The 288,358-nt window shown below is 41.7% G+C and overlaps 5 protein-coding genes across 11 annotated transcripts in view; 2 read left to right on the forward strand and 3 right to left on the reverse strand.

Moving 5' to 3' along the window:
- The first annotated feature begins 324 nt into the window (after positions 1 to 324).
- Positions 325 to 104,175, forward strand: LOC144943153 (inactive dipeptidyl peptidase 10-like). 5 transcript variants are annotated; one of them, XM_078870390.1, is made up of 26 exons: positions 325 to 528; positions 37,716 to 37,830; positions 41,274 to 41,369; positions 50,845 to 50,942; positions 52,651 to 52,725; positions 60,330 to 60,382; positions 65,398 to 65,479; positions 74,553 to 74,673; positions 76,686 to 76,840; positions 80,683 to 80,783; positions 81,399 to 81,522; positions 82,425 to 82,463; positions 82,820 to 82,927; positions 83,672 to 83,760; positions 84,059 to 84,106; positions 85,021 to 85,139; positions 86,329 to 86,376; positions 86,830 to 86,928; positions 89,982 to 90,051; positions 91,053 to 91,247; positions 92,407 to 92,461; positions 92,797 to 92,896; positions 97,838 to 97,896; positions 98,429 to 98,501; positions 100,845 to 100,918; positions 101,611 to 104,175. In XM_078870390.1, the coding sequence occupies exons 1-26, from the start codon at positions 463 to 465 to the stop codon at positions 101,758 to 101,760; spliced, it is 2,412 nt and encodes an 803-aa protein (XP_078726516.1). In that variant the 5' UTR covers positions 325 to 462; the 3' UTR covers positions 101,761 to 104,175. The 5 variants fall into 5 exon arrangements, with proteins under 5 accessions (XP_078726516.1, XP_078726540.1, XP_078726509.1 ...); XM_078870414.1 differs by lacking the exon at positions 325 to 528 and adding an exon at positions 12,757 to 12,872; XM_078870383.1 differs by lacking the exon at positions 325 to 528 and adding an exon at positions 15,441 to 16,284 and having other exon boundaries at positions 101,611 to 104,174.
- Positions 104,176 to 107,867: 3,692 nt separating this feature from the next.
- CCDC93 (CCC complex scaffolding subunit CCDC93) lies at positions 107,868 to 118,465 on the forward strand. Of its 2 annotated transcripts, XM_078870425.1 has the most exons (23): positions 107,868 to 108,019; positions 109,562 to 109,675; positions 110,046 to 110,140; positions 110,432 to 110,543; positions 110,712 to 110,810; positions 110,906 to 110,962; positions 111,102 to 111,202; positions 111,451 to 111,484; positions 111,739 to 111,828; positions 112,053 to 112,103; positions 112,261 to 112,347; positions 112,813 to 112,929; positions 113,158 to 113,220; positions 113,460 to 113,533; positions 114,360 to 114,441; positions 114,533 to 114,607; positions 114,994 to 115,065; positions 115,214 to 115,322; positions 115,721 to 115,803; positions 116,398 to 116,435; positions 116,809 to 116,893; positions 117,330 to 117,443; positions 117,863 to 118,463. In XM_078870425.1, the coding sequence occupies exons 1-23, from the start codon at positions 107,930 to 107,932 to the stop codon at positions 117,917 to 117,919; spliced, it is 1,899 nt and encodes a 632-aa protein (XP_078726551.1). In that variant the 5' UTR covers positions 107,868 to 107,929; the 3' UTR covers positions 117,920 to 118,463. The 2 variants fall into 2 exon arrangements, with proteins under 2 accessions (XP_078726551.1, XP_078726561.1); XM_078870435.1 differs by lacking the exons at positions 107,868 to 108,019; positions 109,562 to 109,675 and having other exon boundaries at positions 110,057 to 110,145; positions 117,863 to 118,465.
- Positions 118,466 to 161,084: 42,619 nt separating this feature from the next.
- On the reverse strand, positions 161,085 to 188,178 carry LOC144943190 (zinc transporter ZIP10-like). Its single transcript, XM_078870448.1, has 11 exons — positions 188,076 to 188,178; positions 169,374 to 170,740; positions 168,563 to 168,749; positions 167,234 to 167,260; positions 165,787 to 165,956; positions 165,110 to 165,277; positions 164,654 to 164,777; positions 163,521 to 163,973; positions 163,063 to 163,143; positions 162,611 to 162,801; positions 161,085 to 161,533 (listed from the first exon to the last, which is right to left on the reverse strand). Exons 2-11 carry the CDS (start codon positions 170,736 to 170,738, stop codon positions 161,381 to 161,383), a joined length of 2,919 nt encoding a protein of 972 aa, XP_078726574.1. The 5' UTR covers positions 170,739 to 170,740; positions 188,076 to 188,178; the 3' UTR covers positions 161,085 to 161,380.
- A 16,344-nt stretch (positions 188,179 to 204,522) lies between these two features.
- LOC144937857 (V-type proton ATPase 116 kDa subunit a 4-like) lies at positions 204,523 to 220,144 on the reverse strand. The gene is made up of 21 exons (XM_078865382.1): positions 220,073 to 220,144; positions 216,943 to 217,075; positions 215,977 to 216,055; positions 214,967 to 215,064; positions 214,153 to 214,281; positions 213,339 to 213,439; positions 212,779 to 212,905; positions 211,845 to 211,927; positions 211,628 to 211,721; positions 211,139 to 211,351; positions 210,024 to 210,174; positions 209,641 to 209,780; positions 209,274 to 209,434; positions 208,819 to 208,912; positions 208,063 to 208,181; positions 207,196 to 207,412; positions 206,842 to 206,949; positions 206,288 to 206,428; positions 205,907 to 206,027; positions 205,211 to 205,382; positions 204,523 to 204,699 (listed from the first exon to the last, which is right to left on the reverse strand). Exons 2-21 carry the CDS (start codon positions 217,057 to 217,059, stop codon positions 204,606 to 204,608), a joined length of 2,559 nt encoding a protein of 852 aa, XP_078721508.1. The 5' UTR covers positions 217,060 to 217,075; positions 220,073 to 220,144; the 3' UTR covers positions 204,523 to 204,605.
- Positions 220,145 to 224,610: 4,466 nt separating this feature from the next.
- Positions 224,611 to 288,358, reverse strand: part of LOC144943197 (V-type proton ATPase 116 kDa subunit a 1-like) — a 228,886-nt gene continuing 165,138 nt past the window's right edge. For both annotated transcript variants that reach the window (XM_078870471.1, XM_078870461.1), the window contains one exon: positions 224,611 to 225,025. In XM_078870471.1, the coding sequence (XP_078726597.1) occupies positions 224,929 to 225,025 (97 nt within the window). In that variant the 3' untranslated portion in view covers positions 224,611 to 224,928. The remainder of the gene's footprint in view (positions 225,026 to 288,358) is intronic.

Genomic DNA, 288,358 nt, shown 5'->3' on the forward strand with positions numbered 1-288,358 from the left:
CGCACGGACTCTCGCTCCCCTTTCTCACCCCACTCCCCTCCCCCCCTCCACTTCGAGCTCCATCCCTCCACTCCTCCCCTCTCTCGCTCTCATCCTGGACTTGCTTCTAAAGCACCCTTTTGGGGCAGTGGTGTAGCCCCAGCTGCGTTAATCTATCGTGATTGAACGCCAAAGCGCACGGTTCTTTATATGAGAACTATCAAGGGGCCTTTAGAGAGTCCATGAATCATATTATTTTTTTCAATATTTTCTCTTCATTCATTCTCATTCACTCGCTCGCTCACTCGCTCACTCTCTCTCTCTCTTTCTCCTCTCCGTGAGTGGCGGAGTCTCGGGATCTTTGTCCCCTCGGGTGGGCTCGAGAGTGCGAAAACCGAGCGACTCTCGTTGCGCGCCAGCTGCCTCCACCGCTGCTGCAGCAGCAGCCGCCGCCGCCGCCGTCGACTCATCCTTCCCTCCGAGATGAATCAAACGGCCACAGTGAGCAACGTGGTGCGGAGTCACAGCGGCTCCATCAGCGTGGGCAAGGTGAGCCACGTGGACACCTCGCCAGCTCACCTTCATCCCGGTCCGGCAATTTCGCCACCGCGTCGTTAATTCACTCCACCGCCGTGCTCATTTGCACTCTTCTCTTGCGATTGGCACGCGCGTGGCTGAGAAAGGAGCTTCGGAGAGCGTTACATGCACGTTGGGAGTTCCCCGTTTCCGTCGCTTTTGTGTCGTCTAATGGATCGCGCCTCGTTCGTGTTCGGAATTGGCACAATTACAGAACGCGACCATGCGCTCAACTTGGCAAACGCTCGCCAATTGAGCGACCCTGTATATTTCATGTGAGTGCACGGAAAGGATGCATGCATAATTAGTGTACACACACACACTGCAGCTTGTGCACTCACATGTATTATGTATGGATACAATAACGCAGAGAGCGCCGCGTGGAGATGAGGGTCCTGGGGGAACGCAGCCTGAAATATGTTGCGAGGTACCGAGGGAGGGTGCGGGAACTGAGCAGGTGTTTTGAGATGCATTGAAAATAAGTGGAAATTTGACAGCCATGTGAAAGTAGACGCGGTCGTCTCACAAGTCTAGATCAAGGGCTAACTCCACGTGTCATCGTCGGCGGCGGGTGCACATCAGCCGACTGTGAATCATCCGCATTGCAGTTACAGTGTCGTAATGATGATCGTAATAAACAGTAATAATGTGAACGAGCCGTTGCCGATATTAATTTGTGTCTGCGCGTGTTTCATGAAATTGTTTTGTGTGACCGACGGTCATCAGCAATACACCTGGAAAGACATTGTTTGAAACTCGTGCGAAACAGGTGACAGAGGCGTCAGCAACGTGTCATTCAGTGGCTTTAATAAAAATGCTTTTTCTTCAATCAAATGGGATACATCATTTGTGTTTACACACCTGGAGGCGCGTCGGGAGAGAGAGAGAGAGGCGGGCATACGAGGTGACACTATCTCGCCTTGCCAATGTTCCACGAAGCTAATACCAATCACGCTTGAACACGGGCCTCAGCACAAATGTGCTCCCTTCACAGCGACAGGGAGCGCGACCACAATCAGCGCTCTAAAGACGCCGCACGCGTGGCCGGCTCTATTGGCCGGATTGCACCGGGGGTTCACGACAAATACGCGAGCGCGGCTTTCGACGCGCGATTGGGTGCACGGCTGCACGGGAAGGCGCTGCGGCTTGCAGAGCTGCCACTCACCCAGCCACAGCGGAAATCTGCGGCGGTAGCGTTTATGATTTAGTGGGGGGGAGGGGGGGAGGCCGTGGACGCGTGGTCACGAGAGCGCGAGTTCAAGTCTCACACAGAGTCGACTCGACTCCCGAACCTTGCAGAGTGAGCGCCACTTGATGGGAAAGTCAATTTGCAGGTGTCCTGCGGATGGACTGACCCCAAACCGTCGGAACGTGGACATATCCACCAAGAGTTGCTCACTTGTGTAAACAAAATTACGTTGGATTAAAATAAAATGTGTTCGCTCAAATTATGTAAACGACGTTGAGACAAGTCAGAATGTTTTGCTCCAGGTGCGCATCTTGGACGATCGTCTTCGTCTCCACAATTTCGATAAAAGGTGGTCCTCCGTTAAGAGAGTAACGCATTATTCCACTGAGTCATGACACCAATTTTGTATTTCATAAATAAAACCTCCGTGGGAGTATACAACTAAATTCCATTCACTCGAAAAGCATGCAAAATCGCCGACCACAAAACGTTGCCCCAAAAAGCGAGGACTCCCGTGAAAATGGAAACCAGGCGCGTGTGTGTTTCTGCAATCATTCACGGCCACGCCGATGTCAAGCTGTGTCCCAACTCATCGTTCTGAATCAAAAATCCGCGCGGCATCTCCAAAGAGCTGGAACGCGGCTGCTGCTGCCCGGCGAGATGGCTTGCTGTCGGCTGCCGCAGTCAGAAAATACACTTTGTCTGCAGCGGCGCGCTATTATCGCCGCAAGAGATCACCTCTTACGTTGCAATTGGAGGCAAACTCACGTTCGGCTCGGCTGTAACATCATCCGGTCTTGCGCATCGCGGCTTGTCGATAGGCGGTGATGCATTTACGCACCGCGAGTACAATGCGAATGAATGGCATTGCAGCGGAGTGAGTCTCGTGCTGCTGCTGTTGCCGCTGCTGCGTCCAGAGTTTCCTGGCTCGAATCCAGCCCCCACCCCGCCCCTGATCACCCAACCGCCTTCTTCCCCACGATACGCTGCCGGGAGAATACGAGAGAATACGGTATTAAACGATCCGAGTAGGTGTGCTAATTCTCTGCCGACTTTAAACATTTGCGTGAGTCGATATCTCTCTCGCGCGCACACCGCGTTCTGCGGATGTAGCTACCGGATTTACGAACTTGCGCTGAACAACCCGCGTCTTGATTGCTGCTTGGCACGAGACACAAAGACAAAGATCCCCCCCCCGTATAGCCTTAATAGACTGTTGGGGCAAGTGCTATTAGCTCGCACATGTGAAGGCCAGGACGGCACACAAGGCGGTGGGTGGCCAGCACCACGCCCGGCCGCCTTTGTCTCCCCAGTCACGATGTTTACACACCGCACCAGGTACTTATTTGAGGCTGAGTAGACCTAGGGGATGCCCAGGACCGGTTCAGATAATCCTCACCGGGTGTTGGTCGTGAGCGGGAATCGAACTCGTGTCGCCAGGTTCGTAGCGCGGCACGCTAACTGCTGCACTACCGCTGTCTCACACAAACACAGACACCCACACACCCACACAAACACACCCACACACACAGACACCAGAGGTGGGACAAAGTCATTGTTATGCAAGTCCAAGTCGAGTCGCAAGTCATCAAATTCATGACTCGAGTCTGACTCGAGTCCAAGTCACATGACTCGAGTCCACATCTCAGAGGTGGGACAAAGTCATTGTTATGCAAGTCCAAGTCGAGTCGCAAGTCATCAAATTCATGACTCGAGTCTGACTCGAGTCCAAGTCACATGACTCGAGTCCACACCTCTGACAGACACCCACACACAAACACACCCACACACACAGACACCCACACACAAAGACACCCACACACACACAGACACCCACACACAAAGACACCCACACATACAGACACCCACACACACACAGACACCCACACACAAAGACACCCACACACACAGACACCCACACACACACAGACACCCACACACACAGACAGCCGCACACAACGACACCCACACACACAGACACCCACACACACAGACACCCACACACAAAGACACCCACACACACACAGACACCAACACACACAACAACAACCGCTATTCGCCACTAAGTGGCGGTGACGTCACCATGACGCTTGTGCCAGGCGATGTGCACCTTGAGGCCACGTGAAGTGTCTAACGCCCGCTGGCAGGAGGTCACGGGGCAGACCAAGGTGCCACGGGTCGACTGACTAAGATGATTGGCTGATGCACCACCTGTGCCCCCTACTGTGCCAACTTGCTGCGCTTTGGCCACTCGGCGCTCTGCTCGTTGTTGTGAGCGTCGCTCCTCCGCCCTCCGTTGTTGTTGGAGGGCGACTGCCTCCAACTGCCCAGTAGCGTCCTTCACGAACCTCCTCCACAGAGGCCGATCTTGACACCGCTGGTACCAGTCATCGGCAAGTCCACTCAGCTCCACATCCTCCTGTACTACATCACTCCATCTCTTCTCTAGCCCGTGCCGCGCCCGTTTAGCCCCCATGTGGGCTACATGGCCCAGCCAAAGCAGCCTTGCCTGCCGAAGGAGCTCACCGATGGGACTTTGTCCAGTTCTTTTGAGGATTTGTGAGCTCCTCACACAATCCAGCCTGGTTAACCCCAGGATTGATTGTAGGCAGGCCAGCCCAAATGTTTTTAACCGGCGAAGATGTTCCATTAGGGGGGTCCACGTTTCGCATGCATAGCGAATTGAGGGAATGTCTGTGGCCGAGAAGACCCGAAGCTTCGTGCGCAGTGACATACCAGGTAGCTTCCACACAGCGTTACGCAACCGATGAAAAGATAATGCTGCTCGACTGATTCGGAGGGAGACCTCTGCTGTTAAACCGGAGCCAGTCATGAGCACACTGCCCAGGTATAGAAAACTCTCCACTCTCTCCACAACTGCCCCATCATCGATTGGAAGTTGTGGGGGTGGAGTGCCCGATGGTACAAAATACCCAGGCAGGTGCTTCGCTTTGGTGAGGCTGATGGTAAGACCCCACCTCATAGTGGCACACTCCAGTTTCAGCAGCTGCGCCTCCAACTCCTCCTCTGAGTGAGCAGCAATTACCAGATCATCGGCATACATAACGTGGTTGACCAATAGGGAGCCATCCATTGACCGCACCCGGGCATCGTTCAGCCTCCTATTGTATCTGTACCAGATTGAAATTCCTCCGGTACAGCTACTGAAGGCTTCACGAACTATGTGGTCGAAATAAATGTTAAATAATGTGGGAGCCAGAGGACATCCCTGTCGCATCCCAAGGTGTACAGGGAATGGCTCTGACTCCCGGCCACGTAGTGTTACCCGAGCCCGCTCACCATCATGAAGGTCCTTAATGAGCGTGAGCAGAGGGTCAGGGACTCCGAAAGCACGAAGAACACACCCAGAGCCCAGGCCTACTGATGGTATCATAGGCCTTGACCAGGTCAATAAAGCAGAGATGGAGGTCTTGTAGGAATTCCCTACACCTCTGCTGTACTCCTAGTTCTTTCGGTAAAGTCACGTAGGTAAAGGCGGACAGACAATATGGCATCTGTGCCAGACCACCCTTACCTGAAACCGCATTGGGGTTCTGCAAGCCTCTCCTCAACGTGCCTAGAAAGGCGATGTTGAATAATCCTTGCCAGGACCTTTCTCGGCACACTGAGGAGTGAGATGCCCCTGTAGTTGTTACAGTCTGTGCGGTCCCCCTTCTTAAAGAGGGGGATCACCAGGGCATCCTTCCAGTCCTGCAGAACCCGTCCAGTGGTCAAGACTGTTGTTATGATGTCATGTTGGGCAGTCTGTGCACAAACACCACCCTCCCTCAGCATTTTGCTTGAGAGATCATCTCTGCCCGGTGCCTTTCCTGGTCTCAGACTCTGGATCGCCTTCAGTACTTCCTCAACAGATGGCACCTCAGCCAGCCACTCACAGGGGGTGACTTCTTCCAATATTCGAGGCACCACAGCCTCAGCAGGGTCATCCCCACTTTGTGCCACGATGTTTTCCTGGCTGAGGGATTTCCCCTCCCCCAGGACCTCACAGAAATGCTCAGCAAATCTGAAAACCTGTTCCTGGGGGTCGGAGATTGGATCACAGTTTTTACCCTAATGATGGTAATAGATGTGGCGTTGCAGGTTACTTTTTTGATGGAGTTAAATAGGGATTTGTGATCACGGGCCACTGAGGCAGACTCCATCCATCCTTGCAGCGCCTCACGATTCTCCGAACCTCCGTCATTCTCTGACGTGGGATGCTGTAGACAATTAGAGTGGGCCTGTCGCTTTTTCTCAACCATCCTGAACGCCTCCTCTGTCAGCCAGGGTCTCTGGGGAGGTCTGGACCGCATACCCAAAGCAGCCATTGCACCTTCTTGAGTCACAGTCCAGAACCTCGCCCATTTACCCTCGACATCAGGAGTGGGGCACGATGCCAACCCCAGCTGCAAGCACTGATGAAATTCTCGCTTGCAACTTTCATCAGCTCTAGTCGATGGTCAGAAGGCAGATCAGCTCCATGGTAGGTCCTGGTGTCAAGGACATGGGCTCGCATCCACTGGTTCGTCACTATGTAGTCCAGCAGATGAACACAGACACATACACACCCACACACACAGACATCCACACACACAGACACCCATACACAAAGACACCCACACACACACAGACACCCAGACACAAAGACACCCAGACACAAAGACACCCACACATACACAGACACCCACACACACAGACACCCACACACACACAGACACACAGACACCCACACACACACACAGACACACACACACACAGACACACACAGACACCCACACACACACAGACACCCAGACACACACACACAGAAACCCACACAGACACACACACACACAGACACCCACACACACACAGACACCCAGACACAAAGACACCCAGACACAAAGACACCCACACATACACAGACACCCACACACACAGACACCCACACACACACAGACACACACAGACACCCACACACACACAGACACACACACACACAGACACACACAGACACCCACACACACACAGACACCCAGACACACACACACAGAAACCCACACACACACACAGACACACACACACACAGACACCCACACACACACAGACACCCAGACACAAAGACACCCAGACACAAAGACACCCACACATACACAGACACCCACACACACAGACACCCACACACACACAGACACACACAGACACCCACACACACACACAGACACACACACACACAGACGCACACACACACAGACACCCACAGACACTTGCCGAGGTGAAGTCCTCCGGGGCGCAGACAGGCAACCCCTCGTCACGTGTCGCTTCGGAATACCTCGCTAATTGCAATGCGGCGCATAATTAGTCGAGTGCGGGTGCGTTCATTATTTCCGTTAAAACGAAAGTGATTGAACGAGCATTTGTCTTGACGAAGGTTTTTAAAAAGCGACGTCGGTGGATTAGAATGTCACAGTAGGTGTCCCCCCGCCCCCCTCTCCCTCAAGCCAGGTCCCCCCCCCCACTCCCCCCACCGCTGTGTCATAGATTGCGTCCTTGCTGATGTCCCATTGAACGCTTTGTCGATTAGCGGAAGCCTGTTCAGGTGGGAGAACAAAAGAGTGGAGGCGCGGCCGCATTCGAACGCGGTATGAAGGTAGCGTGCCGCATTACGCACTTCCCGCTCCCATCGGGGATGAGCAACGCTTACGTGCCGCGCGCTCTTGTTTCCGCGAGCAACGGGGTCACAATACAAACCGAACGCGTCACCCATCGAGTACACGAGGCGTGGTGCCTGGCAGAGAGAGCCGTCAAGGGCAGCCCACGTACGCAGTCGCCTGTGTTGAGGCGCAAGAGAACGACTCAATGAGATACGGAGTCGTTATGCAAGCACGAGACAGATACTGGATAGCCAATGGGAAGCAATGTCAGATAAGTGTCAGCAACGAAATAGAGGAAAACATCGTCGATTCCGGCATCGCTGTACGGGAATTGTCGCATGGATGAACATCCAACCGCAACACCTCGACCCCCCCTCGTCATGCTCGATCCTATGCTCAAACCCGTAACACCTCGATCCCATGCTCAACTCCATATCTCACGGAATAATGGTATTGCTTTACAGCGCTTCCATATACACTGAGGCCACGTGTAAAAGTCACTGTAGAAATAATAGATCACGACGTTTCGATCGCTACAACAAGGGACCGTCTTGAGGTGAGCGAATCAGACTGCTGTGGACGAGCTATTATATAGACCTGAGACGTGGGGATGGGGGGGAGGCCGCATCGGGAGAGAGGTTGGGGCCAGCGAGAGATGGCATGGAGGGCATGTGAGAATGAGAGTTCAATCCAAAGGGCATGTGAGAATGAGAGTGCAATCCAAAGGGCATGTGAGAATGAGAGTACAATCCAAAGGGCATGTGAGAATGAGAGTTCAATCCAAAGGGCATGTGAGAATGAGAGTTCAATCCAAAGGGCATGTGAGAATGAGAGTACAATCCAAAGGGCATGTGGGAATGAGAGTACAATCCAAAGGGCATGTGAGAATGAGAGTACAATCCAAAGGGCATGTGAGAATGAGAGTACAATCCAAAGGGCATGTGAGAATGAGAGTGCAATCCAAAGGGCATGTGAGAATGAGAGTGCAATACAAAGGGCATGTGAGAATGAGAGTGCAATCCAAAGGGCATGTGAGAATGAGAGTACAATCCAAAGGGCATGTGAGAATGAGAGTACAATCCAAAGGGCATGTGAGAATGAGAGTACAATCCAAAGGGCATGTGAGAATGAGAGTGCAATACAAAGGGCATGTGAGAATGAGAGTGCAATCCAAAGGGCATGTGAGAATGAGAGTGCAATCCAAAGGGCATGTGGGAATGAGAGTGCAATCCAAAGGGCATGTGGGAATGAGAGTGCAATCCAAAGGGCATGTGAGAATGAGAGTGCAATACAAAGGGCATGTGAGAATGAGAGTGCAAACCAAAGTCCAAAATTCGCACATGTCCTTTGGATTGCACTCTCATTCTCACATGCCCTTTATTTTTATTTTCCATCTACGTGACTTTACCGAAAGAACCAAAGAGTATGAATTCCTGCAGTCACGAAAGCCTCAAATAAAGATTAGTCACTGTCGAGTATGACATTGATTCCTCACGCCACTCCTTGTGGAATGACGCCTACTAATAGGGAGCTCTAAAGAACCCCTCTAGAGGGTGTTTGGCCTACTCTTCCATGTTGGCCAGAAGTCTTGTAAGAGGTGGAAATACCTACATTTTACTCTACCACATACAAGCTTCCGATCGGCAGACTGTGAGAAATTTGAGAAACGTGCCCAGAGCTGCAAATGCCACGCTGGGGGAACGAACCGATGATCTTTGGGATGGCAGGTCTAGTGTGTTAAACATTACACCACAGCATCAGCATCCCAGGGTGTGCGGGTACTGAATTTTTTTTTTATTAATTATGCTCAACATCCAAATCCAGGTGCGGTGTATACTTGCGTATTCAGTCATTGAATACTCGCTATAATAGTTGGACCGGTGCAGCTGGACATTGTCCACCCAAGAACGCAACTGCATGACCCAATCCTCTTAGGTTCTAGACAGGCCAAAGGTCAACATGTGGTATCCTGAGCAAAAAAATTTGAGGGCGTCTTCACGCCTGTGTGAAAAGTCAATATTCACATAGCAGACAAGTAGTGTTATAAATACTGTATATTGGCTTTCAAACTCGAACTGTATTTAATTTAAGTTATTGCGTATCCTGTTGGCAGTAATTTCATGGGTTTCACTCTTTGGTTCTTTCGGTAAAGTCACATAGAAATTAAATTAAATAATAGAATACGACGTTGCGATTGCAACACAAGCAACCATCATCAGGTACAAATGAATGAGAAAACAAACATAGTAAATTTGGAAATATAATGCAGTACAACACAGAAAGTCGGCCAACACAACAGTCAACACCCCACCTGGTTGATTACGTTCTTCCAGAGAATGCTAAATTTGAGAGAGAGACAAAACATAGACACGGAGACACACATACACACAAGCAGAGAGAGACTCACAGAGACAAACAGAGAGAGACACCCCACCTGGGGTGTTGACTGTGGAGTTGGCCGACTCTCTGTGTTGTATTGCATTATATTTCCAAGTTTACTATGTTTGTTTTCTCATTCATTTGTACCTGATGATGGTTGCTTGTGTTGCAATCGAAACGTCGTATTCTATTTTTATTTTATTTCTACGTGACTTTACCGAAAGAACCAAAGAGTAATTCCTGCAGTCACGAAAGCTTCGAATATAGTTTTTTCACGTGTTTCGTTTACATATTTTGTTGCATTTTGCTCTGTTAGTGTGCACATTCCCACCCTGCACGTGTCCCGTAATTGCCGCGATTGCCGACTATCTTGGGCTGTGGCCGTCCTTGTAAAAGAGCTGCTCAACTCAATGGGCCTTGTCAGCGGAAAGAAAGTTCAAGGCTGAGAAGTATCGTAATAAGATTTTGTCCAGCGTGGGGAATGGGTGTAAGAGGGGACCTTGGTCAAATGGAAGTGGTCTTAACATTAAAACAATAATCTGTTGTCATTTACCTTTGTTTGTTTACATTTTAAACTCAATTGTTTTATTCCATTTCTGCTCTCGGGTTCCATGTGGTAACACGAAGACATGTCCATGCAGGGCTTTGGCAGCGAGCAGTGTACCAACTTGTGTTGGACAACGACTCCAGAATTGTTACCGAGGTCACTTCAATAGGCAGCATCAAAACTCAGCTGAATGAAGTGAAACTCAAACTTTGAATACAAAAATGTTATGCAGTAATAAAATTTTGTTTCATGCTGTAATATGAATGGCCTGAGACAGTCAACTTGCCGGTTTAGTCACTGGTATAGTTGAAATATGGATTGTAACGTAGGCCCTCTGTACCGTTAGTCTCTTGCACTGACAATCCATTAGATAGATCCTTGAATCACCGGGTCACCTCTTCTCAATATTTCACAAATCGATATTGGGGGAAGGGGAGGGGGTGGTAGACTGGCTTTTCAATCTAGCGACCCAAGTTTGGATTCCAAGCCACGATAAACCTCAACGGAAAGTGATAGCCAAATTGGTCCTGGCCCCCCTCTCTCCGCACCCGGTCACACCTCCTCTTAACCAACCTGCACTGGCAAGCATGGCGAAGCATGACAGAGAACCCCCAAAAGATCATGACCGACACAGCTTCGGCAGACTTTTATTCAGCTGTGGATTTGGACTATCATGAATGCGTACTCGGAAACGAACGCGATCGCGGGCTTGCCATGGGTTTGACATCAGACGCACCAGCAGATAAACTCCTTCTCGCGAAGCGAGTACTCTTTAACAACTCAGGGGATGTTTGTGTGGTTTTTTTTGCAAGCGGGATGAGTTTAAATCAACGCTTTAGCACCACGTAATTTTCACTTTTTCTACGCTCGGATCCAACTGCAATCTTCACGTTTGCATTTCTTCCTGGACGGCTGAAGGTAAAAGTGCAGCCCTGAAATTGCTCGCTAACGCCACAGCTGGCAGAGGGCTTCCCACTCGAAAGAGCCCCCTACTAGAAGACATTTGGCCTACTCTTCCAAGCTGGCCCAACAACCTGGAAGAGGTGGGAGCACCCACACTTTATCCAACCACACGTGACTTGTCGAGCAACCGTGCTAGTGTATGCTGTAGGTTGGACAGAGCAGGATTCAAACAAGCAAACAACAAAGAAGTGTACGACATTTGTTTTAATTGCTGCTCTGGGAGATCGAATCGGCGGCCGGTGTATGGAGTGCAAGTCCTGTTGCGCGAATCGTTACACGACGGTAGCGTCCCCTGCTGAATAACACATTTGATTTGGCTTCAAAGGCAACACCGACCGGGCTTGTGTTCTTTCCTAAGTCACTTGGTGAGCCGTGTACAAGGCCACTTGCCTCATCTGTCCAGTTGACATGCAACGTTGGGGCAACCTTGGCTTGTGGTTGGAACCGTTGAGCCAAAGTTTGGATTCCAAGGTTGGCATAACGATCCGTGTTTACTCGGTGCCCTCTAAAGTTACTGCACAGAGGGGCCGATATTTCTCGCGATTCTTCACGGTGCAAAGTGGAGTACGTGTACATGGTAAAGTCGGGGCACGGCTCACGCAGTGTGCTTTACGTAACACTCCATTTCAAATGCGTGTTGGAAAAAAAAACAATTGCGCTTTTCATAGTACACCCTCAGGGCTGGGGAGAGGTGAAATTCTAAAAGTTCAACTTGACTTTTGTTTTTTGATAATGCAGCACCATCGTAGTAGCGGCAGTTCTGTCGCCACGCACGCCTGGAAAGGGTTCTATTCTTATCAGCAATTTCAGTTCACACAATTACCGGCCGACTCTATTTTGTTTGTTTAATATTAATATTGTATTTCAATAGGAGCGCGGTACAGAGCACAAACCGCGACACGAGTGGGGTGAGAGGGGGGGGGATACAGAAAATCCGCGGACCTCAGTCCCGAACACTGTGTCATCTGGGTTTAAAGCAAGGGGGGGGGGGGATGGGCTCGCCGCACTGGAGGACTCTATTAACGCGACCCGATTGTCTTCTGATATCACGCGCCACTGCCTGCCACCAGGGGCTACACGCCAGGCCCGCTCTGAGCACGCCGCTAAGCAAACACTCACGGCTCCACGTCGGGGCTTAATGAAGCGGCCAGCGCACGGGGGCATCTCTCCGTGCGCATGATGATGGTTGAGACCTTAGGAGCTCGTTAGTTAGGACGTGCTCGATTCCCTTCGGACAGTGCGCAAGGTGTGCGGATGATGATGACTATGACAATGATGCTAATAATGGTGGTTGATGGTGACGGTAGTGATGATGGTGCCGATGTCGATGATTTACTGATAGTGGTAGTGACCGGTAATGACATTTGGTGGTGGTGGTGATTTACGTGAATTGGACGCCAAGGGGCGCTCTCTGCTCAGGCAACGCGCTACAGTCGCTAATTGTGATGGACGACGCAGCGCAAATACCCCTCGCTGTGCCCACCGTTAAATCCGTGATGATGTTGGACACCAGCGAGAGGCATCTACGGCAGGGACACGGAGGTGCTCCGTCACCATCTACACACCGGCTTGCCTCATCCGTGTCGGGGCTGTCATAATAATGCAGGTAATCATAGAACACGTACGCCATTCAACTCGACTCATTCATTCGTCATTGCTATTCATTTTCAAATTCAACGCAGTGCATTCACAGCCTGCGTATTTTCTGTATTTCAATATACACGTAGGTCTTGATCTATTTTAGCTCTCACTTTTATTCTTTTATCACTTACGATTGCCCCTTGTTCCGGTGTTCCACTGCAATGTTCTACACCCTGATTTTACATGCTGGTTTCTATGTCGATTTTGTTTGTTGACGGTCTCCTTTCAAAAGGCACTAGCTCTCTCAATGTGACCTAACCTGCAAAAGTATAGCCTGGGTAATTACAGCAACAGGTTACGGTAATTCGATTATCGCTTGACATTGGCAGAGCGAGTGGTAAAGGGCTGCCCCCTACTGCGTTGCCCAGAGGGAGGGATCTTAAGCCGTAGTTCTATGATATCAGCTTCCGTGGGTCGTTCTATATAATTCGGAAGGGTGATCCACTGCTCTACGAAAGATCGGAATGGATGAAACGTCATCTCCTGTCATGATGCCTACAGCAAAATGAGGATAGATTTGGGAAACAAGACAAACATAAAATCAAATGGTGGGAAAAACAAACTTGACACGTCAGAGCGAGTTGCTTTTCCCATTTCTGAATCACGAAACGCAAGGCTCAAGACGCGCAGCAAATCAAGGCTTTCACACATTGTTCGGTGTAATTTTCGTTTTCCCATTAAAGTTTGTTGTATCATGCCAATAATATCAATGCTGTCATAAGTGCCGTTCGATTATAAGCATGCACCGACAATAAGCTGTGCATAATCTGTCAGTGGGTGGTTTTTTTTGTACTTTAGCCATATAATTAATCTGGTACTGTAATGTGAGTTTTTATTTTGTGATTTAGTTTTTCACGGTGTGGTCGGGAAATATATATATCCAGTCGTAAGGTTCATAGCACGGTGCGCTAACTACGGCGCTACTGCTCCACCCCACAAGTTGGATATAGCAAAAGAGTTAGAGATCTTTGAAATGCTCTGCTACTGCCGCTGTGAGTGCTGTTGCTCTCTCGGTGGATCAATTCAAGACGCCCGTGACAACGAGACGTGTCATCTCACAGAGGGTATTCCTGGTTCAACGTTTCACCGTATAGACGCACTGACCGATACGCAACATTAAATATCTTATCAATGGGCGATAAGCTGCCATTTTAGATGAAAGCACTATCTCTGACGCGAGCTCTGACGGTTTCCAGGTGATTTTGTTTTATTCGAGTATGATTTGGGCAGCGATATTTGATTGCTGTGCACGACTTGGAGCAGAACAATATTTAATAACAGCAGCGCGTGTTCCAGAATCGATCAACAAAGAGGGCCCGTCAGTGGCCGTATGTGCCTTCTTGTGGCCGAAGTCTGCAGGCTCTCCTTCGCTAATGTCGTGTCGTATTGCAGACTTTTGATCATTCTCTTATGGCTATTAATGCGTGTACTTCACGAAACAAAAGCGTGTTTGAGTCGGTCCGGCTTTTGTGTGATCCCATCAAGTAGCGATTGTCATAGGGTGTCGGATGCAAACTAAATAAGATTTCCGTCATTTATCCGTCTCTCCGCGGTAGGAAAAAAAACTACATTTCTTACACAACCCATTAGTCACACGGCCTTCCGGTATAATTTCAGCAGCAATTCAAGACCTGCAATCTCCGGACCGGTTTCTACACACAATGTCTCATCAGCGCGGTGTATGATACACGATCATCTGCTAAAATAGATCAAGTACAATTTTGCTTCAAATCTTTCGCGTCTCCGAACCAATCTTCAATTACACGTAATGCACCTTGCCCGACGCTGCAGGTGTGATTTGCGTGCAACACTCAATGAGCTCATTGCTATCTCGCAGTCTTGTCGCGTACACACGCGGTCATGCATGTGGCCCCAGCAGAGAGAAATCTGCGGGGGTCGCGTCAGGCGAACGTGAAGCCCCGCAATTGTTCCACCTCGATCCAATCCAACACACAAACGTCTTTTGTAACCAATCACGCACTGCACGAGACACCAAGTCATTAGAAAATCAGTGCGGTATCTTTAAATCGATTTGCCTGGATAATGTGCGTGTATTGTATACCAGCGCTTTCTAAAGCATCTTTGTCTTAGCAGCATCAAGCACATGACGTCTATAAAACGTAAAAAAAATTACCGAACAAAAACGTTTCTATTTCTTCAAGGATACTTAACTAGATAAGAAATTTAATAATTTACGTCCGTTTCAGAGATTCATAGCAGGTGGTGCCGATACGCGGGCTGAAATCCCTAAGGCTGTCACGATCTGTCCCGATTGGATACATCCCCGCTATTGATACATTCCGTCACCGACCAATACTCTAAAGGCATAACAATAACGATCTGGTCCACGGGGTTCGCGTATTTCGTTCTTCTCGTCCAGTAGCAGATAACGCCCCTGCTCCTGCTGTACCCCGCTATCCTATCCAGTCCCACACCTCCCTCACCCCTACCCCCCAATTCCTTCATCTCAGCCCGCTCTTCCCCCACCCGACCAAACGCATACCAAGCCCCATGAGCTGCGCGTGACGCACGGGTTAGGCGCGGGTCAAAGCGCGTCGCACTCGCGACCTCCTGCCCATTGGCATCGACAGAGAAACACGAGCTCAGCGGTCATTGTTTATCCGCCACAAGCGAGGGTAGTGGTGGTGGTGGAGGTAGTGGTCGTAACGAGACGTGAGCCGCCCCGCTCCGCCAGAGCCAGAACGCGAGGGAAGGGAGCATGCGCGGAGAGTCCGGCTGGGCGGAGAGATAATCTCACATATATCGGCCGCATGTCAAATAGTTTGCGGATTGGAGCGCCGCGCATCACCGCCGCCAACCCGGGGCCACTGCGGATGAATGGAGCGAGCGGCGCTCAACTTGGCCGCGTTTCGCGCTCCACGCTGCACCGCTGCCCACCCCCCCTCCTCCTCCTCCACCACCACCGCCTTTTGTATGCGCTCGCGTGCGCGCTCGAGTCAGCAGTGGCCGATACCAGCGCAGTGCAGAGCGACACAGCCGTGCGTACAGAACCCACCGCGGGCGGTAGCTTATCGCGCTCTGCCGTCTGCCTATTAGCTCATACAGTCTCATAATCGAACATTCCACGGCGCCGCCGAGCGCGGGATGCGAGAGGGGGGGTCCCGTGCGGGGCAGTAGCGAGCGAGCTGGCGAGGGAGCGAGCGAGCGAGTGTGTGACCATGGCTTCGCTCTACCAGCGTTTCTCGGGGAAAATCAACACGTCCCACTCGTTCCCGCTGTCGGCCGAGGGCAGCCGACTGCTCGGCGCCGGGGCGAACCCTGAAGAGGGCGCGGCGCCGGCGGGGGCCCCGCGGCGTTACCAGCCCGCAAAAGCCGCGCTGCCGGACGGACACGCCAGCGACTCTGACGACGACTACGTAAGTGCCGAGCGCCGCTTTGTGCGGCGCTGCCTAGGGGGGGCGGGGGGGGGGGTAGGGGGGGGGCGGCTGAGGTGTGAACGCACGAGCTTGAGAGCATCCCTGAACGATGGGGGGGGTAGTAGTAGTAGTAAAAAATAATAAAAACCTAAACCAAATCACGTCCATTTCCGCGCTTCGGTTCCATCACATGACGCGTAACTGACCTGCCAAACACATTGGCTGCTCGGTTTGGCTTTTATCGGCGCATCGGAGTGCCGTTTGGGCCCGCGAGTGTCAAGAGTTTGCACCGTGAATGTTGTGAGCCATTTGCTCAGTGCTAAAGAGACCACGTGCTGCAAGTTTTAGCGTCGATCGCACATTTGCTCTTGTAATAATTAGGTTGTGTATGCCGTGTGCACGACTCATTTCACCCATTAAGCATGTCATGTTCGCAACGCTTAATTTGCGAACATGTAATGTCATTTAATATTTTAACATGCCATGGTCATACACTTCCTGAAAGTGCATGCGAACCTTTCAGAGCTTCCACCATAGTCGCGTACCTTCCTGTTGAGCTGTGCTGTGCGCTCAATTCTGTTGATGCCCATTTATTTGAAATACGAATGCCTTCCTGGAGTTGTATTACACAATACCGATTTCACGTCACGATATTGGCACGTTAATATATGCGCCTGTGCTGTCGTTTCGTGTTTTCCGCTTAGCCTATACAGACAGCTGACACCGCCTCTGTTTTGAATTTCAGATAGATAAATAAGACATCAATACGAATAAACGCAATACGGAAATAAATGAGAAATACTTTGAAGATGTAATCTTAAAATAAAATGATTCAAAGTCAAAATTATTTCAGCTTCCCTTCACAATGAGCTACGTGGCGCTGTCCATGGTACTGATCCTAGTGCTCGGCAACGCACGTTTTGTCTTGACATTTTGATTAGAGTTGGCAAATGCAAACGATACTCAGAACATTACCGGCGTCATAACACGACAATACACTTGATGTTCATGCCATATTATGCATCTAAATTGTACATATGGTATTTTTAAAAAATGTGTAATGTGCTACCGAAGTCAGTATGTAGTAATCTAAAGCAAACGCATATTGCAATCCCTAGACACGTTCATTTGACAATTCATATGCGAAGCTCTCGTCTTGCCGTTGTGGCTCATGAATGAGCAAATCTTTACCATGTGAAACGATGCTTATCCAGGGCACGGTGTCCGTGGCTGCTGAACACAGACCATTAAAGGCATCAATTGCATTCGTGATAGCGGCCTGACCCGGGCTTGGCTCTGTGCCTGCCTGTGCTTTGGGTGATGTTAATACGCCTGGTGCACACAATCAATAAGCGTGCTTGACCACACAACACATGAACAAAGATCCCAGCAACAGCTCAATTAATGATGAAGCACTACAATTAATGAAGTGTGAATAGTTAACAGTGGTATACAATTACACATTTTTATTATGTAAAGGTAGGTGATTTTTTTTGTAATTCACTTCCATGCTGATAATTGGAAGGATGTTATTTTTGTTTTTATATACGTAACAAAATTGCATGTACTATTGCACCTATATATCCCGCAGATAATTTATTGTGCTGAAAGGTAAAATATTTGTTGCTAAAAATAGTCTGCTGCCGCTGACTGCCTGCTGCCTTGGAGACGCTGTGCAGAGAATAGCTGCGTACCGCTTGCTGCTATGATGATGAGTTGATTCTGAAGGCAAACCGTCATGAGCTGTGCAAGGGAAAACTGATGTTACGTTAAATAATGAAAAATTTGTGCAAATTCATTTTTAGATTATAAAGTATGACAATGAGTTCTAGGATGATTCTAAATTCGCCAACACATTCAGGAATGAGCTGACAATAATAACCCGTAAATAAATGTCATTCGTAATGTATTAATAAATCAATAATGGATATATTTGTGTAATTTCTGACATGTCAATTTGCTTAAAATGTGCATATTAAAATTAACATAAGGTGATGTTAATATCTATGTGATCGATAATCTTGCATGACTGCTTTATATGTAATGTAATCCGTAGTTATTGATTTAATGTTGTTTAATAATATAATTCTGGATGAATCAATGTATTGTATCCAGCAAAAAGCACGCGAATACTCGGTACGTCAAATGCCTATTGCAACGACTTACGAATCACAGTTCACAATTTCGATCTTCGTGATTCCCAATGGAATTTAAACTGCATCTGCTCGGGGCTTTGGAAGCCATCATTGATATTCACAGCAGGCTTTGTTCTATTGACCTAACAGGTACCAAATAATTTTTTATACATTTAATAAAACCACGAGAACAAGTAAACTAAAGGTATGTTACATGGACATGCCTGTTAATTCTACTATTAGTCATGACATTTAACAAATGCTAAATGCATGTGTCTACATTTCACGTTTTAAGGATACATATATAGGAATGCACTTATTAGTTTAAATTTGAATGTTTATAAGGGTTTTTTTTTCGTGAAAATGTGTAATACTTGTGTTTTTTTTATTGAAACATATACTTATATAGGTGTGTAAGTAAACCACGGTTTCTGCCTGCATGTAGGTTTAAAAGCCACGTGGCTTCCGGTTTCATAAACAACCTTCAACTGTCGTACATTACTCAAGTCATTAAACACTCAAATATCCTTTTATACATATAGGCTACTAAGATTACTGCAACATTAATTAATACAGATGTCGATGATTATAACAATCACATTAGTCAAAGTTGCAACTATGCAACCAAGGAGATCATATTTCAGAGAGTATCATTTTTTTTATAAAACATTGTAAAGTAGTTTAATGGCTTAAGATATGTTTTACTTTTATAACATAAAAAATATCTATTACATAGAATTGCATCTCATATTTTCAGAAGTCAATTTCCTAAGGTGTTTTAGTCGGACGTTTTGGCACAAAATAAAATCGGTTTTGTACTCAAAAAATGTAATCCTGTTGAAGAACACGAGGGATATGATTATATACTGGAATATGGTGCATATTTGCATTTAATTTTGAGTTTGGAAATAATTGTCGGCTGGTCTGGCATTTACTCAGGATCATAGGTCACGTGGGAAATATTGTACATCGTTGAGTCATGTATTCAAACCAATTTCTAGAGTGTTAAAATCCATATCCAAAATCAGCCATCCTCCCTCAGACTGTGAGATGACATTTGGAGTCACGCTGTAACATCATCACACTGTTCAGGTCTCTGCTCAAAATAGACTCATATCACTGTACAACAAAGGAAACTTAACGTGGAATGCCCACATCTACATTTGCACAAGTGTACAATACCCCTGATGTTCAGCATTTGTCTTGGATAAGTTCAAATTGAAGGGTACATTTAGTGTATAAAACAGGGTCCACATATTTCCAAGTATGGGATAGTGTGAGCAATTAACACAAGACATGTATAATGTCTAATTGCCCTCATACTTCATGCACTCACAATGATCATGCCAATCTTGACAATTTGCATTCCAGTCCTGACAGTATATTTTACTGCTTTTATAACTGTTAAAATATCATTAGCTTACCAGATGTTGCATTTACCTCAACTTGAGCTGAGTGAGCAATTTGAGTTTATTAAATAAAAACATTAACTTATAATGTTTTGTGTCTTCATTAAGCACTCTTTTTTATTTAGAAACCTCAATGATATATAGCTAATAAACGAATGCATGCATATTTGCAATGAAATTGAATGAGGAAACTTTATCATTCACTTAAAATAAACTTCAGGGGACAATGGTGCATCAGCACAGGCTAAAACAAAATACCTCATCATCTATCCTCTGAAGAAGGGCGATTGAAAAAAGGCTTTCTCCCTAATGTATTCAACAGTGATAAAGCACTGGTAATGATCATTGATAGCAACGTATTTGATTTATCATAATGTAGCCTATGTACATACTTTTCTACCAACCGCAAACAAATATTACATGAGAGTGTTCCTGTTATTAATCTGGAGAAACATGTCGTATGAAATGATGTCCAGGAGCTAAATGACACTGTCAATTTCCCAGTCACGAGAGGGCTGCAGGAGAGAGTTTGCGTAGTTTTGCTGCTCCTCCGATCAAGGAGCACAGAATACAATGTGGGTTCCATGGCCACAATCCCAATGGGTTTTATCCTAAAAATGTTCAATTAAAAAGGGTATCTGCACATCGGCCTGTTGATGTTGTGATGTGGTTGATGGTCACACCACTGTTTTCGAGGAATTTGAAAGTCAGGTGGTGCGGTGATGTTCGGGTCTCCAATGAGGTGTTTATTCTGTATGTTCTCGCTGTTTCACTCAATTACTGAGGCATTGTTGCTAGTCATGCCGCACAAGGTTACATGAATGAGATGAGAGTGGCACCTTTTCTCTTTTTACCTTGCCAAATTGGCAGTGTGTTTACGTGATAACACGGAAAATTTGAGAAAGTGCATGTTTATAATTAATTGTATGAAATACGTACATATAAAGTAGCTGTCCTTGTGGGATTTACTAAATTACCAAATGTGTCCATATGAGAATTTCCCCATTACTGGCCGTATCAATATAGCCCAATATTTGCATACTGTTCTGTTAAAAAAAAGATAATTGTAATTAGTTTGACTCTGATACTGGAGATGTCAATTGCTGTACAATGTAATTGGGTTCTTGCCAATATATATTTTTTATATGTTCATTGCAGATATATCTTAAAAAGAAGACATATTTCACAAGTACTTGGGATATAATTGTATGAGTTGGGCACATTAAGGTGAAAGCTTATGTCTGTAGTTTGGAATAATTTAAATACAGTAATATTAATTATTCCAATGGTATGTGTCAGTTATTTAAAAGTATATACTGTATATCTACATTATTTCCCACAATACATAATAAACAAAACTAACTTCACATGCAACTATCTACAAGAATGATATAATAGCTTAGATGCCCGCCATTTCAAATGTTAGATGAGTTTATGGTCATCATAATAATAATGGTTCTATTATTATAAAGTAATAATATTGCGGTAGTGGGTAGGCCCCTATTAAGCTTACACAGGGAAGCTATTCTGCTTTCCCTGAGCCTGAGTTCTGACCCAAAGAGTCCCTTTCCTGGGGTTACAAGGTTATTCCTAGTGACTGGCTAGGAAAACACCTATTCAGGTAGCGCATTTCCAGACAGATTAACACTTGCACCGGTCAAGAAGGTGGCATAGAAGTGCTTTAGTCACTCATAGCATACAGCAACACAGACTTGTACTTAATCTAGTCAGAGAATAATAAACTCAGTTTCATAAAGCACCTTTCAAATTGGTAATGCCAGTCTATGGAGGAGATGGGCACCAATGGGTATATCATTATAATTGGTTCTTTACCCTTCTATCTGGCCACCAATGGGTATATCATTATAATTGGTTCTTTACCCTTCTATCTGGCAACAAAACTGACACCTTTTTTACAAGGAGTCATGTTTGCATAGACCGCAATACCTGCAGTCATAATACAAACAAAAGAACATAACTCTGATAATGTGCACTGTCCTTAAAGTTGATTGATCCACACCCGAGACAGCTTTCCTTAGAGCCTAGTCTCATATGGGTTGGACCAGATGACGCCAAAAGGCGCACAACTCAAAGACAATGCACCATCAGAGTATGAGAGCTCGGGTCAAGCATCTACACTATGGGAACCTCATTTGCCAGTAAAAATATGATAATTGGCTCTTTACCCTTCTATATGGCAACAAAACTGACACCTTTTTTACAAGGAGTCATGTTTGCATAGACCGCAATACCTGCAGTCATAATACAAACAAAAGAACATAACTCTGATAATGTGCACTGTCCTTAAAGTTGATTGATCCACACCCGAGACAGCTTTCCTTAGAGCCTAGTCTCATATGGGTTGGACCAGATGACGCCAAAAGGCGCACAACTCAAAGACAATGCACCATCAGAGTATGAGAGCTCGGGGCAAGCATCTACACTATGGGAACCTCATTTGCCAGTAAAAATATGATAATTGGTTCTTTACCCTTCTATCTGGCAACAAAACTGACACCTTTTTACAAGGAGTCATGTTTGCATAGACCGCAATACCTGCAGTCATAATACAAACAAAAGAAGGGTAAAGAACCAATTATCATATTTTTACTGGCAAATGAGGTTCCCATAGTGTAGATGCTTGCCCCGAGCTCTCATACTCTGATGGTGCATTGTCTTTGAGTTGTGCGCCTTTTGGCGTCAGCTGGTCCAACCCATATGAGACTAGGCTCTAAGGAAAGCTGTCTCGGGTGTGGATCAATCAACTTTAAGGACAGTGCACATTATCAGAGTTATCTTCTTTTGTTTGTATTATGACTGCAGGTATTGCGGTCTATGCAAACATGACTCCTTGTAAAAAAGGTGTCAGTTTTGTTGCCAGATAGAAGGGTAAAGAACCAATTATCATATTTTTAATGGCAAATGAGGTTCCCATAGTGTAGATGCTTGCCCCGAGCTCTCATACTCTGATGGTGCATTGTCTTTGAGTTGTGCGCCTTTTGGCGTCATCTGGTCCAACCCATATGAGACTAGGCTCTAAGGAAAGCTGCCTCGGGTGTGGATCAATCAACTTTAAGGACAGTGCACATTATCAGAGTTATGTTATTTTGTTTGTATTATGACTGCAGGTATTGCGGTCTATGCAAACATGACTCCTTGTAAAAAAAGGTGTCAGTTTTGTTGCCAGATAGAAGGGTAAAGAACCAATTATCATATTTTTACTGGCAAATGAGGTTCCCATAGGTTATATCATTGTTACTGGAATATGGGAGAAAAGCAACCCTGCCCTTTGCACTTCTTATATATGCTTATCAAGATTGAGGGTAGGCTCCGTCTAGAGTTGTCCCTGTAAAAACCCTGCCCTAGAAATCTAAAATTTACTTTTCTCATTCTCAACAATGAGGAGTTTTCCTCACACAGCTGCTCTCCGACCGAATTTTGCAGTCCATGATGTGTCTGCGGCAAATCATCTTGGACATCTAATTCTTTTTGATGGGAAGGGGCACTCATAGACACCAGGGGTCATGTGAGAATAAGCATCGCTGAGTCAGTGCTAAGGATGTATGCTCAAGAGTCTAACTTTGTATTTAATTCATGGTACGAATGGTAACTTGGAATATATTATCTTTCAGAAGTGCCAGTCATCGGCTCCTGCTTTTGGCTGAGATACGTATACTGAGAGTTGAGATGGATACTCTTCCTGCGGGGTATTGCCTCAAGAGTGGTGAAATAATTGAAGGTGGATACAGCTGCTACGAGTCTGGTTGCTCTAGGGTGAGCATCAGAATGGGGTCACGGATGCAATCTCATCGAGTCAAAGAGTTACTGTGATTGATGAACGTGTAATGCTTTTTTACGCTGAGGCACTTTCTGGGGGTCTCCCTCCTTGCTAAGCTGCGGGATCTTGAAAATAAGGATAATTGAATCAGTGTTACACATGCACCATTCTCATGACACCGTGTTCATTCTTGGTTGCTAAATGCAGTTGTTGATACCAATTGAGTTGGCTATGACTTGTGTATCGGGGATTGAGAATCATTGGTTCTTCTTATCAGCATACTAACCTACACGGCTGGACTTTGATGTCCAATGCTGGCAATGCAGTGACAGAAATTGATCATCTACTTGAAAATAGCCGCTGAAAAATCCTATAGAATTGCATTTTTTCCCAAAATTCTGAGTTATTCTAAATTTGCAACATGCTTGTTGTAGCAACTCTCAGGGTTAATTTGAAGTCCAAGAAGATTCTGATCTCTGGTTCTCCTAGACTAGATTTTGAGAAACTGCAGGGTGAGAACGGTCTCCAGTGCGTTTGCCACATGGAAGTCTTGAACTGTGTTGATCAGCTAATTAGTTTTGAAGACCGATCAATTGTCAGAGATGACTTAAGCTAGAAATCCTAGAAGCTGCCCATGGCTGCCTGGGAGTGAAGCCCAGGACAGGAAAGGGCCGTATTTCTGAGCAGATTCTTAAAACCATGGGGAGGAGTCGTTCAGCCAGGTTGGAGGGAAAAATATGGTCTGCCCACACAGCTAAATCATCAGTGAGGAGTGACAAAGAACATTGGGTTCAGAATATTTTGCCATTGTGGCTGAGAGCCACCTTTGCTTATGTATTACTTTCCAATCATAAAACCCGTCAGTTCAAAGCCTTTGCTTTGTGTAATGGTTATGAGGGCAGCTGGTGGTAGATGAGTGCAGGACCCAATGGGCCAAGATCATATTGTGCAGTCTTTCCACGTGTGTGGTGAGGATGTCAAGGTCTTGGATAGGTTCACTTCAATTGGTAGCATTATCGAGAGTGAGTCAGCAGTCATAAGACAACCTATCCTGACCTACAAGGTAGGAGCTTTGCTTAACCAGAGTGATTGGAATTGGTATTATGTTAGCAGAATGACGAATTTCCATGTTGTCAAGGTCGTGTGTTTTGTGTCTTGCACTTCGGAGCTAAGATGTGGCCAATCAGAGGATCATTGGAGCATAACTGAACCCCTTTGTTACCATGTCGCTTTGCTGAATATTTGGGGTACGATGGGATGACTTTTTGTCCAAACATAGACTTCTGCAGGAAACTAATTCAAGTGAGGATTGCTTCCAGGATGATATGCGAATGACAACTATGTCACTTTGGGTATATGAGTTGCTTCTGCCTGGTCCACCTTACCCACCGTGTTCCTTGTGCGAGGCTGAGAGGAAACGGGGGCCTTGTCTTGAGGGACCCTAGGGTTGGCGGCAGTGGGTGGATGCTGACACTCGCTGTCTCTTGAAATTAATAATATATCAGCATGGTAAACATAGTGCTGAATAAAGGCCATCACCATCTCTCGCGGTCGTGCGATGCAACAATACGCCTAGCACCTGCACGTGAGATGATTTCATCGTTCCGTCTCTGCGTGGTGTGCGATGGAGCACACATTGTATTTTTGTTTGCATTGCACCTTGTGAATCCCCAACACCGCTGGGAGCCATTGACGGTCGTGGAGAGAGTGTCGCTTTAGTTGTGCCGACCCTCAGCCGTGTAGACATGAACACGATATTTACATTTAGCACTACCGCATGCAGTGAGGCTAAACATAAAGTCCGCAACACTTGCTCCACAATTTATAGCATTCCATCTTCTGATATGTCCCACTTGATTATATAAGTTACAACACATGATATTTTCATGCAGCCTGTGTTAAATATATTGCATGCATTTTTTTTACCAATAAAAATGCATTCAATATATTGCAGTTTAAATATGTTTCATACATACAGTTTATGTGAGAATATGGCATTTAAATGATAAACGTACCAAACTTTCTATTTGGACAAAAACGGAACATCCCAATGCATTGTTCTTTTTATATCTCTCCATGAAATTTGTATATTTACAAGGTGTTTTTTGTGCACAGTAGTTAATTTAATGTTCATCATGCAATGTTCGTGGCTTCCCACTGCTTTGGAAGAGAATGAGCTTATAATGGGCATTAGCATGGAGCAGGTTGTATATTTTAATCATCTGGATTGCTTTGGATGAATGCTGTGAAATGGAAAAATCTTTTCAAACCAGATGAAATCTGGTTATATATAGCATGACATAAACAGAGCTTCGTGTATCGTTGCATCTGTGTCTATTCCAGAAACTATTATTGGGATGGTTGTTTATTCATGTATCTTTGGAGTATACCTATGTTGATTTCATTTCTATGTCACCTCATGTTTAATAAAAAAAGACTGAGTCTTCCAAAAAAATGTGGCCAACAAAAAATGTAACTTGAATTATAGTTTGCAGCATTACATTTGTTTTTTTACTATTTAAATGCTGTGCAGAAAATCTTATTCATACATCAGCCTCTGATCTGTAGTTATTAAATCTAGTATTCTGGAGAAATACTTTATACCTATACTGAAATGAAAAAGTAGACATTTGTTTGTACATATACACCCACCTATTGGTTCTACAGGATCAGACTTACTTAAATGTACACGTATGTACCACATAAACAATTGGTTACATTGCTAATGTTGGACAACCTTCTTGGTTCTTTCGGTAAAGTCACGTAGAATGGAAATAATAAAATAATAAAAAGAAAACATAATAAAATAATTCTCACGACGTTTCGGCCACAACGCAAGCAGCCGTCCTCAGGTGGAGAACAGGTCTGTAGAGAAGACAGAGTCTGCGTTGTGGCCGAAACGTCGTGAGAATTATTTTATTATGTTTTCTTTTTATTATTTTATTATTTCCATTCTACGTGACTTTACCGAAAGAACCGAGAAGATGAATCCCTGCAGTCACGTAAGCTTTAAATCGAAAAATGTTGGACAATTTGATAAAAATACATAATGCAGGAATACAATAGACACGTGGGATCGCTGCACATTTGGGATGATATCTCTTTACCTGTCCATTAATTATTTATTCTCCCTTTGTAATAAGGTCATGTGATGACTGCGTAGTCATTAATGATCTATACTGTGAAGAGACTTAAGTGTTAGGCACTAATGACTAAATAATGTGTTTCAAGCACTCAGTGAATGGGAGAGAGATCAAGGTAACTGAAGCCTCACTCTTCTACAGCTGCTTTGCCCGATTAAGTTTTCGGAAATAAAAGCGATAAGTGAAGAATAATAATAGACCACAGGTGATCGCTATATGTGTTTTTGTTTATACCTTGACAGCTTTATGCGAGGATGGCATTGCTTGTTTTCAGGCTAAGCGCTTGTCCCTGCTATTTAAAAAAAATGGTTTCTTCCACAAGGGTCGCAGCAAAGTGAGTTTGACATTGGCATTAAACTCCCCAACTGACAGCAGGGAGGGAAGAGGAGAAAGATAGAGGCAGATTGAGAAGGGGGAGAGAGAGAGAGAGCGCGATACCGAGAGCAGAGGATACACCGTTTTCCATTGGCGGTGCTCTCCAGTTCGCCGTGGCACTGAGCCGATTGCTCCCATCCCAGAGCACCGCCGCTTCGTGCCTGACGTTGCATGGTGGTGGGCGTTTGGTTTAATTGGGACGGGGCTTGGCGCACGGCGTTGTGCGCTCTCGCTCGCACCAGCCATCGGCGCGTCTCGTTAGAGGCTCCGTTTGTTCGGTTCCATCAACTCGGAGCTCAATTTATAGCCGCGCGTTTTTTTGTTTTTATCCCGGTGGGTGGTGTTCCATTGGCCATCGTGCCCTTAAACTTGTAAAGCGACTGCTAAAATTGGACAGGCAGATTGACGTGCGGGGACCATGGCGGTCGGGGCGGAGCAATCACTAAAGTCTGGGCACATGGACGAGGATGAGGAGGTGAGAGCTGTCATGTCACACGTGTGCGGTGTGGTTTATTACCGTTGTATTTATATATTTAACTCAATACCGTTTCTATTTTTAAGCCTTTAATGACATGCGTTTGCAAAACTATAGTCGATGTAGGAGAAGCGAAATGAAATTTCAATTTGCCGCAGTTTCTTAATGTTAGTCACTGCTCAGAGTACTTACAATATTCATCACGAGGATTTGATTAATTATACATTGATTGCGAGTAGAAAACCTATCGTTAATTTGTTTACATTTGTGTCCATGAGCTGAATGTCGGGCTATATTATTTTGCGATCTTTACTTCGAGTATACATGAACTACTTTTATCTTTAAGTCACATTTGTCCTATATTTCAAAAGTATGTACAACAGTAATTTAGATTTTTTATATTTCATTTAATAATTTACAATACTTTTGTGTTCACGGTGGCACTGAGTTGAAAATATGGATGTTGCCTCATCATTGCCCCTGAATAATTGACCGTTACCATTTTTTTACGTCGAATTTAATGTCCACGATGGCCATGTTTTGACTGCTGACTCGTCAACCTTTCCTCCCCACCGTGCAACTTCCCATTCGTTGTTCATTGTCTACCTATTTACCTAACAGCCGTGAACACGGTCCCTCATTGTTTGTGGCTTTGAAGAGCACAGTTTTAATGGCGCTGGCGGGTAATTAAAAATTCATTGTCCTCGCAACAAAGACTGCAGTGCCTACACCGCCAGGGGCCGGGTGAACGAAGATGGATTAACGTGTTACATTTTCCACTTGAACTGCGCCGCCCTATTCTGAATGGATGATGTGGGCTCTTCTGCTCTGATTGGCAATGCACGCGTGTTGCTGCATCGGCGGTGACTGCACTCTGCAGGCATGCATTAAAGCTGCCCACGAAGGTTTACTCTATTTAACTATTTTTTTGTGGACATAGTACTTTAATGTGGAACTGAAATTTCATAAATGCTTCATCTTATTTTATATTTTATATTGTCATTGTCTATTTAAATCATGGTCGACTCGTAATACGCTCAAGTGTAAACGTGACGTGATGAAAGAGGTGCACCTGCAATGTTGAGTCAAGATTACTTTTGGTAGGCAAGTAATCACGAGCCATGATTCTCTCTGTCGATGCCAATAAAAACCACAGTCCTTTCGTCAAGCACTCACACACATCTGCAGCACATTTCCAGCCTCTGTATTCTCCGGAAAGATAAAAAAACAACCTTTGCGAGCGCTTTAATCTTATTTTAAAAATATATAATGGGAATCAATGCCCTATATGTGCCGCAAATAAAACATACAACTTTGATGTCAGGAGGTTTCCTGCCGCGGCCATTACGATGACAGAATGAGGATATGGGCATCGAAATAAGCCTTGCTCTGGAGAGCTGCATACACAAGCCACCCACCCATCCACCCCCTGTGGCAAAGGCAACCTGCCTTTGCTTCTGGAGCCGCGCCACATGACATGCACATTCTCCGTGCCCTCCCTTCGCACGCGCCCTTTGCTATGTACGGCATCTCTCCATCACACCTGTACAGCCGTGGTTTGTGGACACGTTCATTCAGATGCTTATTGGTCCAATGGATGAATTAGGGGGTGGTGGGGGGATTGGGGGAGGAGGAAGAGGTGGTGGCTGCGAGTTGACTTGCATTCGCGACACCTCACACGAGCACTCCAGACGAGCCCGTCGGCCTGTCAGATGTGAGATGGGGCAAGCGGACGCAGGGTAATGATGGCCCCTTCACGCCCAAGCCCATCATTCACCGTCTGTGTGCGCGAGGTGGCCTTAATTTTCTAAGCATCCGATGATAACGTCAAGCGAGATAATTTTGCGATGAATTATTGCTGTGTGTAATACGTTGTTGTCATTTGGAAGCTATCATTAATTTTCTCCTGGCTCCAAAGCTGCTTTTGAGGACATCCGTATATGTATATAGGGCTACGTGATATATATTTTAAAGTCACTTTGTGTTGTTATTTTTCAGGTTTAAATATGTGCTGGAATTTCTGTAAATATTTTAGGGAAACGTCAAACACGTAATGGAAACAATACATGTTATCTTCTTTGGGTCTTTCAGTAAAGTCACGTAGATAAATTTAAATTAATAAAAATAAAATGAACAAAAAACTACGACGTTTTGATCACAACACAAGCGGTCATCATCAGGAGGAAGAAAGAGGTGGCGAATGATCGAAACTTTGTAGTTTTTGGTTTATTTTATTTTTATTAATTTTAACCTATCTAAGTGACTTGAACGAAAGACCTAACGAATATGAATTCCTGCAGTCACGAAAGCTTTAAGTCAAGATTTAATACATTTTATCTAATTCTTAGGTTGTCTGTTACCTGATGATTTTGGGTCGTGGTGTAATCTTTCCTCTCTCTTAACATATATGCAAGTGGGTAGCACACATCGGAAAACGAGTAAAGTAAGTATCTGTTGGCTAATTAGCATAATGTGCTGCCGGCTATCTGAGTTTTAAAAGTCTGCGATCAATATGGGTGCTCCGAGCAAGCCATATCGACTCAGCCTCGGGGCATATTGGTGTTCAAAGGTGGCGACTTGTTCTCATCCCACATTTCAACGTGATTTTGTTTAATTAAAAGGTCTAATTTCAGCCCGTGGAGTAATGGACCAAACATAACCTTATTCAGTGACAAGAACAAAAAAAAACACGTCACGTTTACAGCTTTACTGATGAGGTACCTATAATCTGTGGGCGCTCTTTTAATTCCGACCATTTTACAGTGACAAATTGCTTACTTTATAAATCTTTTCTTAAAAACCCTCATCGCAATTGTAGAGTCTCTCTCAGGAGTTGTAATCTCAAATTTGCGTGTCTTCTGCTGTATGCTCTTCAGCACGTGATGCCTCGAATAGAAAACAGAAAGAAGGGGAAATAATGAAAGGACAAGATGAACATTTTCATAGTCTTTGGAACGGCAGTCCTCTATAACCTTGTCCCTTGGCTAACATTTTATAGAACACAGAGTGATGATATCTACGAAATGCACAGGAAAGGAAAAGTCAGAATTCTAATTAATGCGGCGATTATAAGGTGCCCCTAATAGATGCTGGGCTTTAGGGATTCCAGGAGTGGGGAAGGATTGCCGGCCCAAGGGAGGAGAGTGTTGATTCATCATTCCTGACCATCGCTCTCATGTAGGTTAATTGGATACTTTGAAATGCCAGTTAATGTGTGCAAGCTTCATGTTAGCATGAACGCCTGTAAATTCATTTGACTTAAATAAAAACAAACATCGTATAATAAAAACAAACATCTTGGATAATGACTACAGTAAGTATTACAAATTAATGTTCATGGGTATTTTTGCTTTTCCTAAGCACAACTAGTGTTAGCTTTTGAACAATTTCAAAAAGTCAGTGCTTAATACGCATACGTGTCAATGAAACACACGTGCATGTGTTCATATGGTAAATATGTTTAATGCGGTGCTTCACAAAGCTTAACCCATGTGTATTATTCTGCAAAAAATATTACGCAAAATAACACACATATGAAAAAGAAGCAAAATCCATGTAATTCTTAAAACAGCAGAGTCCTAGAGTGTCCATCACAAGCTGGTAATAATCCATTGAGACCAATAGTCTCCTTTCAAGCGGAACATGTTAACCTTCTACGTTCTGTATTACCTCAAAATATTAAAATGGTATTATTTAGATAACACAAACAGATGCTTGTTGTGTTGTCTGCTGAGTCATGCTCCTAACTAGCCAAGAGAGAAATTTAAGAATATTGAGATGCAGTTGCATTTAGATGTTCACCAAATTCAAAGCTCTAAACGGAGAAGTTTTTATATTATGGTGGTTTTTGTGACAGTATTGGTGACAGGGCTGAAGTGGAAAGGGAATGGAGTTGGAAAATAGTCCCATAAACACATTGTGGAAAGAGTAAGCTGTAACTTGCAGTCGTTTAAACACCAGCAACTTATGAGGTAACTATTTATTTTAATTGGCAGTAAATCTTGTATTAATTTGTCAAACGTTCCACAGTGAATCTAACAAATATCCATAAAGCATTAATCAGGTTAAAACATTTTTTGCCATAACAGTATCATGCTGTTAATTATGGTAGTAATAATAACAACTACATTTGTATTCTATTATTTATTTTAATTTATTTCTACGGGACTTTACCGAAGAACCAAAGAGTAATAACAACTACATTTGACTGCAATGAGAATATTTGATCAAGTCATGGCTATGAATGAAGACAAAAAAGGATAATTATCGGTGCCTATCATTAAAGTCCAAATTGTATTAGCATTACATAGACGTCTGTTAAACAGACGTCCTTTTCAATCATACCTGTCAACCCATTCCGTTTACCCGTATTCTTGTCCAGGGAAATTGAGTTTTCAGGTCCATATGGCGTACAGCCGTTTCAATACGGGCAACAAAAAAATACATGTTTTTTTCTCCCTCTCTTTGTGTTTCTTCCTTGTGATGGGACTTTGTAGGATGAACGTTGATATGTATAAGGGCACGGGGTGACCAATAAGGTCTGAATTGGTCTGTATTAAGGTAGGGCACTGATAAGGGTGTTTTTGACAGGTATGGTATTTGTGTATAATGTAGTGTATAGTGTAGTGTATAGTATAGTTTATAGGATAAACTTTGAGATTTATAAGGGCACGGGGTGACCAATAAGGTCTGAATTGGTCTGTAATAAGGTAGGGCACTGATAAGGGTGTTTTTGACAGGTGTGCGTTGCAGCTCAGGGAGGCACGAGAATAGAGAAAACAAAATCTGCCACTCGCACACGTGGACGGCACGTGACAGAACGACGTCATCACCGCCGGCCAATCGGCTGCGACGGGGGATTTTGGCGCCAATTTCCACGGAGGCTTCTTCTCGTGCAAGCTGCTGCTGCTGTGGCCGGGGATCCGCTTCTTTTCCTTCTCCTCCTCTTCTTTCTCCTCAGGGAGAGGAGCCATAAAACGTTGCGTCTGATGAGGTGGACGCCCTTCGATTATAATGCGAGTGGTGTTCCACCTCTGTGAGATTAGCCCAGCGTTGGCGGTGGCGGCAGGAGACACGCAATGAAGGGGCATGCGTGGCAGAGGTTTACAAATACTGTAATGTTATGAAGGTTATCAGTTGATATCGTAGAATTCAATGTTGTTCATGTCATATCTTGATAAATACTCTTGACGTTATCTAGAAGTGCTCACACACAGTCATAAACCATTGAAACCACAATCGTACATCTCAAAAAGTTTGCGAACGCACCTACAAACACAAACAACACACACAAGCACAGAGAAGACAATGGACAACAACAACAGCCATCGTTGGCCATTAAGTGATGGTGCCAAGCTAGGTGCACTTTGAGGCCACGTGAAGCGTCGAAGGCACCGCTGGCAAGAGGTCACGGAACAGACTCCAGCAAGTGCCATGGATTGATTGACGCACACAACAGCTCAACCACAAACACAAAATATCTCTCCATTCGCGAAGCAGCCGTGGCAGTGAGGAGTGATGCCACACTTACGGGCTATTCGCTATCACTCGTATATTCTCGCGGAAATGTGCACAATCCCCCGTGCGTAAATCCCGTGGGGAATCAGAAACGGCGAGAAATCATAGCCTGGGCAATTTATAGAATCGAGTCAGCCTTTAGGGACTCGGACCCCGTGTTTTAATGCGACGTATTGCTTTTTAAAAATGTAAAGGCTTCCTTCTATATTACAGTGCAGTATATTGAATTTGACACTGTACAATAGAGCAGTATAGCTGGTCAGTTTTTATGAAATAGTTTTTTTTATGTATAGATACATTATGAATGCGTTTTTTAAAAGTTTTGGTTTGTTCTTGGGAGATTGGATTAATTTATATTTCTATTGACTCTACAAAAGCCAGGCGTATGTCTTTTTTCCAGAATCTGATTGATTGTGTGCGTGTGGCCGGTCGAAACCCTTTTCCTAAGCTGCACCTGTTGCTCTGGTTGGTTGGCCTATAAATGTACCATTGATCTTCGTGAACAATTTATACAGATGTGATATGAGCCAAAAGGTCTACAGTTCTTCTCCTGTATATTTGGATTTTGCATGTTCTCCCCGTGGTCGCTTAGATTTTTCTCTGGGTTATCCGGCTTTTCCCTCCAGATTTAGAAACATGTATTTAGAGTATTAGGCTGCTAGACATTTCCACATGATAAGTCAATTCGTTTAGCTATCATTTGTGGCCAGGTTGCTTCTGAAAAAGAGCTATATAGCTCAGTGGGCCTCACCTGGTAAAATAATAAGTTTAATTTAGTTTACATTGCCTGCTATTCCTTCATAAGTCTGAAATAACCGGCCATTAACCCATCTAGCAATGTGTCCTGCCCAATTCCCCTCACTTTTCTGACAGTTCCTTCCTAAATATTCTTTAACGTCCACTATCCTAGCTTAAAAAGTAAATACCAAAAAAATTTCTAAAGTAGCTGTTAACTTTAGCAAGGAGGTACCTCTGTGCCAGTTGTCGCCTCGAGGCAGTTTTCGTCCAAATCCAACCATCTTAGGTTTAAACTTAAAATGGTTGGAGCTGCTGCAGGCACTATTTAATCGTCGAGAAATTATATTGCATACAATAGCGGCACTGGCTGCATACTGTATATAACTACGAGTGTAGGGATGTCCCTCGGATAATTTCCATATACGAGTGCAGGGTATAGGAATGCACCATTACCCTACAGTAGGCTATCGGGTTACAAAAAATTACAATATACCTACATGATATAACCCAAAAGAAACCAATTATGAATCGTATATCAATCGTGAAAGCCTACGTGTAAAATTAAATCCACAAAGTGGAGCTAATTAAATGTGAGAAAAATAAGGTCATTAACAACACGTTCGCTAAACAACTGAAGACATTTCTCAGAGGAACACAATGGGAAAACATCACAATATGTATAATATAGCAGTTATTGAAGCTGGACCAGGATCAAAATTATTACATCAAAAGGTGAACAAAGCAAGTCGGAGTGCTTTGGAAAACAGCTTAAAAATTACCACACTTACGAAGTATACCATAAGAAGAACAATTTTATTCAGTGCATTTTCACTGCTATAACATGTGGATGACATGTATTGGGCATTGACAAAGAAAATAGAACAAAATCAGAAAATTGCATAAAGAAGCATGCAGAAGTGCATTCTTGAAATGGCACCGAGACATAAATACAAAATTGTGTATTTGAGAACAATTGCAAATTAGGGACGTAATCTTGACTACCAAAATAAGTAAGTGGGTTAGAGCAGGAAAACATCACTAGAAGGGATGATGACTACTGAATGAGACTTAACAACATAATAGCAGCCAGATATGGAGTGATGAATAAGCACATGTGCAAGTGCGAGATAGACGGTTTCGTTGTGAGACCAAGAAAGACGGAGATGGCTTTGAGAGGCCTTCTTCCAAAAGTGGATAGCCCAAATTGATTTTGAAACTGAAAGTACATAATAAGTGCATGGTAGATGTTTTTCTCCATATACTCTCTGTTGTGCTTTTTTCTATGCATTTAAGAAATGTAAGTCGAAATCTACATTTTGGAACTAAAAATTCCAGATTGTTTTATACTAGTAATGCGTGGCAGGTTTTCCACACTTTTTGGATGCAGCATCATGTGACATTGGGGATAAGGATTTGTGACTGACATGGTTCACTGAGGATCGGGATGTATATTTGTAGGTATTTAATATGGGACTTAAAGCCATTTAGAATTGCAGGTGGACCTCTGCCCTATGGGTGATACCAATAAACCTCCGCGCCATATTTTTGTGAACTCACATCTTATTTTGTTGTTTTATGGATTTTTGCAGCAATAAGCATACATACCTACTATAATCACCCAGAAATGTCTGTCCTTAACGCTCGTGACGTAACTCCAAATCGACCAGCCCCCCTCAGTAATATTCATGAGCAGGTGACGTCCTCCAAATGGACACCCACCAATTATTCTTTCCGACTATAATTAGCCAAGAATGTCTGTGTGCAACGCTCGTGACGTCACTCCACGTCGACCAGCCCCCCTCATTAATAATCGTGAACAGGTTACGTCCTCCACATGGACACCCCCCCCTCCATTCATAATAATCAGCGGGTGACGTCACTCCACATCGAGGGCCGAGTCGCCTCCTCCCCCTTCCTCGGCATCAACTTACAACCCTCACTACAAAGGCAGAACCCTCACGTCACGTGATCTCCGGAACGCTGTTGAGACATCAAAGTAAAAAGGACGTCATGATGAACAAGGGATTATAACCTTAAAATGAAATAGGTCTGTGTCACCGTGCCCTTACAAATTGCACGCGCATTGACGCAATGAATATCACATCGCGGTCTGCTTTTCACTTGCAAGTTTCAGATTTACTGCAATACACCCGTCCTTGGACGGGCAAAAAGCTAGTTCAACTATATTTGTGCTCACATTTGTCAAGCCGTTCTAGATATATTGTTACAATCTACATCAGTCACTCATTCATTTGCACTTTTTTCCATGATTGATAAGTAATATGGCAACACCAGCTGGAATTTCTACACTTACCGAGGCAATATACGTGTTCTCGTAACTCAAGTTCAAGTTCATTTATTAGGTATAGCCCTGTGAGCCATTCGGCTCTTGAATCGGGTGCAACCGCAACAAACAAAAAACAAAAACATGAACAAAAAACATCTTAAAGTGAATATGTGACTAAGTGCAAACAGAAAATCCAAGAAAAGACAGCAAAATATTGCAGAAAAAAACACCGTACACCAACGCTGTGTGCAAAAATCCCAGTGGGATGCAAGTCAAAAAACAACAACCACAAGACAACTTAGATTAAGGCCATCAGTCTAACTCTGTACTACAACAAACAACTCCACTTACAGCAGGGCACCGCTCACTCCCTACGAATTGAGGTAGTTTGACTGTGTGCGAGTGCATCCAGCTGCACGAGAGCCTCTTTCTGCTGTGCTGATTACTGTGTGGATCCCATTCAGCTTCAGCTGAGTTCTGATAAGCTATTTCTTGGTCGGTGAAAGTTCATGATATCAGTTAACTTACAAATCAGGTATTGGAATTGATAAGCAATATTCTTCTAGTAAATGACCTGATCAGTCAGAGTTCATTATAGTTTCAAGTTAACGATAAGGTCTTGAAATTTTTCAACGTGGAACTTTTTTTTTAATTCCAGCATTTATCAACAGGAGACATGACTGCTGTATTTAATGGTATTTGTATTTATCCATATTCTTTGGGCCTTTCGGTATGAATTAGACATTAACCAAGGTTATATGAAAGTTTATTTTTGGCGCTAAGCCAGACCTATACCTGTGCCCGTTCTGCTTAACCTTTGTTTCTGTCATCACTCACCCAATTGTGAACCACGTAAGCCCACAGGCAGCAGTCTGCTTGGGCTACTGGGTAATCAGACTTTCCTGGCTGGGCTCATTATGATTTCATTCGAAACTTGATCTCAGCATCATCATTCATCATCATTCAGAGTAATGAGGCTGTGCTCCTTTGCCCCCCCACCCCCTTCAGAGAGCTGAGCAGCATACTATAACATACTTGGAATAATGGAAAACTCAGGCCTGATTTAGTTTTTTTCTGCAAAAGCATATTCAGATTATGTTATTGGCATCAAAGCATGAAATAAAATGTGTATTCAAATCCCTTGCAGCGAACAGTAACATCACCTGCTTGATCAACAGCCCCCACACGATATCACAGCACACCTCAGGAGTCACTTAAGTAGACCTCTTTATGCATGCTGGGGGAACAGTTTATATGTCCTGGAAAGAATATTGAAAGAATGTCAATTAAGCGTATTTTTGTTTGAATTCTCAGACCCAAAATAAGTCAAATAAGCAATAGAAAACAACAATTTTAACGCGATATATTTTGTACAGTCATTGGTGATCAGGTTTAGACCATCAACGCATTACGCTTGAAACCGCAGTTTTGAGCACTTGGGGCTGCCTGGATTCGGATCTCTGCATAGCAAGCTGAGCGTTCTGCCATGATATTAGCCTCCGTGATTCACCAGGCTATGTCACACAGCATGATGTGCATGCTTGCGTGTGTGTCACCTGTGTGCACGCATGCAGGAGCTGTCCAGCAATGAGAGCAACAACCGCAATTGGAAGGGCATGGCCATTGCCCTGCTGGTCATCGTCTTCGTCTGCTCACTTATCGTGGCCTCCATCGTCCTGCTCACTCCTCGTGAGTGTTTTTTGAGCACCCTCATACCCAACACTAAATCATTATAAATGTGCCCGATCGTGTGAGATCTAAAACGGGGTCGCGTCTGGTCCGTGCTTGGACGGGTGACCAGCAGACCGTGAGGACACTGTAGACGTGGGGATGTGAGGTGGCCAGGATAAGGCGGTACTGAGTGTCACCTCCTCTTTTGTTGGGTATTATCGTTCCTCCCAAATGCAACCAAATACTAATTTGTCCAAACATTCCAATGTAGGAACCTCCTGATGAATGAGTATTGAGACTCAGGATTTCCTGGATAAAACTAATTGATTTTAATATTATTTATCAAGAGTGCGGTCCTGTGCCTGCAACGCATACTGGACATGTTACCATAATTTTTCGATTTAAAGCTTTCGTGACTGCAGGGATTCATCTTCTTGGTTCTTTCGGTAAAGTCACGTAGAATGGAAACAATAAAATAATAAAATAAAACTTAATAAAATTATTCTCACGACGTTTCGGCCACAATGAATTCAGACTCTGTCTCCCTGACAGACCTGGTCTTCACCTGATGACGGCTGCTTGCGTTGTGGCCGAAACGTCGTGAGAATTATTGAAAATTATTTTATTATGTTTTATTTTATTATTTGTATTGTTTCCATTTTACGTGACTTTACCGAAAGAACCAAGAAGATGTTACCATAACTTTAGCCATTCTCCAAACAACATAAGCAGGTTCGTTTTTTGTTTAGTATGTCAGCAGTTAAGCAGGTATGGGTATGGATAGCACCTGGATGGGTGGCACGTGGGATGTATCCGATTGATATGGATCAGTGGCGTTTAATATTTTGTTGGGATGGAGTTTCATCTGATATCAAAGCTTAGTGGGCACTAAGAAATAGCATGACTTGTAAAACGCATTAAACTGCGCTCGCTCTATAAACAGAGAACACGAAATATTTAATTGCACATTACAATTAAAATGGAACATTAACTACAATGTTGCGCCCACAAATCCTGCTGCTGTAGGTCAATAAATGACCTGGCCTGACCAAAGTCCCCATACAACTTTAATGTGAAAAACAAATAGAGCCCGTGTGTGGATTAGACGTTTCGATTGCAACACAAGCAATCATCATCAGGCATAAAAGATATAGCAATCAAAATCTAACTAGAAAACTATAGACAGACATAAGCAGACAGACATCACAAGGACACACAGAGTGATGTCTGTCTGCTTATGTCTGTCTATAGTTTTCTAGTTAGATTTTTATTGCTATTTCTTTTATGCCTGATGATGATTGCTTGTGTTGCAATCGAAACGTCGCTATTATTTTAATTTATTATTTTATTTTTAGACGTGACTTAACCGAAAGAACCAAAGAATAATTCCTGCAGTCACGAAAGCTCCAAATTAAGATTGGATTAGACGTCTCTGTGAATTATACGTGTCTCTCCTGGGACTTGATGCAGGATCAGTATATTTCAGGTGAATTAATAAATGATGCAGTGATGGCTTTCAACACATGCCATAGCTTTGCAATAACATAGCTAAATCCACACATAGGTGCATGTACTTATTATTGAAAACGCGTGTTGGCAGACAAGGGTACAAGCAAAAGTGAGCGCATATGTGGGCCATGGCCTGGGGAGGGTTTTATCTGGATTTGTGGCACTAGTTGGAGCATTCAACTCACAATCCCTTTAATCATAACGTTGTCATTTATTAGTTTCACAAGATATTTCTGAGGGTACATTGCTTAGCTTTTTAAGCTAAATTCTTTATATTTTTTGTATTCTAATTATCAGGAAAGTATGTAAATATTAAGGTATGTAAAGATAATTTGAGACACCTTAAATGATATGAAGTGTGCTATATAAGCAAAAACTGATTGATTGGCAATCTAGTCATGAGTTCAAATCTAAGTCAAAATTGACCAACCCTCTGGGGTCAATGAGAATAATAAATTCCGTGTTGCTTTGTTGTTTTGTTTCTTGGGGAGACTGCAATTATCCCACAGGAATGTGATTCTCAGCTGTGGCTTAGGTAGACCAGTTTCTCAAGAGTACTGCCCTCAGCTCTCTTGAGCAGTGAAGTGCTTCTTCTGTTGGCTTTGAGTTTACTTGCTGGGCGATTTTCTGAAATTAATTAAATTAAATGTTCTCTCTGGTAGATGTTTCATACCAGCTTGTGTATGGCATACATGGCTGAAAGTGATTACAAAAGAGGAATGCTTTATTACCATGTGAGTCAATCACATAGGCCAGTGTGCAGGTTAGCATGCATGCAGTAATCCCCGCTTCATGATGTACAAAATAGCAAATCTCGGCCACGAGCATTAAAATAACATGTGGCGATGCATTTCTGTGCTGTTCTCTCGTGGGTCCAGGCAAACAATATTTTCCCTGTCATATTGGGCTCCCAGTTATCATAAAATAATGCCCTGGTTTCAAATGTCGGCAGGTACCTCAATTTCTTACAAACGAAAAAAAACATTTTGAAATAAAATATCTGGAAGGAGCACTGAATAAACAAAAACACCCTTCAGAACAAGAGTACATTCAACAATAATGAAAACAATATCCATTTTATTAATTAATAAGTAGAATTGAAATAGTCACAGAGAGCTAATGAATTCAGACCTTGAAGTAAAGGCATATCATTTCTATCAGAGTCGACCTTCAACCCTTAACTGTCAAAATGTACTTTGTATATTCTGCATCTGATTTACTTCATGAATATCTTGATGATTTTTTTGCAATCATTTTGACAGGTCCTTGAATGAGTATGACATCTCCTTCTCGAAAGGGTGCTACAGTGATTAAGCATTGTAACTTGAGTAGCCATCACCACGCGTTTAACAGCGAGAGCATTGAAGGTTATGTCCGAGAAAATAATTCTATAATAAGGAGAGGGCAGCAGAAAGGACCCTGAGGTAATGATCTGCTTAACTTTAGCATTTTAAGGCAAAGCAGCCCATGAAATGCATCTTCGGCTAAAATGAAGAAACCCCCCATTTTTTTCTAACTTAATTTTGGTGCTTTTTTGAAACGTGGAGCAGTGGTGGAGTAATTAGTGCTTGCGCTGTGAATCCGGCGAGTTTATTTTACATTTCTGGCGATGGGTGACATCAGCGGTTAGTGATATCTGAACCAGTTCTGGATCCCACAACTTTATCAATCTGCACTGACCACCGCGGTGAAGTATGGTTAAACAACCCCCATGACTGATATGGTATGATGAGGCCTTCGTCCAGCAGTGGTTTTACAAAGGGCCAAACATTGTTTTTTTTAAATGGCCTTGATTGAGATTCTGTATCACTTGTTACCAAAATCGGTTTTACTAGCATTGTGTTCCATGAAATGCAATATTTGTTGCTATAATGAGTAATGAAAACACAATATGTTTTGTTATAATGAGTAATGAAAACAGTTTGAATAATTTGTTTCATCTTTTTGTGCAGCTGAAAATACCAGCCTCAACCAGGCTAAAATCAGCCTGGAGGACCTTTTCAGTGACGACTTCCAGCTTCAGGAGCCAGATGTCAAGTGGATAAGTGGTGAGAACCGTTGACATTTGCATGCACTGTATTGTAAACTCGCACGTAATGCTAAGAAAATTATCTTAAAACGTTAAATAGTAGATAGATACAATTTACATGGTACTTTTTTAAAGCCTCAAACAAGGTAATCAATCTTAATTTAAAGCTTTCGTGACTGCAGGAATCCATACTCTTTGGTTCTTTCGGTAAAGTCACGTAGGTAGAAATAAAATAAAATAAATCACGACGTTTCGATCGCAACACAAGCAATCGTCATCAGGTGGGACAACCACAGCAAGAAAAAACTGCTTAAGTAGGCGATCAAGTTTCACTTAATCTTGTACGATTTCACAGATGATATGTTTTCATTAAGATTGGTATATTTTTAAAATATCAGATATAAATAGGTAGATTTTTGCCCATGTCTTTGAAGCTGAGCATTTAGCGAGTGCAATGCCAGGCTGAGGGTCACCTGGGCTGAAGCCTGAACAGGGTACGGTGTAGCACACGGATGAGGAGAGGTCCAACAGTTGCCAGGGTTACCGGAGCCCATTTTTAGCAGCGGGTGGCTGAGAAAAGCGCCAGATGCAAAACGTTAGGTCAGGTCTTATCCTCGTGGGGTCGGTGAATTCCTCCCCACACTGCCAAGCCCTGGCCCAGCTGTGGCAAGGACACTGTGTCGTCTATTACAGTGAACGACACATTGAGGTTATTTTCACACATTCAAATGAGCATGAGACAGGGAGTAACCTCTTGATTTGAGCAGTCAAATAATGTAACCTTTAAAACGTTTATCAGCTCTTTAGGATTTTTTTTCAAGCCAAAAAAAATTGCAAACATGTTTTGCATGTTAAATTACAGTCACTAAGAGATTATTCCTGTGAAGCTCTGATAATCTGCAATATAATTATCGACGCCAAACTAACATCTCTTTGTGACCCATCAGTCATCAACCCTAAAGCACACACCACACCAGGTCCCCCTATTTAAGGCTGAATTGCCCTAGGTAGAGCTCACAGCGTGTTCCACTGACTTGTGATGTTCCCAGTAATTCAACTAATCTTAGTGGATTAATAGCAAGATGCACAAACCACTGTGCCACTGCTCTCCACATATAAATACAAAGGTAAAATGCACTGGCTGGGAAAATATATATCAGTAAATAATTATTTACATGACACAAGATGAAATGCAGATATTAAAGACAGCCTTCCTAGAAAACAACAACAACACCTAGATTGCTAGTCAAAACCCAAGACATAAGTTTGCTTAGCCTTTTTTGTAATAATACAATGTATATAATTAATAGCCCTCCATCAAAGCAGTGCTGGACGAAGGCTTTCTCAAATCATGTCAGTCATGGGGCCTGTTTAACCATACTTCGCACTGGTTAGTGCTGGTCGGTTAAGTGGGTACCCAGTACCAGATCGGAAATCACTCGCCACAGACTGACATTATCCATAGGTGGAAATAGACCTCGCGTTACCTAAGTGCATAGTGGTGTGCCAAAAAGTGATGGAATGATAGCCAAAATAGCGAATCAGACACATGTTCCTCTGTGGAATACACTGTCAAGTGATGACACAAAGGCTGAAAAGGAATAAGTATAACCCGTAAAAACAAAGTTTTTCACTATAAATCCTTTATATGCGTGGCAGTGAACTTAATATAAAGGATTTAAAAATATATTCTCCTGTGGAGGATGCGGGGATCGATCCCGCGACCTTTGACATGGGAAGCGAGGGCACTACCAACTGCGCTACTCCGCCACGGCCTGTGGAGGGGTTTCGCTCTGGGCTCTTACACTGTGAAGTTCAGCCAAAGCCATGAATGAGTTCTATTTGAATATATGTAAAATAAAAAATTTTTGCCTAAAAAGTGTACAATTTTGGGAATTTTTTTCACGAACATTAATTGTCTCGCACAACGAGTCTGTGTGGAAAATGTCAGCTCGATTGGATCACGGGAAGTGGGTTAAAAAACGACCGAAAGATTTGCACGGTCGTAAGCAAGCAAGCAAGCACGCAAGCAAGCACGCAAGCACTCAAGCAAGCAAGCGAACTTAACATAAAGGATTTAAAAAGAAGCACTCGCTGAAGAAGAGTTGCACACAAGCGAAAGCCTCTCCTTTAGCACAGGGCGTGGAAGCTCACATACATCTGCAACGGTGAAAAAAACAACGGGATGTAGAGCGACCATCGTAAACAATTCTGCCACCATTAGCAGACCTTCTAATATACACTGCAGCATGGACATTTCTGACATGTTTCACTGTGAAGGCTTATTAACCGCGGAGTTGATGAATGAACCTTATAATTACGCTCTAGTGAATACTGTACGAGAGTCAGCTCAGCGAGTGTTTGATGATAAATCGGTGTTTTAAAATTAGTCATCTGGAAATGTGCCTTCTCATGCAGGCAGCTCCTATTTTTGAACTGTCTTTCATCCTTTCAAAAACTCATTCTTTGATCTAAAAATATAATTAACACCAAATCGGTGAAGTAATGAGCCTCCAGCCTCGTGTTTTAACGGTGTCATTTCAGAGATGATGGGACCCTTTATCCCAATATTTAAGTGCCAAATGAGACTTGGCAACAGCTCTCTGTAAGTGACATCTGTGGCACTGAGTCATGTAGCTCACAAACATTAGTTGCTTAACAAAACAAATCTGTGCTCTAGTTCAAGGTTTTGACATATGGATGTGATAATGTCATTCTTAAATGTAACCAAGCACTTCACACGTGTTATATTCATCCGTGCAGTTGCAGTAAACGTGTGTATGAAATTCAAAATCTGTATTTAAATTGCAGTATTTCTCAAATGAGACCAACATTGGGCAATGTTTATGGCTGTTTTTCTTCAGCCTCGATGTCGCTGCTGAGCAAACAGCACAAAATACAGAAGGTGTTCTCAAATTGCGGTGAAATTCAGCACATTGTTACCCTCTTATTTCTTGAATGACATTTTGATAAAGTTACAGTTTATTTTGGCATTAATTAGCGAATGCCATATTAGCATCTGCCGATAATGCTATTTTCGTATTGAATTCTCACCCACACGCCTCGGCCAATAGGGAATTCCATCGGCCGTCTGATTTCATTTGTGTGGTGCGCTTCATTCGTTGGAAATTTTGGGAAGTTTCAGACCAAAAGGTCAGGTTATTTTATGCAATAAAATGCAAAACCTTGTCAGCAGGCAAAAATGGTCAGCTGCGAAATAGACCGTCTTTGCTGAAACGCTTCTGCACACACGAGAATATATTACGCCACTTTATATTAATTACATAAACAAGTCCCTGAGTGCAATATTTTACCTGGAGTTTGATAGACAAATGAGTCCATAAATTAATAATGTTTGTGTGGCGTATGTGGTATAATTACTATTTTAGTTTAAGTTGGGTTCAGTACAGTTTACATGTATGAAATACTGTAATGTACGTACTTTCAACATTTCCAATACACCCAACTCTTTCACTTTGATTAAATGCCTGGTTATAATGTACTAAGCCTACAAAACATAGCACACTCCTCGTAAATGCACCTTGATGATTCGTACCTAAAATCACTCCATTCATGTGTTTACAATCGATTAGCAGACAATACATCTGTAACATCTGGGAAATCACGAGTATTGATTCAAGAAAGTCTGACTGTTGACAAGACGCTGTATCTTGAAACTGGTTCAGAGTTTGATTCTATAGCATAAATGATGCTGAAATGATGCACTCCCAGAAGACCATTGGGATGATGGGTTGTGTAAACAAATATACGAATATATGTTTGTGGACAGATATGCGACGGATAAATTGTCACTTATCTATTGTGTTACTTGGCATTCCCTTCCATAATCTCTTTCCCCAAGTTCTTTTCATCTTGGTTAATTAAAAACAATCGTGTGCATTACACATCCAACATGACAGTACTGTTTGTTGCTGGCTGCTTGACATTTTAGGTCTTTGGCCCTGTGCTCAGACAGCCGTGATTTAATATTTATATCATATACATTGATTATTAATGTACGTTTTCTTATGCACACTACTAACTGAGCGCAAATACATGCGCCTGACGTGCCATCGTATCATAGTAGAGGCTAATTGTGGGATTAAGGGGTACTGAGGGTATTGCCTCTGTGCTGAATTTCCATTCATTCTGTTTTCTACGTGAACTTTTTATGATGTGTACAGTATTCGGATTAGACTGCAAACGGTGACTCCATCATTCATGCATTAGCTTACATAAGTTGCTTAATTTACAACCAGATGAGAACCCTTTGAGATGAACTATATTTTTCCATGGCAGGATTGACTGAAACGTTTCATGATATAATAATTGAATATGTTGGCATACGTTCTCAGTTGACAAGTTGTTTGCTCCGTTTGAAGCATTGCTTGCAATCAACCAGCATTTTGTCTGAAATTAAATAAACGTCCTTTGACAACTTGCCCAAATGGAGATCCAAATGACAGTAAAAAAATGCAAAAGGTACAAATAGTTCAATGGTGAGAACAAATATTAACACAGCGATTCACTTGAGGCCTTTCAAAATTACTTTAGAGCTGTTTAGCATGCACAACGTATTAATTGTGTTTGGTTGCTTATCCATGCTATTTATCACTAGTTATACAAACTTAAACGATAATGAAGACATTTAGGAATTGTAATGACATTTCTCACTTTTAATTTCCTGTCAACCACAGTAAACATCAAAGCAGATGTATACTTTCACCTTCCGTCTACCAAACAGATTCAAGGTTAGGTAGTGCTCAGCATTGGCTACATGCTGATGTATGGCATTTATTTGTACTGTGAGAGGTAAAAATAAAATTGCAATAAATGATAGAATACAAAATATTGGATTAGATTCAGTTGGTTTGCAGATCATTTACAGTCTATGTCTGCCTGGAAAAAACACACTTTAATTGATGATTTCTAGTATCGCAAACATATTTGGGATGATTAAAAATTGTATACAAATACTCCATGTTATTGTCAAACGTAGTTTACGTTGAGTAGCATTATTATTTTCACCATTATAACGTTTTACGTGCATCTACTCCAAAGTAACGTGCTCTATGTCAGTATTTAATGTTTCCTAAGAATGGCTCTAAAATGCCTATTACTTGCTTACAGTGGTTGACTGCACAATTTGCATGGGGCACCTGTTTTTTGTTGGCAGTCATGTGTTTCTGAAGTCTGGTCGACTGCATCATCTGCGTATACATACGAATAAAAATGTACGGATACGCTCGCATACCCTGATGGAATACGGTACTCCTCGTGTGTGCGTGCACATGTCGTGCCGACGTGTGTTCGTGTTTAGACACCGCGTTTCACGTAAATAGACAGCTGACATTAAACTTTCATCAGCTGATAACAAACTCTAGCTTTGTGCACAGCTGCTGTTTATGCTATGTAATTCCTTTCAGAAGAGATTTGACTAGCATTCTGGCATTTTTACGCAGAGCAGCGTTTTAGTGCATAAATTAGGCTTCTGAATTAGACTATACAAATAATGTTCACATTTAAACCACTCGTGGAATTTTTCACAGGTTTTCATTCACACAGCCAAGGAGCAAAAACATGGTCAATTATGTCTTTCAAATTGCCGCAAATTGCCGGTTTGTTCATTGTCATAAAAAATCTTGGATATTAATTGTCGTATAAGTTTATTGATATTTTTTTCTTCAAGTCTTGTAATTAATCCCTACATGAGTCTTGACTGTACTAATGTTCCGTTTGGTCCATTGCATTGACATTTCAGCAAGAGGTAAATACTTAATGAGCATGTGAGCATAGGTAGCGAATGTGTACGGATAAACGTTTCTGCCTTAAAACACGCTGAACGTGCTGCATAAATTATAGAATAAAAAAAAATCGGGCGGGGGGGGGTGCATCTGTTAACCATAAACATTATCATCCTCTTTTTAAAATTCCAAAATTACATCTACCTTTCATGTAGCAATTAGATGTTTGATAGAGCCATTTTTGTGTGGGGGGTCTCGCATTTTCATGTTGTTGACTGAAAAATGTCGCTCACAATAGCGACCACGGTATGGTTTGAGCGTGGTGAGAGGTGGTGGGGTGGGTGGGTGGAGGGTGTCGTGGTGCCACTGCCGCTGTGCGTGGCGAGCAACGCGCGCTGCCTGCGAATGAGCCGCACGTGCTCTGGAGACGGCGTGACCCAGCAGCCACCGGCGGCGCGATCTCATCATGGAGAGTTAATTGAGCCGAGAAGGTGACTTCTCCTCAATAAAATTACCTTTTAATCTTCCATTTATCCTTTTGCCTCTGCACTGCCACGCTGTCTCTCCCGTGTTATTAGCCCAGACACGGGTTCCACTTATTTTATTTGCGTGCGTGCAGCATTTCAAAGAGAAACGCGTCGTTGTTTTATTTACCCACAAAGGCAACACGCGAATTCCAAAACCGCCTGTCAGGAAGACTGCAGATAAAATATCAATTTATATTTGAAGAAATAACATTCTCATTCATACCATTGGAACCTCATTTGTCAGTAAAAAAATATGATAATTGTTTTTTTACCCTTCTATCTGGCAACAAAACTGACACCTTTTTTTACAAGGAGTCATGTTTGCATAAACCAATTATCATTCTCATTCATATGCATATGTGTACATGTTTGTGAATGTGTGGTTTAATCTAAACACTTTCCCAATTAAACATGAACATAATGAAGTCACACCTAATTTTCTTAAATACATATTGACCATAACATGAATTAAATACATTTTTGTACACCATTAAATAATTGGACATCATGATTAGGATATTAGATGGGTTTTGAAATCATGTTCATTTGTACAAGGTTTTAGCACTTATAAACTTACGAGAATATACTCTGCGCATATACAGTACATTTGTAGTCTGCACTGAGTTCAGAATTCATCCAACATTTGTAGGGACAAAACGCACCTCTTAGATTTCCGATTAAGCAGCTCAGCATGGAACGTAGGGATGGGATGGGATCGATGAGCATGACAATCCTTTTTTTATGGTAAGCTTCAAATGTATCGGGACCGTGATACTACAGCAGCCTTCTCGGGAGCTCGTCTAGACTGTCACCACCAGAATTTAAAAATATACCCTGCTAAAAATGAAAATGTGTGATGTAACTTAACGTCGCCAATGGTGTGAATGTCTTCAGTGGGTATAGCAGCGGTGGCAGTCTGAATACATCACGGCGCAGAATACGCTGCAAGCCTTAAATGCCAAAAAATCCATCACCTCTCTCCAGCAGGTGTGTGGAGAAAAAAAACCTAAATGCCAACAATGTCTAAAACCAAGATTTGTGGACGCAGGACACCGTATGTAAGATAAGTTGTTCACGGTGGGGGGGGGGTGAGAACAAGCACTGGCATACAGACAGGGTTTTACGGCGGCCTGCACATGGCGAACAATTAAGAGCGTGCTGAAAAAAAAATCCATCGAATACTCGTGTTGGTTTAACCCAGTGGTTCTTAACCTGGTGTGCACGCACACCCTGGGGGTGTGAGATGCCCTTTCTGGGGGTGTGAGACATGGCAGATTTTTTTAGGAGGTAAATCATCGAAACACAAATTAAGCATGGGCACATAAGTACATACTAACTAAATTTCGATTTAAAGCTTTCGTGACTGCAGGGATTCATCTTCTTGGTTCTTTCGGTAAAGTCACGTAGAAGGGAAATAATAAAATTATAATAATAAAACATAATAAAATAATTATCACGACGTTTCGGCCACAACGCAAGCAGCCGTCCTCAGGTGAAGAACAGGTCTGTCGGAAAGACAGCGTCTGAATGAACACCACCAGGCTTGGCAGCGTATATTTAAGCTGGGTTGGAGGGGGAAGAGCACCTTGACAAAGGAATTTGCATATCAAAGGAATTTGCATACAACTAACTACTTTGTTTCATCAAACCTATGTATTCATTCAAAAATGTTTACGATTGAGAACCAAAGGGGTACAAGATTGCAGTAAAGGTTAAGAACCCTACTGGTTTAACCTGACTGCAGAGAGTCGAACTCGTCGAAGCTCCGACGCAGGAGTGACCTGGAAATCCACCTACGTAGATGACAAAGGGCTGCGCCTAATAATGTTCGAGCAAATGCACGGCGCGTGCGGCTATCTCGCTCACACAAATGGGAAATGAAAGAGTTGCCCTTTTGTGAATGTGGTGAAATGCGTTTTGTTCATCACATAACCGACCTCTGCGCGTTATCCGCTTACACGGGAGGTACGAACGCTGTACATGAAGCAACGCTGATTCCATCGAGTGGATTAAACTCAATGTTCGGTCAGTTGCTTTTCATTGCCATAGAAAAGACTGCACGAATGATGTTTGGCACTTCGTAACAAGGTTTAACTGTGCCCTCTTTGCAACGCGCATCCCGTGACACACTCTTTAATTCATTATTATTTCATGGTTTATGCTGAACTTACAAAATGAATATAAATATATGAGCACAATTTTATGAAGTTGATAAGTGTTCCATTTATTCATTTTGTACCTTAAGCTATGTCTTTACAAGTCATATTGAAGGCAACGTGAGTCCTGCATGGTAATAAGATAGCCTATTTTTTCTGCAAAAAATTTTCAGAAATTTTCATTGATGGGATTAGCTCTTATATTCCAGTAAAATTCGTTTTGCCAGAATATCACCTTATATTTAAACGTAAACTTAATACGTGTAACATAACACATACATTTGTAAAACATTTGTATTTTTAAGAATCCAGTTTATTTTAAATTAACATACATACATCTAAACTTTAATTGCAACCATTTTGGATGAATTGTACAATCTGTATTGAGAGGTTGGGTTTGGAAAAAATAAGTAGGGTTTGGAAAAAATAAGTAATATTATAAAATCTAATTATCTTTGTTTAGTATAAGGTTTACAAATAGCTTTTGGGCAACGTATTAATGAGAAAAATCGCTTCCATTGCTGCTTAACGGAACGGTGAAGTCTGGAAATATAAATAGTGAGGTCTGCTGCTTGTCCCGCCTGGGTCTGAATGTGTGCGACGATTATGTGACACAGCCTGTTTCATGTTAAGAGCTTCCTACGGGGATTATACTGAGGGGGGTTTCTTGGATGAACACGCCATGGAGGAATTTGGAGGGCAGCTGATTCTGCCATTACATTTTCCTGGTCATACAATGATCGTGGATCTTGCGATGTTACACTTGGGCTGTTAGCTTCTCTCGCGTGTGCCGTCCTCAATGCAAGCAGGCGTGTTTTGTATATATTTAATGAACTCGTTACTGAAGGGTTTCTAATAATAGCTATTTAGTGATGAATATTCGGCTTCTTTTAGAAATGTAATCATTGTTATTATGGCCTTTCATTCTCTCAAGACATGTAAACCCCTTCACACAAATCAGTAATGTTGCATTTTAATAACAGGAATTAGACCGCAAATGTAATATAGAAATGGACATTTTGCTAGGTATCAAATGTCACTGTTTTCTCTTCTTTTGTAACCCACAGGCAGCGAAGTAATTTACCGCACGATGGAAGGTCACTTGGTTAAAATGGATGTGAAGGAAAATGAAAGCGTGACGCTTTTGGAGAACAATTTCCTGAAGGTATTTTTTTCTGTGAACATAATTTGCTTTATTAAATTTATATTATGTGTGTTCGTATGTGTCTATGCCCACTCATACGTGTCTGTGATTAAATGTGATTACTTAACATTTGATAAAACTGGCACCGAGGACAGGGTGTTACCGCCACACAGTTTATTCTAAAGCTTTTAAACAACTTTGATTTCACTATATTAGCTCTTCGGCAAGTGTTAAGTAGAAAACAAGAAGAAACACGTTATGAAGTTGCTGCTTCAGTGACATTATAAATTAAATAATACTTTTTAATGCTGTCAAAGATGAGAAAGGAATATCTTAACATTTTGGCAACCTATCTATCTTTGGCAAATAATGAGGTTAACACATAGTCTTTGTGAGTGAAATTGTGGGACTATATTCAGCCTCCTCTCTGTAAACCTCAATATTTCCTGAAGAAATTCCGTTGTGCAAACCAACAACATATTAATGTTCCTCCTAGTGACAGTAATGAATCCTTGTTATGTTTAATTATGCAGAAATAGGTTTCTAGGAAGAGTGTGAAGAATGGCAGATGAGTGTGGTATAGTTAATGGGTGGTTAGATGTTAATGATAATGTACTTGTAGTTGGATCAATTGTTGTTGGGATGGGGTCACAATTAAGTTCCATTCAACAATCGAATCTTAACAATTCAGTAGCACTCTTCGTGCCTGCAGGGTAACGTGAATCTATTAATTCTAGATTTGAAGCTTTCGTGACTGCAAGGAATCATCTTCTTAGGTTTTTTCGGTAAAGTCACGTAGGTAAAACATCAAAATGAATGAAAATAAAATAAAATAAAATAAAAAATCACGACGTTTCGGAGGCAACACAAGTCTCCGTCATCAGGTGGGACCGTCACAGCCAGATTAGCTGGTGAATCTATTACGCAACATATACAAATAAAACACTTTCTTAAAAAAAGGTTTAATGTGCCCATCATAAGCTCAAGAATCCATATTAATGTATTACTTGATTGACTGAATGTGACACCCCTTGTCTGGATGTTACTGGACAATTCATGCGCCAGTTCCCCCAGCATTTGGTATCACTAATGAGATACTGCAATGGTAATCCATAGGGTTGCTTGTGTCCGTGTGTGTGTGTCACAGCGGTAGTGTAGCGGTTAGCGTGCTGCACTACGAACCTGGCGACCCGGGTTCGATTCCCGCTCACGACAAACACCAGTAACGATTATCTGAACTGGTGCAATGTGTAAACATCGCCACTGGGGAGACAAAGGCGGCCGCGCGTGGTGTTGGCCACCCACCCCCTCGTGTACCGTTCCGGCCTTCATAGGTGCTCGCTAACAGCACTTGCCTCTACAGTCTGTTAAGGCTATATGGGGGATCTTTGTCTTTGTGTCACAGAAAAAATATATGGTTCGGTGGCCTTGTGGTTTGTTTCCACATTGTACCATGATCCCAGTGAACCAGAGTAAATTCAGGGCTTTAACACTCGTGGAAAATGGTATCAGAACCTAGCTCAAGTCTCCGTTAGGTTGACTGAGACTAAAATGAAATGAGTCGTTGGCGCTGTTAGTAAATATCTGCAATCGGCAGTTATTACTGCTTGTACTTTATAGGTGCAATGAATTCATACTTCCAAACCAGACCTTTGACCCCACCATGCTGTTTATGTGCACCGTTGCCGGACAAGGTAAATGTAATAACCAAATGTGTCCTTGCTTGTAGATGAACCTGTTGAACTCAAAGTTCTCAATGTCTCCAGACCGCAACTTCATTCTTCTTGCTTATGACATCCGTCAGGTGAGTGACTGACACCCTCCTGGTGCTGTTGTGTGAGAGTGGTTGTGGTGGGCACAAGTGTGGGATTAACATAGCGGAGTTCACATTTTCTTGGTAACCTGGATTTTACTTGTGCATGAAATAAATTGGTGAGAAACTTTAATTGTATCAGGTGGCCTTAAGGTTCATAATTGACTTGAGACAATTTGTTTTGTATTCTAGAGTCTTAAACCACCAGTGAGAAGCGTTATTGATCAGAATGTGATAAATACATTGACACATACAAATAATATCTTCATGTGACAATCATGCGAGGTGGTGGAGGGTTAATGACAATAATTTTGGCAATAAAACTATCACGTGGCCTAACCTAAAAACAAGTATGGATTATCATAATGTATCATCTTTACAGCGTATAGCAGAGGTGTGGACTCGAGTCATGTGACTTGGACTCGAGTCAGACTCGAGTCATGAATTTGATGACTTGCGACTCGACTTGGACTTGCATAACAATGACTTTGTCCCACCTATGAGATGTGGACTCGAGTCATGTGACTTGGACTCGAGTCAGACTCGAGTCATGAATTTGATGACTTGCGACTCGACTTGGACTTGCATAACAATGACTTTGTCCCACCTCTGGCGTATAGTCCTCATAGAAGTATTTTGCCCTGATGAGAACATTAAATACTGTGCGTAAATGGCATGGTTGCTCCCACAGAGAAGCGATGGCAGAGGGAAATAATTCATGATTTGTGACTTGATGCAGTCTTTGACAACTTGCAAACATGGGTGTTATATAGCCGGAGAACTACGTTTAACCATTTTCCCTACAAATTCCATGAGAAGAAATGTATGGTTTGGTAGCGGACTTAACTCTGGTGCTTTATAAATAGCAAGAAGACAGACAGGAGCAACAATGAAACGTCCTGTGAGCCTTCATATTCGAAGAGAAGCAAGCCGAGAGCACAAACAATGCCTCTAAAACCTATCCTCATAGATGTTTTTTGTCACGATAGATCTTTGCACTAGAGAGGGCAATAAAAAATATAATCGATGAAGGGGTTTACCCCTGGCATGGAGATGATGGAGAGCTGGCAGCCTCCGTGAGCCATGGGGCGTGGTGGAGGAGCTAACACATCAGCCCGACAGCAGGAGCTGTCTGTCGCACAAAAACAACCCCCTACCTCCTCGTTGGTGCTGGACGGCAACGCTCTGGTGGGCAGTGCCGTGGGGGGAGGGCCTATTTAAATTTGCCATTCCCCTCATGGCGTTTGTAACCACCACAGCGGCCAAATGGGGGATCTGGATGGGTACGAGGGGCTGGTAACCCCTCCACCTTCAATTAATTACCACCAAACCACGACTGAAAAGAATAATAAGCTTGTACTGGAGGACCCCGGGGGACAAGCGTCTATGACGTCTCCTGGCCAAACCCCATTTGGCGGAGCCAGAAGACTGAATCCTTACCCTCGGGGCTCCTCCAGAAACAACAAAAAACCATTACAGGTGGCCACGTGGAATGTGTGAATGCTCACTGCGGAGGAGAGGCTGCCACTTCTCTGTTGGGAGCTAAATCGGCACCGCCTTGAACCCTGTGGTATGCATTAGGTCCGGTGGACTGGCTCTGGCTCCTGCCACCATGAGGGGTGGACAGTCTTCTACTCAAGGCAGGAGACTGCCAAACAACAGGCAGTGGCTCTTCTTCTGAACAAAATAATGAAGGGGGCTTGGGAGTGTGGCGGTGAGGTGTGGGAAGCTGTAAGCCCCAGGCTTCCCATCAACCAGAGGCGAGGAGTGGTGGTCGTGGTTACTTATGCCCCCACTGAAGACGAAGATCCGTGGAGGGATGCAGGCAAAGCCGATGAGTCAGATACCTTCTATGACCTCCTGTCACAGGTGCGAGCTAAAGTTGCCCCTTGGGATAGTCATCTTGTCGGATGACTTCAATGCCCTAGTTGGTCATGATGCTGGCACCTGGTCTGGAGTGATTGGAAGGCATGGGCCATATCAGCTCAATAGCAACGGCAGGAGGCTGCTAGATTTTTGTGCAGCCTATGGGCTTGTAATTACCAATACGCTGTTCTGGCATCCACACAACATCATGGATGCATGTCGGGTCTAAGCAAGACCATCTGCTGGACTACATAGTGATGGAACAGCAGATGTGGGCCCATGTCCTTGACACCAGGACTTACCGTGGAGCTGATCTGCCCACTGACCATCGACTTGTCATCTGTAAGATGCGCCTGCCATTCTTCCACTCTGGTGGTGGGTATACACCCAGGGCACCATTCAAACCATAGTGGCATGGTCTCAGCTAACTGATGAAAGTTGCAAGTGAGAATTTCATCATCGCTTGCGTCTGGGGTTGGCATCGTCCCCCACTCCTCCAGATGTCAAGGGGAAATGGGCGAGATTTAGGACTGTGGCTCATGCAGCTGCAATGGCTGCTTTGGGTACACGGTCCAGACCTCCCAAGAGACCCTGGCTGACAGAGAAGGTGTTCAGGCTGGCTGAGAATAAGCGACCGCAGCCTTCGCTCGGAGGTTCGGAGAGCCATGAGGCGCTGCAAGGATGGGTGGTGGTCGTAGGTTGCTGAGGAGATGGAGTCTGCCTCAATTGCCCGGGATCACAAATCGCTCTTTAACTCCATCAAAAAAGTAACCTGCAGCACCATACCTATTACCATCATTAGGGGCAAGAACCGTGATCCAATCTACGACCCCCAGGAACAGGTTTGCAGATTTTCTGAGTATTTCTGTGAGGTCCTGGGGGAGGGGAAATCTCTCTGCCTGGAAAACAATGTGGGTCAAAGTGGGGATGACCCTGCTGAGGCTGCGGTGCCTCAAATATTGGAAGAAGAAGTCACCCCCTGTGAGTGGCTGGTTGAGGTACTATCTATTGAGGAAGTACTGAAGGCAATCCGGAGTCTGAGACCAGGAAAGTCACCGGGCAGAGATGATCTCCCAAGCGAAATGCTGAGGGAGGGTGGCGTTTGAGCACAGACTGCCCTACATGACATCATAACAACAGCCTGGACCACTGGACGGGTTCCGCAGGATTGGAAGGATGCTCTGGTGGTCCCCGTCTTTAAGAAGGGGGACCGCACAGACTGTAACACCTACAGGGGCATCTCACTCCTCAGTGTGCCGGGAAAGCTCCTGGCAAGGATTATTCAACATCGCCTTGCCAGGCACGCTGAGGAGAGGCTTGCGGAGCCCCAATGTGGTTTCAGGAAAGGACGGTCCTGCACAGATGCCATATTTTTCTGTCCGTCTGCTACAGCAGAGTTGTAGGGAATTCAAACAATACCTACATCTCAGCTGTATTGACCATTATCAAGGCCTATGATACCATCAGTAGGCCTGGGCTCTGGGTTGTTCTTCTTGCTTTCGGAGTCCCTGACCCGCTGCTCACAATCATTAAGGACATTCATGATGGTGAGCGGGCCCGGGTAATACTACGTGGCCGGGAGTCGGAGTCATTCCCTGTACACCTTGGGATGCGACAGGGATGTCCTCTGGCTCCCACATTATTTAACATGTATTTTGACCACGTAGTTCGTGAAGCCTTCAATAGCTGTAACAGAGGAATTTCCATCTGGTACAGATACAATGGGAGGCTGATTGATGCCCAGGTGGGGTCAAGGGATGGCTCCCTATTGCTCAACCATGTTATGTATGCCGATGATTGCTACTCACTCAGAGGAGGAGTTGGAGGCGTTGCTGTTGAACCTGGAGCTTTGTCACTAAGAGGTGGGGCCTTACCATTAGCCCCACCAAAACTAAGCACCTACCTGGGTATTTTGTACCATCGGACACTCCACGCCCACAACTCCCAATTGGTGATGGTGCAGTTGTGGAGAGAGTGGAGAGTTTCCCATACCTGGGCACTGTGCTCATGACCGGCTCCAGTTTGACAACAGAGGTCTCACTCCGAATCAGTCGAGCGGCATTATCTTTTCATCGGTTGCATAACGCTGTATGGAAGCTACCTGGTCTGTCGCTCTGCACGAAGCTTCAGGTCTTCTCGGCCATAGTCATTCCCTCCCTTCTCTACGCTTGCGAAATGTGGACCCCCCTCATGGAACATCTTCGCCGGTTTTAAGCATTAGGCTGGCCTACCTTCGATCCATCCTAGGTTTAACCAGGCTGGATTGTGCGAGGAGCTCACAAATCCTTAAAAGATCTGGACAAAGTCCCATCAGTGAGCTCCTCGGCAGGCAAGGCTGCTTTGGCTGGGTCATGTGGCCCACATGCCCAGCCACCGCATGCCTAAACAGCTTTTGTTTGGCCGGATCGAGGGGGCTAAATGGGCACGGCACGGGCTAGAGAAGAGATGGAGTTATGTGGTACAGGAGGATGTGGAGCTGAGTGGACTTGCCGATGACTGGCACCAGCGGTGTCAAGATCGGCCTCTGTGGAGGACGCTCGTGAAGGACGCTACTGGGCAGTTCGAGGCAGTCGCCCTCCAACAACAACGGAGGGCGGATGAGTGATGCTTTCAACAATGAGCGGAGCGCCAGGTGCCTAAAGCACAGCAAGTTGGCACAGTAGGGGGCACAGGTGGTGCATCAGCCACTCATCTCAATCAGTCGACCTGTGGCACCTGGGTCTGTCCCGTGACCTCGTGCCAGTGGGCGTTCGACACTTCACGTGGCCTCAACGTGCACATAGCCTGGCACAACTGTCGTGGTGACGTCACCGCCACTTCGTGGCGAAGGGCGGTCGTTGTTATATTGCTATGGATACCAATGTTCCAAGAGCAATGTTCCACAAGTGAATTACTATAGAAAAAAAACTCTGACAAATAATAATTTGTTTCGGCACATTTTTGCTGAAAGAGGACTCGTTAAAGGGGGAATGATCAACGCATGTGTTTGAAGCTTTTAAAATTATTCATGATTTTCCTGTAAACGTTTTTACGATATTTTAAAGATTTTTTGTAAGAATTTTTTTTTTTAGAAAGGATTTAATGCTTAAAGTACGTTAATACATGTTCAGAAAAAGCTAATCCTTGCAAAAGAGCTTTGCGAATGGTGAAGGTTGTTTTATATATATAGTGTGTGTTCTTTCATCCATGAAAATTTTTATAAGCATATCTCTTTAGTGCCATTGTTTAACTTGATATAGAATTTCACGAGGTCTGCAGCGCATTGCATCACAATTTAACGAAAAAAAGATTTAATTCAATTTTCTAAGCTAAATTTGCCCTTATTTACAACACGCTGAATTACACATTGAAATTGCAGCTCCTGTATTATACCTGAGAATTAAAATATCTTATTTTGCATGATCCTCAGCATCTCAAATGTTAAGATTTTCTGTAGTCTGTCCAGAACTTTCTTTATCCACCCATGTTGTCCCATGCCATGTGCAGTTGTCATGAGTCAAGGCTCTGCAGTCTGCACGATTATTGTCAGGAAATAGCAATCAGTGAATGCATCGCATTCAAAACGTTAAACGAATAATTCGGTGCTCAATTGGTTGTGGAAGTTTACAGGTGCTGACATATATACGTGCTTTGTACCCAGTAAACATGCAACGTTGGGCCCGCTTTGGCATGTGGTTCAAATCATTTGACCAACGCTGGCCTAACTTTGCATGTTTAATGGGTAGATACTTGAAGTGAGAATTCACTGTGTTTTCCCTCAGACTTTATTACTGTATTTGGCTGTCTTCTTGAGATTTAATCGTTGAGCTCAACTGTCTATTAAGTGAGATAATGCACGTGGAGTTGCCATTGTACACATTGTTATGTGCACTTTAGCTAATGAATATGTTAGAAGAATGGCTATGTAAATCAATATTGGGCAATGTTTGCTACTTTACAAGTGGATGAGCATTGTATTGTTTTGTAGGTGGTGTTGGCAGTGCCTGTTGAGTTCATGTAATGACACACATTTATGTAAGGGAGCATACTGAGTTCCAGTAAACTTAGAAATTAAATGTATGCGAACATTTGCATTCAAATGTTCGCATGCTTGTGCACATGAATGAGAAGGAGAATGTACCAAATTTTGATTTAAAGCTTTATTATTTTATTGTTTCCCTTTTATGTGACTTTACCGAAAGAACCAAGAATGAGAATGTACCAGTAAAATAATTTCCATATGCACTTGCTTTGTTCCTTTTAACGTCTAGTGTAATGGCAGAAGCTTGCATTTTTAAATACCTGGGACATACATATTCTAATTTTTATAGCATATAGTTACATCCAAATGCTTTTAATATTCTAGGACAGATCATCTAATTCACGCTCATCTTTTATAATCGCCAAAAACAAGCCTGTTTGGGTAGAATGTAAAAATGCCATGCATTGCCCGAACATTTTGGGAGTGAACAGAAGGCTGGAATTTGTGTTGGTGCATGGTGGTGAGGCAGGAATGCTCTCTGCTCACAGGTATAGGTGTTCAAGCTTTACATTTTCACTTGACATTTCACCCATACGGGGCAGACAATATTTATGCTGGGAGATGGGATACTGCCCATGCATGAATTAGTACGAATTAGAAAGCATTCAGTTCGTGATGATGCAATTAACTCGTGTGTGTGGTTTTGTGCCAGGTTTTGTGCCAGTAAAATACAATATTTGGTTACTCAGAGGAGTACTGTGAAGTATAAGAAAGGTTGCACCAAAATATAATAATGAATGGGTCCTCGCGTAAATTTCACGAGTGACATCTCAAAAGTCATCCGATATATTGGTTCTATCAAACTTACTTATGGTGGGACAGTGTCTTAGAAAAACTTGGTTAACCACGCGTAAATTTGATATGGCCCATGCCAGCTTCATTGGAGCACTTTACAATGCAATTACAACAGTTTTATTGTATAACCTGTCCCCAGATGGCCACACAATGAACTCAATGGTTCACTTTTTTATCCACTTAATCCACCTACACTCAACAAAAGCCTACTCTCTGGACAATGCGATTTTGTGGGTTAGTCAGTTGTTCCAGGACAGACCCCAAATTGCCAAATTACTGCATATCATAGCCTCTACGCTGACAATCATTGCAAGAAAAAAATCTGTCAATGTCATTTTTTTCTGTCTAATATGACATTGTCTTACGCATGATGTGATAATCATGTAGAGTTTAGTTTTATGATACATGTGTGTATACATTTCCACTGCTGAAAGAAGGCCTTCCCAAGCCATGCAGGACATGGCGGTTATTTTACCATACTTTACCATGCTGGTCATTATGGGTTGGTGAAGATGGAGTGCACAGACGTGGAAGCTTATAATTACGATGCAAAAATGTAGTTTTCTCGACTGCCCGATGCCCAAAACGCAGCCCCGCAGCCTATGACACCTGTCTTTTGTGAATGGTGGTCACCCATCCGGCACTGTTATCGAGGCCCATCCTTGCAAATCTTTAAACATCTAATGGTTTTGGGCATATTCCGAGTGACTTAGTCTTCAGGATGGTATATGCAGGGTTTTCCTTAATTTCTTATTCAGAAAAACCGAGTGAATGGTCAGATAGCATTGCACCAGTGGCTTTGTTTCAACCAGTTATGAGTACAATTACTTGTATACGCTTCATAATTCGTATTTCATTCGTTTGTAAATAACACGTGATATGGTCAGGAATAATGCCATTGTTTATTTTTTAGGTTTACCAATTCTCCTACACAGCGCTGTTCACCGTCTACAGCCTACAGACAAGGTACATTAATATCTGGTTATATATATATGTATGTCACACGTACGTTTTCATTCACCTCGTGAAGGTCCTCGCAGAAGTGCGTGGTGAAAGCTTGACAGAAGAAATGCTCAACATGAGGCACAAACCGGAAAGGAAATTGCACTTGGATATATTCATCGACAGTAGCTCCAGCATATTATATTTCAGGCAGTGTTCCGATATTGGGCTTAAGCCCTTATTCCAACATACAAATAGTAACAAGTTTTCAAAAGAGTGGGGATGGCTACACTGAGACTGCATGAATAAAGTACCAACATACATATTAGAATGGTGGTCAGAAAAGTAGATGTGCATTCGCCAAAGTTTTCACAATAACATTGAGGTTATTTTCCAAAACTAGAGTGCTAAAACAAAGGAATACATATCAGTGGGAAAAATATTAACCTCAGATTTGCAAACATAATATTAATTATATCAACCAAAGACAATTTACTTCACAAAATGACCTTAAAAATTAAGCCTTTAATGTGGAGCTCAAGATAAATATGAGCGAGGTAAAAGTCATGAGCAACAATTTGTCAATTTGAAAATATCTGTCACAGGGACGGAACTGTAAAAGACATCAGGGACGCTTAGGTCAGTTCCTGAAGGTGGACCGGGATCTAGACGATTGAATTAATAGGCGATCAAGAGGGGTTCTAGATTTGAAGCTTTCGTGACTGCAAGGATTCATACTCTTAGTTCTTTCGGTAAAGTACATCCACAGTTACTTGCGCAACACGTCCCTGACCACGAGTCCATTCATCCCACGGTGACTTGCGCATAAACAGCATAACAAAGAGCGGCTTAATCGTATCTAATTCATTTACCCACCCAGCAGTGTAACAAAAGCAGTAATTGACCACTTCACAACCCCTCCTCCCCCGCTGCCCTTCCAGGCTCCTCCCCCCTTAACCACTATATAAGGTACAGATATTTTGCTGTGACGGTTTCACCTGAAGACGGAGGCTTGTGTTGCCTCCGAAACGTTGTGATTTTTATTTTTATTAATTTTACCTACGTGACTTTACCGAAAGAACTAAGAGTATGGATCAAGAGGGGGTTGTAATTCTTATGGAAACCGAACTGAAGAATTAAACTTACCATATACCAATCTTCCTGAGGAATAATGTTGTTTTCAATCAGTGTATATTTCCTGCTATGTCATATGTATCAGACATTTGCAAAGCAAATTAAACCATCTGAAAACGAAGTAAAGAAGCGTGGAGAAGCGTGTGTTTTTAATTATACTTCGAGACAGAAAGAGGAACATATCGATTACAGGACATGAGTGGGCTAAGGTTATGACATCGCTAGAAGGGATAAATAATGGTTAGGAGTCAAGTTTCATGACAAGTGACAGCGAAAGCAGGGAGTATGCCCAAGAGGACTTTGACTGCAAATATGAGCAATAATATCAGCTCATGTGCCAGACGAATTGTGGAATCGCAGGACCATGAAAGATGGTGACAGCTTGCAGTGACGGTTATGTAGCAGTGGATTCATTATGGCTGGTGATTTTGACCATTATACAACTTTCCCATGTGAGTGTTGAGCTAGACCGGCTGAGAAAATCACCACAACTTGCATTGGGCCACGCATGTGATATTTTTTATTTTAGATTTGTATCTCAGTCCGTACAGCATTTTTCTATGTGCACTTGTTGATAATTTAAGCAGGTATCACAATGTTCAGGCAGGCTTCAGGGGTAGGCATTCACCTCAGTGCATGAGGTCTCGTACATTTGTATGACCAATTATTGTTGTACCCTTTGCCATGACACAAGAACACAATGGGCCATTATTACAAACGATGCTGCGGAGTCTTGTGCAGCAGATGAGTAGGTGGTACATATGTTCATGGATGTCCCTCTAGTGCATTATTACCGGGCACAGGTTTTTACTGAATCACAAAACATCTGAATCCAAAGGCAAACTTGCTAAGCGCTGTATGTTTTCAGCCTATTATTGTCATTCACACTTGAAGGCTAAGAAGGATATTTTGACCATACATCAGAACAATAATGGATTTTGCATGACTGCCCACATTGCACACAATGCCCATTCCACCAATGTTTTTCTACAGGGTCGTCATCCATCTAAGCACTATCCAGCATCAAGCCTGTTCAACTTCCAAGTTCTGATGAGATTGCTCCCATGCCTGGTGATTTGGTCATATACATGCAAAGTATGAATTGACAAGAAACAGAGAAAACCCCTTAAAATTCGTGGGATTTATAATCGCGGTGTTGCGTAGCTACGCCATATTTATTTCAGTGCTATTTGAAATTCGCAGGGCTATGTTTTAGATATCCGCAACCGTAGCACCATACTTACCCGACAAGAAGTGGTGAGGCGTGGGAGGTGGTGACGGTGCGACGGTTGCCCTCCACGCTACGTCGTTCTGCCCTCTCAGTCTGCCTTTGTCTGCTGCACTGTTTACACGCGCGTGCTTTTCTTTACAAATGTTGGGAATTATGTACTGCGTAATGGATGTTTTTTATGCATTCAATGATACTTGCACTTGTAAATATGTTTATCATTAATAAAGGTAAGTTATTTCACGTAATAATACTATATATTCATTAATATGTACATGCAGTGTATATGTTTATGTTTAAACGCAGTGTACGTTTGTGCCCCCAATCCCTATTTTCCTTATAAGTTTTAGGAATTAATATTCGCGGATTAATTGTCCATGCCGTTCTCCAGGCACATATCCCCCCGCGAATATTAATGGTTTATTGTAAACGGTAAATTTTCAAAGATATGTGTTTTCTTATATAATCCGTAGTGCTTATTTTACTATAATGATATCACTTATATATTACTCTAACACCAAACTTGAGCATGATAGACTTAATATGTTTAATTGAAATGCATCATTTTTATCAAAGTTCGTTAAAAAAACGTGTTTTTGTATCGTATTGAACCATTATTTATGCAGGTTTTATTTTTTTCCTGGAGATTACAAACTACACCCACCTGCAGCAGGGCTAGCATTCTCTGGGACCCACCGGACTGTTGTGATGTTACAACTGGGAGCTGGATCTCAAGTTCTGACACCGCTCACAGATGATAATCCTGAGACTTAAGCTGACAAATCAAAACGAGTTTTTAGTTGGTAGGGAAACTGTTATTCAGAGTCGGCAAAGTATTCACCCATTTGGGGTAATTTCCAAATTTGTGGAGGTCACATTTCAGCCGTGCCGTGTAAATTGCAGCGTAGCCTACGCTTAGTTCATATAAACAGGACTAAGGAGCAAAAGCACTGCTCAGCAGCATTTTGCCAGTAGCCATGATGAGACAGATCACTTGGTGAAGTGGATTGGAGTAATCTTCACAGTTTTGGTTTCCATCAGTAAGTTATACGGTCCCCTGTCATATAGTTTGTTTAGGTTGTTACCTCCAAAGCAACACGTACGGTGCGAAGCAAGTTCATCATATATACATTTCATACATTTTCAACGTGTCTGTATCGCAAACTGACTTGTATATCAATCAATTTATGTTATTGATGCTTTCTTTTTTTTTAGTAATGTAATTAATGGATTCTTCCAGCAAATAGGCCATCTGGATCCTCTCCTTTCTTTTTTTTGCTGTAGCCATCTTATCAAATGCTCTAGTCACGTATGGTCTCTAGAGAGCTGTCACCTTTTCTCAGTCTTGTTCGGCGTGCTAAATGGCAAGTCATTCAGCTGTCGGTGCACACAACACCAATAAACAGCTCGTCACGTTCAAGGGCATGATGGTCATAATTTTCCCATTTTAAAATAGCCCTTTATCTCACACAATAGTGGCCTTAATCTCTATGCCTGTGAGTCTGCTTTCAATAATCTAATTTCCTAGAGACACAAATATTGGTATTTCGACTATATGTCATTGTCCCTTTCCTTTTCAAACTGCATTTGTGTTTTCATCTGAGATTGCTCCTTAGAAAGTGTCCTGTTGGATTACTGCATTACGCGTGTGCATATCAATTCCACCCAATAAATTGATAACGTGCAATTTTTTGTTCAAAATAGATATATTCTCGTTACCCTTGGGACAGCTTTTAAGTATATCGTTTAAAATTGACAATAAATACTGAATTTTACGTGACCAGTTTATTTTTTGTTGTAGCTTTGCAATGCATTTGCTTATTATGTTTACTTAAATTATAGTAATCCTTTTTAGGCCACTTACTGAGTCTGGCATTCACATGAATACTGCAATCTACCAGTACTCTCTGCAGTGAATAATAATTATGTCCTATTTCCTTTGTTTATCAGATGAAAATCTAACTGAGTCTTAATACTCATTCTCATGAGGGTCCTGCATCGGAATGTTTGCCTAATTTTGTTAATGAGAGATTGGAATATATGGGAGAATACCACAGTCCCCTGTGAAAACCCATGCATATAAGGGGATGGATGACACAAGATGGATTCAATGTATTTGCTGTACTGCCATGAAACAGCCTCGCAGGTCAGCAGGTTTGGGAGTTACACAAATGTGTATGATCCACCGACCTTCTCCTCTGAAGTTCTTCATCGCAGGTGTGCGTCTCTGTGCCGCAAGCTGTCCTTCTCCTGTCATGGAATAAAAACACAATATTTAGCATTTTCTTAGGTTTTTTTCGGTAAAGTCACGTAGGTTAAAAATTTAAATTAATAAAAGTAAAATAAAAATAAAATAAAAATCACGACCTGAAGACGGAAGCTTGTGTTGCCTCCGAAACGTCGTGATTTTTTTTATTTGACTTTTATAAATATTAATTTTAATTTTTTACATACGTGTCTTTACCGAAAAAAAACAAGAATATGAATCCTTGCAGTCACGAAAGCTTCAAATCTAGAATTTAGCATTTTCCTTAAGTATTCCAAATGTAAATATTTTCTCATCTGACAATTTCTCCCCCTTGTGTGTCCATGTTGTTTCATACCCCCATGTTGTTGCCACTGGTTAAGCCTCTAAAATCTGCAGAATGATATCGTCTCTCTTGCTGGTTTCTCCCAGGGAGTTCCACGATGTGCTTCCTGCTGGGGAGGAGAGAGAACGGCTGCAGTTGGCTGGCTGGTGCAGTCATGCTCACCAAATGGCAAGTGCTAACATATGTCTGCCTTGTAAGCGCACGAATGCAACCACCGTTGGGTATCCATATGTACAGTCATAGAGGTCACGGCAGTTCAGACACTCAAAAGAATGCATTGGTTGAGGAGTAGAGTTTAGGCAACGTGTTTATATCAACATTGCCGATCAGATGGAATATGTATTTCAATACAGTTCAGGATTGTGTTGTAGCTGGTAAAGACAGTATGGAGAAAGGCTTTATGGCTCGTTTGTTTAGAGAAAAATGCATTTTCAGGATCACCACCTCTGATGTAAAAAAAACAGGACACGCCATGGGAATACGGGATAATTGTATCTATTTAACAAAAAGTGGGATTCTAAATATTTTAAAGAGTTCTTGCAGATTCTCCTGAAAATTTGCCTCAAAAAGAGTATGTTCCTGTGTATAGAAGGACCTTTGGCAACCATAAGCATTATATTTTTACAAAAAGAATGTTGTTGATATGCGTTCAACATGCAGCCTATTATACATTTAGAGCATATTAACGTTAAAAAACATTAACTGTATTATGTGTTCGCAAAAGTTCCAGTCGTGAGAGATTATGCTTTACCAAGCAACATATCGAAAACACGTGGACGATCGAGCTCTTTGCAACGGATATTCTTTTAAAATTGTGCAAAGTAAATTCCTGTAAATATGAAAAAGAAAAACAGCATTTGCACAGAAATTAAGAAAATACTAAACACAGTAGAGGAGACCGGGACTGGCTCATCATTCGACAGTGAGAGAGCCATTTCAAATACAGGCCTTTTTTTATCTCTTCATGTCTGACCCATTGAGTTTATTCACAAAAGATATCTTACATATATATCTTACATATTCAAAGTTCACATTGTGTATTTAAGTGTGTTAGGTCAATGGCATGCATAAATGTACACCGAGTGTACAGTCCGTTTACGTATAGAGGTTAGGCACCACTTCAAAGGTCATGCAATCTGAAATAGCTCACCGCCACAGCAGGATACTGAAATGTAATTTAGGACCACAACTGGGAAACACTGCTGTGTAGAGGCATAGCCTCTGGCCCACGAAATTGCAGTCTGTGATGGCGACTGCTGAGCAAGCCACAACTGGCACGTCTGGTGCTCACGGTGTGTATTTACTTCGATAATGTACGTATGTTGATGCATGATTTGTATGTAAAAGGCTTGATGGAACATTTGTTGGCTGCTCATAACTGATGGACCCATTAGTTTTGCCTGGGAAGGGTCTTGCATTATGTCTGTCCATAATTTGGCTGTGAGTGAGAAACAGTAGGACAACATTACCTGGTAATGTGTTCTCCTCTGCATGCCTCACTTAGGCAGGCGAATACACATGCAGATTTGTTGAAGTGGTTTTACGGGACTTTGTATTTATTCAGATATATATATGCACTCTGATGCACTAGTCTCCTGCAGTTATGAGTGACCTTTTATGTTGTACACCAAGTGCTCACAAAGAGCACAAGTGATTTGTATCTTCTTTCATGGATTGATGTTCATAATTATCTTCCGCATAAACGTTGACTTGGAAAGATGTCTTTGTTTTTACTCGTTAAAATGGCCTGAACGTACACAATAAAGAGCAAGCAAATTCAGGCTAATCATATATATATACAGTAGGTCAGTGCCTTAAACCCTTTACTGCTGTGATCCTTTGTACGAATATGGTTAGGCGGTTAGCAATGACTGCACGAAAATGTCATTCAATTTAGAAAACAAATCTTGGTTATGAAATGAAAAATTACATTTATACTGCTACGCGGTGAACATTTATCTGTGAAGAGCACGTGGGGAAGGGCAGCTTGGATATAATGAAGAGTTCTCACAAGTAGTTATGTGATATCGCCTTCTGTAGAATCCATCATCCCATTTTATGCCACACTGCAAATTGTTATTTAATCTCATGATATGACACCAGTATCACAAATGGAATAAAATTAGGAAATAAATAACACATTCTAAACGGAACCAGCACTTCCCCACAATGTTACGTGACTTTACCGAAAGAACTAAAGAGTATGGGACCAGCAGATTAAATAAATTGTGCAGTGCACAAAGAAAGAAAAATAGGTACGCCAACTTTAAGTTCACAAACTATTATTCTATTGTGTAACATAAACGTTCACTCATTCACACAATGTTTGTGTGGTGATTAAATAGGTTATCATGGCATGGAACACAGCGTGAACTGAGCAGGAAAGTCAACTGGATATGTACGCTGTAAAATATGAGCTATTCTGAAAGCAAATGCCATTTGTAAATACAATTATATGAAATACACATTTCAATAATTATCAAGTGGACATAAAAAGCTTCAACTGGCAAGAATTGACATACAATTTACATAAAGGACTCTATTGTCCTATTTTTTCCTTACAAAGAGATACTGTCTCTCATTTGGTTCTGACCTGCCGAAACAATGTACCATTGCCTTGCTCTATATAAGGCTTTTTTAAATAATAAATGTTGAAGTTGATAACATTTCCCTCCAACATTGAAGATAAACTATATTTCAACATTCAAAAATAAGTACATAAATCATATTCACTCAATTATGCCTCGGATAAAAAATATTTCCTTTCATCACTTTAAGGTTTCAGTTAATTTTATGGGTGCCTATTAATCATTAGTACAGAATCCAACAAAGTAACAAGGGCGGATATGCTAATTACAACACCATTAGCTCACTTCCCAGAGACATTAACTCACATGATTATAGTTTTGCTAAAAATCTATATATTTTGGAATAACTCCCCGCACAACCCAGCGCATGTGGGCAGATTTATAAGGACCATCCAAGCTCCATGCACATTCAAACCTAATTAGTGCCACTGGCCTCCCTTTAATTAAGGGATATAAATACTCTTTTTGAATGTATAGTGTCCACTACAATTCCAGAAAGGCTATTTATTTGCATACTTTATTGCAAATTATTATTCGTACATGTAATTTTTGTCTCAACTGCAAATAATAAATGTCCTGATCATAATTTCTCTCTTACAATATAATTTCTCAATGACATGTGAGAAATTATCTGCGGTATGGGTTGTTAATGGGTTGCAGGCATTGGAGCCCTTGATCTCTAATGTTGTCACATGTGTAGGGATAGGCGTGCGGTCGTGGAGTAATGCTTAGCACACTGGACTTGCAATCTAAAGGTTGTCGATTTGGTCTTGTGACACCGGCAGTTGAAACACTGAACAACTTTCTTAACCCCCCACCCCCGCCTCTGTTCACCCAACAGTATAAGTGTGTACATGACAGTGTATCGATTGGCATGTCTTCTATGGTGGGGTAAAGTATGCGTGTTCCCACCTCTTCCAAGATGCTTGGAAGAGTAGGCAAAAAATCCTACTAGAAGATCTCCCTATAGCTTCCTCAACGCTCCTGCTGAGAGAAAGCAATTCTAGGGCTGTACCCTTATCTCTACCTATGTAGGTTGAGATATTCAGTTGTTCTTGTCAAACAGTAGAACTTATGATCCCGTGAGTAAAACATAACATGCTGTCTACAAATAATGTACACTTTTGACATTTTAATATATTAAACCACAAAGTTGAGTTATTGCATGCATGGCCGTATCAGCTCATGTCCTGATCACTTTTAAAAACTGAACTGCAGCACAGAGCCACAGTCCCATTTGGATGAAGCTGCTTTTAAGGCCAAAGGGGAATTCGCAAGAGCCCACACACCAAACATGGACATCTTGTCATTATGCCGTCTTCATAATGGTGCAGCCTATGCACCATTTACAAAGAGTAAGAGTGGTGTCAGTGAAATGAAACTTATGTTTAACAGTTTGTGTTCGACGAGCTTCAAATTAAAGTATTGAAGTGTGTTTTTGTTGTTGTTCATGTATTTGCGGGACACTAAGCAGCTGTTATCCACCAGGGCCAATCTTTTGACGCTGTAATCACAAAATCTGAAAATCAAATAGAGCGAAAAGGGGTCTGGCGACGTAGTGTATGTGGAATAGGGGCTGGTGCCCCTCGGTTTTTGTTACATTTTCACGTTTCCAGTGTGCAGGTTCTTTTTCCTCCTTTCTTGGCATGTGTTGTGCTGCGAAACGTTTAGCTGTAGATTAAACTAAACTCTGATATTAAACATGTTAGCTTTGTAGGACATGCAACAGGATTTTCACTGCGAATTTTGAACACAGTCTTCACGTTCTATAAAGGATAAATATCCGATTATTTGGGTTCACACTCTCTATTAACAGTGCTCTGATTGTTTTACACTCTTTCATGAAGATAAAAAATTTTCTTAAGGGGCTCACACTGGGTTATAAATAAAGCACATATATAAGAACATAAATATTAATCTCTGGTATGTCTTATTATTGAATTCATGATCATTGTCGTGTTAAACTAATGCTCACTCTCTTTCATAATAGTTCACTATCTTTTCATTCTACTTCACATATGTAGTGACTCAGTCGGAGACAGGGTTCCCAAGACACCTTCTTAATTCTACACGTCGGGGAACTACAAGCGCTCCACATGCTTACACGCTAGTCACACATCCGCCTCTTTCGACGGCCCCATCTGGCTAGAACAGTTGGCGGGCTGTCTAGCAAGCGGCGTCTAAGATGGTCGAGACGGCGGCGACGAAGGTGACGAACATTTACACAGCGAGGGGATCCACTTCCAGCAACAGCCCCGAGCCCCCGTCCCAGGCCCCCTCTTTTTCTCCTGGCCCCGCCCTTGCCCCGCCCCCTTTTATAGAACCTACTGGCAGGTTCTCGGGCTTCCAGATCGACCCCTTCCTGGGCTTCCCCTGAGATCTCCTTTTGCTAACGTGTGTACTGCCCCCTGCTGCCAGTGTAGTGGGTTCACTCGTGACGCGGACGACGTAGTTGAGGCACAACATTTATTTGAACACCTGGGCAATGATACAACACTTGAAGGGGTAACGGCCCCTTCACCTATCCTGAACAGGGAAGACCCCTAACACTATCCCTGGCTGGTCTGCTCCCAGGTCCTCTGCTAAGAGTGCTAGGGGAGGCTGTCTGATCCGGCTCTGGTTAAGCACGGATCACGGCACCCAGCCGACCAGACCGGCTGTTATGAGAGCATCGGCTCTGAGACTCTCAGGGCTACGCCTCTGGCTTGCCCTGCCCGGCCCTGAGAAGGACAGCGAGCCAGGGGAGTTCCAGGGCCTATCTGCCGGTCTTCCGTTTTCACTGATTCAGCTTGTATACTCGACCACGAGCCCTCTGGCTCCCCGCCTTTTATACCAATTTCCCCTGAGGGGTGGGGCTATGGGGGATCCCAGCGACCACCCACAGCCCCCCAGGGTTAACCGTTGCGGACGTGGATGTAGACACCCCTGTGTGTGGGTGTAGACACCCCTGTGTGTTTGTCCGCTACCTCTCCCACAACACCCCTACACCAGTACCACTTCCCCGTCAGCAGCCTGCGTTATTACACTCCACATACATGGCTTTCAAATGCCATTCCAATTGGCTTGCATTAAGAGGTATTTATAAATGTGTGCGTATGTATAATTGCATGCAATTTTTGCTTCATGAGAACTTAAAATACACGAGTTGCATTATGTCCTTTTAAATGTGTATGTATGCATATATGCCACACATTTTAGAGAGCCTTATATTTAATATCAAGACATTTCACGAGACTTTAGAAGAAACAAATGTCGGACATACATGTCGTATATTTTTGTTGTAAAAGTGTTTATTTGTTTCATGATCATTCTTTATTTATTTGGGAGTAAAGTTTCAAGAGTGAACAGTATTTTACACCTGACGTTGCACTCAATCTTTACTGCCATAGGCCTCGGGTACTCTTTGTAAAAGCTCTCGAATTTTACCGCTCATAGCTTATGTTTGCTTCTGTGTTCTTTCAGTAACTCTTCCCCTTTCACCTTAATGGATTTTTTTCCCAGCAGACTGATGACTCATTGCAACATTTATATGAACACCAATGTCATACTTAATTTAAGACCAACAACCTTCTCTGCACACTTATCTTCTCACCAATAATGCTATAGTCACCATGAACTCTGCACACTTTAGATCAGGCCTCCTAAAACTGTGCATATCTACAAACTATACAGACTAGCTTAGTTTGTAGACACCGCCAGGATTAGTTTGTAGAATAAATGTAGATCATCTATAGAGCCCCATTGTTTCATTGATTTACGCTCGCTAACGAAGCAACGACACCAGGAGGCGACGCTGCTTTGTCTGGAAGATGCCCTCAAGGGACAGATGCATCATAGAACTGCGGAACTCGTCGAGTTCCCACTTGAGTATCGAGAAGTACGACTCGACCGCCCTCGTGTTGGCGAGCACCGATGCCAACCCGCCGCTGAAAGCGCGGAGGTTGTCGAAACCACTCGGCAGCACATCCCACGCGTCGTTGAATGTCGTCGTGTTGGTGTGCTTGTTGATGGCGTCGTGAATGATCGTGTCCTCCTTGTAGAGCTTGACCAATTGGCGATGCTCCTCCTCGACCATGTCGACCTTCACAGCTGACCAAAATTTCGTAACATGCACGCAACGCACTGCCAGCACGTCCTTCACGAACACACCAGGACGCATCTTCACGAGCTGAGCGGGCATCACGGGCGCCGCATCCTGGTCGAGAGCTCGATTGGCGTCGTTACGCTCTGCTTTGACGTCGTTGAGACCCGCGATCAGCGTCATCGCATATATCGAGATCTCCTTGACGATCCTTGTCTTGTCGACCTCATTGAGACCCTCGTAGCTCTCCTGCGCAAACGATCCCTGGTCCTCAATGTGGGCAATGATCGCGGCAGACGCGATGCGCATCGACTGATCATGATACGACACGTACGCCTCATCATGATTGTTGACGCCATCAACAATCTCAACACTGAACAAAACGGTGAGCGACCCGATAAGCGACTGAATATGCTCCTCCTTTCTGCGCGATGAGCAGCGACTGGCTCTGGAGCTGGACGATAGTGACGTTGATGGCGTCGATGGCGGGCACGAGCGCGTAGGTAAGAACCCACCAATCGGCGGTGGGCAGCTTCGCGGGGTTGTTCTCAGTAGTGTACTCGATCAATGCTCGGCGGTACTGCTTGTAGAACTTGAGCACGTTCCCGAGATTGGCCCATCGGTTAGCCTTCCTGGGGCACTTGACCTTCATCTTGATGATCAGGTTGTTTTGGGCGCGGAGGTACACCGAAAAGTCGTACACGATCTTCACCCAGCTGCCATCGAAGACGCACTCGGCGGATTTCTTGACCACAATATCGATCTGATGAGGCGGACACCAGATTCGAATGACGTCGTTCTCGGCCTCCTTCACAATGAGCGTCACCAGCCCCCCATGACGCCCAGTCATCGTATTCTCGCCGTCCGATGAAAAGCCGATCAGCTTGGCGCGCCAGTTGGGGTACAGCGCGTCGAGGAACTTGACGAGCATGCGGAAGATGTTCTGAGCAGTGTGACGCTCGAACATAGGGATCGCGACCAGGTGCAGATTGACGAGGAAGCCGCGGTAACAAACGCGGGTGCGCAGGTTGAAGAACGACTGGCCGCGGTGAGTACTGCCGTCGCCAGCCAGAGAGAAAGCCCACACCGATGGATCGTCGATTATCCTGGCGATCATCTGCAGCCCGACGGCCACCAGAACACGGACTGACTGTGCGACGATGAGGTCGTTCATGCCCTGCAGCTTCGGCGTGTTGGTGCGGATCCTGGCATGATCGATGGCAGCAGCCGTTTGACGGAACGACATGCCGACACCGACGTGGTCCATGGCGAGCTCGAAGCGCATCTCGTTCTTGATTGTTGCCGTGTACGTCAGGCCTCCTAAAACTGTGCATATCTACAAACTATACAGACTAGCTTAGTTTGTAGACACCGCCAGGCTTAGTTTGTAGATATGTGGCGCTATTTATAGCGAATCTACAGTTTTAGGAGGCCTGCTTTAGATCCATATTTTCCACAGCTGTGAAGTATGGGTGTGCTTGTCATTGTAAAAGTTTGCCACAGAAAAATAACAGGAACTCATACTTGGGGTAAAGACAAAAAAAAAGTTACGAAACAATTATTTTGATTTTCATTCAGTATATCCAAGAACATATGACCTATCAGAGGTGTCATTTTTTTTATATTAAATATTTTTTTGCACATTTGAAACATTTCATGACAATTAGTTGAGCTTCAGAATGTTATTGCAATAACAATAGGATAGACAGCATGTTTAGCAATTGAAAACGATGACAAATAGAGATAGGGTGTGCAGTTTTTTTTTATAATCACAGTTTTTTACTTGTTCATATTTAAATTTTTCACAATTTCATTATAATTTTAATGTACAGTACGCATTCATAGTTGATTTTTGGGTCAGATCTCGTAAGTAAAATGCGTGTCGTTAAACCCTCATCCACCTGACACAGCCAAGTTGTCACGTGAACAAACGGAACCATGTACGAGTGCGTCGGCACGCCGATACGTTGGAGACAAATCTCACAATTTTTCAATGTTGTGGAGGGTGGACAACACGCATTTTACTTTTGCAATCCGACTCAAAAATCTACTTTGAATCGTAATATTGGTTTGCGAAAGCCCACGTGTTAAGTATACGGTATCGACATTTTCTCTGAACGTGCAGTGTGATTAAAAAGTATGTTTTAAGTAACTTACAGCTGCACAGGGTATTTCATAAGGTTTAAACGGTTTATCTGCATGTGAAAACATAAATACAAATTAATTTGATAACCAACCGATCACAAATCCAATGTAACTGTTTTGATGCAATCTGATTCTCATGATTTGCTTTTGTAGCCATGTTATACACTTAACTCCCAAACCAGTAGATAGATCGGATGGATCGAGGATGCTGCATATTCTAAATCTGACCTGCTCCGATTACTACAGCCCTAGTAATGGACAATGCCCAAGACATTACCTGGTCTATGTATTTCCTTTGAAGGCTACAGTTTTTTGATAAATGCGTTGAGTTTATCATTATAACATGGGTCATTGTGTCAACATCATTAGAAGTGCATTACCACTGGTCAAAGCTGATAGACCTTTTCCCCTCTGTTTCTGTGGGCAGGTATACGTCTATAACAACGACCTTTATTTCAAACCGGACTTGCAGTCAGCGCCCATCCAGATCACCTCCACTGGGAAGGTGGGCTCAGTCTACAATGGGATTTCCGACTGGCTGTATGAAGGTATGACATCACCATATGTTTGTTGAACTTATTTCGCACCGTACGCTAATCGGAGGTGCGATAAGCGCGGTTGGCTGGTCGCACCTCCGACAAATCGTACCTCCACTAATCGGAGGTATGATGTGTGGTTACATCCTGGTCCCTCTATCTTTGTGTCTTGTATTATAACATGAGTCTTACTGCAGTGTCACTATGTTGGTGAGATGTTAACTATGCCTCCTGGTATATAGATCATGGGTTCGATCCCGACCCTGACGCTTGTTGTTTTATTAGCCTTTTATAATAGGGTATAAGTTACAGCTGGTATCCTTCTCCAGTCCCCTCTCTTCCAGCCCTGCACACGGACAGTGCAATCTGTCAGCCGAGTGAAGGCTGAATGGTAGTACAGAGCAGGCAAAAGTGGTATGTTTGAGTTACTCATTCATCAGGATCCCAAGGTATCGTTTGCCCACATAAGGTGATGCGAAACACGGTTGTTGAGTGTGTGCTATCCACATATATACGTGCGTGAATTGTATTTATAACTTGATGTTTAGTGTAAGGTGCTTATTTCCTGGATTAATTGGTGTGTAAAGAAGAAGCATAGAGAGGTGTTCATTTTTAAAGGTGACTTTGCCATCAGTTGAGCAAGTCCCATTAAAATGATTTGACTGAGACTTCACTCACACGTGATCCACACGATCTGGTAAAGTTATTGACGAGCACACACGTCGTTGCACGCCAATACCTGTAATTTCAGCAATACAAATATGCTTCATTTGCTAATGGCGTGAGTGAGTTCTCAATACAGACAGAAAGGTGGTCACGAGGCATCACACTGTGCCAGATTACCTTTATAAAACATTCGAAATAAAGCGTTTCTTTTCAGTATCTGTTCAGCATTGCATTTCAGAGATGTCTGATATCTGCCTCAGCAAATCTGTGGAAAAGGATTGCGCTGAGCAAGTATCTGACTATGAAGGCAATTATCTTTTGCTCAGCACATCATTATTATGGCGCAGGTAGAAAGTGTACATGGCAGCGAAGCTTGGTTGCTGAGCGAATAACAAAAGCAGGAGATTGTACTGCATTGTTTAAAAAAAAATGTACGACAAGATCCCCAAAAGTATCATTCATTCGTGTTCTTACCCATGAACATCAAGTATGTGGTGACAGGTTGGATGTTTAGTGTAGTGCGCATTGAAGTGAGACTGTCTGCAAAAAAAAGAACATCACGCTGTGGCACTGTACATAATTTTCCGATGACTGGGGGAGCCTAAAATCTTTACATTCGTTTATAATGTCCCTTCTTTTTGAAAGAAAAACAAGGTGTTCATCGTATTCATGTTCCTGCTGCCGAAGAACCCAACTGTTTGCTCTCTTCTTTTGTGTTTCTCTCTCACTGTAAAATTTGCCAACCATTCTCCGAGCCCTGCATTTTGCATTGAGGTCTCCTAAATTATGGGAAACAAAAGAGGGGTTTGGCTTCAAGAGTTGGCAGGCTAACATTATAGCACTTGCACATCTGCACGATCGAGGTAATTCAAGTATATAATCATGTCTAAAAAGGGCAAAAGTGTGTATGAGGGCTGTTTGTATACAGTACATGAGTCAGACTCGGTGAGGCTCTTTTGGATAAAGGAAAACAAATTGATAAATTGATTACAGTGCTTGAACAAAATAATGTTTACTCTGTCGTGCTTTAAAATAAAATCTTTATTGCGTGGGCATGCACATGTGTGCGTATTTTTGTATCAGCCCTGTGAGACCAAGTCAGCCAGGCATGGTGCAGGCCACACCAACAGCGCTTGTTCCTACGGTCCGTAAGGCCACATGGGGGATACTGCGTTTGTTCTCGCAGTTGTACTTTATGGCTCTCTGAGTTTGTTGGGGGGTTTGTACCGAGTGTGCTACGGCATGATGTCCGACGTTTCAAGCACGTGGGGAACAAAAGTCAGACACCATGCCGAACAACACGCACTAACACTAACGCAGATCAGAGAGCCACATGGGTGCTGTTTGTGTTTGTCCAGAGGAAGTGCTACACTCGTCCGTGGCTCACTGGTGCTCTCCGGATGGAAGCCGTCTTGCCTTCGCTTCTATAAACGACTCAAATGTCCCGCTCGCTGAAATCCCACAATACACCGGGGCTGTTTACCCCACCAGCAGGAAATACCCTTACCCCAAGGTGAGTCTCTTGCAAGTTACCAGATGTTGGCATCCACAACAAACCATGGCTGTTTGCCTTGATTTGTTGATAATTCATGTCTAATGGCCCCAATTAAGTGCAATACTTTCACGTGATTCAAGATGTAGTGAGCACCTATAATCTATCTGAATTCACATTCAAGAAAATGTCACAATGATGTTTATTTTTTTTCCAAGATACACAACCAGTGAGTAAAGTGAAGGTTAATAGTACCCGGAATGCTACTGTAATGACATGATGACACCTGCTGGCTGGGAAAGGGAAGCACGGGTACGGGCACGGTTAAGATAACATCCCATCGGAGAGGGATAGGTATCTGGGGCAAAGGTAACAGGTGGGGTTGGCCGAGATGCTCCGGGAACCTGCTCGAAGGTTCCACGAGAGGGCGTGGCCATAGGCGGAGCCGAGCCACGCCTGTGGAGATAAAAGGGCGAGCGGACCCGGGGCTCGGGGTTCGTGGGTGGATTCTTGGGTCGCTGCTCGCCGTCATCTCTCTCCGTCGTCCGGCCACGAGGATGATCTCCTGCGGGGTTTCCATCGCCATCCTCGTCACGCCGCCAGGCAGCGGCGTAGCCGAGTGAGGGCGGTGGGACCACGTCAAGTGATCGGCTGTGTGTTGCCAGTAGAGACGTTAATATCTTAGCGGTTTACTCAGAGTGAGAAAAATAAGGTTGGCCTGTGTTGTGCCCGTGTGAAAAATAAAAGAAGAAGTACCCTCGACATGACGTGTCGCGGAAGTCGTTCATTACACTATTACTGAATTGAACATTTCACGTGAAGGTTTTAGACATGTATACATTATTAATTGGAAGCTCTCTGTGACACATAAATGCCAAATACTTTAATTAATTTTAAAAAAGTTCAGCTATGTACTGAGACAGCATTCAAATGAAAAGATCATCAAATTCAGTCAGCATTACACTGGGGGAAATCTAATAATAATTGTCACATTCAAACAGCTTTAGGCTATATACTAAAATGTTATAAAGAAACTAGACCATTTAATTATTCTATTTCAGAAATGATGGTGGTAATACTAGTGCGTTCACAGTACATTAGGCAATTATAGTGGGTGGGCTTATCCATTGCTTTGCGGCTGATAGGGCAAGATTTCCCACCACTTTTTTGCATCACACTCGACATGGTATGGATGCCATCCCTCGAGGGGACTGCACAGTGAGTGCATTGCTACGCAAATCCAATCGCCCCTGGCGCTTAAATTGCTCACAGCGCCTCTCCCATTTGGCAGACCGCTGATGCAGAACCGTACTGACAAGTCCAGATTCTTAATGTCCACGCATGTCACCTTCAAAATACAGGCGCGTCTCTTTCCCATTCCTTGCGTGGGCTGGTAATGCTGATGAGGGGCTAGATGAATTAAAGTGCTGTAAAAATTATCACAGTCTTTTGCCAATTAAAACATGCTTTACTGTCTATGAGTCTGGTTTTTGTATTTTGAACAAAAAATGGAAATACTATTTTGTTACAGTTTTAATTGATTTGTATTGATGGGCATGGAACTTTATAGATGACTTATTATTATCTGGACATAATTGGAGAAGAGTTTTCAATTCCAAAATAACGAATGACCAAATCCATGAGCCTTTGAGGAGTCGCTTAACATTGATGAATATAAATCTAACGTTAACTTGTAATGATGGAAAGCGGCAGCTAGCTGGTGAGTACCATCTGGAAAATATTTTCCCATGTAACCCAGCATCTTCAATTAAAATGTAGTAGCTCTGCTTTCTCTCACAGCCATAATACTGTGCCTGTAATGGAGCGATTGTCTCGCTCGAGTGGGCAGCAGAGTACAAGCGGAAAGCCGTTTTACTGGTCGGGTACTCTGTTTCATCGAACGGCAAGGCTGAACTCATGCCCTGCATGTCAATGATATCCTGGTCATGTTGGGGGCATGGAGGTATCCTGTGGGATATGTATCCAAGAGTCTGCGTTTGTACAAAAACCTATGATATATCGGCGTGCACACGCACACACTGACACACACAGGCATAGGTGGGAATGTGCATGTCTTTGTGTGCATATCTACGTGTGAACCTATGAGTGTGTGCCTTTGTCTTTGTGTAGTTGTTTTATGTGTGTGTGAACCCGATTCTCGCTCACAGCAAACAACAGTGCTGTATATCTGAACTGGTCCTAGGTCTTCCCTAGATCGATTCAGCCTTAAATGAGCACCTGGTGCAGTGTGCGAACATGACGACTGGGGAGGCATGGTGCTGGCCACCCACCCCTTCGTGTGCTGTGTCGACCTTGATAGGTTCTCGCAAATAGCATTTGCTCCAACAATCTGTTAAAGCTATGTGGGGGATCTTTGTCTTTTGTGTTAACCTATGAGTCTGTGCGTGTCAGGGTGTGCGCACTGTATGTGTGTGTGTATCAGTGTGTGCATCTGTGCACACCAACCTATGTGCGTGTTTCGTGTCATAGGGTTTAGTGCAAACGGGGCCTCGTACGCATTAATCAAGCAGCCCCTGGGAAAAAGGGGCTCAGCATCGATGTGATGTACCCTGCAAACGGGATGCATATAAGCACAAACATGCAGTGCACCTGCCTAACCTGCGTGTGCGTGTGAAGCATGTACAACCTACACAAAGCTAATGCACGTATGCACTCAAATAAATGCACGCGAATCGACTCGTGCACACAGACTACAAGTAAGGGATAATGTGTTCAAATAGCAGAGAGGAAATATGGTACATTTACACTGCTGCCAGCATTCAGAGAGGTATGCACAGTGAATCATTCTGTCTCCTCACCAGCATACATCGGGGACCTGCCAAATTTAGTAATTTAACCTGCACTCTGAAGCTGAGTAGCTTTTTCAATTAAAGAATATTTAACATTTTGTATGTTTTGCATGTTTTCATTATTACATCCAATCAATTCATTGCTTAGCCACGTTGCATTTCCTCCAGTATATTGGACTGGAGGAAAGGCACACAAACGCCAGTGAATGTTCTCTGCATATTATCTGGCATTCCGGTGTTAATATGAGCTGTAGCTATATGCGATTATTAAAACTGCATTCCCATGGTCACCGTGCAAGATAAAGGACTCTATCAGCAAAGTCTTTTGTTGGCCTAATGGACCAGTCAATCAAGGGTGCCACCTATGCTCTTTGTAAGGAAATGGCTTACACTTAGTATTTTAATTAAAATATTGCAAATGGTGAATGAACATGTAATAATAACAGTGCACACACTTTTTTTATGTAGGCCAGAAACTGAGTATGGGGAAATAATAAAAATGTCCTGACAGTATTTTGATATAGAATCAATGTCTCAAAAAACCGATCCCGAATATTTGTATTGTTTGGAGTGGGTATGTGCACAGGTGAAAAATATCAATCGAGCTTACTGCTTTTAGACAACAGTGTACATATATAAAAATACAAAAGCACATCTGTATGCAGTGGCGTAGTGTTAATGGTACTGTACTACAATCCTGGTAACCTGGTGATTTTTCTGGCTACGATAGCACCAGTGGTAATGTGTGTTTAGATCTGGCCTGGACTGCCACCACAACCACGCTCTAAAGGTCTGCTCAGACTCAAATTAGGATCTAGTGGTGTGTGTGAACATTGGAACTGGGGAAGCTATAAATGCCACTCCGCTGTCCGCCATCCTGGCCTTAACGAGTGCACTTCCCCAAAACAATCCAATTGGTTTCATGAGGGGTTTTGCGTATACACACCAGAAATGGCTTGTAAAGTTACGTGTCGCTCATATGATTAAACAAACAATTTTATTCCTGACCGTTCAGTACGTAACACATATTCCGTCAATGTTGTGCACACTTAGGCAGGGCAGAACAACCCAAGAGCGCGACTATTTTTGGCCGATCTGAACTCACCCAGCCCTGCCACAACAGAGCTTCTTCCTCCTGAGACTCTCAAACAAAGGTTCGATTACAGATGTTGCACCCTTCGGCATTCCACACTTTCCACCTCACACCCACGGAGTTTGCATTCCCAAGTGAACACAGCTCACATTGTAGTCTTACACAGGTTTTACTGTGAGGCTGATACATTATGCAGTTCTAGATCATATAATCTGGTTCTTTAAAATGGAGGCATTTTCCCAATTAATTTATTTTTTGTCCGTGTTAAGTTGGTGTCTTGTGTAGTGGACACCACAGATGAACAACGAATAATGTGGAATTCTAGTCAAAAATGCTGAACGTGAGCTATTAACACATTGGGTGATTTAAATGTTCTTGTGCTGCTTGTCTTTTGGTGGCCATTGTCCAACACTGGTGAGACAACCCCAGACCAATCAGTTTCAAGGGCAATGCATACATTATCAAAGTGACATATATAGTGTGCTTTTTTCTCCCAAACTTGTGTCACTGCGCAATAGTGACGCCTTGTAATTAGTTTCTATTTAGTGTTTGAACATGGTAACACCTTATATTTATGCCACATGTTACAGCCAGTTTTTTTGCATTTATGAATGTGTAATTATGGTTTACAATTGTTTTGCTTTGTCATTGACAACTCGCGTTCCTCTTTCGACAGGGAATTTTACATCCCCATGGTGGCCTGGGTAATGAACAGCATGCTGGCCGTTAATTGGCTCAGCCGGGCTCAGAACTTCTCCATCCTCACCTTCTGCAACGCCTCGTCTGGAGTGTGCTCAGAGGTGTGACTTGCTTGACACTGCTTGGCCTTTATGGAAAGCAGGCCAATTTGTACGGCAAAGACCAATAATGTGCTCGTTTCCTTAATGTTTATTGCGGCTGCAAGCTTTTGTGAATGAATTAGCCATGCCGTTAAATCATTGACATTTAGAAATCAGGTGAGAGCCTGGGAACCAGGCTGGGAACCAGGCTGGGTACCAGGCTCTTCAGACCCAGCTAATGGTGCAGGACTGTCTCAGGAAGGGAACCAGTATATGGGTCCTTGTGCACATGAAACATCGGGCTCTGTGGGTTCATACCCCCCATGCCCCCCCACTTCTCTGTCCACCTCACTCCCTCCCTCCTATACATTGCATTGATGGGGGATTAGAGTTGCAGTATGCTTTATCCCAAACATTTGAAATAAAGTTTAATGAAGGTCTGGGTATAAATTTGCATATTTTTAGTTCAAATATATATTTGTTACTTTTTGGCCATATATATTTGTATCACTGACATTGGAAAGAAGTTGAACATCCTCCAAGCATCTTGATTGAACATTGACTCCCCCCCCCCCCCCGAGCATTTTGACTGGTTCCTGCCAAGTTCTGAGCATGTGGTTCAGTTTGGGAAGGGGCTCAGAGGACCAGATCTGGAATTAAATGGGAACCTCTCTACCAGGGACTTCTTATTTCTCGACCTAAGCTGTTGGGCCTGGCTCAGTTCCCACTGGCCATGGAAACAAGGCATATGTCTCTTTGGTATGGAAAACCTAGAAACTGAATACAATAACAAAAACTGATAGCCCACATTATACAGTAGTACCCTTATGTTTGTTTTAATAACTGATGAAGCAGCATATTTCCCTTCAATAAATATTTGTATTATTGTGAGATTTAACATTTTTTTCATATTTGTTTTTCAGCGACACAAAGAGAGTTCTGAAGCCTGGCTTTCTGGACAGGTATGTGTTTGTTTCTAATGGGAATCCATATCTACTCTAGCTCCACAGAGTTTGTTTTACTCTGGTGTAGTAAAGTAAACACATTGTAATTAATTCCTGCCACGTTAAGACGCATTTTACAATTTTAGCACCAACCCCATGCCCAGATCCAGAGGCCATATCCCCATCTATAGCATATAATAATAATTTGCTGCTAGTTTATTGAATTCTGTAATGTAAAATCCGGTAAATGGCCATCCTTTTAAAAAACATTAATACCTGTGGCCACAGGATTTGCGACTGTGAGAAGCCACCCGTGGCTTCAGTTATCTATTAATGGATCATTTTGTTTGCATTATCTGTACTTTAATCTGCAGACTGAGTCACCGCTTTTTTCTCCGGATGGGAAGAGATTCTTCCTGCCATTAGCAGCGAAGCAGGGCGGCCGTGGGGCTTTCCACCACTTGGGAATGTTCAGCTTGCAGGTACCAACATCTCCAGCCATGTTCGTCCAACAAAGGGCCCAAAGGCACATGTGCAAACAGTATCCTCGAATAAATCTCACAATTTAACATGTGCATTTCATGTGACAGTATATTCAAAAAATCTTTCATTGATGTTCTGGAGAATTTACTTGTCAATTATGACATGTCAAAAAAACTACAGATGCAGTAATACTTCTTGAAGCCGGACTAATTTGGGGAGGGGGGTTCTCCGATTATAGGGGATGTCCGCCATTCATTAAATCATTAAACCATGCCACATCACCATCATAACATTTATTTTACACATAATTAACACATGACACATTTCATTAACACTTTATAGCGTCAGAGTAACTAACATACTTTTTACAATTTAGCATTTACAATTAATATATGCTTTTTAAAATCAAGTTACTTACCATCGCCATGAAGCAGAGTTGTAATGCTGAAGTTCACTGGATGCTAGAGAAATCAGGTTTCTGATGGACTAATAATTCAATAAATATACTTTTCAATTAATTTAAGCACATTACCGCTTCATATTTGTGAAAAATAATTTTCTAAAACATGAAAGAAAGAGAGAGAGAGGTCTCGCGGAATGCTTCACTGATTGCACACCAAGAACACACATTTGTGTCTATAAACTGAAGCTGCAATATGCATACGTATTTGTATGCAGTGCTAATGAGTTGTATTGAAATAGATTAATTAAAATGTTTAACTTGCTTTGCTGGTGGAATACAGGAAAGGAGAGGTCATGACGTGCGATTTATCACGTCTGGTGACTGGGAGGTGACAGCCTTGCTGGCTCACCACCCTACCCAGCGCAAGCTGTACGTATGTGTGCTTGTGTGTGCATGTCTGTTTGTGCTTGGCCTCAAGGTGCACATAGGCTGGCACAAGTGTCGTGGTGACGTCACTGCCACTCAGTGGTTGTTGTTGTTTGTGCTTGCAAATGTGTACCTGTGGTTTTCTTTTTCCTTTACATTTTCACTGATGATACATATTGTAATCGTTGGGTTATAATTGTGCATAGTTTCGAACAAAACAAATAAAATGTTTACTTTTTAACGTATGAAAATGTTACAAATATACAAAACAAATCTAAAGTATATTTATCTCATTCTCTAGGTACTATTTGAGCACTGAGGATGGCCCAACAAATCGGCATCTGTACAGGTGGGACTCCACAGTTTACATATTCCTGCAAAACACCTCAGAAACCAAGAAAAACGTTTCTCCTCACAATGTCTTAACTCTTAAATCTTGACTTAAAGCTTTCGTGACTGCAGGAATTAATATTCCTGGGTCTCTCGGTAAAGTCACATAGATAGGTTCAAAGAAAATAACAAAAATAACAAAAAACTATTTTTTTTAACCTATCTACGTGACTTTACCGACAGACCCAAGAATATGTCCTAACTCTTCTTACATAATTTAATAGTTTATTGCTTTTCTATCCTTGTAAATCATCACACTTGCTGTTTGATTGAAAGATGTTTTTCCATCATTTCATTTATAATACGAGAACGGAAAATTGTTCAAGCTGGAGAAATGCACCAAAACTCAGAAAATATTTAGATTTTAAAAGTAGAAGTTTTTATTTTCAGAGGTTGTAATCTTACCCGTAGAGTGGAAAAACATGTCGAATGAAAACAACTAACAGCTCAGTACCACTACCTCACTGCCATCTGCAGTTGCAACTCAATAGTCATTGAGTAATTACCAAGTGTGTGTTTGGACAAGGCGAAGAGAAAAAGTGGGGATTGCATGCCATTAATCATCCATCCTTTGCTGTTCAAGTTCCAAGTTTATTTTGTTTAACCAGACAAGTATTCAAGTAACCAGGATAGTTTCATTTGCAAGAGTGACCTTGGTCACCAAAATGACCAAAGCAAAAACAAATAAAATAAACCACAAGAACGAAGCAAATATAAATCGGATCAAAACCTGCTGCGGCCATTGTAGTGGGCAGCACCAAAGTCACTGCCAATGATGTGTGTTTTCGTCGTAGTAGCACTGTTTAAGTTTATTCTGGTCTCAGTGAGCTGTAAGCGGTGGCTAAGCAATGCGTGACCACTGGGCCCTCACAGTGTGGAGACGGGCGGCTCATTTGAGCGGCAGTGCCTCAGTTGTGGAGTCATCCCGAACTGCTCCTTTCACCACGTGTCCTTCAGCCCAAGCACCAAATACTTCCTGCTCTTCTGTGATGGTGAGTTGATGCAGAATCAGGCAGTGGATGTCACCAACTATATGTACATCTCGAAACACTTTTTTTTTAATCTTAACGGCCCTACTGCTTGAGGTGTTTAGCCAGTTCCTCATAGAGAATCCAAGATAAAACTCAAATACACGAGGCGATAACACAACAACAATTTATATAGAGTGATTAATTATTAACCTACTTGATGTTATGCTATCTGCAGACCGCCTCATAGGACTATAAGTTTTGGGTGTCAACTCACAAAATTAGATTTGCACAGTCTACCAACGCCATCTTAAATGATGGAATACACGCTTTGTGACACTGACCAAATGATCAAAGCAATGTTTATCATAAACTAAAGTATAGGTGAGAAGAACGATGAACTCGCTGAGCGTATATGGTATCTGGTATAAGGGCCTCTTGATCCAGGGTGGCTGAGAGGCAATTCTCACTGATATAAATCCCTGGGCCCAGCAATTTTATGGACCAAGGAGATTGTTCTCTTGGGCATGGGGGACTTTTAAAGTAAGTTGGCCCATGGTAGTACAGAGTCAGAAAGGTTAAAGAGTTTTGCAATATATAAGATACATGACTCATAGGAACAGCATCATCTTATTTATTTTCTGATTGTTAAATCTTTCTGAGTCAATGTAGGGGCAGAGGGAATGGATTTATAAAATAGAGTTGTAAAAAAATGGTCTCGCTGTCTACAAGTCTAACATGAGCACAATGGCACAGCTACACAGAAGATTGCTGATTACTTCTCAGCACCGTGCCTAGCTTAACAACTACAGTGTGTGCCTTTCTGTGTGTCTGTGCATGTGCACCCGTAAGTGTGCATTCGCTAGCAGATTGTACTATAATCTCGAAGGGCACATGTAGGGTCTTGGCTGGTCATGATTAGGATTTTACCTGAGAAGTGGAAACATACACTTTGATGAAATGCAAACACAGGCGTCCCTCTTTGATATAACCAAAACATGGTACTCATTTTTTAATCAATGTATTGTGGGGCTTTTCACCTGATTGAGAATCAAAAATGAAAATGAGCACCATCCAGTGCCGTTAGAGCATTGGTAAACTTTGCTTTTACTTTATATGTACGAATGTGTGTATACAGGAAATAGGATGACAACAAGGCTTGCAAATCAATACTTAATTTGTGTGTTGTTGCCTGCATGAAATGTGTTTCCAGGCCCTACTGTCCCAATGGTGACAGTGCACAGTACAGACAACCCGGGCAGTAAGTGCTAAAGCTTTCAACCGGATGCTTTGTCATCTGCTTTTTATTCCAAAGGCTGCATATTGCTTTCACTTCTCGACCTTTGCTGACTACTCAATTATAAATTATTTAAATTAATTATGAGTAAATTATATAACTACGAACTAGAGATGTTCTTTCATTTTAGCACAGCAATTAGGTAAGTAACGATACAACGATTCACCGAATAAAATGTATTCTTACACTTTACATAGCAATTCATAATTTTCTCTTCCTATACGTTGTATGTTATTGGTTCACATGACCCCTGTCGGATCTTGTGACTCTACACCCATCACAGAATAAAAAAAACTAGAATAGTTTGAATTGTGTGACAAGTCATTGAATCGCAAGGGGGTCAATTGTTAAATATGTAGCAATCGTTCCATATATTGTAGACTGGAAATCTAGCAAACTAACCGTGTGGGTTTTCAGGCTTTCACATCTTGGAAAACAACACTGAGCTGAGAGGCATGCTGGCTCAGAGGCAGACACCCACCACTATCTATCGCAATGTCACCATCGAGGATTACGGTAAGGAGTGTGCACAGGGGCACTGATAGAAAAAAGGCGTTCCATTGAAATATTTATAACCTCCACAAGAGGCCTAATTTCCATGCAGCGTGTGGTGCAGCTAATAAAATGGCTGCATTATTAAATTATCTGGTCACTGAATCGATGGACCCAAAGTGAATGAGTTTTAAGACAGATCTGTTAGGTTTCTTTCCAGTGTTTTTTTCAACCATTTAGAAATATGATTATTAAATTACAGCTCAAATTTAATAACGATGTAAATCTGAAAACCGCACCAGAAAAAGTAACCAAAACTGGGATAAGTCGTTGACACTGGAGCTCCGATGCATATTATGCTCCGCAAATTACATGTGAATATAGAACGTAAATTGGAGCTGCTTTGTGGATGTACACAGCTGTGGCAGCGTCTAGTTAACTGGAATTGGACAATATAATGCTTCTGAAAAATTAGAATTCACACTTTCAGTAATTGGTGACTTCTACTAAACAAAATTTTTTGAAAAAATACCCTTGTAAAAACTGTTCTCAGCAAATTCTGGCCTTACGATGAAAACACAATTCTTGATAAATCGTTAATTTCGTGAGGAGGAAAATTATCAAGAATAATGCAGTGTCCTAGGCCACCTGTAGTTTCACACGTCTAAAATATAATTTTCACCAGTCTTTTCCTGTCACATTGTAAGCAAGTGATTAATTTATCTTCTCCCATTACCATGCATAGACGGAGTAGGATATATTATCATTTATGGTGACGTATGTACGTGTAATATTGTACGCCACTGCTGCCGGAAGAGCCTCCATCAGAGGGAGCTCCAGAGAGCCCCCTTAGAGGGTATTTGGCCTACTCTTCTTCGCTGGCCATACGTCTTGGAAATTGTACGTGTATATAAATATTATGTTAAAAGTATGTGTATGGTACGTATGTTCAAGCGTGACATGAACTAAATATCAGAAATATTTAGGATTGCTTCACAAAGCATCTCGATTCTTAAATTATAAAGAAAAGAAAGCTCGCTCAGAGCAAGCTTTCTGATAATTATCAGAGCGAGCTTTCTTTTCGTTTATAATAATTATAATAATTGATTCATATGATAACAATAGTATAGTTCAGGAGATAATGTGTGCAACAGTTTCAGTTTCTTAATTTCTTAAACAATTGCAGTTCATGAAAGAAAATAATTGTCATTTATGTGTCACTTAAATGCTAATTCGTTTCAAAGTTCCTTACAAAATGCCGAAAAAACATAAACGGCCGCAGAAAATGAAACAGAGCAAAAAAGAACAAAGGAGTTGGAAAACATGAGCTCAGGGACCTGGCATTCCCACGCATAACTGACAGGGGTGTTGGAGACCAAAGTAACAGAGTCGGGACGATGGCTCATGGGGATTTGTTGATTCTTACATTTGTACAAAACAGTTGTAAACCAGGGTTTGAAGCGGGCTTGCAAAGCATCAGGTGTATCGCATTTGGTAGATGGTCAGTTTGTTGATAATTGCTGTTGTTTGGACTTTTATACCACGCTTACAGTTGCACATATTGAACAACATTGTGTGATGATTATAGAATTTGGACTTGCGTGTCATGCATTCCTTCCACATGTTAGTATCGGTGTGTACCATTTCCAAACCTCTGCGATTAAAATGTAACGTGACATTTTAGTGTTGAACATGGTTTCATTTTTGTTTTATTTTTGGGCAATCTTATTTTACTAAAATATTAAAATAAAATCGTCGACATCATCACAGTTTCAATCTTTATACATATATATGAATAATCGAATATGTTTTTGTATATATGCTAGACAGTTATAAAATAACAACACAAATATATTTCCACATTCCTATGATTCTGTCGAGGAATGCAATAGTTGTATTGTAACACACCTCTACATAGTTCAATGATGATAGCCATGTGAGATGAGCCTCCTGCACTCTGCCTCTGCTGCACACATTTCTCTTCTGGGCCATGGTGAAACATTGGTATCATTGTCCAAATATATCGCTGACAAAGTGCTGCCAAATTGCCATTTTGTTCAATTATAATTTTTATTCATGGTACCCTTCAGTAGGTAATGGAGGGTTAAAGGTTAGATTGAATGTGATCATGATGAATAAAACACAAATAAATGGCATTCATAAATCATTATTCGAGGCAGCAGACCACTCCTACAAATTAACTAAAATGAGCCCCAGGTAAAGAGAGAGCGACGCACGCTGTATATAGATCACTACCTTTGTGTGGTGCTTTGAATTGTGGCCATTTTTATATTTCTATTTTGTGTCCATTAGTACAATTACGACGTTTGATGCACCACATGTGGACACCTGGCTTTGATGGAATATATCTTCTCCCTTTTTTTATTTTCTAGTATGTATCTGAATTACAGTATGGGACACAAAACCTGCTAACCACAAACATTTTACATGAACAAAATCTGGTCTTTTATGAGTTTAGAAACGTCGGTGAAATATGAAAACGAGCATTATACCATCATGTCTAATGTGTCTGGATTGTTTGTGCAATTCCCTTACCGTGGAATTGACCATTTAGCTAACATTATTGCAGTTGTATCGTTTGTATGTGATGAATCAACTTGTAACGATGCGCCAATTCTTCAATGTAAACCAATTTTCCTTATGATACACGCATAGGGTGCATGTAAATTATATGCAAATGTACGATAATGCTATATTTAGGTGAATAGAGAAAACAAAAATACGCAAATTACACAATGAATGAGAACATACAAACAAGAGTCTTGAATCACATCTTGACCTCGATTTTGTGATAATGCATCAATTAGCCGTGTCGGTGTCTCATTCTATGCTTTGTAATTGATGGTCTGTTAACTTCTTACTGATACATTTCAAAATACAGTACTGTAATGTCTCCAAAGTAACCTGTTAATTTGTTTTAAACCAACAAATTCCATGTTCACTTATAAGTTCTATAACATTGTTATTTTATATGACATCATGCATGCACATTTCATCTAAAAAAAGACTGATGGATGAAGGATAGTGAAAGAAATGAGTAATTCTGTGTTTTGCAGTGGTACCTCTACAGCTGATGCTTCCTGCAGGTTTTACTGAAGAATTCCTCTATCCACTTCTGCTTATCATGTGAGTGCATCGACCTTCAGACTGTTTTACATTCTGAAAGCATGCATGCACTTCAGCTGCTTATCTTCCGTTGGATCTATATACTGTACATTTTGCATATATACATGTGAAAATAACGTCATTGTTTTTAATCATACACCACTGCCATTGTAAACTTTACAATATTTTTTTAGTGACTTTTTATTAAATTGTATAATATTCAGATGGATATATATTAAATAAATATATATTTGATCAATGTCAGTGGAAAGCACTTAAAATTATAATTAGCATAATCTAGTGGCTAAGATGCCCATCGTTATAATCATGAGAATCGACTTTGTTTTTACGCTCCAGTCATTAAAATACATATCTTGCAATACAATAAAATCACCAGCTAATTCAAATATACTAAATGTACTTCTGCTCGCGGACATTTACATTGAGGCGCTATAAATGTATCTTCTGTATAAAGTCAATAGAGAAACCCTGCTTTCGTTAGTCAACATTGCGTACCATACTGTCACGGAGAGCAGATTCCATTGCGCCCAATCGACGCTGTCAGTATTCTAAATCTATTGACTTTTTGTCATGAAAGGAGTCCTATCATGAAAGTAATCCTACAGACCTCGATGCCATTTTAATAAGATCTATGGGGATTGTGTTTTCTGGGAGGACTTATATTTCAGCTTCTCCTTTGATTTGCGGTGTATTCATCGCATTGCTTTTTGACCCTGAATGGATTGTCCTTCCCACGGGAGTTATGAAACGGCGCCATGGTGATTTTTGTACAGAAGGAGACTTAGAGAGAGATACCTCGAGGCTTTGCTGCAACTTCGCCGTGCTTGACTTTCGCAAGCATGTAAATGGACGGTGTGCACGTGGCCTTACAGAGAGCATGCCCCATGGCGATGATCAATTGTATTGCGTTACTCCTGGGGGTCTCCTCCCCCGCTGTGCAGGATTGACGAAAGGTGCCGAACATGTACGTGTAACCCCGGCCCCCGTGTTTTCGGTGACAGTGATGGTGTGCCCGGGGACCAGAGCGTGTCCGAGGTGTTCGGTTTGTCATGGGAAGCTGCGCTGGCGAGTGGGCATGCAACGATTGTTGCCCGGTTTGACGGACGTGGCGCGGGTTTCCATGGCAGCCGTTACCTGCACGAGGTGCATCGCAAGCTGGGCACAGTGGAGGACCACGACTATGTCACTGCGTTACGGTGCGTTACCCACACGCCGAGCAATGACACCAGCGCATGAGAATCCCAATGGCTGTGGGACCTGTGGAGATATATTTACCAGTGTCATTATTTTGTCATGTGTTGTGGGACAGAGATGTCGGTTTGTGCATTACATAATGCTGATCGCTAAAAGACGCTGCATTGGAAGTTTTGTGGACCTGCAGGAATACCTGTTACGTGGTATTAATATTTGAATGCTTGTTTATTATTCTTGGGTGAGATAGCAGGTTGACAGTTCCACAATTTACTTTGAGCAACAACCAATAGACTCCTCTTGTTTAGTATTGCACTGATATGGAATTGATGGTAAAGTATGCAACATATTGTGTACAGTAAAATGCTTCTAAATAATAACAATACACTACATCTCTCTCAAAGTATTTATTGCTCCTGCAATTAGTCTTGAAAATAAAGCAAAAAGTACTGGAATATAACACGTTGGCTTTTGCAAACCAATATGATCAATTTATTTGACTCAGATCGAGTGGATATGTTGATAACATCACGCCATCTATATAAGGCCCAGGGAGGGAGGAGATTTTCACAGTTCTGGAAATCATCTGATGATGCTGGTTACACTTCCCAACGAAACGTCGTACCAAATTGTTAAATGTTGTGGATTGTTCTTCAACGTACCGGTGTGTTGAAGCAACTCAAAATGGTACGTTTTGTTCATTGGCAGATTTTGTGACAACTTAATTTATTAGGCTGTGTCGAGTATAGGAGAGCATACAGCACATCTTTTGCTCGTGCGATCTGACACATATCAAGTATGAATCTTAGTACTAGAATACTATTTTAAAAAAATTCTTTCCAATTGTGTGATATTTAACTTCACAATTTAACTTTATATAGCAAAGTGTGCACGCTTCAATGTCTACGTTTAAATTTAGACAATTGAGTATCGATTTCGTAATAAATAAACTGTCTTGCAGTGAAATTAGTTTGTATTGTATTTTTATTTTATTGATCACGAAGAGCTGTTTGTTATGAAAATATAATAATGGCTATGTGTAAAAACAAATGGTTGTTGTTTTAGAATGACTTTTCAAAGTATTTAGCAAAAATGCTGTAAGCAAAAATAATGTGTATTTGGAGTTTGACAGTTTGTGTTCAGCACGAACGTTTATCATTTTAGGTCACTGCTAGAACTGCCGTACATCGACAAGAATAGGATTGGGGTGTATGGCAAGGTATGGCAACTTTAATACCTTTATTTTTCATTTAGGCTTCTGATAAAATGTTATAAGCATTATTGCAAAACACACATTCAGTTGTTGACTCGTACCTCAATCAAATAGATGTCACAAATGTATTTTGAATCAAAATAATATATCTAAAAATGCACTCACAATTGATTTTTTCAAACCTACAAATAATGTAATGGGGAGCTCTTTTTGTGATTTACCATTTTATAATCTCGCAATTGTTTCCAGGACTCTTTGCTGCAGTCAATGACTACGTGAGTGTGCGGCATTATGTCCTTCGAGAATACATCGCTCCGTGAATCTGTGTCCTTTCCTCTCAGGGCTATGGGGGTTACCTGGCAACCCTGGTGCTGGGGATGGGAGAAGCACAAGCGCGCTGCGGTGTGGCTGAGTCGCCCATCTTCGACCCCATGCTTTATGGTAGGCAAAGCCAATTCTGCCGACTTGAGGCATTCGGTAGTTGCTGGCTATGCCAGAGATACCTCGGATTCATTAGTGTCACAAGATGGTTAGTGTGTAAATATTTGGAAGCTGTGACATTGTGCTAATGCCTTAATGTATAATTTTGACATACTGTAAAATTATACAGTCGTGCTACATGTGTAATGGGTTCAACTGAGTTGCAGATGTAGACTTGGAGGCAACACATTAATTCAGTTCCAACACACGGGGTAACTTTTCCCTTAACAGAATAACAACCTATGATGGTGACCACCAGGCTAACTACACTAGTTACAACATAACTGCTACTACGGACTGGGATCAACAGCTTCGGCCCGGGTCCACGTGTTGGAGACTAAGGGTTTCTTCCAGGATGAACAACAACCCTGGTCCCTCTCGGGACCCAGCTTATATTCTCTGTGGCATGGCCGGCTCCGCCCTTGGCCACTTCCACCTTCCAGAATCCTCGGGAAGGATCTGGGTTCTAATCACGTGACCAACCCTAGCCCCCTCTTGGGGCCCCTTTGTAGACTTAACTGGTCACGTGTCCTCCCGGGTCAACCAGAATGCCATGGCCTCGAATAACCTCATCCTTCGGCCAACGCCCACACCCTGTCCTGTCGGGTCGGCACTGTACGCGAAGAGTGGTGCCATCTAGCGCTGTAATTCAGCACTTACTGTGCTGAATTACACCACTGTGTTATCCGCGATGTCGCTACACCGCACGCCGTGCCTCTCGAGGGCCGGCACTGCACCCAGCATGTCGACATCCAGCGATGTCACTACACATGTATAAGATATACAAATATGAAAGAAAATTGTAAGAATTACCAATCATCAAATTATTATTAAAGCTAGAGCCTTGTCTTGTCTTCTAAGTGATAATAGCTCTAGTTTTGACAAATGTAAGAGAAGGAATAATGTTGTGTTGGAAGGACGTTGGCTATTTTAGATTTCCTAATCATTTTGGCCTTGCAGCCCAAATCCAGGAAATACTGCAGACGATAACAGACAAAGTAGGTAAAAAAGTACAGAATGCAAACACATAATAGACAAATGATGATAAAAGTTTGGAGAAAAAGAGGAAAAATTCGACAAGTTCACATGCCTAAGAGGACTGATATCACACAATAGAAGTTGTGAGGATGACATTAAGAGAATAATCAGATTGGTTGCTGCAGCTTTGGAAATACACTACAAGGTCACATAAGATGGCAACATCTCAATTAGAATGAAAACGAGAGTGGTTGACACCAGTTGTGCCAGTGCTGCGATTGGGCCTTGAGGAGGGCTGAAAATATGAAAAGACTCACTGCAAAACCAGTTGACTGAGAAGAATCATGAGTCTACTAATGCGCCAATTATTGAGGATCGAACAAATTAGAATACAATTAATACAGAAACTTGCCTTGATGGAGAAGATTGAGGAGAAAAGGCTGCAATGGTTTGGACATGTAATGAGTATAAAAAGACACATAATACAATATTTGATACTATATATGTACGTAGAGGGAACAAAGAAAGTAGGAACGCAGAAAACCAGATGGATATACATAGTACGGAAAGATATGATGAAAAAGGACAGTAATTTTCTGAGCGACTAGATCGATTGAAGACACCAGGCAGCGGAAGGCCATATCTCGCTTAAGAGTGAGATATAGCCGAGCTATTTTCAGAGCTACATGCATAGAGAAGCTATTTTAAAATGTGATGAAGATAAATTTAAAATTAACATTTCCAGAACTACAGTCTTGCTTGTGCTACATCTCCAGCCAAGTATAAAATTGTTGATCTCTCCGTTGTGAGTGAATGTTGCTTGAGAGCGTTGTGCAGACAAGGCACCTGCTCGCACGTACTCTATTCCTCCTGTAACATTCTTCTCATCTGCATTTTGACAGCATGGTATAAAACACAAACCCCTTTTATAATGCGAGGTTATGGCTTGGCTACGGGAAGCATAGAGCACATCTGTTTCGCACTGGTGACCAAATGGGCTGCATGAACGAATTAAAGGTTCTTCATTAGAAAACGAAATGACACGGGGTTATGGAGGTCATTCATAATTGGGTCCATATCAACATGACAACTCAACGCTTGCTTAAACCAGGCTGTCAGCACTGAACTCTGAATATCGTTTTCCACTGTATTTGGTATACATTATACTGCGTAGGTTCTTGTGATTCTCAGTAATGCTGTGAAATAAAGACATTAGGTTACATAGTTACAAAAAATACGAAAAATATAATAGGACAAAAGGAACAATTTTTGCATAAAGTATAATTTAAGGTGCTGTGATTCATTATTGTATTGTTAAAGATTTGCATTTACAGTTCTGGTTTCCATTGCCCTTGATGTGCCCATGGGTAACACAAGGTTTCGACAGTGAGGAACAGCTTGGCATGCGTACCCCCCATTTAATTCTTAATTTAATAGACGACATTGGCTTGAAAACACATACCCTTGCAAAGCAGCGCTGGAAGAATGCACTTGTCTTGTGACACTTTGGAGGTATTGACATTGGTAAAGATCAGCTGAGGTGGAATGGTATTGGACTTGTGAAGTGTGTTTGTGTAACCTCAACTATTAATCACAAGTTGTCGTCTTCAATATGGTTCCTTGAGGTTGAGGTTCTGAATCATATGCCTATCACTCTAACGAATGTGGCGAGAATGCTCGTTCATTTATAAGCATTACATAGCTTAGAGGCCAGAAAGTCATACTGATAGATTTTCAGGTCGGGTTCGGGTTAAGCCAAAACCAATTGAACTGTAACCAGGTGAACTATAAACAATTTAGTTGGTTAAAACAGTCTTAGAAGGTTCAGTTGCAGTTAAATGTTTGCTAAAAGAAACTTGTTTCAACCAGTTAAAATTGATCATGAGCAACAAAAACCATACCTATTTTTTTCCATTCCAATTTAGGTTTCGGTTTCAGTTCTGATTATGGTTTGAGTACTTGAACCAAAGCGTTTGTGGTTAGACTCTCTGTAGTATAGACAATAACAAACTATGTATATATGCAACTCATTAAAGTTTTATTAAATTGTACTTTCCTCTTTTTTTACGAGATAAATATTTTGTTACCAATGGTACAATATATTTAAGAAAAGCTCGGGGAGTTACACCAACATCTGGTTCAATATTTTTAAGCCAAACAAGCCTGATAATTGTAAGTAGCATTGCATTACTGACTGTGGTAATGATGAAGGATGTAAGAAAGACGGAATGCTCTTGTGGGATTGCAGTTTTAATTTAAATGTGTATAATGGGAAACCAAAGAGATAAATCAGCTTGAGGCCCTATGCCTATGAAAGTATATATATTAGAGTGGCACAAACCCTGACTATTTAGGCAGCTGCTGTTGAACCATGCTCAGAAAATATTATTTGTTTACCTTCATATATCTCCTTTTTAAAGTGATTTGCGAGTTAATGTACGGCAAAAATACAAGTCTCTTGTAAATGCATCCATTCTTATAATAGATTTTCCATAAACCCTAAAAACCCAACATAAAAGCTACTAACAAAAAAAACCTTTTCGTTACATTTTATTATTGTTTTTTGTCTCATTTCCACTCTCCTACGGTATCCATCACCCACAAATTCACCCAAATCAACTCTGCATTCCTCCTCCTAGCCCCTAGCACTTGCTTAAAGAAGGGTGATTTACAGCTTATGTGAAAATGTACAGTGCAAATAAAATGGTATAATGAAGCAAAATATTACAATAAGCTGCAACATGGTGATGAAGCTTACAATGACATAAGGGATAAGGATGAATCTGAGATCCCTGGAGGTCACATCTAGGTGGCCATTTTACTGCAAATGTCACCCAATTTCCTTTTGAGTATTTCCTAATGGCTTCTACAATATTGTCAATACAATGCCCTTTTGTAAATTAGGCTGGAAGGCTTTTCATTGTTGGAGATACAAGCAGGGACAGGGTGAAACAAAATACTGCCCTGACATGAACAGAAGGTCTTAGGTTGTGTGACTGAAATTTCTGTTGGAGCAATTTTAATTAAATTCTGGTAGACTGGTTTTCCATCATCCGCCCACAACAACTCACGTGGTTTAATGCCAATTTCTTTTGTTCCTTCTTATTTTCTCCTTTTGAAGGTAATAAGCTCACATCGCTTTGTGGCCTGAATATGATATGCCAAGCTAGCTATATGCCTCAAACCATAGGGTAGAGAGTGGGAACACAACTAAAGAGACCGTAGAGAGGGACAGCAGGAAAAGTAAAGAGAGAAGAGTACGTTCGATTGAAGTCGAAAGGCATTTCCATAAAAAAAATACCAAGCCTTCGATTCCTTATGAAGCTAAATCTGCACAGCCCCCAGATACATTGCCGTGGTATTTTCTAATCTGGTACCGCAATTGTACTTTAAAAACCTCAGGGATACCCTGCATTGCATAGATCTTGGAGAGGATCTGTAAGATGATGCAGCAATCCTGGTGTTGGGAATGGTTTAAACTATTATTGGGGCACACTGAGGCACACTTTGTGCACAGCTTGGAGTTTGCGATGTGCGTTCTCATTGTGTACAATTTAGTGTTCAAAACATGTACAATATCCTATCGGCTAGTGTATGGTGTTCCAACGCTGACATTCGCCTCAGTGTGTGCTACAGGTCATAATGTGTGTCTGGAATTATGGTGTTAAACTGTACTGCTTGACCCTCCCTAATGACGTTAATTTAAGCAGTGATATTTAACAGAGAAGGAGAGTCATTTTAATATTCATAAAACATCAGATAATCATATCATCACATCACTGCATGCAATACATGTTTTAAAGTATTTTTTAATATATTTATTTGTGTGATGTATACGTTTACATCATTTCTAAAGCGATTTAAACACAGAAATAGATTTGAAAATATTCGTGTGAACTACAGTTTGTATTCTGACTCCCACAGCCTCTGCATTTTCTGAGCGCTATCTGGGCTTGCCAGCCCGTGAGGAGAATGCGTATGAGGTGAGGACCAGCCTTGAATGCAAACCCACTTCTACATTACTCATCTTCATTGTGGAAGACAGAGCATGTGCAGAAGCATTCAATACGTTATGTATTTTACATCCATGCCTTTAACATTGTGCACCCACATGTGTGAATTACTGTCATTACATTTTCCTTGTGCCTTTAGGAAATGAGATGCACATCATCTGCAAATAAATAACATTGCCTCCGTGAAATATTAACCCTGTATTTGGAAAGATTACGATGGCTTTGTAAGCCCTTAATAATGGTTTCTTACAGAAGGAGTAAGAATGTGTTTAACAAATTTGTTTTGGTATATTCATGGGAATTTCCCTTTACATTACATATTGCGCCTTTTATTGATCATATATCTTCACTAACTTATATATTGTGTTGTTTTTAACAATCCATCTTTCTTGACCATGATCACGTAATTATGTTCTCTGACTGTATTTTGTATGGAATTCTACCTCAATATTTTTTCTGTATTTTTTTATTCTGTTCAAATGTCTCACATTCACTTTATCAGGCTGCCAAAGTGAGCAGTCGGCTCAGCTGCCTCAAGGCCGAACGATTCTTAATCATCCATGGCACAGCTAATGGTAAGGATTCTCTGAAAAGGCTTTTACTATGGCCCTGGTGCAGTTTGTGTGTGTATATATATGATGTATTGAAAACAATTGAAAATATAATTTATATTCATCCTGTAGCTATCAATATTTTATGAGTTATCTTGCATTATTATTAAACGAATAAAAATAATAATTCATAGCCCAATGTATATCCACTGCTGGATGAAGGCATTCTCATGGGGATTGTTTGACCATATTTCACTACTGGTCAGTCCAAGTTGCCCAGGATCAGTCCAGGAATTCAACAACTCAGGTCACCAGGTGCAAAGTGCAGTGTGCTAACCACTGTGCCACAGCTCCCCGCATTCTTCTAATATTAGATGCATTTATTTTTCACAGATCTCCTGAACTTCCTTGCTTGTTCCCTCCCAGGTTTATTTTGTTTAACCATTCATTAGAGTCTGTTAAATATGTGACAACTTAACTTTCATTTCCATTAAGATAACTAAGAAAGATAGAAGAGGAGGTGGCATCAGTACCAGTGTAACATTGTGAGTTATGGCAATCGTCAGCAGAGGCACATACCTACTAATATAACCCAGGTGTCCTTAACACTCGTGACGCCACTCCACATCGACCAGCCCCCCTCATTAATATTCATGGTCAGGTGACGTCCTCCAAATAGACACCCCCCCCCCCCCATTAATAAAAATTAGTAGGTGACGTCACTCCACATGGGGGGCCGAGGCGCCTCCTCCCCCCTCCTCGGCGTCAACTTACAACCCTCACGACAAAGGCAGAACCCTCACGTCACGTGATCTCCGTAACGCTATTGAGACATAGAAGTAAAAAGGACGTCATGATGAACATGGGATTATAACCCTTAAATGAAATAAGTCTGTGTCACCACGGCCTTACAAATTGCACACGAATGGATGCAATGAATATCATGTCGCGGTCTGCTTTTCGCTTGCAAGTTTCAGATTTACTGTAATACACCCGTCCTTCGACGGGCTAAACGCTAGTTGTAAAATAGCTTTCTAACCATCTAAGAAGCCTTACTATCACAGGTGTTGTTTTTTATATAACCTTCATCAATTACAGACGTTAAGCACATTTCACAAGAGCATTGACAAGTATTTAAACAACATACTCTTTGCTTCTTTTGGTAAAGTCACGTAGGTTGAAGAAATAAAATTAAACAATTTTTTTAAAAAAATTCCCTCCTGAGGACGACCACTTGTGTTGCAATCGAATCGTCGTGATATATATATATATTTCAACCTACGTGACCTTACCGAAAGAACCAAAGAGTATGGATTCCTGCAATCACGAAAGCTTCAAATCAAGATATTTAAACAACATGAGATAAGTGTCGGTAATTAGACAAAAAATTAAACAAACATAGAAATGGGTCTTTAAGGATTCTTTAAAAACAAGGCTAATTCACAAAGCAAGTTTGAAAGACGATAACATCCTCCTACACGGAACATGTGATATTAAAGTGTATTTCATTAAAAAAAACACATGAATCAGTCCGATCACCAACTGAGAAACCAAATTACAGAAAATTGGAAAGCAGATTATTTTCATGATTAGATTAAATTATTCTGTATCATGGGATTTGTGATATCTTAGAAAAATGCAAGACATATTTGTTTTTTTAAATAAGGGGAGTTTATAATAAGCATCACTCAGATATTAATGATATAAAAGAACATATTAGTTAATTTTACTGCTTCAGTTGCAGGACTTTGATGATTAACTTTACAGAATAACTTTTTTTTAAAATTGGAATTTGTAATCATCCAGGTAGGGTGTTGACTGTTATGTTATGTAATCCGACTCTCTGTTGTATTACATTACATTTCTAAGTATACTAGATTTGTGTTTCTATTTCATTTATACCTGATGATAATAGCTTGTGTTGCAATTGAAACGTCGTATGCAAGTATTTAATTTATTATTTTATCTTTATACGTGACTTTACCGAAAGAACCAAAGAGTTGTAATTTGGGGTTTTACTACTTTTAAACGTTAGTATTTTTTTAATTATTTAGTTATTTTTCCCTCAAGCTAATATTTGTTCCAGTGTAAATGTAACTAATAAAATAACAAAATATGCAACACATTGCAATGTAATGCAAAAGCCAAAACAACTCCTGGCCGCTACTTATGTCCTTCATAATAAATATCCACCACCAGTGCTCCTCCATACAAAGTTGTTGTACACTTGAATTAAGGCTGCGCTATTACACCACATGCATTGAGGCTGTGCCATTTCTTACAGGTGTGTTTGATCTGCCAAGTTGTGGGAAATGTATTTGAATTATACCAAATATAATGTGGTGGTATGTTTTTTTTCTTTTTCAGAGATGGTCCACTTCCAGCACACTGCAGAACTGATTAAACATCTTATCAGCATTGATGCAAACTACACACTCCAGGTCGAGTACCACAGTTTACAATCACAAATATTAAATTATGTTATAATCAGGCTTTGACGATGCACATTTTAGATACAGCAAAACAATATATAAAAACGTTTTTCCGGAATATTTCAACGTATTTTTTTTCTCATAAATAAAAATGAAAGATAAACGATGATAAACTGTGTAGATGTTAATAGGCACCAGTGTGTTATGGACCTGATTCAGGTGTTGACAATCATACCTACGCTTTAGATTTTTGTTGGGTAAAATTGTGTCGTTAACACCACCTACAATGGTATAAATCACCAATTAGGTGGTGTGTTTCGGCCATTGCATCAAGATGTCAATATGATGTAAAGCTTTCGTGACTGCAGGGATTCATCTTCTTGGTTCTTTCGGTAAAGTCACGTAAAAGGGAAATAATAAAATAATAAAAATTAAACATAATAAAATACAATTCTCACGACGTTTCGGCCACAATGCAAGCAGCCGTCCTCAGGTGAAGAACAAGTCTGTCGGAAAGACAGCTGCTGCTTGCGTTGTGGCCGAAACGTCGTGAGAATTGTATTTTATTATGTTAAATTTGTATTATTTTATTATTTCCCTTCTACGTGACTTTACCGAAAGATCCAAGAAGATGTCAATATGACCTTATATGTAGCGTCCTATGGGAATATTATAAAACCCAAGCAAACTTTACATTGCAGATCTATCCGGACGAGGGAAACTCTGTGCGCGAGCTCAAGTGGAGGCGGCACCTCTACAAGACTATGACAGACTTCTTCGTTGACTGCTTCAGCCAGCTGGCACCACGTGTGCGAGACGAACGCGAGGACGACGATGATGAGGACGAGTGAACTACGCTTGTTATTACTGTCATGTCTAAAGGTGGAGACAGAGGGCGGCACAATAGGGTGCATCGCTTCTCATGGGGTTTCCCCTGCTAGTTGATGGCCATACGCGTGAACAACATTGGAGCAGCCACCAGAATTTCTAGCTTATGTACTAGTTTGTACTAGTGTCACTTGCGCATTCAATTAGGGCTCCGTAGGAAAAATAAGGGGAGGAGAAATGCCTCCACCAATTCCCTGAGGTCACCTCGATGATATGCTATTGGTCATCGAATCCTGAGTTTGTAACTCATAACTCAGCATATCAATTATAGAAGTAACGGTTTTAAAGTCAAATTACGAATATCTTAAATAACTCTTTTAAAACATTTTATTTTAAATAAAACATGTTTTATTTTTAATTATTAATATTTGTACAGTATAGGATTGCATATACACTGAAATAACAATATATATAGAGTATTTAATTTCGTGATCAAATTGATCTGCAATCATTTGATCCAAGCATGAGAGTGTTCATGTTGAGAAATTCAACCATTGCTGCATGGTAGTTGGAGCTCAGAGCAGCCACATGAGAAACCATGCATTCTAAATATTCTCCTTGATGTCCCCATCCCCGCCATTGCTTTCCAACGTGCGCACGGACTTCCAACATGCTTTCTTTAAGCAATGTCTTGTGTCTCTTTATATTGCCACATCATAATTGAAAATATAGTCACTCCAAAAAAAGTTGAATGGGAAATTGTTCATATTTCGGTAATCTGAAGGAAAATGAAACGGAAAATAATAGTGCTTGCAAACAACATTCATTTTAAATTAATGAATAATTTAGCTGAGTTGGTTGTTGACCATAACTACAGTTTCAAATATGTATTCCTCTCTCTACACCAATTACTGATTCAATAATTTTCACTTGGGACTATGCACAAAACTAGGAATGACAATAGTAACTAAATATACTGCTCAGTATATTTTAACTATTTGCGGTGTTAAAAATAAAGTGATCCTGTGGAACCTGACACCAAATTCTTTTGCGAAATACACCTGCCTGAAAGATTGCAAAATACAGTTGTTAAATACAGAAATATTTCATAAGCCTACACTTGTTTGCATTCATAAGCATGTATTTCCCAGGACTTGTTAACGTGCATTAGTGTTCCACAGGGTCGCCTTTTTTTAGGTGTGTATTTTATTTTCACACTATAGCACAAATGTTGCATCAATTACAATTGATTAAAGTGAATCCCTTTTAAATTATTGACAATAGGCTCAAGAGAAGCCATCTATTGGATAAGCACGAGTCAATGTTCATTCAATAATCGATGAAAACTATTTCAGAAAACTATTAAGTGCAATATATACAAGTGTATTTTTGTAAACATTAAAAGCGTATTTAATTATAGAATGGTTAATGGTAACAAAACATATTAACTTCTGTAATAACATGCTGAAAATAACTTACTTTTCAATAACCATCATATCAAGCTATGAAATAGCAAATGTACTCAAATTCTACTAATATTCCTTGTACGATGGTAGGCATTTTATTTATAGTTTTTATTCTCTTTTCTAACTTATGAAAATCTCAATTATAAAAATGTATGATTTTCCTTATTCAAGTTAACAACCAAATTACATGTCAGTACTCTGTACTTAAAAATGTAATCTAAAACATCTGCTACTGCATCATTTGAACGGTTATCCAGTATTCCACCACGTTTTTGACTTTCATTTTTTAAGAATGGCATATCACACACAGTACAATCGTGGAATATCTTCAATCACTATTCCAGGAATATCTGTCCAGAAGTTGTGGACAGTTTCCAGAGGTCTCCATGATACACATCCATCTGATCTGTATAAAATCAGACAATTCACAGGGTAAAACGTGAATTTATTTCCGATTAATTATTTAATAGATCTGTGCTTAATTTACCAAATGTACTGTACGATCACAGTGTGTAGTGCTCTGCTTTGAAAACCTTTCTGGTAAAGTTTTACGTAACTTATACACACACACAATACATATACAGTCATATGAAGCTGTGCAGAGCCTCCACCTGTTTATTAATTTGCGCACGTCCTCTATAGAGTTCAGGATTCTGAGAGTTTGTCTTGCATTTCTGATGTTTGTAGCAATTCTTTGGTCCATAAAATGCATAGCCCGTGAATGCTTTGAACTGCTTGGATTTTTATCAGTGTCCTGTAAATATGTTACTTTAATAAGCACTTTAATGGACTCGTTATTGTGAAAAAGTGTTAAATGTTACCAGTGTTAGTGTTGCTGTGTCACATTATGCTTTAGGCCAGTTCCATCTTCAATGTTCTAAAATGATTGCCACATTCATTTTTGCCTCAGTGTTGTGTTTTCCCAGTTGATTAAAAACTGTGCCAAACATCACAGTGTGTTTGTAAACTTTTTAAACTAAACACTATGTAGTAAAATAGTATTGTTTACAGAAATTAACGTGTTATATTTACTTATTCTTTTCAGGTAGTAATTATCCAATATAAAGTTGCCCATTTGAATTTGTTTAGGTCTTTTACAAATATTGTAATAACTTAAGCTGCATTAAAGTACCAGATATAAGGAATGCTTTTCAACTGGGACTCCAGAACCTAGAGTCTGCTGGGTGGCATTACACACTGGGTGAGTCGTTTGAGAATTATGGGGAGAAGAATGGAGGACGTTGTGGTTTTGTCCACTACTGGACATCTGTGAAAAAGAGCTTTATAGCTCATCCAATTCCTCCAGTATAAATATTCCTGATTTCATTTTCCACCTGTGGGACGTACACATATGATCATGCTGCCACCTGCTGGTGGAATTTATCACGGGTCACAATGTTTTGTGTCACATCGCAATTGGCACTATTGTAGGTAATGCAATGATTTGTTATTTTTTTGTGATGCATTATTTATATAAAATGCTACAAAAATATTATAAATTTAAAGTAATTGGCTTATAATGGTCCATGTACTCATGTTGTGTCACGATGAAAACAAGCTCTGAATTTAAGCTAAGTGTTCTTCATAGCCATCGTTATCTCGATACCTTCTTTTGAAACGTAAATGTATTATAAATGCACGTGTGTATGGTGGACTTCCAATAGGAACTGCTGACTGAAAGCTATGCAAATACTTTTTCATGTCAGCGATAGCACACAATATAAAGCTTAATTTTAAGAAAAATAACCTGCAAGGTAAGGAGTGGATATTCTCATTTATGCACGATCTTGAGCAATTAGAATTTAAAGTTCAGATGTGCACACAGCTGTCCTTGCTGGTTTAAATACAAATTGAAAGGTAAATGCAGTTCTACTTTTATAGGTCGTTTGAAACAAATCTAATCAGAAAAGCAGCATCCGTTATCTTTGTAAAAAGTATTGGATATTAATTACACATTATTGCACATTAGGCACACAAAAGGAATGTTTTCAAAATAATTCGAAACATTCTGCTCTTCCCTGGAAACTAACGGTTGGACCCCAAAAACGTGTTGGCGAGTAAACCCTGTGCCTGTCAACCCATATGGTTTACCCGTATTCTTGAACAGGGAAATTGAGTTTCAGGTCGAAACGGCGCACAGCCTTTTCAATAGGGGCAACAAAGACATCATACGGCCAAAAAAAAAAAGTTGTGGGACAGCTTTTTTTTTTACTCTGAAGAGTAGCGATCCCCGTAGCAGCCGAAAATTTTGATCCTGAAATTTGTAAAAACAGGATTGGGATGTACATGAATGATAGTGTATTGTTTAACCCTTCATAATTTACTGTTTAGTGTTGTACATTTACAAAATGAGTGTGTGCATCCACATATCAAGTAAGCAGCATCAGTAAGCATACTGGTAGGAACCTCCTGGTTACGCCAGCCCACAGGGGATTATTGTGTCCGTCCGTCGTGCAGGGAGGGGAGGGTGGGGAGAGGCTGGGTGGGGAGGGTGGGGAGGGGCTGGGTGGGGAGGGTGAGGCTGGGTGGGGGGTGGGAGGGGTGGGGCTGGGTGGGGAGGGGCTGGTCACCCCGTGGTGCCCTTATAAAACTCAACGTTTAACCTACTCACGCCGGCTTGTGCCCGCCCTCACAGTCGGCCATATTTGCGGAATACATCACGCCGCTGTTGACCCTGGCCATTGACCGAGCAACCCAACGTTCCTACCAGCTCCCTCCGCAGGAATGTGTTAAGTAGCATCACTGACACCAATTATCAAAAGTAACACAAAAAAGTTTTTGTTTAGTAACAACATTTTTGTCGATTTTTTTGTGTTTCTCCCTTGTGATGGGACTTTGTAGGATGAACGTTGAGATTTATAAGGGCACGGGTTGACCAATGAAGTCTTGAGTTTATCTGTAATAAGGTCGGCACTGATAAGGGGTTGACAGGTATGAAACCCAGAACATTTAAAATTCGAGGACGTTTCGCTTGCGGTTACAAGCAGCGTTTAAATTATTGAATCCGAAAGCATGACGTCACAGGGCAACTGTCACGTCTCCCACGTGGCACCGAGTAGCACGCCGGCAGTCACGTGAACAGCTCGCGCGCCGGGGGGGGAGTGGCGGTGGAGGGGCGTGGCGGGGAGGAGCGTGGCTGGGAGGGGGGTGGCGGATCACGTGAGCAAGCCAGCTGCCCCGCCCGACGTGTGGTGCTCACGTGACCATGACGTACTAACCCACGTGATAAGCCACTCCGTTAAGCTGTCGTTTGTGGCCAAATCGCGTCTGCAAAAGAAGTTAGTAGCTCGGTTGTATTTACCTGGCAAAATAAAACAAATAGTTTAGTTTTATTTGCGTATATATTTTTAACCGACTCGTTTACCTTTCCTATACTTTGCACTTCTGTAGTGTTTTTTCTATTGCCTGTGGTTGTAAACGTTCTGACCCGCCTCTTCTGTGCAATCCGAGGGAAAAAAAGAGCTTTATAGCTCATCAGATTCCTCCTGCAGTATAAAAAAAAATATTCTGGATTCACGGCGGTCACGTGGAGAGTGGTGGTAAAGCGATGAGCGCTTCGATCTGCGCTACGACCTCGTCGACTCGAGTTAGTTCCCCCTCTCACGGCCAACAACCCGGTGACGATTACACTGTGGAACATTTTTTTTGTTCCTGGGTACTAAGGGGCCGTCCATAAATGACGTCATGCGATTTTGGACGATTTTTGACCCGCCCCGCTCGTCACACGGCGTCACAAAGTCAGACCCTTCCCTCAAATATGACGTCACAAAGCTCTGCCCCCCCCCCCCAAATAAAACATGCTTCAAATCGCTTTAAACTGCTGTCATTGTAGTGCGTAATTAATGTGCTTCTGCACTCTGATGTTGTAGGAGAAAACATTTATTTAAAAGTCTATTTAATTAAGTAGAACGTGTTGTCTATATTTATTTAAAAGTTGCACATTTTGCTGTGACGTCACATTTCTCCCCCCCCCCCTCGTCACACATCGTCACAAATGTCTGACCCCCCCCCTAGGTGCGTGACGTCATTTATGGACGGCCCCTAAGTGTTATTGTCTAATTTCTTATGCCTTAAAAGTATAGAAAATAGCTCTTATTCCTCACATACTTTGCTTTTGTGACCATGACTTTATATGAAGGAATGACACAAATGCACACTTTGTATAAGTGAAAATAGGTACATTTCAAAATATCATTGTCCTGGTCACAAAAGCATTGTTTGTGGGGAATAATAGCCATTGTCTGTGCTTTTAAGGCAAAAGCAATTAGAAAATAACACTACCCAGGAACAATGTTTTTGTTACACATTGTTATCTGTATCGGTCGTGGGCCTTCCCTAGGTCGAACTCGGCTGTCAAATGAGTAACCTGGTGCGGTGTTGTAGTTAAACATCGCCACTGGGGAGACAAAGGCGGCCCTGGCGGACTGGTGGCCACCCCACCACCCCCTCGTGTGCCAGTGGCCTTCATAGGCGCCGCTCGCTAACAGCACTCGCCCCTCCAAGTCTGTGCAGGCTACACGGGGGATCTTTGTCTTTGGTGGTCACGTGGAGAGGGATGGTGGTGGTCACGTGGAGAGGGGTAGTGGTCACGTGGAGAGGGGTGGTGGTGGTCACGTGGAGAGGGGTGGTGGTGGTCACGTGGGCGGAGCTGTGGTCACGTGGAGAGGGGTTGTGGTGGTCACGTGGGCGGAGCGGTGGTCACGTGAGCAGAGCTACTGCGATAGCGATGGCGGCGGCGGCTGCATCGCAGCGATCGCGTGCGGGGTCGAGAGTCGCGGCGGCGGCGCAGTACGACCAGGACGGGCGACTCATCGAGGCGAGACACACACACGACGACGACGAGATGTACACACGCACCACACGTGTACTGAGAGAGCGAGAAGTCATGGGTAGAAGCGTACACGGAGGTGGCAGGGAAGGGGCGGGGGTTGTTTTAAAAAAAATTCAGTTTTTATTTTTGTATCGCCCTGATCCCTGTGAACCATTCGGCTCTGGAGTCGCGGGTGGCAATATCGCAGTGCGCAGGGGGTACAGAGAGGGCTGGGGGGGGGGGCAGCTGTGTGTACAGTAATTACGCGTGCGGAACTTCTTTCGCACCGTACGTTACCGACCGTGTTCATCGGAAGTGCGATGAGCACGGTCGGTAGGGGGCCAGGCACGGTCGATTAGGGGGCCAGGCACGTAGGGGGCCAGGCACGTAGGGGGGCAGGCACTTAGGGGGCCAGGCATACGGAGATACGTGGCGAGAGAGACGAGACGGTGTGGAATTCGCACAGAGATTGTTTACACGGAGAGGGGGGGGAGTGAGGAAATAGTGGAATAAAGACACGGAGGGGTATGCAGAGAAATAGGCACACATTGTGCACAGAAACACGCACGGGCGTTACAGAGAGGTGCAGATATGCACCCATGTAAATATGGTTCTAATATACTCTTAGGTTTTTTCGGTAAAGTCACGTAGGTAAAACAAACCTAAGAGTATGAATCCTTGCAGTCACGAAAGCTTCAAATCTAGAATGGTTCTAATATAGTCTATACCATACACATAGATGGGTATATAGTACGAGAAACGGATGCCTAGGTACACAGTGACAGTGAAGGATGTACAGTACCACTGCACGCAGATACACAATGGAGATATACACTGCACAGTGGGTAGAGTGTATGTACAGCATATAGCGAGAAGGAGGAAGTGAGATTCTGAACCGTGCAGAAATGATCATGACTCCTAACCGAAGAGAGATGACCGACTTACACAGATATACACAAACTAAATATATTGCGTTTATAATATTTGCTCGTTTTGCAGCTCTTGGTAGAACAGCAGCGAATCGTGTTAGAGTAGCCTTGGCCCATCGTCTTTTCGTCAGGGGTTGTGAACAACAGCACCACCTGCTGGAATAATCACTGTAGTGTCTGTCATGATTAGTTGGTTGTCCTTTGGTTAGACCAGGGGTCGGCAACCAAAATAACAAGAAGAGCCATTTCTTTCCAATTCGGTACAAAATTCAGTATTTCAAGAGCCGCAATGCATCTGAGTACATACTGTACATACGTACATATCGTCAAGAAGCAGCCCGTAAAGAGCCGCATGCGGCTCCGGAGCCGTAGGTTGCCGACCCCTGGGTTAGACTGTTACAGTCAAACTGCTCCCCGCCATAGGAACGTTGAGTTTTCAACACTAGCACAAGACCTAATTGAGATAGGTACCACCAAAAAGGGGTTGTTGGGCATTGCAACAGCATTTGTTTCAATGGAATGAGCCACCCTTCTGTTCAGCAACAATGATGACTGTTCAGTTAGGTACATTGTGGAGTTTGTGGTTACACTAACGATTAAAGTTCATTACCGTGTGCAGGTGGAGACGCGAGAGGATGAAGAGCAAGGCGTCAAACTATCAGAGATCATTGAGCTGTTAGTTGCTGCTGGCTACTTCCGTGCTCGCATCAAGGGGCTCTCATCTTTCGATAAGGTGGAATTTATGTTGCCTATTTTTGCATATTGAAATAATTTTTAGATGTGCAAAATGTCAGTGTAATGCTGCTGGGTTTTTGTTATTTCTGATTAATATGCGGGACGGCGTGTGCATGTTTTAATGAATGCATATACCTTTGTTAATTTAGCTTATTGTATTATAGAGACTTGAAAAAAACCTTAAATGCAATGTATTTTTGCTTTGAGAGTATTTTTGCTTTGAGAGTACTTAACTTTTAGAAACAATTGACAAACAATATCGTTTATCGCCCAAAAAATGTCTCACTGGAATATTTATGTTTGGTTAACTATTGAAGCCACCGTTAAATAAACGTGCATTCATTAAAGTTGTTGTTGTGTGTTTGTAGGTCGTTGGAGGAATGACATGGTGCATCACTACGTGTAGTGTTGACATTGATGTTGACTTGCTCTTCCAGGAAAACTCCACCATCGGCCAAAAGATGTGAGGTTTGGAAAAGCATAACCAGATTTAAAACGTGAATGTCAGGCTATTGATGTAATACGTGTAAATGAGTTCCATAAATGATATTCATCCTTCTTCTTGGTTCTTTCGGTAAAGTCACTTTACCGAAAGAACCAAGAAGATGAATCCCTGCAGTCACGAAAGCTTTAAATCGAAAAATATTCATCCTTGTTATTCATCTGTTTGTACAAATGAGATTTTTTAGTAATTTGCCATGAGACAGTTTTACTAGTTGAATGCTACTGCTGCTTCTGTGTATTTTCTTCACAGAGCCTTGACTGAGAAGATAGTGTCTGTTTTGCCGAGCATGAAGTGTCCTCATCGGATTGAACCCCATCAAATCCAGGGTTTAGACTTCATACACATATTCCCTGTTATCCAGGTAACTTGAACAAGATTGTAACATTTCGCATTCTGCCACTAATATTTTTCCAAAACATAAGTGAACGCCTATAATAAATGTCTCATTTTGTATATGAAACACATTCTATAGTTTTACATGAATCTATACAAACTGTATAAAAAACACAATGAAATGTTTGTTTTTAAGTGGTTGGTGAAGAGGGCCATAGAGACACGAGAGGAAACGGGCGACCACATTAGGGCTTTCTCCATCTCCCAGTTTAACAAGAGCCGCAGACTTCCAGAGGCAAGAATTTCATCAATTCTGAATTTCATTTAAGCGTTCTAAAACATGCATGTGAAGTTTTGAAAAATAATATATTTTTTGCATTTTTTTGTCAGGATGAGGAATTTTTGGAGCGGAAGGGAAAGGCGACCATGGCTTTGCTAGCTGCTGCTGTAAGTTTCTGCATGCAGTATCTCACTGTACGCAGTGATAACATGTCATAATTTTACATGAGTGTATTGTGAAATGCTTCACAAAGCTACTTCACTTTGCACTCTCTTTTTAACCTCACCTTCTCGCCGATATCCACAGGAGGAATACAAACCCCAGAGACGATACCGGCGACAAGTTGGAACAGACTCTCTTCTGGATGAAGAGTCACGTGTACAGTCTACGCTTCTAGAGTATGGCAGGTAATTAGTGAGTGAGCATATAGGTACATAGCATAATAAAATAAAGCAAGATTAAATGAATATAATTACTTCATAATAAAAATGTCTTGAGCGCACTAGATCATTAATATAAAATGTACAGGTAACACGTAATTAAAGCTGTAATTCAATAATTTTCATTTTAGTCATAATTGATTGTGTGCTTTCATCCGAAACGCTTTTTTCCAGTGGTTACTTTAACCAGGCCCCACCCTTTGCCCGTTTTGCAGGAGGTATTGCTTTATTCAAAACAAAAATGAGAAGGTGAGTGTATTGTTTTTGTATGTCTGTAGTTGCCACTGTCTGAATTATATAATTAATATACACTCTGACTGACGACCAACACATACTAAACATTCACATATAAATTTGAATAATTGTCAGTATTTATGACTTTTACAACTGCTGTTGCATATTTAAAAGGGAAGTATGGAATTTAAAATGCATTATGGTTAGGTCAAGCAATGTAAATGTGAATTAAGTGTAGTTATGAACAGCATGTGCCTTGTGTGCTTTAGGTGGATGACCGGAAAAAATCTGTGCCAGGTGCCACAGTAGTAGGGAAAGCACAGACAACTGAGGAAGAGGAGCTGCAGGCTGCTGATGAGGTAAGTCCTATTTAGAGATTTAAATATTCCATCGGTATTTAAAAAAACATTAAGCTGTTACAATCATGTTTTATGCAGTTTGAGTTGCAGTTTATCAAAAGGTAAATTTTTGTGATTGAAAAAAAATTTCTGGCCAATTATTTGTGTTTTTCAGTGTGTACAATAATCATACAAACTGAAAACCACTAAATATTGATTTGGTCAGCTTTGTTTTATTTTTGCAGATTCGCATCAAGACTCTGATGAGCAGCATGGCTGCCATGGCAACAGAGGAAGTATGTATTTCGAAATATTAAACTACATTCACATATAAATATATATTGCAATGTATTAACTTTAAGCACATTTTCCTACTTGGTACCCTTATTTCACTTGCTATGCTTATTATTTTAGTATTGTGAAATGACCATTACGTTGTATTTTTTGTTTCAGGGGCGTTTAACAGCCAGCACAGTTGGTCAAATTGTTGGTCTTCAGTCAGAGGAGATCAAACAGATTGCTTCAGAATATGCAGAAAAGGTATTTATTTTGGACTTTAATTTTCATATCAAAACATGATTAAAAAAAAAACAAATTGACGGTTCTGATTTATTTTAAGGGTTCAAATATTTCCATTTACATGATTTCATTTTAATGATATCTTTACCATACATTGTCAAAATTACACCTGAATTACTACACTTAATTTGAGACAATTTAGTTGTAAAATATCAACATATGTATCACAAAGCAATTGCTGTATTAAGCTACTTTCAAACTTTTTCCCGGTCACATTTTTTAAGTTGGTTCTATTAAATTGCAGGAATTTGTAGGTTTTTTTACCTCAAGTATAAGCTACTTTTCATAGTTGAAACCATCGTATAAACATGCAAGACTTTATTCTACTATACGTTCTGTGAGCTATGGCTTAATTTCATTATCGTGGTTATAACATTTTTACATCTTCCTTGGAATACTGATTAACACTCTGAATTCTCTTTTCAGCAATCAGAGCTGGCAGGCGAAGAGAAGACAGAGAGGCTTGGTCCAGTACAGCAGCACAAACGCTTGGTTGTTTCGCTTGGCAAGCAGATTTCTCAGAAGGAACTACAGCTGGAGGAGGTAACACTTGTTTAGCTACACATGCAGACTATTTTTATCTTTCCACAAAACCTCTTTTTCAAAATTGGGGCTGGGGCATGAAAAATACTTAAAGTTATATTTTATGACTAAATCATTGTATAAAAAGAGCTCTAAGGAAATTGTATATACATATGTATGTTGACGATAGTGTTGTTTTCTTCTGTATTCCCACTTGAAAATTCTAATCAGCTCGCATGTGTGTTACAGATAAAGGCCAAGCATACTGAGTTGAAAGTTGCCTTTGAAGCTGCGAAAGAGAAGCTTATGGAGGTACGCGTGCAATTGAAGCTCACCATTTCTAGACATGTTCAAGTTCACTATTGTATTGTATTACAGCACGTGTCACCTTAGCTTTAGACAATTGTAAAAAATGTCTCCATTCCCATGATTTATAATTACTCAGACTCATAATGGCATGTTATTGCATGGTAATACTTTTTCTTTGAACATAGCAATACAGGTGTGTTCATGTGAAGGATGTTGCACAGATTTAAGTGTGTGTTTTCCAGGTCGAGAAGCAGGGAGATAGTCTCAGGAAGGAGATGGGACAGTTGGATTCTATGGAGAGCCAGGCTGATTCAGCGTAAGAAAGCCTACCAAATGCATGTGTACATTATCCATGTCTAGTTGTACTAAATACATGTGTACATGATTCATATCTAGTTGTATTAAAATGAGACTAGACTTTACTTTGCTACCCTGCACATTATTCTCCCAGCATGGATTAATGTGTGCCTTTTCTACCATCATTTTTAAAAGCATAAACATATGCTTAAATATACACAAATAAATGTGATTCATAACACCCACTTTTGCAAATGTCTTATTGATTGTACCATTCAGAATCATGTAAGAGTTTGTTAAATATTTTTGAGCTTCCATAGTTACTGTGTATGTATTTTTCAATAATAGTTTTGCATTTTCTTTTTTTCAATAAGAACTTGATACTCTTTGGGTCTTTCAGAAGCAGGGAGAATTTCTCAGGAAGGAGACTTTACCGAAAGACCCAAAGAGTATGAATTCCTGCAGCCATGAAAGCTTTAAGTCAAGATTTAAGAACTTGATCATTTATATGATGATATTCTGTAGATCTCACTGTTTAAACATATATATGCATTGTGGATGCATCTAATTTCCCTTGGACTGTTTATATTGTCTCATACGATATATATTAAGAACATCTTGCATCTTGCACTTAAATATACCATTCTAAATAAAAAAATATATATTTTCATGAAGCACATTTCTCCTCATGGAAATTAAAGGATGTCTCAAGTTAAACAGTCCCATTTTGGCATAATTCACTCAGACATTGAGGGACAGCACCATTGTTGTAATATTACATTGTTAGGAACTATAGGAAAGTAATTTCTGTTGATGTATTCATACTAATTCCACAATTGCTCCAGTGTCTTGCAGAAGCTGAGAGCCCTGGTGGCTATGAATGAAAGCCTCAAGAGTCAAGAGCACGAGTTCCGTGCTCACTGCAAGGTGACATGTAATTATCTCTTCATTGTATTGTTTTGCATGATTCACATTTACTACGTGTTTGTAAATAACATTGAATGTATGTTTTTTATAGGAAGAATTGACACGTCTACAGAACAGCATTGAAGAGTTAAAGCTTCAGACCAACAATACGACTGGAGAAGAGGCTGTAAGGAGATAATCTGCATTTGCATAAATTGGCCTCATAAAAAAAAGAAGATACTTTATAAACTGCTGAGCCTGTGCTTTGCATTTAGAAAAATGGAATTTAATCACTTTCAGTTATTTAAATCGATGACAATGTTTTATTTAAATACCATGAACACAATAATGCAAAAGCATAGAAAGTACATAAGTGATTTAAATATTTTAATTTATAATTTATGTATTGTTCAATATATAATTTATAGTGTTAATTTAAATAAAACTTTACATTGAATCACATTACTTATACATAGATGCATAGCAAATTGAGTACAGATACTCTGAAACCATACGTGTATGCCAATCCAATCATATTAGTACTTTATAATTAAACAATAACTGTTTTTTTAGGAACAAGACCAGTTGATTGAAAAGCAATACCGCACGGATATCGACAAACTGCAGAAGATACGCATGCTCTTGGCAAGTAACACAAACTGTTGAAACAAAGCACAAATGGATAAAATTGCACTCGCTAAACACAACAATGGTTTACTCGTAGAATGCATCGTGATTATACAAAACATATAATTCCTTGTGCTTGATTTTGGTGTGATTTTTTTTTTGTTAGGGGAGGAGAAACCGAGAGATTGCCATCTTGCAGCGCAAGATTGATGAAGTCCCCAGCCGGGCTGAGCTGACTCAGTACCAGCGTCGCTTTGTCGAGCTCTACAGCCAGGGTAGGAAGAAATAATCGTCATGAAATATAATAACAAAGAGAACAGAAGCATTTGCAGGCACCTACAAAACAATAAGTACTTCACCCTCCTGTGTTAAAGATTGTGAAGCATTAACCACATTAGGTTTGACTGAAGATACCTGAACTCTCAACCAATTTTGCGATAAAACATCGGCGACACTTTCACGAAACGGCGATGATAACTTGCCTCTTTTTGGAATTTTTTATATTTTTAACAATTTCCAGTGTAGTTTTATGCAAACATGTGTATGCATTTGTTCTGAAGAAGAGCATTCACGTGAGCTTCATTATTTTATAACATTTACCGAAGTGTTAATAATATCCCATGCTGTATTGTGGTCTGGAGTATATGAAATCCACATTTTCTCCGATGTGTAGTGGCTGCCACCCATAAAGAGACAAAGCAATTTTATACTTTGTACAACACGCTGGATGACAAGAAGCTGTATCTGGAAAAAGAGGTATGCTATGTTATATTGAAAAAAAGTGTATCAGCTATAAGTAATACCTTTCATCGGGTTTATTCAGAATATTTGTGCATGTAAATGTGAGTAATTACAACAAGGTTATTTTTCCAGTATTGAATTAAAAGGAATCAACATTGTCACCTTCCCAGATCACCATTTGAAAAAGAGGCAGCAATGTGTCTTGTGTCTCGATGGGTTTATTTAGCTTCCTGGTTAAATAAAGACTACTGACGGACTTTTTGTTTGTATAGTTTAACATAATTTGCACAGTTGGCATTAATTTTTTTACTCGAAGGACCTTTCCAACTAAATCTGTTGATGGTATTGATTATTGTAACTAAAGTATTGTGTAATGTGCCTCACTTGTTTATTGCAGATAATGTTGAACTTCTTTCACACCGTACGTAGCCAACCGTGCTAATCAAAGGTGCGAGGGAAGGACAAAAAACTAAACCCAAAAAGACAAATTATTAATAAGATGGACAAATTAATAATAAGATGGAAAATGTACAGGCGTATTTAATTGTTTTAGATTTAATTGAGTTGCCTATTCGTAAAATGAACATAACACATTTTACTGTCTCTTAGGTTAATTTGCTGAATTCCATCCATGACAACTTCCAGCAGTAAGTATGTATAGGTGACTGGTTATACCATGTGTTGTTAAAATGTTTTATAACTTTAATAATGACACTTATTACTGCATCCACAACCCTCATATGCAAAACATATTAACCACATTTGGCTCTACTTAATATAACTGACAGATCAACCGATGTTTTGAGAGAACATCAGCTTTACTTTAGCCAGGACTAAACACTGATGATAATACTTGAAAACTATGTAATTAGACTTATCTTGCATCAGGATTGGAGCCAAGGGGAATATTTTTCAATCTATGTCAGGTTACAGCTAAGTCGTTTGGAATAGCTGGACAGTTGGTGTCGTCATTTTTATCTCAATTGTAATAAAAGTCCTTGTGCATTGTGATTTCCAAAGGGCCATGGCTTCACAAGGTGGCAGAGAGCAGTTTCTGAAACAGCTGGAGCAGATTGTGGAGGGGATCAAGCAAAGCCGTGTAAAGGTTAGCGAGTGAAAATGTTCTTTGTAGGAAAAATCCCTGTAATTTGCCGCTGGATAAGCTTCATTGCTTTTTTCACACGTGCAAAGGTATCATTAAAATAGTTAATTCCTTACATATATTTTTATTGCATATTTTCTGCATACATCTCATGTATTTGTAATAAATTGTGATTGATGTGGTTTTATATAAAATTGTTAAAATATCTGCAATTATGAATATAATTATGAATTTAATTGCAAGGGTAGGTATTATATGCCGATAAGAGGATTTCCCTTTGGCAATGCTTACAAAATATAAGTGGACATATAGGTCACATAATGGTATACTTTTTTTTATTGCTACACTCATTTAATTGCACATCTATATATAAGTGTCTGTTGGTTATACTCGTGTACCTTTATGTAAACTTCAAATGGTCCATGTCATTGACCTGCAGGTGGAAAAGAAACGTCAGGAGAATAAGATGAGAAGGGACCAACTTAATGATGAACATCTTGATCTCCTGGACAAACAACGCCTTTATTTCAAAACAGTGAAGGACTTCAAAGAGGTTAGATTCATTTTTATATTTATTGGGAGTACTTCTTACTAGTAATTTATAATCCCAGGCAAATGGAGTTGCAAACATCTTATTTAGAAAGCTTACATGTAAAAAATCAAATAACAGTACTTTGTTAGTAATTACTTTTAAACATTTGGAAGCATACTTTCAGAAAGGTTAATTGTGTGAAATGTTGATGCTTATAATAAATCCCAGTGAAATAAAAATTACATTATAACACGATGAAATATTTCCACATGAAATGTATTTACTCCTCACAACTGCTCAGAATACTTTTAGTGCACGTGACGAAGACAACTTGACAATGGCTTTTTGGGTCATTGCAGTTACATTGCTTGATCTAGATATTGAGATGAAAGAGACTGAGTTGCATACTTTAATATGTGTATTGGCCTGTATCTTTGCAGGAGTGTCGCAAAAATGAAATTCTTCTGTCCAAGCTCAGGGCAAAGAATATGGCCTAAGGAACACGAAGGGTGGAAACACCAATTGTCTGCACAAATTGCAACTGGTTTCACTTCGAATCACATCTGTCTTAAAAACAAATGTGCGATTCTGTCGTTCAGCTATCATCCACAATCTGGATGTATCTGTGTTTGTCCAGAGAAGTCCTTGACCAATTTTAATAAACGGTGTCATTTAAAATGTGATGCACACATAGTAAAAATTTCCAAAATATGTTTAACCCAATTATTTAACTAGGCATGCCCCACTCTCTTTACAATAGTCTCAACAATAAATCTGTGGTTGAAAATCAGGGCTGGAGGGAAGTTTAATGTCAACAGGTTTCCTGCTGGTGAATTTATATTTAAATGTTTATAATTTTGGCACGATATGATTTCATGGCTTTTGTTACAGCTTACTGCCTTGCACAAAAACATCAACCAACTGAAATTTGTGTGCTGTGAAGGTTAACGTGAAATTCTTTCATTTTGCAATAAAATATCTCAAAGAATCCGTTTGTGCTGAACAAGTATGTTTTTCACTCCTCAGATGAATTATGAGCTTAAATTAACATCATGTTAATATTGCATACAAGGAATTCTGCAATATTTCACTCGATTTTAATTTGTTATATTGGTGTATTATGATTAAAATGTATCAATTTGAGTTGTTACAGGCGTATAATGCAGGTCTGTCAAAACTCTAAATCGTGAGTCATCGTTGGGCCCACTTAAGCCAAGCCTGCAGCATCTTTGCATTCACCTCAGCAAAACATGCTGGAATATCTGTATAGTTTGCAGTTTACCACCCCCAGTTCGAGACTTATAACCTGCGGTACCACTGATCTGGAATCTCCGGAACCGGCAAATTCAAATTCTGCCAGGAATCTATAGCACACCACATCGGTGGTGTCCTTGGATTATATTTTATCATGTTGCGATTTGAGAATTTTTCTGCTCATGGCAAAGAGGCTACTTGCATCTTTGGTGCAATGCAAATGTTTTGCCAAAAAACTCGTGGGTTTTCCAGCAGCACATAGTAGCTGCATTTGTGTGATCTGAGTAGCAAATTAAATATTTGCTACAATGATCGCAAGTATAAAATGTCAAACATCCTTTAATTTAGGTGCATAGTGCAGGTTTGCTCCTTTTGGGTCTTGAAGACAATTGTCACCTCAATCTGCGATTTTTTTTGCTGAATAATGAAGCCGTTCTCCATGTTTATGCACTTCCCCTGCAATACACTGTTTTCACGGATTCACGGAGTTGGCCAATTTTTGTGACGAGCGGCACCACGTGACATTTGTGTTCATGGATTACGGAACTAACCTCCCCGGTGCTCTCCACATTACAGGTTCTGTGCTCCATAGTTCATCCCCATGTCAACGTGGATGGCGAGTTCGGCTCTATAAAGACTTACCTTTAAGTGATTGAAGTGACTATCTCGCTCCGAACGTGACCTTTGTAGTAAATGCAGTAGGGGTCAGGGTATTTGGGGTAAAGATTTTGCATCAGTTGAGTACACATTTGTATCTCTTGTCTGTATTTTTTTTCATTTACTTACTGTAATCTTAATACATCTACCTATCCCGCATACAGTACATGTCATCTGCAAGCATCCTTATATTTCAGAAAAAAACATCAATCTTCCATTGAATAAATGGTACATCTATTTCCTCCTGCAGGTATATATTTTTCATTTTGAATAAATCTCGCCATAATTAAGCACGGTCACATATTTGCTATTCGAAGACGGTTTCCACCTATCCGGGTTTGTCCCGGGTAATATGGGGATTGGTATCTGTGTTCAGGTGACGGATTCATTTGTACCGAGATCCGGTGTTATTGATAATTATAAAATATTACCGCGCAATTTTAATGAACCTAGGCTGAGAAATGTGTCCGTGTTTGGTTTATTTAAAAGGTGGTAACCCTGGTTCTTCATATCGCTTCTGAATATATATCACCTATTTTTGTCTGCATAGTTCTGCTATCCCCTGAATACGTATTCTCTACAATATTACTTTTCCTATCATTTTATGAATGCATTGCATCAACTATCATCTATCTCTTCCGGACACATCACACACACCGCTTATGAATGCATATGTTTATCCTCATGAACACAACTGTGAATGCATCGCTGCCGTTATCTCCATCGTTTATGAATGCATCTCTCGCCTTTTTTTTATTGCTGTAACTTCATAGCATAATTTCGCATCTTTATATACTGTTTGTGCATGTGTTGCCATGTCTAGTGTTGATAGAAATTAAACATAACATTCACAGACTAATATAGATTACACGAGGTAAGTGTTGGTTTTAATTGCTGTAATGAGTGGATCAGTACGCTGGTCATACTAAAGGCACCACACCCAACTTCTGTACAATAATGAATGAGGGCTGCTGGCGAGTTAACATGGAAGTCACATTGACTCTTGCACCTGACATGACTTTCGTTCGCATAGATTCACGTTAAACCAAAGCGCAGCATTGTGTGGTGTACAATTGACATTGACAAATCATGGCATGTTGATTGTTTGCAAGAGCGGGAGATCATGGCCACTCAAAGCGATGTGAAAATATCACAATATGTATGCATGATCTTCCCTCGCGTGTGGAGGGATACCAGTGCCCAAGATTGTTTTCAAACAACACAGTATGGCGACAGTAGCATCAGTCAATAGCAATTAAATGTACATTCTAACGAATATCCCTTACCTGATTTTGACACCGTAGGTCTCCTGCACAACTAAGCTATAAACGAAACTGTTTTAAATTAAACTTTTTTTTTCTTTTAGAGGTAAGGCGCACTGAGCTGCATCGCTCTTTTTCAGAAGCGACCTGGTCACATGATAGCCCAATGAAGTGGCTTATCACGTGGAAATGTATAGCAGCTAAATAGTCTAAACGCATATTTATAATTGTGGAGGGGAAAACCGGAGGACCCGGGACCCGGAGAAAAATCCACGACCACGGGGAGATAGACTTACAAACTCCAAATAGACAGGCGTCAGTCGGGATCGAACCGACGAGGGAGTTAACATCTCACCACCGCGAGAAATAAAGCTGTCTCTGATGTGGGCCAATCAGTTTCAAAGACAATGCATATACTATCAGAGTATGTTTTTTTGCATTCTGACCACAAGTATATGTAGTTAATGCAAACATGATTCCTTGTAAAAGGTTTCAGTTTGGTGTTTTTAACATCTTAACACCTGTTTTGTTGGCAGAAAAAAATTAACCCGTAAAAACAAAGTTTTTCACTATAAATCCTTTATATGCGTGGCATCGGTTTTATTTTATTATTCATTTCTGTTTTTCTTGAGTAAGAGTTTCATTTTTATCACATTGGTATTTTAAAGTAAATGAAAAAATTTTCCCCTAAAAGTGGAACATTTTGGAAAAAATTTTTCACGAAAATAAATTGTCATGCACAACGAGTCTGTGTGCAAAATGTCAGCTCGGTTGGATCACGGGAAGTGGGTAAAAAAACGACCGAAAGATTTGCACGGTCGTAAGCGCGCAAGCAAGCAAGCAAGTGAACTTAATATAAAGGATTTAAAAAGGGGGAAACCTATTAAGCTGTCCCATGTTACACTTGCTAGTGAATTGCTGACGAATTTCGTTTATTGATATTCCAATGAAAATTATATTTTTACCACAGTATATTCAATTTAACGTATGTCTTTCATTAAATTCTTTATTAATTTCCACGAAGACAAGATAATGAGATATCTAAGAGTAGCCTGTTATATGTGCAGCGACATTGCTGTTATATTCAGCATGTGATCGATGTGGAGGAGTTGTCTCCTTTGGACGCATCGTGGCTCCAACACATTTTGGCACAAATACCTCCACACCTGCTCTCCCTTGGGCTGTCTGTGGAGGCACCAGTGAGGTCGTCGACGACCATGTGTTCAGTGTCTAGAATTCCATTGGTAAAGTCCCTCTTGTGTGTGCATCAGTGATGGATGAAGGGGCCACTTCAGGGATTGTCTGCAGACAGAGTAGAGCAAGATGTGGCGAACGTCTGGCGTGTGCTACATAATCTGGAAAAAGCTTCCATCACTCATCTGAAGCCCATCACATTACCGTGTCAATGAAAGCCATGGTGCATGGCATTAGACGTGGGACTGCACCATTACACTCTTGGGATGCCCCTTATAAGACCCATCATTGTGACTTGTAAAAAAAACGAATTAACATAATTTCACGAACACAGAAGGCTATGTTTAGTTACAATGTCCGAAGTGGTAATTCGGCACAATCTTTCTTGGATCAGTTGACACGACGGGAGGGCAGACCTAACTGTAGGAGTTCAACATTACTTCTGTTGAACGTTCCTAGATCGAAAACAAGCTTTGGTGAACGAGCGTTTTCGGTAGCTGCCCCTAGTCTGTGGAACAATATTGTCACAAAGCTTGGTCTGCAGTCATTCCCGTCCATCACTCACTTCAAATCACTAATTTCAAATAAATTACAGCTCAGCTGCCAATGTATAAACGAGATACATTAATTGCTTGTAAACGACCAGTTTATGTGCGTTGTTTACACTAGGTGTTTTTTAAGTGGCTGCTGTTTTATTCCTAAATTTAATGCCGTCGTGTTTTAGGCCGTATCTGCATTACAATTAACATGGCAGATTTAAATTAGTATTTTTTAGAGATACAGCGTGCTATTTGATAAACACATTCCTGCGGAGGGAGCTGGTAGGAACGTTGGGTTGCTCGGTCAATGGCCAGGGTCAACGGCGGCGTGGTGTATTCCGCAAATATGCCTGACTGTGAGGGCGGGCACAAGCCGGCGTGAGTAGGTTAAACGTTGAGTTTTATAAGGGCACCACGGGGTGACCAGCCCCTCCCCACCCAGCCCCACCCCCCACCCAGCCCCACCCTCTCTCCCCCTCGCTACCCAGCCCCACCCTCCCCTCCCAACCAAGCCCCTCCCTCCCCACCCAGCCCCTCCCTGCACGACGGACGGACGGGCACAATAATCCCCTGTGGGCTGGTGTAACCAGGAGGTTCCTACCAGTATAATCTATGTTTACCTTTAAAAAGGGATAATTTTTATACTGCAATTATAATTTGCTATCTATTTATTTATCTCGCTTATCTGTTATTGTTTATTATTGATTTATTTTTTTACTGTGACTTGCGCGTATGACGGAGAAGCGGTGTTGTTGTTTTTTGTTGATGAAACCCGATTTACGAACTTCTTGGCTTACAGGATAATTCCAAATAAACTACTACTACACGTAACAACGTCGGGATACAATATGTAAACCCGAGGCCTTCTTGTTCATTCTTAACTTTACTCCGATATCAATATCGCCTAAAGCATAACCATACATTTTGAATATTTGAAGTTATTAATAAAACACATTTGTTTATCTGCATCCTCAAGAATACATAAAGAAACGGTGTCTAGAAATCTTTGAAAACAGCGATTAGTGCCCAATAACACAAATTAAATTAAGGTTTATTCTTGAAAGTCTAATGGAATACATTGACCATTTATATTGTCTATATGCACGTATGTTTGTAACTTATTGAGTAGCTGCCTCTTTCAGGTGGTGTACAATCCTGGGCTGAGACCCCATAACTGCAAAGCCATGTCAAACATCACAGGCACGCCACTCACACCTTACGACAGCATAAGCCTGACCAATTATCGGGGCATAAACTAAGGCGCCACCTGGGTGCCATGAGTGCCATGGGTGAGCTGGTCAGCAAGAAGTACGCCATGGAGATGGCTCTGGATAAGATGATGGTCGAGTGGAGTTGCTTAGAGTTTGTGATGCTGCATACTGAGAGACGGGCACGCACATGCTATCATCGATCAACAAGATCCAGGCCACACTGCTTCTGTTGCAGGAGGTGCTGGATGCGTGGCTTAAGGTGCAGGCCACATGGCTTAATTTGTAACCCAACTTCAGCTCACCTGACATCATGGCCCAGATGCCAGAATGTCAGAGGAGAGCAAGAGATTCATCACCGTGAGTAGCACATGGCGCGACACCATGATACTAGAGGTGCAGGTGATACTTTGCAATCTGATGGAAACAAATCTGTTAATAAGACGGTTTCTGATAAACATATTTCAGTTTAACACGTAGGCTTTCGCGACCAATATTGTTCATAATCAACGATTTTTGGGTTTAAATCGCGTTATTTATAAATGTGTCGTAACCCTCCACCACCCGACACGGCCAATCAGTAAAAAAAGTGTCACGTTGACAAAAGACAAATAGTTCACTGCTTTAGCTCACCGGTGTGTTGAAGCGTGAAACCACAACATTTACAATTTGAGTACGACGTTTCGCTGGTAATTGCATCCAGCATCATCGGGCAATTCGCCAGAATGGTGAGGCTCTGCTGTGTCTCCCGTTCTTATATAGAGCAGCAGCAGGGTGACGTCATCATTAACTCATTAACTCATCAGGTGCAAAGATTTGAGGGGGGGGGGGTTATTGTAATTATATACTTGATTAGTAATAAGGCTATTGTTACGATGCGAGTTGTAGATTAGTAATCATTTGGAATGTGTTCTATTGTGATTATGCTACATTAATAATCAGTTAGTGCTTGTTTCCCTTATAAGGAATTGTAATGCATCTTATTTAATAATACGCTTCCAGGCCGCACTAAGCCTGTAGCTGTCTGAGCGATTAAAGTTATTTCTGTTTCTCTCAATCTCAATGGATTCTCTAATTAGTCTTTGCCAGTAGTAACTAGTTTTACACAACACTTCAACGTTGTCAAAATCAATTGAGTGTCCCTGTTGACAAGCATGTTCTGCCACTGCCGACAGTTGTGTTTGCGATAGTTTAATATTTCTCTGGTGTTCTTTTAGTCTTACACTAACGTTACGCCCTGTCTGTCCAATATAGCATCTGCCACATACATAATTGTGTATGTGGCAGATGCTATATTGGACAGACAGGGCGTAACGTTAGTGTAAGACTAAAAGAACACCAGAGAAATATTAAACTATCGCAAACACAACTGTCGGCAGTGGCAGAACATGCTTGTCAACAGGGACACTCAATTGATTTTGACAACGTTGAAGTGTTGTGTAAAACTAGTTACTACTGGCAAAGACTAATTAGAGAATCCATTGAGATTGAGAGAAACAGAAATAACTTTAATCGCTCAGACAGCTACAGGCTTAGTGCGGCCTGGAAGCGTATTATTAAATAAGATGCATTACAATTCCTTATAAGGGAAACAAGCACTAACTGATTATTAATGTAGCATAATCACAATAGAACACATTCCAAATGATTACTAATCTACAACTCGCATCGTAACAATAGCCTTATTACTAATCAAGTATATAATTACAATAACCCCCCCCCCCTCAAATCTTTGCACCTGATGAGTTAATGAGTTAATGATGACGTCACCCTGCTGCTGCTCTATATAAGAACGGGAGACACAGCAGAGCCTCACCATTCTGGCGAATTGCCCGATGATGCTGGATGCAATTACCAGCGAAACGTCGTACTCAAATTGTAAATGTTGTGGTTTCACGCTTCAACACACCGGTGAGCTAAAGCAGTGAACTATTTGTCTTTTGTCAACGTGACACTTTTTTTACTGATTGGCCGTGTCGGGTGGTGGAGGGTTACGACACATTTATAAATAACGCGATCTAAACCCAAAAATCGTTGATTATGAACAAAACATATTTCAACATAGCTCATGTAAGCACGCGAGTCATAAGTGTTGCATTTTACTCATGGCAGATGAGTAGGTGGTTGCAAAATGATACATGTCAAAGTATATAGATAATACTCTTTGGTTTTTTAGGTAAAGTCACGTAGGTTAAAAAAATTACGATACAGTAATTTTGCTGTGACGGTTCCACCTGAAGACGGAAGCTTGTGTTGCCTCCGAAACGTCGTGATTTAATTTATTTGTTTTCTTTTAACCTACGTGACTTTACCGAAAAAACAAAAGAGTATGGATTCTTGCAGTCACGAAAACTTCAAATCTAGAATATATAGATAATAATTATTTGTTCATAACATAAACTGTGTAGCACAATATGTCTAAAGGAGGACTGACATAAGACCCCCTCCATTTAAAATTGTGAAAGAAACAGCACGTAGGTAGAGTGACACTGGAAGTAAAACAACTGTTCCATATAAAAATGCATCATTGATAACTGTGAATACTAATATGAAGATTGTTAATACACCCAATAGGTATCTGTACTATATCAAATAATAACGTTTATTTGTTAAATATGACACGGTTTGTGAAAAAAATTATGGTCAAGCAGTGTTATAAACCTGGCTATAAAAATGACAGTGAAGATGTTAATGTCATTGAAGTTGTGATAGCTATTGACTGTACTTTCCACCTAACTGGTTTGTGTGACTGTGTCAGCCAGGACAAGCAACAACTGACCAGGTCCAATGAGCTTCTTGAGCTAATTTTAAAGGCCTCAACCGGTACTTGGAGAAGAAGCGTGTCTTCGTTTCACGTTTATTCCTTCTGTCCAACAACATGTCCTGGAATATCCTCTCTGAGACAACTGATCCCACCTGGTCAAGCACTCACCCACACACATCATTATCTACACATACTTCAGTCTTAGACGTGTGTAATGTTAATTTCCAGGTTAGGGTTTATCTTCGCTCTTGACATGTACGAGCAATTAAACTGGAGCTATGAATTGGCCAGGAGATAGCAATTTGAGTATTACCCCTCCTTACATGGGATTTCACTTGGTACTTCAGTTTTCTTCTACATGGCAAACACTCGTTCATAAAACTGGCTAAACATCCCAATGCATAACCCTACAAAAAATAGTGTTGAGACACATTGAGATTTTCCTTCGTAAGTTATTTGCATTTTTACTGTTCATTTGTTTCGGTGCTAATGTCCCCATGTCAAATTGGTAGTCGTTGAACCATTTTTTGGATAGGACTCGTTGTGCTTGGTTTGCGGAGTTCAGCTCCATTTGAAGAAGTGCCTTGAGGGGATTTCACAAGTGACGTTCACAGCAGAGTTGGACACTACACACGTGCGCAGCCAGGAGCAGGAGGTGGAGCTAGTAGATGCTATCTCTACTCCTCTGGTCCGTGGTCAGGTGGAGAAGTGGTTGCTCTTACTAGAATCCATCATGGTCCCCTCCGTGTACAAGGTCAGAAATGTCTCAGTCCAAAGTGACCTCTATAAACATTTGGCCCTTGACATTTGATGTCGCACATGATTGCAGTTCCGTGATATTCTCTCGTGGTTTGAGCAATAACGTGGCAGCTCTGCGTATATGAAAAAAGTTTAATGTCTAAAAGCAAATGGATGGGAAAAAGAGATACATACGGACATTATTTTTTGTGGCAACAAATTGATGTACCGTAGCCACCAATTACTGAGCACAAACGGTCTGTCACAGTTATAACTTAAAGTTTGGACCATTAGACTCGGTAATTTGTTCCGCATAGATCAGTAGTTTAATTTATCTTCTCGGCCTCCTTGCATTTAATTTGGGAACGCTGGTTTTATTACATGTTTTTAAAATATAATACTCCCTTGCTGCTTTGTGAATGCAAAAGCCAGCCATATGGCCCTTGTTTAATTATTGGTGTGAATTGCAAAAATAAGAAAAGTGGAAAGTTGAGAATTGGATGGAAAACACGTAAGGTTAAATCTTTCAAAGAAGGAGACCTTTGGTAAGAAGTGGACAGTAAATGTTTCACCAACAGAAAATATTGTAGAAAATTTATCGAGGAATGATAGGCGTCAGGGAATTAAAGGCATACAAAAAATGTGTATCTCACCGAAACGTGGCCCTTTGAGCCACTGAATGCAAATATGCTCAGTGTGCTGGGCTTGTCACGTGATCCGTGGCTATGGAGGCGTAACGGCGGTGGCACGCACGGACTGGGAGCGAGTGTGTCTCAGGCCTATGGGACCCAGCAGATCCACCAGACCATCCGTGCCAGTCCTCATGTGAGACCGCATTTATTGGCACATATACCTTTAACTTTCTAATATTTTTTGGAGAAATATTGTGGACTCTGAATGTCAACTGAAGTTGAAAATTTCAACTTCAGTTGACATAGTAATTGCAGATGGTGAGGTATTTTGCAGAAGCTTAAAATGTATTATCATTGGAACATGTGTAGATTTTAACTGAGTGGAAACCACATATGCCTATATTATTGCCAGGTGGGGCATTCATTTAAGTGATTTTTATATTTAGTAATGGCGTAGCGTAATGACTTGTAATAAAATCTTAATTGAGATGAGTAAAATCACATGCCCATAGCATGCAATATAATCATGAAATCCCGCTCATGTACTCCTACTACGAGACAAATTATTTGGTGACACTGCATTGGCAGCAGTGCACAAGTACAAAATAATAAACTCAACACATTCATAACTCGCACTGCCTTAAAAGGAAAACATATAATAACCGGTGTTTCAAGCAATGAGCCTTCTTCATAACACTTAAATGGAGAAGGGTCATTGCCTGATATGTCGCCTATTATATGTGCCTTTTTAAGCAGCGTTATTCATGAGTACGTTGAATAGTTTACTCCTCTTCTTGGTTCTTTCGGTAAAGTCACGTAGAAGGGAAGTAATACAATAATAAAAATAAAACATAATAAAATGAAATAATTCTCACGACGTTTCGGCTACAACGCAAGCAGCCGTCTTCAGGTGAAGAATGAGACACTACCAAGCTAGGAGCTTATATATAAACTGGGTTGGAGGTGGAAGAGCGCCTTAACAAAAAAGAATGTGCATATGAAGAGGAATTTAGCATATTCATGGAAAATGCGTAGGAGGTGGGCGGGGGGGTTTCAAAGGCATATTATGCCCATGCATTATGCAGGATCAACAGCACCAAGGGGGGGTGCAGGGAGTAGCATTAACAAAGGAAAGGAATGTTATTGATATGTAGCTGCAGTTACTAAACAACCACGTAGAAAACTAAAGTATAAACTACATAAAAAACTAAAGTATAAACTGCATAGCACCATCAGTATACTTACTATACTCTACAATAAGCTGAGTTACTAACAGCAAGTAATACATTACAATTCTACGTCGTAAAAATTATATAATATGCTTCCATCTAAACTTTATTCTCTTACATCACACGAGCATATACCGTACTATATACTGCCATAGATAAACCCAACATTAAATTATATACTGTATTACTATAAACCACACTATACCTTATACATTTCAACATAACACTATGTATTATTCTACCCACCCTAATGTGTATCGAAATGGTTTATTACGTCCTTCCAATGATTGCTAAGCCAGAATCCATCTTCTCGGTTAAAATTGTCTCTGTGTTTGTATATGTGGATCGCCTCATGAACGAATCTCTCATGATAGCCAGATGGCTTGCAGAGAACCTCTGTCTTGGAGAAGTCAATGTCATGTGAGCCCACTGAGTTGTAACAGTGATCTGCCACTGCTGAGGTGTTTGTCCTACCGTGTTTCAGGTCAGCTTTATGTTCACGGATGCGGTCCGAGACATGTCGTTTGGTTTCCCAAATGTAACTGCTACCACAGAGGCAACTTAGTTTGTAGACACCAGGGTACTGTATGTCTGGAACCACATCTTTTACAGACGGTACCAGATCACGGATTTTATGTACTGTATTGAATCGGACCTGGATCTTGTGTTTAATCAGGATTTTATAGATCTTTTTTGTGACCCCAGCAATGTAGGGTAAGGTGATGGTCTTGAAAGGATCCTCAACAGGATCCTTCTTGATGGTTGGAGTGATGGCTTTGCGGATTGTGTAGTTGGAGTAACCATTAGCCTTAAGAGCTTGGCGTACGTGTTTGAGTTCACTGGAAATGTGTTCATGGTCGGAGATGCATTGGGCTCTATGATATAGAGTCTTGATGAGAGAATTCTTCTGGGATGGATGGTGGTGGGAATCCGGTTTTAGATAAGCATCCGTATGGGTGGTTTTCCTGTAGACAGGGTGGCTCATTGAACCATCAGGTCTCCTTTTGATTAGGACTTCCAAAAAGGGTAGCTTGCCATCATTTTCAACTTCCATGGTGAATCTGATGGCTGGGTGTATGGAATTTATGTGGTCGAGAAATTGGTCTAGAGCAGGCCGGCCATGTGGCCAGATGACAAAAGTGTCGTCTACGTACCTCTTCCATAAGGTCGGACGTAGAGTGGCAGTCTGGATGGCGTCCGTCTCAAATTTCTCCATGAAGATGTTGGCTACAACCGGAGATAGGGGGGAGCCCATTGGGGTGCCCTCAATTTGCTTGTAGAAAGTTTCATTCCAAGTGAAGTATGTATTGGTTAAGCAGTGTCTCACCAGGGGGGGTACCCCAGCATTCAGTCCTTGATGAACCAAGTCTTCAATGATTGCGATGGTGTCAGGTACAGGAACCTTGGTGAATAAGGAAACCACATCAAAACTGACAAGCAGGTCGTCTGGGGACAGGGCAATCCCCTTGATTGTCGATACCAGGTCAGTAGAGTTTAGTACTGCAGAGGTGGTTTTTCCAGTGAAAGGCCGTAGAATTTCAGACAAAAAACGAGCCAATTTATAGGTGGGGGAGTTGATAGTAGAAACAATGGGACGAAGAGGTGTATCTTCTTTATGTATATTTGGCAAGCCGTATAATCTTGGTGGCCTGGCTGCAGAAGGTTTCAACGAGAACTGTTTGGTCTGATCAAATAATGCGGTTGAATCAGAAATGATTTTGTTGGTTTTAGTGACGAGGCTGTTGGTGGGGTCTCTTTTTATTTTGTATAGCTGCCATCGTTGAGTAGTTCTTGAATTTTGTTGTTGTATTCTATTTTGTCCATGATGACAGTGGCATTGCCTTTGTCGGATGAGAGGATGACAATGTCATCCCTCTTTTTTAATTGAGCTAATTCAAAACGCTCATCTTTGCTGATGTTGCTAGCTGGCATCTTAGCGTTTTTGAGGGTTGCAGAGATTTCGGATCTTGCTACGTCTGCAGCGATGTGACTCAAGCCCTTGAGAGCTACATCTACTCGAGCAATTATATCATTAACTGGTATGTGTCTAGGTGTGACTGCAAAGTTTAGTCCTTTAGCTAAAACGGATTTCAAACCTTCAGAAATAGAACTGTTACTGCGATTAATTACGACTTTGTTAACATCTAGCTTTTCAATGTGTGGGTCCGGTTTCTTGTTTGAGAGGCGGTTGAATTTGGAAATCAAGTTGTCCTTACATTTAGTCGACATAGCGGCAGCTGAAGAGGCAGTCATTTTTTCCACATGTTCCCAATCCGATGTGGACATTGTTGCACTCAAAGATAAGTGTGATTTGTAGAGTGTCTTGTCTAACTGATCTAGTTCGGTGCGCGTAAGTCTGATTTTCTCTGAGATAAGAGCTAAGCTAGTTCTAGACAGAATTCGTTTCGCATTAGAATAAGTTACAGCAGCAGATGTTAGTGTAAATGCGTTTGGTATTACCTTAGAGTCGCGGCATCTCTTGAGAAAGGTGAGAGACTCGATTAGCTGAGCCTTCTTATCACGGAGCTTGTTGAAGGATCTCAAAGTTATGTGGAAACCCTCCCCGTAGAGGCGGTTAAATTTCGATTTAAAGCTTTCGTGACTGCAGGGATTCATCTTCTTGGTTCTTTCGGTAAAGTCACGTAGAAGGGAAGTAATACAATAATAAAAATAAAACATAATAAAATGAAATAATTCTCACGACGTTTCGGCTACAACGCAAGCAGCCGTCTTCAGGTGAAGAATGAGACTACCAAGCTAGGAGCTTATATATAAACTGGGTTGGAGGTGGAAGAGCGCCTTAACAAAAAAGAATGTGCATATGAAGAGGAATTTAGCATATTCATGGCAAATGCGTAGGAAGTGGGCGGGGGGGGGTTTCAAAGGCATATTATGCCCATGCATTATGCAGGATCAACAGCACCAAGGGGGGGGGGGGGTGCAGGGAGTAGCATTAACAAAGGAAAGGAATGTTATTGATATGTAGCTGCAGTTACTAAACAACCACGTAGAAAACTAAAGTATAAACTACATAAAAAAACTCAAGTATAAACTGCATAGCACCATCAGTATACTTACTATACTCTACAATAAGCTGAGTTACTAACAGCAAGTAATACATTACAATTCTACGTCGTAAAAATTATATAATATGCTTCCATCTAAACTGTATTCTCTTACATCACACGAGCATATACCGTACTATATACTGCCATAGATAAACCCAACATTAAATTATATACTGTATTACTATAAACCACACTATACCTTATACATTTCAACATAACACTATGTATTATTCTACCCACCCTAATGTGTATCGAAATGGTTTATTACGTCCTTCCAATGATTGCTAAGCCAGAATCCATCTTCTCGGTTAAAATTGTCTCTGTGTTTGTATATGTGGATCGCCTCATGAACGAATCTCTCATGATAGCCAGATGGCTTGCAGAGAACCTCTGTCTTGGAGAAGTCAATGTCATGTGAGCCCACTGAGTTGTAACAGTGATCTGCCACTGCTGAGGTGTTTGTCCTACCGTGTTTCAGGTCAGCTTTATGTTCACGGATGCGGTCCGAGACATGTCGTTTGGTTTCCCCAATGTAACTGCTACCACAGAGGCAACTTAGTTTGTAGACATCAGGGTACTGTATGTCTGGAACCACATCTTTTACAGACGGTACCAGATCACGGATTTTATGTACTGTATTGAATCGGACCTGGATCTTGTGTTTAATCAGGATTTTGGAGATCTTTTTTGTGACCCCAGCAATGTAGGGTAAGGTGATGGTCTTGAAAGGCTCCTCAACAGGATCCTTCTTGATGGTTGGAGTGATGGCTTTGCGGATTGTGTAGTCGGAGTAACCATTAGCCTTAAGAGCTTGGCGTACGTGTTTGAGTTCACTGGAAATGTGTTCATGGTCGGAGATGCATTGGGCTCTATGATATAGAGTCTTGATGAGAGAATTCTTCTGGGATGGATTATGTAGTTTATACTTTAGTTTTCTACGTGGTTGTTTAGTAACTGCAGCTACATATCAATAACATTCCTTTCCTTTGTTAATGCTACTCCCTGCACCCCCCCTTGGTGCTGTTGATCCTGCATAATGCATGGGCATAATATGTCTTTGAAACCCCCCCCCCCGCCCACCTCCTACGCATTTTCCATGAATATGCTAAATTCCTCTTCATATGCACATTCTTTTTTGTTAAGGCGCTCTTCCACCTCCAACCCAGTTTATATATAAGCTCCTAGCTTGGTAGTGTCTCATTCTTCACCTGAAGACGGCTGCTTGCGTTGTAGCCGAAACGTCGTGAGAATTATTTCATTTTATTATGTTGTATTTTTATTATTGTATTACTTCCCTTCTACGTGACTTTACCGAAAGAACCAAGACGATGAATCCCTGCAGTCACGAAAGCTTTAAATCGAAATTTAGTTTACTCCTATTACTAGGGTTTTGGTCGTCAATATGTAACATTTGCAATCTCATGAGTCCAGTTCAAAAATAATGTTTAAAGATCAGCATTACCATAAAACAGACCATATTTGTTTAAAAACTATAAAACAATATCCCAAATACAAAAATGGCATTTTCATTATTCTCCTGTGGCAGGCCACGAATGATGACCTGGCACAGAGCACAACAGGCATATACCACTGACACCGTGGCGCTCGAGAGGAGCCGGTTGGCGGAGCAGACGCACCTGACGCTGGGTGCCCTGGGGGTGTTTGACATTCACGCACGTGTCACATTCTGTCGACCTTGGTGCGGCGCCAGGTGGACGACAAGAAACAAAAAAACTTCCAGTGGCTGAGCCAGGTCCGCTACTACTGGACGGTGACTCAATGCAAACTGCCCTGATAGTTGTGGCAATCTGCACGCACAACGACAGCAGCCTCCTCTTTGCTGGACTTTCACTTTCATCATGCCAAGAGCAATTTTAGGAGACCTTAACATTATTGCCAATACATATTAATGAGTTATTCCCTTTGTATGGGGTTTCCCCCTCTTTAGTTTGTTGCTTATGAAAATAATTACAACTGCATGAGAACAGATACATTTAAGGGACGAGGCTGGCAGTGATGTGCAAGCACAAACCAAAAACACTATCTCATTAACACTTCATTATGAGATAAATCTATAGAGATATTTTTGCATGTAACTATATGTTGTGAAAGGTGTGTTATGCTGTTGTTTGGAACAAGCACAAGCCTCAATGCAGTGACAAATTGTGTAACTGAAGTGCTGCTGTTCCACGTTCTTGACTGCCATTAAACATCTCTTTAATGTCTTATTGACTTAGAAGCCCATAAAACCATATTTTATGAGTGTGTGCAGAAGGAGCAAATTCAGACACACGTGATTTATGCCCAGCTGCCTTATGGCTATGATGATTACCTCGGCAACGCTTCACGTCTGGTCATCACTCCACTCACGGATCGCTGCTAACTAGTAGGCGCAGTGTTTCCACCCTACAGCACAAACACTTTTGAAGAGAGCACCTTGTAATTACAATACTCCCTTGTAACTTTCGTGTTGCAGTAAGTTCTGCCTTAAATATAAGAAATGTCGTACATGTTTTTGTAGTGGGAATGCACGTCGAATACTAAGTATTGGTGCTATACACTCCTATCACGACTTGAAGCATGTAGTTAGGGTTCGCTATCACGTAAGCATTGCCAACAGGACTCGGTTTGGGACGTTGAGCCTACATCTGAGCGGTGCTGCAGAGGGCCCAGCTAAAACTGGCAAAACGGAGACCACCAAGGGCCTTGCCGAGGCAGTGGCCAAGCAGTGCCTCATGTTTAACTGCTCCAATGAACCTCGATTACATCACCCTTGGCAAATTGTGCAAGGCAAGTATGACCAGCATACGGTCAACAAGAAGGTGTCCAGAAAAAACACAATTGAACCAAGAGTAGACTAAATGCATTGCAAAATGGATAATGGAAAGTTAAAGTTTTATGTATGTTGAACTTCTTTCACACTGTACCTAGCCAACCATGCTAATCGGAAGGTGCAGGGGGAAGGAACACGAACCAAAACAATCCTGTGGTTGCACATAAACTACGGAGAATATTGCCCTGATCTGCCAACACCAATGCAGGCATATTCCATCTATTCCAGGATAGAGGCCTTCCCATGTTGATGCACTGCCTACAGTTGTCTGCCAGTACTCTTTTTCCCATACTAACAAACTGAATATTTTAGTATTTTCTTAAAAAAGTAAAAAAAAAAGTGACCTCTTTTCCATATTATTTATGTTTTAGGTTTAAATGAAACAACAGAAGGACATAAATTATAACAGAACCGTTATTTGAATAGAAGCAATCAATACAGATAATACATTTTAGTCTTGATCCTCTTGCGCACATCTCACATGATCAGGGCTTGCTGTCGTGTGGAGCCTGGGCCTGTTTTAATGAGTTCAGTGGAATAAATCTGGAGGCGCTATCAGGTGTAGCCCAGAAGATTCTGAAAATCTAAAGAGGCGTTACATCTCAGTCATTTCGATACACATTTCCCTTGACCTTACAAATCAGAAGCACCCATACACACGATATGTACACAATGTGAATACTTTTGTGTTTTCATTTCATAAATGTAGTTTTTGACTTGTACATTGCTTGGTTAAGTAGGGAAATTAAGTAGACAAACTACAAACATCAACTCTTGACAACTCACTGCTTTCATTTGCCTGTCTCCTGTGAATTGTCGTAACGTTTGAAGCTTGATGGCTTTGAAACATTTCATTAATGCACTGGAGATGCAGCAATTTCATACACTTTATATTGCAAAAGTTAGGCAATTTAACTGCCATTTGGAACATTTTGTCCTACATGTACATTTGCACAATTCATAGACGTTCTCTATGACAAAGTTAGGTTTGCTTTGCATGGAGCTGTGTAAGTGTGCATCTATCTAACTTCTCAGGCCCTGTTCCACTCGATGGCCGTGATAGTACCGGACTACGCACTAATCTCTGAGATCATACTCTACTCGTGCCGGTTTGTACGTGCACGTCCCCTCTCTGCCAAGATCGTCGGCATGTATCCTTTCGGCTCGGAGCAGCTGTCCTCGCAATACCGCTACGACTACGGCATGCGCGCCGTCAAGACCGTGCTTATACTGGTAGGAACCTCCGGGTTACACCAGCCCACAGGGGATTATTGTGTCCGTCGTGCAGGGAAGGACTGGGTGGGGAGGGTGGGGCTGAATGGGGAGGGGCTGGGTGGGGAGGGGCTGGGTGGGGAGGGTGGGGAGGGGCTGAGTGGGGAGGGTGGGGCTGGGTGGGGGGTGGGAGGGGTGGGGCTGGGTGGGGAGGGGCTGGTCACCCCGTGGTGCCCTTATAAAACTCAACGTTTAACCTACTCACGCCGGCTTGTGCCCACCCTCACAGTCGGCAATATTTGCGGAATACACCACGCCACCGTTGACCCTGGCCATTGACCGAGCAACCCAACGTTCCTACCAGCTCCCTCCGCATGAATGTGTTAGCTGCTGGCAGCCTCAAGGTTTCTTGTTCAAGCATCTATTCAGTGGGGCACTCATGGGTAATGCGCAGCGCAGAAGGGCACTTGGCTTGATTGTTCACATGCTATGGAGTTGTTGGACAGTCACTGGTCGAGTACTTGCCCTGTGCTTGGGAGACCCCCACTGATAGAAGAAAGTTTTGCATCATTCGGTCTTCTACTCGAGTGCATGCTCCACTTTCACGTATTGGGGAGACACCTAGAGGATAAGATGAGCAATTTTGAGCATAGTTGTATATTCAGGGTGCACGAGGCTCCATTATGGTACACTCTGAATGTCAGTGAGCACACTGTGCAGACCATTTTGATATTAAACAAAAGCATAGTTCAAGTTTGCTTCAGCTGTGTGCTCGATTTTCTACCTGAAATACCCAGAGGAAGATGAGGATATCCTAACACATTCCTGCGGAGGGAGCTGGAAGGAACGTTGGGTTGCTTGGTCAATGGCCAGGGTCAACGGCGGCGTGGTGTATTCTGCACATATGCCCGACTGTGAGGGCGGGCATAAGCCGGCGTGAGTAGGTTAAACGTTGAGTTTTATAAGGGCACCACGGGGTGACCAACCCCTCCCCACCCAGCCCCACCCTCCCCACCCAGCCCCTCCCCATCTTCCCCAACCAGCCCCTCCCCACCCAACATTTCCCCACCCTCCCCTCCCCACCCTCCCCACCCAGCCCCTCCCCACCCTCCCCTCCCCACCCAGCCCCTCCTTCCCCACCCAGCACCTCCCTGTACGACGGACACAATAATCCCCTGTGGGCTGGCGTAACCAGGAGGTTCCTACCAGTATTAATACGCTCTATCATTGATGTCAACTTGCCCAAGTTCCTGGCAAACGACATTCCTCTCTTCCAGGTTCAGCACTGGTCCCACAAGGACACTGTGAACCACTTCCATTATTTTGTTTGAGATATTTCACTTGTGCTTTTGTATTTGTGCATTCATACTCATGATTTGCCACCCTAATTTATAACACGTTTATTTTATGAGATGTGATTTGTCTTGAAATATTTTACAAAACTAATTTAAGTTCGTAACGCTTATGCTCTATATTAATTACCTTCGTAACTTGTGTATATATTGAACACGTTCAGATTTAGGGGTTTTAATTAGTTACTCTTTAGTTCTTTCGGTAAAGTCACGTAGTTAGAAATAAAATAAAACAAATCACGACGTTTCGATCGCAACACAAGCGTTCGTCGTCAGCCTATTTCTACCTACGTGACTTTACCGAAAGAACCAAAGAGTATGGATTCCTGCAGTCACGAAAGCCTCACATCAAGATTGTAATTAGTTCTTATTGCTTCAGGAGCCACTCATTTGTTGTTGTCCTCTCCAGCAAAGATACACATTTAAATCTTGAAAATGCTCCAAAATAATAAAGATACACGATATTTCAACAAAGAGGCAGGAACATAGAATGCCACGTTTAACTGACTTTGTAATATTATTTATATAGGATCAAGATTCCATAAGCCATTGCACATATTCATAGAAAGCTTTGCATTCATGTTCTTCAGTACTTTTGAAGGCTGAAGCTGCGAAAGCTATCATCCCATTCTGCCCATCACACATGGGTGTGGTGCCCGTGGCCAGGGCACTGTGTCAGACCTGCTGACGATGCCCAGGGCCGACGACCAAGCCCTGCTCAACGCCGTGAAGGAGAGCTACGTGTCCATGAGACTACAACATGCTCACAAGCACATTTTCTATCCTGATATCTCATAGCCACTTAGGGCCAGCGTATTTGTAGTGTAACAAAGCTATGAGATCCAGAAAACCTTGCTTCCAAAGTGCTCGATTATTGGCGTGCACAATGTCAGCAACTAAGTGCTGTTGAGTCAGTAATTAAAGATGCTGACTATATACCCTCATTAATAAATTGATGTTTGCTTCCTTGCAATACTCTGTTCTGGAAAATCCAATGTAGCTGAGAGAGTGGTGGCAATGTAGTTTTATTTATTTATTATGGTACATTTTCAGGTGGCAACCAAACCTTCTAATCCTGTTTAACACGTAGGCTTTCGCGACAAATGTTATCTATTAAAGACGTTTTTGGGTTAGCTATGCCTTCTAATCTTGTTTTTTCTGCCACCTCACCCATTGCTGCTCATTCAGCCATGGCGGGAGGATGCCTTCCAGGTGGTGGCAACATGGTTCTTCATTCAGTCAGGTCTGCCACAGCAGTATCTGCGTGAATGTGTGCCATGCATTCCACGTGTTTGCCATGGAGCTGCCGAATCATTTCCGTGCTAAGCAGCAGCAGCGCCACAACTATGTGACTCCCACCTCCTACGTGGAGCTCATGGAAAGGTGTCGTGGTGCAGAGATGTTAACTCCCTCACCTTGTATGTAGGAGGTCATAGGTTCTATCCCCGACCCTAACGCCTGTATCTTTGGATTGGGCATGTTTTCCCTATGGTCACGTTGATTTTTCTCCGGGTCCTCCGGGTTTTACCTCCACATTTAGAAACGTGATTTTAGAGTTTTTGGCTACGATAAAGTTTCACACATAAAGCCACTTGGATTGAGTTATCATTTGTGGTCAGGTCATTTCTGAAAATAGCTATATATAGCTCAGCGGGCGGTACCTGGGTAGAATACAAAGTTTTCGTTTATCTGCATCCTGAATTGTGTGAGGCCTGACCGTGTTCCAGACCACGTTGGGCTCTGGCAAGGAGATTGAGGACCTGTGGGAACCGGCGAAGCAGCTGCTGGGTGACATTCGCTTCCTTCATTCGCTTCACGAGCGCGACAAAGACCTGTCAGAAAGACCATATGCACCTAGTACATTACCAACCCAGATTTTGGGCCCCAGGCAATGTTCCGTTATGTGTCAATGGCAGCTAAAGGTTTGTTAAGTGGGTACATTATTTCCAAAAATATTGCACAGAGATGCTGGGTTGGTGGCGAGAAGGAGAATTTGCATAGGGACAAAGTGGATTAAGAATCGGCTGTAAAGATATGACCTGGGACTAATTTTTAGTTATGCTGTTATTCATTTCATAATTGTGATAGTCATACATACCTGTGGCCTGTGTATGATAGTCACGAATTTAATAACCATCTAGATAAAAAATGTAATGCTTTTAGAAAGAAAATATGTCGTACTATCAACAAATTATTTTTTATATGGCGTTCTCACTTTTTCCCAAATATTGATTTATTGCATATGTCAATGTTTTATTATCGTAGATTGTAATTGATTAGGCCAGCTTATAATTGATCATTCTAACCTAAGAGCAATTACTTAAATCTACATTGACTAACACTGGTCTATTATGGATTGACCACCATATGCGCCATAATTGATTGCTTTAGGCTATAACTGACAAATGATTCCAATGTAACATTGATTGTACTTAAAGTACAGACTGCGCACGCATAAACGTATTGCTCGTTGCCCAAGGTTGACTTGCGAGTATAGTTCACTCTCTGGTGCAGGGTGTTCAAGGTGGTGGCTCCGAAGAAAGAGATGCTGGCAGAAGCACAGGCAGAGCTGGAGGGAACCATGGTTGGTCTGCACGTCAAGCAGCACGCACAGCGCCAAGGTGGCCGACATCAAGGCCTCACTCAATGAGACCAAACGCCGCACGGCTGAGCTGGAGGACCAGGTGGGGGCGCCACACACCAACGCAGCACCCAAGTCACCCCGCAGTGCACTCTCAATTGCCAAGTGCATCACACATTGTTGTGTACCTCTATACTATTTGTTGTCATCCAGTTACAATAATTGGCAGTGTGAATTTAATGCACTGCAATCCTTCCTATTAATGTAATGGAAAACAATCTAGTTATTAGAATTTGCATTCACAAAGCATCTGACGCCATCGCAAAATTATGTAAAAAATACGAATATAAAGCATGTTTTAATTAAGGCAGGCAATTAAGGATATAATTATACAGACCACAGCGGGAATTGAGAAACATAATAGAAGTACGTATAAAGATGATTCATAGGGACAGTCACATATAAAGCAGGGCTTGAACAGGGGCATAAGTAACATGTTTTTGCTACATATCTGGTTCTCTGACCATGCATAATTCACCCTTGCCGAGGTGGATGTACTCTTTGTGTGGCATTGATGTGCGCAGTCCAACATGTGCAGCAAAAAGTTGGAGCGGGCGGAGGTACTGATAGGGGCCATGGGCGCAGAGAAGACACGCTGGGGCCAGGCTGACCAACAGTCACTCGAGAAACCTTACGGGTGATGCCCTCATCTCCGCTGGCACCGTCGCCTATCCGGACGGCTTCACTTTCAGCGACAGATAGGCCTGTTTCTGACCAAGACAGCCGCACGTATAGATGTACCGTACAGTTGTTATTTTGTAATTAAGCTTGTCTACCGGGGAAAAACTATTTTTCATGAGTCTTGTGAAGTTTTTCGCAGTGGGGTCGACGATTGCTATTTTTTTTTAATAATTAGCGGATTGGCCAGTACGTTTTTTTATTGGGCAAATTTGAACCATTACACTGGCAGACAACTGCCAATTCTATTCGAATATCACAGGATCGTTAACAGCCATTATGATGTAGATAAGCAAATTGTATGTTTATACACCCACAGAATTAACTAGGGCAACCTGCCAGATTAAAATTGCAAGCCTCTGCAAAAAGCAGCGAACATGCTGTATGCACCATGTCCCTGCCCCACATACAAATTATGATCGCAAATTTGGTGATGGATTTGTAATTTTGGGGGATTTTTAAATAGGGTAAGATTCAAATATTTATTTTCTAAAAATGTTGGTGTTATGCAGAATAGTAATGAAATACGCTACATTTCAAACCCACTGCTGAGCTCCTTCCCTTAAAGTTCACTTATCATTCTGCTTTCAGGTGCAAGTTGCACAGTGGATGCAGATTTGTAAGGACCGACAGATCCCATGCTCCAACAAATGCTCCCTGAAACGTGATGACCCCGTGAGAATAAGAGAATGGGATATCGCTGGCATGCCTTGATAGTTTCTCCACGAATAACGGTGTCATAGGCAGGCCAGTAGCTTATGCTCCTGCATCAATAAGCAAGCTCTTTTAATAATTGAAAGTGATATTGTAAATAAGATCAACTAATTTAGAATCTTGCCTGGATGACATGCTTCACAATTCTATAGTGACAGAATTTTGTAAACCAGTTTATCCATTAATAATCATATTTATATGGCCTAGAGAAAGAAAGAAGGCTTAAATGTTTTACTTCCTGCCTGACCTGTACTGCATAATTTCACCGTTATGTAGCTATGCACGTCGCTGGCCACTGATGATCACCCTTAGCAAATACACGAATTGTCAATTCGGGGTTGCGATTCGATTCAAGAATCAGATATATATCTATTTTTTTCCTCTGATTAGCACGGTTGTAATATATGGTGCAAAAGAAGTCCAACATACAAACAATAGCTTATTTCTAGCAGCAGTAGGAGCCACATCAATCTAATACACACAACGTATACAAATACATAATCATTCTTAGTATGCACGATGTGACGCATGTATCGTCAGCATAAGAAGAAATGTGAATTGAATTTCGATTTAAAGCTTTCGTGACTGCAGGGATTCATCTTCTTGGTTCTTTCGGTAAAGTCACGTAGAAGGAAAATAGAGGTGTAATGAAGCACCTTTCTAATTGATGCTTCATTACACCTCTATTTGCTACCATTGTATTTAATAGCAGCACAGCAGCTGGTGCATCAACCCGCCTGACACGTGTGTGTGTGTGTCTGGCTGCGTAGCCACCAGCGTTACTGGAGGATGAGGATGAGGAGCTGGATCTCGTGCTGGAGTCGTTACTGCTGAAGCAGAAGTTCCAGCACGGCGGCAGTGTGTGCGTGTGCGCCTTGGTGACGCCACCATTGAGTACGTGGCTGACTTTCGCTTCTACATCACCACCAACCTGAGCAACCCACACTACCTGCTCGAAACGTCTGCCCAGGTCAGACGTGTGCGTCGCGCAGCAGCGACACACTGCAGAGACAAACGTCACTTGATTAAATTGTTTTTCACATGTTACTGTGCCTTAGATTTAAACAAATGTTCACTTTAACACGTAGGCTTTCGCGACCAATATTATTCATAATCAACGTTTTTGGGTTTAGATCGCGTTATTTATAAATGTGTCGTAACCCTCCACCACCCGACACGGCCAATCAGTAAAAAAGTGTCACGTTGACAAAAGACAAATAGTTCACTGCTTTAGCCTACCGGTGTGTTGAAGCGTGAAACCACAACATTTACAATTTGAGTACGACGTTTCGCTGGTAATTGCATCCAGCATCATCGGGCAATTGGCGAATTGCCCAATGATGCTGGATGCAATTACCAGCGAAACGTCGTACTCAAATTGTAAATGTTCACTTGTGCCTTCCCTGCCCAATAGTGATTACATGTCAGTTTTTGTCTCCTTGTGACTCCATGTTTAGGCAGGCATCTAATTTGCTACATTGGCTCAGTTATTTGGTTTGGTTATACAGTAATTCTCATCTACCTTTCTAATCAAGTGTGAATGAAACGTTGCTACTGTCCGTGTGGCACAGGTGATGCTACTGAACTTTACGATAACATTTCGTGGGCTGCGGGACCAGCTGTTGAGCATCGCAGTGGCCAGTGAGAGGCCAGATCTGGAGGAGCAGAAACAGGCACCGAATCTACAGAACGCTAACAACAAGAGGCATGCAAGCAGCGCCACAGGCGTACCCAAAAATGTTTCACGTGTACTCTTGTTTGTTGTGTGCACACCACACCAACTACTCACACGAAGACAAAGATCCCCCATATGGGCTTTAAAACTGCAAGGGCAAGTGCTCTTACAAAGCACACAAAAAGACGGACTATCTTATTCTCTTAAATTTATATTTAAAGCTTTCGTGACTGCAGGGATTCATCTTCTTGGTTCTTTCGGTAAAGTCACGTAGAAGGGAAGTAATAATGAGGACGGCTGCTTGCGTTGTGGCCGAAACGTCGTGAGAATTATTTTATTATGTTTTTATTTTTTAATTATTATTGTATTACTTCCCTTCTACGTGACTTTACCGAAAGAACCAAGAAGATGTATCCTATTCTCCACAATAGAAATGGTGATACACCTCAGCAGGTAGTCATTTTATGATGCGTTGACCAAGAAGGGCAGCCCAGGCCAGATTTATAATGCCCATCGCCACTGGTGTTAACCATCATGCACAGGAGTCAAACCCACGTTGCTCGGTTTACATACACATGTACATGCACACAAACTCACATGTATTGTTTAGTAATGTACATTTTTAAACTAAAGGATGCACGACAAATATGACAATTTTAATTATTAAAACAATAACACACACCCTTCAAGCACACTCATTGGGTATTTCAATATAATCTAGGGTTTACAGTGAGGGAAAAAAGTATTTGATCCCCTGCTGATTTTGTACATTTGCCCACTGACAAAGAAATGATCAGTCTATAATTTTAATGGTAGGTTTATTTGAACAGTGAGAGACAGAATAACAACAACAAAAATCCAGAAAAACGCATGTCAAAAATGGTATACATTGATTTGCATTTTAATGAGGGAAATAAGTATTTGACCCCCTCTCAATCAGAAAGATTTCTGGCTCACAGGTGTCTTTTATACAGGTAACAAGCTGAGATTAGGAGCACTCCCTTTAAGAGTGTGCTCCTAATCTCAGCTCGTTACCTGTATAAAAGACACCTGTTCACAGAAGCAATCAATCAATCAGATTCCAAACTCTCCACCATGGCCAAGACCAAAGAGCTCTCCAAGGATGTCAGGGACAAGATTGTAGACCTGCACAAGGCTGGAATGGGCTACAAGACCATCGCCAAGCAGCTTGGTGAGAAGGTGACAACAGTTGGTGCGATTATTCGCAAATGGAAGAAACACAAAAGAACTGTCAATCTCCCTCGGCCTGGGGTTCCATGCAAGATCTCACCTCGTGGAGTTGCAATGATCATGAGAACGGTGAGGAATCAGCCCAGAACTACACGGGAAGATCTTGTCAATGATCTCAAGGCAGCTGGGACCATAGTCACACACTATGCCGTGAAGGACTGAAATCCTGCAGCGCCCACAAGGTCCCCCTGCTCAAGAATTCACATATACATGCCCGTCTGAAGTTTTCCAATGAACATCTGAATGATTCAGAGGACAACTGGGTGAAAGTGTTGTGGTCAGATGAGACCAAAATGGAGCTCTTTGGCATCAACTCAACTCGCCGTGTTTGGAGGAGGAGGAATGGTGCCTATGACCCCAAGAACACCATCCCCACCGTCAAACATGGAGGTGGAAACATTATGCTTTGGGGGTGTTTTTCTGCTAAGGGGACAGGACAACTTCACCGCATCAAAGGGACGATGGACGGGGCCATGTACTGTCAAATCTTGGGTGAGAACCTCCTTCCCTCAGCCAGGGCATTGAAAATGGGTCGTGGATGGGTATTCCAGCATGACAATGACCCAAAACACACGGCCAAGGCAACAAAGGAGTGGCTCAGGAAGAAGCACATTAAGGTCCTGGAGTGGCCTAGCCAGTCTCCAGACCTTAATCCCATAGAAAATCGGTGGAGGGAGCTGAAGGTTCGAGTTGCCAAACGTCAGCCTCGAAACCTTAATGACTTGGAGAAGATCTGCAAAGAGGAGTGGGACAAAATCTCTCCTGAGATGTGTGCAAACCTGGTGGCCAACTACAAGAAACGTCTGACCTCTGTGATTGCCAACAAGGGTTTTACCACCAAGTACTAAGTCATGTTTTGCAGAGGGGTCAAATACTTATTTCCCTAATAAAAATGCAAATAAATTTATAACATTTTTGACATGCGTTTTTCTGGATTTTGTTGTTGTTATTCTGTCTCTCACTGTTCAAATAAACCTACCATTAAAATTATAGACTGATCATTTCTTTGTCAGTGGGCAAACGTACAAAATCCGCAGAGGATCAAATACTTTTTCCCTCACTGTATATTTTTTTCCAATGAACCTATTTAAAATGGTACATCAGATATCGGTCATCAATTGCCACTGAGAGCTATTTGGCATGCAGATAAAGTCTCTTGCTAATGGTGCCTTGAATTACCATGCAGCTGGCACGTTAAGAGTGTGAACCGTGCAACCCCCTGCATTTGATTAAACGAAGAACTCATTGGCTTCAGAACTTGTGCAATGATTCACACTCATGGGAGGTCTCCATAGCCCACAGTGCTGGTAATGGGATATCACACAACTGTGAAATTTAGAGGACTTGTGCATGTGGCTTGTTTCCAAAATATGTAGTAAATTCTAAACCCTTTAATCGGTGTTTTGAATGACTGCTGTCATTATATTACTATTTTTTTGCCATTTTGAAAGCACTATTAAAATACAGTTAGAGACGTAACTTTAACAGTACATCATAAGAATTTTCGAATGTGCTTTCTAATTAACTTTCAATGTTCTGTGTTTTATTATTATTAGGTAACATTGTAAGCCATTTCAAAGTGTACAGAAAGCCTTCTTGTCACCTATTTTTATACTGTAAAATCCAAACAGAATCAGGTTCAGACCTCAAAGTTTGCCCAGGACCATAAAGACCTTCTCAAACTCAGCAGTATTTAGGAATAATAGTAATGACTTCCATAGCTATTTTAAAATTCCTAATTAAAGGCTTTCATTTTCGTGCATGCACATTTATACAATTTCCCCAGAGGTAATAAATGTCATGTAATGGCAAATCTAGAGCTAATTTGTATAAAAACGAACAGAGTTGAATTACTTCATTAAATTAGTCTGTTGTATTGAGCACACCTAAGACTGAAATTGGTACGTGTAGTATTCTAGTGATGGAGTTCCTGTATCTCACTCAACGGGCAGCTGAGCGAAATAGAAAACCAAAATCCTGGAAGTGTTCTCATTGCCAGAGGGAACATTCTAGAGGACAACGTGGCCGTCCAGGTGCTGTCCTCCTTCAAGGTGCTCGCTGACGAGGCATCTGAGAAGCAGACTGCAGCCGAGGAGACTGAGCGCCAAATCGACCTGTGTTCAATGCCAGTACTCCCCCGTGGCAGGGCACGCTGCTGTGATTGTATTCTGCATCACCGACCTAGCAGCCATTGAAGCCCATGCACCAGTACTTTCTCTCGTGGTATTTCAGCCTCTTCATTGTTTCCATCGATGGCTCGGAGAAGTCCCAAGTACTGGCGCAGAAGTGGGCACCATTTTCACCACGAATTTCCATCGGTCTATTTTATTCCAATGTTTGGTTAATATTTTTCATGGACAGTTATCCTCTTTGTTAGTTACATTTAAACACTATCTAAATGACAAAAAAAATGATGCTAAAAGTGAAGTGTTCCTATGCAAAAAGTGCTAGAAAATTATCACTTCTGTTGGTGGTTCTGAGCCAATTGTGGAAATTTCACATTCCCGTGGTGGGGAAGTCATTCCACAAGACAACCACTGTTACTTCAATAAGTCGATCATAACCAGGAATACTTTTCGACTGTGCATTGCACCAGTGCCATCTGGTCGATTTGGCGCTCAGTCTCCTTGGTTGGAACGAAACAGGTGGACTTCTCCACAAATCTGGCTGTTGCCTGATGAAGCTAGTTCTAATTACTGGCGAAACGTCGTACTCAGATTGTAAATGTTGTGGCTTGGCTCTCCAACACACTGGTGTGCTGTACTCGTGACGAATTAGCATGTTCTGTTCTACGTGATAACCCTTACTAGTTGGCTGTGTCGGGTGGTGGCGGGTTTAATGACACATTTATAAATTTACGCGATCTAACCCAAAAAAACCTCTATTATGGTCAGGTGTATAAGACACACCTAGCCAGACAGTGAAAACTTCCAAAAATCATAATTTTAGCAGCACCCTGATCATTTGTAATTTGATTAAATACATGCCTTTTCTCTGACCTTGAAGAACCAACGAATACATCACACATCTCACGCTGTGCTCAATTTTCGGTTATTAGCTACGTGGTTCATTCTGGAACTTCTAATTAGATAGTGGGGAGTCACAGTACATGTCAGCATAAAATTATAGTCTGAGGCTGACTGGAGGCAGTGTAGAGTGACGGTTAAAAAGACTTTCACAATTTAATTTGCTGCTAAGCTGTACAATTGTCTTGTGAGACGCTACCGTGTGTATTACTGTGACTGGGTTTGAAGGCACGTTAATCTCATAACATATCCGAGCTCTTAACATCGAAAATCCCAGAACTCTGACAAGGGATTCATATTGTGTCACAACTAGTTCACACAGTGCCCCATATTTCAAAGGTTTACATTTACAGGAATCGAACCAGTCACTAGGATCCCTGCAAAGTGCGTTTACCCCTATGCCACCCACGCATATACACTTGCATGCTTACACACACGTTCACTTTCACACAAAAGGGGCAGCAAGTCCATTACATCCCAATCTCACTTTTCATTCAATGTTACATTCACACTTTTCCCACACTACTAATTCAGTCCATTATCTTGATATGAAGATTTAGTATGTCTGCGCTGTGATTTTCATTTAAATGGCTACACGTCATGACCCCAGGATATGTCATTATCGTGAGTAATTATTTCAGTAAAAGCTTTCAGCAAAATAGTGATTTTCACCGATTGACTTGAACACTGTCTGCAATTAGTGGCCTGTTTAATTTAATACCCTTGCCATGTTCTTTCTTAAATGCCATGAAACAAAGAACACTAAAGCCATGAAGCTTTGTTCCATGTATAATTATCACACGTTGTTGGTGATCATTTGTGCATTACAGAATGCTGTAATTAAAGCATGAAGTGCACTCCTTTTATCCAGTGTGAATAATTGTGGCGACATCCCTGTGACCTAACCTGTGCAGGTAGATTTTTACCTTCCTTATATATGTACTTCTACATTCACAAATTCCTTTACAAAACGTGGGTAATTCCATTGTCATGGGATTCCAAGGACAGTGTAGACATGTTAGACACTGCAGTGAAATGGGCTGTCTTCGTCAATGCACGGGCGTGCTGTGTAGAAGTTTAGAAAATATGAAAGACAAAATTATGCCTATGTCAAATTGTGATATCAACTTCTTGGTTCTTTCGGTAAAGTCACGTAGAATGGAAATAATAAAATAATAAAATAAAACATAATAAAATAATTCTCACGACGTTTCGGCCACAACGCAAGCAGCCGTCCTCAGGTGAAGAACAGGTCTGTCGGGAAGACAGCGTGACTTTACCGAAAGAACCAAGAAGATGAATCCCTGCAGTCACGAAAGCTTTAAATCGAAATTGTGATATCAAGTTCTATGTCCCATTCTATAAATCTGTTATACTGGAATACATCAGCGGTTCCCAACCTTTTCGAGTGCATGGACCCCTTTTCAACCTCCAAACATGTTGCGGACCACCAGATGTTACTGCAGTAGTTATTTGAAACTGCACATTTCCTTAGTGAGGATATTATTATTTTTCTTATTTTCTCAGGACCCACGTAGTAGCCTTGCGGACCACCAGGGGTCAGCGGACCACAGATTGAAAACTGCTGCTCGACACAACAGACGAGCTTCCCTCTGGTTAATAAAAAAAAATTGGACACGTAGGTAACCAACAGTCTTATGTTTTTCTGGATGAATTGCCTGTTGCTAATTATTTAAACGAAATATTGAATTCGGGCAGATTTAAAGTGAAGAGCATGGTGATATTTCCAACAAACACATTTACAATCCATAAAATCAACTTGGAGATTAGAGCAGTGCTTCACAAAAAAATCTGAACCAGTCAAATGTGCAGTATTAACCGAAACAATTATGTATAATTTGTACAATCATTTGTCGTTGGCTCATAAGGACTTTTGAAATTTTTATGGAGTTTTTTTTTAATTTGAGGGCCATGGGAGTGTGATGGGCAAAACATGTACTCCTTGCCGACTGATACATTTACGTGTCTCAAAAGTGCGATATATTTTACTCTTCTTTTAGTGCTTTTAATACAGCAGCTAAGTGGACTACATTAAGAGACTGCCTATTAATCCTGTGCCTGATAGCTTTGCAATGAATGCTCAGGCCGATATAAGCAAAGCCCAGGCCAACCTTCTGTTTGACAGCATCATCCTCTTTCGGGTTAGCGCTCCCTACTCTGCATTCTCACACACAGGATCCCACAACACACAGTATCCAAGATGTGTATCCAAGTACAATAAACCATTGCAGAAATGCCACAGAGTTATGTGCCTTTCATTGGATTTCAGGATTTGTTTCAGCTGGCCGATTGAGAATGACGGTGCAGGAGAGGCTACAAAAGCACATTATGGCCTAAATAGCAGTGGTGGTATTATTTATTAGAACAAGAGAGATTGCGAAAATCATCATGAGTGCGACTCAATAACCACTTGTTCATGGTTAACCATGCAATATGTAAATTGGGCTTTTTATTTGTTAATAATCATCTCTGTAATTGCATTTTATACATTCAGGGGGACTAATTTGTAGTCCATACAATGCTCTTTTCATGTTAAGCTATTATGTAACCTTTTGTTAAGATTCATAAAATACTTGTATATTGGTGACAAGCTGCCTTCGAGGGCTTAATCTTAGTATTTTATTTATTTTTTATTCTCCTAGAATGTTTCTTTTGAAATATCTTATTACAATTTGTTCTCACATGGCTTAAAATGTAGTATTTTAATCAGGCACATTCTTAGTGAGTGAAAATGCATTATTTTCCAGGCTGATGTGGTTAGTGTTCATGAGTCTTGAGTGGGAATTTCCTTGGGTTGGGCAAGAGATAGGTCTCACATATTTAGTAGTAGTCCGCTGTGAGTCAGGGACAGGCAAATTAATGCCTGGAGCAGTGTGGCAAATCAAGAGGCAACAAACCACTGTGCCATTGCTCTATATAAATGCATACAGTACATTTATAGATAACTGTGGCTGGTGCGTTCTATTCTAAACCTGCTATGATCTACATAGTGACAGCCACAGTATTTGGTGACAAGCGCGGACACAAAAGTCTTGCCAGCGTGGAGGACAAGGCTCTTATAATGGGTTTTATGGTTTTGTAAGATATATTGAAATGTGCGGATATATATACATATTGATTTTCTTTCAATTCATTATGGCCAGAAGATCCCACAATGGGTTCAGAACAAAATACAACAACTCTCATGTAAATCTGGGCTACCATGGATGGCCCTCGTGAGAGTGTCCCCGTCTCCATTCCCGCAACACCATTGCCGTGCACGTAAACCTGGGATGGGTAATCATCAAGCGACGTGTGGACAACATTTAATCAAGACAAAAATGCATTTTAAATGACATGAGGATGGAGAAGATCACCGTCATCATCCTTGAGAAGGTTGCAGCATTCAATTGCCTGTTTCATAATGTGCCTGCTGGGTTGAGGCACGAGGCAGATCGCGTTCACCCTCTGTATTCTCACGTGTGCTTTGTAATGCCGAGCAGTGCATGGCAGGCCCAGCCAGTGCAGGTGGTGGAGGCACGAACCGGATCCCATATGAAATAGCCGACGGCGTGGCTCTGGACGGCCTGAAAAGGCTGCCTGAGAATCTGCCCATAAAAGTGGCTGGGCGTAAGTTCTCCACAAGCCATCGAGAGAGCATGAACACGGTGCTCGTGCAGGAGATGGCACGCTGAAGTAGCCTGCTTTGCCACCATATTCATGTCATGCACCAGCGTGCAGCAGGCTGTCGAAGTCTGAGAATGTAACATCTGAATCCCTTAATCTTTTCTTGCCAGGCATACTAGTCCACACGTTTAATACAGTGCCTGCAAGGCGGGTTATTGGATCATGCAACATTCAACATTGTGCACGACACCTCCACAGTGCTATTAGGTGGCCTGGATCTGGCAGTACGCCAAGTAGGTTGTTGTCCTGTCAAAAACACTTGAGTATTATTTCCTTCATGTAATATTGATACAGGGCCGTAAATGAGTACTTAAAAAAAGTTAGTGTTAGGATAAATAATTGCAATTATTAATCTTAGATCTATGCTTAATAATCACGAGCAATATGTATTGACTGCTGGACGTAGACCTCCTTCACAGTCTGGTGATGCAACACTCCATATAGATACTGCACATTAGTTGATATAATCACCATCTCTGCAGTGTGCATCCTCTTGGATGTGTTCTTTCCTTTGGCTATCACTGTCTTTTATCTCGGCGATCAGCCAAAATCATGCCAACCCCACTTATTTGTGAGTAGTCAATGTGCTGTCTCTGATTTGCATTTGCGCTCTTATCCGTGGATTATTATTTATGGGTACTAAACGCATGAACTGAAATAAACAAGCAATGAGTCAAGTCAAATTATGACCGTGTGGTGTTGCTGTAGGGCCTAGTGCTTATGTCAGCTGAGCTGGAAGTGGTCGTGAGCAATTTTCTCAAGGCCCTTGTCCCGGTTGAATGGATGAAGAGGTCCAACTCCAGCCTCAAGCTACTGGGCAGCTACATCAATGATTCGCACGGTTGGTTATGTACGGTGCGTAAGAAGTTCAAGATACATTCCTGGCTCGGTTTGCCTTCTTGCAGTCGCACAGTACTTACACATAGGTACTGTCTACTTACACACATCATACAGACAGCATGTACTGTATATTCGATGCAGTGAAATGCAGAATGGTAATGTTGATCCCATGAAGATACTAACTAGCCCTTCCCAATGGAATCTGGAATTTCTACCGCTGCATTAGGGCTGCCAATGGAATAAACTCTGCCACATGCCGATACATACTTGTTAACTTAAGCAGGGAGACACTAGCTGACCTTAGACCTATACAGAAATAGCTGCAGGGTTTTTTTGTTGACCACATTTACAGCATACCATTAAAAGCCATTCATAACTGCTGATTGTAAACTATAGAACCAACTCTATGTATGCAGTAAAATCAACGTGCTTATACACAGCCGCACAATAAAACTGTGGCAATGTACAATGACACATTCATGCACAATGCTTTCAAAACAATAAAGTGATGTTTAAGGAGGTCACTGATAACTTATTATTTAAGTGCATTGGAGTACAAACAGTTAATTCACCATGCTGAACGTGTGCTGTGGTAATGTATCTGAGATTTGTACTTATGCGTGTCTGTTCTGCTTAAATCCCCGTCTGTCATCCACGGCATCATCAGGGATGGAATGATAATTTGCATTCCAGTGGTATTATGAATTTCCGGATTTTACTTCACGCAAGCCTTCAAGACAGCTGTCCAGCAGAACTAAGCACGCAGGCATTCCATCCATCGACCTGTTGCCAATGGAAATGGAAGCCATGCAAGATTACAAATATTCTAAGCAACCAGATGATGGTGAACGAGCCACCATCCAATGGGCATTGTAAGCTATGAAATGTGGAAGGAGTAGTTTTAAACATATTGGAACGTCTATGATTCCAGTCGTCAAAACATACCTGGGTAAAAATATTTTGTCTCTACCTGCCAATGAAAGTACAGCAGCACATTTTTACTTAAAGAAACCTTGTAAATATCATGGACTGTGCAGATATGTTAGGGTGGTAAGCAATGTCTAGGGATAGTGAAGATATGTGTGGACAAGGACATTGTAGGTGGGATTGCCACAAAACAACGCTGGCTGAGCCTCAGCCAAACGTACTGCACGATGCCATGCCCGTGGTGAGCCAGTCCCTGGGTGTTTTTTACGCTTCGCACCAATATATACATTTTACCAATCTATAAGGACATAAGCCAATGATGTTGCATTCTTTCTTAACTTAGCTACTATGTAGACATGCATGTAAAAGTATATCAATATTTAGGGGTAATGCAATGGGCAGTGATGCACAAGCACACCAAATGAATACTGTGTGCGATGTTGGTTTTATCATTTAATTAGGAGTTAACTGGAAAGATGTTTACCTTGGAACACCTTTAATAGGTTAATGAACATATGCCGTCTTCACCAAGAATACTTCCTTATAATGGGAAAAAATATCAAATAGGCTAACGTTTTGGGAGCAATGGTCCTTGTTTGGAGTATATTCATTAACCTTAAATACCAGGTTTATCGGTTAAGATTTCTGTAAATTAAAATGCTAAATAATTTGGCATTCCAAGTTAGCATCTTGAAGCTTTAAAGCCACATTGTGTGTGTAAAGCAGGCAATCTGGATATAGACAGAAATGTTTATCATACCTTCATATAAAATCCTGAGTTGCTTGTTGCTTAAATGGTAAAGCTGAAAAAGGTGCATTGATTGATGCGTTGAGTTATGCAAAATGTGTAACATTACTGTAGTTTCCTACAAATATTATTCCTTTAATGTGTTTTCTTTAATTTGTTTTTCTTCTGAAGGCCTGCCAAATGCTCACTATATTATAGGATTTATGTTTGGTTGCACCATTTACATTCCTTCCCTTTTTTTAAGGGAATGTTTAAAGGGTGGCTGAAACTGTAATATTATTTGGGTCTTTCGGTAAAGCCACGTAGATAGAAAAATAATACAAATATCACGACGTTTCGATCGCAACACAAGCAATCGTCATCAAGTGCCTCAGTAGCTCTCCCGCTATATTTTTTCACCTAATGACGATTGCTTGTGTTGCGATCGAAACGTGGTGATATTTGTATTATTTTTCTATCTACGTGGCTTTACCGAAAGACCCAAAGAATATGAATTCCTGCAGTCATGAAAGCTTTAAGTCATGAAATTATAATGTTTAAAATTGTAATATCCCAAACTTGGATTTCGTTTTACTTCTACCATAAATCAAGATTTGTAAAATGGAAAGATGATACCGTACAAAACTTTAAATGTGTAAATTAACACGAGCTGCATTTTTTTTTATATCCAGGAACATGCTAACGTTACACCGTTATACACCAAAAAATGCAAAGCTAAGATCAAATTAGTTCAGCTTTTGTACTGAGATAGCGGAATATACGGTGGTGCTGACGGTGAGCATTTTTAAATCCTTTATATTAAGTTCACTTGCTTGTTTGCTTGCGCGCTTACGACCGTGCAAATATTTCGGTCATTTTTTAACCCACTTCCCGTGATCCAATCGAGCTGACATTCTGCACACAGACTCGTTGTGCGTGACAATTTATTTTCGTGAAATTTTTTTTCCATAACTTTACACTTTTTAGGAATTAATTTTTTATTTTTTATTACCAATTTCTTAATGGTGGCAGGCAATCATCTGACCCATAGGTGGCAGCCGTCTCAAGCCAGAGGACGAGAGGACTCTAGCCGCCACGCATATAAAGGATTTATAGTGAAACACTTTGTTTTTACGGGTTATTTTTTTTCCTGTGAATCTGTTGAGGCATATATGGATGAGTCAATGCCACAACGCAGCCAGAGACCACGAATCGTGCGTCCGTCCTGTAGCGCGCGAGCGAGAGGCGTGGCACTGTCCACCACGGGACATTCCACCAACCTTGTGGTGGCTGTACCACTACCGCCCAGCCAGCCATAGCATCACTCGGTCTGCCGTGGTGTCACCCTAATCTGCCAGCTCTGCGAAGAGCAGCACGTAAAATGCACACACATCATTGTGGTACAGGATGAAACTATAACTTGAATATAACCTTAACCCCAAAAGCAAATCAAACCTAACCCAACGATAACCCCAAATCATGACCTTTCACTTAACCTTAATTATATCCCCAAGCTACTCCAAAAACCTAATTATTACTATCTGTAATCGATACCAACCTAAACCAAAAATCAACCCTATCCATAATTTAACTCTCACTTAACCATAACTCTAATATTTAGCCCTAACCTGAACTCTCAACCCTCATCATTGCTCAACCTGAAGCTAAATTAAACCATTGCATAACCCCACGGTTATTATGACCATTTACATTCGACCAAACCCAATCCTTGGATTATACATGACCCGATTACTCAAATTGTAATTCTAAACAAACTCTAAGCTGAAATAAACTACCCTTTAATCTTGACAGCTGAAAACTGAACATAAAAAAGCTACGATTACTTTTCTGTTTAAATATGCAATTTTAAAAGCTCTCAAGTTTGTGAGTGGTCTTGCAGATCTCATACCTTAGTCTTACATCATCTCTCATGGTTCTTCATATTATTTTTCCTTCCAAAATCGCACTTCCAACTCAATGGAAATGGAAGCTCAATGCTCTTGGACCAAGCCTTCCAATTGTTATTGCAAGGATAATCGATTTATCTTCCAGGGGGTTCAACCATGCTCGAAAGATTCCTCGCCTTGGTGCCTCCCTTTCACACAAATGAAACCTCATTGGCACTCCATGTCACTTTACAGGGCCGACTTCTCATACACATATATTGAACACCCCGAGCAGTGAGGAAATCTGCCCGTGCTGTCGTATGCAGAATTTGGTGACTGCCACTCAGAGTGTGCAGACGGCAGCTGATAGCACAGTGGTGCTCAGTTTCTTTGTTACTGGCTGCATTGTGAAATTTGATGGCACTGGAGAAAGCTATATCCTAAAATCCTTCAGCTACTGATGTCAGTAAAGTTGGAAACATGTATATATTTATACATCTCGTGCGGGTTCTTTGACCATCCTTCACCGTGCTGGTCAGTGTGAGTTGGTGAAGGCATGGAGCACAGACTACAGAACGTACAGTATTTTGGTGCACTGCCACGCTCTGTCTGGTGCCATGCTGCCTCGCAGCCTATTATCAACCTGTTTGTGCATGGTCACCTAATCCAAGCAATAGGCAAAACACACACCTGAGGCCTGAGTACCGAACAGCGAATACAAATTCTGTAAATTGCTTTCTCTTCGGGATGAACGCGAGAAGATTGTGTATCCGTGAGGTCCTGCACGCGGTTGGGACCACCCTTGAGTCGGCCATTAGTCACGTGTAAAGAAGCTGCGTGGAGACGTTCATGAAGATGAAGGTAAGTCTTTATTTTCGCGTGTAGATGTTCAACAGCTCCGCGATGAGAAGAGTCCCACTGGTGTCACCCATTTGTTGCCGTCGTCCCAGGCAAACGCTCCGACTTTTGGCGACGCGCTCCTTTTTGTATTTTTACACGCTTTTATTTAACTCACTGTTGTTGTTGTCGTATCCTCAAATCTTGTAACTCAATTTTAACCCACTTCCCAATGTGGTATCAACTGCAAAGTTGGTATACTTATGTCATGCTGATGACAATACTATATTCTATCATAAAAAAAAGAAATAACAAATTTTAAACTATATTTTTACACGCTTTCTATGAACTCTGTTGTTGTTGTCATATCCTCAAATATTGTAACTCAATTTTAACCCACTTCCCAATGTGGTATCGACTGAAAACTTGGTATACTTATATCATACTGATGACAATACTATATTCTATCATAAAACAATAAAAATATATTTTTGAACATTATTTTTTATATGTTGTTTTGGCTTGGTTATAATTGTCCACGGTCAACTGACGTTGCCTGTAATTGGCCACGGTCCTTTACGTTATGGCAAGCTTCGGGGCCACTTTCCTGGAGTCGTGGAGTTCTTCCATTACTAGTACATTTCATAAAAGCGTGTTTACAAAAAAAAGTACCCATAAATAATTGATTGGTACCCCAGTCGCGGAGTTAAGGAAGACCCCTGGGGAAAAAAAGTGTCTAAGAAATACAATATTTAATACTGGTAGGAACCTCCTGGTTACACCAGCCCACAGGGGATTGTTGTGTCCGTCAGTAATGCAGGGAGGGACTGGGTGGGGAGGGAGGGGCTGGGTGGGGCTGGGTGGGGAGGGGCTGGGTTTGGAGGGAGGGGAGGGGCTGGGTGGGGGATGGGGCTGGGTGGGTAGGGTGGAGAGGGGCTGGGTGGGGAGGGTCTGGGTGGGGTGGGGCTGGGTGGGGAGAGTGGGGCTGGGTGGGGAGGTGCTGGGTTTTGAGGGAGGGGAGGGGCTGGGTGGGGGATGGGGCTGGGTGGGGAGGGTAGAGAGGGGCTGGGTGGGGAGTGGGGCTGGATGGGGAGGGGCTGGGTGGGAGGGGTGGGGCTGGGTGGAGAGGGGCTGGTCACCCCGTGGTGCCCTAATAAAACTCAACGTTTAACCTACTCACGCCGGCTTGTGCCCACCCTCACAGTCGGGCATATTTGCGGAATAGACCACGCCACCGTTGACCCTGGCCATTGACCGAGCAACCCAACGTTCCTACCAGCTCCCTCCGCAGGAATGTGTTTGCCTCGCACATTTTGTATTATTTGGTACCCCGGGGTACCGCCGTAAGGATCATTTGGCCTTTTAACAAGACTATGAGCGAGCACTTTAAGGCTGACACGGCACAGGATGCAGACCAAAAATAGAAATGCACTCTTACGCACGTAAAGATATTCCCCCACGCACACTTAACACACACTCGAAAATGTACACACATTCCACTCTCACAAATAAAATACACGCAAATTTCACTTTAAAAAGACACACATTAACAAACGTGTACAATGCACAACTCACCTCAGCTCATTATATGAAGATGCACGAAGAAATTGCACCACGGGCGGGTTAGGATCACACAGGGGACTTGATGCAACTGCAGTCATGTTGCATGAGGATTCTATTCCTGGCAGCTGATTGGCTGGCTAGCGGTGGGGGGTGGGTACAGGGCACTCGTCGACTTACGAACTTACGAACATTCGACTTACGAACTTTCGAACATACCTCTGAAACCTAACTCCATAATCTGTCAAGCCATACGGGTTACCCGTATTCTTGTAGAGGGGAAATTTTCAGGTCCACACGGCATACAGCCGTTTCAATACGGGCAGCAAAGTTGTTGTTTTGTCTATTTGTTTGTGTTTCTCCCTTGTTATGGGACTTTGTAGGATTTATAAGGGCACAGGGTGACCAATAATGTCTGCATTTGCCTGTAATAAGGCACTGATATGTGGTTGACAGGTATGTAACTCGTTCCTAAGTAGAGGAGTCCCTGTACGGCTGAGTCGGCAAAAAACGGGCACTCCTTGCGAAGCAGCGCGTACGTCGAATTGTGCTGTACGAAGCACATTTTCTCCATTGACACGCATGTTATAAAGGGAGGGGGGGGGGAGTGCGTTACCGAAAAACATTTTTAAAAGTAAAATTTAATTTCACTATTTTAGCCCCGGGGTTTACAAAATTCGTATAGCTATTATACTTAATAACATGAACATTAGAAAAATATATTGTTTTATAGATATATGTATTTATTATTTTATTATTTCCCTTCTACGTGACTTTACCGAAAGAACCAAGAAAAATAGTTACGAGTTTACTAACAAATAATGACGATTACAATTATTACTTACAAAGATGACGGTTTAAGGAGTAATTTCAGGGCTTCTTGACCTCTTCCGTGGACTGCTTGCAGCAGCAGCACACGTGATGCTAACAAAGGCAGCAGATCTACAATGGCTATGCCCCGACCGTGACATTGGACGCTGCCATGATGCGGTGACGCCATCAGAACGTTTTTTTCTTAGATTATTTTCATTGAATATTCTTTTTTGGTATAAAAAAATCAAAATTTATAATTGTTTTTTCTGTTTCTTGAGCGCGTAACTGTAAACACCACAGCGTGTGAAGTATGTCCCTAAAAGATGAATCGCGAAACTGATAATTCAAGTTGTGGTGGGGGGAGGGCATTACACGCGATCTTGATGCCTATGCAAATCGCTGCTTGGTAGGATTTGCACCGTTTTTTTTTCTGTACTCAGGCCCCTGATTAGTTTCTGAGATCTGATGAGATCTGGCACATTCCGAGTAATTTTTAAACGCATTAAATTAAGTTTTTGCGTATAAAACACAAACTGCAGTTATGAAGTGAAAGTGAATGATTTATTCCACAATTTAATCTAACAAAACCTAGTGATATTTCTGGCATCAAGGAAAAAAACTTACAAAACATTTTTCAATGCAAAAGATGTTAAATAAATACAAATAATTGTGTAACCAGTCATATTTGGCCAAACCCAGAGTACAAAAATATAACCAATATACGTACCTATACAGTTGCCTTACCTATGTAAACGAAGCTACCTCTGCTGAAATCATAACTTGTATTGTTCTTGACTTGCATCCAATGCGAAGCAAATTTCCTTAATAGCCACCGTTCTTGAACTAAAATTCTGACGAAGTTTCAAAACTCACTTGTGGTATATCGCTAAGAAATGACAGATTTTGGTTTTTTAGCAGTTGTGGTGACAATGAGCATGGTGGATTGACAGATAGTTGGTGTTCCATGAGTTAACACTGCATCAGGGCACGGGTGTCGGTGACATTGGCCACTGCGAGACAGTGTCCAGCTGCCATGGAATGTTTTACTCTGGACAGAAAAGCAACATTAAACAAGGCTGCAGGGCACACACAAGCCATGCAAAACACCACACGTCATAGTTGTTTTGTTTAAGAAAACACTACCGCTACCTCTAAAACCACAGAGCTTTTAGCTGAAGTGATTTACGCCGTCCTCTAACAGTACGTAACTATTACATTTGAACATCATGCTACTCCCTAAAGCATTTGCTAACATGTAAATCAGACAAGACGGTTACAATAGTTTTACTGTTAACAGCTGCCACTAATCACTTCCACATTTTTCTGTAACAAGAGGAACATAAAATAACAAATAAAACAGTAATAATATCCAGTTTTCCTGCAGTTTCGACAGCTGTGCAGGTGGCAGGAACCATCCATTAGTGATCAGGACACCACAGTAAGCAAGAGGCACCTCAATTTTCAACCTGCAGAATGTGCTACCATTCATCTTCAGGAAGGAGCTGATCAACTTGGGTAGATGCATACTCGCACGCATTTAAAAAATGATATTGACCAGGTTATTGGGGTCAAATTTTATATTGTTTTGGAAAAACCTGCACTCAATCATGTCCAACTTCTCCCATGGAGCCCTATGGATTACAAAATATTCTATCATCCCAGCCTTCAAGTATTCAACGGTATTTCCCCACCTTCATCTCAACAATTCATGTGATGGATCAACAAACTTACGGTATTACGGTCTATGGCACACTATTAAAACGGGTAAAACAGTTAAGTGCTGACTCGTATATACTGGCAAGCAGTATACTAAAATAAGTCACGGTATGCTGCATACAAGTTATATTTTGAATGATGTTGACTTCAAGAAAAATAAGTGCAACTTGTGAAGGTTACCAGTCTTGCCCAGCATGCTTTAAATAATGCTGACATATACAAAGTAGCAAATCTTAATTTGATCACAAGCAATCACTCATTGGTCTGAATGATAGCTCAGAACCATCAGTGAAACAGTACACAACTCCAAGATATATAGCAGAGGGAACCAGTGTGATAGAAATGTTTTCCACAGTGAATGCAAATGATATTCACGACATAAAATAGTCGACCTTATCTCCACTAACGCGAGTTCATTGATGTTAAAAATTAAACCAAGCCTCCTATCAATACTTTAAATCAATATATTTTTTCAGTGTATTGATGCCAATAAATATGGAGAGCAAGCCTAATATAAGTTAGCATGTGCCTCTGATCACCCAATTAGGGGAACAAACACATCTAAAACTTAAGACGTATTTATTTGTATTGTTTTTAGTAGTAAAAGTTCCACAGAATATGAATGGCACAGGTAATTTATCACAGTGGTTCAAGCCAACCAATCACATTTTTTCAACAGCTGGCAGCCAGATTGTTTTTTTCTAAATAAGCATACCGTGACTTAAATATAAAGAATGGCTCATCTTAATAATGTTTTATACTGGATCAAGCAATCAAGCTGATTTGATGTAACATTGTCATGGTTAAGATTCCAGATCACAATACAGATTTCTGTAATGAACATCAGGTAGTATATGCCAAGACCACATCGTATACTTCATATAGGGGGAGCAAAGTAAACTACAAATTCTGGCCACTGGACAGAGAGACCAACACCAATTAAGCAGCAACACGGTGGCATCTGGAAATTAGAGCTTGGAGTAGAGGACAGTGGCCCGAACGAAGGGCAGGGCGGCCACAGGGGTTACTTGTTGTTGCTCAGGGGCCTAAGTCTATCTTGATGTGCTCCTCATACCGTGCGATAACCAGCATAATGCCAAAACCCATGAGCAGCCCCAGGTTTTGCAGCAGGAAGCAGCCGAGTCTTCCATAGCTGTGGCTGTCAACCTCACAGTGCAGCATCTCAGGAAGCTGTAAAGGGCAGTAATATAAAAAGCAAATCATATGTTATCAAAAGCACAAGGCAGGAATTATCTGGGCTAAAGGTCCATATTTAAACACAAGCTATGTGATTGCTATGCACAATTATGGGACTATACATAGAAAGCTTTACACTTTTTAAATATAAGATATGAAAACTAAATGTCCGTGACATTTTGTATAACATAGCGAGGTATGGAGTGGTTTTAATTGCAACAATGGCCCTTGAGTATTTAAAACTAGAACAATGTGTAACCATGGCAACTGTGCTAGTCTATGGAACAGAGCAGAAATTGGTATCACTAAAGTTAGAAAAACTTTATTTATACGATTTATTTATACGGCTAATACGAGTGAATTATTTGATAACCCACTTATTTCAAAAGGTTAACAGTTAACTTACTGTGTCATTGGTTACGTAGAGAAATTGGAATGACTAAAGTTATGCCACCTCAGGTGGTACCATCAAGTTCAATATATGATCGTAGCTCAAGGACTGTGTGTGGTAGGGTGATGCAATTTAATCAGCTAATGCCATTACTCAGTTTAACACGTAGGCTTTCGCGACCAATATTATTCATAATCAACGTTTTTCGGTTAGATCGCGTTATTTATAAATGTGTCGTAACCCTCCACCACCCGACATGGTCAAGCAGCAAAAAAAGTGTCACGCTGACAAAAAGACAAATAGTTCACTACTTTAGCCCACCGGTGTGTTGAAGCGTGAAACCACAACATTTACAATTTTTGAGTACGACGTTTCGCTGGTAATTGCATCCAGCATCATCGGGCAATGATTCTGGATTCTGGCGAATTGCCCGATGATGCTGGATGCAATTACCAGTGAAACGTCGTACTCACAAATTGTAAATGTTGTGGTTTCACGTTTCAACACACCGGTCGGCTAAAGTAGTGAACTATTTGTCTTTTTGTCAACGTGACACTTTTTTTGCTGATTGGCCGTGTCGGGTGGTGGAGGGTTACGACACATTTATAAATAACGCGATCTAACCCAAAAACGTTGATTATGAATGCCATTGCTGTACATTCAATGGTCAGCAAACGCACCATGTCCACAAGAGCCACGTAGAGAAAGATCCCAGCCGTCGCAGCAAAGATCCAGGTGGTGACGCTGTGTGTGTACTGCCCCACCGCCGTGCCAATGACCAATCCCAGGTAGCCCAGCAATGCTGACAGCAGATTGTACACAATAGCCTGCTTCACTGACATGCCTGCTTTGAGCAGGACTGCAAAGTCACCTGCACAGAACCAATACAACAACACAAGTTGAGATGCATATGCATAGAAATGGCAAAACACAACCGTCAACCTTTAATTCTCACATGCCAGCTTCAAGCAGTTTACGTGTATCCAACTTAGAGCATTTGCTTATTATAAATTACAGTATATTTAAAACGTAATGAAGTTGGTTATAAAACAAGTGCTTCATCGCATGTAATTTTAATCTTCAATCATTTATGGCCTTAATGAAAAATGATCAAACAAAGTGGCTTTCTTACCAAGCTCATGAGGCAGCTCATGACAGAAGACAGCGATTGAGGTGCTGAGTCCAACACTGGTACTATCACTGAATGCAGCCCCTGCAAGGAAATTCATCATGACCAGAGTATGTGCACAATCCACAAAAAATACTTGGTTAGGTCATTAAGAGAACAAATTGAATATGCTTAAGTTATTTAAAGCAAATCCCTGAATACAATAGACTATATATTTATAATTTGTAGGTTATATGAAGTGAACTTAACAGGCCACCATTCTAAAGGTCGCCAATGAGTGGCAAATGTGTCTTTGGGCAAATGACGTATTTTCGTTAATCCTAGGCCACCCGATTCTGCTCAGTGTATCTCATATTATTTCTTTACAGACATGCATGCATAACAATTGATTGACACCCATACACAAACACCTACATATGCATGGCAATAAACCCATGAGACGCACGGGTGAGGATGCGTACCGATGGCCAGGCCGTCACTGAAGTTGTGCACGCCGTCGCCAAGGATGACCATCCACGCGATGCTGGATACCCCGGCATCGCGCACGTCCTCCACCGCCTCCTCCTCTCCCGTGCAGTGGCCATGCGAATGGTGATGGTGCAGGTGGTGGTGGTGATGGTGGTGGTGGTTGCTCGACTTGTCCGACACCCCCGAGGCCGAGGTTGTCATGGTAGGCGTAGCCGCCTCTCCGTCGGACATATCGTAACCACCAACCTGTTTTCCATCTGCTTGAGCTCCCACTGGCTGCTTCTGCGGTTGCTCATCATGATAGTGATCGTCTTCATCATCGTGTGACCCATGGCAGATCATGGCCTCCTCTTCCGGAGGCACGGAATGGTTATGATGGTCCTCGTGTGACTTGGATGCATGTGTTGCTGCACCATTCACGTCGCAAGAGTAGTGGTGCTGGTGGTCTAATGAGAAACAATACAAGTTGTATGCAGATGCTCGGTCGCACCTATTTAACATTTCCAAACATGTGCCCAAGCTTTTAATGGTCTATGCAATAATCCAATGTTCAACATCAAGTTAATACTTAAGATCAATTGATTTGTTTACAACTGCATGAAACAGCTTGATGCTCCATGATGCTTTCCAGTGATTAATTTAAATGTGAAAAGGTTAAGAATGGTATGTACATACATTTACCAAAAGGTGAATAGCTTTGTTAAGCCATATTAAAAATGTTGTTCTGCTCACTTTATTTAAAACCCATGTCACCGAGTTCAATTCATGTATGCAGCCCAAAATCTAATATAGGAAGCCTGCAGGGCTAGGTAGGAACATGCTTTTCTGTTATAAAGGCTAGCAATGCTCTTAAACGTTCATTCTGCAGTTAATACATAATGCATTTATTTTTAAAAAGCTGCCTGTCCCAGAAAATAGTCTTTGAGCCACAGTGACCTTAAACCACATCGATAAGATAAGAAAACAAACACCGATGTCTGCACACACACACATCTACAATTAACCTTTAATACAAGAGGCAACAGAGGACAACCCTGTACACTACTTTTATATTTTGAGAAAACCTCAATATGCCAGAGAACTGCCGAGCATGTCCACACTTCCCAGGGGCAGGCTGATGACTCACTGTTGTGTTGCTTAACAGAGATCAGCTCGAGTTCTGTGCTGCCAGACAGGTTGTGGTTGGACAATTTCCTTCCAACACACTTCTCTGCCTCTTTAACCTTGCGCCCTTTCTTCTTCTTTTTGTTCTGAAAATAAACGCAGTGACCGACATTTACTTTGTTGAGATGATTTTTTCATAAAAGGAAATGTTTAAAATCAACAAATCAAATGACTTTTAAATGTTGTGTTTATGCTAGGAATTAACATCACAAAACTATTTATTTTACCGACACGATAGGTTACAAGTAATTAATTTGTACATAATTTATATTTCAAAGGTTATGATGTATTCCCAAACTTTATACAATTAAAATTAAAATAAGCTCATGTTCAAATATTTTTGCAATCAATCTCAAGCAAAACAAAACATGTCAGTGCCAATATCCTTTTTTTTAATCAGGTTGCAGCCACATCTTACCTTATCTGGTTTGTAGTGCTTGAAAAGTGCCAGCAAGTGTTCCACAATAAACATGAGGTAAATACCACCTAGGCCAGTGAGGCCCTTCCAGATTCCGTCCAGATGATTGTCACTGTCCAGGATGTGGTCGTGGTCATCATGTCCATTATGTGAATGCGAGTTTTGCGACTGCACACAGCACACAGTTTCACTTAAGAGCAGTGCTTGTGTAAATCTGCAATGTCCGAGTGGAAAAAAATACATTCTCATGATAACGCACGCTATGTGCGAAATTATGTGCCACATAAAAAAAATGGTAAGTAGGGCACTATTTTACAATACCGACTCAGTTATTAGCTGTGATACCGACTTATTCGCGGGAAAAAAACTCTCTTAACCTAGCCTATGAAACTCCGTTTGAATTGCAGTGTACAAACATCATCACTGGAGACAAAGGTGGCTGAGCCCAGTGCTTCCGACACACTCCTTGTGTACCGTACAAGGCAAAAACAGCACTTGCCTCCATACATCTGCATTTGTTTTTGTGCTAAATGTGCACAATTGCATAACTGCATGCTGAGCAGCATGAAAAGAGGGCTTCTTGTGCTTATGCACATATGCAATGTGCGTGTGTGGTGTTAGAACGAGACCCATCGGTCGGCAGACCGTGCAGGTACACACGCACGCTCCAAACGTACGTGGGGCAGAAGGTGCAGCAAGGCGTCACCGCTCAGCGTGCCCACAGCCAGAGCAACCAAAAAGGTCAGCAGGTACTTGAAAAACACCTGGTTCATCATCGGCACAATGGCCACGCCCAGCAGAGATAGCATGGAAATGATGGTGATGGAAAGGAAGCCCCAGCCCCAGGCTGCAACAGCAAGGTAACGAGAATCATGCACATTTCTCAGCAAGACACATACATTGCTGCATACAAAGGCCAATCCGAAATATTGCAGAATGAGGTTTAGTTCCATTACAGGTTGTACAAGATATGGGTTGTGATGAAAATCGACAGCTTACAAATGAATGTACCGTGGTCGTAAATGTTACAATTTCTGCTTTGTAAATTAATTAAACCATTTGCATTTATTTCTAACAATGTTGTCTATAAAGGCATGTATTCAAAGTAGAAGCCCCATTAGTGGAAATTCTAGTCATTACATGTTTAAAGCCACACATGTTTAAACCCTAGATACAAATATTTCAAATGTGGTGGCAATAACTCATAGTGTGGGCCCCGAGTCCATCACCACAGTTCACCGAGCTTTAACAAAGAGTCATAACAGAATATTAGCTTTGACACTTAAATAAATTACGTGTATATTCACTTTATTGCATTGCATTCAATCAAGTGTCAAGAATGACAGCCAACAGCGACTTGTTCATCAGCTCGTGACAACCACACATTGATATGGATCCCTTCCATATACCATTCTCCACCTATTCCAACACATATATACATTTTGGGATACCCAAGTAAACACCGTGTATTGTCACTTACTTTAGTACAATGGCGAGTGCCAAGATATATTTATGTGTGAAGCTTAGTTGGGCTATGGGTCCCTTTATAGTGTTAAGGCAGTAAGTTGCCACTAGACACTGATGCTCTCTCACAGTTGAGATCCATCCACATATCAAGCTTCTCACCCAATTTCACGCTGGAAAGAACTGATGTGTGGATGGGGATGCTAAAATAGCACCGTGTATGGTGAAACTACACATAACTATGATTTATTGCGGAATTCGTGTGCACATATTGCCTATAGACTCCATATTGGAATGTTTAAAAGAGGTCAAAACAATCTACTTGGATATCAAGCACGTAAGGAATTGCAAGTTTAGATACAAAAACTATGTAAATTAAGCCACATTTTGGTACCTCATGAGGCCGTAGAATTACAGCTTTATTACTGACAATTGACAACCTTCTGTCAATCCACTACTGCATCAATGCCTCTCCCATGCAATGTTAGTCATGGGGGGTTGTTTAACCATACTTTACCATGCTGGTTAATGTAGTTGTTGAAGGGGGGCCCAAGACTGGTTTAGATATCATTTGCAATTGATGTTGGTGAAGGCTGAGAATCAAACTCTCGCAACTGGGTTCACAGCACAGTGCGCTAACCACTGTGCGATCAGTGAAACAAGTGATATATAAGACGGTCTTGGCCCCTCCTCCTGAACCAACCCACAAGCGGGTGAAGTATGGTGAAATATGCCCAATAACCAACATGGCATTGAGAGGTACAGATCCTGCACTGGATTGACATTATATAAGAAAGAAAATCCTTCTGAAAATAAAATACACTTTTAATTTAAGTAACATATCAAATTCAGTTAAGCTTATTAATGAGAAAATATTTTAATAATTTTAAAAGTTCCCTTTGTCAATAACGAAAAATCTTGCAGCCCAGAATAAACCAACCATGTGTATATTTATATCCAAGAAAAAGAGCAACCTCATTCTCACGGTTGCTAGATAGCAGTGATCCTCTTGTGCTGTTTTATTTTAAGCACAATGCACAAATTTGCACACCACTCATGTATTTGAATTGACAATAAAGAATATCATATTGCAGTATTAGCTAAGAATAAGGAAATTTACATGTTCAGAAATGGTGATGCATTTACTTATAAAAATGTGAGCAGCTTACCAGACGCATCTGCAGGCAGTTGTTTAGGCAGAAAGTGCAAGGGATGGGAAATAACAGTTGTGGTTAGGTTAACGGCATTACAGCAGACATCCATCAAGAACGGCGATTGTGCATGCAATACTTGTAGTATTTAAAAAGCATTTACTGGTAATTAAAATGCATTTAATAATTGTAAATTTTAATTATAGATTAAAAAAACTGTTTCCAACACGTTATTAGACTTTAATGAATATGCATGACTGTCTGTTGAATTTTCTCTTGTCGAATCTTACCAAGCTATTGCTGATGAAATTAAAAATAAATCACTCAAGCTCTATTAAGACCAAAAGAATCAGAACGAAAGACGAAAAACACTAAGTTTATTAGATAAGCTCCAGTGGGCACTACAATTGTTGGAATGTTTCCCAATTAACAACATGTTCTGAAATAAATCACAATTATCTTTTTTTTAAGATAATAAGAATTTATGCAATGCACCCTTAAGTATCCTTTGCGCCTTGATTACTGTATTTGATACGAGCAGTGTTTTGTCAAAGTTAGGAAAATGTGCATTGTGGCCCGTCCTCGGGGTACAACCAGTTTAATTCAATTTACATTATTTTCTAAGACCCTACACATTACATTATATGGTCACAGAAAATAATTAATGTAAATTGAATAAAATTGGCTGTACGACGGGGACAATCCAAAGCTCACAATTTCCTACATATAACTCATATGCAATGGTCATATAAATTGTGAGTCAGGTACACCGTTTATGCAAGAGACTTGAATCAACACTTTAAAGTTAACATTATCATGAATCATGGTGAAAATGTACCTGGCATGTTGGAGTCGGTGCTTGATGGCAAATCAATTGTGTTGGGAGGCTCTGGATGTTTGAGACAGGCCTGGCTGTCAATTTGGTAGAGGATGGCTGGACACAGGTAGGAGAACAGTTCAGTGTTGATCACAGCACTATCTACATCCAAGCCAAAGTTGTGGAATAGTCGGCTCGCGTTCAGGCACTGTGGAAGAACAGCATAAAATCAAATTTCACTTTGGTACATAACGTGCACATTGCAAACACGTGTGAACATACACGTGCTCACATATGCAGTGTGTACATATTCATAACTCAAGGCTTTGCTCAAACTGACCCAAACAATCCACAATTAATGGATATTTTGTCAGACGTTATATTTTCTTAAATGGTAATGGTTCACATTGCATCTGGAAAGCAAGTTTTCAAACTAAACGTGGTTTTATAGAAACAACACGAGGCTTCCGAGAATTTAGAAGCCAGTTATATGACTTATAGTTCAATCAGATCTTAAGAGACATGGCAGTTGACCAAATTGTCTTTGCCAACATACAATAATGAGTCTCCCAATTCCTAACAGAGTTTTAACACGATTATACATCTTGTGCATTGTACCCAAGATGGATAATCATTGCAAGCATTGGCCAGAGATAAAAGGTCAAGGCCAACATCACCAATATAATTTATTTTATGTCAATGACTTTTAATTCTCATTTTCCAACATAAATTAGAAGAAAATTAAAATAAACTAATTTACATGTAGGCAATGAATTTTAATTAAAAAAACATTTTTTACATTCATGCGAGATATAGAAAACCAAGGTGTTACCTCATCATGCACATGCCCGTTTTCAGCCATTGCGTGCAGCTCCAGTTCATTGTGATCCCCGGTGTCATGGTGATGATCAGCATCCCGCCCCAAGTGTCTCTGTACCCTTTTTGACCATTGCTCAATCTGCTTTGTGCTTGATGGAGACTCCTGGGTAGCAGCCGCAGCAGTCCCTGCAGTGCTTGTTTGACTCTTTCCAATGTGTTGCTTTATTCTCCTCCTAGATGGTTTTGGGGATTTTTGCATGAGACGCTGTGCAGCACGTGGAATCTCTGTTTGACTGACAAGACTTTCTGTGCCATTACTGGATGTGGGCTTGTGTGGAACGAACTGTCTGCTTACCATGTGAGACTGTCCCCCTCTGCTACTTGGTTGACTACTGGTGCCATTTAGAGGGCTGGCATCTGTGCGTGCATGAACATACCGACTCTCCGTCAGTCCATCATTTTCTACACGTGCGTGGACATGCACGTGCAAGTGCTGTGTGATAGGAGTCTTTGTACTGCCAATGGAGTGTTCAGGAACAGAGTTATTTCCCGTAGCCTGGTTGTGACCATGCCTGCTTTTATCGTGATTGTGGGCAACATCATGATCGTGTGTGTGATCATGGTCCTGCTCATGAATGTGGTCATGGCCTACTCCATGGTTATGATCCTGTGGGTGTTTGTGTTCAAGTGTTGGGTCTTGTTCAAGAGCATGTACTTCTTCATGTGTGTGTTTAAGCGCGACAGCTTGATCATTTTCATTCTGCTGCTCGTGCACATTACTGCTTGTGTGCTCGTGGCCATGACCTTTGCCATGACTATGATCGCCCTGCTCCTCCTGTTTTCCACGAGCATGAACATGTGCATGGCCTCCGTCATGTGAGTTGGAGTGACTGCTGGTGTGTGCAGCTCTGAAGCCTGCCTCAGGAAAACGCACAACCCCCAGTCCTAGGCTAGCCAGAAGCTTCTCCAGTCCCTGGAAAGTAAGCCCCTTGTCGGAGCCGTACCGCAAGAACAGAAGCTGCAAATAATACTTTTGCTTCTCCGCTGCTACTGAGTTCACAGACGGCTTCTGCCTCGTGTTCCTGCTCGGGTAGGGTTCCTCGCTGATCTGGTAGTCGTGGTGGGGGTCGCCGCGATTGTCGTCCCCCCCGTCGCTGGCTGGCTGTGCGTCAGGGGGGTTGGCATCCCGTGGGTCATCACGCGTGTGTAAGGCGTGCCCGTGCCCGTTGTCGTCCTCGTATTGCTGGGCCGAATCGGGGCTCACGCCATGGTGATCATGAGAGTGGCCGTGGTCCTCATTGCAGCAGTGGCCATGGAAGAGCAGGGTCGTCAGGAGGCAGACGAAGCAGAATTTGGTGTGCCCCTTGCTGCCTCTCATCACTACAAACAAGAATGAGCAACAACCACCACAGCTCAGTCTCCTTCTGACAGCCAAGCTGTTTCAATGTATGAATCAAAAATAATAATGATTTTAAAAACAACATTTCAATGTGCAGCATGGCAGACAAAATCATGCTGCGTAATATAAAACGATGACGCAGACGGTGTCAATGGAAACATGACATCAGTAACGTTTTTTTCTAACCAGTCACATTATGTACTGCTAGAATGCATAACACACATGACCAACCTTAATGTCAACAGTGCAAAGTTAATGTAGTTTTTAATATTGTAATATTTTAAATGAATATGTAATACCAACAGTTTGAACCAATAATTAAGGGACAAATTATTGTATTAAATACAACCAAAAAGCCCAACTTAATTCACAAGTTAAACATGACTTCTAATACCAAAAAAAGGGAAAATAACATCAACATGACAGGTGGTTCAATCTATAACGTTCATACAATAACATCGTAATCACATTTTTTTTCCAGCGTGAACCATACTTGGGTCGGCTGTACCATTTACGAGAATAATTCACAAGTCCGTACAATAAGAGTGTCTGGATTTTTTTTTATAATAATATAATCCATTTGTGCGTGCAGCAGCATGCATCAGACACACCGAAGAGTTTTCCCACAAATTAGCCACAGCCATGTGTACATTAATTGTCAGCCACCTCATTAGAGACATGCACTTACTCTGCCTTCATCGAATTGGGTTGACACCATTTGGCAAAGCTTACTGCAAATTACACTGTATTTAAAACAGACTACATTTGAAAAAAAAAAGTTGAAATCTAACCTTTAGTCTTATTAAATGCTTTGTGTCATGGTTATATTTTTTTAAAATTATAATGCATTAAATACAAACACCACAAATGCATTATTTAAATACAAAATACATTATACATGGATGCATTGGTGTGCTTATTCTATTTTAAACAGATATATTATATGCAGTGAATCAGTCACAAGATACCTTTCAAGCATAAGGATATTAATTAAATTATTTCATTCTTAAAATTTATGTTCACGATGTGTACTGTAAGATGTACTGGTCAAGATTTAGTTTTAACTATTTTAAATATTACATTTTAATAAAAGAACAACAAACGCACAGTAATACATTTTCAACGCCATACGGAATCCAACATACAAAAGGACACTACTGGATCACAACAAAATATAACCACCTTCAACATTGAACTTAAATCGTTAGTTCGGAACCTAAACTGCAAATGTATTACAAGAGTCAAACGAGTATTATTATTAGGTTTAGGACAAAGCTGCATTACCTTCAAATGTGAGCCACCACCTTAGCCGCAGCTGTAGGCTACAAGGCGAGAAGGCGAGAAGGCGATACGTGCTGCCCTGAGCAAGGCAGCGGCCAACTGCGAAGCTCAGCGCCCACTTCACTATCAGTCTTGTGTCACACGCTTGGGAAGGCGACAATTATCTGTTGGGCACAATTCAGCTCAACCCGTCCCCATTTGGAGGTAGCGTTCACTCCCAAACTCTTAAATGCACCACAACATTGTCTTCCCCACGTAATTTCCTAAGCCAGAGGACTGATAGTCTGCCCTCTATCACTCACCAAGTGGCCCCCCAGGTGTGTAAATTCACTTGAGCTCATAATAGCAATCACACCATGGGTTATGCAATCATCTAACACAACTGGTGGGGAATACGTCAAAATCAAGGTCATTAACTATCATCTAAACAATTCTTACAATACATTACTACAATAACTGTAGTTGACACTGCAATTGATCTTCAGATATATGTACAGGCTAAGTTCTTAAATGAATATGTATTGAGTAATCATTGCAGAATTCAGCTGAGGGCCTGTTTTTGTTTTGCTGCCTTGCCCAAGATCGCATTTGGTGTTAAAAAATCTGCAGGATTTGATGTACTTCTGCAATTTGTACTTATACACTTAATTTTTTTTTATTTCGTGACTTGCTTAGTTTTCCTGATTCTGAAATTGAGAGGCCTTGCTGTGGTATTTTAAATCAAAATGTGTCTTTAAAACTGCATCTGTTGTGTATGTCACTCAAGATTTAGTTAAAATGTAAGTTTGGTTCATAATACAAACGTTTTAGAATGGAGAGCATGTGGATGCAGCACCTCATAAACTCTTAATATTATACTGGCAAAGTGAAACATTCCATCATGGGACATTCCAATTAACATGGGCACTGAGCTCTCTTTCTCTTCCCATATGTTACCTCTGTAGGATCTCATACCTCCACCTGTGCAGCATATTCTTGCACGTGACATATCCTAACCTCAGCTATCGTCGACAATCTCATCTACACCTTAAACACATTCTGACTTGATTATTGTAACTCGCTCCCCGACAGCGTGTCCAAATCTCTCATCTCAAAAACAATTACCTTAGCAGGCTGCTCCATAAATGATACGCTGATCTCGCCACTAAGTCCCAATTCAATCCTGGACCAATTTCAAGATCACATTTATCATCTTTAAGATTCTTCACAGTCTCTTCCCTGACTACCTCCCCCCCCCCCATCTCAATATACTCCCATCCGTGCCCTCTCCAGTCAACATTCAGCTTACTCATTCTCCTCTCCTGCTTCCATGGCCTACGACTCCCTTCCCCCCCAGCCATCTCTGCTGTTGACTCCCTGACCCTTCTCAAGTCCCAGATCGAGACCTTGTTTCTGTACAGTGTCTATGGCAGCCTCAAGAGAATAATAACAATCCTCAAGCCAAAACGGTGAAGCAAAGAAATGTTAAAAGTACACCGCTTAGCAGGTTTCTCAATGCAGTGAGTACACCACTATCTGCTCACTTGTCAAAGGGGGCCCTCTGTTCAGATTGACGCTAAACTTAGTGCTATCCATCACAAGGACCATGCATGCACGTATGGCCCTGCTGGATTATGTAATGCATCTTTTATAGTCATATCCTCTCTATCCCCCATTAATCACACCAATATGGTCTCCTGCCCTTTCAAAAGGCATTGATAAAAACTACTTGAATGCAGTCACTTGTACATTTTTTAATGAAATGTTCCCTTTGAAAACATATTGTACTTTGTGTTTAATGTGACAAGCAAATGAGAAAACAATAAAAGGGAAATTTTTGAAGCTTGATATTTAAAATCATGCACTTTATTATTTGTCAAAAAGCTTCCTCAAATATAGTATGTGCTTGCTATATAAAGGCCTACAAAATCATCACAGCCTTATTCTATTTTTAAACAGGCTCATATACGGCAATTATAATAAAAATGTGTTCAGTTCTCATACTTTTTCAAGCAAAGCCTGAAAGACATATCTGTCTTTCATCAGCATGAAAGACGGGAATATACATTTACGGAACCTGAGGATGTCAATAAGGTAAGGTAGCTAAATATGTTTCAATCTGTGTTTCTAATGTCATGTGTATTATAGCACAGTGAATTGCGAGCTGTGATTGAAATGTGTTATACAGTACTCAACTTGGCATCTTCTTCCAAAAGCCTGCAGCATCACACCAACTTGATATAGCAATATTTCACAATGCTCTATGGTATTTCAGTTTAAGCACAGGACACAGTATTTTATCAAATTATTTACAGCCTTACTGCAAAGCACAAGTCCATATTTCACCATCTGTCCTTGAAAATCACTTAAAAACCTGAAGCCATTTATGCTACCCGTCAACAGCACGGGCGACTTATATTTAATGTTTGTAAGTTATGCTGGTCGACAAAATCCCATCATAGCCACTGGTGAACCATGCTTGAAGTCAATTCAGTCACCACGTAGACAATCTTCCTGAAGGTAATTTACCTCAAGTCAACCTCATTTACCAACAAAGAATATGCAGAGTAAAATAAATACAATTGTGTCAACTTGTTTATAAAACGTATCTACGAAAACCACAGAACACTTAATACCTGGATTTTAAATTTCACGTCAAATCATGCTGAATGAACAAGACTAACATATTAGTCAATTATGGAAGGTTAGACCATCATTATAACAAAACATTTGGTTAGATTTTTTCATGCAAGGATGAGTTTCAAATTTTAAAAAATATCAGATTTTGGGATTATAAGGACAATTTCAGAGATTTTTTTAATTTTCTGGTAATTTGCCATCATTTTCCATATCGTTGTGTTCACAAGTGACATCATCCGATGCCACGTGATATTACTTGGCCAAGAAAGCAGATAAGTTAGGTGATGTAGCTCAGTAATGTCCTGTGACATCATACTTTAAATCCGAATAAAATTATTTTAATCCAAAATAGTTTATCTTGACCTGATTAAGATTTTTTCAGAAGACACACGGGGAAAATATTCCTACTGTATATATGTAATTACATATGTAGTGACATTGCTGGATGTCGCTGTGTGTGGCCAACCTGGGAAAGGCACGCGGATGCAGTACCGGCCCTAGCGGAGCTCGAGCACGGACTGCCAGCAACCAGTGGCACCCTGTACTGGGTGCAGTGCCAGTCCTACAGGATAGGGTGCGGAGAGTGCCGGCTTCGGGAACGAGGTTTCACGGGGCCATGGCACTCTGATTGACCCCGGAGGACACGTGACTGGAGGAGTCTACCCGGGGACCCCCCAAAAGGGGGACCACGTGTCAAGCGGAGATCCTCTTCGAGAGTTCGAGAAGGGGGTCGTGGCTAGGGGTGGAGCGAGCCCCGCAACAGAGGATAAAAGCCAGTCTCCCAGCGGGACCGGTTGCTGTTGTGATCCTCAATAATCTACGTGCGACTCCTCTGCCTGAAGACAAGACCGACATGGGACCTGGACCCAAGCTTGGGTCCAGTCCATTGTAACTACTCCAAGTGTAGTTAGCCTGGTGGACCACCACCATAGGTTAATGTCTGGTAAAGGGGCAGTTACCCCTTTTGTAAGTGTTGGTATGAATAAATGTGTTGCTTCCAACTGGTACGTCTGAGTCTCCGTTTGAGCCCACTACAACTGGTGTCGGAAGTGGCCAAAAGTTATTTAGTTAAATAACTATAAATTATGGATACTAGAGGGAAAATATGTACCAGGACATCGGATGAACAAGGCGGTAATTCAACAGCCCCGGGGATGGCGACTCCGGAGGAGGGAGGCAAGGCGCCGCCGACGGAGCAGCACGCTGTCCGGCCGCACGACGGCTCACCACCGTCGGGGAAGGTGCTCCGGGCAACACACTCCCGCCTTACTGAGCTTCTCCATGCTGCGGCGTCCATTATCGCCGAGATCCACTGCGAGGAGTCAGCGGCGGAGGAGAGATGGAGCCGCGCGGGGCCACAGTTCCCGCCGAAATGTCCGCGATTCCCGCCAAAACTTCTGCGGTTCCCGCCAAAACTTCCGCGGTTCCCGCTCAAGATTTCTGCAAATTGGGAGCCTCCGCGGCGCAGCCCGCGCATACGGCCGCCATCTTGTTGGCGGAGCGAAGTTCCTGCCAAAACCGAAGCTGCACTGCGATCGCCGGTGCACGTCTCGTCTCTTCAATGCCGACTACCCGTCCTCAAAGAATTTCAGCAGCTGGAGGCAACTTGGGCGGCCTTCCAGCGGCGCTTCCTCTCCAACAGCGAGATGGCGGGGTGAACAGAGGCGGAGGCGCTGAGCGCTTCCCGCCGCCCTAGACGACGACGTTCTGGCGGCGTTTGTCACCATCCCGCCGGGGGACAGGTTCTCACTGGAGCAGGCACTCAAGCAGATGGCGGTGATCTACGGACCGCCGTCCAACACACGCCATCGGTTTGCTGCGCGGAGGCAGGGGGAAGCAGAGACGCCCCTCGCCTTCCACAGCGCGCTGCTGGCGTTGGCGAAGGCCGCCTTCCCCAGGATAGACAAGGAGGGACTCGACTCTCTGGTCCTCGAGAAGCTGCAGGCGTTGACGCGAGATCTTCACGTCGTCATCCACGCCATCGACGACGACGACTTATGCTCCCTCAAAGTTGCAAGGTGCATCCAGGCACACTTGCTCTTGCAAGGGGAGAAGGGGCTGGTGGCGTATACTGCGCCTTGTGAGGCGCAGGTTACACTGGAGGATTTGGAGCCTGCCCAAGCCTGCGCATCGACCTGGGGCGGAGGTTTGAGAAGGGACGGCATGGCGCGACGGGATGGCTTCCAACACCGGGAGAGGACATGACCTCGTCCGGAGCGGGGCCTCACCATCTGCTACAACTGCGGCCTGCAGGGCCACGTCTCGTCGGGTTGCCGAGAGCCACGACGACTTAACTCTGGACCACAGCTATCATCCTCCTCTCCAATGCAACCTAAGGCGAGTCGCGGCACCTCGCACACTCGGTCCCTGAATCCACCTCACTCATCTTGTTGCGCCGGTTCTCGTTTTCGTTGGGCGTCGGCGAGTTCAGAATGCCATCGGGCTGACTGGCCGCTCTGACCAGGTCAGTGGTCGGAGCTGGCCTATAGGATAGTTGCCGCGACCGCAGGTTCGTCCATCATTATTCGTTTCATCGAGGGGGTCAATTTTAGGATTCTCGTCGATACTGGTGCGTCGGCAACCATCATTTCAGAGCTAATTTATATTTTGACCGCTAAATGCCGTATCCTATGCCCCCGTTGAAGTGCCGTGCTTTGCCGCGAACGGTGGCTCATTGGGCATCATTGGCAAAATCACAGCGCAGGTATGTATTGGCACTGTTAAATTGACAGGTCCGATTCTCGTCTCCTCGTCCCTTGATTTCTTGGGTAAATGCCTGTAAAGATTATAATTGACCAAGGGTGCATGAGGCCGATCTGAAACATGGTATGACCAACACCTCGGCCGTGACTGATCATTGTTTTAATGTGGTGGGCTGACACGAAATGTATTTCTCCAAGACAAAGGTACTTTGCAAACCCACTGGCTATCAACAAAGATTAGTTTATGAAGCCATCCATATTTATAGACACAATTTCAACCAAGAAGATAGGTACAAACTGAGAAATAATTGAAAGGACGTTATTCACCAGTTTAAGTCATAACTGGCTGTAATGTTTCCATCCTACCTTCCGATGTTAGTTGTTATTTGCGGCTCTCTGATTTTACATTAACAGGTTACATTTCTCAGCCATCTTGTGCGCCGACGTGGCTGCGGCTCTGCGATCTTACATTACATGCTAATTTCTCTCACATTAACAGAGCCACCTCCGCGTGCTCGTCGTGGAGGTCACCCTCCGATCTCACATTAACATGCTAATTTCTCACATTAACACCAATAGCCCGCACACTTCGTTTATGAACCTTGGGCTACACCCATTTCAAACCTTTAAAACAGTCTGCCTCAGCAGCTTTCCTATCTTTTTCAGCCTGATAACAACCACTTGTGTTGCGATCGAAACGTCGTAGTTTGTTATTTTCTTTGAACCTATCTACGTGACTTTACCGAAAGACCCAAAGAATATGAATTCCTGCAGTCACGAAAGCTTTAAGTTAAGATATGCACGCAAAGTTTCAATCAGTGTATAACATACAGTACCTGCTATTAAATGTGGAGTGAATTCTAGCGACGTCGGAGACGGATCTTGGAGGCAACACTTTATTCAATACAAATACTTGGCAGTATAGCCCAGACTCAGGGCAACGGCCCTTCTAACCATTGCCTGGGGAGGTACTGCCTCCGGGCTAACGTGTCTTAACACGGGACCACGACTCTGGGTCCTCCGGCTATGGGTGCCTAAGGGAGGCTACTCTAACCTGACCTAGGCAGGGTGCGGGTTCCAACCACTGGCCCACTCGGACCCGGCCCTTACAAGGATGTCGGGCCGGCGGTTCCCAAGGTCTCACCACTGAGCCACACAGTCCCGGCCCTTACAAGGGCAGCGGGGCTAGGGGTCCCATGGTCCTATCTAGCTGGTCTTCTGGCTTCTGTCTTGGACTGGTCCCGGACCCTTCCCGGGGTCCGGCTTTTATACCCAGCACCTGTGCGTCAGCCCTGACTCCGCCTACGTTCCAGAGAGTTCCAGAGGGGGCTCCGGGGGATCATAGGACACCCCGTAGCCCCCTCCTATCGGGAGGGGTCCCGGGGGATCTTGGAACACCCCGCAGCCCCCACCTGCTTTTGGACTAGGGATATAACGACTGCCCCTGCTGGACCCTGACTGCCCCTGCAGGTAAGTGTACACAGCCCATCGACATCGCTACAAATGTATCAGAAAATAGATAATGACAAAGAAAATAAAACAAAGCTGAAAAGTTAATAAAGAAACAGGGAGAGGTGCAAGATTGGAATTACAATTAGATAGAGAAATATGGATTGAAGAATATATGCAAGTCAAGACAATATTGACTATTAAGATACCTTAAAAGAAAATGTACTTTGGTCGGACACATTGTGAGAAGTGATGACCACTCAAGTGATGGCCAGTGTTTGAGACCAATGATGAACAGCCAAAGGAATGCGCTAGAAAGAACGTTCACCATAGAGATGGAGCAAGGAGATCAGATTTTGTGCAAGAAGCTAGATCAGGGTGCAGCAACCTGTGGCTCCGGAGCCACATGCGGCTCTTTAAGGACTGATTTGTGACATTATTTATTCGGAAACGTCTCGTATTCACATGCATTGCAGCTTTTGAAATATATATATTTGACCAAATTAGAAAAAAATGGCTCTTCTTGTTATTTTGGTTACCGACCCCCGAGTTAAATGAACTTTTTCATCACAAGACCATGGAGAAATGGTGGCAGCTTGGGGAGGCTTTCATCCAGCAGTGGATAGATCAGGGATGATTATGGGCATTTAAATATTTCTATGAGGATTCCCAGACTGCACATGATTAAGTTTGTATCTCATTATTAACTTCGACAGTTTAATAAGCTACTCACAAAGACTGACAGGACTATCTGCATTTTAAGTACACTTTCACATCCAACCAAATCCCAACAATGAAAATTAAAACAGTAAATTCCAAATCTTTGTTGGTTTAAAAAACGTCAAATTGAACAATATAAATAAAACTAGTTTGATAAATTAGCAGAGGTGACTGGGTAGAGCGCCGAGGCCATACTTAACCAGGGTTTCCAAGCACAGCCCAGTCGCCAACGACTGCACACAAATATGCATCATCACATTTTATCTAGCACAAGATATGACTGATATAAAATGTGTTTGACTGTCATACTAAAATCTCACAGCAAAGCTTGTGGGACAGTCCACCACCCTGCACTCCAAAGGATAAAACGGCCACTTAATGGGAAAGGTCTTGTGAAAAATCGCTTCTGCAGGCCATTTCCTGACAATGCTCTGTGATATTCTGAACATATCCTTCATCACATGGCATGGCAAGAAAGCCAAATGGAACTGAGGAAAGAAGCTCAAAAGAAAAAGTATGACACGTTACTATAAAACATAACATATGGTTGCCTACTAACTCCATTTCACAATACAGTACTGCACTCAAGCTGTTCCTCAAAAACATATGAAAGGCAATACAGTTTACAGGATGATCTTCAGTTCCAAATATAACACACTGCTTCTTATACACAAGTGTGCCATCAAGAGAGTCACAGAGAAATTTCAGATTTACTGTAGCAGAATTATGTTTGCTTTCCTACTGTGCTACCATCATTCGATGCACCTCCGCTTTATTTCAATTTCGATCGTCAGCTCCGAGCACCGCTCCCAACCAGGAGATTTGATGACACCTTCACCACCATATTTAGCATTCATAGCTATAACAGATGGCTATACAGGACAATCCCTGGCTTTCATGATGTACAATTCACAGTAAACCACACAGATCCAGGCACATCACGATGCTTTGCTGTAACACCACACTGCGGATCTATCAAGATGTAGCGGCATTGCCCACTTTGTCAACACTACAAAGGCATGCAGCACTGAACATACAATAGAATTTGGACTTTAAAAAGCAACCAAATTGTGACCACATCACAAGATGTTCTACAGAAAAGATCTACCCAAAATCTTTGAGACTGGAGGAATCCAATGAGCTATGAAGCTCTTTCACAGATGTGCCAAGATATAACACAACATTCACTGGCTTACACCAGTACTAAAAGGTTTTGAAAACAGTGCATTATTTACAACAGCCACCCAACCAAACTTGACATCGCCTGACCGTGAAATGTGACACTGAGATGCACGATTACTGTTCAGCACGTCACAGCAGTATGTGTACTGCATACCTCACAGTTTATGTAATCGGCCTATATAAGGAGCAGAAAGGAAGCTTGTCTTCGACTGTTATACTTGCATCACATAAACACCAGACTGACAGTGAGCTCACCAAATTATATAATTCGCAGCAGAACATTTGCATTTATATGCATATGACTAAACGATTTTACATGTGTTCCTTAACACCAGAGGGACATTTAAAAAGCATCAAAAGAACAAGTGACATGTGTAAAGTAATAATTTGACTAGGTCTATCTACAGTAATACATTAAACAATCACAGCCTCGCTTTAGCCAACTCAAGCAGCCAATTGCCCAACAAACCAACTGCCATCAGCATATACAGCTACATTGTGGAGACATGCGCATCAGCTATAACAGACAACCAGGACATTTCTCCGCACACAGCATGCCTGAAATCCTTCGTGGTCTAGACACTGGGGTAATCATCTAAACATTGTTGAGATCGTTCAGAGTTAAAATTGTCAAGACGGGTTTGCCGTGGTGCTGTTAGGGATGCACTGTATGCGCTAAACACCTAGATATGGATGGAATTGTGCAAACATTCAAGGCAAAGCAATATCTAAGCTATGCCATGTGCAACAAAAACTACAACAAAGTGATACAAAAACAAGAGCAGGCAGCCAACTGTGCAATACAATCAGCAGCTTATTTAAGCACCATTGCCACATTCAGTACAGGTCTGCAGTCAGCATTGATAAAAATGAATAGATACAACAAATCTGTCTATGGTTATTGATATTTTTTTACTTGCACTTTAATGTCATATTGTTAAGTTCTAAACTGTACATTGTATTTTTGGCATGGGCATATGGGCTGTAATTTTATGCTAAGTGAATACAGTAAGTGAATACAGTACAGTATAAAACTCACAAATAGTGGTCTCTCAAGACACAAATGGTACACTTATTAGTTACCATTATTTTGGTACAAATAGGAGATATGATCAAATCACATATGATGGTACAATGTAGAATCTGATAATGCATTAATAATAAAATATATCCAACGACCAAATGTTTAATTCAAGCAGAATTTAAAAATATATATTTTACTCATCCACTTCCCAACCTTACAGCATTTTGAAGTTGAATGTAAACCATGCTTGAGAAAATAACAAAGCATATAAAGATGTTCACAATTACAAAAATAGAGTATTACAAGCTCTATGATTATGAAAAGGCATACAATTATGCACAATTTGTTAGCCCTGTTTGCACTTATAGTAATTTATTAAATCCGCAAACTGCAGTAAGCTTTGCAACAATCATGAATTTGGCTTTTGCAAAAAGAGTGGATGTATGACCACTCCGAAGCCATCTGAAAATTGCTTTATGCTAAATTATCGGCCTTATTGGTTGTCCTGAGTGAAATTGTGGTCCCACTTGTCACTCAATACCACATATAATGGCTGTGAACATGAAGAATCTGTTTCTTGTGAATCTTAAGTCATAACAATTATTCTAAATTTGAATTTAAATTTGGGAAAACTTTTCATTCAGTAATTAACAGATTACACTCTACATCTGCTTAGCATTATCACCCACAAAACGTAATGTTCCAAGTAATCTATGAGGAAAACTTTAGAAGCCATGAACTGTAACACCTCCATTCTATTCGAGCCAATGTTTTATGCAAAACGAACAAGTGGATTTTTTCTCCAAAAAATGTACTCTCGATTGAGAGTCATCAAATGACTTCTGAAGTCCACTTGATTCCCTTAAAAGTCATTATGGTATCTCCAATTTTGAAGCGAAGAAAGTTAGAAAACTGTATGCTAGAATGTAAAGAACAGTAGTTTTATTTAAGAATACACCTATAGTTTTCTAAATTGGAGACACCATATTGACTGTTAAGGAAATAAAGTGAGATTGAGCTGGACCAGATGATGGCCCAACGGATGGATGAGATCGGTGATGGAATAAAATTTCAAGGAGAGAATACACCCAAGAGGATGATCAATGCAGGGATGGAGTGATGAGCTCAGGTCATGTGCGGAAGATGGATTGTCATTGCAGGACCGCGAGGGGTGGCATAAGCATCGGGAAGCCTTCAAATCGCTGTGGATAGATCTTGGCTATTTGATTACACTGTGTAACATTGTGTTTTGTTCCTGGGTAGTGTGTTATTTTCCAAATTGTTTATGCCTTAAAAGTACAGAAAATGGCTATTATTCTCCACAAACATTGCATGTCACCAGGACAGTGATATTTTTACATTTACCTATTTTCAATGAGAAAACAGGTGAATGTGTCTTTACCTTCACATAAAGTCAGAAAAACACAACATATGAATACAAATCTACATGGATTTATACTAAAGTAATACAAAAATTACTACAAAAGATGTATACACCAAGGCGCACTACCACAGGCGTGACTGGCCACAGGAACAATGTCAAGTGGGAGCCACTGGTGGGCCTTATGAAACAAATTGTCAGAGCTGTAGATAAGGAGTCAGCAGCCCTCAAGTACCTTCAAGATTTCTTCCCTAAGCTGTCTGAGGCAAAGGTCAAAGCCGGTGTCTTCGTCGGACCACAGATAAAGAAGATCCTTGATTGCAATGAATTCCCCAAGAAGCTCACTAGTAAGGAGAAAGTGGCTTGGAACAGCTTTGTCGCAGTGGTTCGTGGCTTCCTGGGCAATCATAAGGTCGAAAACTGTGGAGCTGGTTGAGACTGGTGAAGAACTACAGCACAATGGGCTGCAGGATGTTCCTCAAAGTCCATATCCTTGATGCTCATCTTGATAAATTCAAGGAGAACATGGGAGCGTACTCGGAGAAGCAAGGCGAATGCTTCCACCAGGATATACTGGACTTTGAACGCCGCTACCAAAGACAGCATAACGAGCACATGTTGGGAAACTACATTTGGGGTTGATTCGTGAAAGTGATTTACAGTATAATCGTAAATATCGAAAAACTACTCGCTTCTAAATCTTTTGTAGTCATTTTTGTATTACTTTAGTATAAATATGTAAATTTGTATTCATATTGTTTTTTACTTTATGCGAATGAAAAGACACAAATTCACTGTCCTGGTCACAAAAGCAAAGTTTGCGGGAATAGCCACTTTATATACTTTTTAGGCATAAGCAATTACGAAATACCACTTACTACTCAGGAACAAAGATTGGGTTACATAGTGTTATATAACACCGTGTTGTCGTGCCAATATAACATCTTCTAAACATTTTCATCATAACAAAACACGTGTGCATGAGCTTATAATTAGCATTTACAAGTGACAAAAGATTTGCTTTGGCTTTAAAATGTCAGAAAATGTATAAGTGATGAATGGATTTTTTTGATTTGAATGAACACTGTATTGCAGCAAAAATTGCCTATATAAGTCCCCACTTTAATGTAGTTTACTTTATGGTTCTAGAAATGGCACCATATGGCCAGCCAGATGCTGTTTTTAATTAATGTTTCAATGCATGTCGGACACATTAAGCTCGTTTCCTTCTCAGAGAGCAGCGACTACTTTAGTTGATGTGCTTAATAACTGCATATGGAGCACAAATTAACATTCGAATGAGTGCGTGTTCATCCACGCCTTTATGCTGACATTTCCCGACAAAAAGCTCTAGCACATTAATTCATGGAACCACAAAATACCTCATTAACTTACCAACAATTTAAACCACTAGTCAAAGGCACTTTTTGTGGTATATTTTTGTTCCACATGTGATAGTAATGAAGCTGTGAGAAATTACTACTTTCTAAATTATTTACTTTTCATTCTTACAAGATGAGGCATATGTTTTGTCACCCGGGATATAATTTTCACATTCTATTACCATAATTCAATCAAAATCACTCGGAATGTGGACAATGTGGTTTTTAAAACAAAATATTAGCCAAACATAGGGTTAAGCTTATAACAATTATGGATACGTTTGTTAAACATTTTTTTTTAAATGCATTAACATGTTTTGTTGGTATAAACATGGCAAATATCAACTCGTATAAATACAACATACTACAGCTTGGATTTAGACACCATAGAAATGTGACTGTAGTCCAAGATGCTGTACAGAAGCAGTGACCATGTTGATTTTATACAGAAGCAGTCAATCCTCGGCAGAGGGAAAAAAATAACGTCTTGAGCATGGATTTAGTCATTTAGACAAGGACTTGACAGCATGGATGGCAGGGGGAGTTGCAGATATGTGGGCAGCAGAGGAGAATGAGTGACCTCCCTATGAGCAAAGGATGACTAGAGGCTTAAACATAAATCCTTGGTTAAACAGTGGTGTGTGTTTACTGCTGGGGAGCGGTAGCGTAGTGGTTAGCATGATGAACCCAAGTTCGATTCCACCCACTCACGACCAAAACCGGTGATTATCTGAAGCAGGCCTGCACCTCCCCTAGGTCGACTCAACGTTAAACGAGTACCTGGTGCTGTGTGTTAACATCACCACTTGGGAGACAAAGGTGGCCAGGCATGATTTATGGCCACCCACTCCCTCATTTTCCGTGCCATCCTACGTAGCTGCTCATTAACAGCACTTGACTGAAGAGTCTGTTAAGGCTATACGGGGGAAATTTCGTCTTTACTACTGGGGAAAACCATTTGGTAGCACTCATGAATATCAATTAATAAAAACCGCAAAGAAAAGCACACGATACATCTGACAATAAACTGAGAATAGCGGACGTAAAAAGTTGGATGAAGGTTGTCCACAGAAGAGCAACCTCAGTAAGTCACTGGTCTAATTTGTGAATTGGAAAGGATATTGTTCGGTTCCTGGCTTTTATTAGCGTTTCAAAAATGCAGGAAATTAAACGGGAATAAAGTTTCATTGTCCATTTCGAAATACATTGTGACAAACGTTAAGAAACTTAACATGTACCGTTGATACAAATTCTTGAAATTTCTCTGCAATGTCAAGACTAGTATAAACAGTATATGGTCAATAACGTGCCAACTCAACATCAACTCTCTTGTGCATACTTTTTTATTGACGTTTCAGTTTTGAAGTGTAAAATACCGAGTACAGTAAAAATGTTGTATTTACAGCATGCCTTTCATACAATTCCAGCACAAAAGTTTTTTTTGTAAATAAAACAAAACCATTGGCGAAATCTTGTCATTTACCTTGATGCGAGGCCAATCTTAAACTTAAGATAGTAATGGATATATGTAGGGCTTGTGACCCTTTCAAGAATAATTGTATCTGTAGTCGTTCCATTGACCCCGTGTTAGATACAGAGCTAATGCATTAAGATGTTCAACCTTCTAAAGTGTTTAACGGGCAATCATAACAGCCTCTAGGTGTAAATCGAAGTACTGCTCTAGGCACGAAATTGCAGTGTAGATAGAACTTCTCACTTCCTTTCTTACCGGAACGGTGATGCATACGTGACACTATCATTGACGATTGTTTCCAGGGCAGGGCTTAGTTGCCACTGTAAGGGTGAGAGGGAGATTAAACCAGTCCCTGTAAGTTAATGGTTTTGCTGATCTTCTGTAATTTGTACTTTAGCAGGAAGCCTACATTATAAGGCACTTACAGATAACCATACGACGCCACAAAAGCTTTGAACTCTACGCTGGATTTAAATGGCTGTGCTCATAAGACTATTGGCACTCTTTTAGAATCTAGTGTTGCTCATGAATAGTCCTTTAGATTGCTACTTGTCAGTGGTACCAATAATTTAACACTGCTTCGGTTGGGTTTACAATTTGGAGAAAATTACGTCATTACTTTTTGTACGTGTTGCTTGCTATTATGCGTAAATTCGTGCATTTAAAGAAAGTGGTAATAAAGTGTAATTTCATAAAGGACATGAAATAACGTAGTTAATAATACATGTTGATAAATATCCCCATAAGCTGAGAAGACCATGTCAGTATGGTCTCAGGACAAAGGTCGGAGTTCTAATCACCCATCATTGCTGAGCAATTGCCACCACGCATTGCTAACCTAGTGACTTACCACGTCTCACCACCTCATAATGGCACCATTACGGCCATCAACCTCACATGTCATGCCCAGCTCAGCTATTCATCTCGATAACTACTCATCGCCACCAGCATTCACGGATGAAAACTCACCATTACCAAGCACTATCGGAGCCTGAGGGTTTTGCCACAATTGAGATAATCATCAATTATCACACCATCAACAGCTCAATACCACCACCCATCGCTATGCATGCACCACCACCAGCCAACATTATCAAACCAGCATTCATCCCCACAACTCATTACAATTAATCGGCGTCACCGTGACCATGGAATGACCAGCACTCATCATCGGAACCACCAATCATTACCATCACTCATTGAGAGCATTACCTTTTACCACCAATCACCATGACGTCTCACCATCAACTCCGCAGGTCAAGTGCAGCGGCCACCACCACTAGGCGGATACGGAACCTCTGGATTTACTAAACGCAGCCCTAAGAAGCACGACAATGAGGGCCTCTCATCAACCCACAACCGTTAAATAAAACAGCGACACCGCCAAATAAGCGCTTCAACGCCATTCACATCTCGCTCGGGGGATTCCTGAACGAGGCCGTAACGAACCAGGGGGGGGGGGGGGGGCCATTAGGATTCTGACGATGCCGGCACGACCGAGACCCTGCTGGAGACGTCACCCACAAACTCGGGGCTCTGCGGCGTAGGGGCAAGCACACACAGCAGACGTCCGCGGCCTCTGCGCGCCAACCACGCGGCCCCCGCAATGCGGACGTGCCGAGGCCTACTCGCCCCGCTAGGCCACCACGCGGCCTGGAGGAGGAGGGGGGAGGGCCCCACGAGGTTACAACAACAAAAATTGCGCGGGTCGCAGCGAGCGAGCGACGCATTTATTGCGCCGCGTTAACGAATCTCACGTAATTCGATACACGTGGGCCGCGTGCGAGCCTAACATGGAAGGTGCGAGATGTGGCACGAGCCGGCAAAAATTATTGCTCCTCATCATTGTCCCCCCCATCCCATCTTGTCCTCATCATTGTCCCCCATCCCTCCCCTCTTGGCGGGGCGGGACGCGTGCCACGGGCGCTTCGTCAGTAAAGGAGAATTGAGAAAGTCGCAAACAACGGCCACGACAGAAAGCCAAGTGGAGCGCTGGGCCCTCTGGGCTCCGTGTGCACCGTGTGCATCACACCCCCCCCGTGTACCGTGTGCATCACCATCACCCCCCCCCCCCCCGTGTACCGCAGACGATATCCCGGTACCTTGCGAGTGCCGTGTGCAGCGCGGCCCGTGCGCAGCGTGTGCCGTGTGCAGCCGCAGCCTCCCTCCTCCTCCTCCACCACCTCCTCCTCCTCGCTCCCTACCCATTTGGTCGCCCCCTCCCTTCTCCCCCCTGCCACACCACCTCACGCCACGTGACCCCCCCCCCGCTCGTCACTGACGGAAATAGCCGAGTACCGGCGCTCGGCTCGTTCGGCTGTTTCCGGTAGGAGCACAGGAAAAAAAACCACAACGGACGAAGCCAAAGTGTGTTTTTTTTTATGTTGAATGCAAAATAAATTAAACGATGGAGTAAACGACTTGTTTTGGTGCGTAAATTATGAATTAAATTGTGCGACGATGTAAAAAAAAAACCGGTGTGGTTTGAGGTCGTTCGGATTATCCCGTTGCTATTTCCGAGCGCGTGATGTCAACACGATGGCGCGCGCTTAAGTGTGGACACTTCCGATTGGTCCTGACGGCGTCGAGCGTTTCTAACGACGCGCGTGATTGGCTGAGGTCCACGTGGCCGGACAACGTTTCACAAAAGGAGTTGTGGGCAACTCGGAGATGCAATTCCCTTGGCCCGCAATTATCATGCCCACCTTTGTAAAAACGATCCACTCATTTGGAATATACATAAATCATAACCCCCTCCCCCCCTTCAAAACTTGACAGGATCCCTCGTGAAACTCCATGCGTCTTCCATGCGTTTTTTGGTTAGATCGCGTAAATATATAAATGTGTTGTTAAAACCCGACACGGCCAATTAGTAAGGGTTGTCACGTAAACACAACGTGCCAATTTATCACTAGTACAGCACACTGGTGTGTTTGAGAGCCAAGCCACAACAATTACAAACTGAGTACGACGTTTCGCCAGTAATTACAACCAGCTTCATCAGGCGACAGCCATGCGTCTTTCCTGATCAAAGCGTTATGAATAATTAGTCTGCTCTTGTTTCCAATTCGTGTCAGCTGAAATAGTTCGTTTTGAAAACGTACATTTCAGTTCTCTTCTGAGGCGCAAATACGCAATCACTGACCCAAAGGCACAAAATGGCAAGCTGGCAGCAACAAACAGCAATGTTAAAAGTTGTAACAGAGGAACAAGTTAAATTTTGATTTAAAGCTTTCGTGACTGCAGGGATTCATATTCTTGGTTCTTTCGGTAAAGTCACGTAGAAGGGAAATAATCAAATAAGAAGATGAACAAGTTGATACGTTTCCGGAATTGATCAAGGTTATGTTTAAAAAATACACATTGGTAAATCAGTAGAGAGGGAATTGCAAAGTCGAGTGGTGCAATAGAAAATGCAGAAAGAAAAGTGTTTTGATCCGCAATTAGGTTGTTGAACAAGAAGTATGGGATGAGATGGAACGGTCTGGTTGACGGAGTTCTCAGCCACATTGGTGGAGGAAACTTGAGTGAAGTTCATGGGAACGGTGACTTTTTTGGTCATCGAAGAGGGATGAGAATAACCACCAGTGAGCCAGTGGAGTTGATCAACGAATTCTGGGTCATTAGCCTGACTGCTTTACTTTAAATAACAATGTTTTACCCTTGGTGGCAATAAAACAGGTGTTGAGATTTCACTTTGTAACATGTTTTTGTTCCTGGGTAGTAAGTGTTATTTCCTAATTGCTTATGCCTCAAAAGTACAGAAATGGTTATTATTCCCCACAAACTTTGCTTTTGTGACCAGGACAGTGATATTTTGAAATTGACCGATTTTACAGAACATTCCAGATAGATTCAGTGCTGAGCAAACTTGGAGTAACTTCTAGAACTTTTCAGTAAGAAAAAAGTAGTATAAATACAGGGGCCGTAAGCCCACCAGTTTAGTTTAGCTTAGCTTCAACTACCTAAGTGGATACATATCTGCATTTTTCTGAGATGGCATCAAGAGGCTGCAAGCATCCGGCAGACACATTATGCTATGTCTGCGGCCAATTGATCAAGATGAGCGAAAAAGTACTCTGTGGAAGCATCTGCTCAGATGTGTGAGACCTACAAGGCATATTTCGGCATGCCTGTCGGGGATCAAGACATCCTGGGCACCTCATTTCACCTGTGAGAAATGCAAAAAAAAACTCTGGAAGGTAAGATGGACAATTGTTGCTTGGAATTTTATGTTATAAAATTTGTTCAAATTTTGAAAATTGTAAAAGTTTATGATTTTAGAATGTTTTACAATTTTCAATGTTATTGAAAAAATATCATGAATTTTTTAAGAGAATCTCGTACACATGAAATAAATGTATTTTTGTAGGATGGTACAGAGGGTAAAAGAGAGCCATGAAGTTCGCTGTCCTAAGAATTTCGCAGGAACCCACTTACCACTCAAGCAACTGCTACTTCTGCATGGTGGACCCTTCCAAACGTCAGACTGGTAACAATGCACCTGCTGTCACATATCCGGACCTTCTTTTATCCATCGCTCCAGTGCCACACTGCCATGAGCTCCCTGTACCTACTCCTCCGGAGAGAGAGCAGCCGTCTTTAGAAGAGACAGCAAGTCAGAGAGCGAGGAAGACATAGATCCAGATGACAATTTCAGAGGTGGAGCTGAGGAGAGAAACCCATACGACCCCAACCAAAAGAAGCTCAACGACTTTATCAGAGATCTTGGTCTCACCAATTCCAATGCCGAGCTTTTGATGTCTAGGTTAAAGCAGTGGAACTTGTTGGATGAAAGTGTGCAAGTCGCAGATCAGAGGAAGCGTCACCAACCTTTTTGCAGTTTCTTCACCCGTCAAGATGGGCTCTGCTTCTGCCACAATGTGACCAGTCTGTTCGAGGCAATCGAAATCACCTGTAACCACGACAAAAACCAACAGTATCATCACGAGTTCGACTTCCCTAATCGAACCAAGCAAACGTCCCTTTCTAAAACCATCGGCGGCTAGACCTCCCAGACTCTATGGTCTTCCCAAAATCCATAAAGAAGGCACCCCGCTACGACCCATCGTGTCGACGATAAACTCTCCTACGTACAAACTAGCCCGTTTTCTATCAGATACTCTGCTCCCCTTCACAGGCAAGACCTCTTCGGCAGTTCTCAACTCAACCCAATTAGTTTCTATGGTTAAGGACATGGTACTATCTCCTGATGACATCCTCGTCAGCTTTGATGCAGTATCTTTGTTCACCAAAGTCCCAGTACCGGACACCCTAACAATAATTGAGAACTTAGTCCAACATGGATTGAATTCTGATGTACCTGCGCTGGTTAGGCATTGCCTCACCAACACTTATTTTACCTGGAATGGCACCTTCTACAAACAGAATGAGGGTACCCCTATGGGCTCCCCCTTGTCACCAGTTATAGCCAACATGTTCATGGAAAAGTTTGAATCAGACGCCATCCAGACATCCACCCTGCGTCCTTCCTTGTGGAAGAGGTATGTGGACGACACTTTCGTCATCTGGCCACATGGCCTCCCAGCATTGAACCACTTCTTGGACCACATCAATTCTAGACACCCATCCATCAGATTCACCATGGAAGTGGAGAAAGACGGTAAACTACCATTCTTGGATATTCTGTTTGAGAGGAGGCCTGACGGATCCTTGGGACATTCTGTCTACAGGAAAGCCACCCACACAGATTCCTACTTGAAACCGGATTCCCACCACCACCCATCTCAAAAGAATTCTCTCATCAAAACGCTATACCACAGAGCCCATGGCATTGCTGACCAACACCACCTGGCCGGTGAATTAAGACATGTACATCGGGCCCTCAGGATGAACGGATACTCTGACCGCACTATCCGCCAAGCTGTCTCTCCGACCAAAACTATCACGTTGCCATACATAGCAGGCGTGACCAAAAAGATCTCCAAAATTCTAAACAAACATAAGATCCAAGTCCGATTCAGTACAGTGCATAAAATCCGTGATTTGATTCCATCTGTGAAGGATGTCGTTCCTGACTTACAGTATCCTGGAGTCTACAAATTGAGTTGCATTTGTGGTGATTGCTACATTGGAGAAACGAAACGTCATGTTTCTGATCGTGTCCGCGAGCACAAGTCAGATCTGAAACACGGCAGAACTGATTCTTCGGCCGTTGCCGATCATTGCTACAACTCGGTGGGCTCTCATGAAATTGTATCTTCCGAGACCAAGGTTCTCTGCAAACCTCCTGGCTACCGTCAAAGGTTTGTACACGAAGCCATACAAATATACAAACACAGACATAATTTCAACCGTGATGACGGTTACAAACTGAGTAATCATTGGAAAGATGTGATTAACCATGCAAAAAAGATTTAACTACACTTATTTGCCAATCTTATTTGACAGACAACCATTACTGTTTTACCATGTTTAGTGGTGGTCTCCCTGTTACAGGTTGAGTCACAAACCGCACAAACCACACCTCTCCATAACAAAGGCTCAGCCTTTGTTATGCAGTCTATTCTTAGTCTCAAGCCTCACCTTACCATATTAATAATAAGTATGCGGCCCTTGCCCCACCACCTTCTCCAACCATTATATAAACGCAGTGGTAACTCCTGCAATCTCTCATTTACTTGATACAGCTGTCGTGGCTGTGAAGGTACCACCTGAAGACGGAAGCTTGTGTTGCCTCCGAAACGTCGTGATTTTTATTTTATTTTACTTTTTAATGTTTTTACCTACGTGACTTTACCGAAAAAACCTAAGAATAGTGTAGGTCTCACACATCTTAGCACACCTCATCCAGGATCCTCAAAGCCGTGCTGCTCCATAATGGTGTAATACCGTTGAGGACTCTTGGACACCCGGGGTTGAGGCACACGTATTTATTCCGCAACAGTTGTCACAACCGCGGACATACAATACTGGAGGGGGTATCGGCCCCCTCACCCGGCTAGCTGGGAATACACTGCTAGCTATCTCTGACCTACCTCCTAGTCCTCCACTAATGGGCTAGGGGAGGCTGTCTGGCCTGACACTGGTAAGTCGGGCTACGGTACCCGGAGTCCCAGAGCACTAGCTCTGGTTCTCGGGACCACGCCGCTGGCTCGATCCTGCGCGGCCCTGACAAGGGCGGTGTCCCAAGGGAGTCCAGGGCTCTAGCTAGACGATCTTCGGTCTTCACTGGTTTAGCTTTAACATTCTGCCCCGAGCCCTCTGACACATCCCCCTTTATACTCAACCCCCGCTGAGGGGTGGGGCCCCGGGCTGCCTGGTGCGGACGTCGTTGAGAGCACCCCCCCCCCCCGTGCACTCACGTAGCCCCGCCCACTGTGTTTGTTTCCCATAAGCTGCCATGCATAACGGCTCTCTCTCTAACACCCCTACATCACCCCCCCCCCGCATAGCTTGCAGCCGTCCCGGCTGCCAACATACAAAAAAAACGACAATAAAAGCGCATTTACCCCCTGACCGCGCGTGTGCCTCACTATTTTTCAACAATAACAAGAACAACACAACAAGAACGCAACAGCAAGAGAAAACAACCCGACGCACCCCCCCGATTAAATACGAATTCCGTAAAAACAGTCTATACACAATTTGCAGGGAACCCACCACACACACAACACGCAATGAACACAACCTATGTACACATCTTCCGGCCTCACAACAGTCTGCGCATTTTAGCGCGTGTCCGTGCAGCGGGCCCCTCACACGGGGTAACCCCGGGTGGTGGACCGTCAGGTGGCAACTGTCCGTCTCGGAGTGAGTCCTCATCCGACGCCGCGTGACCCTTGGCATCCCCAGGAGGGGTGATCGGGCGTGAGCCCGTCATTCCTGATGCACCTGGAGGTGGCACAGCCGGCAAGGCATTAGGTGAGCGCGACGGAGACGGACCCAGTGAGTCGGTCGACCCCCCACATGTTTGGCCACGCGTGTTTGAAGTGGGGATGTGTAGCGCAACGAAGGGTTTTAATCTAGAGGGGTGGACGAACCACCGCCGCTTCCCCCATTTGATGCGCACGCACTGCAGTCGCAAAACCTCGACCACCTCCACAGGGCCCCGCCACGGCCGCACCAGCTTAGAGGAGGTTGCGAGTGGCACCTGGGGACAGTGCAGCCATGCCTTGTCCCCCGGCTTCCACTGCAGCATGTGCGCCCGACCCAGTCTGAGCCGCTCATTCGCTTTCTGACGGAGGTCAGAGTTTTGCATGGCAGCATCCCGTGCCTCTGTCAATTTGGCCAAATTAAATTTTACATGGTCAGCCAATTTAGTTTTTCCCTGAGGCGCGGGGATCTGCAGCTGGGCACGAACAGGCAGGTCAGGTTGGCGGCCGTACATGAGGTAGAAGGGTGAAAATCCCGTAGCTGCGTGGGGGGCCATCCGGTACGCCGCCAATACCCCTTGAATTTGCAAGTCCCAATCGGTCTGTGAGTCCGACACCTGCTGTGACAACATTGACGCGATGGTCCGATGCAGACGCTCGACCATCCCGTCAGTCTGCGGGTGATACGAGGAGGTACGAATTTTCTTCGTGCCCAGGAGCTCACAGACTTCTTTGAGCAATTTACCGGAAAAATTTTTGCCCTGGTCGGTCAGCAGCCACTCCGGAGCACCTTTGTCCAGGACATAACCCTGAACAAAGGCCTCCACGATGGCTGCTGCCGACTGGTTGGCAAGGGGCCAGGCCATAGGCCAGCGTGTAAAATACTCCACACCAGTTAACAAATATCTATTGCCCCTGGGTGTGGCGGGGAATGGGCCCAAAATATCCAGCGCGACGAGTTCGTTAACTCTGGACACTTTGATTGACTGCAAGGGTGGGTTAGACACACGTGCTGGCGGTATTCGTTGCGCGCACCGAGGGCATGACCCCAGTAAATCCCCGACATCCTTCGTCATGCCTGGCCAAAAATAATCGAGTTGGAGTAAGGCGAGGGTCTTTTGGGTCCCCAGGTGTAGGAGGCGCTCATGTGCGGCCCACACTGCCTTGCCCCGCAACCCCGAAGGGACCACCAGCCGATGTCGATGGGATTTTCCGTCCCAGTGCATCAGCAGACCATGCACCAATTCCCATGCGTCGGCATCACCCCTGCCCTGCCCAGCACAGGCGACGCGACGACGCAACCCGAGGAGAGAGGTATCCTCCATCTGGAGGCGCCCCCATTCATTGACGGGCATCCCCAACTGGGAATCTTTTCCCTGTTGTGCGATTGAATTTGGAACCAATGTTTCGTCGTGGCCGGCGGCCGCCAGGACCGGAACCGGTATGTCCCCTGCTGGCCTGCAACGTCCCGACCCCAGGAGGCATGCACATTCGGAGGTGGTTGGCATGCGCGACAGAGCGTCAGCATTTGTGTGGCGAACGCCCTTACGGTAGGTGGTTTCAAAATCAAAATCCTGGAGGATCTCCAACCATCGGGACAATTGTCCCGATGGCTGTTGAACTCGCAGGGCGTACTGCAGTGCCCCATGATCTGTGCGGACGGTGAAATGCCGACCGTACAGATATGGGCGATACTGTTGGATGAAATAGACAATTGCCAACAGTTCCCGACGGGTGACACAATATCTTTGCTCCGCCGGAGACAACACCCGACTGCCGTACGCAACCACCCGTTCCACGCCGTCAACCACCTGGGAAAGCACGCCCCCAATACCTGTGTTGCTCGCATCGGTGTCGAGCAAAAAAGGCTTAGAAAAATCGGGGTAACTCAAGGGAGGAGCTTTTACCAGGGCGTCCCGAAGGGAGCAGAAAGCAGCCTCCTCCTCCTGACCCCAGTGGAACCGAACCCCTTTTGATGTTAAAGCGTGTAGGGGTTTCGCAATCGTCGCAAAATCTGCGACGAAACGTCGGTAATACGACGCGAAGCCAATAAAACTCCTGACCTCTCCCACCGAGGTGGGAGTCGGCCAGGAGCTGACGCTCTGCGTTTTGGCGGGATCGGTAGCAATACCTGAGTGCCCCACGATGTGTCCCAAATAACGCACCGAATCGCGTAAGAGATGACATTTTTGGGGTTTGAATTTCAAATTAGCAGCCCGCATCTTTAGGAAAACCGCCCGCAACCTCTGGAGATGTTCGTCAAAAGTTTTACTAAAGACGATAACGTCATCCAAATAAATCAGGCACGAATCCCATTGCAATCCAGCCAAAACCAATTCCATCAAACACTGGAAAGTTGCCGGCGCTGAGTGGAGTCCCATCGGCAACCGGTTGAATTGGAACAGGCCGTGCGGTGTACGGAAAGCAGTTTTAGTCTTTGAATCATCGTCCAGAGGAAGCTGCCAGAATCCCGAAAGTAAATCCAATGTGGAGAAGAATCGCGCTCCCGCCAAGGCGTCCAGCGATTCATCCATCCGTGGGAGCGGGTATGCGTCGGCAACCGAAATTTTGTTAAGGCGCCGAAAATCAACTCAAAACCGCAATGAGCCGTCCTGCTTTTTAACCAGGACGATCGGCGCTCCCCAAGGGCTGGTGGAAGGAGAAATGATGTCGGTGGCTAACATGTCATCAATAGCCGATTTGACATGGTCCTTTTCGGCGGGACTTAACCGAAACGGATTCTGGCGTATTGGCGCGCTGTCACCCGTATCAATATGGTGACGCAGCAGATGAGTGCAACCCAAATCGTATTTGTCCCGACTGAAAACGTCGGAAAATTCCCGCAGTAGCGTTTTAAGCTGTTGACGCTCTGAATTTGACAGGTCCGTCGATCCCGCACAAAGAGCCTCGAGCCACCCTTCATCGCTGTCCGAATGTGGTCGCGGCGCAGGGACAGCACTCACGTGATTCGCGACGGGTTCCTCACAGGGCACCGGCGTCGCGTGAGCAAGCACGGTCCCCTGCGGGACCACCACCGTCTGCGAGCCCACATTGAGGACCGCGATGAAGGGGTCTCCGTCCCCTCTTACTATGGTCTGGGCCGGAAGTAAATGAGGTCCACTAACCCCGGCCTTAGATGGCCCCAGCAGAACCCCTTGGGCCCCAATGCCCTTAGCGAAGGGCCGCCGAAGTTTCAAAGGAACCAACATTTGTGCCCCCGGAGGAACGCGCACCGTTCTATCTACAAACGCCGGCACCGTTGCGAACGCCGTCCGACTCGTACCGGGGGATGGCAGAAACGCCATGCGTCGGCCCGACGGGAGCTCAATGCATCCCTGGTCGATTAATATCCTAATCGGCATTTTGGCCAGGAAGTCCGTCCCCAGCAGGCACGGAACCGCCAGCGAGGAGGAAACAAAAATCGGCCCAGACAATTTAATATCCCCGATACAAATTAGGGCTCGAATCTGTCCGATGATGCCAAGTGAGCCCCCGTTAGCAGCAAAGAATGGCACGTTAACAGGCATCAAAGGACGGCTCTGGGCAGGGAGAATATTGTAAATTAACTCCGAAATAATGGTCGCCGATGCTCCCGTATCGACCAGGATGCGCACCTCGACCCCGTCGATGTGCCCCACAACGGCCGACGACCCGGACGACGCGGCTACAACGCGATGGGCCAACACGAACCACTGGCTGGGTTCAATCTGAGTACCCAGAGCGGTGCGTGTTGGTGCGATGGTGCGCGATATTGGCCCCCCAATCGGTGCGGTGTTTGAGTGTGTGGCGGGTGTGTGCGTGGGCCAAACATGTGAGGTGCCGCGACTCGCCGGGTTATGATGATGGAGCTTGGGAAGAGGGCCGGCGTCCCGTCGAGGTGTCGTCCCGCGCTGCCGAGGAGAGCGGCACCCCGAGGCGACATGGCCCCGGATGCCGCAGTTGTAGCAGCGCGGGAGCACTGGTGACGACGACGGATGATCGGGATGGCTCGAGCCGCCCCGGTCCGCCCGTACTCCCGCTCCCTGCTGCCGTTGATGGTCGATGGCGCAGATCTCCTCCGCCGGGAGGGTGGCTGCGGCCACGGTACGCCCGCTCGCCGCCTTGCTGGCCTTGCGTCGTTGCGCGAGCAGGTTTGCGTGGAGGAGTCGTGCTGCTTGGAGGGAGCACATTTCCGCGTCGTCCTGTGCGACGATGACGATCTCCAAGTCGTCCGCCAGCAGGAGTATCTTCTCTGTAACCATGGCGTCGACACCTTCGTTGTCCATCCGTGGAAAGGCCGCCTTTGCCAGTGCCAGGAGGCTTGTGCGGTACGCCAGAGGCGACTCCTTTGCCCCCCGCTGGCGATCGTAGAAGAGTTGGCGACAGTCTGACAGCGGACCGTAAACTGCAGCCAGCACCTGCATCGCCGTCTGCAGCGTAGAGCGCCTCTCTTTCGGTGCCGATGTTATAGTGGCGAGAGCGTCGCTGTCGATGAGTGCTGGCAGCGCGCGGAGAGCCTCGGCGTCCGTCCACTTCGCCATCTCCTGGTGTGCGAGGAAGCGCCGCTGGAAGCCTCCCCAGTCGCCTTCCTCGCCCACAAATTCTTTGAGTGGAGGCAGTCGCTGATGTAGCGCAGCGGCTGCCGCAGAAGGTCGCCCTTCCTCGTCCCCCTCACCCGGCTCTGCTTCGGCGCGCACGACCGATGGCATCGCCGGTCGCACCCGTGGTGACGTCCCGTCCGTTGGCGATGACGCAGCAGGTACTGTATGCCCGCCGTTGGACGCGATGCTCAGGCCGGCCACGCCCTCAACTGCAGCTGCGGTGATGGCGGGATTTTCAAATTGGTGTTCCGCCGAAATGGCGGGAAGGCGCTGTGGTCGTCGGCTTTCGTCGCCCCGTGGCGGTCCAGCAGCCCCCAGCTGAGTGATGTGGTCCAGCATGCTGGCAGCGGCGTGCAGCAGCTCCATCAGCTTGGCGTACGCCTGCCTCAGCCCCTCTGCCGACACCTCTCCACCCTCCTGTTGCTGCGGCGTAGCCGTATCTGGCCCCGACTGCTCCGTGCTCTCTTCACCCGTCCCGGGCTCTCCGACTGCAGCGGTGTCCTCCGCCCCCGGTATCCTGACCCGAGCTGACCAGCGCGTGTCCATGTTCATAGATTTTTACTTCTGACACCAGATGTAATACCGTTGAGGACTCTTGGACACCCGGGGTTGAGGCACACGTATTTATTCCGCAACAGTTGTCACAACCGCGGACATACAATACTGGAGGGGGTATCGGCCCCCTCACCCGGCTAGCTGGAAATACACTGCTAGCTATCTCTGACCTACCTCCTAGTCCTCCACTAACGGGCTAGGGGAGGCTGTCTGGCCCGACACTGGTAAGTCGGGCTACGGTACCCGGAGTCCCAGAGCACTAGCTCTGGTTCTCGGAACCACGCCGCTGGCTCGGTCCTGCGCGGCCCTGACAAGGGCGGCGTCCCAGGGGAGTCCAGGGCTCTAGCTAGACGATCTTCGGTCTTTACTGGTTTAGCTTTAACATTCTGCCCCGAGCCCTCTGACACATCCCCCTTTATACTCAACCCCCGCTGAGGGGTGGGGCCCCGGGCTGCCTGGTGCGGACGTCGTTGAGAGCACCCCCCCCGTGCACTCACGTAGCCCTGCCCACTGTGTTTGTTTCCCATAAGCTGCCATGCATAACGGCTTTCTCTCTAACACCCCTACAATGGTAACAAGTACCCGTCTCTTCCCCTGGCTCACTTGGTGCATCTCAAAGAGGATTACAACATCATCAAGACCTTGCTGGACGCCTTTAAGTATGATGAGTATGGCTGGGAGGTCATCGGAGACTTCAAAATGGTGGCATTCCTGATGGGTCTCCAAGGCGGTTTTACCAAGTTCCCCTGCTATCTTTGCCTTTGGGACAGCAGAGACACCAAGGCGCACCACCACATGGCGGGACTGGCCACAGCGGACCGAGTTTTCTGTGGGGAGGAAGGTCAAGTGGGAGCCACTGGTGGACCCCCAGAAGGTGCTGATGCCACCACTGCACATCAAATTGGGCCTTATGAAACAATTTGTCAGAGCTGTAGATAAGGAGTCAGCAGCTTTCAAGTACCTTCAAGACTTCTTCCCTAAGCTGTCTGAGGCAAAGGTCAAAGCCGGTGTCTTCGTCGGACCACAGCTAAAGAAGATCCTGAAGTGAAGTGAATTTCCCAAGAAGCTCACTCGTAAGGAGAAAGGAGCTTGGGACAGCTTTGTCGCAGTAGTTCGTGGCTTCCTGGGCAATCACAATGTCGAAAACTGTGGAGCTGGTTGAGACTGGTGTAGGATGTCCCTCAAAGTCCATATCCTTGATGCGCATCTTGATAAATTCGAGGAGAACATGGGAGCGTACTCGGAGGAGCAAGCCGAGCGCTTCCACCAGGATATACTGGACTTTGAACGCAGCTACCAAGGACATTATAACCAGAAAATGATGGGAGATGACATTTGGGAGCTGATTCGTGAAAGTGATATACAGTATAATCAAATCTAGAAAAACTACTCACTTCTAAATCTTTTGTAGTAATTTGTGTCTTACTTTAGTATAAATACATGTTAATTTTGATTCATATGTTTTTTTTACTTTATGTGAACGAAAAAACACAAATTCGCCGGTTTTCTCATTGAAAATGGGTAAATTTCAAAATATCACTGTCCTGGTCACAAAAGCAAAGTTTGTGGGGAATAATAACCATTTTCTATACTTTTTAGGCATAAGCAATTAAGAAATAATACTACTCAGGAACAAAAATTATGTTACATAGTGTTTTCGAACACCAATTAGATTCCTTTTGCAAGGAATCAATTCTGCATTAACCACACGTACCCGTGAACATACAATGGACTTGTGAACATGCAAACAATGTTCACAAATACGTGTGGTTAATGCAGAATTGATTCCTTGCGAAAGGACTATTTGGTGTTTGAACATCTTAACACCTGTTTTATTGCAACAAAGGATCAAACCAATTCTTATTTTTCATACTTTGAAACTGCCAAAAAAAGGTTCAATGATATGCTTGACGTTAAACTATATCAACTACAGCGACGTACAAACTGGGTGCCCTTCCCAGATAGTGAACGACATTTTTATTTCAAAAGTGTGTTTATTATGGTATTATTGATTTGCTGAGTTGTAAATAAATTGATATGAATGTTAATATACAATCTGAGAGCACTAACCGAATTGTATGTGGATGGCTAAGGCTTTTAAGGGCACGTGTTTGCCATGTTGCATACATCAGGTAAGTATATACCTTCGGAAATGCTACTCCATATATATTTAAATTAATATATTTTTGTTTTGGGTAGCCTTCCATCATATCCCAAATTGCGGCTTTTGTCAGAATTGAGAGATCTTTCCGTATTCATAACGGTTACAAACCATTATATTACGTGATTTTGGACAGCAGACTTAATAATGGTTTGAATAGGTTTTACCCTTTCTGGCAATTAAACAGGTGTTAAGATGTTCAAACACCAAATAGAACCTTTTGCAAGGGATCATATCTGCATTAACCATAAGTACTTGTGGTGAACATGCAAACAAACATGATCTGATAATATATGCAAAGGTTTCTATTTGCTGTTTAAACATCTTAACACATCTGTTTTATTGCCAGAAAGGGTAAAACCTATTCTTATTTTTTCATACTTTGATACTGGCAAAAGGTCCCATTTTGTAGCTGCTCACCCCGAGCTGTAAATGCTCTGATTGCATTGTCTTTGTACTGTTCGCCTTTTGGCGTTCTCTGGTTTGACACTGGTGAGACTAGGCCCTCAAGAAGTCTTTCTCAGGTGTAGATCAATCAGTTTCAAAGACAACGCATATATTATCAGAGCATGTTTGTTTGCACGTTCGCCTGTTTCATTGCCAGAAAAGGGTAAAATCAATTGTTTTTTCATACTGGCAAAAAGGTCCCATTTAATTACGTGGTTATATGCAATTAAATTATGGTAACCAATACGAAGGAATGCAAATGTAAAAGTGTGAGAAATAAATCCAAGCGTAGAGAGATGCAGACATTAGAACAAATTAGGGAACATGCGTAGGTTAATGAAAATTCAAACCGTGAAGAATTTGTCGGTTCGGGTAGAACAGTATCGCTCGATGCAACGATGACAGATGGTCACTAATCTCCATAATCGAGGTTTTTAGGTTAGATCACGTAAATGTAAATGTTTTTTTTAAACCCGCCACCACCCGACACAGTAAGGTTTGTCACGTAAACAGAAGATGCCAATTAATTACTAGTACAGTACACTGGTGTGTTGGAGAGTAAATCCACAACATTTACAATTCGATTACGACGTTTCGTCAGTAATTACAACTAGCATCATCAGGAGATAGCCAGATTTGTGGAGAAATCCTGTGTGCCCATCAGGTGCGAAGGCTGGTGAGGGGGGATTAGTGAATGCATATCAATTACAATGAATATTCATTACCAGCTGGTTTATTAATATGGTAATCAACATACACAATAAGGAGTGGCGGCAGCCATGAACTTGGGGCATGTCTCATTGACAGGTAGCAGTGAGACAGACAATGGTTTCGCCAATATTAGGACTCATCTGTACACTGGTCACAAATATACAGATTTAGCAAAGGCTGCGTCTGGGAATCAGATGCGGTATGCAGTACCCAATTCTGTACTATGGGGGCCAAATTAGCCTGGGGCTAATGCCAACAATAATCGTAATTGGTAAATGACGTAAAACAACCCATCATGAGTCCTAATGAGAACGACATTTGTCTCCAGTAGTCTCTGTCTCATTTGTGCCTGTCATTCACATTTACTCAAATTTATGTAATGGTGACCTAAGACAAGACCACAATGCAGTTCATGAACTAATTATGTTTTTTGCATATCGCGCATAGACTTATTTATGCACAGATTAATTGTAAATCATAGGATGCAGAACACAAATCGTGGAAACAAAAGTGGACAATAGACGTGCTAGTCCAACTGTCGCCCTCCAACAATAACGGAGGACAGAAGGAGCGACGCTCACAACAACGAGCGGATCGTCGGGCATCTAAAATGCAGTAAGTTGGCACAGTTGGGTTTATCTTGCCAGCCTGAGTCAGTCAACCCGTGGCATCTGGGATCTGTCCCTTGACCACCTGCCCCCAGCGACCCCTCGACACTTCACGTGGCCTCAAAGTGTACCTAGCCTGTCCCAGGCGCCGTGGTGACGTCACCGCCACTTAGTGGCGAACAGGCGGATGTTGGAATGTCACGATGTGTGCCGGCCTCGTTATTCGCGGTCCGTCACCGTGGTTATATTGTGATGGCACGACTGTAGTTGGCATAGAAACCGTTCTGCGGAGCTCTGTACGTTGCCACAAGGGGGCAGCAAATCACTACTCGAGTGGATGAGGGTTGTTTTAGGCTCCTTGCACTTGACTCCTGCTTTTAAATTACTGTAATTGACACCAATAATTGGAACCATCTTTTTGAATGACTACAACACAAGCAACATATCGTCAATGTATAAGATATCGTTGCTATATACGACCTAATTCTTCAAATGTATTGTACACAATGTGTGTACTGTGTAGATCTTACTGGATGTAAGGTCTGCACAGTACACAGGTTTTTGGTTAGATCAAAACACATGTGTTTCATATCTATATAAACTTTATACCCTTAAAGTATATGCACGTAGGACCCATTAAAATGTGTTCCAGGTCTGGTTTTGTTTTTCTGTAACCTGCACCACGTTGCTTAATTCAATGCATCAACGATTCCGTTGCGCCAAAAAGAACCGTATTAAGTATACATTGGTGATGAGGCTTGCATAATTACAGCAGTAATTTCAGATTATATTTTAATTCAGTGACCATTGCAACATATCAAGTATATTCTTTATGATTTCGTATCCCAAAGATACAACTTTGATATAACTGAACTTAATTTAACAATGCAACATACTGGGTTAGCCAAGATTATAAATATATAGCTTTCGGCATTAATTACCAGCCTTCACAGGCCTTAACATAATTGAGATTAAACGTGCATTCTTCTTCAGAGAGAGTGATCAATCACATCAAGGAAACATAGTCCTCCATACCAACTGCATGGGGTATCATGGACCAACTTACTGCCCACAAATACAGATGAAAAAAAGCCTTTTAAGTCTCGTATGAATGTATTTTGTCCATTACATTATTTCAGTTCATCAAATTGGTTGGAACCAGAGGAAAATGCTTTCTCCTACGCACATGATAAATCCACGAGTTTAACCACATCTGTCTGAGAAAGGATGCTTTTCTAGAACAGCTGGTAGTCATTACTGGTTTGCAACTTTTTATCTTTAAGCAGCATTTTAAAGTAAAAACTCAATTTAAGCCGTTGGATTGGATCATCTAAAGACGTTAAAAGGACACCCACACAAAGACGAATCAAGACTGTCACTTTAATGCAATGGAGCCAACCGGTAATTTTAAATTAGCACAATAGTTATGAATCCATAAACAGTGCTTATGTGTATACAATACTTCCGTATGTACTGCTGGCAAACAACATGTTCTTGTTATGTAATATGTAGTGATCACACTGCATTAAAACAGAGGACGAAGTTAAAAATGATATATAATTTTATTGGTCATGTTACAACCCAGGATGCAAAAGTATGGCTACTGTGTTTTGTAATTTTAAATATCTGTTTCTTTTATCACTGACAGATTGCATTATGGTGTTTAGGTTTATATTTTTTGTTGTAATTATAACCAAGGAAGGCAACCGTTGAAAAAGAATTACGTAGGATTGTTCTAGTCCTCTGTTAGTCCCTCTAGAATGGTCTTAAAGGAAAATGGTGCAAATTTGTAGCCCGATCCTTGGTAGAACTTGTTCTGGAACTCAACCCTGTTGTGAACACACAAACCACGTAAAATGCAGGCTTTATTATTTTGAAATCGCATTGAGTCTAAACTATGAGAATCTTGGTTGGTATGCCATTATTGTTTACTTACTAATGTCAGATGAAGATGATATTGTGGGATGTTAAAATTATTTAATTCAGTAACAGTGCAGGGACCTTAATTTAGCATTCCTCATGAATAGCACTGAGAAGTTTTTGCAAATTAATATAAATAATAACAAAAATAAATCTAGTGTAAACTATATAAAACTACAATACAGATGAGATGACATTGTGAAGATGTATCTAATAATTATTGAAGGATGATTTTGGTATTTGAAATGAAAGCAACTGCATACTGTTGAAAATAGAATGAGCTTAATTTGATGTTTAGAATGACAGTATTTCATAGAGGGGCAGGAAGACTTTGGTGACAGCTATATATATTTTAAAAAATTACACCATTATGCCGACTTGTATGTATGTGTGTGATCAGTTACAGACATTGTAGCATACCAGTGCAGACGAAGTGCATGCAAGAAGGCAGAGAGACCCTCCATTACGAGCAGGATGGCAATTGTGAGCACAGCGAAGGCTGCGAAGATGAGGAATATCCCCACGCAGCCTTTAAAGCTGTTTTTGTGCAGCCCAATGTGCAACACCATGTGCCAGAGAACTTCTGAAAGCTCTATACACGAGCACATACACCCACGCACACGTACAAAATAAATAAAAACTGATATAAAATGTTCCTTAGCAAATCCTCCTTTATAGTTTACATAGTCTAGGAAATTGGTTACGTTTTACTAAAACAAGGCCCTTACCTCATGTTTGTGTAAATAGTTTAAATGATTTGTCATAAAGGATAATTATATTTTAATATTGTAGTTTTCTAACACACAATGGATCACAAAGTAATTCACAGTGCTGTATATGTGTACCATGTGCTGTATAGATAAAGGTGCAGCTCTGCAATTTCTTGCTCACACCACTGCTTGGGGAAGGGCCTCCACGAAACGGAGCTCTAAAATACCCTCTCCAAATATGGTTTTATTTGCTCTACATTACAATGCAGCAAAGTCTTTTGTTCTTTTCAAAGAACCAAAGAGTATGGATTCCTGCAGTCACGAAAGCTTCAAATCAAGATACAATACAGCATTTATCAATATAAAACAATTACATATGGAGATGTACTAAAGGCATATCCACAACCTGCATGTGCCAGGCTGAGGGCCCAGAGACGCAAGTAGGAAGCTGTGTTGGAAATGCAGCCCAGGCAGTACTCGATGGTGTGGATTGCTTGGTGCACAAACTCATCAGCAAAGTTGAACTCCTGGCACAAGACAGGAATGATCATGAGGTTTATTTTTCCTAGATTTTCATAATTGTACTATAAAAACTGTTTTAATTGGATGAAAACATCTTAAAGTAAAAACGCAATGCAGGACCCTCCTGAAAAAGGGTCTTACAACTCTGTGAATCTTCCTGTATAAATAAGTATATTTTTTCTGAGTATATTAATGACAGAGAACAAAATGAAAGGTGTTTGAAAAGGCCTGCAAACGTAAACTGGGCCATGTGGTCATACTTCACCTCATCATGCCCATGCCCATGCCCCCCATCTCTTTCATGCTCCCCGTTCTCTCCGTCGTCATGTTCAGTGTTCTTTGTGGGGAGCATTTGCACCTCCACTTCATCTCGATTTGCCACAGTCCTGTATGAAACATCCCTTACCTGGGCAGCACATACACACATTGTTGTCCATTGCAACTTGATGCATGCGTCAAATACATTGTTTTTCATAACAGCATGTTCACACAAGTCTGCGAGCACATAACTGCACATGTGGGCATGAGTATCAGCAAGAGTGCACACATTGGCAAATCGTGTGTACCTGCACACATACTTGCACGTATATTGGCACGCTGGGCAAACACAGCACAATTTTCTTTGATAAACCACAAAAACAATCCTTGTTCAAAAGGATTATTTCAATGTTATTTGTATTTCAAAGCTTTTTGGAAAACTTGTCTAAAGGGAATCCCTTAGATTTTTCCACAATGCTATGGTTGTTTTCTGTATAAACAGGGATGACAAAATGTCCTTTTAAGATATTCGGTCGGGGTCCAACAGGAAGACAGACTCACGTTACGATTTGACTTGCGATGCTTGGCTCTCAACACAAAGGGCTTGATAAGGAGCATCCAGGGCACGGTTATCACAGCCAAAACCACGAGGAAAGTCTGAACTTCTTGCTGCAAAAGACAAAAACACAAGTGGAGGTAATTTAAACTCTATAAAGCTTGAATTTTATACAAGGGTATCTGCACAACCCTTGTACGTTGTTTTTATATATATATTTTTGGCCAGTGTTTGTAATAAGGGAATTAAATTATACATGTGTACTTTCCTCTCCTCTAGATCTACCATGACTTTATCCTAATGTGTGGAAGATGGTTGATAGAAATGCAAGTCACATAGGGTTGGCCACATGTCCACACCTGGCTGTTGTAGAGAAATGGGGGCGAATCCTCCCCGTAGCTAAAGAGGAACATGTTGATAAAGTGGATGAGGATGCTTGGTGCTGCCTGGGAGTTGGCTGCACCAAACACGCACCACTTGTACACGATCATGATCAATAGGTAGCCAAAGAGTGCCAGCATGAAGATCATTTCTGGGATGAATTGCAGTACAACGTTCTCTGGCTGATGGAAGAACCTGTGCATGCCACAACCAGTGAAAAACATCGGTCATTCTCACAAAGTGTGCACAGTTTTAAGTGAAATACTTCCCGCATAAAAATTCACTTTGGATGTTGTCTGAGTAAAAAAGTTAAAACACTTTTGCTCAATTATAAGATTTGAAAATAATCAATACATTAGAGCGTAACTGAAAAGGAATATACAATGATGTTGAAATCATCAGTGTGTGTAACCTTTTGAAAGCCCTGATAAGCTGCGTGTTTAAGAATTCCACATAGAAAGTATGCAAAATTCATCCCATATTACGTCAACAGACCTCGTCAAAACTGGAGCTCATACCTCTCCCGAGAATGCATTAGACACTGATAAAATCACGTCTTTACCTCCAGCCGCTTATAGTATTGTGATGATAGTGTATTGTTGTCAAAAAATAACATGCCTGCAAGGTATACAAATCCTATCAATATTAAATAAACCTATAGGATATTCCCAATATAACATAGGCTTTTGCGACCAAAAAACATATCAGGATATTCCTAGTGTGCCCCTTCCATAAGTACTTTGGTTTAAAATAGTTTCAAGTGACATTAAGCAAGCCACTTCTTTACGTGAGATGCAAGAGTTATATTAGCATGACACAATTATGCAGGAAAGTGGGAACCTCACGTATGGTTGAAAAGCCCCAGTACCACTCCAAACGTCATCTGGATAATACCCAGGATGACGGACATCTTCATCTTGTACGAGTTTAAAAAAGTCAGCTTGTTCACAGCCACATTCCATATCTGTAGAAATTAGAAACTCAAATGTTGTCACCGCAAACCCACACAGGAAGGGGGTAGGAGGAGCGTTAATGCAACCCTGCTTATTATGTGACATAATAGGGGGATAGATGTGTGGAGAATCGCAATATGTTGTGGATCAACTACCATAAGTGTGAAATTCCTCAATGCATCCTCAATACAGGTGAGGTGCATATGAATGTGATGGAAATTCATTAGCGCACAGATATATATTTATGGATTTCAAGGGCCAAGTATAGTGTTGGAAATAATGAAAAATGCTCAGCAAACGAACACGGTTTTCCACATTGCAGTTTAAATCTTGTCGTGTCCTTGCAGTGTGCCAATTACTGTTCAGGTAATCGCCTTATGCTCTTAAAAAATATTTTAATGTAAGGTATATCGCGGAATGTGCAAAACTTGTGCAAACCATTGAAATCATTCATGGTGATGAGAGGAAAGCAGGTATGCAGAGCTTTTCAGTATAGGACTCAGTGATAAATGAGTACATGTTTGTTTCTTGAACTCAGTCTTGGGCATGTGCAATCAGCTGAAGAGTAGATTGTGAGCTGTTCATGGTAAACAGTAGTGTGGAGCTGGGCATAGCATGAGGTGAGTACGTGTTGTCGTTGAGACTCACGGGGTCAAGGCCAAAGGGATACGGCTGGCCAGAATAAACTCCAGGGATAGCAGGATCCAGCTGAAGCACGCTCGAATGGTGTAGAGTATGATTTCTGTCAGGGACAAAGCACAGATCAATAGGGCAACGTGCACTTCGACACTTGTAGCAATACTAATAAAATGTCTACAATTACAAATATACCACCCTTAAAAAAACATTACAACCCTTTAAAATAAAGTGCACAACCTCACATTCTGGCTTTAGTATTCTGTCAATATCAAACGCAGTAAAATAGCACATACATTACTCTGTCAAGTAAGATTGCTTTAAGTTATTCTGAAAAAATACCGTAGGCTAGACATTCTATTTAACGTGTCAAAATCTGGAATATGGATAATGGCATTTGATGACTGCGATGTTGATCGTTAAATTCTCCATAAAACATGCATGGCTGACATAGTGTTAGGACTCACCCCCATGGTCCTGTGGGATGGAACATGGCATTGACACTCCAGCTGGAGCCGAATATGTCGAAGGCCTTGGAGAAGCAGTCATTGTAGATGAGGCCCGTGTACATGGAGAAGGCTCCCATCAGCAGGATGATGTAGCGGCCACCGAAAAATGTATTCCAGATCTGAATGTCACGCATGTCATGGCAATAAGATAAAGGTGAACAGTATGACAGGGCACTGTCATTAACCAAAAAGCAGTAGCAGCTCTTGGCAGTATGTGGTTACATGTTTTAAAGGTGTGTTCGCTCAATTTAGCTTGCTGCTGAAAATAACAGTTTCGTCAGGCATCCCGAGGTCCAGCTGCTCAAATGCTGTATATGAAGATCACCTCATTGTCTGACTTGGTCTCAGTGAGGCTCTTCTCGTAGATCACCATGAATAACGCTGCTAGGAACATGATCAACCCATGCCCGAAATCGCCGAACATCACAGCGAACAGGAAGGGGAAGGTGATGATAGTGTAGGGAGCTGTTGGGAAACACAATAAGTGTTGGCTTGTAAAATTAAACACACGAACAGCCTACAAGATGAGCCATACCAATACAGACACAACTCGCAGTAGCAACAAAGCAATTACTTTACAATAAAGTAAAATTGCATTTTTAAAACAATATATAGAAATAGCTCAACTGATGTTTTGCTTTTACAGCAATATAAACCAGTTTAAATTAAAAAAATGCTTATTTTGCATTGACACTGAATGGGGCCTACCAGGGTTCATCTCGAGGTATTTGCTCACGCCATACGCATCCACGATGTTCTGAAAGCCTGAGGTGAACTTGTTGGTGCGATTGAAGGTGGGTGGAAGCTGCTTGGTGGTCATGCGGTTCAGTATGGGGGGCATCACGGCCCCACTCTTCTCCTGCAATAGGTGGCACGAATTAGAAAGAGTGTTAGGGATGGGGGAAAGCAAAACATCGGCAACATCGAAGTGTTTCCTTGGATAATATTATAAATCATTTGTTTTTTCAATCTTTTGGAAAGGAGACTTAAGATTACAGCTGAGTGTTGATTGTTCAATAACAGCCTTCTCTGCCTTGTTATTATCAGATTTTCTTTCTAGTTTATGAATAGTTCTTCATTATTTTCTTCGATAAACATTACTTTTGAATATGCACATTGCTCCTTCCCGTAATATTGCTCGTGAAAAAAAAGGATAGAATATCGAAAAAACTGCGATGTTCTTGTTCTGAACTTTTTAGTATATGTAAATGTTTTTCACTAACAACATCGAGTGTTCAAAATATCGTGCGTTTTTTCTTTCGACGTCCCATCCTTAATGAGCATGCAGCGCACATCCTCGCATCATCACCGAGGGACTACTCTGAATGAGGGAAGCCCTCACTCAGGCGGAGCAACCTGAAACAAGTAATCTCCTGGAGCTCAGCAGGGGGCTCACTTGAGCTGAGCAAAATGTGTCAGGCCCAAGGTTACAATAGCTCTCTGGGCAAAACGCACTAAATAATACATATTTTACGAATAGAACAACGTAAAGGATTGTGCGATGCCTTTTTAATAATTGAAATACACAGAAATAAATGGGTGCATGACTTAACATGAATCTTCCTGTAGTGGCTACACACTCAGTCACGTGACATATTCGACGAACGAAACCCAAAGCACTTCCATACTTACATATTACGAATTCTCTGTGTGTCATCCACTGTTTTATTTATTCAAAACATTAACCAACTTGTCTTCTGTCATGGTGTCATGTCCCCGCATTATTTGTGCTTTCAGGTGTTCGGTATGTCGACTTTTAAACCGCCTGTATATTTAGAAGCATATTTAATTTAATGTACATTTGCTATCCATGCAGTACTCACCGTGCCAGAAACGAGGGCGGCCTGGATGGTCTGGAGGTCCAGGACAGGACACCAAATTTCAGCAATGTGACACTTCTGAGTGACATCAATGTTGCACATGTTGAGCGTGTGGTAGATGGCCTTCATCTTCTGCACTTTGGTTCTCCACTCATACAGAGTCTCAGCAGCTGAGGCCAAGGCTTGCTGCCTGTGCATCTCCGTCTGGCCCAGCACCTACCCCACATGAGACACGCACCACAGTTGAGGCACCAGTGTGGATTTCAAATGCCATCACTGTGGTGTCAGGATTGACCAAGGACGAGGTGAGACGAGCTGTGAAGACTGTCTGCTCATCAGGGTGGGACACTGGATGTATGCCATATGTTAGTTGCCATGAAAAGTGGTGCAAGGTGCGGTGTGTGCACTACAAGGCAAATTGTGCATGGTATACACGTGGTGCCTGGGCGAAATAAGAGGCATGGGTATTCAAATGTGGATTGGAGTCCTCACCGACTTTAGGTCCTCAATGCGTGTGTTGACATTCGCCACCATGTCTGTGCGCTCCTGAATTGAATCTGGGCACGGATAGATGGTGGCTCGGAACCTAGAGACACGTTACACAGCACAATCATAAGCTGAGCTCTGAATAACAGTGAAGTGGATCAGAATAACTTTTTTGGCATTTTTGCGAACAGGATAGAAGTACAATAAACTGCAGTTGACTCACCCATCACAAATTTTGTTTACTTTGCTCTTCAGCTGGTCTCCTTGGAAAAACACAATGAACATGTTCTTGTATATTTGCTCTCCCTAGAAATAAGAAAATGGAGAGTGAGTCAAGAGCAAATTTCAACACAAAATGGTTCCATATTTCAAATCTGCCTCTTCCAAATCCAGACAATGTTGAGCAATATAAATATTTCATAAACATTCACTGTATAAACTAACGTTTTATTGATAATTTCATTTAAAAAAACCTACCTTATATTTAATACAGTTAAAAGACAACATCTGCAAAATTTTATGAATAACCAAAGCTAAATTGTAATTACTCCCATATGATGGCAGGATATAAATTGTTATTACAGTATTACTAATACTTGGATGAACGTCTGCTTGAGAAAACCGGATGTTGTAATGCTTGGGATGCGAGGTACCTAGAATATGGCAGTAGAGCAATATATTCCTGAATTAATCTATGCAGAGCTTTGATAATTATTGTCCCCCCGTAAGCAAGAGCTTGTTTCTGGGTACTTCAGTTTCGTCTTACACGCAAAATTTTCATGAATAGACGTGGAAAAACAATCCAATGCAAGGCCCTCCTGAAAATTAGTCCTCAGACTAAGTGAAGCTTTGCTGGGAGTTAAAGGGCCTTAATATTACATAGGGCATGGGTTCTGTTGGGAAAAGTGGGCGTCGGTAGACACGTCGCTGGTCAATACTAACGTCAGAGTGGCAGCCAAAAAAGACGGAACGCGCCAGATAAAATCAGCTTGTGTGTATGTACATGATGGGTCACTACATCCCAGCACCGTGAGCGACTGTGGCGACATAGGGATGCCTGCATCCAGCAGCGGATTAGTCATGTCTGATGATGACGATGGTGATGAATGGAAAGGGATATGGCAGTGGTGTGCGTGAAGATGGGGAGGAGGCCGCACCGTGACGGGGTCCTCGAGTGGCGTCTCGATCTCAGAGTGCCGGAACAACACATTGCCGTGGCAGAAGCGCCACAGCAGCCGCTCGAAGGCCGACACTCGATCACGCATGACCACACCCGTAAGGAAGCTACACAGCAGCATCCGCAAAAGAAAAAAATCGTCATTGAGTGACAAATGTAAGGTCTATTTTGTTACAAATTCTCTAATACGTTCGACAAATCACTGTTTTTGCCTCGCCATTGGTGCGGTGGTGCAATGGTGAGCGCATTGTTCTACGAACGCAGCGGCCTGAGTTCAATTCCTGGCCAATGCCGACATCGTGTTGAGTAATATCTGAACCAGCCCTGGGCTTCTTCCCTTCATCAACTTGTACTGACCAGTGTGGTTAAGTATGGCCAAATAACACATACAACTGACACAGCATGGGTAGGCCTTCATCCCGCAAAGAATCAAGCTGTAAATTAAATATTTTACATTAGTTTATCCTCCACCATAAAAGTTTATATTAAACGTGATTAGAGAACTGAGATGTAGAGAGGACAGTGAGTCATGTGATTCACCCAAGCTTGAGAATGTTGCCCAGTTGTCCTGCGGTTGATGGCGCATCCATAAGCCTCTGCATCTCATCTGTCACTCCGGTCTCAAACATGCTGAAATCAGCCTGAAAAGCATAACATTCTCATTACACGACTGAATAATATATGTTTTTTAATTCACAATTACTGTTACAGTCATGCAGAATTAGAATCTGTATTTATCCTGGAGAAATCCGATGAGCTATGAAGCTTCTTTGTCACAGATGTCCAGCAGGAGCAAGTCATGAAGTTACAAGAACAAAATGCAATCAATGTTAAATAATGTAGAAAATAATTTGGAGTCGATATAAATGCAGTACCATAGTGTGAAATGAAATACATGCGTAGCATACCAGGAAAAGTATGATTTTTTTTTTTATAATTCACAAGTTCGTAACTGATGTGTCATTTAATCTGACTGGGCATGTGGTGGCCTATATTAATAGCCCATTTTGTGAAATATCATTTACAACCTTTATTGTTTTAGAGTTCAAAACTGCAAAACAAATAAAAATGTATTTTTATCAGCTATACATTTTAAGAATCCATAGGCCAATAAGCCCTATATATAGGTAATTTGAGAGCGCCTGCATATTATACGATCCAAAAGCCCCTTGTATTGTATGGATGTAATATGAATTATGTACAGTACTTTGTCATATGACATCACGAAGGAGCCAAGTGCTGCCTATGAAACACGATTCAGTTGTAGATTTTGGGCAATATGTGCTCACAGATGAAAAAAAGTTTAAAAAAAGACTGAACAACCCATGCACAGTGCAATGTGTAGGGTATGTACAGCCTGGAAGAAGTCGTTTATCTTGTCCAGAAGTTGTTGTAGCTCTGTGAGTTCCAGGAAGTTCAACTTCAGCATCTCCTGGTTTGAGTTCACCTCCTTTAGCTCCATCTCCAGCCTCTCGAGAAGAGACTGTCAGCGCACATGTCACGCGAACATGTGCAAACAATGACACGCAAAGGCCTTCATTAATAACCATTTTAATTTCACTCTCATTTGTGTGCAAGATAAGATGGAAATATTCCACATGAACCAAACAAGCGACTCGTAATGGTTGAGAATCTATTACTACCACTGCAATGGCTTATTTATTGGAAAATATAAATGACGCTATTATTTATATTAATGTCTCTGTCTGAGCATGGACAGACAGCGGGAAAGCATGAAATTGTGACGTATAATTTGAGAAAACATTTTACAATCATGCCTTAAAATGGTTTTATAATTATCCACATGCTGTGTGCATTCAATAGTTATTTTGCATACACACATTGGCTCTGAAAATGCATTTTCGGTGGTAAACGTGTGTGGAATCTAGAAAACCAAAATGGAATTCCGTGTGGCATTATTGTATGCAATAATGTGCTGGGCTTGCTGGTTTAGTAACTTTGTAATATATTGGACTGTAGTAAAAACTGCCATGCCAAATATCCCTTGGATCTCTTTTAGGAATGACGGGAGTGTTTATGCAAATGAGTCGGTCTCACAGTCTCAGCACACACAGTGTGAATCGGCAATCAGCCTGCACATTACAGCTTGTCGCCACACAACAAATTATCTTGTTTTTTTATGGAGTAAAATAGAATCACCTCCTCACCTCCAGATCTATCATCTCCCGTGGCAGTGGAGCCTCCTGATTGCTGTGTTGTAGCTTTACGGTCATGTTAGACTTAGAAATTTCCTTCTCCAAGAACCCTGAAAGTACGCACACGTTTACAAAACACATCAGGGACCATCTGGGCCTCGACAGAGCCAGAATTTTAGACAAATAAACATTGGCCCTGATCCATAGTTTCCATTCTCATTAAAGTTTGTAGCGCACGTTGACATGTCTCAGGACTTAGCGTGCATTAGGTGTATTATTGAACACTCGGAAATGTCGTCTCGTTTTCCTGTCACTCTTGAGGATATGAGCTATGCAAGATGAGTCTGATCTTATTGTATTTCCTAAACTATTAGATTGCCCCCTCCAAACAAAACAGGTCAATAGCTGACAAGATGATACCTCACAGCGATGTATCTAGAAGACAAAGACAGAGATCCCCCGCATATATACAAACACGTGTGCATATATATGCATCAATATATATCGGCAAATGCGGTTTTCATATTCTTTGGGTCTTTCGGTAAAGTCTTTCGGTAAAGTCACGAAAGCTTTAAGTCAAGATTTAAATGCGGTTTTATCCATTTATTTAACTAGCACAGGCAAAACAACCTACAATTATTCATGGTGCTGATCGGGTAATACAAATCTTGTAAATTTGTACTGTCCAATAATAATGTTATGAAAACGTGGACTCGTGTTATATTGTTCATCAACTAATTCTTAAATCGATATAAATGCTGCACCGGGATATCATTTAAGTTAACTATCAACTCTCTGTATTGAGCAGAAATTACGCCATTGCAATCACTCTTGTTTATCTCTGTACACCACTTTACATAAAACGCTTGAAATGTGTATTTATTCATTATTATTATTAAACAAGAGCCGACTAGAAAGCATGAGCGATGGGTAGACAGGGTCGGGGGGGGGGTATGTAGATGGCAAGCCCCAAGCCAGTGTAAAGGTTAAGGTGGCTTGGGCTCATGATGGTGAACTCTTACGCAGAATCCTCTCCATCTCCTCGCATCGCCTTACATCGTTCACGTACTTCCTCTGGAAGAGATTGACGCCAGCATTCAGCTGCAAGAGAGAGGACATTGCAAGTCACTGGAGTTCGGAGCAATTCAAGTTGAACAAAAAGAAGGCATCGACGTGGAGGGATTGTTAACCTAAGTTTAACAAATTTAGTTTTATATTTCATCGGCAAAAAACTAATGGAAACGTGTAAGTATGCGTTTGTGCATTGATGACACAATGAGATATGGTATTAATTCTAGATTTGAAGCTTTCGTGACTGCAAGAATTCATACTCTTAGGTTTTTTCGGTAAAGTAACGTAGGTGACTACGTGAGATATGGTATTTCAAATGTGTGAATGTCATCATGCGCCGTCGCTAAAACTAAAACATATTGGTTAACGGTGACATCGGCATTTTCAACAGTATCAAGGTGACTGGCCGAACCAGGTGGAGAATAGACTTTCCGACTGCCGCTGGTGCCTCCCCAAGTCTTTCCTGTTTTTGGAAACAACGAGTGACCCCCGGGTTTAAGTTCATAACACGGAGGGGCGGGGGGTCCACTCTATACCGGGGGCGGGGGGGCACTCTATACCAGGTCTGTGTAACGGTGTCAACGGTATGAGAAAAAAAAACCCAAATGTCATTTGTTGAGGGCAAGGAACATTACAACTGGATTATTTTCTATTTGGTTATTTTCACGAGTAAACCCATATGGCTTTAAAGGTTATGGAAATATTCCCAATGCAGGATTTGTGTAAATTCCACAGTGAGCTCATTTTCTTTCCATAGCTGAAGTCTCCCTCTCTGCAATCCCTGAATGCACCTCATTGCTCATTCTATATTGACAAATTTGTCAAGACATCAATTCGTTGCTTAGTCTGCGAGGCTGCAGTGAAGCACGGGAAAACACGAGGAAATTAATTAACATCCCTCGCGGGTTGACACTCACGTCTCGGAACTGCACGAGGCCAAGCTCGCCCAGCTCGCTCACGCAGCTGTAGGCAGCCTCGCTCTGCAGGAACAGCTGCGCCAGGCACATCTCCTCGCTCCGGAACAGGGAACCCATGCCAGAGCGAGATGCACTGCACAGAGATCGGCAAAGGCACACGCTGGCATAGTGAGCGGACGAACAACACGCACACTTTGCACACGTCATTTGGCTCTGTTGATGGTTTATATCCTGGATTACCGGTAAAGCATGAGCCACTCACATGACATAAAACCCACAAATTGTATAGCTATTACAGTATTCATTGAATTCCTAGTCGTTTGTACGTAGCTGCCAATAACATATTTTCAGGCTGCTGTGCTTGCTATACGGGCATAGTCACAGCCTACCAAAGATATTGTTCTGCTCTAAATTTATGAACATGATCTGAACTCCAGAATTCACGAAGGATAGGCTGTCAAACTCTGTACATTGTTAATAGTAAATATATGCCGTTAATTACTGACAACTATGATTTAAAAAAAAAACAGATACAAAGGCTCCATACTAGTAGCTATTAAGCCTGATGAATATCTGTGAGAAAAAACATGTGGATGTAGGAAAACATGCAATAAAATACTAACATAAAAATAACTTTTATAAATGAATATAAACAATACGGTGCATGATAGCCTAGGCAACACACACACACACACACTTTGATGAGCTTGATATGAACGTGTGCTCACACACCTGCATCCAGTTGTTGATACAATGGCACAATGAACCATCTGGGCCTTACTATGAAGACCACACTGTTCAATACGAAAAAGCCCCAAAAGCTAAATTAAAGACCTTCGAGCATAAAAAAAACCATGAACATTATTAGCAATCACTAGACTGCCGCGGTTCTCTGTGCTTGCGAAGCCACACATGCACTTCAATCTGATGGCTTCCAGCTCCCAGATACAAACATGAACATGAGAAGCAACCACTACACCGCCGCGGTTCGCTGTGCCTGCGAAGCCACACATGCACTTCAATCTGATGGCTTCCAGATCCCAGAATTAAAGAGTGAAAGCCCTCGGGCCAAATCCTGCCTTTCCAATGAACTACTCTGCTGTTGATTGAGGCGGGAAGGTAACCTTGTGGTGTGGAAACATCAATGAATGTTTTTATCTGATTCTCAAAGGCAAGTGTTGTGGCCATCACACAATGTCAATATAACGAGCTCTGCAACAGACACAGTGTTCTGTGGTCTGAAAGTGAACAACATGTGGCCGGTTACTTGGGGATCAAAACACACACACAAACTCTTGATTAGCAAATTAAAATGAATGTAATTGCTACGATTTAAGTAATGGACTAAACAAGCCGTTATCATGAGAATAGGTTTTCCCCTTTTTTCTGGCAACAAAACAGGTGTTAAGATGTTAAAACACCAAACTGAAACCTTGTACAAGGAATCATGTCTGCATTAACCACATATACTTGTGGTCAGAATGCAAAAAAAAACATACTCTCATAATATATGCATTGTTTTTGAAACTGATTGGTCGACACCAGAGATAGCTTTCTTTCGAGCCTAGTCTCAAACGGTATTCGATCAGAGGACGCCAAAAGGCATCCTCTGGTCTAACACGCCTTTTGGCGTCCTCTGGTCTAACACCATTTGAGACTTGGCTCGAAAGAAAGCTGTCTCTGGTGTGGACCAATCAGTTTCAAAGCCAATGCATATACTATCAGAGTATGTTTTTGTTTGCATTCTGACCACTAGGATATGTGGTTAATGCAGACATGATTCCTTGTAAAAGGTTGCATTTTGGTGTTTTAACATCTTAACACCTGTTTTGTTGCCAGAAAAAAGGGGAAAACCTATTCTCATATTTTGGTACTGGCAAAGGAGGTTCCATGATGAAGCCGTTATCATTGTTTAGGTCATTAAGTTTATCACCCATTTCTATTGTTGTAAAAAATGTATAATAATTGAAATTATAATTTAGATTTGTAACGCGCACACAGCATTCACTTACTCTGGTAGCGAAAGAGAACGACTCAGAGGTGTGAGGAATCACAAACAAGCGGGACCGCTGCCATGCAATGAACCGGAGCCAACAACTGCCCGAGCTCTGCAGGGTATATGACACCTTGATGCCCATGGGAAGGGAGCATCCACATCATGTGTGTGATCCACCAACCTCCCCCTCCTGCTTCCACAGGACTGGATAACAGGCATGCACCACGACTGCCTAAGCTTAAAACTGAGCTAAGTAGATCTTCGATTTAAAGCTTTCGTGACTGCAGGGATTTATCTTCTTGGTTCTTTCGGTAATGTCACGTAGAAGGGAAGTAATAAAATAATAAAAATAAAACATAATAAAATAAAATAATTCTCACGACGTTTCGGCTACTTCATTCTTCACCTGAAGACGGCTGCTTGCGTTGTAGCCGAAACGTCGTGAGAATTATTTTATTTTATTATGTTTTATTTTTATTATTTTATTACTTCCCTTCTACGTGACATTACCGAAAGAACCAAGAAGATAAGTAGATCCTGTTGCTTTTGTGATATAGTAATCCATTACAAGTCAGTCTCGTTTAATGCTCTTGGATTAACCAAGTGATAGATAGCCCACTGTTTTGTACATTGAACTTAAAATGAAATATTGTGGAGCCCAAAAGATTCCTGGCCATTTTATCGAAGCAAAACTACTCTGGACTATTTATATTTTACATTCAGACTATACTTTTTTTATTTATATTTTTGACCATCTGTCAAATTGGTGTAAAGTAAATGTTATATCCAGAACTGCAGCAAAATATACTGTTCATGGTTTCAGCTACTTTATATTTACATGAACAACCACACTGAATGCTTGAAAACAAGTCAACCGTGATCTTGGACGCAAAACAGTAGGTCCTCCAGAACACAATCCTGAGTTCATTCCATAGGTCCATCATTTCTTGTGCATTCTCTCAGCGTTAAACCACTGAAGCGGTTTGTATAAATTGCCGATTGAAATGTTTCAACATGTGAATTTTGTGTTGATGTTTATTTGGCATTATTTGAATGACGAAACTGTTCATTTGGTTGTGTGTGCAGTACACGTTGAGCAACCAAGTATTATGTACTCACGTGGTGTGTACTCACGGGTATCGTTCTTCGGTGCTGGATGATCTGCGACGTCGCTGTGCAGTGATTTTCTCTCGCGGACTTCAGAAGCAGATAGGTATTTACAAAACGAAGTTTTTGCAGGTAGCTCCTGCTGCATGCTGTGCACTGACTGCATGGTTTAAATAGTGTGGAAACCGGTTTTTAGGTCACGGGGGTTGCTGTAGCACGTCCATGCAGGTGAGTGCAGGTTTTGTCCGTGTCACATGGTGCTTTCAGGTATGTCTGAACCTCCCCGACTACCTGCGTTCAATAAGAGGACCAAGCACAGGCAAGAGGGCATGCCTTTTCTTCTTGACCTACACAACTCTTGCCAATGACTATACAGTCCTCGTGGCTAAATACTGCTGGTACAAAACGCTATCTCGGTGTTCGTATCATAGACCTGGTTGCATTCTTTGAATATGATTCATATAACATTGGGATGACATCCGTGAATATATCTAAAAGAAAATTTTGGGTGTGATTGAAGGTATATGTGTGTGGCCTGACACATTTGACCCAACTTTGGAATGTTGCTGTTATTTTTTAAACATTGCTGTGAACGGACATAAGCAGGGTTGATGACTGATTTTACTTGTATTAGGAAGTGTATAATTCATAAAAAATATATCTATGTCGAGGGTTGAAGTTATATTAGTACAGTGGGTATTAACACATGATAAGAGCAGTGGGTGATGAGTGGCATTATTTCATGTTCCTGGTTTGGGAGACTTACACACATTTCTAGTTTCCCAGACTAAGGGTTTATTGTATGATGTTACAAACGTCTAATCGGTATTGAGTTACATAGGCAATTATGTTGGCCACTTTGAAGCTGTTTTTCATCCTGAGAGGTAGGGGGTTTGGGGGAACTTAGTCATTTTCGAAAACATTCATGTCCACCCAGGTTGTTACAATCTGCAATATACATGTGTATATTTCATGGACAATAGCATCTACATTAGCAATATATTTTATAGCTATATATTTTATGGACAGTTAGGAGCATCTTTGACATCTTTGACGGTATGCTTTTTACTCCATTCAATATTGTGAAATTAAAAACAATTACTATGGATCCATAATTGTCTTTGGATACCCACATGAATACTCTGATACAATCCATTGATAGATATACTGAGATTTTGGTTCTTGTTTTTGTTAATCGCTCAGTTAAATCATTGTAATGCTTTGTTTTATGGTCTTTGTGATTCTGAGGTTGGCTTCAGCTGGCTCAAAATTCTGTAACCCGAATGGTTTTTCCAGTGTTTTTGCACATTTTCAGAGGCGGGCACTTTCACTGATAAGACATTAGTGTGAGGGCCGCCACATATTTGAAATCATTGGGTTTGACATTTGTGTATTGTCGGGGTGGGGGGGGGGTGCACATCAGGGGCCACACTAAAGGCCACCAGGGGCCCTTCAGTGGCCTCATGCCCTTGGAATAAAGAACACTGGCTTATTCACACACGTCGCTCACAACGTGCATTACTCTGGTTCTTAAATCACTGCCCTGGCTTCCTTTTAAATGAACGATTTCTTAAAAAATAAAATCCTTAATTTTATTTTTAAACAACGGTTTTATTAACAACTTCGTTTAACTCACGGTCGAGAAGTACGTCAATGGCACCTGAGACACGCGGCGCCTGCTTTTTGTGCGAGCCGATTCCACCGTTTAGGGACCGCGGCGTTTTTGACCTACACAAATATATATACAAATAATAAGGCGTCCATGCAAAATGTTAATTGCTTCAAAGTAGCGCATTAATTGATGTCACCGGATCTGAGTACGTGTGCAAAATGTGGAATTGATTGGACAACGGGAAGTGCACGAAATTTTTATTACAAGATTTGACCACGACAGAAGAATCAAGTTAAGTGAAACCGTTGAAAAAACCCTTAATACTCATAATGCCCTTCATGGTATTTGGTCTTCATATTTACAATAATTGTTGGCACCTTGTGCTCCTAGATCAGGGGTCGGCAACCTGCGGCTCCGGAGCCGCATGCGGCTCTTTTGAACCTTGACCGCGGCTCCGGGGCGGATGCTAGCGAGGGGAGGAGGCGCACTGTGACACCTGCTCTGGCGTTGCCGCTGCTGACAGGTCGCCGCTCCGCTCCACACTGCCCGCCCGGTGACAGGCAATAACGTTGCCGTTGCTTTGTCACATGTTTGGAAGAAGTAAAAACCTTCCTGGGCAACAAAGAGCTCACCTTTGCTGAGCTGGAACAGCCAGAGTGGCTGGAAAAATTACATTTTATGGTAGACATGACAGCACATCTAAACACGCTAAATACAACCCTTCAGGGGAAAGGAGGCACAGCCCTGCACATGCTGGAGGAGGTTTTGGCATTCGAGCGCAAGTTGACAGTGTTTGTCAAAGATTTACAGAGAGGTACACTGTCTCACTTTCCCTCTTTGAGAGAGTTCAAACAAAGTCATGATACGATAAATTTGGAATATTTCAAGTCTGCAATCACCACAATGCAAAGTTCGTTTGGGAAACGATTCTGTGAGTTCAGAGAGGAAAAAACGACATTATCCTTCCCTGTCACTCCCCTGGCGATCGATCCATCCCTATTGAATATGACTGCATTTGCAGGTGTAAGTCAACCTGATCTTGAGATGGAACTGGCCGATATAGCCGACAAAGATATATGGGTGTCCAAGTTCAAATGCTTGACCGCTACTCTTGAGGATGTTGCCCGTCAGAAGGCCATTCTGGCTCAGAATCATAAATGGAGTGATATTGAAAACCTTCCCAAACAGGACAAACTTGTATTCGAAACATGGAATGCCATCCCCAACACTTATATAAACATGAAAAAGTATGCATTTGGAGTCCTGTCGATCTTCGGCTCCACATATGTATGTGAGCAGGTCTTCTCCAACATGAACTATATTAAAAACAAACATCGATCACGCCTCACAGATGACAGCTTGCAAGCCTGTGTGAAAATGAAGGTGACGTCTTACAGCCCTGATGTGCAGACACTGTGCACTGAGGTTCAGGAGCAAAAATCCCATTAACCAGGTAATTTAGCTATTAATTTGCAAACATATATTTTACATTGTTAAGTGAAAAAGTCATTTTTTTATTCAGATTGACAGCTGACTGCACGATCCTATATATATAGCAATAAGGTAAGAAACAATATATGCAGTGTTATATTTGTTTTAAATGTTGCAATGGTTTTGCGGCTCCCAGTTTATTTTTTCCTTCGGAAACGGGTCCAAGTGGCTCTTTATGTCTTAAAGGTTGCAGACCCCTGTCCTAGATAAACCTTGAGATCAGGGAATGCAGAACTCTTTTGTAGGTTGTAGAATTCTTCTAAAATCAGTAACGGCAAGGGCTATTCGTTCCTATGCTCACAGTGCAGGCACAACAAAAAAATTTTATTACTTATTCGTCTAAGGTTCTTTTTGAGCTGGATTGATTGGTCAATGGATTTTTCAGTTTTATTTTAAAGCATCCTTGGAATTTTTTGCACAAAGGGCACTTTTAAATCACGCTGTATTGTGCTGAAAATGCCTTAATAACTCCTTACGATTATGACAATGCCCACAACCATCCTCTCGAATGGTGATCTCTGGACCAGCCATGGCCCTCAGCAGTATATGTCAGGGTACATGGTCATATGTGAGGATGATGCCAACGGTTTGATTTTTGTCAGGAGACTGACTGACAAAACTCACCCTTTGTGCACCTCTGGGGCCCAAGCAGTGGATACTCCAGGTGTCTAAAACTCGGCCTGCTAGAGGCAGCCGAAAGTGGACAGGGTCACACTGGCTGGTTTCTTCCAGACATGCAATGCCATGCAATGACATCTTGACACAAGTCTAATTTTGTCAATGCAAGGTTGAATAAATTGTGCAAGTACAAAAATGTAAACGCTTTGCATTTTATCAAGTCAGTTATATGTAATGTGGCATAAAATATATACTTGTATTATATAATATTGTTTGGCACATGGCAAGCACATTTTGAATATTAACCTGTTTATCTGTGGTTTTAATAATCATAAATATAATTCTCTATGCTTGTTCAAGCAGGCTTATAGTAGTCTCTGGACTTGCTCAATGTCACTTTTGTTTCAACCGACTTCAATAACAAACACTTTTCACTACCAACTGTAGAGTGAAAACCATTTAAAAAAATACAAACTCCGGAGGAGACAAAAGTGTCTGCAATCTGTGCTTTTATTTTTGTTTTCAAGTCCCATTAAAAATATTATTTTAATTCCCTTACTTAAATCATGTAAACAATTTTACACATTTTTAAAATGACAGATTTTAATCTAGCATAATCTGCATAAAACGGACATGTTTTATTTCAGGAATAATGTGGTAATTATTTTTGGCGTTTAGTGAGAGTAAGAAAAAATTGCATTTGTTTCGTTAAATTAGTTCACTGTAGTCAGAAAAATGCAATACAATGGAGGCCTTTGCACCGAAGTGGAAAGTTACAAGACAATTGAATTACAGACCTGTAAAAGTTACAAGAAGCAAAAGTACAAATTATATATTTCTTTGATAACGGCTTGTATAGAGCCTTAAGTTGGCACATTTTACAGAGCAAGCAGTGACCTGTGAGCCTTCATCTAAAATTTTTTACTAAAATATAAAAATGTTGCTGGAAGTATTTAATAAAAAAAATGTTATTATTGGCCATTACAAAGATTTTGTCTCCAAAATAATGATTATTTTTGCATAAAACACACTTTGGGCCACCGCAAAATAATGCAATCATCATCAGCCATTGTCTACCCACTGCCGGATGAATACCTCGCCATATAATTCAATCAAGCATGCAATTCAGATCCAAATGTTTAATCACAGTGAGCGCAGGGTGTCACTCTTCTTGGAGTTTTTCCTGCAGGAGCTGATGGAAGGAGAATGGCGTGAATTTGTATCCAGTCCCAGTGTAGAATTTGTTCTGGAACTCCACCCTGGAAGGCACATTCACCCACATAGTCCCTATGAGTACAAGTGCACATTCTAGATTTGAAGCTTTCGTGACTGCAAGGATTCATACTCTTAGGTTTTTTTTCGTGACTTTACCGAAAAAACCTAAGCGTACAAGTGCACAGTTTGTTTGATGTTTTGCTTCTTGGATCTTCTACATTAATCATATGCAACACAGTATGTGATGATGTACATCACAATTATTTAATTTAAAAAAACGTTTACTTTGGAAATTATATATATTTTTGTAATGCCGACTTTAATCTTAAGAATAATGATTCTTGAGATCGCAGTTCGTATTAATGCTTAATACCGTATTATCTGTACCAAAATTATGGTGGAGATTTTTTCATACGAATTAGAAGGTATAACTCATTGATATCAGAAATATAAACACTCCATGGACCAAACACAGTTGCATTCCCGTACATTAAAACAATATGCCTTCTACAGTTTGAGGAATTATTGTTTTGTTGAAGTGCATGGTTTCCCATGGTAATAATATGACCTTTGTTGTTCAGGAAAGCCACTCTGAGAGCCTTACTATGAGATGTTTGACCAATTCATTACGAGTAATATACTGCATAAAATACAGACCAGTTATATTACACCTCTGTAAAGCAAATTTAAATGCCTAAAACATAGTTTTAAACAGTGCAAGTCTCTGGTAAACAAACATATAATTGTAGTTATATTTTCTTAAAGAGCACATGCATATATTTAGTTTTACCATACATTATTTTAGTTTAACTTTGGAATTTTAAATAATTATATAACCTTATAATATTTGTACAAATTAGTATCTCAGCACTCCTACCTTTAAGCTTATCCACTAAGTATGAAAATGATGGCTGCTTGTGAATGACATGGCCATACATGGATATGATGCCTTATCCTTTAAAATAACCAGCCAGGCTTGTGGTATCAAGATTAAACTGCATTCCATTACCCACCACTACATTTCCCAATCTTCCCCCTCCTCCTCAGTACAAGGCTTATTTTTCTCTCATGAAGATAGCAATCTATCTAGCTTGCTCAGAGCCAGTACTCATTCAGGTTGGTCTCCGGCAGCTCAAACCAAGTTAAACCTGCTCCCAATCATTTTAAATATATGCTTACACAAGCGTCAGCATGCACAACATATGCAAAAACATATAAATATGTACACTCGTGATTTGAATAAACTGATGTAAATTGTATTGTTTTTACTTTATAATAACGACAATAAAACCATAGTAAAATACAACAAGTACAAAAGTCTCAGTATTTTCTTTACAGAATCAGCAGTAAAATGGGAAATATGGGGATAGGATAAACATCAAAACATTCAAACAAAACATAAGGTACCCTACGTTGAGCTGTCAGGAACCCATCGACGATGTGGTGCAACCAGTACAAATAACAACGATAGGACCATTGAAACATTTAAACCCATTGCATGAAAATGTATGAAGGAGAAACTAGGAAATTATTCACTGAAGCTTACTCCTGCGTGGCAGAGACAGAAAATGGGAACGCAGGAATGGGCCCCAGGTCTGACTAAGCCCTATCGATTCCTTCCGCATGGCCGAGCAAAGCTGCTCAAGGCAGCTGCTTTCTGCATCAACCATGGCATGGTACCGTACTTCATTTTTTAAGCATATATTTAAATATAAAGTACAGTATGTTAAAATCTGGCTAAAGTGTCAGGCATGAGACTGAAAAGGCAAATATGAAGCAAAAACATTCGCACACCTTACATCCACATTTTTTAAAATTATAATTTTGTCCCCCAAAACTATGGCCCAGAGATCGATTGGTTTCAATCATCGGACAGACTCAGCCTAGAGTTATAAACTCCTTTAAGTATCACTCTATACACTTAAGGTATATGATGTCCATTAGCAGGGAAGCAAGTACAATGATTTTGATGTTTTGGAGTGTATTGCTAAAGCCAATTGAAACCAGGTAAAGCCCACTTCAAGCGACTAGCACATAATCCGGACAGTCCAACATGCCTTGTAAAGTGTTTGAGCAAAAATGTGTCTTATATTGTCCTGTAATGTTTGGTAGTGTAGTAGCATCTAGCACACCGCGCTACGAACTCGGTAACCCGCGTTGGATTCCCATTCACGGCCAACACCAGTGACGATTATCTGAACTGGTTCGGGCCTCCCCGAGGGGGAAACAACTTCAAATGACTGCCTGGTGCGGTGTGTAAAAACATCGTCACTGGGGAGACAAAAGTGATTGGGCGTGGTGCTGGTCACCCACCCCCCTCGTGTGCCGTGATGGCCTTCATAGGTGCTCACTAACAACACTTGCCTCAACAGCCTGTTAAGGCTATACGAGGGGGAGGGTCTTTGTTTGTAATGATTGGATCCAGTTTTGTAACTTGTTAGTCAAAGGCAGATTAAAAGAGGAATATTTTGAGCCTGAACGTGAGCAGAAAGTGGAGGGACTCTACAATGTGGACGGCCAGAGGAAAGGCAATCTCAGACTTTGCAGGCAGCAGCAGAGAGGGAGCAACCTCCCATTGAGTGAAGGTTAATTGAAGTGACAGAAGACATTGGTTACGAGAGTGTGAAGGAGAGTAAAAGCCATAAAAATTACAGTGGAGAGGTAGAGTGGAGGTTGAGGCCACTGAGGATCTTGAAGTTGACGAGAGTGATCTATCTTGCAGTTGTCATCATCAATGCAAGAAAAAGGACTACAATACTGGAGTATAAATAACGAAATCTCCAATATTTTAAGTTAAATAACTGCAAAATAATAGTTCATATTGGAATATGTATCTTAATGAGGGCATATCTAGAATGTTCATAGATGCTCCATTTGGTGTTAATTAAAGACTCTAGACTCCCTAAAAGTATCAGGGAAAATCACACTATAAACTAAAAGACAACATTCATGGGGACTTTTGTATCTCCAAATTTACATTTCAATTCAGTATCGTGGCTAAGTGATATAAACCCAACAACACACAGTTGCGCCAAGGGTACTAGCCAATAACAATGTTACGTGTGTTAAAGAATCAGTTGAAAATACATTTCAGCCAGTCTAATACATGTATAATGTCGAGGTTATCCATAACCGCTTAAACTATACTATGTGTAAACAACACTTGCAATGCTGCTTGGCTGCAACACAGCATTACATTCCTTCAAACTTAGCCAGAGGACAGACTCAGAATTGTTTGTTGAATCACAGTGTGTTTTGATAAAACAAGATACTTTTCTTTGTGTTGTATATATTCATGCTCTCGTAAATAGCCCTGAGGTATATCTTTTCTAAATGCAAAGAATGATAATTTCATTTTCAAAACGCAAGGGAAAAGTCTGGGTTGTGTTATCTTATATTGTTGGATTCCATGTGATGTGAAGATTAGTAATGCAAACACTGACTGGTAGATGTTAACCTCTCTCATACTCCCAGTGGATGGGTAAAAAAGCCTTCCAGCGTGTTTCATGGTATATGCGCCACACAATACGTTCATACAATTTCGTCTTCAGTAACGATTCCTATGGACTGAGACAACATCTTGTACCATCCTCTGTAGAATATATCTACAAAATTTAATTACGATTTCTTTTTTTTACTCAAACATTTTTACTTTCGAAACGTTATGATGCAGCTTAGCTACAGAACTTTGTTAGGTGAATACAAAAACCATAGCTGGGACTCTAAAAAGTAGGCAGAAGTACAGATGAAATGAATACAACATATCCAAGTATCTTTATCCAGGCCCATTGTTTATCAACAATGCCATTTAGCATCAGTAGTCTCACAGGGCGAAGACACAAACGCATACTCTCGGTATGAGTGTAGCGCTGTAAATGGGCTAAGTGTACTTACCTGCAGTAGCAGACAGGGCCCACCAGGGGCAGTAACTTGGACCGGCATGAGGGTGGTGACATTCCCCAGCCCCGAAGCAGGGGAGGGGGGGGCTACGGGGTGTTCTATGATCCCCCGAGACCCCCCCCCCCCCTGGAACTCTCTGGAAGGGAGGCGTGGCCAGGGGCTGACACACCTGGGGAGGTGTATAAAAGCCGGACCTCTGGGCGAGTCCGGCAATCAGTCCGCAGACCGAAGCCTGAAGACCAGCTAGCCTAGGACCTTGGGAACCCCCAGACCCACTGCCCTTTTAAGAGCCGGGACTGAGAGGGCCAGTGGTGAGACCCTGGGAAACCCCGGGGTCCGACGTCCTTGTAAGGGCCGGGACCAAGAGGGCTAGTGGTCGAGACCCATACCTTGGCTGGGTCGGGTCAGTGTAGCCTCCCCTAGGTCACCCTTAGCCGGAGGAGAGAGAGCCCGTGGTCCCAGCACGCTAGCCCGGAGGCCGTACCTCTCCAGGTAACGGGTAAAGGGGCCGTTACCCCTTTGTGTTAGGGGCCGTTACTGTTGCTGTTATCGTAATAAACGTGTTGCCTCTACAAGCCGTCTCCACTCTCCTTGAACCCACTACATTAGTATGCCATGTGTCAAAGACTGATAGCACATCGCCACTTTCTATTTATTCAAATTCATTGACATTCATGTGTTTCAAGGGTAAATTAATGCAATAGTTTGGAAATCATGTAGGTCTCTGCCACCATATGAAAATCATCACACTGTGTATATTTCCAATAACATTGATGCAACTTTTAGCAGACTTTGCTAAAAGTTGCCGATTTTGTCACGGGTTCAGAAAGGAACACGCAGTGTGCTGCATTACGTATGGATGGGTGAAGGCACACTGGTTTCCACCAGTTCGTAATCGTCACACTGGAATGATACTGACAAGTATTAGATTACCTCCACCGCCTGCTAAGTAAATACATTCTCAAGAACTTCTATCATGTCATTCTAAAAATAAATAAAGCTCAGAATGGTTGTACGGAATGTTCCATTTCATTATACATTATATCTACAAGCATGTTTAAAGCGTCTGATAAAACCTGTAGATTTAATTTCACCAATAAATTAACAAAAAAAACAAGAACAAGCAGTCCTGTGTGAATAGATTATGTTTAAAAAATATGCAGTAGTTCATGCAGCATAATAATAAAAAACATAATACAGTAAATAATAAACTAAAATCTGACCTAATGCGAACACCTAGTTTTGTGTAATCTATTTAAACGTGTATTGGAGTACACCAGGAATATAACTTGCATATCCAATAGTTATGAATGTGTAATCTACTTTACAAAAGGTGTGCAGTAAGAATGCATTACATTGCTAAATTATAGCTTCATGCAATATATAATTGTAATTTGTAGGTGTTCATTTAACCTTTCAACTTCTGTGGTTATTTGAACAAAAAGCCATAATTTAAGGTATTTGTTCCACGGTTGGGTATATGTTGTGCTGTGAAACAAATTCATCACGTGACTAACATGTCCCACTCGTGGCAGTAATGGTCAGGATAATAATTGAGAGGTTATGAGTAAAAACCATCTGATTATTGTGCATTACAGATTATGAGTACTGTACAGTATTATTTAAAACTGGCTCGCATTAATTACAGGGGCATTCAGGGTGCTTGTGACACCCCATTAACATATGGAAATGATCCTGCCAAGTCTAGGATTTGTCAGTTCTCTGATGCGCACTAATACAAGTATTGTTATGTGCCATTAATTTTGAACATACAGAATATAAAATGAATTATATAATAGAATCCATCAACATCACCATTAAACATACCCCTGTAGATTTACTGCAATTTGTGCTGGCATACCTTGATTTTTTGCTTGTAAGAATTGTCTGTATGAAATAAAAACATTCTACATCATGCCATATTTTAGCATGAAATTTGCTACATATGTATTAAACTTGTTAGATTTACTGTTCATGATACTTTTTGCAATATAAAAATGTGAATTATTGGGGGAAAATATTATAATTTGAGGTGTTACACTGGAGCATTAATGGGTAGTGGGTTTTCACCATTTATTATACATCAAAGAGCATACCATACTTTTATACTTTGCTTAAGATATTGCCATTAAGTTATGAAAATAAAACTGCTGACTTTAGAATGAATAAGTGAAAAGGCATTCTTCCAGTGATGTCCTAGCTACAGCTGTACTACCCAGGACTGCCCAGTCACGGTGGTATTATTTAACATTTGCTGATCCTGTTGTCAGCCGGGACTGCTATGCTAAATATGTACTCATATAGTACAAACAGCTGAACGAGTGCCATCGTATAAAAAGGTGCAGCCCTGCAATTGCTTGTTCATTCTGTAGGATAGTTGGCCTACTCGTACACGCTGGCCAGATGTCTTGGGAGTATCCATACTTGAAACTCCACACGCGAACTGCCGAATGACGAACTGTAGTGTACCCATGTTTACTGCTGGGTAGACAGAGCTGGAGAAATGTAATAAACTTTCCCATTTGTATCTACTGCCACGCTGAGAGATTGAACCAGTGAAATCTGGATTGCAAGTCCAGTGTGCTAACCTTTACACCATGGCAGCATTCCCGATTACAGCATGTACGTAAACAATACAAGATTAAATTACGTGTGCAGATATGTCCTATAAATTCCTATGCATTATGTATTTTATAGCCAGATGTCCAGTTATCAAGTCTGTTTTTCATTCCTAACATTCTTTCTTGCCCCTCCTCCATGACAGTTCTGCAGCCTTTATTTTTCCTTCCACACCAACACACACACGTGTCCATTTTTCTTACTGGCATTTGTCTGTGGAACAGTTTACCACCTGACATTCCATCAACGTCCTAGGTGCCACACTTCAAGGACCATCTGTTCCGTCACATCTTCACTCCAATACTAAGGCATGCCATGCTCTACATCGAATTGATAACACGTGTGTGGCCTCACAGATACTGAAGCTATATGTCCATGTGTTTGCAATTTATACATAAAAATTGTGTAAGGATTGTGAAACATTTGGTCTTTCAAATAAATGATGCTTTCAATGAAATGCACTGTACAATATTTTTCTTTAGAAACACTGGGCATCTCCCTTATGGCAGACACAACTTTCATGGCTCGCTAGAATGTTGTGGGGTATTTTACATATAGTTATCAACAATGATCGATGATTAAAGTAAATTTAAATTTAAGTGCAGACTGCAATATTAATATTTTTTATTAATAATAATATTTGTTATAATATAGGGCACTTTTATGCCTCAGAATCTCAAAGCACCTTACATACAATCTCATCTCAAGGAGATCCCCAGTGGCGACAGTCCCTGTGGAGCACAAGATTACTCAGCACCTGCCTGCAAATGTGCATTAGTCTGCCAGTAGAGGCTGATGATTCTGATTCAGCAATATGTAGGTCATTTTTATAATTTGGCAAATATTGACCATGATACCGCCACACAATGGTCTACTCTTTTCAGGATCTTTAAAATACAGTTTCAAGTAGACAACATGTTTTAAGGGGAATACACCAGTAGTATTAACCAGGGTGGTCTACCAGATTAGAATCATAGAAATCTCCAACAAGCACGAAAGTGCTTCCGCTGGGCCATGTCAATGTCCCGATTATAATAGTTTTTTGTAAGTATTTAGCGACAAATGCTTTCCTTGAATGTAAGCCTTTAATTCAAATCAAGACAATTCAACATTTATATGTGAATAATGATTTGGGTACAAAGCTCATGATGACACTGATTTACGCTTCACTTCCCCTTTTTCCTCTGTATGCTTGTGACAGTGACCTTTATTTATATATGATTTGAGTGTTTTAAGAGACAACGTGCAGAAAGAAGTCCAAGATCACATGTAGTGTAATCGCGCCGGCTGGTGGACAGCAGCGGCAGCTGTGGTGGACAGACAGCACACACGCCGGTGAGGGTGTGCACGGTGTGTGTTGGCAGAGAGGAGTAACTAGGGCAACGGTCATGGAGGACCCCGTCTGGAAGCCCCTGGAAGCTGCTAGTGGGTTCGAGAAGGGAGGCGCGGCCAGGGTGGAGTCAGGTCGTGCTGGGAACATAAAAGAAGCTGAGAGCGGGGAGCTCGAGGCTGCCGGTTCTGGGATTTGATTAATCTCATCGTTGCTGTCGTCTCGTCGCTGTTGTCGCTGCTGTCTTTGCTCGATATTGTGCTGCTAGATAGTAGTTGGCTGTCTTAGTCAGCGCCGTGGTGTTAGATGGCTAGCGTTGTGTATAGGCGAGGCTAAGCGACTGCAGAGAGTGTGCAGGCGAGACCGTGAATGTCCTAAATAAAAGGTGCCTCCAACAAACCTCGTCTCCGAATCACTGAAACTACACATACAATACAAGTTAAATAATTAAAAGTATCTGTGATGAGCAATTACAAAGATAAACAAACAATAACACTGGTCAAAAAAAAAAGCCTTTTTTTTCTGGCCTGTACTTTTACAGTTGTTTTAGACTAATTTCAGGGTGCTGATTCCAAATCTGATCTCAGATTTGCTCTATCACATCATTTTTATGCTATCGGCATACCCCATTTTCATTGATTTTACCCCAAATTAACTCTGTCACTTATGATTGCAAGTTGTTGCGAGTCAGTGACTGCTTTAGTGTTAAAATATGGTGCTGTATTTTTGGAATTGTGTGTTTATAATATAATTTTATGTAGATATCCACATTTATTTAATATTTTTCTTCTGCAGTTTTTATTGAAAATGCAAAAATGTATATCTCAAAAACCTGATGTGATAGACAAAAACTGATGCCAGATTTGGAATCAGCACCCCAAAATTACCTTAAAATCGTTCGAATACCTTATGCCAGAAAAAGTGTGTTGACCAGTGTAATGAGATTTACCTTGGCATCATTAATGATTTGTTCCTAAATTAATTTTCTTTAAAGATAATGTAGCTATTGCCCACATGTTCAATGCCTCAGTTTTCAATTCGTAATTCTATTACGATCTTTTATGAGGTGTATTGCCACATTTTCTTGAATGTAAGGACATGCTTATCTGCTGAAGCCACCAGTTCGGACTCACCACCACATATCTACCTCACCACTGGATGGAGCTATGAACCTACGAAGAATGGAAAAGTGTACCACAGCTTACCACAGCAATTAAACATGTTATTACAATCAGTCAAAACATTTCTGCCACGAGGGCAAACACATTCAATAGCCATTTATATATAGCTTATGGGGCCTAACGTCTCTTGAAAGTAAACATAATCAACATTACACAACGATATAATGTATTTGTAAGATGTATAACTTCCATTACATGTTTGGGTATCGATATCTTAAAACAAAAGTACGTGTTGGACATTGCAGAAAGATTCATAGCAACATTCCATGCATAGCGTTTTTTAAAAAATCTACGTGCAAGACCCCTTCCATTATTTCCTATGCATGGTCAATTTGAATTCAAAACATTTTTGCGAGGCAAATTGTTCCATTTAAGGCTGATGAAAAAATAAACAAGTGGTTAAAAATGATGGAGACAAGGTGGCATTGCTCTGTGTCATTTGCAATGCAATGGTCAAGGTTGTCTGTGATATTATGCAGTAGGAGAGGTGGGAGGTAACATTATAAAATCACTTCATACTAATTATGACATCTTTGAAGAGGCCAATTGCATAACACAGCCAGCCACCAATGAATTTTTAAGGAGTTTGAAAATAGATTCGTGGAAGTTGAATCTCCTGCGTTTTAGGGCAACTTGAAGCATGCAGGCATGCATAAAATGTTTTTACCATTGCTGTACACGCTTATGTTTATATGACACAAGGCACCAATCAAAAGTCTTACTGACACAATCGTCGATTCGTTTGAAGCTACATCACTTTTGTGTTCATCATCATATGAGAGTAGAATGCTGTGCGAGTACCAGAATATGAAAAAGTTAATTTCGTGTGCCATAAAAAAACAACACTTTTTAACATCCCTCATATACAAATTACTTCTCATTCAAATAATTTCACATTTGACTTGTATTCTAGTGAGAATTCTACAGTGGCATGAGATAAAGACTATCTACAACAGAAGATTTACGTACATCTATACAACTACAATCATAAATACAACTAAAAATTATATTACAGCAAGAAATAAAGGCATTCTACTGTAGTAAGATCAAAATGCGCCAAGATATTTCAACCAGCTCCATGTGGAGCTTTGCAGCATTCATCACATCGTTGCCAAGAGGCATCTGCGATGTCTTCCAACATTACAAGTTATCTCAGTCGCCAGAGAATTTAGCCACAGGGCATGAGAAGGTGTAAACAACTAGATGTGGACTGTACAATCATGGGCTAATAGGGATTAAAGGAGAGTGTGAAGAGGTAGACGCTCAACAGCCACCGGATCTCTGCATAGTTGTAAGTTTCATATTTACAATCAGTGACACATTCTTTGGAGCAGCCGCTCATGCCTTTCTCCCCTCAGTCACATCGCTCTCCCTCGACCCCCGCCTCCCAGAGGTAACACACATAAATGAATGTGATGTTGCTGTATACATTGCTAAGGGAAACCAATGCAGGGAATTTGAATGATGTACTTTTCCTACAGACACATCGATTACATTAATGTTTGTGCACTGCGTTTTTCTCGTGAGCACCATGGCGCATCATGATCAGTGCATTTTTTAGTAGCATGTTGAGACAATTATTTAACTGCCTGACATTGAGGAATTTGGTAGAGATGGGCGACAACTTTTATGCTGACCGAGTACAGGTGACAGATGTGAAAGCATTGTCATTGGGTCAGGGCATCAGTCACATCTTTCTGGCAGGCTGTCAGATTACACCGAGAAGCTGCAACAACAGCTGCACGAGTCACATGAAACACTGCACCGAATGTTAATGTTTGATTAATACATGCTTTTATAAGTACTGCCAATACTGTTCATGTGTTTTAAGGCTGCACCAACACAAACTGTTCCATTGGTGAACAATTTTACAGCTAGAAGAATGTTGCAATCTGGGTGAGTATATACAAAAACAGCCTTTCAACAGAATCCAAGAATGAGTACATTGGCTGGGCTTTCATGGGGTCAATAATTGGAGAGTAATGAACAGAATAGAATGGATTGAACCAGGTTTCGTCAAGGGGATCTACCACTCTTGTTTCATTCCTCTTGGCTTTATTTACCATTATTATAACATTCATTGCATGCTGCATACATCACATATCTTTTTTTTTATGAAAGAAAGCAGAATGCATTTCTATGAAAACCTGACTGACCTGACCCCCTCCCAAAAAAACAGACTGGAAATGAAGAAAAAATAACATTGGCAGTCCAATAACTATATCAATTGCCATTTTGTTTTTGCAGGTGATAGAGGCATGGCCGCTTTGGGAAAAGCTGAACTAGGCGCAAAAATGAGAAAAACCATCACAACGCTGTCATTTCCAAAGGAAAGTCATTGGTGTGCCTGTGAAATATCTCAAGCCAAATTTTGAAAGAAAATAGTGAAATCTTAATTTTAAACTGCAGCATTAATATAGTTTTAGGTTTTGCACAACTACGCAAGTATTCTTTGCGACGATTTAGTCAATTAGTTTTTTGATCTCACCTGGCATGATATGAAGGGAGAAAATTGCATTTGATGTTGATAAGCTGACTGTAGCAGATTTTTATATATCGCTATGATGAAATAAATGAGAGAGGTTGCATTTTAGCAAATGTGGCTCAAATAATTTTATGCATGACCACAATCGTGAAACACACATGAACTGCTTGTTACATTTGTATTTTCTTAATTATATTAGATAATGAACTCTGGAATTAATTTGCATTTTAATAACAGACTAAATAATGCATTAGAATTCAAACACACATACATATAACAAAGACAAATACTGAAAGTAGACACACTGAATCACGATTAGCTTAAGGCAGAGCCACAAAATTAAACACATACAAACATCTAATTATAAATGCTTGCAAGAATATAATACGTGTATCTTGTGTTCTCCCATTTAGGTGTATTATTAATGTATTTGCAACACAGTTCACTCTTGATTACCATCAGAAATAAATAAGTATCGTATCGAGTCATGCGTTAATCTTATGAATTGATATTCCTAATTATTGCCTTGCCAATCATACCATGGAAATGTGTTGATAAGGTGTGTTTGTGTGCATTGTCGAGTATTTTTTTTATGGTAACTACTATTTAGGGTTGGTTTTCCTTAGCTTTGTTAAGTGACTAGGAAGCGTCTTGTAGTCACTTGCCATAATGGGTTTATTTCTTGATACATATTCACATCTATAAACACATATTTCAGTGGACACAGATGGATGAAAATTTAGTCAAATGGAATGGTGTAAAAACCTGAAATCAGCTTCTAACACCCTGGTGTAACCTATGCCACGTTTCTACAGACAGTTTCAGTTTAATTTATTTGGTATAGCCCTGTGAGCCATTCGGCTCTTGAATCGGGTGCAACCGCAAAAAACAAAAAACAAAAACATGAACAAGAAAACATCTTAAAGTGACTGTGTGAGTATGTGCAAACAGAAAATCCAAGACACTGAGAAGCAAACCAGTTTAGCTCACAAATAAGCAACTTAAAAGCCTGCATCCCCAATTTAGCCTTATCATGCCCAGACAATTCAGGTGCCAGTGGAAGCAAATATTGGTTCTTCTGAACATTTGTATCCCGGGGGAATTAATTTTGTTCCCATCAATGAACATTTGTAACTCCTTCTGGCCAGTGTTCGTTCTGCTCCATATTAGATATCAATTGCCTAGGAAAGGCAAAAAAAGTCAAGCCACAATGGCTAGGACAAAGTCGGGACCAAACATATGGTATTAATAGTAAGACTCTACTGAAATCAAACAGATCCATTGTTTCACAAATATATTTGAAAAGTCGTCTTAAAATTAAGGTTTTACTTGAAAATACATAGCTAGACAACATGCAAGGAACATTTAATTGATTATAAAAAAAAACAAGGGGGTACAAATATTCAGCAGTGGAACCATATTAATATGGAGGAGGAGAGGGCGGGAAGAGATAAAACCGAAGGGGTCGGAGTTACACTGTGTTGAGACTTGAAATGAGTCAATATGGAAACATAACAATTGTGTAATAATTTTAGAGACATTATGTAGGCTGAAAGAAGTAGTTTGAGCCATGTGGTAAACACAATGGACTAGGAAGGAGACAATTGCCAGTCTATGAGAATGGCAGATTTCTTCACCAAGTAAGTTTCATTTAAAATAGACGGGCATAAATGGTTTGAGTTCTGTAAGGGAGATGTCTGGGCAGGACTTGATGGAACCTTGGTGGAAAATCTAGAAAGCACTGTGCCAAAGAGAGAGAGATGTTTGCTATGTCTTCATTGCGAGTGGGAACCGTGCTGGCTTGGTTATCACACCACTCATGGCCTAAGGGTCTGCATCCCCTTAACAGCGTGATCAGGCTGAATGGATCCTATAGGAACTCTGGACTAGGGTTGCCACCTCTGAGTTACAAAAAATGTCGGGCATAATGGAAAGAATATTTCACAATACCAGGAGAGGGGAGAATTGCATGTAAATACGTTATTTTGAGTGGTGTATGATTACACACGGACAAAAAATTGGACTGACAGATCCATAAGTACAACGAATTCAAAAAGAGGACGATCCTGGGAAAACTAGGACAGGTGACCGCACTACTCAAGACCCTCATCCCTGGTCTCCTTTTCCTGACCCATGCCACACTCCTGGTGCCGGGCCAATTTTGGAGCCAGTCTCGATGTCACAAGGTTAATTAAACGTCCCTGCTGTATTGGTGTTAAAAATAGATCACAAAATATATGTTTAAATAAAATAGTATAAGCCAACTAAAAGGTATTTCACATAAGTGCGAGTTGGTTAGATTATAAATTTAAACTTTTAATTATTAAAAACATAAGAAAAATGCTTCGTGCCCCCCATTCCTGGCCATTGCTGGTACACAGGAGGAGGGTGCAAGGAGATGGAGTGGGTGGGGCAAAGCCTCAGTGCTCATAGAGCATGGCACTGACAATCATGGCCCTGCTGAGGTTCCTGGACCAGGACTGAGTCATTATTGGGATAGCATAGCTTGGTTACCAGAGGTCAAGCAATGAAGCACTTGGGTTTGAGTCTGTGGAGAGGTGGCTGATGCGATAATGTGCAGTGGAATGACATTAGGGCACTGGAACATGAGGGCTGGACACAATAGCGTCGGGTCTGTTATAAGTCTTGGCAAGAGCTTCTTAACGTTAAATATTTGTTCAAACGCTGTCATTGTTATTAAATTAGAATTAAAATTAAATCGTTGTTGTGGAATCATTGTTTTGCAAAGGTTGCCGAGGCCTAGAATGCTACATTCTTAGCCAAATTCCGAGGTCATGGATTTAGACAATTTATACATAATAGCACAAATCTACCACTCATATTGTCAACTTATCAATTCACTCCAGCCGTTAACAGATACAGCTAGCGGCAACAAAGATATAAAATTGTAAGCCCTATTGCCATCACAAATAACCTATTACGTATGTCCATAGGGAATATGGAAGTCATTCTCTGTTTGCCTTTCTCCCTCAAACAAATTCTACAATTTTTGTACCACCCATGGAAACACAACCCTAAACAAGTACCTCTCATTATCACATGCCACACTGACTCACTGCAAGTCTTCCAGCCAAGAATACCACCATCCCCCCTGCATAATGATAAAAAAAAATACATTTTGTCTGTTGGTACATATATATGTGTAGGACCCAATGGCATCATAACAATGTAATTACAAAAATGCAATTGCATGATTAAACCTGCAAACAGATTGAGAACAACCGACAATGTGTCCGAGGCAGCTGCTTAAGGTGGAACATGACCTCAGAGTTGGCCTAAAATAACCAGGGAACCCAGTGTACAGTAGCATTATTTGGAAACACAGATTTCTCTTTAGATACATAATATGATGATGTGCTTCAAGAAGAATGTCAGAAACCTATCCATACTATCATGTGCGGCATATGGATTGGAAGCAGTTATGCGCCAAGGAAATGCAAGCTGAAAAAATGCATAATTAAGAGAAGAAAATAATCTATATAGGTAGATTGGACATGAATTTCAAAATCAATCAGATTTGAACTCATAGTCATACTTTCATGAAAAAATGCATGCACTTGGGCATGACAAATCTCCAGAAGAGACAGCACCTACGTGAAAAATAAAGGTAAGTAATGAGTCTTACAGTTCCGTGAAGCAATATGGAATTAGAAGAAAAGGCCGTAGAGTGCAGTCTGTCTATTACTGAAACAGCACGTAATTATAGTGATAAATACAATCATAATAATGATGATGATGATACAAATAATAAAAGCCATAGAATCATGAAAGATAGCGATGGCTTGGGAACGCCTTCATCCAAAAGGAGATTGATCACAGGTGATAATGATGATGGCACAGTATATACAAAGTATATTATGACAAGAATAACAATATGCCCCCTTGCAATTCAATGAACTATTGCGAGTCAGCATCATAATTTAATTAAAGGATCACTTATTGTATTACATCGTGATGAATATAGTGGGTTATGTATTAACTTGCGAGGTCACGTGGAGCCATTACATGTTTCTATAAATAAGAAAAAATTAGTTGTTAAATACACGATTTGGTGATCGTATTGTGAGCTCAATAATCTACATAAATTAAATGATGAATTGATGCAATGTTCCATCCATATATTATGTGCAAGCATAACATAGTGTAAATGTCTTCAAACGGTATGCATGAAGCTAGAATGAAATGCAGTAAAATGGTGATTGTGACATGATTTTAAACCACTGTTCGTGTGAGCCATGGTGTGCGAGTGCCTGTAAGTGAAATGCAAGTGTGACAACAATTGGATGCAAATGAGCAAGTGGTGTAGGCTATAGGGTTACACTGAGAAATCGGAACTGAATGTCAGGGCCTCTTCACTCAGCAACATCAATCCTGACATGAAGGGCAACTGTGGGCATCCGTGTATTCGCCCCACTTGTGCATAGTCGACATATGCGAGGGTCGGACAACAGCAGGAGCTATGAGCACTTTAAGAGTGTGGATGTGTCATCGCATATCTTGACCCCACTCACAAGGACCTCTAGAAATGCATAATAAAGCTGCTTCTGTTCAGAGAAATTTCTAATTACAGGTTTTGTAGTCTAAGGATTTAGTCTTGTTATACTCTGTCTCCATTCTACTCTGTTCACTTTACGATGATATTGCATTCACTTTGTCTGCTGAAGTATATATATATTCATATATTTTTTGGCAGAAATATCTAGTTCAACCCATTCAAACAGAAATTACAATTTTATTTCACTGATATGTTTATCTTACGAGACAATAATAATTCAACCACATTTTAAAATGGCTGATTGTTCTTCTTGGTTCTTTCGGTAAAGTCACGTAGAAGGGAAATAATAAAATAATAAAATAAAACATAATAAAATAAAATTCTCACGACGTTTCGGCCACAACACAAGCAGCCGTCCTCAGGTGAAGAAACAGAGCTGTTGGAAAGACATTGGAGTGCTGTCACGAAAGCTTTAAATCGAAAAATGGCTGATTGTGTTCAGAGTGTGTGAAGTTTTTCAATTCTGAGAAACATAAAGCCTGGCTATTTGAGCACCTTCCACAGTTTACACAAGGTGTTCGTGAACACATTCTGGTGTGCAATACATACGTAGGGATGGCTCAAAGAGCTACATATACAATGAAATAAAATCGAACGGGTTACTCATTTACAACACCTCTAAATTTCACGATGAATGAAAGTAGTTGGAATGGATTCGATAAGCAGGCGTGCTGTGCACCATCAGCACAAGCTGAGATTGTAGCAAGCCCTGGAGGCTGCATACACTCCACGATGACACACAGGACCAGAATAACAAACTGGCATTTTGTTTCTAGTCATGCAGGTGAATCACAGCTGAATGAGTAATGCACGTGTGCCTGTTATGTACACTTTCATTCTTCTCAATCTTTAGTAAGGTTTTCATTTTATTTCATTATTCTTATTATAATACACATTTTGTGAATCATATTACTATATGTGTGTTGTGTATACCATGCCAGCATTTGAAATGAACAAATCATTTCATTTAAACAACACGTACAGATGTTCAGTGCATGTACACAAAACTCTGTTGTTATGCGTTTTCTCATTACTTATACATTTGAAGAATAATCCAAAGGTGAAGTACTCCAGCGATTCCCACTGGGGGCATAAAACAGAGACTGCCTGTACCAAAAAGCAGTACATATCGTGTGAAATAGGCCTGTCTATGGCAAAAATTGCGACGCTTTGCTAGTTGGTGAACATTGCTAAGAACTGGAATTATAAGTATAATCTACTGCCATTAGGATTTTAAATGTGCTCATATTGAGTGTAAGAGCATTGTGGACCCCCCCCCCCCACAAGTGATGTCTGTATATCACAACAATGTCCTCTGGAATGATTGCACGTTATAAATTGGACAATACATATTATACCGGAGTCATATACTTCTATAGTTTAATGTAAACTGCGTCAACATACTCATGACAGTCGTCAATTCAAAATTCATGACCATTCAGATCATTGGAATCCATTAAGCATGGCCTTTTATGACGTGCTTGTGCATGATTCACATTAGGCGCATAGACCTTCCAAAAACAAACCGATTTATAGACATCAAATACTAAGCAATCGTAAATCAAACAAAAGATCCAAAACATTAAGTGGCTATACTCTTTGGTGTTTTTACGTAGGTAAAAATAATAATAGATCACGACGTTTCGCTCGCCACACAAGCAATCGTCCTCAGGTGAGATAGAAAAACAGGCTTCTGAAACAAGTCCTTATATATAGAGAGCCGAGAGGGGGGGGGGGTGCCGCATCGGGCAAGAGGGTGGGGGCTGGAGATTGTGCCTAAGCGAGTGGAAATCCAAAGATGGGAACCGAGATGCGAGAGCTGAGGAGGTGGCTATTGTATTGTGAGAGATTCGCATGTCAATGTAAACGAGCCAACGCAACGGTGGCTGTGCTAGTGAGACATCCAGCTCGTTAGAAAACAAACGACATCACATCGAGGGAAGGAGAGAGAGACACACACCGAGAGGCACACCCACGCACAGAGAGAGACACACACACACAGAGAGAGACAAATATAGAGAGACACAGACAGAGAGACACACACACAGAGACACACAGAGAGGGACACACCCAGAGAGACTCACAAAAAGACACACCCACACACAGAGACATACACACAAAGTGACACACACAGAGAGAGACACACATAAACACAAAGAGACACAAGACAAATATATATTTAAGGAGACAAACAGAGAGAGAGACACACACAAACCGAGAGACACACACACAAAGAGACACACACAGAGAGAGACACACACAACAACATCACAGCCATTTATAGTCTGCTAAAAAAACGAGAGTCACCCCCACATCGAGAGAAAGGGGCAACGTTGGCTTTGTTAGTGAGACATTTATCCCGTTAATGTAAGGACATTTAACTTGGTAATGTAAATTGGTAATGCAACTCAGAGAGTCGGAAATAACTGCTGACAATGGCAGGTAGGATGGAAACATCAACAACCAGTTAAGGCTTTACCTGGTTAATAACGTCCTTCCAATGATTGCTCAATTTGTACCTATCTTCTCGGTTGAAGTTATGTCTGTGTTTATATATCTGGAGCCATCAGGTCTCTTCTCGATCAAAACATCCAGGAATGGCAGTTTGCCAACATTTTCCACTTCCATGGTGAATTTGATAGATGGGGAAAAAAATGGTTCAGTGCTGACAGGCCATGTGGCCAGATGACGAACGTGTCATCTACGTATTTCTTCCAAAAGGAGGGATGTAGGGTGGATGTCTGGATGGCATCTGTCTCAAATTTCTCCATGAAAACATTCGCTACCACTGGCGATAAGGGAGAGCCCATTGGGGTACCCTCATTTTGTTTGTAGAATGTACCATTACAGGTGAAGTAAGTGTTGGTAAGGCAGTGCTTCACCAAAGTTGATACATCAGGATTCAGTCCCTGTTGGACCAAGTCTTCAATGATTGCAATGGTGTCAGGTGCAGGTACCATGGTGAACAGGGAGACTACATCGAAACTGACAAGCAAATCATCTGGGGACATTGAGATGTCTTATCCCACCTGAGGACGATTGCTTGTGTGGCGATCAAAACGTCGTGATCTATTATTTTTTCTACCTACGAGACTTCACCGAACGAACCAAAGAGTATGGATTCCTGCAGTCACGAAAGCTTCAAATAAAGATTAAGTGGCTACCCTCTAAATGGTTAGGAAAACGCTGATATTAGCTCTATAAACTTGAAGCTTACCACTTCATGGTGAACATTTTGCATAATTAAGCGTCCGTTTATACCTTCAAAGATTCCTTAATGCTGGTTTTGATTCAATGGTGTGGTATTTAAAAAAAATGTAATTTGCGCATTTAATTTCAGGACATTTTAAAACATACATTAACCTTGTTTAATGTTTCACTGCATGTAATCAGTTTTTATGAAACTAAAGTGATTATTTCACCTTGAAGTAAAGCCAATGACAGTAATTTTACCATAACCCAACCCATGTAAATATGGTGACTCGCATTAAAGATAATTGTCTAAAACTATACTTGCGATATCTTATTATTATATAGATAAAAGTTGACTTAAACGTGTCATTCAACTCAATTTTGTCTTATGAATTTAAATGTTCTTAATTTAAATGTGTCCTTTGACCTTAAAGCTGCCACCCATCTGCTATTTGTATCAGAAGGTGATTATTATCTGAGGACAAGAAATATTTTTTTTTGGCCTTGAATCTATTTGAGAAATTGACTACAAACTGTACACAGTAATATTCATGTTTTTAAGTCCACATTATGAATCGTAATAGATTTTTCGTCGAGGGTCTGAATGACACAGGTTTGTACTCATACTCTTAGGTGTTTTCCGGTAAAAATAAATAATAATAAATAATAAAAGTGATAGAAATAATAATAGAAATAAAAATAAATTAATAAATCACGACGTTTCGGAGGCAACACAAGTCTCCGTCATCAGGTGGGACCGTCACAGCTGAATTTACTGTATTAAACCCCCCATAAAACAATTACAAATAATAATACTGACTTAAAACTCTCGTGACTGCAGGAATTCATATTCTTTGGTTCTTTCAGTAATGTCGTGAATAAAAATAATAAAACATAATAAATATCTACGTGACTTTACAGAAAGAACCGACGAATAATATAATAATGTATGCGATTGTGAGAGAGAATATTCATTGCAATAATCACAATTGCATTGCAACCGTATTGCATTGTAAAATCACATATCACATGTGTGTTTACGTGAACTCAAACGATTGCAAATAAAGTAATATGGTTCCTTGTCACAATCCTTATACCTGCACAAGTAAAAAAGTAACTTGTTACATATCACCTTGCAAGATGCTGCATTATTGAACAGCCGACTGCAGTTGCATAATTAAAATGCAACACCAAGGCAGTGAAGTTTATTCACAAAGTGCGAATGGAAAACCTGACCACACCACCAATTACATAGCCATATAACCATGACAGAAATGTTAAATATTTCATTTCCTTGTTTTTAGCACAAGCTTCTGTTTTAAAATATGTATTACTGTATATGTATGTCAGGCGTTTATAATGAGCAAGGACTCCACATGCTTTGAAAAAAAATTATTTTCAGGAGAACCTTAACACAGGTGGAGGATGATAGCAGACATAATCATTATCTTCCTGTTAATGGTCTAAATAAAAGCTGCATGTGTTGCCTGATACAATCAAGCGACAAAACCGTGTTTGTAAAAGTATTGCAAAGAATGATTACACAATGCATAAAACTTAAAAAGATTGGCATACACTTTTCTTAATGGCGTCATTTATACTTGACTAAATGTGTGCGAAATGGTTTTCTCAGTGAAAATAAAATGGGGTGGGAGTCTCATGTCATGCGTTGCTGCATACACGGTGCGAAATAATTTTCTCTGGCAGCACTGTCACAGTTGGCAAAAAAACTAAAAAAAACAACAGGCGCCGACTGAAAAATGAAAGCCTCGCTGAGGCAACCACACACGATACGGCAAACGGTCACGTAAACTATTATGGCTGGCCTCTGTTTATCTGCAGATCCATTGTTCGAGACCGGTGCTCACCCATGCATTGCAAAATGTAATGGGGCGAAAGAAACCCCCTCTCACCTCACCGTTCTATTAGCGTGGAAGCTGCTTGACTCAAAAAGGCAAAAGGGAAGGCCACCCCCTGCCCAGGTGGCGTTGAGTTATCACCTGTGAGCTAATGCAGCTTGAAATTGTGCAAGAGCCGCCCAGCACAGGAGCAACAGGCTCCCCCCCTATGGCGCCACCAAATGATAGATATAAGGTATTTTACATAATTTTACCAATGAAGTAGAGTAGCCTACACATTGGGGTGAATTCCCTATTTTCAGTTCCCCCCCCCGTTTATAAAGCTTATAAAGCAAGATTTCATTAAAAAAAATTAGATATTTTAAAACTAACATTATTAGGTTCTAGCTATAAGTGTAATATGCTATGTTATACATATTCCATGAAAACTGTTTGTTTAAATTATATATGTGTTATGTGTTACAATAAGATACAAAAATACACTATGGAGTAATTTTTTGTCATATAATAGTTTTTTTTTCCCTAGAAAAGGATGCAATTTACACTGACTTATAATAACACGTTAAATATAGCCTTTCATGTTTGCAAACATTTGGTTTGACTAAATAATTTCCCAATGTTTGCATTGTTATATAAAACAGCACTATCACATGGCTTCTGATGCTCGAGTGCATTCCCACCGAGGAGATGTAGTGATGACATCAATACAGGTAATGGGTGTATTGTTAAATCGCAGTATTGTGATAGGTGGTGGCAGTTTAGGGAGTCCTTCATCCAGCAATGGATTGACTGTTGCCGATTATGATGATGATAAACATACATACATACATGTCCTAGAAGGTGATACACCGAAACAGAAGAAACATTTGAATTGGTAGCCATAGTGACAAAGCATTATTTTATAGCTACACATGTATTAATACAGGTGAACGCTTCTTATGCACGGCCCTATTATATGCAACTCCAACTTTAGGGTTCATGAAAATACCTAATATCTGCGGGGAGTAAAATCATGGATAACCCTATGTATGACAGAATTCACAACATAGGTCCCGAATATCACGGTTGATAAGAGTTCTGTATAGTGTAGAACAGAACATTTCTTAAGAGGCAGACGGGCATGACAGTTTATTATTTTACGTCCATGGCAATTCAAGTCCTGCAAGATCAATTGTCTGAAATAATATCTAGTGTGAAAGCTTTTCAAAGCATTTCTGCAAATTTTAAAATAGTTTTCAGAAATTCCATACACAGTTGGGAAACCCACTTGCTGAAGAGCACCCATGTAAGAGCTGTAAAAGCTGTAAGTGCATTATTTTATAGAGGTACAGTACTGTATTGTGAGTATGACAACGATACTCTTTGGTTCTTTCGGTAAAGTCACGTAGGTATAAAATAAAATAAATTACGACGTTTCAGGCGCAACACAAGCGACCGTCATTAGGTGGGAAAGCATGGTCTGCTGCTGAGACAGACTGTTTTAAAAGGTTTGAAATGGGTGTAGCCCAAGGGTCATAAAAAAAGTGGCCGGGGCTAGTAATGTTAATGTGAGTAATTAGCATGTAACCAAAGAGTATGGATTCCTGCAGTTACGAAAGCTTCAAATTAAGATATGACAATGATGTAGTTTTAATTACGAAGACCAATTTCACAAGTCCTACATAGCAGTGGTTCCCAAAAAATATTTCCAAAATCATGAACAAACACAAGATCCACGTTCGATTCAACACAGTACGTAACAATAATGATCTGATCCCATCTGTGAAGGATGTGATACCTGACATGCAATACCCCGGTGTCTACAAACTAAGCTGTGTCTGCATTAGTAGTTACATTGGGGAAATTAAACGACATGTCTCGGACTGTGTTCATGAACACAAGGCAGATTTGAAACATGGTAGGACCAATTCCTTGACCGTGGCTGATCATTGTTTTAACGCTGTGGGCTCACATGAAATTGATTTATCCAAGACGAAGGTACTTTGCAAACCCACTGGCTATCATCAAAGATTTGTTCATGAAGCCATCCAGATATATAAACACAGACACAACTTCAATCGAGAAGATGGGTACAAATTGAGCAATCATTGGAAGGATGTGATTAACCAGGTAAAGTCTTAACCTGCTGTGATGTTTCCATCATTCATGCTGATGTTAGCTGATTCTCTGAGTTGCATTACTAGGTTGGAAGTCTTTGTATTGACAGGCTACTCGCTCTGTCACCGATGCATCATTGACATGCTAATCTCTCACAATACAATGGCCACTTCCACAGCCTCAGGGAGACCATCTCTAGCCCCGCCCTCTTACCCTGAGGGGACTCCCATCTCAGGCCTATATAAGACCTTGTTTCAGTAGCTTTCTCTCTCTCACCTGAAGACTAGTGCCTGTGTTGCGATCGAAACGTCGTGATCTATTATTTTTCTATCTACGTGACTTTACCGAAAGACCCAAAGAGTATGAAGTCCTATGTGGCTCTCCTTCAGGGAGGAGGCTGAATGTCAATGGCTCTCATACCACTTTACAAGTATCCCTGCTGCATCCCCAGCAATCATTCAATGTATCGCCAGTAAATGAAAACTGTATTTGTATGCTTTTATTCCCCAATTTGATAAATTAGCCAAACCCTTTTTACATTTTTCAACAAATGATTGGTGATGCTTTGTTGGCAGTGGTGCACAAACACAAAGAATAGAAAAAATTATATGTAAAAATAAAATATGTAACTACTGTGTGTTATTCCCAATAACTTTTTAACAACCAAGACACAGGGCAAAAGCATGGGTTTTCTCCATGTCAGATAAGGTGAGCGGATAGATGACTTTGTTTTACTGTTGACAGTATTACGTTTTCATGAACAAAATACTTTGAAGATATCAAATGCACACAAGTAGATTCAGCTTTACACTGCATTGCATTCTGCAAATGCATGCACATATATAATTTTACATTGTGTAGTGACATCGAGGATGTCACTGTATGGTGCCGGCCCAGAGGGGCCGTGCCATTCAATATTCCTACATCGTAGACAGCACCGTGTAAGTGGCTGTGTGTAATACCAACCCTAGCAGGGCTTGGTGAGCACTGGGATAGTGCGGGCACCACGCACAGCGTGTGGTGGGGGCTTCCACGAGGAAGAGTGGGTGAGTGTGAGCCCAGGGGCAGGGTTGCCCCAAGCCATGGCACTCTGGTTGACCCCATAGACACGTGATCCGGAGTGTCCACACAAGGGGCCCCAGGTGGGGGGGCTAGTTGGTGATCACGTGTCCGGGGAGAGCTCTTGAGAAGGATCGAGAGGGAATGAGAATGCTCGAGAAGGTGGGCGGGGCCGAGGGCGGAGCAGCCCCGACCGTAGGGGGATATGAGGCGGGTCCCTGAGAGGGACTGTGGTCGCTGCATTATACAAGCTGGAAGCTCAACATCTAGAAGCGGGAAGCTCTACATCTCAAGCTGATGCTCTTCGTCCTACGAGGCAACCACGTGGTCGGAGACCCGAGTGAGGGTCGGAGACCCGAGTGAGGGTCCGACCCTTCATAGCAGTAACTCCTCTGTGTAGGGTAGTTAGCTGGGTGGTCCCCACCCTAAGCTGTATCTGGTAAAGGGGCAGTTACCCCTTTGTGTTACGGTGTTACAATAAAAGTGTTGCCTCTAAAAGGAACAACATCTGCGACTCAGTTGCACTCACTACAATTGTAATAAGAATGTGCTCTTGCTATTCTATGCAATCAACATGTGAGCAACCATATTTGCATAAAGCCAAGAGTTATAATAATATTTTGACAGAATGATAAAAATTATATTGTAAAGCTAATGCTTGAGCTTCAAGGAAAAAACAAGTGGTGTAGCTAAAATCAATTGTAGCGTATGTTCTTCTGGGTACTAGTCTCCATTCCCTACATGTTTAAAAAAATATTTTCTGGACGGATGGTGACAGTTGTATGAATTAATGGATATTGATACTTATTCTTAAATTACATTACTGGTTCATTGAAATCAAATCACTTCCATTCCCCACAATTTCATCATACTTAATTGAGGGGAGCAGCCAATCCCCGGGCATTTTAAAGAATAGCATAATTAGTTTTTTTTGTTTTTAATTTCATTCCATGAGCACCGCAGATCAATATTAACCTCTTCCGCACGAAATTACGTGATGTGACATCTGCCCACACTTCCCTTGTTTGTATTTTGTCCATTTAGGCCTTTAATTTGGGGTGCTCCGACCTGTGGTAGTGAGGCACATAGGTTGTCCTAATCACTATAGCCTCATACTTCTAAGCAACCCAACTACGCGTGACAACCAACATAAAAACAATCCCATCTCTGTAATCTTCATGCAGTCCAGCAGGCCCCATTTGATAAAACAGCAGCTGCTGTGGCACAGGAATGGATGGGCATGTGAACTGCACGCCCAATCCAGTAGAAGGGGCCTAAAATACACACTGTGTGATAGGCTGCCCTCCTGGTTAAGCAGAATAGCAATTTAATGCAAGAGTAGCTCTGACAGCATGATGTGTGCATGCGCATGCCTGTCTGGTTGTCATCGATCACGACAGGCTAATTGTGGAATATGCCAACATTCTACTTTCCTTTACAGTGACTTCACAATTTGCCCTTGGGAATGCATGTGCGCTCAAGTGACATTGAATGCATAAAATGCTGTCCTGTGAATTGTAGGAATGATCCAGCAGTTAATGCATAACAAAAAAATTATATTTCAGTTCATGTACATCCTCAACTTATACTGCACTGAAACTGTACATAAAATAGCTAATGTATCATACATTACAGCCTAATCAAATCAGTTTGCCTCATGAACATTTTGACGTCCATTTAAAATATCTGCAGAGTACCGTATTCGTTATTCTATATGATTTACTTAAACATGCTTCAGGGAAGATCCACCGATTGTCTTTATCTCCTTGCCATTGGATCCAGGTGTTGTCTTGATTATGCATCGTCTGGAAACTAGCGCCCATCAGTGTCCTCCACGTTAATCTGATCACGCGCCGGTGTCCTCTATGGACTCATGTCCATGGACGATCATCGTCCGCAACACTCGAGGGATCCCAGGTGATGATGATTATTTACTTAGATGTGGCGGTAATGCGAGCGGGGCTCGCAAGCAGCTCGTGAATGGAAGGTGTGTGAGTTCTCATCCTTGTTGGGGGGTTGACTCAGCCCATCATCCTTCTGGGGCCGTTAAAACGAAGACCAATTTATGGGGGGAGTCAACAGTAGTTGTCCTATGAATATAGAGTTGTTCCTGCCATAGAAATGTGGAATTTCCACCACTGGTTTATGGTGACAATGATGAGATGAGCGCGGGCTCAGTGTTCAATTTGAGCAGGAAATCACTTTGACTTTGAAATTACATTGAACATTTGTGCTGATTGACTCACGGAAATACATTTCACGTAAAAAAACTCAAGGTTTCAGAATAAGCTAAGGGTTTATACATGCCTATGAATGCTTTGTCTTTCAAGTATTCGGAAAAAGTGTAAAATAAAACAGTCAAATGCTCATTTCAATAGTCACCTTGGCTTTCTTCTAAGCTTATTCTAAAACATATTCTCCCATCATCATTATGGTACGGGCGTTACTGTCCTCAGAATATGACCGTGTGCTTGCACACACAAACCACTGCGACTGCAAGGGTTAAATTGTTTGCCGTGTTGTTTGTTTACTCTCCAGTTCGAAAACAAGGTACAAGTATCGTGATAATGACGCTTGTTTGGCTTACTTGGATAGCCTTCATAGTACCTGTTGAAATTATATTTCCGCTTCATTGAAAATGTTCTCAATCCTTAGAGATCTGAACGAAAAACAACTTGGTGTACGTACAGCTACTCGTATAGTATGTCACATGCCCTGTCAAAAGTTGTTGAGCAGACTGGGCCTTCATCTAAATGGCACCTCGAGGAACAGAACATTTTTGTGAATGTATGTTGAACTTGTTTCGCACCGTACATAGCCAAACGTGTGAATCGAACGTGCCAGGGGAAGGACAACAAACTAAACACAAAAATCAGTTGTAAATAAATGAGTTTTAAATGTATCACCCCTTGAAGTAAATAATCTGGTCATAATCATGTAGCTGACTCGTGTGTGTGTTATTTAATATATCAGTGATTTATAATGCATTGTAATATTTGGTATAGTATAGTCTATAAGGTAAAGCTCACAAATTTCAGGGAGGCTCAACTGGGACACATTTTGAGCTGGCAGTCACATCCTCCCTTACCCCCGCCCACTTTTACATGCACCCAACCGCTATCCTCATGAGTGGTTTTACACCCACTCAATTCATGAAGTGACCCCTCCTGTTCTGATATTGGTTGTGCCTACTGCTCATAGTCCATGCTTACTGGCTGCTCCGCCCAACCCTACACCACTCAGGAAGCCCTGCTCGTTACCCAAATCATGAGTCAAGCATGAAGCCAGAAAATGTGAAACCAGGACAAAATTCCGACTTTTGCACATGCTTCGGGAGACCAAAACATATTTTTGGATACACGGACCGTGCCAGCCAAACTAGAACGCTTGTTTGCTTTACTGCACAGTTCTCTGCACTCAAAGTTTTAGTGCCTCTCACAGTTTTGCACCTTGGGAAGCCGCCTTGATTTCCCACCCCTGCTCTCAGAACTGTTGTTGAGGAATATCTTGGAAGGATGACCACACTGAAACTTAATTGATGCTGATAGTATTAGAAATACCTGTTAGTACAGGCATTAACTAGATATGACTGATCACGCGTAAAATAGATCTGAAGAAAATGAGGTAATGTTAAGTGAAGGATAGGACATCTAACCACGGATTGGAAGGGGCTATGTTTTCGTTTATGGAGAACGATGATGTCGTGGCTGGTCCACTGTTCTCATTTATCAAGTACAGTATTTATGTGTGCTGGTCCAAGACACATCCATACTAGAAACATGTGTTCGCAGTCCTTCAGTGTTGTAATTACTAGGTTATTTCATTCCACCATGTTGCACGTTGAAATGTATAGCACGGTGCTTCACGAATCAGTTCAAAACTAACATACTGTAGGTGCCCATCTATATATATAAAATCGCAAATCTGTCTGTCTGTGTGTGTGTCTGTGTGTCGCCGGACCATACGCAGTTTCATTGGACGGCGGTTGCCCCTGGCAACGGGTAGCGACGCATTCGCTGCCGGGTGGACGCCATTTTTAATTCCCGTTAAAAATATGCGCACGCATTTGTGGTATAAACTCGATATACCCAGCGTTGCCCGGGGGGAAAATACATTTAAAATCTTATGAAAACTTTCAAACATTACATACCAATGAAAAAACAACTGTGTAATTACTTTTAAACCCGACGCGCCAAGAATCGATTCTCTGAATCGCGCAAAGGAATCGAAGGTTGTAGATTCCTTTAGATTCGGACGATTTCCGTTTACTATAAGTTGTTTAAAGTCCATATAAACTGCTACGAACGGGAAATATCCGGCGTTGACCGGGGCAAAAATGTAATTAAAAACTCATGAAAAAATAAAAATTAAAATAACAATTAAAATGAAAGTCTATCATTCAAAATGTAAACCCCCAACATGCCAGGAATCGATTCTTTGAATCGCACAAAGGACTAATCGAAGGTTGTAAATTACTTTACGATCGCGCTTCCTGTTTAATATAAGTTGCTTATAGAGTTGATATAAACTGCTACGAATGGGAAATATCCGGCGTTGACTGGGGCAAAAATATAATGGTGCGGGTGGTTGTGAGTGGCGATTGTGAGTGGTGATTAGTGAGTGGTGAGGGGAGGTTGAGTGGTGAGGGTGAGTGGTGAGTGGTGATTGGTGAGCGTGTCATTGGTGAGGATGAGTGGTGAGGGAGAGTGGTGAGGGAGAGTGGTGAGGGTCAATGGTGAGGGTGAGTGGTGAGGGTGAGTGTTGAGGGTGAGTGGTGAGTGCTGATTGGTGAGGGTGTGATTGGTGAGGATGAGTGGTGAGGGAGAGTGGTGAGGGAGAGTGGTGAGGGTGAATGGTGAGGATGAGTGGTGAGGGTGAGTGTTGAGGGTGAGTGTTGTGGGTGAGTGGTGAGTGGTGATTGGTGAGGGTGTCTTTGGTGAGGATGAGTGGTGAGGGAGAGTGGTGAGGGAGAGTGGTGAGGGAGAGTGGTGAGGGTGTGTATATATGTAAGGTTATTAAGAAATATATTTTTCACCCGGGCAACGCCGGGTACTTATGCTAGTATTCTATACAGTATTCTGCCCTGTCCTTGACTTTAATTGAATGCATTCTATTTACATACAATACTAATATGTTTGTGGTGACATAATTATATAACTGAAGAAAATAATATTTATTTTCAACTTGCGTTATTATATAAAGGCACACAAAATATGGTTACTCTATTTTTTACATTATAGTTGAACCGCATTCAAACATAAATCCAAAAATATCTTAGCATTTACTATGACAGTGCATGCATATCTCTCGAGGCATTGGCAGACTCACTTCAAATTACATGGAGGTCCAATATATACTCCATATTTATATTTTATTTCAAAATCATATGTTTGAAGACATAATTCTGATGGATCGCATTTAAAATTGGTTGGGACAGATAACGTGGTGCTCTGCATAATCCAGTCCTATAATCAGCACAAATTGCAGCTGTAAATTTGTTTTCCACACCTGGGTGCTTCTGGAGAAGATATTCAATTAGGTTCTGTGCCATAGCAATCGCCATCGTGTAATGGCTTCCTAAACTCTGATCGCTCCACGCAAACGATGGCGCCTGAATCACCATTCATTGTGACTTAACTTTTTACATTTTAAGCATTCCTCCTGTAAATCTCTACCCTTCAGCAACAGGACACCATGCTATAATATCACAAGCTTAGTATTAAAAAGTCAGCGCAATGAAGATTGTATCTGCATGTCACATTATGCAAGAGGTTATTGTGTCTACTAATACACATTGCATAAGGTCTTGGTTACTGCAGGTAAATGGATATAACAAGATAGCCATGGAAATGACAAACATTATCAGCCATTCTTCATAATACACAATTAATGGGAAAATGTATTGGGCTTTTAAAGGCTTTAGAGTTGCCTAATCTCCATGCATTGCTATTAAATTAAATTTGCCTCTAATTTAACAATAAATCACTGCTTATTGGCAATATTCATCTGTGACTATTGTACTGAAAGAAAAGCTGGCTGCTTCGTGCCTCCTTCTCCGCACCATCTCACCTTGGGTGAGGGCAGGTGGGCACCCAGTGATACCATTGCCAAACCATATTTTTTATGTTGTTAACTCTTCCGTTATTATTCTTTGGGTCTTTCGGTAAAGTCACATAGATAGGTAAAAAATTAATAAAAATAAGAAATATAAAATAAACCAAAAACTATGACGTTTCGATCATAACACAAGCGATTGTCATGAGGAGGAAAGAGGGGGAAAGCTGCTGAATGCAGACTGTTTTATAGGTTTAAAATGGGTGTAGTCCTATGGACATAAACGAAGTGGGTGGGGCTAGTGATGTTAATGTGAGAGATTAGCATGTTAATGTGAGAGATTACCATGTTAATGTGAGAGATTAGCATTTTAATATAAGATCGCAGAGTGGCCTCCACGACAGTGCATGGGTGGCTATGTTAATGTGAGAGATTAGCATGTTAATGTGAGAGATTAGCATGTTAATGTGAGAGATTAGCATGTTAATGTGAGAGATTAGCATGTTAATGTAAGATCGCAGAGTGGCCTCCACGACAGTGCATGGGTGGCTATGTTAATGTGAGAGATTAGCATGTTAATGTGAGAGATTAGCATGTTAATGTGAGAGATTACCATGTTAATGTGAGAGATTAGCAAGTTAATGTGAGAGATTAGCATGTTAATGTGAGAGATTAGCATGTTAATGTGAGAGATTAGCATGTTAATGTGAGAGATTGCAAGTTAATGTGAGAGATTAGCATGTTAATGTGAGAGATTAGCAAGTTAATGTGAGAGATTAGCATGTTAATGTGACATCGCAGAGTGGTGCATGGGTGGCTATGTTAATGTGAGAGATTAGCATGTTAATGTGAGAGATTAGCATGTTAATGTGAGAGATTAGCAAGTTAATGTGAGAGATTAGCATGTTAACGTGAGAGATTAGCATGTTAATGTGACATCGCAGAGCCACCGCGACGGAGAGGTCGGCATCCGGAGGTGGCCACGTTGGTGCAAGAAATTCAACCTGTTAATGTGAAATCGGCGAGCCGAAGCCACGGGGAAAAATGAATAAAAATTAACATCGGAAGGTGGCAGGATGGGAATATCACAGCCAGTTGATGACGTATTTTCAGTGATTGCTGAGTTCGTACCCATCCTCTCAGTTAAAATTGTGTGTGTCTGTATATATAGACGGCTTCATGGACGAATCTTTGTTGATAGCCAGTGGCATTACAAAGTACCTTCGTCTTAGAGAAATCTATTTCGTGTGAGCCAACTGCATTAAAACAATGATCAGCCACGGCCGACGTGTTGGGCCTACCGTGTTTAAAATCTGCCTTATGTTCACGAACACGGTCCGAGACATGTTGCTTAGTTTCCTCAATGTAACTACTGCCGCAGACACAGCTTAGTTTGTATACGCCGGGGTATTGCATATCAGGGATCCTATCCTTCACAGATGGGATCAGATCACGATTTTTATGTACTGTGTTAAATCGAACCTGGATCTTTTGTTTGCTCAAAATTTAGGAAATATTTTTGGTGACCCCTGCTATGTATGGTAAGGTGATGGTTTGATTGGGTCCTCAGATGGTTCTTTCCCAACGGTTGGGGTGGTAGCTTTACGGATTGTGTGGTCCAAATATCCATTCGTCTTGAGACCTTGGTGCACGTGTTTCAGTTCACTGGCGAGGAAATGATGGTCGGAGATGCATCGAGCTTGATGAGGGAATTCTTCTGGGATGGATGGTGGTGGGAGTCAGGTTTTAGGTAGGCATCCGTATGAGTTGCTTTCCTGTATTTTTTCCAGAAAGCGTTTTGAGGTGATCATTCAGAAAAGGTGCTTTACAAAAATAAAGATTGATTGATATATAAATGTAAAGTGACTCCAGAATATGAAGTGAATCCAGAGAATAAACTAGGAAAACATCAGTTTTAAGTTAACTAAAAAGATTTAAACTGACGTTTAATTTGAATACATATTATCCAGTGACTGTAGATGTCGAAATGTGACGATTACTACGAGAATATCAAAGTGGAAAACAATCGTATTAAAATCAGCAGTGGCAGATCTATAAAGGATTACAAACCAACAAACCCTAAAATATAGTAAGCACACACTATTACTTGTACATGTACTACTGCCTTCATGAACATGTGCACGCATTTATAATTATCAGCTAGGAGTATTCCCCACCCGATGCCATATTACAGCGACCATACTCACAGATCGTCTGGAAAATAATTGGAAGTGAAACTCGGCCATGTGGTGGTACGTACTTTAAGGAATGAGAAGGCTACGATCTACTGGAGATCAGGCACTGTGTGTGTGATGAATGCACTGAGTGTAAATTCCCACGAGAGAACGTGGAACGGCCTTTCTGCATGGCTGGACAAATGGGGCAGCTGGGAGCAGGCTCGACAGTAGATCGCAGTCGGCACTTAGCATGACCTTTCTCCTAACATAGTACATCCAAACCACTGAGCCTTTGCTGATATCAGCAGCCAGTGGTTACATAATGAATGTGATCTGTGCGTTTGTCTTAGTGTGCACGCGCCTGTGACTTTGTGCTTAAACACGAACATGTCTTACTCTTTGGTTCTTTCAGTAAAGTCACGTATAAAGAGAAAATAATAAATTAAATAATAGCATACGACGTTTCGATTGCAGCACAAGCAATCATCGTCAGGTATAAATGAAAGAGAAAACAAACCTAGTATACTTAGAAATATAATGCAATACAACACAGAGAGTCGGCTAACATAACAATCAACACCCTACCCGGTTGATTACGTTCTTCCAAAGCAATCGAAACGTCGTATGCTATTATTTAATTTATTATTTTCTCTTTATACGTGACTTTACCGAAAGAACCAAAGAGTAATTCCTGCAGTCACGAAAGCTCCTAATTAATTAAGTACGAACATGTCTGTATGCACTGCTTTTGCATACAGTATTTGGAAATGTACATGTGTATTCGCATCATCATCTTCAACCATATTTTTACCTACTCATGGATGAAGGACTTTCCAGAGCCGTTGTCATCTCTTTTGTACTTGCGAAGTCGCAATCTATATCTCTTATGAATGTGAATTAATCTTATTCATCTATCTCTACGGTGGTGGGGTACTCAGGCGTGTCCCTTTCTTTGGCGACCATTCTATTGGTCATCATCCTTTCAAGTGATGTGTTCTGCTCAAATCCGATTACTTATCTTGACAATCGATACGATGTCTCTTAACTATGTTCTCTAATCCATATGTTCGTCTTTCTGTCTATAGGCAACAATCCCAGCATGCATCTCCTCTCCATCTTTTCAGTATCTATTCGATCTTCTTTGACAGCGTCCAGTTTCCGATCCTTTAATAACAGTTAATATGCATTGAGTCAAAGTAAAATGAAAACCCCAAAAAAGAACAAACTATCAGATACCTAAAAAAATATGATGAAGAGAAGATGTATGGAATGGGATGGAATTACAAAACTAGATAAAATCGCAAAAATAATTAGGGACAGAATAAGAAACCAATTCAGAGAACACAAAACACAACTGATTGAAGTGCGAAGAACAAGCACTGGTGCGATGAAAGCAGCAAAAAGGTGATGTTTTGCCACTCACAAATAGAATCCTCAGAGAGCAAAATGGATAATGAACGCATCATAAAGGCAGACTCATTAAACCAAATTAGAAATTATGTATATTTTTCGAATTTTTGTATTGTTTATTTCCACAAACAAATCATTCTCAGAGGAGGGTAGAGGATGTTCCAGATATCCCACTTATCACTGCCATTGGTGGCATAGAAAGCAAATGCTCTTTGACCAGATGTAATAAATGCCCATCGTCATAAAAGTGGAATCAGCTGTTCGATTATTAGCTGATCTTAAAATTAACTGATCTATTTACTAATTGTTTGCAAAGCCTCAACAATCGTTCAATTAAAAAACGCAAAGAAAATTGAAATCAAGAATGAAAAACCAATCAGCCTCTGATCACACGTATATAAATTGTCCATGAAGACCCTGGGGAACCGAACAATGGACAATAAGAGGCTAAATTTCGATTTAAAGCTTTCGTGACCGCAGGGATTCATATTCTTGGTTCTTTTGGTAACGTCACGTAGAAGGGAAATAATAGAATAATAAAAATAAAACATCATAAAATAAAAATTCTCACGACGTTTAACAGGCTAACCAGCCACGTGAGCAAGCTGAATTTAGAGAAAGTGTTTCTATCACTGACCACATGCAATGTCATACTACATACGGTGTTATTAACAAGATTTTGTGTTCTATAAATTAATACATCCTGTATATAACAGTGGTAGAATGTGGTTCGCAATCAGAAGGTTGTGAGTTCAAATCCTGGTTGGGGGTTGACCCAGCCACTCATCCATTTGGAGTCGATAAAAGGAGTAGCACTTCGTGAGAAAGTGAAAAGTGATTGCCCTATTAATAGACTTGCCTCACCATAGGAATATTGAATCTCCACTCCTGGCTCAGGGCTGGAAACGGTAGATGAGCCCCACTTTTTCATTAATTTAGACTTTGGTTTTTGTATAGGAAAATAATTAAACAACAATGCATTGTTAAATATATATCAACATTGTTTTCTCCAGTGGGTAATTGAATTTGGTGACCAAATATATATATTCTGAATTGTGTGCAACTACTAAATTGCATGACCTTAATGCCTGCTGGGTCTAGAGAAATATTTATGAGCTAGGATGGATCATCCTACTCTTGCAGGTCACTCGTGATAATTGGACAATCCTGGTCTCTTGATTTCTTACCCGGTTAAACAAAATACATTTGAATTGACTTGACCCTACACCAGTGGGTGCAAAACTTTTGGTGATCGCAAGCAACTTTCACTGACAAAATAAATGGCAACTAGCCATGTAGTGCTGCATCGAGTAATTGATTAAAATACATTTGTAAGCTCATTGTACATGTATGCAGCCATCTGTGACAATCGATTATTTACAATTTGTGCTTACTATTTGCTTATGTTATATTGAAATGAATAGTGCAGACAATTGCACAAATTAAACAGAACAAATGAGAAACACTGCAGGAAAGATGCTAAAACTAAATGCAAAACAACAGCTTATATAATCTATGATTAAATACGTCGATTCACAATTCATAACATGATTGGAGGGGGAGGAGGGTCATAACGTGCAGATAGAAGCTCGCTCGAGATGAAATAGCTTCGATGAAAACATTTTACAAATGGTGTTATTGCTCAGCTTCTCAGGAACAGCCAACAACTAGTGAAATTGGTAAGAAGGTTGATGTAAACAAGTTTTGAGACAGACGCAGATACTAAGAGTGTTGAGTTGTGTATTATCTAGGTAGAAGACAGATCGCATGGAAGATGTGTGGACAAAAGCAAGGGTTTTTACTGGTAGGAACCCACTGGTTCCACCAGCCCACAGGGGATTATTGTGTCCGTCCGTCCGTCGTGCAGGGAGGGGCTGGGTGGGGAGGGAGGGACTGGGTGGGGGGTGGGAGGGGTGGGGCTGGGTGGGGAGGGGCTGGTCACCCTGTGGTGCCCTTATAAAACTCAACGTTTAACATACTCACACCGGCTTGTGCCCGCCCTCACAGTCGGGCATATTTGCGGAATACACCACGCCGCCGTTGACCCTGGCCATTGACCGAGCAACCCAACGTTCCTACCAGCTCCCTCCGCAGGAATGTGTTAAATGGTGCGTACTGGATATAAGGCCTCCAAAACGTGAGAAATTCACCGTAGTACACACCCAGCTCAGAAAACTGTAATGACAGGTGATGATTCATGATGATGGTGACCTCATCAATTCCCACCCATCTCGACTGCGAATTAAGTGCAATTATACATGTTATATATATGCAAATTATACGTATATTGTATTCAATTAATGGAACCAATAACCAATAGACTAATCAATTATGTCAGCAGTAGATATCTACTATTTTTTTCAGACTTTGCATTTGTTTATCCAACCATAACTGTCCTACATCAATATATTGTGATATTTGCCAAGAAATTCACACAAAATTAAAACCCCACTCTCCATGGACACTGCAGCCTTGGAAATGATCATCAACAGAGGCTTGGCAGTCATCTGCCCTTGCTTGAAAGGAATCTAAATAAATAATTCCCATGTGCATCATCAAAAGTGTCTGTTTTCCATCTGAAAGCAAAACAAACTAATTTTCATATACACATCAACAATCAATGGTCTCTCTTATAAAGAGTGAACTGGAACACATAACCACATTAATAGCCTGCAACACTTAGAATGCGTTCAAGCGTGAGCCAAACACATTTCTACAGCGAGAACCCAGGAGTGAGACATGATCAGATGCCAACGTTCTCTTTTCCTGGCAACTGACACCGCTTGAGTGGCAATATGAACCCTGCAGTGAATGGACCACCTGCTCCAGGCCAGTTAATGGCGAATATAACCAGCTTGCAAATGGCAATGTCCCAATGCAAATGACAATAATTGGTAATGGGCTGTGTTAAGATTGTGTAATAAGGCAATCCTCTGTTGCAGTCATTAGCACTGAATACGTTTCCATAAAAAATAGGATCGTGCAGCCTTTGCACTGGTGTTCAGCACGGGGATTATGAGATGCTTCAACCAAGCGGATCTGTTGTCAGTGAAAATGAGCATCACCGCTATAACATTAACATAATATGTTGACGTGAGAAGAATGTAACATTGGGTTTGTGTTTAAATGGTAGTTTGGTGAGCGGGATTAATAAATCATTATGCACATGGCTTGTCAAGGCTTAGTCTGTTACGATTCAAACTTTTCTGGCTCTAAAAGATACCAGTGAATGTATAGAATCTCCATGAATTTCAAAATAATTATTGAGGCAGGGAAATGCTGAACAATCATTTGGAGCTTTAACTGCATGCATGGGAGTGCATGCGTGTAATCCAGAACGTTGGAGGCAAACTCACAGATTCACTGGGCTATGAGATTACCAGAAGGTAGAAATACAGAAAAAGCACTCATGAACCCATTTTTACAGTTCTTCTCATCCATTAGCCAACATCTTTACTCGCGATGTCTCCCCCTGAAGCCCATTTCATTTCGTTAACAGTCAATTTCTAAAGTGCATGCATTCTCTTGTCCATGCGAGGACCTCTTTCTGTATCTCGGAGTGATGCTTAGCACGATATGTACGCCGTGTATGATACTTAATGGTGTAGGACATGCATTGTGAATTTACTCTAAAATGTACGGGAGTAATAAACGCGTTAGCAGCGACGCTGACGCATCACACTGGATCGTGCGACACCGCTCGCACGAGATGCATTTTCATCCATTTTCCCTCGTACTCATGGACACGCTCCATGAGACGCAGACGGTGCCCAGTATGCATTTATAAATGCAGTCTGAGTGCTCAGTGAAGCTGCATGAGATTACAAGTAGCTTAGACCAGCCGAGCAGTTTTTGTTCAAAATGTTGAACATTAAATGCGATCGTGTTAAGAAGGGGGTAATTAATGATGTAGCAGACAGCATGCTGTGAAAACGCTGCCCTGAATGGATTCAAATCGGGTGGTTACATGGATCAGTAGGTTGCCACTCGAGCACGGAGACAAGCTGGGATAACAATCGGTGGTTAACATGTAAAATTTAAAGTGTACATCTAACAAAAAATATGTATAGTACAGTACAGAAATGGTACTGCATTTTAAAGACAATCTCACCACTCCATAAACAGCTTTGATCTATAGTAATGTGATATGTATGCATAGTGTACCCTGGGGCACTATAATACATTTTCTTCCCATAAATTACAAGTATTGTGAAGAGCATTTAGTTCAATTGACCCAAAGCAAGCATGAACGTGTTATTCTACCTACCTGCACTAGACAGCTTTCAACGGCGATCTTTTTTAACTTCTTAAACTTTATTCATTTTATGAAATGTAATTGAACTTAATAAAATCTGTACGTAATTGTTTTTGTTATAGCCCATGTTTTCAAATTTAATTTTATTTTACCTTTCACGCTGCAATTATTAAAGCGCTGCGTATATTATTGCATGGTTCACTAGATTAATGAACTCCACTCTTTAAAAAAATACAGACACAAATAAACAATATTTCATTGTTCTTGTGCTTGTTCAAAAAGGGAAGCCTCACTACGTAGACCACTGTCAACCCTTGCAGTGCTTTTGAAGATCGCTAAGTAGTACAAATGCAGGGGAAAATCGTATATGCAACAGGGTTTCATGGGCCACTTCCCAATTCTCACGCCCTGTGGACAAGTAGTGGTCTGCCAGCCACTTCCCACTACCCTGTGGACCAACAGTGGTCTGTAGGCCACTTCCCACGGCCCTGTGGTCCAGCAATGTGGACCAGCAATGGTCTGCAGGTCGCTTCCCACTACCCTGTGGACTGGCAGTGGTCTGTCAGCCACTTCCCACGGCCCTGTGGACCAGCGGTGGTCTGCAGGCCACTTCCCACGGCCCTGTGAACCATCAGTGGTCCGCAGGACACTTCCCACGGCCCTGTTGACTGACAGTGGTCTGTAGGACACTTCCCACGGCCCTGTTGACTGACAGTGGTCTGTAGGACACTTCCCACTACCCTGTGGACCAACAGTGGTCTGCAGGCCACTTCCCACGGCCCTGTGGACCAGTAGTGGTCTGTAGGACACTTCCCACGACCCTGTTGACCAGTGGTGGTCTGTAGGCCACTTCCCACGGCCATGTGGACCAGCAGTGGTCTGCAGGCCGCTTCCCACGACCCTGTGGACCAGCAGTGGTCTGTAGGCCACTTCCCACGACCCTGTAGACCAGCAGTGGTCTGCAGGCCACTTCCCACGACCCTGTGGACCTGCAGTGGCCTGCAGGCCACTTCCCACGACCCTGTAGACCAGCAGTGGTGTGCAGGCCACTTCCCACGACCCTGTGGACCAGCAGTGGTCTGTAGGCCACTTCCCACGGCCCTGTGGACCTGCAGTGGTCTGCAGGGCATTTCCCACGACCCTGTGGACCAGCAGTGGCCTGCAGGACACTTCCCACGGCCCTGTGGACCTGCAGTGGTCTGCAGGCCACTTCCCACTACCCTGTGGACTAGCAGTGGTCTGTAGGCCACTTCCCACGGCCCTGTGGTCTGCACTAAACCCTGTCCTCTGATATGCTATGTAAAACATGCAATGTATTCAAACTTCAGTCTGAACACGCAGCACATTCCCAGAGAATGCAGTACATGTAGTGCGGAAGATTGTACATTTGGACGGAAGTGCTTTCTAATCCTTGTTTTAACATTTACAATTACTGCATAGATGAATCTAATAATAATCAACCATTTGATCATGTTTAAACTTAAATTAAACTAAATTTCCCATGTTAATTTATTAAATGGCTAATGGTACTAATGAAATGCAGATCATCCATGACTCTATCAACTTGCCTGTAATTGTGTTGAAGAGTAACGGTGAAATGCAAAGTACACACATGCAGGCAGCTGGATTGACACCCACCATTATTCCTTTACAAAATGGTTTGCCCAAATCTCTTACACCCGTGTGCTTACACATAGCTTGCTGTGGTTGCACTGGTAGATCATGTTCAGTTGATGTGACATGGGAATCCATTCTTCACAAATAGGCATTTAGCCAACAGCAATACTAAAAACCTAAAGGAGTGGAGTCATGCCATTCCTGACTTTTTGTTCTTGCCCTGCATTAATTTACAGGAACTCTTGTAGGCTGCCTCTATATGTTGCTATCTTCAAATGGGCAGCACAGCAGAAATATTCATTCAGGCACGGCCAATATCAATATAGTAGCGGAGGTTAAACAACTCCCTGACGAAAATTTAAGTCACGCCACCTCAAAGAATCATACAGCAACGCTTTGCAGTTATTAGCCATCTATTTTGTTTAAGGGACAATTACCGACCGTATCAGTAAAATCTAACCAAGCCTTCCACCACTGTGCGATTACACAGTCAAGCTGTTTAAGCGTTGTATTACTGGGAATTCGTCCCAGGCCATCTCAGGAGCATGCTGGCAATAGCATCAGCAGACTGAGATTAATATATGGCAATGCTAATTAACATCCATGGATAAGGAATGCTATTGTGATCACCCCAGTAAACAGGGAACGTTGGACAAACGTTGGGCCAATGTTGGGTCGACATGGATCCAATGGTTCCAACCACATGCCAACGTTGGCCCATTGCATATCTACTAGGACACACACGGATATGAAACATGTCCTTACTCACACTAAGGTACCATGTGTCACTGTCTGATCAAATACTTTTCTTGATTTGTAAAACATAGTTCTTGCTTGCTAATTGCATGAATAAATTGACATTTACACCTGGGAAATGCTATACTATATGACACATTAAATTGCCTTTCTTTAGTTACTGCATACATATGAATGAGAAGGAGCTAAGTACAAGTAGCCAAAATAAATATACTGTTGAACTATATGCTATAATTAATTGGTGTTACTCTATTAAAAACTGTATCGGCTGCATTAGTGGTGTTGTATTAACATCATCATTAATGCTGCCTATCAACAACAAGATAAATATGTAATAATTTAATATTGTGGAATATGGCCCTTCTTCAGAGCAGAAAAGCAGAGGGTATATTGGCAAAAGCGTCATTATCAAACGTGTCATAATAATGTAGCTTATACTACAATACACAGATAATTATAACAATGAAATAACTGCTAGGCTTTCAAACATGTACCTTGTATATTATATTGAGCTGACTGTTTAAATTACCATTGGTTTAAAATAATCGTGGTATTGTCTAATCCTGTACCACGATTACCACAATACAGTATATTGTGAAAGAATACTGAATTTGTTTATTTATCTCTTAGCTACACAGATCTTTTTTCTCCACCAGTTTTCACACATGAATGCACGTTGTGTATAACTGCATGCAGATGAATGACTTAGACGTTTTCTTGCTAAATAATGTAATATAGCGCACAGTAGGTAAGCATCTGTGTTAAAGTAAGACGATCTGGCTCTTGGGGTTAGTTCTTATATAATTACACATTTTCGAAATTGTATTTTTTTAACGAATTGACTTTATGTGAGGTCCAAATGATGCATTACATGCCATCTTTTTTGCTAAATATTCTGTATATATACAGCCACCTATATTTTGATATAAACACGTTTTATGGTGAAAGGCAATCAGCCTGACGTAAGGCATTTGCAAAAAATATTCAATTTGTCATGATGTTTCCATGTTCATAGAGAAAAATACTGTACTATTCACAGTATTATATAAAGTATAACGTTTAATTATCAGTGGTTATGTAGAGGATTCCCTTGATTAAAGTGTCAATTTTTACCGCTTCACCACTAAATTATTTCACAAATGTATTATTTCTTGCTGCAGGCAAAATCCTTTTTGGCTTCATACACAATCCAATGCATGTATCATGAGCAAACGATTGCATTTGAAATAAAAAATGTATTCGTTTTTACATACCAATCAAAAATATAAGAAAGAGTTATGTAATGATGCTTCAATTTTGTGTTCATATATAGTTTGGATACGTCACATTGTAAATACTTCAAGCTCATTGTAAATACAAACAACTAAACTCGTATTGAAAGTAGGATGAATAAACCAAATTCGCTTATTTAAAAATATATTTTAATAACAAAAAAATATGTTCTTGTATATTGATTACAAAAGTTTACTTTGCAGATTTATTATCAAATTCCTCAAATGCTGACTGCAGTAAAGAATCATGTGAAACATTTCAAATAGAATTGCAGCAGACAGTCGCCCAAAGCTGTCAGATTGTGTGCATGGGTATTCTCTTCAAGTCAAGCCATGACGAGCAGTTGGCTTCACTATTGACACTGTGCCCTTCAAATTTAAACCTCATGACATGTACATTGGCATGGTCCAGCCCAAGTTTACAAGATGTGGAGAGTTAACTTTTAATACTTGGGGTCAAAAACATTTAGATATTTTGAAAACCTGTTCAATAAATGTGTAAGTGCTAACCATGAGGAAACTCATCTCGGTATTCAATGTAACAATAAAATAATGAAAACAGAAACAGATGGAGGCATCTTCAGTCTGTTATACAGCCTGGGGAGAACTATGAAAATGTACTTCTGACCGCAGTCAGACTTGGCTGGCTGTGGTCAGAAAAGACCTGTCCCAGCAATAGGTTAGATGGCCCAGTGGCAGCACGCGGACTGCTTGTTGCTGAGGTTCACAGTTCCAATGCGACAGGCCGCCTTGGTTATTGCCGCAGGTGTATTAACTGTAAAATGTGCCGTTTGCTTCAGAGTGGACGTTTAAGATCGGGCGACATTTGAAAAGAGTAGGCCATTGTGAGCAGGCATCATGGTCAAAATTAGAAGAAGAAAATAACTTGATATTTTTGGGGAAAATGTACGAATTCTTTATTTATCCTGGTGAGAGCCACATACTCAGTGTTGGACTTTATTTCAGGAGGTCTTGCATTGGATTTTTAATTTGAGATGTTATCAGCTAATTTATGTGGGAGGGAACTGGAGTGCCTGTAAAAAACACCAACACATGCAAGCAGGCAACACTATTCCTGTACAATCTTAATTTGAAGCTTTCGTCACTGCAGGAATCCACACTCGTTGGTTCTTTCGGTAAAGTCATGTAGGTAGAAAAATAAATCCAGCAGTGGAACTGCTAGATTATATAAATCCAGCAGTGGAACTGCTAGATTATATTTTCTGCCTGAGGACGACCGCTTGTGTTGCGATCGAAACGTCGTGATATGTTATTTTTTGTTTTGTTTTATTTTTCTACCTACGTGACTTTACCGAAAGAACCATAGAGTATGTATTCCTGTACAGATTGAAACAGATGGCGATAAGCCCACTTGCTATACTGCCATCTGGCTAAGCCACGGTTGGTTATATATGGTAAGAAGGAAGTAAAAAATACATACATGCAAGGGAGTTTCACACCAACCCTTGCCTCCACAGATATGCATCACCTGCGAATTGCTCATTTGGGATTGCACATATCAACATCGCCCACAGCTGCTATAAATGCCCACGTTAAAAGCCACTTTGTTCAGCTATCATTTGTGGTCAGGCTGCTTCTGTAAAATAAGCTAATAGTCCCGTGAGCTTTACCTGGTAAGATAGTTTTACGTGTATTTTTTAGTGATTTTCTTACCTTTCCTATAGTTGGCACTCCGATCGTGTTTTTGTACTCTTTGTTGTTGTAACATTGTGACGCTGTGCCCCTACTGGACATCTGTGAAAAAGAGCTTTATAGCTCATCGGATTCCTCCTCCAGTATAAATAAATATTCTGATAAATGTATTCTGAACTGCAGACTGTGTCTGTGAAACATGACACCTGCTATCCCTGCAATATAAGAATGGTGTGAATACCAAATGCACTCAATCAGTGACCGAGAATTTGGAAATAGATTTTCTGATATAACTTAGCAAACTAATGCATAATAACGTCCCTCATGGAACCCCGGTATTGTTTTTTCTCCACGGGTTTATTAGCATTTTCGACACAGTGGCATTAGAAATACAATACTCGAGATGACTTCAATCAACTGTTCCACGTAAAGGGCACTTGTGCACAAATTGCTGCTGTAACATGTGTGGACAAGCGGACAAATGAGAGAATACATTGCTATTGTGATAAAGTTTACCCAATCTCTACGCAATACAAATGAACCATTATGAATTGCAACTGGACGCCTGACTTTCAGAGTGCCCTTTTCTGCTGGTGTGAAAGTGTCTTTTCAATTATATTTTTGCTGTCAAAATTAATCAGGATAATGCAATGTATGTGCCAAGCTCTTCCGATGTTTTGTGTTTTATACGGTGTCTATTCAACTGCATGAATCATAAATGGTTACTTCAGAAAGGATATAGTGCTCCACAATTATGCACTGGTAATTTGTCCCAACAACTGGAATAGCAATTAGAGATTGCATAATCATGCACATTTTCCCAATAGCCAACTCACATGCTAATCATCACGTGGCAATGTGTATGCATTTAATAGTTGATTTAAATTAGCTATTTACCTATTTATTACATAGTTCTACTTGCATTAGATTTTGACATATACGCTGAAAGAGTTCCATCAGTCTACCTGTCCAATAGCGTTGTGTTCTAGCATACATCTATTACAACATAAAGTTCAGTCACCTTCATGAGTGGCTAACAGTATAATTTTAATGAAACAAATCGATTAATAAGCAAGATATGCAGCATATAATCATTATTATTTGTAAATAGTATATTAAAATCATGCATTTTTTTATCACACTTTTTTTGTTATACAAGAGTTAATTAAAACTATAATATTTAAAACGTATATGTAGTGCACAATTAATGTATTTAATATAATAATTGCCCTCACGGGGTATCCAGGATTTCATGACAACAAACCCTACATGCTAAGTCAATATACCGTAGAACATTTATCTACTCTTTAGGCATCTTCAGTTGAATCAGAACTCATGTGATGTTGCTGGTTTTTAAAGAAGTGCAAAAATATGATCCACTCAGATAACTTCTACCTTCACTTAATACGTAACAAAGGGTTACTAAATGAGCTTCAAAAATGATTATTTAATTTAAACAGCAGTAACAGATTCCTTGGTTGTCTCGTCCGTCTATATGAACGAGTACGAAAGGAAACTCTGTCTCAGTGACAATTTTGTCTCAGACTGTTGGGTCTGACATTCTATTTGGTAGTGTCTGTGAGATTAAACTTTGTTTAATTTAAAACAAAAAAATTCAATTGACCAAGTGTATGATGTGATGTACTTCCAAAACTTTTGCTCCATAGGCCCCTTAAACTCGTTTTCAAGAGTATATTTTGTAATATTAGTTAATAATCCAATTATTGAACAAAATACGCACATTGTGGTGCTTAAATAACAATCTGTCACCATATAAAGTGAAAGTAAACGTGTAATGTGATACAAACATATATATGAGCTTTTGTTTTGCTGTAAGAAAAACACTGTAAAAAATTTTAATCAAAGTTTATCGATTAAATAATTTATCATCTTGAATTAAGGCATATGAGCTGTTTGATAAATCGAGTGGATTTTGGCTTCATGAAGGTAAAATGGTTAAACTGATTGGGTTTGGTGTGCTGGTACATTTTATATGTTTACTTTACACACTACTGAAAATTGTGTTCTCCCTGAAATACAATTCAATGCGCAAATTGTTGTGTGAAAAGTTTACTTTTCGGCTTTTCTGATTGTTTAGATAAATAATGTCTGTGTTTAATCAGGTGCAGAAAAAGCGTTAGTGTACAGTTGTAATTTCCATATTTAAAAGCAAAAAGTATAGTATACCTTTTTTATATATAAAGAGCCTATTTCAGAAAAGGAAACACATTCCAAATCTAATTCGCTGTGCTTTGTATACCATGACCCGTTTATACTTCATGTTATTACGATAAACATGTTGACATCTTAATTATAATAAAACATGTTTGATACCATTTTACAATGCTTAACTTAAAAGTTACGTGTAGTAAAAGTGTAGGAAAAAAGAAAACAAACATTTGAACTGCTCACATTTTGAAATTTTGTATTAATAAGTTATAGACCATAATTACGCTTTAATGATGTAAAGTTATCCGGTCTAAAAATCTGTTTCTTTGGAATTAGCAGTTTAACGCTAATGGGATGTTGAATACTTTTTAATGAATGACACTTTTTCAACCAATTGGAATGTGAAATAATGGGAAACATTACACTATGCCAATAAAATAAAATTAGTCATTGGAAATAATGGTGTTATTTCAGCATGGCTAGGTTCTAATGAGTCGCTGTAGTCACTGTCAAATTTACATTTGTGAGATTTGATGAGGGAGTTTCCTTTGTTTGGGTTTGGTGTGCTGGTACTCTCTATGTAATAGTTGTCTAAAACTAAGCTCTAATTTGGCTTTAAAAGTGCTATGTGTTCAAATTGTGTTGTGTTATATTCTAAGTGGAGAATACACGTAATTTTAATATGCTTGCATAATTTTGGTGTACAGCAATACTTGTTCTGCATATTTTAGGAATACAGAGACATTCACAATATCCCTCTCACATGTAAACAATCATTAATTGACCAATAACACCTTAATATATAAAGAACCACAAAGTTTGGGCAATTGTTGGTGCCAGCTCATCGAGTGGCTGCCTTCCTGCTTGTTTGTGGTTTCTCACCCTTCTGATGCATTCGCTTTCTTTCTGAGAGTCAGTGAATACCTTGCAGCGCGTGTCACAAGTTCAATTTATTATTGTTGTTCAACATCCTCATTTTTTTAATGTTTTGAAAATGTCCCGCTCGATAGTGCAATCGACAGCACGTCACGTGAAGAAGTATCCTTTCGGATGTCTCGCAGGGCAGCGTAACGTTGGAGAACGGTCCACAGAAGTGAATATGACAGGGCAACTTCTGAGATCTCTTTAAGGCACCTCTGGTCCATACCTAGTAGTCGGCAGCATTTCTCACCCACTCTGCACATGACAGCGAGGTTCATTGCATGCCAGTCAAATCGATATGTAGCCAATAAAGTGTATGGGTACATTGGTTGTGATGGGGTTTTTTTTGTGCAGTCATTGGTGGCCGGGCTGAGACCATCAAATCCACTTCATGTTGTGACGTACTTTAATCACAGGTGGCCATCTGGATTCAGACCGAGGTCTCAGCATTGGCAGATCATAGTTTTGTAAATTCTGTTTCACTTAAAAAAATGTGTCAATGGCACCAACAATGAATACCTTCTTTTTAATCCGGTGCATATGATTCTATTTTTATTCACATTCTTTGTGAACTTTATCAAGAGATTGATATCCACAGGTCATTTGAATGAATACAAAAGGTAATAAGAGAATGTCTTATTGTTGGACAAAAGAGCAAACAAGTGTGATATTGTGAAGTCAATACTCGAGGCGAACAGAGCATCCCGTGTGCAAACCGGATAGCGTATCTCATCCCAGTCACACATGTTCGTGAATATTCATGGTATTAACTTTAGCAATGCAACGGTCATAGCGTTCAATTCATAAACATTTCAACATGAACTCAGTGATCTGCAAGAATGACATTCATAATATAGGTTTTTGGGTCAGATCGCGTTATTTATAAATGTGTCGTAACCCTCCACCACCCGACACGGCCAAACAGTAAAAAATGTGTCACGCTTTTCAAAGGATAAAATAATTCACTTCTTTAGTGCATTTCAATCACAATGCAATTATTTTGTCCTTTGAAAAACGTGACACATGTTTTACTGTTTGACCGTGTCGGGTGGTGGAGGGATTACGACACATTTATAAATAACGCGATCTGACCCAAAAACCTATATTATGAATAATATTGGTCGCGAAAGCCTACGTGTTATAAAGAATGGCTTTTGTAATGTTATATTTTATATTCATGTCATAGCTGCTGATGATGAGTGTCTTGCCCACGCATTATTATCCAAGGACATTCTGCCGTGGCTGAATCAGCAACCATGCACAGAAACCGACAAGTGTCTATCGATATGACTTGCATGTGCCAATACATGTTTACATTTGCCACTGCTTCCCTCATTTGCTTGGCCCCACTTCCTTGAGTAAGCTGCATAGATCATGCTCCTTCAACAACCATCAATAACATTCACTTTGCAATTAACAATAAATCACTACAGGAAATGCTTAATATAAATAATCTGGAATACAAACCACACTATGTCAATCGATGTACAGATAGGGATGATTTCAATCACAATGCAATTACAGTATTTCAATCAGCTCTCACTGTGAGATATGATTAAATATGTCTCGCTATGAGAGCTGAATTATTATTATTGTCCATGTGACATACAAGAAACGGGGTGGTTGCTTCACAGATTTTTTCAGTCTCATTTGTACAATATTGGCAGCACATTAGCCTCAACATAACCATTATCAGGAAAAAAAAAATTCACTCACGTAATTTTATGCATGTTTTGAAAGCTCAAGAACTGATCAATTAATATTTTTATTCATTGCACTTCATGACTAGCAACCACCTTCCAGTAGCTATTGGTTGTGTAAGGGGTGCAACGTATTTGTCACCATTTGTCACACCGCGATGTTTTAGTGAAATTACAGGATAACGATGCACATACGATATATGTGCATCGTTATCCAGGTTCCTTATGTCGGATACATAGGTTATACATGTTAAAAGAGTAATTCGTCAAGAGTTCTACCCCAACACCAATAATATTTTGTCAGTCTTTGTGGAAATGTTAGACACGCTTTTGTTTGGGATATCTAAAAACTAAAAACCATTCCCATCATCACTCATGTAAGGTCAGCATTATATGCTTTGCAAATAAATTGCTTGAAGAGCAAATGACATACACGCATGCCTGATGGAAAGTTTGGGAAAATGGAATTGCTGATGCTGATTGATTCAATCACATATATTGACAAAACCAGCAGGCAAGTCTCTCAGGACATTGCAGGGGAAGCGTTCACCAATAGGCTAACCTACGACCATCTTCTGGGGCACCAATGGGATTATTGCAATAGCAATAGATGGGCAAAATATTCAGTTATTATTGCAAATATGTGCCAACATGACACCCATTAGCTTTGATAAATTGCACATGTGCAGCCTTCCAGAATTGTTAGAGCGCTTGTATTCATTAAACGTTGACAGAAACTACAATGTATATTTTCTAATGAGCAAGTAAAATACAATTCATATTCTTTGTTTAGTAAGGGACTTCTTATTATAGCTTTTGAATAAAAAAAATATTGTTTGTTTTACTTCTGTAGTGGAGTAACGCGCGCGGGGTTATGCAAACAGTGTACATGCACGTGTGAACCGCTGACAGTGAAGTCAGGTCAGGGCAAACAGGTGCCGTGAGAGAGTAATCCAGAGAAAGACGACAAATGAAGGTGCATAGCGATGATTGGCTGGCTGCAAATGCAGACACGGTGTAGGCGCCTCGGAGCCTGCAGATTGAGGCGATAGCAGCAGAAGCCACGTGCGAGAGGCGACGGGAGGGAGGACGCCAGCTTAATTAGGGCGTTCAATGAGGAGCAGGATAAATACGGCCACGTGTGAGGCAGGGAGTTGAGTTGCTTGGAGTGAAGAGTGAACACAAGAGAAGTCCGGGGCCCCGCTCGCCACACAGCGTCCTCTCCAGCGGTGTTGGCTGATCCCCCGCTGGAGGCAAAGGCGAGGTTGGAGAGGCGAGGGTAGACAGGCTAGCAGTAGAGAGGCTAGCGGAATCCTACGTGTGAGTGCGTGAAGACTAGCAGTAGAGAAGCTATCAGAGTATATTGTGAGAGACTAGCAGCGAAGAAGCTAGCAGAGTGTATAGTGAAAGGCTAGCAGAGTGAGAGGCTAGGAGAGTGAGAAAGGGGACAGGCTAGCAGCAGAGAGGCTAGGAGAGTGAGAGAGAACAGGCTAGCAGTGGAGAGGCTAGGAGAGTGAGAGAGAGAACAGGCTAGCAGTGGAGAGGCTAGGAGAGTGAGAGAGAGGACAGGCTAGCAGTGGAGAGGCTAGGAGAGTGAGAGAGAACACGCTAGCAGTGGAGAGGCTGGGAAAGTGAGAGAGAGAACAGGCTAGCAGTGGAGAGGCTAGGAGAGTGAGAGAGAGTACAGGCTAGCAGTGGAGAGGCTGGGAGAGTGAGAACAGGCTAGCAGTGGAGAGGCTAGGAGAGTGAGAGAGAACAGGCTAGCAGTGGAGAGGCTGTTAAAGTGAGAGAGAGAACAGGCTAGCAGTGGAGAGGCTAGGAGAGTGAGAGAGAACAGGCTAGCAGTGGAGAGACTAGGAGAGTGAGAGAGAGGACAGGCTAGCAGTGGAGAGGCTAGGAGAGTGAGAGAGAACAGGCTAGCAGTGGAGAGGCTAGCAGAGTGAGAGAGAGAACAGGCTAGCAGTGGAGAGGCTAGGAGAGTGAGAGAGAGGACAGGGCTAGCAGTGGAGAGGCTAGGAGAGAGAGAGAGCAGGCTAGCAGTGGAGAGGCTAGCAGAGTGAGAGAGAGAACAGGCTAGCAGTGGAGAGGCTAGGAGAGAGAGAGTGAACAGGCTAGCAGTGGAGAGGCTAGGAGAGTGAGAGAGAGGACAGGCAAGCAGTGGAGAGGCTAGGAGAGAGAGAGAGCAGGCTAGCAGTGGAGAGGCTAGCAGAGTGAGAGAGAGAACAGGCTAGCAGTGGAGAGGCTAGGAGAGTGAGAGAGAGGACAGGCTAGCAGTGGAGAGGCTAGGAGAGAGAGAGAACAGGCTAGCAGTGGAGAGGCTATCAGAGTGAGAGAGAGAACAGGCTAGCAGTGGAGAGGCTGGGAGAGTGAGAGAGAGAACAGGCTAGCAGTGGAGAGGCTGGGAGAGTGAGAGAGAGAACAGGCTAGCAGTGGAGAGGCTGGGAGAGTGAGAGAGAACAGGCTAGCAGTGGAGAGGCTGGGAGAGTGAGAGAGAGAACAGGCTAGCAGTGGAGAGGCTAGCAGAGTGAGAGAGAGAACAGGCTAGCAGTGGAGAGGCTGGGAGAGTGAGAGAGAACAGGCTAGCAGTGGAGAGGCTGGGAGAGTGAGAGAGAGAACAGGCTAGCAGTGGAGAGGCTAGGAGAGTGAGAGAGAGAACAGGCTAGCAGTGGAGAGGCTAGGAGAGTGAGAGAGAGGACAGGCTAGCAGTGGAGAGACTAGGAGAGTGAGAGAGAGGACAGGCTAGCAGTGGAGAGGCTAGGAGAGTGAGAGAGAGGACAGGCTAGCAGTGGAGAGGCTAGGAGAGTGAGAGAGAGGACAGGCTAGCAGTGGAGAGGCTAGGAGAGTGAGAGAGAGGACAGGCTAGCAGTGGAGAGACTAGGAGAGTGAGAGAGAGGACAGGCAAGCAGTGGAGAGACTAGGAGAGTGAGAGAGAGGACAGGCTAGCAGTGGAGAGGCTGGGAGAGAGAGAGAGCAGAGTTAGCGGAGCAGGCGAGCAGGGCAAGTGGGAGCGTTGCGACGGAGTTACGTAGTGTTGAACGCGTGGAGTTCTGTTCGAATAAAAGTAACACAGGAGGAAAAAAAAGTTGTCCGCGTGAAATAACACCACTACACTTCTATAGCAATGGAATCTTTAGAAAGCAACTCTGCAATGGTTATCCATAATAATGCATAGGAGGAATTCTGCAACCTCCCATGCATCGGTGAAGGTGTTGGACAGCAGCTTATTGGGAACTGTAAAATAAGGCTGCAAAGTCGGCTTGTCATATAGGACTGTCATAGATACGAAGCAATAACACTGCCACTTGCTTCTGCTGCTGACATATTTGGTGCAAGTAATGGCAGGAGGTAATAATGCTGTGTTTTATGATTTCCCAGAACGGCGCTACAAAGGACCAATCGCACATCTGAAATCAACATTTAATAAGCTGCGATGCTGGATGAAGCAACGTGTGATGAATGACTTCTGCATTGCCATAAGGCCCCACAGATGTCACTGTGAAATAAATGCGCTGACCTTTTCGCCAAAACAAGTCTGGGTATACTTCATACAATGGTGACTTCAGTTGATTTATCTCATTTTTTATTCAGCAAACTATCCTTTGAACCGTCTGTTTCCACGTTTGTAACATGTAACATGTTACTTTTCAGACCAAAACAGGAGGATTCCTCGACAACTCTGGCTGTCGCCTGATCAGGGTGGTTGTAAATACCGATGAAACGTCGTACTCGAATTGTAAATGTTGTGGGTTTACTCTCCAAACACATCGGTGTGCTTAACCAGTAATTAATTTACATGTTTTGTTTACGTGCCAAACCTTACTCATTGGCTATGTCGGGTGGTGGCAGGTTTAATAACACATTTATATCTACACGATCTAACCAAAAAGCTCCTATGATGGATGTAGCATGTTATTTGACAAAAAAAATATTTTACAGTATTTTCTAAATAGTGTTTTTTATTAACATGGGCGATCTCCGTTTTACTGACAGTTAATACATATTTAGGATACTGTAGTAAATGTCTAATCAAATAGTGCTCTTTACATTGAATATGTTATACCATTACATTAAGAACAAAAATACTTAAAATTGCAAGCCAAGTAGCTTGCATTGCACGTATATGTAGTAACTTTGTAATGCAATAACCACAGCTGGAATAAATAAAGAACTACAAAATATAAACACTCCAAAGTTGGTTATAAGTGACTACATCAGCATATGCAAACAACAACAAAAAATCGAGAGAAATTTTTAGCAAATGTCATATTACAAAAAACGCCTATACATTCCATTTTTTAAATGAGGTAATGGGTGGAAAGAGGGCCTAGATAAAGATTAAAAAACATAGAAAATTAAAAGCTAATTTTGAATGTATCATCTGTTTCGATTGCTTCTTAAAGTTATCGATGCACTGATAAATGTCTGCAGTCACTTTGGCCCACGCTGAGTGAGGGCCAGTTTTAGAAAATGGGTCCATATAATGTTTGGAATTTTTTCTTCGTAATCATGGTTCATCCACAACTAGGACAATATACCTATGGATAATCTACATTTGATATAAATGTAAATGTTAAGCCCCATCAAAAATTAAACTCTTGTATGTAATAAATCAATATTTACCCTTCCATTAGTAAAACCCCATGAATAGCAGATGTTATAAAGATTCAAGGTATGTAAGTAAATTTCAAGTAATACAAGTTGGCAGCAGTGATGTACTGGTTATCGCGAAGCACTGTGAACCCTGTGTGACCTACGTTTAATTCCAGACCACGGCTAACATCAGTGGCACAATATCTGAACCAGTCCCGGGCACTCCCCTTGACCACACCATACTGACTAGCATGGTGAAGTATGCTTAAACAACCCAATCACTGGCATTGGCATGCAGATTAACAAAGGATTGTAAATAATTACCATTACATTAGGTATAAAAATGAATTCCAAATACTAAATCCTAAATCGCAGCTAAAGTAAGGAAACATTTCCACCTGTGCATTCAAAATTATGTTCAGAAATGTGGCTCAATATCTTGGCAGACTCTACAATTAAATTATTGGCAGCTGTCAAAGTGCCATCTGTTAATTTATATACAGTAGACTCGATTAATTACCCGTGTTAATGATGGGGAGGATGGCAGGGGATAATTCAAATTCGCGGATAATCCAAACATTTAAATTTTCCACGTATCTCTATGCCAAAAAACACTAATATAAGTATACATTACGTTTAAGAAAATAAAAATAAGAATAGGCGTTATCCTTTCTGGCAATAAAACAGTTGTTAAAACCAAATAGATACCTTTTGCAAGGAATCAAGTCTGCATTAACCACACGTACTTGTGGTGAACATGCAAACAAAACATGCTCTGATAATATATGCATTGCAAAAAATGGCCCATGATATGTTTAAGTGTATCTGCCATCACACAGTTTCGTAAATTAAAACTCACAAAATAAATGATCGGATAAATCCCTCAAAATGAAGCACAACTGACGAATTTGATTGTTACTCTTTTCATTTAGAACGAATACCAACGATCGACCAATCACTACACGTGCTCAGTGATAACACTTTCCTGCTCCCACGCAGGACATTCCACCCACTAAGTGGATAGCAGAGCCACGCCAATCAAAATAAATTGAACTCCTCCCACTTGTAAAAATATGCAACTTGTGTACTGTGAGTGCGATCACGTGGATTTCAGATTAACCGGAGCTCATATTTATGGCACGTGACTTGGAATACAATTTCCAAGAATAACAATGTATAACTGTTTTCAGATTATTAATTTGGGCTTATGGTAAAATACATGAATTTATATTATGTCAAAATGTCAGATGCACGATTGTGATCGAAACGTCGTGATTTTTTTTTCTATCTACATGGCTTTACCGAAAGACCCAAAGAATATGAATTCCTGCAGTCATGAAAGCTTTAAGTCAAGATATATTTACAACTTTCAAAGACCTTCAATTCATGGTCATTGCAAATGCAGTAAGCTTTAATTAGTCAACTCTCAATATTACATGAAATATTATTGTAAAATATGCATTAGAGTTGACTCCATGCTCATAACTGTAGTGACCCATTAATATAGCTGTGGTTTATAGTGATGTTATATAGTTACTGTATGCATATTTACGTAAATAAAACATTTATGATCGATTTTTTCCAAAGCTCAATTTTTGTGGTAGGCTTAAAGGCCAATGCTGTGAGTGGACTAAGTGGGCTAAGGCATGGCTACCTGGGTATAATGTAAGGAATGGAGCCCCTGGCACATGCCCCATGCTGTGTTTTTGGGGCCTAATTATGCTTAAGAATCTGCTTCTGTTTTTCTCAGTTTAGGTCATGCTAAAGACATAGCCCATTTGGAACCAACATTAACTAGTTTATTGCCAAAATGGCATCCTGATTGCATCAAAAGGGCTGCTACATCATTATGGTCGTCTGTCGGATTAATATGTTATGTAAATAATACATATGATGTAAAATATTTAGATATTTTAAACATTTGCTACTTAAACATGTAAATAATAAAGTTAATAAAATCCTGTAATCACATGCAAATAACCTGCAATCTTGAACATTGCAACATATTAATGAATGTGCTTGCAATATTTCAGGGCTATTTGGCCAAAAAAAAGGTTTAGCCTCATCAAGGCTACAAAACACGGGCATTTAGCAGTTGCAAAGTAATGTAATTAATAACTTTTAGAATTCACATTCATGAGGCTGTGCCAAGACATCTGCATTTTCAATTTAAACATGTAAAGGTGAGAGAGAACCTTAGAAAAGCACATTTATTTCAACAGCATTAATAAAAAACCGTCGTTTTATCTTGCCGAAATCCAAATTATTAATACATTTCTTCACAATGTTAAAGTGATGTCTCATTATCCTCGTCAGCAACAATAACAGCCACGGTCTATTCACTGCCGAATGAAGGCCTTCACAAACCACCACCATCCCTGGACACCAGCTGATCTCATTGCTGTAGTTCCATGGTGGATGTCCTCTCCTTTGGCTGCGACTCCATCATTCGTCTCAACTATTGACCACAATCCCTTTTCGTGATGTTTCTTTTTCAAGACCACTGACTTTTTTTAGAAGTTATTGTCGCGAACCTAGGTTTGTTAAAAATAAAGTTTTTTTTGCTTACATCGCGGAAATATAAACGTGTCGTGAACCCATCGGCACCAAACACACCCAATTCGTAAGGTTTGTTATGTAAAACAAAACGTGCAAATTAGTTACTACTTCAGCACACCGGGGTATTGGAGAGTAAACCCACAATATTTACAATTTCAGTACGACGTTTCGTTGGTGATCACAAAAAACATCAGACGATTTTTTAGAATTGTGACAAAGTCTTCCTGTTTCTGGTCTTAAATATAGAAAGAAAATGTCATCACTGTGAGCCTATCAAGTGCGAAGATCAGAGGGGGGTTCATGTAATCATATAAATTACAATGGATTGCTAATCTGAGAATACTCAGCACACATTACCAGTTGGGTAAGTCACAGTTAATAAACATACAATGGATTATGTTAATCTCGGATTGTTCTATGATCCATGAGTTAATTTCCCTCCCTCTCATTGTAAATTCCAAGTATTCACCTCTCTTAAGCTTTGCACACATTTCAGCTTTTGTTCAATTTTCTTTTTCAGTGTCCATATTATCTATATATCATAGGCAATATGCATACAAATGACAAATATTTAATTTTCGTGATTATGGTAACGGTGAGGATAATACTAAAATTAATATTATTCACAGTTATCCAAAAAATGTATCATAATGCAATTCCTCCAGTGCTCCATAATATGTATAAGCTGCAGCTGAAGGCCAACTGTGAATAGAGCATGAAATACCTCTGAATTTAATTTAGCCTGCAGAGACAGCTTACACAGCAAATGGTGAGAAATGTAAGAGCGCGCTGATGAGCGCCAAATGCATGTTATTGGGAGCCTCGCTTCACACGCATGGAATGCATAATTACCCATGCATGCGGCGCACAGCAATTACTGTTTATGGAGACACGCAGTAAACAAGTATAATAGAAAATCATTGCAGGACTTCTCAGGCCCCATATAACTGAGTCATATAACAAGTGATGATTTCAAATTCCATTATTTGTTGCCATGTCATACTCATTAATTAATTCTTGATCTATAACATTCACCCGTGTTCATGATGGGAAATCTAACTAGTACAGTATGTTTTTTTTTTGTGCAAATGTGCACGCGAGGCAAAGGTATGGCAATGCTCGATCAGTAGCACAGGAAGCCACATTATTTCGTGTGGGATTTAAGAATGTAATGACAATGTTTTGTTCATTGCTGTGACATTTAAAGCCAGGTATGGGGGCACATCTGTAAATTAGCCACTTGGAGGCAGGGTTGGTGGATTGTGATGACGTCAAACACCAAAAAAACACCTTAAGGGTCAGTGAGAACATATGCGGATGCTGCCTGCACTGCCCGCGGGAGGTAGTGCAGCAAGCAGGTCACTGATTTATTAGTGTGGAACTCGATCATCCCTTGCCTTGTTTTCTCTGGTTTTCTCCCATATAAAAAAAGTACTCAGAAGGCAATTGGCTCAATAGGTTTTCCTGCAAAAAAAGTCAAATCGTGATACTGTCATGGATATAGTCCCTCTCTGATGTTGTGGAAATGGGAAAAAAACTATTTGATGTATTTTTGTTAAATAAATATATTTTCCTACACTATTACACTTCAGAATATAGTTTATTTTCTGCACAAATATCATACACATACACTCCTTAGAAAATGAACGTGTCACTACTTCTAAAATCGAAATTAAAATGTTTTTGAAACGTGTGCAACTAAAAAAAAGTGCTCCTGGGGGATGACAGTGACATGGGTGCCACGGTGGCGAGATGTTAGCTATCTCGCCTGGTATACATGAGGTCGTGGTTTCGATCCCAACCCTGACAACTGTATATTAGGAGTTTGCATGTTCTCCCTGTGGTCGTGTCGATCTTTCTCCAGGTCCTCCTGTTTTTCCCTCCACATTTAGAAACATGTATTTAGCGTAATTGGCTCTTCTAGATTTCCACGTGAGGTCACTTCGTTGAGCTATTATTTGTGACCAGGTCGCTTTTAAAAAAAAAATAACTCTATAGCGCAGTGGGCTTTACCTGGTAAAATAAAAAAAAATCATTTTTAGTTTAGTTTAGAACCGGTGACTGTGAGCGGCGCAGGTGCTATGTGCGCTGCTCCACTTTGTCCTTGTGAGAATAAATGGGGGACGGCTCAGGTTGTTTCAGAGCATGCACCTTGAGCGACAGCTGCCGCTCTGTGGGACGGCCGCTGGGAATGCAGATTTAAACTCGTTAACAAAAAATAGCGTGGCCACATATGCGTGCGTTCCAGTATAAACAGCCACACTTATTACGCACATGGCGCACGACACACATTCAACGACATTTGCGTTGGTGCTGTAAACATACCAGAACATCGGTCATCCCATACAATGTTTTAACAACTTATTATTTTACTATTTTAAACTATTTTATTATGTTACCAGTTAATGCACACCGAGCTATTAGCTCTCTTTCAGAGGCGACATGGCAACATATGGTAGCTCAATGAAGTGGCTTATATCGTCACATGTGGGAATTCATAGTAGCAGCCAAATTATTTAAATGCACGTTTATAAATGTGGAGAGGAAAACCGGAGGACCAGGAGAAAAATCCACACGACTGTGGGAATAACGCGCAAACTCCAAATATACAGGCATTGTCAGGGTCGGTATTGAACCCACGAACTCCTGCGCACCGGGCGAGGGAGATAAATACCCCACCATCCGCGGCGAAATTAAAGGGGTGGTATACATTTGCACGGACAGAAAGACTGAGTGACGAATGGCTTTTTATTTGGCAGACAGGTGGCTTGGGAGGGGTAACTCATGCTTGTGCTGCTGGCACCAAGTCGCATCGTGCATTAGCATTCAGCCGAAAGGAACCATTCTAGCTCACGTCGACAGCTACCGTGAGCTATAAGCAATTAAAACAGCGGGCAGCTGTTGGCGCCCACTGCACATCCCACTTCACGACTGTACGCGAGCACTGGCGAGAAAATAACTATGATTGAAAGCCCATTGGGTATTTTGTAAACATGTTCCATGAACCTGGTGGCGACGAACCATGTAAAAAATGGTTTTCTCGAGCTAGGTCCTACTGCATATTAACCTGCATACTCTTTGCAGAGTAAAGAGCCCCAAAAAGACATTATCGCGGTACTAATTAAAACTGGTTCTCTTCAGTTTTAATTATAATGATCCACACATCCATGTGTCCTGATTTGTGACGAAAAATACAGTCAAATTAAGGATTATTTTTGTTGTGATAGCATTTTTCACGTAAATTCGTAATCGCGTATCAAAGCGAGTTTCGGCATTTTTTTTTTACTTGAAACATAATTCAATTGTTTTGTAATTATAAATGTCAGTGACGTATGTTTTTATTTCTAACAATTTTCTGTGAATAAAGCAAAAGCATATTTTTTTGTTAAATTACAATATGCAACTTATTAAATAGCGTTCCTAGGAAAGGAATCTATGTGGTTTGTTTTATATATAAGTATATAAATTGAGATTATAACTAGATTTTCATCAATGCTAATAAACGATGAAATCGTTTAAAACCTCCAAATTAAACATCACCTTTGACTGTCAGGACATTTTGCTATAGGTGATGAAGGCCGATGGATGAGACTGATGACGGAATTATAAATAGCGGGAGAAAGTTTGAGAATGCTGCTACCGCATCGATGGAGACGTTAAATCAACTTACTGCAGCGGCAAGTTGGATTACGGCACCATAAGAAAACAGGGTGGAGAGGACTTTATCCAGCAGTGGATTGACAATGATGACGATACAATAAACCCCCAATCTTAAGCTAACGTGAAAGACTTTAGCTTATACCAGACGGGCTTTAAAAAAAATCAGCTCAAAAACCTGCGGGATACCGTGTTGAGAGCATTCAGTCCCATTGATGTACTTATGGAGCTGTGCTTCCGTCTGCTGCCACGCGTCATCAGCCTATGTTTCCATGGAGATTGGCATAGGGCGATGGCACCCTGGTACAGATGTGGCATGCGACACACAAAATAAGTCAGCCTTCTAATTTTTGTATTCCAAATTTACCGCATTAAATGATCTCAGATTTTGTACGAGGCTTAAATGTTTCAGAAACTCACGGTGCCTTTTAGCAACATCTTATCTCAAACACTCGAAGGGCACCCCCAGTGGCAAGCTGTGCCTCTATATTTTCAATCTAATTTTTAGAAAATATATTTTGATGTCCCTGTGAATATCTTAACGAGTGTCACCTTGTCTAACTCTTCTTTTCATATTAATTTTTATTTATTATTATTATTTCAAAATATTTGTTCTAAAATATAAAACATTCTAGTATAAATATGATGAATAAATATCGAGAAATATGAAACATTAATTCGTGAACAATCACAAATTTACAAAAATATATTAAATATTCTAATCTCCGTTTTGCTGATGACATAGTCATTACATCAACCAATCGGTATGAACTACAAGAATGACAGAGGACAATTTAATGAAGCTGCAAAATAGGGTTTAAAATAAAAATAGGCCAAATAATGCACTGCACAAGTTCTTAAAATACAATAAATCATAGGAAAGTAAAGATCTCAGCAAGATTATACTTCTCGAACCGTTATATTTTTTTATCTACGAACGTTTAAAAAATATTGACTTAGCCCTTTCCTCATGACTGAAATATTTACTATTTTGAGTATGGACACAATTGCGATATTAAATTAGTTTCACAGAAACACAGAATGAAAGCCTACAAAAGGTTTTAGAGAGCAAAACATTACCATATACTTGGGACTAGCTGAGGCACTTTCCATTTGGAAGCCCAACAACTACATGGAGCATAATGTCGCCTGATGTCAACCACTCACTTGATCTCCATTTGCTGTTCCGAAAAGAGAGCGAAGGGTAAAAAGTGATGCGAACTTTATTCTTGTTTTTTTATATACTGGATTATGTTTATAAGAGTTATCGTGCACTCGAGTTTCAGGCAGACAGACAGATGGACAGAGGTAATGCATTTACGTTTTCAATATCAGTTGGAGAGTGATAAAATTCAAACAGCTACAATGAGAAGTAAAGTCTAGAGGGCATGAATGTACGAAGTAATATACAGTACTGCATATATGAAAGGGTTTGTAATAGAGAATTACATTTACTTGGAAGAAATTTCCAGTGCATCAGTTAGTTTAAATACGCATGATGATAAAAAAGTGTTGCTTATTTTCTGGTAATTACACACATTACAGTGGAAATGCATTGCTTCGAAGTTTTGACATGTGCAGGCGACTGACTTTCCACCCACACAGCAGAAGCAGAGAGAAGGCAGATTGTGGCATGCCCAGGGAATAACCACGCGGTATAGTTTATCTTACAACTGTGGTCTCCACTCGCCCTCAGCCACTTATAGCCAACAGCTCTTCGAAAAAATATAAATCAATTGAAACAAGTATGTTTTATATCGTACCCAACGTAACATTTTTTCTGTTGACATTTAAACAGTTTTCCTACCGAACAAAGACTAAATGTTAACAATTCGCATTTCGCAAGATTGTAATAGTTACTATTGAGTACATTTTAATTGTAAATATTATTTAAGACGAATACAAAGGAGCTCTGTGTGAAAATCATCACCAAAATAATTGGATATAAATCACGTGCAGTCGTCGTAACATGAAGTGCGCTACCGCATAGTCCACAGTCAATCGGCTCCGTTCTCATTCACGTCCGAATTTCACAGCATCCTCGCATTTATCATCATCCGCCGGCACCGACATATCATAGCTAATGCATTGTGATCTTCAATCTACAATGAGCACCACAGGTTCCATTTTCTGCAGTAAATCACGAAGGCATCCTTAGATATAGCAGAACCAAGCTATTACAGTCGCCACTCGTGATGTAAGGGAGCTGCATCCAGCTTAAATTGTACCCGCATTCTTGATGTTAGTAATGCTTAAAGTAAATACATTTTAAGCAATGCATCTACTTTTTCCCTCAGCTTTTTATATCAGCATTTGTTTTTTCATTTTTTTCAACACATTGTTACGGAAGTAATACTAATGAAGACGTTCTCAAATGATCAACTAGTTAGCACAAAGTAATGATATTACCATCATTTATTTGGTATTTAGCAAGAAAAACGAAGGCTGTGGCAGCATACATCTCTTGTTTACAGTCGTGAGCCAGCAGGGCAGCAATTCCATATTCCAAGAGCAGAAGCAAGTATGGCTACATAACAGCTATTACATTTACTAAATATATGCATAGTCACAATTTTCATTGTAGTTTGAGGCACCATCAATCTATCCTTAAAACAAAGCTGCTGATTGGCAACCTTGAGGAGCATGAAATTAGGCGACATGTAAGCACTTCAGTCTTTTTTGCCATTAAAGCCCGCCATGAGTATATTAGCATACAGCCATTAAGCCACCAAATAACTTGGAGGCTCAATCGGGATGTGTAGTGAGTTGACTGCATATACCTCTGTAAGCCCTGCCTGCTTTTACATAACCACACCCACTCAATCACTAGCATCACCTACAAAGGGAGTAGCCTCCACTTTTTCTGATGTCGGCCTCACCCACTTCTTATAATCCCCTGCCTTTGCCTCTGCTATCTCCACCCACTACTCAGGTAGCCCCATGTATCACGAGTAAAGCATGAAACCAAAACATTGTAAACCAACCGGAACCAATTCTTAATTTTCCCGTCCAAAGTAGAACATTTAGTCCTATTATATACTGTAGGTGGTACCACGGTTGGGTCGAGGGGGGCTATCACCTGCCACACAACTGGCAAACTAGAACTGTATGGTTTGGTGGACAGGAAAGGAGAAGTCAATTTACTTAATTTTCACAGTATTTGGTGATACTGCATTGGCAGAGGTGCACAAGCACAATGATACAAAAAAAATCAACACATTTGTCAAATACACTGCTTTAAGGGTTCAAAAGAAAAATATACAATTGGCGATGTTTTGAGCAATGGCCCTTCAAAAAATGTATCCAATTATAGCTAATAATTAATAAATAAATATGTGCATTATGCAAATGCAGAATACGGCATTTGCACCGTGCATTTCTGAGGATTTAGAATACTGTAATGTCACCTTGGAATATTACAGGGGATTGCTGGCTGCAGATATGGCTGGGCCTGGCAAATTCTGATAAGACTTAGCAGACTTACTGCCAGCAATCTCCAAGCCTCACTACCACTGCAAAATGCAGAGAATTGTACGGCAGAGCATTTTCTTGCAAGAATATTCAAAATAAAGTTCTGATTTATGAAGCTCAATGCAAATGTTTATGCGCTATCGAGAAACATATTCAGGATGTGTGCCACAGATGCATGGGTTGTGTACCAAGATGTTTTGAAACCTTAAGCATCAACAGCAGCAGTAAGGAAAAGCCATTACCGGTGGATTTCACAGCCATAAAATCGGCATATTTTTGATGGCCAAGCTCACAAACGATCCCAGTTATCTTTCTGTTTGGTTTTGTTTAAATAACTTCCAAAAGGTAAATATCCCGTCCTTTTTACCCAAAGCACTTGTTTAATTAGAATAGGTTTACCCCTTTTATCTGGCAACAAAACAGGTGTTAATATGTTAAAACACCAAACTGAAACCTTGTACAAGGAATCATGTCTGCATTAACCACAATGCTTGTGGTCAGAATGCAAACAAAAAACATACTCTGATAATATATGCTTTGTCTTTGAAACTGATTGGTCCACACCAGAGACAACTTTCTTTTGAGCCTCGTCTCAAAAGATGTTAGACCAGAGGACGCCAAAAGGCGTGCAGCACAAAGACAATGCACTATCAGAGTAATGAGAGCTCGGGCTGAACAGCTACATCATGGGACCTCCTTTGCCAGTACCACAATATGAGAATAGGTTTTCCCCTTTTTTCTAGCAATAAAACAGGTGTTAAGATGTTAAAACACCAAACTGAAACCTTGTACAAGGAATCATATCTGCACTTGTTTAAA

The sequence above is a fragment of the Lampetra fluviatilis genome, chromosome 2 (genome assembly GCF_964198595.1).
Source record: "Lampetra fluviatilis chromosome 2, kcLamFluv1.1, whole genome shotgun sequence".
Lineage (NCBI taxonomy): Eukaryota > Metazoa > Chordata > Hyperoartia > Petromyzontiformes > Petromyzontidae > Lampetra > Lampetra fluviatilis.

Coding starts and splice junctions, on each gene's coding strand:
- LOC144943153 (XM_078870383.1), top strand. CDS start 16,087: ATGGCTTCGCTCTACCAGCGTTTCTCGGGGAAAATCAACACGTCCCAC. Junction 83,761..84,058: donor CACCCTACCCAGCGCAAGCT/GTACGTATGTGT, acceptor CTCATTCTCTAG/GTACTATTTGAGCACTGAGG. Junction 92,897..97,837: donor CTTCGACCCCATGCTTTATG/GTAGGCAAAGCC, acceptor TGACTCCCACAG/CCTCTGCATTTTCTGAGCGC.
- CCDC93 (XM_078870425.1), top strand. CDS start 107,930: ATGGCGGCGGCGGCTGCATCGCAGCGATCGCGTGCGGGGTCGAGAGTC. Junction 113,221..113,459: donor CGAAAGAGAAGCTTATGGAG/GTACGCGTGCAA, acceptor TGTGTTTTCCAG/GTCGAGAAGCAGGGAGATAG. Junction 116,894..117,329: donor TCAAGCAAAGCCGTGTAAAG/GTTAGCGAGTGA, acceptor ATTGACCTGCAG/GTGGAAAAGAAACGTCAGGA.
- LOC144937857 (XM_078865382.1), bottom strand. CDS start 217,059: ATGGGTTCCCTGTTCCGGAGCGAGGAGATGTGCCTGGCGCAGCTGTTC. Junction 208,182..208,818: donor ATCCCTTTGGCCTTGACCCC/GTGAGTCTCAAC, acceptor TAATTTCTACAG/ATATGGAATGTGGCTGTGAA. Junction 206,028..206,287: donor ATGGGCATGGGCATGATGAG/GTGAAGTATGAC, acceptor GTCTTGTGCCAG/GAGTTCAACTTTGCTGATGA.
- LOC144943190 (XM_078870448.1), bottom strand. CDS start 170,738: ATGAGAGGCAGCAAGGGGCACACCAAATTCTGCTTCGTCTGCCTCCTG. Junction 163,974..164,653: donor CTCTGTTAAGCAACACAACA/GTGAGTCATCAG, acceptor GTTTCTCATTAG/ACCACCAGCACCACTACTCT. Junction 162,802..163,062: donor TGAGCTGCCTCATGAGCTTG/GTAAGAAAGCCA, acceptor GGTTCTGTGCAG/GTGACTTTGCAGTCCTGCTC.